The following is a 280,141-nucleotide window of genomic DNA, read 5'->3' as shown; positions in this document are numbered from 1 at the left end:
GTGGCATCTCTCATTACTAGCGAGAGGCTTTTATCATCCAAGAACTGTATAATTTCTGCATATACCTCTTCATTTTTCTTTATGTCGTCCTCGATGTGGTCGTCATCCTCGTCGTCCGAGGGGAGCTCGTTCAAGATGGTGTCCTTCAGCCCCAGCAAACGCAAGTGACCGAGAAACTTGGTTTCCCAGAGTTCGTAATTTCGTTCATCTCCGTTGAAGCATAATCTGTTCCACCTACTCCCTACATCATGATGCCTTTGCCTGGGCCCATAACCTGTTGGCGCAGCCATTTCACTTTTATAAGATAGCAGTAGTAGAACACATGACACGCTCACATCAGTTATTGTAAACCGGAAAGAGAATGAATTTATTTGAATCACTCACTTATATAGACAACAGCACGTAGTGCGCAATGACGTAGGTCATGTGAGATCACACACCTTAACAGATCCAAAATACCTTTTTGTTTTTGTCCTGACAGAATAATAGCGCCTCCCAGAGGGCATTAATGGAAATTCACCACCTAAAACCTGATCAGGCTGACTGATGATACTTTTAGCCTTTTGGACTGCCTGTTTGTTAAACAGATCACTCAGACTGTTTAGCTGTGTTCCAATAATCTTTGATGAAATGTTAACAATGCTGCTGAGACTGTTCTTGTCTTTGACTGATAGGCTATTGAACCAACATAAAAAAGAAAAAGTTAAAAGACTCTCAATAAAAGACTGATAAAAGTTCCGTAAAATGGTTTTAGAGACACTGAAGGAGTTAAGCTTCCTCAGCAGATGAATTCTCTGTTGTCCCTTTTTGACAATTGTCTCAGTGTTTACATGAAACTTGAGCTCACTGTCAAATATTGTACCTAAGTACTTGTAAGAATCAACGATTTCCACATCCCCCCCATGTATGACACTTTCTATTGGTTCTGCCTTTGCCCTCCTGAAATCAGTTATGAGCTCCTTTGTTTTGGCTACATTTAAATCTAAAAAATTATTGTCGCACCACTTCACAAATGATGTCAACGCTAGCCCATGCCTGGAATAAAGATAACTTGACTAGGTGGCTTCCTTGCTGGGAAGACCTGCAGCTATCTGTGTACAAAATAAATAACAAGGGAGAGAGTACACATCCTTGGGGCGAGCCAGTATTTGAAGTAATAGGTTGGGACAACTGACCATTTACGAAAACTCTCTGTGTTCTATCTGTTAAAAAATTTAAAAGTAGCAGCAATAGTTGATTCGGTACCTGAAAATCATTTGTTAGTCTATCGATCAGGATATGTGGCTGCATTTTGTTGAAAGCAGAAGAAAAATCTGCAAATAAAAGCCTAACATGGGACCCAGGCTTCTCCAAGTGTTTGTATACTGTATCTAAAATAAAAAGTTTTGCGTCATCCACACTTCTACCAGTTTGATAAGCAAACTGTAATGGATCCAGTTTTCCAGTGACCAAGGACATAATTTCAGCTTTAAGGATTTTTTCAAAATTTTTCATCACCAAGGACGTAAGAGCTACTGGTGTAAAATCTTTCAACTCCTTGGGTTTATTTAGTTTGGCTAGTGGAATTATGGTGGAGCTCTTCCATATCTGGGGAATATGGCCTTCTTTTGCACACATATTGAAGAGGCAGGTGAATACTGCACTTAGTTGGTCTGCACAGAAGCGTAATGTGCGCCCATAAACAGCATCAGGACCAGCAGCCTTCCTAATATTGACATTTAGCAGGAGCGGAAAATGCCACATTGATACCCAAGTTAAATCTTATACACAGAGAGGAGTGGAGAGGAGACTGAGTCATCTCCCTGAAATGAGTTTTTGGAACTTGGGATGTCTGTAATGGGACAAAAATAGCCCCATTTGGAGGCCTCATAACTCAGCCATACTTCATCACAGAGACATCTCCAAAGTGTTTGTTGATATATTGTAAAGGTTTGACACAGCAGTTTAACTTTCAGGAAAAATCAGGACTTCTCTCACTCTGCTATCCTGGGGTCTCACACTTTATTTTGACCAGCTTGAAATTAAGGCCAAAATCACTCAAGCAAACTTCTCTCACGTCCAAAATGTCTTCTGCACCCAAACAAATTATATTTCAATATGTAGGTATTTTTGTCCTCTTTCACCCAAAGTCACCCTCATTGTGCTTGGCCTCACGGTTTTCTCTCAAATCCCCTCTGAGCACAGAGAGCGACCACTCGGGCTGCCATTGACGGTCATTATAACCAGGTCGCCTCATCTCCTTATTAAATCAATGTGAAGGCTGTTTTTAAAACTGCCATTAAAAAAATACCGTAAATAGGAGCAGCATGAAAAATACACCCGTGGCTTCTGCCGTCCCTTCTGGCGCTCACAGTTGAAGAATCTTTCAGATATGACTTCTAGTTTTCAAACAACGACTGTTTGTTCGAGGCAAACATGTCAGTATTGAGCACCAAGGTCTCCCTGTCAGTCAGAGTTCCTCTGCTCTTAAGCCCGATTTGGACGGGACTTGTATTACCTATGGACCCCCCGTAATTCGGAATAATTGCGGAGAATGTCTGAGTTCTTAGGTGCTGTTTACACATACCCGGGTATTTTGATAAACGAAGACCTTTCCCTTCGTTTGTGCCTTTCGTTTATACACAAACGGAGTTTTTTCCTCCGAAAACGAAGCTAAAAAAAAACTCTGGCAAAAGTGGAGATTTTTTAAAAACTCCGTTTAGCGTTTGTGTGTAAACTGGTTGAAAGAGACAAAAACGGAGTTTTGGGAATGGAATGAGGAGTTGTCGTCATAGTACAGAGCCCTGCCCCTATCCGCCATGTTGGCAGGATGCTAGGTGAAAACGCCATTCTCTCCGTCCATTGTTTATCTGGAAAGCATGGAGGTACTAGCAGCATTTCTGTTGTTGAGAGCTATACTCGCTTGTGTGATTTTGAAAATTACAGTCATACAATGTATTGAACAACAAAGACATTTTTCACGGCTTTAGCAGTTTTATAGTCCAGCGCAACGTTTAAAAGTAGCTCAGTCTCGCTATCAGTCCACACACATGAGCCTGGCGCCATATTTTCTTCTTGAAAAGGATCCGGAAGTTCTTCCAGTCAGAGGTTCTCTATTAGGCTTCTGATTGGCTTGTGTGGAATTCTCATTGTTCTAACACTGCCACCGTCAGGCTTGGCGTAATTTAACAGCTCTTGATAGCGTATTTATGCTGATCAATGTAGACGTGGTTTTTTTTAAAAACGGGGCTGTGTGCACCTAGTTATTTTTGCAAACGAAGGTTAGAAAATATGCGTAAACAGCACCTAAGTCCTGTGCGAATGCGCCATGTCTGTGATTTGTGGGGTAATAATTCCGCCGCGAATTACCTACTGTGTTTCGGCGAAACACAGACGTCCTGTGGTAATTTAAGTCCTGTGTGAACGCACACGTGTGTGTTTGTGAATGCAATCGCACATCTCTTGTGTTGTCCTGGAGTAAATATCCGCTCATGATGTCTGTGATTTGAGTAAATTACAGACTTTTGCTTGTCCCGTCCGAATGCGCCACAAAAAAATACAGAGGTGCGGGGGTAATTGCGAATTACCAGTGACCCATAGGTAATATTTATCGAATCGGGCTTTACACACACAGCTGTCTCCATAGCAACTAATGACACAGCTGACCCTCCTTATAAGGGCACAGCCAAGATGGCTGACCTGTTGTAACAGCTTTATGACAGCGTCTTTGTTATGTCTGCTCCCATTACAATATGACTATAACATGGCAACCTTACATGTCTGTACATGACACATCTGTCTCTCCTTTAAGATAATAATCACCAAACCTGTTAGAAAATGGTACGATCCACCTCAGGGGTGTTTGACATTTAACGGCTACTTTTCTGGTCATGAATGTGATAAATATATTTTAACTTAAATAAAATAAAAACATGAAACATAAACATATAATCTGATTATCATGTAGATTTGTCTTCAACCACAAACTGATCAAAGTTACTTCTGAAATAAGAAGTGAACATGTTCTCCAACATCACAGAAAAGTAAACAGGAAAGTTTGAACTTACAGATTGTTCAGAGCTGAAGAAGAAGAAGACTCTCCACTCGACAGACTGAGACACAGGTGAGCTGCTTCCTGGAACCAGTCAGAGCCGAGTCCACCTGAGATGGAGGCGGGACAGATAGAACCTGTCTGATTATTGGAGTTCATGTTAAAACACACCTCCAAGTTCCTCAACAACAAACTCTGATCTGAAGATATTTATTCAGCCGTTCTCTCTGAATGTTCTCTGAGATTCTCCAGAATCGCCATCAGAAACATTAAAACCAGGGTTTAAACTGGGATTTGTTCTGTGCAGGAGCTCTGTAGCTTCAATGCTGCTCCAGATGCACCAGATGTGTGCAGGGAGACTAAAAACATCTGTCATCATGTGACAAACTGTGAACACATCAAGGTGACATCTCTCTGGTCTGCACACCAATCAGAGTCATCTTGGATCCAGCTGTCTGTGTGTAAAACCGATACTAATAAACTGTTAAAAGTCCTCTCTCCTGTGTATCTGTAACTCCAACAGTGGTGCTGTGATGGGGATGATGGGAGGAGACATGAATACCACAGTTTATATTTACAGTGAACTGCAGTTGATTTATCTCCTACAAACTGGATCATATCTTTCCATGACTTTTCAGTGTCTGCTGGTTTCCTTTTCTTTGTTCAGAATATTTCACAGGCAGCTCTGAACCTTCAACATTTAAAGGAAAATATCATGTATGTTCATTAGAAAATAAGAGTAAAAAAGATGAGGAAACTAACAGAGTCAAGCTCTGTTTCAATGTGAGACAAGGCAAAAAAGAAAGCAGGCTGATTCATTTTCACAAGTTCGTGTTACAGCTGGGAGTTGATCTGATTAGCACACATCACATCATCACATGATGGTATGCTGAGAGCTTTCAAGCTAATCTGCCTCATAGGTTAGTTTGAGCTTAAATTCAGCAGCTAGTTTCATTTAACAGTAAATAGAGGAAAGTTACAGAATAACTGAAGTTACAGGATGATTTAGTAAATTCTAAAGTGTTTATCCAACTATGAGATCTTTAAGACCGCCACACCTTCATCTCTTCAGTGTGAAAATATGTCGTCGGACCGGTCAGACTCGGTTAAAGTCAGACGCTGACATCTGAAGACATTAACCCTTCTCATGATGCTCAGAGTGAACAAACAAATACTCTTAAGTGTTTTTTTAATGCTTAAATACTTCAGTGTAATTATTAAAATTGTAATGACTGTTGATAACCACATGGAAACCAACAGTGTTCTACACAAACAGTACAACATCTGCACATACTAAACATTTACTATCTAATTAGGTTTAGAGTCAACCACTGAACAGAAGGAGCTCAGCTCAAAGCACTGAATTATTCTAACTGTGATTAACAGCAAACTTCAGTTTTTTGGGGGTTTTTTTGTAAAATATTTTTATTTACATTTTCACATAATACAGAACATACAGAACTGCTCAGACATGACAAAAAAAGATACAGCAGAATATGGGCATATTGGTATATAATGAATTTACAATAAAAATAAACTAGAGGGCAAATTCGCCACCGCGCCCTCTCCCCCTCACCCCTCCACAACAGAACAAAACAATATCCAGATGACCACCAATACAGAGCATAAAGACAACAAGGCTTCAAGGTGCTTGTAATATAGTGAACACAAAGTCACAAAAACAGGCTTAGCTGACCTGGGGAATCCATGTAACAAAGAGGATGACAGCGTGGGCCCAATATGCTGCAAGTAGAGGTCCCATACTTTGTGGAAAACGTCTATTCTGGAGTGAAGCATGCATGTGATGTATTCACTGGGAATACAGTCCATAATAATGTTGTGCCATGATTTTTTTGTTGGGGCATCATTCCTGATCCAGAAGAGCAGGATGTTCTTTCTAGCAGCAAAAGTCAGTATACTGAAAAGTCTCCTATGATTACTGTCAGTGATCCGACCATCCGGGAGGCCGAGTACAAGGCACATAGGGTCCATGCATACTGAGACATCAAAGATAGCAGACAGATCATTCACAATATTACCCCAATATCTCTGTAGCTTCACACATGACCAAAGGCAGTGAATGTAGTTACCAGTCTCAGAATTACACTTCCAGCAAAGCGGGGAGATGTTAGCATCCATTTTGTTCTTGACAACAGGTGTTATATGCATGCAATGTACAATTCTAAACTGTGTGGATTTAGTTCGGTTACACACAGAAATTTTCATAGCCTGAGACCAGACCTCCCGCCAGTCATCGTCATCTATAGCAAAGCCTAAATCTTTCTCCCAAGCTTGCTTGGTGGTTTGAGAGGTAAGTGGAGAATTGGAGTTCAGGGCTCTATAAAAAACAGTAATACATTTCCTACCTATCTGTAGAGACAGGGCCCTTTCCACACATGAAGAAGTATTATTGATCATTAAGGTGGTGTCTTTGATTATGAAATGTCTAATTTGTAAATATCTGTAGAAGTCACCTGGCTTGGATAAGCCAAATTGTTGTTGCAGCTGCTGAAAGGATAGCAGAATCTGGCCTTTAAATAAATCACCCAGTTTCTTTAACCCTTGGTTGCCCCACACTCGAAAGCCCCGGTCCTCACAGCCCGGCAGGAAGTCCGGGTTATCAAGAATGGGAGTGAGAGGAGATGATAACTGGGCCCTGCCTTCTATAGAGCGAATGGATCTCCAGGCTCTGATGGTACTGAGAGTAATAGGGTTAGTGCAGAGGCTTGCTTTAACAAATTCAGGATTATTTATAAACAACAGATTCAGCAAGGGACACTTTGACTGGGAGGATTCAATATCGTGCCAAATTGAGGCTGGATCACACTTGTGCCAGCTTGCAATCACCCGCAGGTGTGATGCCAGTTGGTAAAATCTAAGATTGGGAACATCTAATCCTGCATCAGAGCCTGCCATTTGAAGTTTCGTCATCTTCAGACGGGGCTTCCTTTTGCTCCAAATGAAGGAGCTCAGCCAGCCTTCAAGCACCCTAATAACCTTGTTGGATAACAAAATGGGGATCATTTGCAGTGGGTAAAGCAGTCTCATCTTTATAAGAGCAACCCTGCCCAACCAGGAAAGAGGGAGAGGGGTCCAGCGGTCCAAATCCGCCCTTATCGCATCCAAGAGGGGGGGGGGGAAACTGGACTTGAACATCTGGTCAAAACTGGGTGTTATATGCACTCCTAAGTAGATGAAACCGGCAGGAGACCAGCGGAACGGGAAGGGCTCAGCCATACTGGGAACACATGTTAACGAGCCCAGAGGCATAGCTTCAGATTTTGCAAAGTTAATTTTGTATCCTGAAAAGACACTGAATGACAAAATGACCTTAATCAGGCAAGGAACAGAAGTTTGGGGGTGCAATAAATGTATCAAAATGTCATCTGCGTACAAGGTAATTTTGTGTTCCCTCTCACCAATTAAAATACCAGAAATTGAAGTGTCCTGCCTTATTGCCTGGGCCAGTGGCTCTATAGCAATATCAAAGAGCAGGGGGCTGAGGGGGTCGCCCTGCCTATTCCCTCGGTGAAGAGGGAAGTTATCAGATCTCAGCCCGTTAGTTAAAACCGCCGCCGTCGGAGTGTTATACAGAACCTTAATCCAGTTCAAAAAGTTATCACCTAGGCCAAATTCTTCCAGAGCATAAAACAAATACGACCACTCGACCCGGCCGAATGCTTTCTCAGCATCGAGAGACAGCACGATGGCCGGGTCTTCACAGCTTTGAGTTATTTGTATGATGTTAAGGAGCCTCCGTACATTATCACAGGAGTTCCGGCCCTTAACAATACCGGTTTGGTCCTCCTTGACAATATGAGGCAGCACCTTCTCTAAGCGTAAGGCCAGGATTTTGGAGAGCAGTTTCTGGTCGGAGTTAAGTAGAGCTATCGGCCTGTAAGAAGCGCAGCTATCTGGGCATTTTCCTTTTTTAAGGATAAGAGAAATGTTGGCCTCCCTGAGGGATTGAGGTAGGATCCCATTTTCAAACGAATGATTAAGCATAGACAGCAGAGGGTCTAAAAGAATACCACCAAACTCCTTATAAAATTCACATCCAAATCCATCTGGTCCTGGGGCCTTACCGGATGGCATAGATTTCAAAGCAAGTAGCGCTTCTTCTCTAGTAATCGGGGCGTTCAGTTGTAATTTTTGATCCTCCGTAGCTTTGGGGAGCCTCAAATCTGCAAAAAACTGATGCATAAGGGTCAGGGCATTGTCAGGCTGTTCAGAACTATATAGATTGGAATAAAATGATGCAAAGTGTTTATTTATGGTTCTGGTATCAAATGATCTAACCCCATTAGAGTCAGTAATAGAGACTATATTTTGAGAGTCTGCTCTCTTCTTGGCAAGATTAGCAAGATATCTTCCAGGTTTGTCCCCAAACTCATATAGTTTCTGTCTGGCAAATTTTAAGGACTGTTCAGAGTCCAGAATCAAAAAGGTATTCAATGCGGCGCGTGCAGATAATAGTTCCTTAAGCAAATCCGGACTTGGGTTAGATATGTGACTTTTCTCCAATTCAGCTAGTCGAGATTCAAGAAGTTTACGCTGTTCATTTTTCCCACGTCTCTTGGATGCAGCATAAGACACAATCAAACCACGGGAGTATATTTTACATGTGTCCCAGAGGACAGAGGGATTATCTGTAGATGGTGAGTTGATAGAATAAAAAATCTTAAATTCTGCAGTAAAGTAGGAAATAAACTTGTTATCTTTGAGAAGATACGGTTGAAATCTCCAGCGCCGTGACACTGCCCTGTCCTCATTGAGAGAGTATACCAAATAAAGGGGGGCGTGATCTGATAACACAATGTTGCCTATAGAACATGATAAAGCAAGAGACATTTTTGAGGAGGGGATGAAGATGTAATCAATTCTAGTATAACTTTTATGTGGGGCCGAGAAAAAAGTGAACTCTGAATCAGTAGTGTGAAGCTGTCTCCACACATCAGAATATACGATGTCACTACATATATTAGTGAGCACCCTCGCTTGCTTAGATGGGGGTTGATTGTTAGATGGGAGTTTGTCAAGAGAGGGGTGAAGGTGACAATTGAAATCTCCTCCCACAAAAGAGTCCTCAGAAGCCCGCTCCATAAAAACTGCAAAAGCCTTAGAGAGAAAATCAGGGGAATAGCCTGGGGGGCAATATAGATTCATAAATGTTACTTCCTTTCCTTCGAGTACGCCTTTAACAATTACGTATCTGCCCTGGCTGTCTATAACACAATCAACAGATCTAAATGCCAGTTTTTTGCTTATCAAAATGGCGACCCCCCTACTGAAAGAAGAATATGATGTAGCAAAAACCTGTCCCACCCAGCTCCTTTGTAATTTAACATTATCCTTGTCCTCCAGGTTAGTCTCCTGGAGGAATGCAATAGACACGTCTTCTTTTCTCAAAAATGATAAAACTGCCGTCCTCTTGGCAGGTTTTTGGAGGCCACGGATGTTCCAAGAGCAGAGTTTAATATTATTTATATCAGACATGGCCAAAAGATACTATTCGCCATGAGGGCAGGATAAAAGGTCGATTACACCGGCACTCGTCCTGTATTTGCATCCCCAGACCCACCTCATAAGATACATATTGTTACATTTAGCAGGAGCGGAAAATGCCACATTGATACCCAAGTTAAATCTTATACACATGTCATGTCTTGAGCTAAACACATAAATTACACTGAACAAGCATAACAAATATACAACAAAGACAATTAAATTGAGGGTCTTTCCCCAAATAAACAGGTACTGTCCACCATACCTTTCAAACTCACCAAGAGCGAACTGACGGCTTATAATAAAGAGTGCGCCAACAAAACTGAAAGAGTCCTCCCTGAGGGAGTGATCAAAACAAGGTAAAAACGTAATATTCACCTTACGAGCAGCCGGGCAACTCGGTTAGGAAATGTTCAACATGTTCAAAATATCCATAGCGATCATGAGTAGACTACGGTGTCCGAAAAACGGAGCCCGACCTACCAGCATGAGTGGGAAAGCAGCTGCGGCTGTTGCAGAGAAAGTGTCCCAAACCAGACATACAGAGCTCCGGACTCCGAAAATTATATTCCAGGCAGAGTGTCCATGAAAGCGCGCACCTCCTCCGGCGTGGAAAACCTCTTTTTGGAGCCTCCATGTGTGACCTGCAGGGTAGCCGGGAACAGCATGGCATACGGCAAACCTCGCTCCCGCAGCCGCTGTTTCACCGCGTCGTATGCCTTACGTTTCTTCATCACGGCCGAGGAGAAGTCGCCAGACATCCCAAGTCTCCCGGAAGGTCCGGGAGTCTCCCAATGGCGATTTTAGGTAGTGGCCAAGGGTGGCCAGGGCCACCACTGAAATGTCATTGGTCACCCCGATGGCCACCCTAGATCTGATAGGTAATTGATCAAGTTCGTCCACACAACAAACAAGAGAAACGCTGTCAGTCAATGGTGATGGCTGGCTGACGGATCAGTTTTACATTTTGAACTAACACAATAATGGTCGGACTGATGCTGCAGAGAGCTGATTTCTGATCAGTTTTTCGAGTGACCATGCAGGTCTGGGCGGCTATGGCTTATTTTATCGTTCAACATCTGGCAACCCTGCTCAGTAGAGCCAACGCGAGATGAACACTGCCTGTCACCTGCAGCTCCCGCGAAACAGGATCAGAGAGCCCGCATCCATTAACTGGATTTATCGGATTCATACAATAAGGTATGGTAATATAATGATTTATGTCGTAATTTGCTCTGAGTGTGCAGGGGAACTTTATTCAGCAAACTTTATGTAAGAGGAACAGCTAAAAGACGAGGGCACAAGACTAGAGGAGGGCACACGTTTTAGCTAAAACCGCAGCCTGCAAACCAGTTAGTCAGTTTCTTTTTTGTTGTTGCTAACAGGATAAATTGAATATGAAACCGTTCAGGACAGGAGCAGCATACGTTTCTCGAAAGTTGGGTACTTTCATGAGTAGGATACAGACAGCAGTAGGCTAGCAGCTAATTTATCCTGCTGTATGTCAAAACCTAGCACATGAAGTGAACGTTTGAAGTAAGCCGGACTCTGAAGTTGTGGTGATTTTGACAGTGAGGAGCCTCTTGTCCGTGTCTTCAACCCATTTGAAGAAGTAACAACTATAGTTTAAGTAAAGTTGGAGTGAATCATTGAAGTGAAGTCCAGATCACGGTCACCAGCCCCCTGTAACCCACAGCAGGTCTACTTCAGAGTGTGACTTCACCCACCCATAAACATGCGGTACATATTTGACCACAAATGTATATCATAATCCTGTTGTTCAAACGCAGCGAAAATAAATTGTCATTCACACAAAATCATGATACATTCATCAAAGTGTAATATGGTTTCGAAACGTTTATAATTCCTCATAGATGGAAGGCGCTGTACAAAATAAAAGTATTGTAACGACCCAGAATTAAGGTAAAAGCACACGGACTGGCTTGTTTCCTCCTCTCCCTGTCAATCACTGGATCGCAGGTCATGTCACTCAGGTGTGGGCTGGTGATTGGGGGAGAGGAGTGGGCGTGGGCAGGTCTGGTGCTCTCCTGGGGTTGGTTGCGGAGCAGGACTGAGAGTCACCCGTGTGCTGTGATTGTACTGCTAGTGTAAAACTTAATAAAGAGCAGTTCGGCAACCGCCGGTCTCAGAGCCTCCGTGAAGTCACTACAGTATTATTATTATTATTTTCAAGCCAGTTCGGGTCTCTTTCATGAAACGGATTTGCACAAGAAAATCTCCAGATAACCACTAGCTACGTTTTACCTCATGTCACGGTAAGCCACAAGATAGCTTTTCAAGCCAGTTCGGTAACTAGATAGCTGGCGCTACCTAACTGAAAAACGTTGATAACTAGCTAGCTACTGGCTAGCCTTTGACATATTGAGCTGAAACCAATTGAAGTTGTGACATTTCATATCATTTTTGTTCTATGAACCGTTCTTAAAAAGTCTGCTAGTTGGCGTTGGCTAATATACTAGTGGTGGCTAAGGCTAGCAGAATTTCCGTGTTTTTTGGAACCATACAGGAGTTTTTCAGCTCTTAAACTCAGCAATTCTCAGTTTGAGATTGAGTCTAAACATGCAAAAAAATTAGATTTGGATGAGTTTGTTAAGAGATTTGCTGCACAGCAATCGTCACATACAGCTTCTGTAAATTTGATACTGAATAGCAATCAGTTGATATACATATTTTGTTATTGTTAATGGGGGGAAAACATTTCTGCTGCTACAATAATCCCAAGGGAAACACTGTTTTAATGTACTAAAAAGTGGAATGCTCATGTATGTAGACCAAATATTGAATTTATCACACTTGGGTGTTGAAAAAACTGTTGTATATGGGCTCATATAAAGTACAAAGTACGTTTGGCTTCCTAAAAAAATTGCCACCCTACAATATATGCCTGCCACCCCTCTACCACCCCATGAATAAATCTCTAGAATCGTTTATTACTTCTGGTTTTCCCCATCTCGTCGAAAGACTGTCGCCAAAAGTTTTCCAAGGACATAGCCCGTGTTGTTCATAACAAACATGGCATGAAACGCCTGGTTATTGTCAGGATATTAAGAAAATCAGCACCGAGAGGCCCGGAGTTCTTGCAAAAGCGTCTGCTCAGCTCCCCGCCATCACGTGACCCCCGCAAACTTCAGTTTAAATGCTGTTGGATCTCCCTGCTGCCTCTGACACAGCTGATCATCCATTCTTTCATGATCAATCAATCAATCAATCAATCAAATTTTATTTATATAGCCCTTTACAATAGCCAGCTGGTGCTCAAAGTGCTTTACAACAGGAGAAAAACAACAATACATAAAACAAAACATAAAACATGATCCAGATATGGCAAAAGTGCTAAAAGTGCTGCAGGGCATTAAAAGCCTTCCACAAGTGCAATAAAATGAATTGAATAAAATTTGTATAAAATTAAGATAATTAAAAAAGAGCGGATAGAATGGATGCATAGTGGCCCTAATCAGAGTTCAAACGCCAGTCTAAAAAGGTGGGTCTTAAGCTTCTATTTAAAAAGGCCGAGATCAGTGATGTTGCGGATGCCAGGGGGCAGTTTTTTCCACAGTTTGACATCCAAGCCAGTGCTGCTCTCCTCCCGGATCCTGTGGAGGACGGTAGAAAGGTTGCTGCAGAACTTAAAGCTTTATGCCATGAAATGAGACCTACGGGCACAGAAATTCGCCGGCTCCTTGCAACAAAAATGAAACCTGGAGATTTAGTCGGACTGAGGTTGCCAAATCCTGCAGTGCGTCTTTTCCTGGCTTCAGGTGGTGAAGATGGCGATTTAAATCATCGAAATGGTCCATGGTATGCTGCCATAGAACATCTGTGTGCTGATTTGATCACAAAGTTCCCACAGAGGAGTGATTGTGCTGTGCTACAGCAAGTGAAACAACGTCCTGATGACACTGTCTCTGATTTTCTTCATCGCATGGAAGAAGCGTTCAATAAACACTCGGGTTTGGAACACCCCGCTGACTTTACTGTTTTGGGGCCCTCGGAGAAGATGCTGTGTGGATATATCATGGAAGGACTTCTCCCTGAGATCGCTGCGCAAACCAAGACCCTTTATGATGTTTGGAGACATGGGGTGCGTTTTGAGGAACTGACAAGACATGCTTTACACAGCGATGACGTTATCAACGACAGGAAGAAGAAAATATATAAAAGAGAGACTGAGTTGCATAATGCTGCCTTGACTTTGTATTTTGGCACCAATCAACTAGGGGTGTGTTCAAAATATCGATACAGGGATACATCGTCGTGGGCCTCTTCACGATGCGTGTATCGATACGGAGGCGCCAGTATCGATACTTCACGTGCAACAAATAATTAGTCCCTACCGCTAATCAAATCCATGAAACTGTATGACAGTTGCTCCTTGCTATGCGCATTTCGGCCACACACGGCGGTAGCGCTGTAGAACTAGGCGGCAGCGCTGCTGACAATAGAAGAAGTGTGGCCTCCAGCCGCTTCAGTCAAACAAAAGTAGTCTAATGGAGGAAGGCGGTGGGAAAAAAATATTTTCGGCCCCAGCAAAGTTGAAAGCTCGCGTTTGGGAGAATTTTGGATTTCACAAATGTGAATAAAACAAAGAGCTGGACATGACACACGCTGTCTGCAAACACTGCAGGCAAAAAGTGAAGTACTCTGGGAACACAACGAACCTCCACCTGCACATGACGAGGCATCACCCTAGCATCTCGGAAACTCCGGTAAATGCTACAGCCACAGGGGCACAAGCTAGTCTGAAGGCGGGGTTTCAAGCTAAATTCCCCTTAAGTTCACCAAAGTCGAAGAAAATTACCGAAGCTCTGTTGTCATACATATGCAAAGACTTGCGTCCGTACAGCTCCGTTGAGAACGAAGGCTTCCGGGCGCTAATCGCAGAATGTGAACCTCGCTACACTATGCCGACTCGTCGCTTCATCACTGAAACCGCTGTGCCTCGCCTGTATGATGAGGTAAAACGACACTTTATCGATTCCGTTTCAGAAGCAAGCAGAGTAGCCATCACGTGTGACGGGTGGACGTCGAGGGCAACCCAGTCATATGTTACGCTGACATGCCACTTCATTTCTGAAAATTGGGAAATGCTTTCATACGTTCTGCAAACCAGAGTGCTTTTCGGGAGCCACAGCGGGCAGAATCTGGGCGAGTTGCTGCTCGAAGTCTTTGAGGAGTGGGGGCTTACATCTAAAGAACCAGTGTTAGTTACTGACAACGCCTCAAATATGGTCATTGCAGCAGAGCATGCCAAACTGCTTCACGTGCGATGCTTCGCGCATACACTGAATTTGGCTGCCCAACGTGCCCTGAAGACCACAGCAGTTGGGAGGCTGTTAGGAAAGATTCGCCACATAGTGACGTTTTTCAGAAAGAGTGCGCTGGCCAGCCAAGTTTTAAAGGAAAAACAAAAGCTCCTCAACCTTCCCACGCACAAACTCATGAATGACGTCCCAACCAGGTGGAACAGCGCGTTCGACATGGTCGAGCGCTTCCTGGAGCAGCAGCCCGCAATCTGTGCCACATTGCTGTCAGCTGAAGTGCGCAAGAATGCCAAGGATCTGTGGACGATGTCAGAAACCGACCTTACCAATGCTGAAGATCTTGCGAAAACCCTGCGCCACCTCAAAGTGGCAACACTCGTGATGTCAGAAGAAAAAACGCCCACCGTCTCAATAATTGCCCCGTTACAGGCACAGCTGTGTCAGAGCAATGCTGAGCAACCTGATGACTCTGGCATCGTTAAAGAAGCCAAAAGACCACTGGCACAAGACCTGGGGAAGAGGTATTCCAACAAATCCTTCCTCCAGATGGCTTCAGCTCTGGACCCCCGCTTCAAAGCACTGCCCTTCCTCACAGAGGGGGAAAGAGATGACATCTTTGCAGCATTGGGACGAGAGGCAGCTGAATTATCAGAGGTTCGTCTTTTTTACATAATAATAATAACAATAATAATTACAATGATAATAATAATGATAATAACAGTATAAATACTTAATTATGATTAAGTCTAATTACTATACTAACAGTAATAAGAACTTTTTTTTTCCTGCTGCTTTTGAAATGAAGTATACTGTCTATCTACTATCACTACTACTAATACACACCAATATATTAAAATGCAATATTAAAATGCAATATTGACGAAGTGATGTAGACCCAAACCACATCTTTGTAATGTTTGTTGGATGTTTTTTTTCTTCTTTTTTTTTGTATTTCAGAGAAAGGCTACTGAGGAGGAGGGTGACCATGAGCCTGCTGCTGAAGGAGAGCATGAAGGTCCAACACAACCTCCACCCTGTAAAAAGAGCTGTGCTCTTTCTGATTTATTTGGAGAGACATTCTCACCAGAGTTAGAGCAGGCCAGTCAAGCCAGTCCCATTACACAGGCAATGATCGAGGTAAACGCATACAGAGCCACTGAACCATTAGCGCTTTCAGCTGACCCACTGACTTGGTGGAGAAATCATGAAGGTGTGTTTCCACTTCTCTCCAAACTGGCAAGAAACACACTCTGTGTGCCTGGAACAAGCGTAGCAGCAGAGCGAATATTCTCAACTGCTGGTGACATAGTTACAGCTGAGAGAAGTGTTATCAAACCAGCCCATGTAGACCAGCTTTTGTTTTTGAACAAAAACTTGAAAATGTACCAGAGGAAGTAGGTTGGTATTAATATGAGGAGTACAGCCTTGTTCTTGTGCAGGCTATGTTTTCTATCTTAAAGTTTTATGTTTCTCAAAACTTGAAATATGTTTTGCACTACAGTCTTGTTACAGCCATGTTTCAAGTTAACCATTTTCAAAGGCAGCTGTATTTTTGCACAACAGCCCTGTTTTTGTCCATGTTTTAAGTTTTAAGTTTATCACAAGCAGAAACAATCAATATTTTACCCTACAGTCTTGTTAAGGCCATGTTTTAAGTTCATCACAAGCAATCATTATTTTGCCCTGCAGTCTTGTTAAGGCTAGGTTTTAAGTTTTCTTTTACCAAAGGCAGCTTTATTTTGTACTACATGCTTGTTAAAATCAATCTCTTTTTGCACTATGGTCTTATAAGGGCTATGTCTTAAGTTTTCTTGTTTCAAAGGCAGCTATATTTTGTACCACAGGCCTGTTAAGGTCATTTGTCTAAGCTCTCTAAGGTTTTACTTGTATCAAAAGAAATCTCTTCACACTACGGCCTTGTAAAGGCTATGTTTTAAGTTTACTTATTTTTAAGGCAGCTTTATTTCTGCACCACTTCCTTGTAAATGTGTTTATTACATGCACTAATAGAGAGTACTTGTTGGTCTAAAGCAAAATAAAAAAAACTATATTTGGTTACATATGTCTGTTTCTTTGTACAGCGTCTTCTTAGTTCCTGTGCCTGCCTGCATACTTTGACCCATCATCCAGGGGATGGTATAATTTGAAAGCAGAGTCTCTGTAAAATTCCACATGAGGTGACATATGTTATGATGTACGGTCAAGGAGTTACAGGCTAAAATTTCATCTTATAAGCCTAAAATATCGGGATACGTATCGTATACGTACGTAGCGCATGAATCGGGATACGTATCGTATCGCCACCCCTGTATCGGGATGCGTATCGTATCGCGAGGTGGTTGGCGATACCCACCCCTAGCAGCATCCATCTGTATACAGTATGTAGGATTATACAAATATCTCCATTGAAAACCAATCAATTCAATATCAATCCAAACAGCATCCATATATTAAAATGTACAGATTCAAAATGTGTATCAATTCAAAGAGCATTTGTCTATATTGAAATATCTTATCAATTCAAAGAGCATCCACCTATGCAGCACTAACAACACTCCTATTATCCAGGGGGACGTCATTGCCACAGCCGTCCCAGAGCACCATAAGTTGTCTCCCCAGAATGCCAAACCACGCACACTTAAAAACTTAATCAGGGTGCTTGCTCTTTTTCCAAAACAAAATTCCAGACTTTTTCCAGACTTTTTTAAAACTGAGACTTTTTTTCCCCAAGACCATAACTTTATGTACTTGTAACTTGTGTGCCTACTGCCTACTTCATTGGTTGAGATTGTACCAACTGTGTTTATTAGAAATGTTAATTTTTATAGGCTAGTATTCAATGAACAAATGCATTATTCACAGTAAATTATGCTTTTACTGATGAAAACGTTTCAAAACATGAAAATCACAAGTACATGAATTTCACATCAAACAAGTGTCACAAAAACTATATATTAAAAAAATAAATGAATGGATGAATGTATGTAGAATTCAGTCTCTTCACTCACATCTCATCCCATTAGGCTAATACAGTTCTTGACCAGTTAGTAAAATTATAGTTTTATAGCCTACCTTCCTATTTCTCATTTCACATTGCCTTTGAGCATTCTGTAAAATTCTACCATACATTTATTTTCCATACTTTATTAAGACTTTCACACAAAATTCAAGACTTTTCAAGGTCTGGAAAACTGTGCTTCAAAATTCCATACTTATTAAGACTTGCAAGACTTGCGCAAGCACCCTGTTCATCACGGCCACAATGCGTCGCAACACCTCTCTCCAATACTTCGCCGCATCCTCTTTTTGTTGTCTGAGAACAACATCAACCGTACCGCATTCCGTGACCTCCTGAGAAGTGCGAGCAGACACTCGCAGTGGCTTGCGCTCTTCTCGTGGGCTGTGACTCTGTCCGGGTGTTTCCAGTCACTGTACCCCTCGGTGAAAGCATTTTGCTGCCCGGCCAGGCATTTACACGAACAAAAAATACAACATGCCGGTTGAAGGGGAATAGATTAGCCAATCTCAAGACACTGACTGTTTGTTCGGCAGCTGGCATTGGATAAGATCATTTGTAAGAAACCTGGTTTTCTTACCGTCGTACCGTGCTGATGCTGCATATTTAGCCGCCCGGTTGTGGTAGATGGTGGGACCGTTAGCAATAGCCAGCTGGTTGTCAGCAGATGTCGATGTTTTTATAAAGAAACGATCTAACACTGGAACATTTTTAATTGCCGCTAAACTTTTCTTTTCGCACAACCACTCAATTGATGTATATCCATTTTTTTTTTTTTTTTACCGCGTTTTTTAAAAAACATGATGCATTTCACCACAGGTGGACTGGCTCAACTGACAGGTTGAGGGAGGGGGGTTAATGTTCACATTAGGCCACTACTGCTCAGAATTATGATATATCGTTGCTGTTCTTATCACATTAGTTTTAATAATGAATTTTATATGAATATTTATGTCAAGTGTCAAGTGTAACCATTTTAAGTGTACAAACATTCATGAAAAAAATATTTTTAAAGTTTGTCGTGTGGTGCCCCCCCACTGGCTGTGAATGGTTGGTGCCCCTGGGCACCGTGACGCAGGCCCATATAGTTAATCCGGCCTTGAGTATAACCTGACTGTCATGACACCATTATGACAGCGTATTGAAGATATTATTTGATCTCAAGTAAAGTGGTCACATTTTGATTTCTCATGAACATATCATGAAGTATAACCTGACTGTTATGACACCATTATGACAGCGTATTGAAGATATTCTTTGATCTCAAATAAAGTGGTCACATTTTGTTGTCTCATGAACATATCATGAAGTATAACCTGACTGTTATGACACCATTATGACAGCGTATTGAAGATATTCTTTGATCTCAAGTAAAGTGGTCACATTTAGATTTTTCATGAACATATCATGAAGTATAACCTGACTGTAATGACACCATTATGACAGTGTATTGAAGATATTCTTCGATCTCAAATAAAGTGGTCACATTTTCATTTCTCATGAACATATCATGAAGTATAACCTGACTGTAATGACACCATTATGACAGTGTATTGAAGATATTCTTCGATCTCAAGTAAAGTGGTCACATTTTCATTTCTCATGAACATATCATGAAGTATAACCTGACTGTCATGACACCATTATGACAGTGTATTGAAGATATTCTTTGATCTCAAGTAAAGTGGTCACATTTTGATTTCTCATGAACATATCATGAAGTATAACCTGACTGTTATGACACCATTATGACAGTGTATTGAAGATATTCTTTGATCTCAAGTAAAGTGGTCACATTTTGATTTCTCATGAACATATCATGAAGTATAACCTGACTGTAATGACACCATTATGACAGTGTATTGAAGATATTCTTTGATCTCAAGTAAAGTGGTCACATTTTGATTTCTCATGAACATATCATGAAGTATAACCTGACTGTTATGACACCATTATGACAGTGTATTGAAGATATTCTTTGATCTCAAGTAAAGTGGTCGCATTTTGTTTTCTCATGAACATATCATGAAGTATAACCTGACTGTCATGACACCATTATGACAGCGTATTGAAGATATTCTTCGATCTCAAATAAAGTGGTCACATTTTCATTTCTCATGAACATATCATGAAGTATAACCTGACTGTTATGACACCATTATGACAGCGTATTGAAGATATTCTTCGATCTCAAATAAAGTGGTCACATTTTCATTTCTCATGAACATATCATGAAGTATAACCTGACTGTTATGACACCATTATGACAGCGTATTGAAGATATTCTTTGATCTCAAGTAAAGTGGTCACATTTTGTTGTCTCATGAATATATCATGAAGTATAACCTGACTGTTATGACACCATTATGACAGCGTATTGAAGATATTCTTTGATCTCAAGTAAAGTGGTCACATTTTGTTGTCTCATGAATATATCATGAAGTATAACCTGACTCTCATGACACCATTATGACATCGTATTGAATATATTCTTTGATCTCAAGTAAAGTGGTCACATTTTGTTTTCTCATGAACATATCATGAAGTATAACCTGACTGTTATGACACCATTATGACAGCGTATTGAAGATATTCTTTGATCTCAAGTAAAGTGGTCACATTTTGTTGTCTCATGAACATATCATGAAGTATAACCTGACTGTTATGACACCATTATGACAGCGTATTGAAGATATTCTTTGATCTCAAGTAAAGTGGTCACATTTAGATTTTTCATGAACATATCATGAAGTATAACCTGACTGTCATGACACCATTATGACAGCGTATTGAAGATATTCTTTGATCTCAAGTAAAGTGGTCGCATTTTGTTGTCTCAAGAACATAGCATGAAGTATAACCTGACTGTCATGACACCATTATGACAGCGTATTGAAGATATTCTTTGATCTCAAGTAAAGTGGTCGCATTTTGTTGTCTCAAGAACATATAATGAAGTATAACCTGACTGTTATGACACCATTATGACAGTGTATTGAAGATATTCTTTGATCTCAAGTGAAGTGGTCACATTTTGTTGTCTCAAGAACATATCATGAAGTATAACCTGACTGTCATGACACCATTATGACAGCGTATTGAAGATATTCTTTGATCTCAAGTAAAGTGGTCGCATTTTGTTGTCTCAAGAACATATCATGAAGTATAACCTGACTGTTATGACACCATTATGACAGCATATTGAAGATATTCTTTGATCTCAAGTAAAGTGGTCACATTTTGTTGTCTCATGAACATATCATGAAGTATAACCTGACTGTCATGACACCATTATGACAGTGTATTGAAGATATTCTTTGATCTCAAGTGAAGTGGTCACATTTTGTTGTCTCATGAACATATCATGAAGTATAACCTGACTGTTATGATACCATTATGACAGCGTATTGAAGATATTCTTTGATCTCAAGTAAAGTGGTCACATTTTGTTGTCTCATGAACATATCATGAAGTATAACCTGACTGTTATGATACCATTATGACAGCGTATTGAAGATATTCTTTGATCTCAAGTAAAGTGGTCACATTTTGTTGTCTCATGAACATATCATGAAGTATAACCTGACTGTTATGGCACCATTATGACAGCGTATTGAAGATATTCTTTGATCTCAAGTAAAGTGGTCACATTTTCATTTCTCATGAACATATCATGAAGTATAACCTGACTGTTATGACACCATTATGACAGCGTATTGAAGATATTCTTTGATCTCAAGTAAAGTGGTCACATTTTGTTGTCTCATGAACATATCATGAAGTATAACCTGACTGTTATGACACCATTATGACAGCGTATTGAAGATATTCTTTGATCTCAAGTAAAGTGGTCACATTTTGTTGTCTCATGAACATATCATGAAGTATAACCTGACTGTTATGATACCATTATGACAGCGTATTGAAGATATTCTTTGATCTCAAGTAAAGTGGTCACATTTTGTTGTCTCATGAACATATCATGAAGTATAACCTGACTGTTATGACACCATTATGACAGCGTATTGAAGATATTCTTTGATCTCAAGTAAAGTGGTCACATTTTGTTGTCTCAAGAACATATCATGAAGTATAACCTGACTGTCATGACACCATTATGACAGTGTATTGAAGATATTCTTTGATCTCAAGTAAAGTGGTCACATTTTGTTGTCTCAAGAACATATCATGAAGTATAACCTGACTGTTATGACACCATTATGACAGTGTATTGAAGATGTTCTTTGATCTCAAGTAAAGTGGTCGCATTTTGTTGTCTCATTAACATATCATGAAGTATAACCTGACTGTTATGACACCATTATGACAGCGTATTGAAGATATTCTTTGATCTCAAGTAAAGTGGTCACATTTTGTTGTCTCAAGAACATATCATGAAGTATAACCTGACTGTCATGACACCATTATGACAGTGTATTGAAGATGTTCTTTGATCTCAAGTAAAGTGGTCGCATTTTGTTGTCTCAAGAACATATCATGAAGTATAACCTGACTGTTATGACACCATTATGACAGCGTATTGAAGATATTCTTTGATCTCAAGTAAAGTGGTCACATTTTGTTGTCTCATGAACATATCATGAAGTATAACCTGACTGTTATGACACCATTATGACAGCGTATTGAAGATATTCTTTGATCTCAAGTAAAGTGGTCACATTTTGTTGTCTCATGAACATATCATGAAGTATAACCTGACTGTTATGATACCATTATGACAGCGTATTGAAGATATTCTTTGATCTCAAGTAAAGTGGTCACATTTTGTTGTCTCATGAACATATCATGAAGTATAACCTGACTGTTATGACACCATTATGACAGTGTATTGAAGATATTCTTTGATCTCAAGTAAAGTGGTCACATTTTGTTGTCTCAAGAACATATCATGAAGTATAACCTGACTGTTATGACACCATTATGACAGTGTATTGAAGATATTCTTTGATCTCAAGTAAAGTGGTCACATTTTGTTGTCTCAAGAACATATCATGAAGTATAACCTGACTGTCATGACACCATTATGACAGTGTATTGAAGATGTTCTTTGATCTCAAGTAAAGTGGTCGCATTTTGTTGTCTCAAGAACATATCATGAAGTATAACCTGACTGTTATGACACCATTATGACAGTGTATTGAAGATGTTCTTTGATCTCAAGTAAAGTGGTCGCATTTTGTTGTCTCATGAACATATCATGAAGTATAACCTGACTGTTATGACACCATTATGACAGTGTATTGAAGATATTCTTTGATCTCAAGTAAAATTGACACATTTTGATTTCTCATGAACATATCATGAAGTATGACCTGACTGTTATGACACCATTATGACAGTGTATTGAAGATATTCTTTGATCTCAAGTAAAGTGGTCACATTTTGTTGTCTCATGAATATATCATGAAGTATAACCTGACTGTTATGACACCATTATGACAGCGTATTGAAGATATTCTTTGATCTCAAGTAAAGTGGTCACATTTTGTTTTCTCATGAACATATCATGAAGTATAACCTGACTGTCATGACACCATTATGACAGTGTATTGAAGATATTCTTTGATCTCAAGTAAAGTGGTCACATTTTGTTTTCTCATGAACATATCATGAAGTATAACCTGACTGTCATGACACCATTATGACAGTGTATTGAAGATATTCTTTGATCTCAAGTAAAGTGGTCGCATTTTGTTGTCTCATGAACATATCATGAAGTATAACCTGACTGTTATGACTCCATTATGACAGCGTATTGAAGATATTCTTTGATCTCAAGTAAAGTGGTCACATTTTGTTGTCTCAAGAACATATCATGAAGTATAACCTGACTGTTATGACACCATTATGACAGTGTATTGAAGATGTTCTTTGATCTCAAGTGAAGTGGTCGCATTTTGTTGTCTCAAGAACATATCATGAAGTATAACCTGACTGTTATGACACCATTATGACAGTGTATTGAAGATATTCTTTGATCTCAAGTAAAATTGACACATTTTGATTTCTCATGAACATATCATGAAGTATAACCTGACTGTTATGACACCATTATGACAGTGTATTGAAGATATTCTTTGATCTCAAGTAAAGTGGTCACATTTTGTTGTCTCATGAACATATCATGAAGTATAACCTGACTGTTATGACACCATTATGACAGCGTATTGAAGATATTCTTTGATCTCAAGTAAAGTGGTCACATTTTGTTGTCTCATGAACATATCATGAAGTATAACCTGACTGTTATGACACCATTATGACAGTGTATTGAAGATGTTCTTTGATCTCAAGTAAAGTGGTCGCATTTTGTTGTCTCATTAACATATCATGAAGTATAACCTGACTGTTATGACACCATTATGACAGCGTATTGAAGATATTCTTTGATCTCAAGTAAAGTGGTCACATTTTGTTATCTCAAGAACATATCATGAAGTATAACCTGACTGTTATGACACCATTATGACAGCGTATTGAAGATATTCTTTGATCTCAAGTAAAGTGGCCGCATTTTGTTATCTCAAGAACATATCATGAAGTATAACCTGACTGTCATGACACCATTATGACAGCGTATTGAAGATATTCTTTGATCTCAAGTAAAGTGGTCACATTTTGTTGTCTCAAGAACATATCATGAAGTATAACCTGACTGTTATGACACCATTATGACAGTGTATTGAAGATGTTCTTTGATCTCAAGTAAAGTGGTCACATTTTGTTGTCTCAAGAACATATCATGAAGTATAACCTGACTGTTATGACACCATTATGACAGCGTATTGAAGATATTCTTTGATCTCAAGTAAAGTGGTCACATTTTGTTGTCTCAAGAACATATCATGAAGTATAACCTGACTGTTATGACACCATTATGACAGCGTATTGAAGATGTTCTTTGATCTCAAGTAAAGTGATCGCATTTTGTTGTCTCAAGAACATATCATGAAGTATAACCTGACTGCTATGACACCATTATGACAGTGTATTGAAGATATTCTTTGATCTCAAGTAAAGTGGTCGCATTTTCATTTCTCATGAACATATCATGAAGTATAACCTGACTGTCATGACACCATTATGACAGTGTATTGAAGAAATTCTTTGATCTCAAGTAAAGTGGTCGCATTTTGTTGTCTCATGAACATATCATGAAGTATAACCTGACTGTCATGACACCATTATGACAGTGTATTGAAGATATTCTTTGATCTCAAGTAAAATTGACACATTTTGATTTCTCATGAACATATCATGAAGTATAACCTGACTGTTATGACACCATTATGACAGTGTATTGAAGATGTTCTTTGATCTCAAGTAAAGTGGTCGCATTTTGTTGTCTCAAGAACATATCATGAAGTATAACCTGACTGTTATGACACCATTATGACAGTGTATTGAAGATATTCTTTGATCTCAAGTAAAGTGGTCGCATTTTCATTTCTCATGAACATATCATGAAGTATAACCTGACTGTTATGACACCATTATGACAGCGTATTGAAGATATTCTTTGATCTCAAGTAAAGTGGTCACATTTTGTTGTCTCATGAACATATCATGAAGTATAACCTGACTGTTATGACACCATTATGACAGCGTATTGAAGATATTCTTTGATCTCAAGTAAAGTGGTCACATTTTGTTGTCTCATGAACATATCATGAAGTATAACCTGACTGTTATGATACCATTATGACAGCGTATTGAAGATATTCTTTGATCTCAAGTAAAGTGGTCACATTTTGTTGTCTCATGAACATATCATGAAGTATAACCTGACTGTTATGACACCATTATGACAGCGTATTGAAGATATTCTTTGATCTCAAGTAAAGTGGTCACATTTTGTTGTCTCAAGAACATATCATGAAGTATAACCTGACTGTCATGACACCATTATGACAGTGTATTGAAGATATTCTTTGATCTCAAGTAAAGTGGTCACATTTTGTTGTCTCAAGAACATATCATGAAGTATAACCTGACTGTTATGACACCATTATGACAGTGTATTGAAGATGTTCTTTGATCTCAAGTAAAGTGGTCGCATTTTGTTGTCTCATTAACATATCATGAAGTATAACCTGACTGTTATGACACCATTATGACAGCGTATTGAAGATATTCTTTGATCTCAAGTAAAGTGGTCACATTTTGTTGTCTCAAGAACATATCATGAAGTATAACCTGACTGTCATGACACCATTATGACAGTGTATTGAAGATGTTCTTTGATCTCAAGTAAAGTGGTCGCATTTTGTTGTCTCAAGAACATATCATGAAGTATAACCTGACTGTTATGACACCATTATGACAGCGTATTGAAGATATTCTTTGATCTCAAGTAAAGTGGTCACATTTTGTTGTCTCATGAACATATCATGAAGTATAACCTGACTGTTATGACACCATTATGACAGCGTATTGAAGATATTCTTTGATCTCAAGTAAAGTGGTCACATTTTGTTGTCTCATGAACATATCATGAAGTATAACCTGACTGTTATGATACCATTATGACAGCGTATTGAAGATATTCTTTGATCTCAAGTAAAGTGGTCACATTTTGTTGTCTCATGAACATATCATGAAGTATAACCTGACTGTTATGACACCATTATGACAGTGTATTGAAGATATTCTTTGATCTCAAGTAAAGTGGTCACATTTTGTTGTCTCAAGAACATATCATGAAGTATAACCTGACTGTTATGACACCATTATGACAGTGTATTGAAGATATTCTTTGATCTCAAGTAAAGTGGTCACATTTTGTTGTCTCAAGAACATATCATGAAGTATAACCTGACTGTCATGACACCATTATGACAGTGTATTGAAGATGTTCTTTGATCTCAAGTAAAGTGGTCGCATTTTGTTGTCTCAAGAACATATCATGAAGTATAACCTGACTGTTATGACACCATTATGACAGTGTATTGAAGATGTTCTTTGATCTCAAGTAAAGTGGTCGCATTTTGTTGTCTCATGAACATATCATGAAGTATAACCTGACTGTTATGACACCATTATGACAGTGTATTGAAGATATTCTTTGATCTCAAGTAAAATTGACACATTTTGATTTCTCATGAACATATCATGAAGTATGACCTGACTGTTATGACACCATTATGACAGTGTATTGAAGATATTCTTTGATCTCAAGTAAAGTGGTCACATTTTGTTGTCTCATGAATATATCATGAAGTATAACCTGACTGTTATGACACCATTATGACAGCGTATTGAAGATATTCTTTGATCTCAAGTAAAGTGGTCACATTTTGTTTTCTCATGAACATATCATGAAGTATAACCTGACTGTCATGACACCATTATGACAGTGTATTGAAGATATTCTTTGATCTCAAGTAAAGTGGTCACATTTTGTTTTCTCATGAACATATCATGAAGTATAACCTGACTGTCATGACACCATTATGACAGTGTATTGAAGATATTCTTTGATCTCAAGTAAAGTGGTCGCATTTTGTTGTCTCATGAACATATCATGAAGTATAACCTGACTGTTATGACTCCATTATGACAGCGTATTGAAGATATTCTTTGATCTCAAGTAAAGTGGTCACATTTTGTTGTCTCAAGAACATATCATGAAGTATAACCTGACTGTTATGACACCATTATGACAGTGTATTGAAGATGTTCTTTGATCTCAAGTGAAGTGGTCGCATTTTGTTGTCTCAAGAACATATCATGAAGTATAACCTGACTGTTATGACACCATTATGACAGTGTATTGAAGATATTCTTTGATCTCAAGTAAAATTGACACATTTTGATTTCTCATGAACATATCATGAAGTATAACCTGACTGTTATGACACCATTATGACAGTGTATTGAAGATATTCTTTGATCTCAAGTAAAGTGGTCACATTTTGTTGTCTCATGAACATATCATGAAGTATAACCTGACTGTTATGACACCATTATGACAGCGTATTGAAGATATTCTTTGATCTCAAGTAAAGTGGTCACATTTTGTTGTCTCATGAACATATCATGAAGTATAACCTGACTGTTATGACACCATTATGACAGTGTATTGAAGATGTTCTTTGATCTCAAGTAAAGTGGTCGCATTTTGTTGTCTCATTAACATATCATGAAGTATAACCTGACTGTTATGACACCATTATGACAGCGTATTGAAGATATTCTTTGATCTCAAGTAAAGTGGTCACATTTTGTTATCTCAAGAACATATCATGAAGTATAACCTGACTGTTATGACACCATTATGACAGCGTATTGAAGATATTCTTTGATCTCAAGTAAAGTGGCCGCATTTTGTTATCTCAAGAACATATCATGAAGTATAACCTGACTGTCATGACACCATTATGACAGCGTATTGAAGATATTCTTTGATCTCAAGTAAAGTGGTCACATTTTGTTGTCTCAAGAACATATCATGAAGTATAACCTGACTGTTATGACACCATTATGACAGTGTATTGAAGATGTTCTTTGATCTCAAGTAAAGTGGTCACATTTTGTTGTCTCAAGAACATATCATGAAGTATAACCTGACTGTTATGACACCATTATGACAGCGTATTGAAGATATTCTTTGATCTCAAGTAAAGTGGTCACATTTTGTTGTCTCAAGAACATATCATGAAGTATAACCTGACTGTTATGACACCATTATGACAGCGTATTGAAGATGTTCTTTGATCTCAAGTAAAGTGATCGCATTTTGTTGTCTCAAGAACATATCATGAAGTATAACCTGACTGCTATGACACCATTATGACAGTGTATTGAAGATATTCTTTGATCTCAAGTAAAGTGGTCGCATTTTCATTTCTCATGAACATATCATGAAGTATAACCTGACTGTCATGACACCATTATGACAGTGTATTGAAGAAATTCTTTGATCTCAAGTAAAGTGGTCGCATTTTGTTGTCTCATGAACATATCATGAAGTATAACCTGACTGTCATGACACCATTATGACAGTGTATTGAAGATATTCTTTGATCTCAAGTAAAATTGACACATTTTGATTTCTCATGAACATATCATGAAGTATAACCTGACTGTTATGACACCATTATGACAGTGTATTGAAGATGTTCTTTGATCTCAAGTAAAGTGGTCGCATTTTGTTGTCTCAAGAACATATCATGAAGTATAACCTGACTGTTATGACACCATTATGACAGTGTATTGAAGATATTCTTTGATCTCAAGTAAAGTGGTCGCATTTTCATTTCTCATGAACATATCATGAAGTATAACCTGACTGTCATGACACCATTATGACAGTGTATTGAAGATGTTCTTTGATCTCAAGTAAAGTGGTCGCAATTTGTTGTCTCAAGAACATATCATGAAGTATAACCTGACTGTTATGACACCATTATGACAGTGTATTGAAGATATTCTTTGATCTCAAGTAAAATTGACACATTTTGATTTCTCATGAACATATCATGAAGTATAACCTGACTGTTATGACACCATTATGACAGCGTATTGAAGATGTTCTTTGATCTCAAGTAAAGTGGTCACATTTTGTTACCTCATGAACATATCATGAAGTATAACCTGACTGTTATGACACCATTATGACAGTGTATTGAAGATATTCTTTGATCTCAAGTAAAGTGGTCACATTTTGTTGTCTCATGAACATATCATGAAGTATAACCTGACTGTTATGACACCATTATGACAGTGTATTGAAGATATTCTTTGATCTCAAGTAAAGTGGTCACATTTTGTTGTCTCATGAACATATCATGAAGTATAACCTGACTGTTATGACACCATTATGACAGCGTATTGAAGATATTTTTTGATCTCAAGTAAAGTGGTCACATTTTGTTGTCTCATGAACATATCATGAAGTATAACCTGACTGTTATGACACCATTATGACAGTGTATTGAAGATATTCTTTGATCTCAAGTAAAGTGGTCACATTTTGTTGTCTCATGAACATATCATGAAGTATAACCTGACTGTCATGACACCATTATGACAGCGTATTGAAGATATTCTTTGATCTCAAGTAAAGTGGTCACATTTAGATTTTTCATGAACATATCATGAAGTATAACCTGACTGTTATGACACCATTATGACAGCGTATTGAAGATATTCTTTGATCTCAAGTAAAGTGGTCACATTTTGTTGTCTCAAGAACATATCATGAAGTATAACCTGACTGTTATGACACCATTATGACAGCGTATTGAAGATATTCTTTGATCTCAAGTAAAGTGGTCACATTTTGTTTTCTCATGAACATATCATGAAGTATAACCTGACTGTCATGACACCATTATGACAGTGTATTGAAGATATTCTTTGATCTCAAGTAAAGTGGTCACATTTTGTTGTCTCAAGAACATATCATGAAGTATAACCTGACTGTTATGACACCATTATGACAGTGTATTGAAGATATTCTTTGATCTCAAGTAAAGTGGTCACATTTTGTTGTCTCAAGAACATATCATGAAGTATAACCTGACTGTTATGACACCATTATGACAGTGTATTGAAGATGTTCTTTGATCTCAAGTAAAGTGATCGCATTTTGTTGTCTCAAGAACATATCATGAAGTATAACCTGACTGCTATGACACCATTATGACAGTGTATTGAAGATATTCTTTGATCTCAAGTAAAGTGGTCGCATTTTGTTGTCTCATGAACATATCATGAAGTATAACCTGACTGTCATGACACCATTATGACAGTGTATTGAAGATATTCTTTGATCTCAAGTAAAATTGACACATTTTGATTTCTCATGAACATATCATGAAGTATAACCTGACTGTCATGACACCATTATGACAGTGTATTGAAGATATTCTTTGATCTCAAGTAAAGTGGTCACATTTTGTTACCTCATGAACGTATCATGAAGTATAACCTGACTGTTATGACACCATTATGACAGTGTATTGAAGATATTCTTTGATCTCAAGTAAAGTGGTCACATTTTGTTGTCTCATGAACATATCATGAAGTATAACCTGACTGTTATGACACCATTATGACAGTGTATTGAAGATATTCTTTGATCTCAAGTAAAGTGGTCACATTTTGTTGTCTCATGAACATATCATGAAGTATAACCTGACTGTTATGACACCATTATGACAGTGTATTGAAGATATTCTTTGATCTCAAGTAAAGTGGTCACATTTTCATTTGTTATGAACATATCATGAAGTATAACCTGACTGTCATGACACCATTATGACAGTGTATTGAAGATATTCTTTGATCTCAAGTAAAGTGGTCACATTTTCATTTGTTATGAACATATCATGAAGTATAACCTGACTGTCATGACACCATTATGACAGTGTATTGAAGATATTCTTTGATCTCAAGTAAAGTGGTCACATTTTGATTTCTCATGAACATATCATGAAGTATAACCTGACTGTCATGACACCATTATGACAGTGTATTGAAGATATTCTTTGATCTCAAGTAAAGTGGTCGCATTTTGTTTTCTCATGAACATATCATGAAGTATAACCTGACTGTTATGACACCATTATGACAGCGTATTGAAGATATTCTTTGATCTCAAGTAAAGTGGTCACATTTTCATTTGTTATGAACATATCATGAAGTATAACCTGACTGTCATGACACCATTATGACAGTGTATTGAAGATATTCTTTGATCTCAAGTAAAGTGGTCACATTTTCATTTGTCATGAACATATAATGAAGTATAACCTGACTGTTATGACACCATTATGACAGTGTATTGAAGATATTCTTTGATCTCAAGTAAAGTGGTCACATTTTGATTTCTCATGAACATATCATGAAGTATAACCTGACTGTTATGACACCATTATGACAGCGTATTGAAGATATTCCTTGATCTCAAGTAAAATTGACACATTTTGTTACCTGTGTGAAGTTGGCACCCCATATGTTGAAAATATGAATAAAAGCATTTTGGTTCGTTTGTGCACGATTGTGCAGGAAAAATCAGATTTTGTGCACAAACCGTCTTCAAGATATTTAACTTTTAAGAGGTTGGTGACCTTAGGTCACTCAGCACCCCATTAACCTCCAAATGACTCGAAAATGGTTGGAATCGTTTGTGCACGTTTGTGCAGGCAAAATTAATGTTTGTGCACAAATAGTTTTTGTATAATTTAACTTTTAATTTTTTGAAAGTAGGTCACTAAGCACCCCATCAACATGTCTTGGCAGTCATTATTTACCAGAGGTGTAAAAATGTTGAATATTGTAGCACACTGTTGTGATTACATGCCCCTATTTTGCACTATTGTGGCCATCAACATAAGTTAGCATTGGTCAACTGATCAAAGATTAGCATTTATGCAATCACAAGGGTTGTCTTCATATTTTCAGAGTGGTAAAGCATGATTAAGTTTAATTTTGGTAAATAGTACTACTCCCTATTTTAAATGTCTAGCTGTATATCACCATGCATATACACCAATGTTCATTCTCCTTGTTTGCAAAGCAATAGCGTAAACTACAACACAAATAAAATGCCACATGCATGCACTTCATACTTTACTGGCACAATGAAAGAAGTGCTTCATGTGTACTGTGCAAAAAATGATGGCCCGGGAAAATAGTGAAATGTATCAATTTGCTACAGGGTGGGAGGGCCTTGGGCAATAAGACTCAGTTTACCTTAAATACAAAAACCATTTCTGCAGCACCAGCCACGCAGACAACCATCTGGCCAAGGTAACTAATTTATATCTATAAACTGTTAGATACTGCTGTCTTAAATGCCTTATATCTCTACATTTTGATGATTGATTTAAAGACAACTATAAATCCAATTCCTAAAAGTTCAGGACACTTAGGCCTAAGATGTTAATATAATTTTGTGCAAAGATTTGTGTGAAAGACACATATCAGTGTTAAAACCAAAATTACAGTTTTGATGGAAATACAGGGATTACAAGGAGTTTTATTTTAGTATCGCCAAGGAAAATCACAGAAAGTCATCATTGGCTCTCTGAAAAGTCCCTAGATGATGTCATAACGGTCAAGGCAGTATGGGAATTCGCAGGCTACATGTTTTCTACTTTCAAAAAATTAAAAGTTAAATGATAAAAAAACAATTTGTGCACAAACATTAATTTTGCCTGCACAAACGTGCACAAATGATGCACAAACGATTCCAACCTTTTTCGAGTCATTTGGAGGTTGATGGGGTGCTGAGTGACCTACTTTCAAAAAATTTAAAGTTAAATAACATAAAAATGGTTTGTGCAAAAACATTAATTTTGCCTGCACAAACGTGCACAAACGATTCCAACCATTTTTGAGTCATTCAGATGTTAATGGGGTGCTGAGTGACCTAAGGTCACCAACCTCTTAAAAGTTAAATATCTTCAAGACGGTTTGTGCACAAACGCTGATTTTGCCTGCACAATCGTGCACAAAAGATACACAAACGAACCAAAATGCTTTTATTCATATTTTCAACATATGGGGTGCCAACTTCACACAGGTGTCCAGGAGGCATCCTGACCAGATGCCCGAGCCACCTCATCTGACTCCTCTCGATGCGGAGGAGCAGCGGTTCTACTCCGAGCTTCTCACCCTATCTCTAAGGGAGAGCCCAGACACCCTGCGGAGGAAACTCATTTCGGCCGCCTGTATTCGCGATCTCGTTCTTTCGGTCACTACCCACAGCTCGTGACCATAGGTGAGGGTAGGAACATAGATTGACCGGTAAATCGAGAGCTTCGCCTTCTGGCTCAGCTCCTTCTTCACCACGACGGGCCGGTGCAGAGCCCGCATCACTGCAGACGCCGCACCGATCCGCCTGTCAATCTCCTGCTCCATTCGTCCCTCACTCGTGAACAAGACCCCGAGATACTTGAACTCCTCCACTTGGGGAAGGATCTCATTCCCGACCCGGAGAGAGCATTCCACCATTTTCCGGCCGAGGACCATGGTCTCAGATTTGGAGGTGCTGATTCTCAGCGAGATCGCAAATTTTCTCTTGGCACGTTGAATTGGTTTTGATAAAAGGGTTGCACATGTGGTCAGGGACACAACTTGCTGGTGAAGGAAATGTGCTGATAGAACAAGAATTATGTATCAAATGCAAAATAAATGTGTCAAAAACTGACTTTAGCTTCAGAGATCGGGCGTGTTCAGGGCGGTGTGGTCCGTACGCAAGAGAAGTGATCACAAACAAGCTTTTTATAGATGCAGAAACATCTTTTATTGTACTCTGACTTCTAAAGTAGAACTATACTGTTTAAAAAAGACGCAGTTTATGAGGATGTCATCAAATTGAGCTTCCCTGGTTTCTCTGTGTGACAATGAACACAAAACTACACACAGAGAACAGAGGAGCTTGACAGACACACACTAAGTTACCTGAGAGTCCCATTTTCAGCTGCAGAGAACAATCACATCAGGGAAGTCGACGTGCAGGCTCAACATCAGCCTCTCAAGCCAACTCTCTGGTAAAATAGAGGAATCTCTTCACCCTACAGCCTGCAGGTGGCGCTGACCTACAATCAAATAACTTCACGGGAAGATTTTTGGAACAAATTCTTTAGAAACTGAAGGTGACAAATCTGTTTCTATGCAGCTGAGCTCTCACATCATGATGACTGACGTGTGGAGAAATCCTGCTCTTCACCACATTTTATTTCACATCCAATAAGGTTTAAAGTTCACATTGTTCAGCTTTAATGCTGCTTCCCGTCATCAAAACCTGGGCATCTGGTGTGCAATTTAATGCAGTAAACACACGCGAGTCCATTCTTCCAGATATACCCAAAACACTCGTGGTATAAAGATATAGACTTCAGACACCCAAATCATGCTCTAAAAGCACAGGTGGGAAAAACAAAGTTATTTTAACATAATGTGTCCCCTTTAAGACTTTCTCTGAGCATCTCAGGGATTTGCAGGGCTTGTGACTTTATAGAGCATTTTTCAAGCAAAATGTAACTCATTGTTTGATATAGCAATTAAAAAGGACAAACATGGAATGAAACAAAATACAAGGATTATAAAATGACCACACTAATAAAAGCATTTGCAGAAAACAGTAAAATATTAACTCAGCAATAAAAACAAACCGTGTACAAGACATGAAAAGAGCACATTAAAACAAGGCCAACAGGTCAATTGAGGAATCTATGGAGGCTTAAAATTCAAAAGATAGTTTTTATATTTTCATAGACAAACCAGTCTTCAAATCAACTTTATTTTTCTTAAATGGCATCAGCAACACATCCTCTCGCTTAGACTTGCTCCAACATCTTTCCTGGACCACTTATGAGCAAAAACTGCTGGATAGAAATTTGAAAGCTGGATGAGGAGCTGGGTACTGGGAGAGCACCATTAGTTCTACCAATACTTTGCTCAGTGAGTTAGAGCAGAATAGCATATTAAAGATTTCACGTTTACTCAGTAAACCATGTACACTTCCAACTGTACAAGGACTGGATAAAGCTTACCCAGGATACCAACTAGGAAATCTGACTTCCCATTTAGAAGTTGTAAATTCAGAGGATGCAACATCAATAGGCATGTTCTGGCACAACTGCAGAACCTGCCATTACAGAGTGGAAAGGCAACAAGTTGCCTATTAAAGCACAATAGTAGAGTGGTACAGGGTAGGGTTGTCAAAGAATATTCTAAATTTGAATAGGCTTTAAAAACAGACAGTCGAAGGTGAAAATTAATATTCGAATGTGGAAAAACATCTGTGCAGCCGCTGTCTGCCTTGAGTCGGAACACTGCATGACGGGGTCAGGGACAGGTCACAGGAGTCGCACTCTGGCACAGCGTCACTGCTGAAAGTTCACTTATGTAAAGATGGCAGAAAGTTCAGGGCCCAACACGACTGCAGGCGCAAAGAAAGTGATTTTAACATCCAAAAATGTGAAAAGTCATTTTTGGAAATACTGATTTTGATCTGTTGACAGAAATTTTGGAGCCTTGAGACAAAGTTGTATAGAAGCTACGGTTAGCTTATCATTCGACCACCAGCAACATGATTACATATTGAATATGGAAATAACATCCTAGATGTTGAGTTTTCACACCGACCCACTCACACATTTAACAAGTTAACTGAGGCCTGTAGAGTCTGAGATGTAGCTCTTATTGGTCCTTTAAAGGAGACATGTTTTGCCCTTTTTGGTACAATTTCCCGAGGTCTTACTGAACTGTGTGAGACAGGTCAGGAGCTCCTGGTCTAATTGGCCAAGTTTTTCCCCCAAAAGTGTATTTTATTTCCTAAACATGATGCTTTTCTAACTTTAACCCAGTACTTTTAATGTTTTACACCTTTCGACCAAGTAGTTTTGGAAAAAAAGGTGAAAAACGAATGAAGGAAACAACGGTCTCACAGCAGTTCAAAGACTGGTCTCACACACAAGTCCCGTGTTTAGGAGATGGTTGACTATCCTCTGCATCCTTTTTAATCTCCTGACTTGGTCAGTATTACTTGTTGATAATCCAGCAGTGCAGGATGATGTTTCCTGTTAGTTTTGGCAGAACTGGTGCTCAGCTGCTGGCACAGAGGAATAACTGGCCCAGCAAAGAGCCTCCAACAAATAACCAACCGGATGATCCAGAACTTCCTGCAGCTAAACAAAGATAAAACAGAGGTCATTGTCAGCTGTTAAAAATCTGAGCTCAGCTTCAGGCTGTGATGTTAAAAAGCACAAAGCAAGCAGGAATCTGGGTGTTATTATGGACTCAGAGCTGAACTTCAGCAGCCAGATCAGGTCAGTTAGGAAGTCAGCCGACTATCACCTGGAGAATATTTCCAGGGTTAAAGGACTTCCTTCCCTGGTTACCTGTCAGATTTTATTACTCATTTTAAAAGCTTTGAATAGTTGGACGGTTGCCTCTGTCTATGATCTGTGAACTCCTTACTCCCCTGATTGCTGCTCACACGGCCCACTGTTTAATATAACTGACCTGTTCATTAGATGGAAATGAATCCCTGCATACTCCTAAAAATAACTTTATTTTGAGGCTTTTTCTTCAAATTAAAACCCAACTTTCATAATTACTCGGGTAAAATGCAAATAAAACCAGAAAGATATGATCTTAGAACTATTAAAAAGTTTTATCTAATTAGAAATAGTGCTAATAATAATAATTGCTCTGTATGAATTAATTGGATTCATTCTGAATTGAATTAATTGGATTATAATTTCAATGAATTAAACTCCAATTGGCCTGAATTGGACTTTATCACTGAAGTGCCCTGAGATGACATTTGTTGTAATTGTAATTGTTTATTTTGGCAACATTTTAAACAAACTGACATTATTCTGTCTTGGAAAGCACTGCTGGTGGAAAACATGATACTGGCCGCTGAAAAACTGGCAGAAGTGGACCTTCCAACGTGACAGTGACAGGAAGTAATCAGCTGAAGTCGTCCAGAGATTAACAGAGAACACAAATCAACATTCTGGAATCCGGACTTCAGTTCCATCCAGAATCTGTGGTTGGAACCACAGACCAGAAGAGACAGAACAGAAGCCTTCACAAAGTTGTGATGTCATCACTGTGGTGACATCACAATCGATGTCTCTCTGATCTTGTTTGACATCACAAAGTTTATACAGGCCAGACATTTTCACTGCTTTTTCACAGTTGGTCAGGAGTTTATCTGAAGAAACACGTCCCGTTTTTGAAGCATATTTGAAAGTCACAGCAAACGGTTTTCACATCAGCAACAAGCTGCAGATGTGGCTGTTGTGTTACTTTTGCTTCACAGTCAGTGTAGACAACATACAAAACAGCTTCAAAGATATGAAAAGAAATAAAAAGAAATAAGTCCCAGGCACTCAAAAGTAGAACAGGAAGAAGGTATAAATAAAAAGCCTTTAATGACTTTGGCTAATCATAATAAAATACCAACATGTTTCAACCACCACCGTGGTCTTCATCAGGGCAAAGCAGAAGTCACAGAATGAACAACGGTAAAGACAATTAAACCCCACACCTGGATCAGGTGTATAATTAGTGTGCCACCAATAACAATTGGAAGAGTAAGGCGCACCTATCATAGAGGAGGGGGGGGGCATAGATCACAATACAATAATTGTGTTTAAGTACCAGCATGACAAAAACAATAAACTCTTTAGATATACAAAATAGCAAATGGGCAGATAATAACATCAGAAAAACCTACAGACAAAATATCATAAAAAACATTTAAACTCGATATCTTCATTAAGGCCTGGATACCTAAGCGCATCTAACTGGTGGATCCAAAACGTCTCACGTTGGTTGAGCCTGCGGATCCGGTCGCCGCCTCTATCTAAGGGCCTGATGTGCTCCAAAGCCTCAATTTTTAGCAAGGAGTCGTTCTATTTGTGCGCTTGTAGGAAATGTTGGGCCATCTGGTAGTCAGCATTAACAGTGCGTATCGCATATTTATGCTCAGCAAGTCGATCACGTAGGCGTCTTTTGGTGCGTCCTACATAGAACACACCTGGGCACGGACAGGACAGACGATAAATAACAAACGTGGTGTTACAATTTATAAAATCTTTTATTCTATATTCCTTATTGGTTTATGCCTGGGACTTATTTCTTTTCATATCGTGGATTTCCCTACCCCAAGAGCACCACTTTGGACTGTTCGTGATACACCTGAGCGCCGGGTTGATTTCTCTCTTTTCGCATAGCTTCAAAGATACTTCCAGGTGAGGCGTGAAGAAAGCAGCTGTGAGCACCGTAACATACAATCAGGGGCGGACTGGGGCAAAACAGTGGCCCGGGAATTTACTACCTGACTGGCCCACTCAGGGGCCGGGGCAGCAGAGCATGGTGGCGAATACTGGAGGCGGATGATGGAAGGTGGAACAAATATGTTGATTGTGGGAGACAAAAAAATATGCATGTAAACATTATTGAAGAGATAATGACACATAATTTCATCTGAGGCCTTGATTAGAATGAATATATAATAGTTTTCATAGTTACTTAGAATAGTTTGCAATAGTTGCTTAATAGTGTGAAGACAGCTGCAGGACTGACAAAAAGCTGACCAATCCAAACTCCTCTGGCCGAGCACATAAAACCTGTTGGGCAGGTAATTATTTTTTTTGCTTTGGGGGGGATTTGTTATTTTCATGAAATATGTACAGGTAAATGAGACATGAGTCCCACCGTCAGATGCGCGTTCAAGTTTGTGGGGGCGTGGCTTTCCATGGAGCTCTGATCCATCCCGCTTAGCGGAGGTGCTACTTTCAAATCTTGCTGGCTCTCCTGGATTACCAACCATGCCTTTAGATGTATTGAACATTCTCCTACATCGTGTTGTTTGATATCTATGTTTCACGCCTGGGCCTAGTCCACACACGATAATGACGTTTATACAGCCAAACTATCCGAAATGCGTTGTGCTAAAAGTTAGCAAGCTAGAAAATAATTAAGATTAAGATTAAGATCCGATTTATTGGTCATGCATACATGCATACACACGAAATTTGTCCTCCGCTTTTAACCCATCCAGGTTGGCACCTGTTGACACACACATGCACATGCACAGGGTCACACACTCAGAGACAGATGCCAACCTGGAGCGGTGGGCAGCCATTCAGCGCCCGTCATCACATTACAGCTGACCAGCATCCTCCTCCCTGTCACGTCATTTTCTGACACTTGGCCACATCTGCTTGTAGTGCGTGCCTTTTCTTTTCTCTCAATTTTTGCGCTCCTCCTTTACGTTTCTTCTCCATTTTTGCACCGCTGATTGATTGATGAATTGACAGATGAAGAGGAGGAGGGGCCTATACCCTGGGCCCTCCAATGTTGATTAGCCAGACACAGACATCCCAAGTCTCCCGGAAGGTCCGGGAGTCTCCCTGATATTGATAGTTAATCACGGATGCCCGCGAGTCGAATAAAATATCCCGGATTTTAGACTATTCGAGGGATTTTTTTTTTTTTTTTTTTTTTTTCAATGCGAGTGAGAGCGTGCAGGCAATAAAATAACTCGTGCAACTTGCGCGTTTCGACTGCGCAGGCACGAGAGAGAGAGGGGTGTTGGGAGAGGTTGCTTGTGAAACCTGTCTGTCCAAAGCGACGCTCTGTTCAACGAGCGTCCAGGGCGACTGCTTCCCTGAAATGAGTTTTTGGAACTTGGGATGTCTGCAGACACTAGAGGAACTGTTAACATTGGTTATCACATCAAAGGCCAGCCCAACTACATTAAAACTCTACAGGCCCACTGACCCACCGGCCCACCGGGAAAAGTCCCAGTACTCTAAATACATTATTACTGACATGGACAATGATGCATTCAGGTTCAGTTACTGTTGTCCCATTTTTAATCACATATATAAAAAGGATCACTGCTTCTGTTTTCATTTACATCTCATACAGCATTCATACAACCCATGTTTGCCACCATTGCCTGGGCTCTATGAACATGTGCTGCATATTATTTACAGTTCAGATCATAAAGCTGAAAAAGAGAGCAAAACAGCACACGTGATGACTGCTGACTGAGAACAGGGCACCACTGCTTCTGAAATCACAAGAAGCGATATCATCACTGATTATGACTTCACAGTTTTGCATGACATCAAAGTGGAAACATGTCATCAGAGGACATGACATCACTGTAGTTTCTAAAAGCCTGAAAGGCAAAGCGCCTGAAAAACAACACGTACTTATACTGTTTAGAGAAGACGCAGTTTATGAGCACGTCGTGGGATTGAGCTTCCCTGGTTTCTCTATATGACAACAAACACAAAACTACACACAGGGAACAGAGGAGCTTGACAGACACTAAGTTATCTGAGAGTCCCTTTTTCAGCTGCAGAGAACAATCACATCAGGGAAGTCAATGTGCAGGCTCAACATCAGCCTCTCAATCAGCTTTTTATAGATTCTGAAACAGAATCTGTTATTGCATTCTGACTTCTAAAATAGAACTATACTGTTTAGAGACAAAAAGTGGAGGTTCCAGATGGTGATAGAAGATAAACAGCTGTACTCTTAGAAACAGCTCTGCTTACGACTCTGTTTCTTTCAACTGAAGCTTTAGACAGATCATAACTGACCTACAGACTCCTGCATGATGATCCCATCCATGCAGCCAAAGACCTGAATCAGTTGCACTGATCTGAAAGACAAAGGGACGGGAATGTTACCATCCATCCCCCATGTTTTCAGACATTAACTCAAGCCCAAACTTGGACAAACTCCTTCACCACAGCAATGACTCTACATCCTCACGAGGAACATTAAAAACAACCATTTCTAATAATCTAACAATTTCTATCTAAACTAAAAATAATTTTAGGGATTTTAATCTCATTCTCAATCGTGACAGGAGTGTCATCAGATGAATGAGATCAGCTCTTCTCTCACTCTGCTGTCCTGGGGCCTCACACTCTATCTTGACAAGCTCAAAATTAATACCAAAATAACTTAAATAAACTTATCTCACTTCCAAAATGTCTGCTGTACCTAGACAAATTATACTTCAAAATGTAGGTATTTTTGTCCTCTTTCACCCAATGTACCTGTCATTGTGCTTGGCCTCACGGTTTTCTCTCAAATGACCTCCGAGCGGAGAGAACGACCACTCGGGCTGCCATTGACGGCCATTATGGCCAGGTAACCTCATCTCCTTATCAAATCAATGTGAAGGCTGTTTTTAAAACTGGCAATAAAAAATACCATACATAGGAGCAGAATAAAACTTACACCAGTGGCTTCTGCCGTCCCTTCTGGCACTCTCCTCTTACCCACTCTGATCACACAGCTGATATTCCTTCTGAGGGCACAGCCAAGATGGCTGACCTGTTATAACAGGTTTATGCCAGCCACTGTGTCATGTCTGCTCCCAATACAACATGACTATAACATGACAGCGTCTGTCTCTCAGCGGGCAGAAGCTCCATTGGCACCCATCAAAATTTCTTCAGAAATTTTCTTGTTCATAATGTCCCTGCTGTTTTTTCTAATGAGTCATTTACAAATAGTTCCTCACTTTTAAAGAACAAATGTCAGAACAATAAAATGGTATTTCTTATAAAAACTTTAATTTGCTCTCAGAATAAACATGATAACTGATCTCCTGATCCTAGAAATGAATTTCTGAACACCTCATAACAGACTTTATCATTTCTTGGTTGATTTAGAAAACAACAAAAACATTTGATCTCTGAAACAAATCAAATTGTAAGTCCAGACTTATTTTCACATTTACAAAGTGATGAATTGAAAAGAATCTGTAATAAAGGAAGGTCTGTTGATTTCTGTGTTCTGCTCCATGATGTGGAAGAGAAACAACAACAAAAAAATACATCAACACAAGGATCCAACTGATATTTATAGCTCAGAGAAGTTTATATTTTAGATCTACCTATCATTAGCAGTGATATCCTCCATGGCTGCACAGACACAGGAAAAAGCAGCAAATAAACAACATCAAATAAACAACAGAACAGCAGTGCAGATACATCACAGCAATGAACTCCCAGCAACAAAATACCTTTAATTCACTTCACAAAACTCAGCTGTGTCTCCAGTCTCATAAACATAAACTCCAGCATAGAGCGGCTGAGTGAATGTGGTCTGGACTCTGTGGAGGAGAGTCATGGTTTCAGAGACGCTGTAGAAGGACAGAACACCTGCTCTGTGATCCAGGTACACTCCTACTCTGGAGGACTGAGGACCTGAGATGGAGGTTTTCATGTTGTTGTACCAAAATTCATTCTGGTTTTTGATAACAATCTAATGCCCAAGATTTGTGATTAAATCCAAATCCACCTTCATCCCCTGCTCTGCTGATATTCTTGTATGTGACTGCTACATCAGCTCCTCCCCCTCTCATCTCCACCTCCCAGTAACAACGTCCAGTCAGACTCTCTCTGCTCAAAACCTGAAACCGATCTCTGAATCTGTCTGGATGATCAGAGTAAGACTGAGGTTGTGTCATTAATGTCACTTTTCTGTTCCCCTCTGACAGTAACAGATATGTGTTTGCTGTGTTTGGATCCAGTGTGATTTCACGTGAATATTTTAAGAAGTCAGCTCTGCTCTTTGGTTCTGGTTCTGGTTCTGAAAACATCCACATCAGTGACTCTCATTGAGCTGTTTGTCCATTCCTCTCTCAGGATGTCCTGTAGTTTATCTCTGAGCTCTGACACAGCTGCTGTCACATCCTCAAAGTGCCTCAGAGGACGGATATTGATGCTGGGTGAGTGTGTAGACTCACTGAGTGCTGACACTGAGGGGCAGCTGTGCAGAAACTGGCTGTGATCCTCTGTGTGTGAGAGCTGCTTCAGCTCAGCATCTTTCCTCTTCAGCTCAGTGATCTCCTGCTCCAGCTTCTCCTGAAGCTCTTTGACTCGACTCACTTCAGCTTCCTGCTGGGATCTGATCTGCTGCTTCACATCAGAGCTTCTTTTCTGGAGGAGACGGATCAGCTCAGTGAAGATCTTCTGGCTGTCCTCCACTGTTTTATCAGCAGACTGATTGATGGCCTCCACCTCCCGCTGAAGCAGCTTCACATCTTTCTCTCTGTCCTGGATTCTCTGCTGGATCTGTTGTCGACTCCCCTCCAGCTCTCTCTGCCTCTCAGTCCTTTCTGCTGCAGCTGACACTGTGTCGTGGCCTTTATGTTCATCCACAGGGCAGAGATAACAGATAGAGTTCTGATCAGTACGGCAGAACATCTTCATCACCTCATCATGAACAGAGCAGATGTTCTCCTGGAGCTTCTTGGAGGGCTCCACCAGCTTGTGTTTCTTGAAAGGAGCCACATCATAATGAGGCTGAAGGTGTTTCTTACAGTAAGAGGCCAGACAGAATAAACAGGACTTGATGGCTTTCAGCTTTCTTCCAGAGCAGAAATCACAGGCCACATCTTCAGCTCCAGCATAGCAGTGATCAGCAGGAGCAGCTTGGAGTCCAGTCTTCTTCAGCTGCTCCACTAAATCAGCTAACATGGTGCTTTTCTCCAGAATAGGTCTTGGTGTGAAAGTATTCATGCATTGAGGGCAGCTGTGAATTCCCTTCTTATTCTTTCCATTCCAGTAGCCTTTAATACAGTTCATGCAGTAGCTGTGTCCACAGGGAATAGTCACCGGCTCCTTCAGCACATCCAGACAGATCGAACAAGAGAAGCTTTCCAGGTCCAGTTTAACCATTTTCTTTGCCATTTCCTCCATTTAAGCAGAGCAGTGTGTGACTCTCAGAGCAGAAACACCGTCTGTGCTGTCTTACAAAACAAATTCCACCTCCTTTTATTGCAGCTGATCTGCTGATCTTCACTTAAGAGCTCCTCTACTGTCACACAATGGTTTCACACATCCTCCCACCTTCAGATCAGTTTGGGGAGGGAACAAGGAAGTTTCCTTCACTGAAAGGGACAGTGCTGGTTTCACCTCAATCCTGCAGTAAAGTCAGGATTGTTCAAGGGCTTGTTGCATTATTCTTATTTGTTTTCTGTTGAAGGGAAAGATTCATTCATTAACCTTCCACTGAAAGTTGAACATGAAGAAAATCTGTTTTATCTGCATCTATCAGACCAACATTGTTAGATACGTTTAGCAGGCAGCTGTACAGGAAATGTAAATGTTTCTGAATATTTTCATGCTTTTCATTTATATTTATATAATCAGCTCCGCTCTGCGGAGGTTGATATTTATAAATTATGATCTTCTGCTGATAAGCTCACCTAAATCTTCTGACTGATGCATTCAAGTGCATGAAATGAAACATGAACTCTCGTTGTTTTGTTCCACGTATTGTTTAAGGGTCATCATAGGTACGAGTTTGGGTGGAGCAGGTAACAGTAAGGTGGAGTTTCCAGCTGACTCCTCAGTTTCAGTCGGCTTTGGAGGCTGCAGATGGAGAGGTAACTGTGCTGTTTAATCTGCCACTTATTGATAAGTTAAAGTTTACAAAAAAATAATAATAAAAGGAAGAAGTTCCCTGAAAGCAGCATCAGTGTTACAGGTTGTGAGTCCTGTGAACAAACTGACACAGTGTTATGTTACACATATTTAAACTTCTCTTTCCTCATGTTGTTGAAGCTGCCAAAGCCTCAGTGAAGCTTTCTCATGTCTCCCTGCAGTTTCAAAGCTGAAATCTGAAAACTAACACAAGAGGGCGCCTTCATCCTGCTCACAGGGATGCAGAGGAGGTCAAAGCTCCTGTTCTGTTCATTTACACTGAACTCTGCCTGTGTTCTGGCCACTAGAACATCCTAGTTTATTTTAAATCCGTAATACATAAATATTACCTAAAGTGTCTTTCAAGTATTAATGCCTTGTAGGCCTCATTGACCTGAGTTCATACAACTAATTTCAGTAAACCCAAGAACACCCTCAGACAGAGACTGGTTCACCCAAAGGATTAAACACCCAAACACAAACTGGGTGGTGTCATGTATGCAGTGCAGCAAAGACTGTGCAGACCTCTTTATAGGAGAGACCAAACAACAGCTCCACAAGCATATGGCACAACACAGGAGAGCCACCTCTTCAGGTCAAGACTCAGCAGTGCACCTTCATCTCAAGGAGAAGGGACACTCTTTGGAGGACGTAATGTCCACATTCTAGACAGAGAAGACAGGTAGTTTGAGAGAGGAATCAAAGAACCCATCTATGTAAAACTGGAAAAAACATTGTTGAACAGAGGAGGTGGTCTCAGGTTTCACCTTCCCAGCACCTACAATGCAGCATTGTCTCTCCTCCAGAGGCAGTTTGACAATCATTCTCACCTTGGATTCTGTGACCAAAACTCACTCTGTCAGGCAGGTAGACAATTCGGAGGTGATAAAGACACTAACGACATGCAGATTGGTGGGTATTCAGTGACACATGTGACTGTAACGACCCTCTGCGTATAAGCTTATACATGTAGTTCAGACAAAAGAAGATGGTGTAACTCACACAATGTTAAAAGCCATTCAGTCCCTCCCTCCTTTATTGTAGGTGACCTGGGCTCAAATCCCCTACATGAAAGGTAATACCTCCAGTTGGGGTCCTTAGGAAAGACCCCCTTACCCTTCCTGTAAGTTGCTTTGGATAAAAGTTTCTGCCAATTACATATGGTCACAAACTGGGCAGTGATAGAAAGAACTACAAAATTTCTGTAGAAAATTATTAACTACGGCTGAGTTGTGAGACCTCCAAAAAGGGCTACCTTTGTCGCATTATATATGAATTCTAATGCATTTCCAATGATGCAAATTTCACAGTATTACCCAATTTTGCGGGAATCAGTTTGAGTAATGAGAAGGAAAATTCAAAGCACACCAGTCCCTAGTGGTGGACATGTGGAGATATGTGTTTTATCCCGGTCGGACCAACTGCGAGGGACTAGTTCCTTGCCGAAATTCGTGACGGAAACGGGAGAATAATAAGTATGCACAATAGTAATATGTGTTCCTTGATGCCTTTGGCATTGGTACCCATAATAATTGTATTAATTTTCACTGAGGCTTGTGTAAACCACAGACTGTATAACCTGCAAACCTTCTGTACTCCTGGCTGGCTGGAACAGAGTTCAGAGAAGAGTGAAATATTAGCTCTTTACTCACATGTAGATATTACCGATTAAAGGTTTCTTAAGACTGCATCAGACATGTTTGGTCATCATCTATTTGTGGAGCTCTGTATCGTGACTAGAGTCTTCAGATTGAGCCTGATAGAAACCCTCTTTGTCTCTTTGTCACTGTGTATTTAAGAAGCAGCATCTTAAGATGGAGTTCCTGTGGTTTTTTGTCCACTCTTGTCCACACTGAAAACACAAATGACTTAAAACAGCAGAATGACTTCTTTTCCAGCCTTTTTCAGTTGGCAGGAAACAACAAAAACCTTCACAGCAAACATCCGTTCAGAAGAGAGAAAACCCAGGTGAGCAGATCAGTGTGATCAGTGATTTATGTGTTGCTCATAACATTTCATGTTCGGCTGCAGTCTGAGGTGCTGATAAAGTCTTTATTTTAGAATCATGCTGATATGCAGCTAAGTCTATATGCATCCTGGTCAGTGGGGGTATTCAAACGGAGGAGGCAGGATCACATTTACCTCTGATGACTGCCTCTGATGAGCTCAGTTATTAGGTGGAGAAAAGCATCATTTTTATCTGGACAGAGGGATGAATGTGAGAGAAAAATTGGCTTTAATATATTAACCTCAAATAATGTGACTCTACTTTGACAATGTCACGGTCCATCTGATGCCAAAAAAAAACTGAACGCTAAACCACCGCAGGGATTTCAGTATATTTATAATGGAGGAGTGGGAGATCCTGTCAGAACTTATGTCTGTGATGAGTATCTGAAGCAGAAGATGTTTCACAGCTCAGATGGTTGAGGTTTGAAATGTAACCTGTGTGGGGACAGACAAAGGTGTAGAAGACAAAGTGGAGGTTCCAGGTGGTGATAGAAGATAAACAGCTGTACTCTGAGAAACATCTCTGCTAACGACTGTTTCTTTCAACTGAGGCTTCAGACAGATCACAAACTGACCTAAAGACTCCTGCATGATGATCCCATCCATGCAGCCAAAGACCTGAATCAGTTGCACTGATTTGAAAGACAAAGGGACGGGAATGTCACCATCCATCCCCCATGTTTTCAGACATTAACTCAACCCCAAAGTTGGACAAACTCCTTCAGCACAACAATGACTCTACATTATTATGAGGAACATTAAAAACAACCATTTCTGACAATCTAACAATTTCTTTCTAAACTATAAATAATTTGAGGGACTTTAATCTCATTCTCAACAGTGACAGTTAAGGAGTGTCATCAGATGAATGAGATCAGCTCAGTAATGAAAACACAGTTCAAACTATATACAGTCTTTGGTTTACACAAGCCTCAGTGAAAATAAATACAATTATTATGGGTGCCAATGCCAAAGGCATCAAGGCACACATATTACTATTGTGCAAACTTATTATTCTCCCGTTTCCGTAACGAATTTCGGCAAGGAACTAGTCCCGCGCGGTTGGTCCGACCAGGATAAAAAGCATATCTCTGCATGTCCACCGATAGGGACTTGTGTGCTATGACTTTTCTCTCTCATTACTCAAACTGATTCCCGGAAAATTGGGAAATACTGTGAATTTTGGCCCATTGGAAATGCATTAAAATGAATAAATAATGCGACAAAAGTAGCCCTGTTTGGAGGCCTCATAACTCAGCCATAATTCATCATAGCGATATCATTCGAAGTTTAAACAGGCCAGGAAAGACTCAACTTTAATTGAGCTAAGGGGTTTGTTGATATATTTTATAGCTTTGACACAATGGCAGTTTAAGTTTTAGGAAAAATCAGTACTCCTCTCACTCTGCTATCCTGGGGTCTCATACTCTATTTTGACAAGCTCGAAATTAATACCAAAATAACTCAAACAGACTTTTTTCACATCCAAAATGTCTGCTGCACCTAGACAAATTATACTTAAAAATGTAGGTATTTTTGTCCTCTTTCACCAAATGTCACCGTCATTGTGCTTGGCTCAAAGTTTTCTCTCAAATGACCTCCGAACGCAGAGAACAACCACTCGGGCTGCCATTGAGGGCCATTATAGCCATGTAAACTCATCTCCTTATCAAATCAATGTGAACGCTGTTTTTAAAACTGACATAAAAAAATACCATACATAGGAGCAGAATAAAACTTACACCAGTGGCTTTTGCTATCCCTTCTGGCACTCACGGTTCAAGAATCTTTTTAATATGACTCATAGTTTTTGAACGGCAACTGTTTGTTCGAGTCACACATATCAGTATTAAACACCGAGTTCTCCCTGCCAGTTGGAGCCATATTGTGTGTGCTCCTCTCCTCTTACCCACGAAGCTGTCTGCAAAAATACTGATCACACAGATTATACTCCTTCTGAGGGCACAGCCAAGATGGCTGACCTGTTATAACAGGTTTATGCCAGCCACTGTGTCATATCTGCTCCCGATATAATATGACCATAACATGACAGCATCTGTCTCTCAACGGGCAGTAGCTCCATTGGCACCCATCAACATATCTTCAGATATTTTCTAGTTCTTTCTGTCACTACCCAGTTTGTGACCATCTGCAGGTATGTTTGTTAATGTTTATGTATTTGGCAGACACTTTTATCCAAAGCAACTTACAGATAGGGTAAGGGGGTCTTTTCTAAGGACCCCAACTGGAGATATTACCTTTCATGCAGGGGATTTGAGCACAGGTCACCTACAATAAAGGTGGCAATCTTACCACTGCACAATCCAGTCCCTGTAGGTATACAAATGGCTCTGGTTGGGGAGGGACTGAATGGCTCATAACATTGTGTGAGTTACACCATATTCTTGAAGTATCTCCCACAGGAGAACACTACATGTGGGCGCTGAAGCTTTAAACCAGGTTGACGTAACTCGTGTACCTTGACTGCACGGAAAACAAGAAACGTCCACAGGACTCCGTTGTAAAAGATGAACACAATATATTTATTACAAAGTTTCCAAGGTATCTTGTTACAGGAGTATTCCAAATCAAAGTTTCTCATCAGAAAAGGTACTGCGGTTAGAAAACTGTGTCGCTCGGTCCTTAATCAAGCCTCAACTGTGTCCAAACACCTGTGTGCGCTAAAGCGCTGTTTTCTTAAAGCGACAGTAATATAAACAATGGCTTCTAACAAAATGTTACAAAATTATATTAAAATAAACATGAATTCACTCAAATGAATTAAATAACCTTCCACTTATTTCTAATCAACGTTTTATCCATTCAAATTGACATTCATATGAACTTTCACACTAAACAAACAAAAGCATATAGAAACACACTTTGGCTCCCACACTACATAATGACATGCTTTTTCCATGTCTGCTGATACTGTGTTCCTCTTGCACCCACAAGCTATCTTCAATGAGTTTGTAATCCTCTCTTTATCTTGACTGATGCGTTTCAGCCAGAAGTGAAAATCAATACCTCGTTGATATTTCTATCAACAATGGGGAACCAGATTCTTTAGGAAGAGTCAAGCAAGTTATCATAGATCAAAGAAAGTGAATCTAACAATGGTGGTAATCAAGAAGTAAGACATTGGAAAAAACCATCAAGTTGAAAATAAATTTGATGAACTATGATCTCCGGGATAAGTGAACTATAGCCCACTTGTCAACTAAAGCTTAATACTGCCAACCATCTTGGGACACCAGTCAATGCCATGAGCAAATATGACAGGAAAGGTTTTATCCTCAGATTTGTGCCGTACCTTTGTTTGGTCAACACAGAACTGAAAAGCAATCTTTGTTATTCCCCAACTCTTATTAAATAACATCAAACATTCATAACTTTCACACATAACTATATATTTATAGAGCTGATTCTTTCTACATAAATATGTGTTTTATTGTAATCATGTTGAATCATGTTAGTTTATAGTGTCCCTTCAGTTTGTTGTTATGAGCCATCTATAAATAGTTCCTCACTGTTAAAGAATAAATGTCAGAACAATAAAGTGGAATTTCTCAAAAAACTTTAATTTGTTGTCACATTAAACATGATAACTGATCTCATGATTTATTCTGATCTTGGAAATGAACACCTCAGAACAGACTTCCTCATTTGTTGGTTGATTTAGAAAACAGCAACAACATTTGATCTCTGAAACAAATCAAAGTAAGTCAAACTACAGAATTATTTTCACATTTACAAAGTGATGGGATTTGAAAATAATCTGTGATAAAGGAAGGTCTGCTGGTTTCTCTGTTTGGCTCCATGAAGTGGAACAGAAACAACAACATACAAATACATCAACACAAGGATCCAACTAATATTTAGAGCTCAGAGAAGTCTGGATTTTCAAGTGGAGAAATATTTCTATGAATCAAACTCATCATTAGCAGTGATATCCTCCATGGCTGCACAAACACAGGAAAAAGCAGCAAATTAAAAAAAGAACAGCAGCGCAGAGACATCACAGCAATGAACTCTCAGCAACAAACTGACTAAATACATTTATTTCACTTTACACAACTCAGCTGTGGCTCCAGATTCCCAAAATCTAACTCCAGCGTAGAGCGGCTGAGTGAATGTAGTCTGGACTCTGTGGAGGAGAGTCATGGTTTCAGAGACGCTGTAGAAGGACAGAACACCTGCTCTGTGATCCAGGTACACTCCTACTCTGGAGGACTGAGGACCTGAGATGGAGGTTTCCATGTTGTTGTACCAAAATTCATTCTGGTTTTTGTAACAATCTAATGCCAAAGATTTGTCATTAAATCCAAATCCACCTTCATCCCCTGCTCTGCTGATGTTCTTGTATGCGACTGCTACATCAGCTCCTCCCCCTCTCATCTCCACCTCCCAGTAACAACGTCCAGTCAGACTCTCTCTGCTCAGGACCTGAAACCGATCTCTGAATCTGTCTGGATGACTAGAGTAAGACTGAGGTTGTGTCATTAATGTCACTTTTCTGTTCCCCTCTGACAGTAACAGATATGTGTTTGCTGTGTTTGGATCCAGTGTGATTTCACATGAATATTTTAAGAAGTCAGCTCTGCTCTTTGGTTCTGGTTCTGGTTCTGACAGTAAAACATCCACAACAGTGACTGTCAGTGAGGTGTTTTTCCATTCCTCTCTCAGGATGTCCTGTAGTTTATCTCTGAGCTCTGACACAGCTGCTGTCACATCCTCAAAGTACCTCAGAGGACGGATATTGATGCTGGGTGAGTGTGTAGACTCACTGAGTGCTGACACTGAGGGGTAGTTGAGTAGAAACTGGCTGTGATCCTCTGTGTGTGAGAGCTGCTTCAGCTCAGCATCTTTCCTCTTCAGCTCAGTGATCTCCTGCTCCAGCTTCTCCTGAAGCTCTTTGACTCGACTCACTTCTGCTTCCTGCTGGGATCTGATCTGCTGCTTCACATCAGAGCTTCTTTTCTGGAGGAGATGGATCAGCTCAGTGAAGATCTTCTGGCTGTGCTCCACTGTTTTATCAGCAGACTGATTGATGGCCTCCACCTCCTGCTGAAGCAGCTTCACATCTTTCTCTCTGTCCTGGATTCTCTGCTGGATCTGTTGCCGACTCCCCTCCAGCTCTCTCTGCCTCTCAGTCCTTTCTGCTGCAGCTGACACTGTGTCGTGGCCTTTATGTTCATCCACAGAGCAGAGATAACAGATAGACTTCTGATCAGTACGGCAGAACATCTTCATCACCTCATCATGAACAGAGCAGATGTTCTCCTGGAGCTTCTTGGAGGGCTCCACCAGCTTGTGTTTCTTGAAAGGAGCCACATCATAATGAGGCTGAAGGTGTTCCTCACAGTAAGAGGCCAGACAGAATAAACAGGACTTGATGGCTTTCAGCTTTCTTCCAGAGCAGAAATCACAGGCCACATCTTCAGCTCCAGCATAGCAGTGATCAGCAGGAGCAGCTTGGAGTCCAGTCTTCTTCAGCTGCTCCACTAAATCAGCTAACATGGTGCTTTTCTCCAGAATAGGTCTTGGTGTGAAAGTATTCATGCATTGAGGGCAGCTGTGAATTCCCTTCTTATTCTTTCCATTCCAGTAGCCTTTAATACAGTTCATGCAGTAGCTGTGTCCACAGGGAATAGTCACCGGCTCCTTTAGCACATCCAGACAGATCGAACAAGAGAAGCTTTCCAGGTCCAGTTTAACCATTTTATTTGCCATTTCCTCCATTTGGCAGAGCAGTGTGTGACTCTCAGAGCAGAAACACCGTCTGTGCTGTCTTACAAAACAAATTCCACCTCCTTTTATTGCAGCTGATCTTTACTAAAGACCTCCTTTACTGTCACACAATGGTTTCACACATCCTCCCACCTTCAGATCAGTTTGGGGAGGGAACAAGGAAGTTTCCTTCACTGAAAGGGACAGTGCTGGTTTCACCTCAATCCTGCAGTTAAATCAGGATTGTTCAAGGGCTTGTTGCATTATTCTTATTTGTTTTCTGTTGAAGGGAAAGATTCATTCATTAACCTTCCACTGAAAGTTGAACATGAAGAAAATCTGTTTTCTCTGCATCTATCAGACCAACATTGTTAGATACGTTTAGCAGGCAGCTGTACAGGAAATGTAAATGTTTCTGAATATTTTCATGCTTTTCATTTATATTTATATAATCAGCCCTGCTCTGCGGAGGTTGATATTTATAAATCATGATCTTGTGCTGAGAGGCTCACCTAAATCTTCTGACTGATGCATTCAAGTGCATGACATGAAACATGAACTGTCGTATGTAGATGTAGATATTACTGATTAAAGGTTCCTTAAGACTGCATCAGACATGTTTGATCATCATCTATCTTTCGAGCTCTGTATACTGACTGGCGTCTTCAGGTTGAGCCTGATAGAAACCCTCTTTGTCTCTTTGTCACTGTGTATAAAATAAGCTGCATCTTAAGATGGAGTTCCTTTGGTGTTCTGTCCACTCTTGTTCACACTGAAAACACAAACAACATAAACAGCAGAATAATGTGACGGTACTCTGACAACATCAGGGTCCATCTGATGCCAAAAAAACCTGAACTCTAAACCACCGCAGGGATTTTAGTATATTTATAAGGAGTGGGAGATCATTTCAGAACTTCTATCTTTGATCAGTATCTGAAGCAGAAGATGTTTCACAGCTCAGATGGTTGAGGTTTGAAATGTAACCTGTGTGGGGACAGACAAAGGTGTAGAAGACAAAAAGTGGTGATAGAAGATAAACAGCTGTACTCTGAGAAACATCTCTGCTAACGACTGTTTCTTTCAACTGAGGCTTCACACAGATCACAAACTGACCTAAAGACTCCTGCATGATAATCACATCCATGCAGCCAAAGACCTGAATCAGTTGCACTGATTTGAAAGACAAAGGGACGGGAATGTCACCATCCATCCCCCATGATTTCAGACATTAACTCAACCCCAAAGTTGGACAAACTCCTTCAGCACAACAATGACTCCTCACGATGAACATTAAAAACAACCATTTCTAATAATCTAACAATTTCTTTCTAAACTATAAATAATTTTAGGGACTTTAATCTCATTCTCAACAGTGACAGTTAAGGAGTGTCATCAGATGAATGAGATCAGTTCAGTAATGAAAACCCAGTTTAAACTATATAGAATCAGTGGTTTACACAAGCCTCAGTGAAAATAAATACAATTATTATGGGTGCCAATACCAAAGTCATCAAGGCACACATATTTCTATTGTGCAAACTTATTATTCTCCTGTTTCCGTCAGGAATTTGGCAAAGAACTAGTCCCGCGCGGTCCGACCGGGATAAATAGCATATCCCAACGTGTCCACCGATAGGGACTAGTGTGCTATGACTTTTCTGTCTCATTACTCAAACAGATTCCCGGAAAATTGGGAAATACTGTGAATTTTGGTCCATTGGAAATGCATTAAAATTCATATATAATGCAACAAAAGTAGCCTTATTTGGAGGCCTCATAACTCAGCCATAATTTATCATAGAGATATCATTCAAAGTTTAAACAGGCCAAGAAAGACTCAACTTTAATTGAACTAAGGGGTTTTTTGATATATTTTATAGCTTTGACACAATGGCAGTTTAAATTTTAGGAAAAATCAGGACTCCTCTCACTCTGCTGTCATGGGGTCTCACACTCTTCTTTGACAAGCTCAAAATGAATACCTAAACAATTCAAACAAACTTCTCTCACATCCAAAATTTCTGCTGTACCTTGACAAATTATACTTCAAAATGTAGGTATTTTTGTCCTCTTTCACCCAATGTCACCTTTATTGTGCTTGGCCTCACAGTTTCCCCTCAAATGACCTCAGAGCAGAGTAACGGTAGGCGTCCACTATTCCGGCACGTCAAGCCGTATCCAACGCATTCAATTCATTTTCAATGAAATCCGGCCGATCGTTGTCGCCATGCTCGCAAAGCATGCTGGGATTCCGGCACGGCGAGCGGCGGACCCGCGGCACGTCAAAAAGTTGGGCTCGGCCGGACTTTATGCAAATTTGCCACGGCAGACGGAGTGCGTTATCCAATGACAGTAGATCATGTGTTCTCCTGTGTCGCAGCAGCAGCAGCAGCACAGCAGCTCTCCTCGCTCGCAGATCTGGATCCATGGTACAATATGAAATAATGTTCCATTGGTGACGATTCATACACATTAATTTCCCTCCAAAACCCAAATTTTTAGAGGGAGAAACTTCGGTTGGTTAAAATCACAAGTTATTTACTTTCCCCCAGAGCCATACACGCCCCACACACCCACTGTAGTAGCAACACGGCGACAACTAGGCATCCAATCCGGCGAGTTACGTTGACGTGCCGGAATAGTGGACGCCTAGCCTAAGTATATGACATGAGACATGAACTCTCGTACAGCTGTTGGACTTCAGAAGAGGTAAAAAACCTGCAGAGTTGAGCTGTCTGAAAACTAAATCTGCCTCCTGTTAGATCGATTCTTTCAATGGCAGCTCTATAACAAGCCGGAGGAATCTCAAGTTAAATAAAGTGTTTATTGATAGTCACATGTCAAGCATATCAGCGCTGGACTCAGTGGAACAGAGCTCCCGCAGGAAGTCTGTCAGACTGAGCCTCGATTTCCGGGTATCATTTGTATTTATAGCCTCATAGGTTGGACTCACACTCGACCGAGTATGATTGGACATGAGTAGGTTCAACATGCTTCGTCATATTCTCTGGATCAGCCAAAACAATGTGTGTGTGTGAATCTGGCCTTGCTTTCCCAGGCTTTCCCAATTGTTTTGTCTTCCCATTCCTGGATCACTTTAGGTCATCATGGAAAAGTACAGAGACTATTTCATTTATAATGTCTAAGAACAAAGCCAATTTTTACACAAGCTCGAAATTAATACCAAAATAACTCAAATAAACTTCTCTCACATCCAAAATGTCTGCTGCACCTAGACAAAATATACTTCACAATGTAGGTATTTTTGTCCTCTTTCACCAAATATTCCCCTCATTGTGCTTGGCCTCACGGTTTCCTCTCAAATGAACTCTGTTCATCTGTTTTAACAGGTTTATGCCAGCCACTGTGTTATGTCTACTCACAATACAACATGACAATAAAATGACAGCCTCTGTCTCTCAGCGGGTAGTAGCTTCATTGGCATCCATCAAAATTTCTACAGAAATTTTGTAGTTCTTTCTATCACTGCCCAGTTTGTGACCATATGTATATGGCAGAAACTTTTATCCAAAGCAACTTACAGGTAGGGTAAGGGGGTCTTTCCTAAGGACCCCAACTGGAGGTATTACCTTTCATGTAGGGGATTTGAGCCCAGGTCACCTACAATAAAGGAGGGAGGGACTGAATGGCTTTTAATATTGTGTGAGGCTGCGGCTACACGAAAACGTTTTTCACTGTAAACGATACTTTTTCTTATCGTTTCGCTGTCGCGGCCACACGGAGCCGGCGTTCCCACTACCCCAAAACGATAGTTTTTGAAAACGGGTTCCAGAGTGGGAAAGTTTGAAAACGGCCTCGTTTCGTTTCCATTGTTACAGCTAAAACGTTTTTGCGTCAGTCACACGTTGACGCCGTGAGCCAATTTTAACACTTCTCTATTGTCTCACAGCGTGGCGTGACACAGTGGCGTGTGTACTGCATCGTTTCATCGTTTTCATCCATTTTCGTCTGGACCTGAGTCTTTACAGCAGCACGTTTCCGTGTGGTCGCAAGAATTTTCGTACCCGTTTTCAAAAAAAACCTCGTTTCGTTTTCGTGTAGCCGTAGCCTGAGTTACACCATCTTCTTTTGTCTGAACTACATGTATAAGCTTATACGCAGAGGGTCGTTACCGTCACATGTGTCACTGAATACCCACCAATCTGCATGTCGTTAGTGTCTTTATCACCTCCGAATTGTCTACCTGCCTGACAGAGTGAGTTTTGGTCACAGAATCCAAGGTGAGAATGATTGTCAAACTGCCTCTGGAGGAGAGACAATGCTGCATTGTAGGTGCTGGGAAGGTGAAACCTGAGACCACCTCCTCTGTTCAACAATGTTTTTCCCAGTTTTACATTGATTGGCTTCTTTGATTCCTCTCTCTAACTACCTGTCCTCTCTGTCTAGAATGTGGACATTACTGTCCTCAAAAGAGTGTCCCTTCTACTTGAGATGAAGGTGCACTGCTGAGTCTTGACCTGAAGAGGTGGCTCTCCTGTGTTGTGCCATATGCTTGTGGAGCTGTTGTTTGGTCTCTCCTATAAAGAGGTCTGCACAGTCTTTGCTGCACTGCATACATGACACCACCCAGTTTGTGTTTGGGTGTTTAATCCTTTGGGTGAACCAGTCTCTGTCTGAGGGTGTTCTTGGGTTTACTGAAATTAGTTGTATGAACTCAGGTCAATGAGGCCTACAAGGCATTAATACTTGAAAGACACTTTAGGTAATATTTATGTATTACGGATTTAAAATAAACTAGGATGTTCTGGGTCAAAGTGGCCAGAACACAGGCAGAGTTCAGTGTAAATGAACAGAACAGGAGCTTTGACCTCCTCTGCATCCCTGTGAGCAGGATGAAGGCGCCCTCTTGTGTTAGTTTTCAGATTTCAGCTTTGAAACTGCAGGGAGACATGAGAAAGCTTCACTGAGGCTTTGGCAGCTTCAACAACATGAGGAAAGAGAAGTTTAAATATGTGTAACATAACACTGTGTCAGTTTGTTCACAGGACTCACAACCTGTAACACTGATGCTGCTTTCAGGGAACTTCTTCCTTTTATTATTATTTTTTTGTAAACTTTAACTTATCAATAAGTGGCAGATTAAACAGCACAGTTACCTCTCCATCTGCAGCCTCCAAAGCCGACTGAAACTGAGGAGTCAGCTGGAAACTCCACCTTACTGTTACCTGCTCCACCCAAACTCGTACCTATGACGACCCTTAAACAATACGTGGAACAGAACAACAAGAGTTCATGTTTCATTTCATGCACTTGAATGCATCAGTCAGAAGATTTAGGTGAGCTTATCAGCAGAAGATTATGATTTATAAATATCAACCTCTGCAGATTGGAGCTGATTATATAAATATAAATGAAAAGCATGAAAATATTCAGAAACATTTACATTTCCTGTACAGCTGCCTGCTAAACGTATCTAAAAATGTTGGTCTGATAGACAAAGAGAAAACAGATTTTCTTCATGTTCAACTTTTAGTGGAAGGTTATTCTTATTTGTTTTCAACAGAAAACAAATAAGAATAATGCAACAAGCCCTTGAACAATCCTGACTTTACTGCAGGATTGAGGTGAAACCAGCACTGTCCCTTTCAGTGAAGGAAACTTCCTTGTTCCCTCCCCAAACTGATCTGAAGGTGGGAGGATGTGTGAAACCATTGTGTGACAGTAGAGGAGCTCTTAAGTGAAGATCAGCTGCAATAAAAGGAGGTGGAATTTGTTTTGTAAGACAGCACAGACGGTGTTTCTGCTCTGAGAGTCACACACTGCTCTGCTTAAATGGAGGAAATGGCAAAGAAAATGGTTAAACTGGACCTGGAAAGCTTCTCTTGTTCGATCTGTCTGGATGTGCTGAAGGAGCCGGTGACTATTCCCTGTGGACACAGCTACTGCATGAACTGTATTAAAGGCTACTGGAATGGAAAGAATAAGAAGGGAATTCACAGCTGCCCTCAATGCATGAATACTTTCACACCAAGACCTATTCTGGAGAAAAGCACCATGTTAGCTGATTTAGTGGAGCAGCTGAAGAAGACTGGACTCCAAGCTGCTCCTGCTGATCACTGCTATGCTGGAGCTGAAGATGTGGCCTGTGATTTCTGCTCTGGAAGAAAGCTGAAAGCCATCAAGTCCTGTTTATTCTGTCTGGCCTCTTACTGTAAGAAACACCTTCAGCCTCATTATGATGTGGCTCCATTCAAGAAACACAAGCTGGTGGAGCCCTCCAAGAAGCTCCAGGAGAACATCTGCTCTGTTCATGATGAGGTGATGAAGATGTTCTGCCGTACTGATCAGAAGTCTATCTGTTATCTCTGCCCTGTGGATGAACATAAAGGCCACGACACAGTGTCAGCTGCAGCAGAAAGGACTGAGAGGCAGAGAGAGCTGGAGGGGAGTCGGCAGCAGATCCAGCAGAGAATCCAGGACAGAGAGAAAGATGTGAAGCTGCTTCAGCAGGAGGTGGAGGCCATCAATCAGTCTGCTGATAAAACAGTGGAGGACAGCCAGAAGATCTTCACTGAGCTGATCCGTCTCATCCAGAAAAGAAGCTCTGATGTGAAGCAGCAGATCAGATCCCAGCAGGAAGCTGAAGTGAGTCGAGTCAAAGAGCTTCAGGAGAAGCTGGAGCAGGAGATCACTGAGCTGAAGAGGAAAGATGCTGAGCTGAAGCAGCTCTCACACACAGAGGATCACAGCCACTTTCTGCACAACTACCCCTCAGTGTCAGCACTCAGTGAGTCTACACACTCACCCAGCATCCATATCCGTCCTCTGAGGCACTTTGAGGATGTGACAGCAGCTGTGTCAGAGCTCAGAGATAAACTACAGGACATCCTGAGAGAGGAATGGAAAAACACCTCACTGACAGTTACTGTTGTGGATGTTTTACTGTCAGAACCAGAACCAGAACCAAAGAGCAGAGCTGACTTCTTAAAATATTCATGTGAAATCACACTGGATCCAAACACAGCAAACACCTATCTGTTACTGTCAGAGGGGAACAGAAAAGTGACATTAATGACACAACCTCAGTCTTACTCTAGTCATCCAGACAGATTCAGAGATCGGTTTCAGGTCCTGAGCAGAGAGAGTCTGACTGGACGTTGTTACTGGGAGGTGGAGATGAGAGGGGGAGGAGCTGATGTAGCAGTCGCATACAAGAACATCAGCAGAGCAGGGGATGAAGGTGGATTTGGATTTAATGACAAGTCTTGGGCATTAGATTGTTATCAAAACAGTTGTGAATTTTGGTTCAACAACATGAAAACCTCCATCTCAGGTCCTCAGTCCTCCAGAGTAGGAGTGTACCTGGATCACAGAGCAGGTGTTCTGTCCTTCTACAGCGTCTCTGAAACCACGACTCTCCTCCACAGAGTCCAGACCACATTCACTCAGCCGCTCTATGCTGGAGTTTATGTTTATGATACTGGAGACACAGCTGAGTTTTGTGAAGTGAATTAAAGGTATTTTGTTGCTCGGAGTTCATTGCTGTGATGTATCTGCACTGCTGTTCTGTTGTTTATTTGATGTTGTTTATTTGCTGCTTTTTCCTGTGTCTGTGCAGCCATGGAGGATATCACTGCTAATGATAAGTTTGATTCACAGAAATATTTCTCTATTCTCTAAATAGAGATAGATTCTCTAAAATATTAACTTCTCTGAGCTCTAAATATCAGTTGGATCCTTGTGTTGATGTATTTTTTTGTTGTTGTTTCTCTTCCACATCATGGAGCAGAACATAGAAATCAACAGACCTTCCTTTATTACAGATTCTTTTCAATTCATCACTTTGCAAATGTAAAAATAATTATGGACTTACAATTTGATTTGTTTCAGAGATCAAATGTTTTTGTTGTTTTCTAAATCAACCAAGAAATGATAAAGTTTGTTATGAGGTGTTCAGAAATTAATTTCTAGGATCAGGAGATCAGTTATCATGTTTATTGTGAGAGCAAATTAAAGTTTTTATAAGAAATACCATTTTATTGTTCTGACATTTATTCTTTAAAAGTGAGGAACTATTTGTATATGACTCATTAGAAAAAACAGCAGGGACATTATGAACAAGAAAATTTCTGAAGAAATTTTGATGGGTGCCAATGGAGCTTCTGCCCGCTGAGAGACAGACGCTGTCATGCTATAGTCATGTTGTATTGGGAGCAGACATGACACAGTGGCTGGCATAAACCTGTTATAACAGGTCAGCCATCTTGGCTGTGCCCTCTGAAGGAATATCAGCTGTGTGATCAGAGTGGGTAAGAGGAGAGTGCCAGAAGGGACGGCAGAAGCCACTGGTGTAAGTTTTATTCTGCTCCTATGTATGGTATTTTTTTATTGCCAGTTTTAAAAACAGCCTTCACATTGATTTGATAAGGAGATGAGGTGACCTGGCTATAATGGCCGTCAATGGCAGCCCGAGTGGTCGTTCTCTCCGCTCGGAGGTCATTTGAGAGAAAACCGTGAGGCCAAGCACAATGACAGGTACATTGGGTGAAAGAGGACAAAAATACCTACATTTTGAAGTATAATTTGTCTAGGTGCAGCAGACATTTTGGATGTGAGATAAGTTTATTTAAGTTATTTTGGTATTAATTTCGAGCTTGTCAAGATAGAGTGTGAGGCCCCAGGACAGCAGAGTGAGAGAAGTCCTGATTTTTCCTAAAAATTAAACTGCCATTATGTCAAAAGCTATAAAATATATCAACAAACCATTTAGTTCAGTCAAAGCCGGGTCTTTCCTGTCCTGTTTAAACTTTGAATAATGTCTCTATGATTAAGTACGGCTGAGTTGTGAGGCCTCCAAATAGGGCTACCTTTGTCCCATTATATATGAATTCTAATGCATTTCCAATGGGGCAAAATTCACAGTATTTCCCAATTTTCGGGAATCTGTTTAAGTAATGAGAGAGAAAAGTCATAGCACTCCAGTCCCTATCGGTGGACATGTGGGGATATGCTTTTTATCCCGGTCGGATCAACATTGAGGGAGTAGTTCCTTGCCGAAATTCGTGACGGAAACGGGAGAACAATAAGTATGCACATCTTAATATGTGTGCCTTGATGCCTTTGGCATTGGCACCAATGATAATTGTATTTATTTTCACTGAGGTTTGTGTAAACCACAGACTGTATATAGTTTAAACTGTGTTTTCATGACTGAGCTGATCTCATTCATCTGATGACACTCCTGTCACGATTGAGAATGAGATTAAAATCCCTAAAATTATTTTTAGTTTAGATAGAAATTGTTAGATTGTAAGAAATGGTTGTTTTTAATGTTCCTCCTGAGGATGTAGCGTCATTGCTGTGGTGAAGGAGTTTGTCCAAGTTTGGGCTTGAGTTAATGTCTGAAAACATGGGGAATGGATGGTAACATTCCCGTCCCTTTGTCTTTCAGATCAGTGCAACTGATTCAGGTCTTTGGCTGCATGGATGTGATTATCATGCAGGAGTCTGTAGGTCAGTTTGTGATCTGTCTGAAGCTTCAGTTGAAAGAAACAGAGTCTTAAGCAGAGCTGTTTCTAAGAGTACAGCTGTTTATCTTCTATCACCATCTGGAACCTCCACTTTTTGTCTCTAAACAGTATAGTTCTATTTTAGAAGTCAGAATGGAATAACAGATTCTGTTTCAGAATCTATAAAAAGCTGATTGAGAGGCTGATGTTGAGCCTGCACATCGACTTCCCTGATGTGATTGTTCTCTGCAGCTGAAAAAGGGACTCTCAGATAACTTAGTGTCTGTCAAGCTCCTCTGTTCTCTGTGTGTAGTTTGGTGTTTGTTGTCATATAGAGAAACCAGGGAAGCTCAATCCCACGACATGCTCATAAACTGCGTCTTCTCTAAACAGTATAAGTATGTGTTGTTTTTCAGGCGCTTTGTCTTTCAGGCTTTTAGAAACTACAGTGATGTCATGTCCTTTGATGACATGTTTCCACTGTGATGTCATGCAAAACTGTGAGGATACCCTCTCTTTTTCAGCTTTATGATCTGAACTGTAAATAATATGCAGCACATGTTCATAGAGCCCAGGCAATGGTGGCAAACATGGGTTGTATGAATGCTGTATGAGATGTAAATGAAAACAGAAGCAGTGATCCTTTTTATATATGTGATTAAAAATGGGACAACAGTAACTGAACCTGAATGCATCATTGTCCATGTCAGTAATAATGTATTTAGAGTACTGGGACTTTTCCCGGTGGGCCGGTGGGTCAGTGGGCCTGTAGAGTTTTAATGTAGTTGGGCTGGCCTTTGATGTGATAACCAATGTTAACAGTTCCTCTAGTGTCTGGCTAATCAACATTGGAGGGCCCAGGGTATAGGCCCCTCCTCCTCTTCATCTGTCAATTCATCAATCAATCAGCGGTGCAAAAATGGAGAAGAAACGTAAAGGAGGAGCGCAAAAATTGAGAGAAAAGAAAAGGCACGCACTACAAGCAGATGTGGCCAAGTGTCAGAAAATGACGTGACAGGGAGGAGGATGCTAGTCAGCTGTAATGTGATGACGGGCGCTGAATGGCTGCCCACCGCTCCAGGTTGGCATCTGTCTCTGAGTGTGTGACCCTGTGCATGTGCATGTGTGTGTCAACAGGTGCCAACCTGGACGGGTTAAAAGCGGAGGACAAATTTCGTGTGTATGCATGTATGGATGACCAATAAATCGGATCTTAATCTTAATCTTAATCTTAATTATTTTGCTAGCTTGCTAACTTTTAGCACAACGCATTTCGGATAGTTTGGCTGTAAAAACGTCATTATCGTGTGTGGACTAGGCCCAGGCCCGAAACATAGATATCAAACAACACGATGTAGGAGAATGTTCAATACATCTAAAGGCATGGTTGGTATTCATGGAGAGCTAGCAAGATTTGAAAGTAGCACCTCCGCTAAGCGGGATGGATCAGTGCTCCATGGAAAGCCACGCCCCCACAAACTTGAACGCGCATCTGACGGTGGTCTCAAGTCTCATTTACCTGTACATATTTCATGAATATAAAAAATCCCCCCAAAGCAAAGAAAAGAATTACCTGCCCAACAGGTTTTATGTGCTCGGCCAGAGGAGTTTGGATTGGTCAGCTTTTTGTCAGTCCTGCAGCTGTCTTCACACTATTAAGCAACTATTGCAGACTATTCTAAGTAACTATGAAAACTATTATATATTAATTCTAATCAAGGCCTCAGATGGAATTATGTGTCATTATCTCTTCAATAATGTTTACATGCATATTTTTTTGTCTCCCACAATCAACATATTTGTTCCACCTTCCATCATCCACCTTCCATCATCCGCCTCCAGTATTCGCCACCATGCTCTGCTGCCCCGGCCCCTGAGTGGGCCAGTCAGGTAGTAAATTCCCGGGCCACTGTTTTGCCCCAGTCCGCCCCTGATTGTATGTTACGGTGCTCACAGCTGCTTTCTTCACGCCTCACCTGGAAGTATCTTTGAAGCTGTTTTGTATGTTGTCTACACTGACTGTGAAGCAAAAGTAACACAACAGCCACATCTGCAGCTTGTTCTCAGTGTTTACAGCACAATCATTCAGCTGTTTTCATGCATCAACATAATACAGTAATAACAGTGGAGTCATGCTGGTTTCTATTAAGAGCTGCTTACAAGCAGAATGGGATTATTTCTACGTGTCAACATACAGTGTATAACATGGATTCTAGTAAGAATCTGACTTTGAAAGGCAGAATCAACATGTAAATGATAAAGTGTCTTCCTGTGGATGTTCTCAGATATGTACAGTATGAACACTGTGATCCTTTCCCACATGTCCCAGCATGTCTGATTGTGTTCCCAGTGAGGGTCAGACTGGAGAAAGTGTCATGAAGCTGCCACCCTTAAAGAATCAATAAAAGCTCTGAATACCAAAGCATCTCAGTGTCATTCCAGTGTCCTCTCTCTAAGTAATGATGGAAGAAGCAGAAGCTTCAGCTGCTCCTCCTGAGCTCTACTTTCCATATTGTCCACACTGACTGTGAATCAGAAGCAGCACAACAGCCACATCTGCAGCTTGTTGCTGAAAAGCTGCTCTGACAACATTCACAGCCCAATAAGCAGCACAGTGACAGCAATGTAGTTGTGTTTGTGAGTCAGAGGAAATCTCATGTCCCCACCATGTGAGTGAAGGACAGACTGCAGCACTGATAAAAATGAATTCCCAGCATCAGTGTGTCAGTGGAACTGAAGGTGAACTGTCTGAGAGCTGAACACTGACAGCACTTTGTTCTCTTCTGGCTCGATGATGACGGATAGAAATAAAGCCTTCATGAGATCTGCCACCTTCTTTTCTTGTGTCTTTGTTGCCTCCTCCTGTGCTGTTAGTCTGGAGGCCAGATTAATATCGGCGGCAGTCTTTTCTTTCAGTTGCTCTTTCCAGCTCTCTGCCTCTTTCAGAACTGACTGATATTCAGTTTCTGCTGCTGCTGCTTTCAGAGTTTCACACAATCCTGCAGGGACTCGGTTGCACTGCTTGAGCTCCTGCTCACACTTTTGACGGAGATGACGCTCACGCGTCAAACAGTTTTCCACCTTCTTTAGTTTTTCCTCAGTCATGGAGCAGCCGCTCTCTGCTGCCACTCTTCTGTCTTTTTCTCCTGTCAGAAAGAAATGTTTTTTCAGCAGCTTTGTCCTGAGAATAGCCATCCCATGCTATAAATAGCTGATCTAGTCATTCTTCTGTCGGTAAGAGTTCTGTCATTTCTCTGATCCATAATCTCGGTCGGCAGCAGAGGCGTTAGAGGGAATCCCCTCGGTTTGTGAAACTGGAAACTTCCACTTGACGCGAGGAACTACGGAGGCCTGGAGATGATCCTGCAGGAGCTGGACATCCTCTGAGTGAGGAGTCCCAGCTGCAGTAGAGACCTGGGATTGTTCTTTTTCCAACAGTTGGTGGGTTCCTCATAACTTTCCTTACTGCCAAAAGTAATGGGACACGTGTAGAAACCCTCGGGCAAATCGTCGTCTGCCATGTCACACCACTGAAGTGGAGGAGATGATTTCTTGGTTGAACACTGGACGTGTTTCTTCAGATAAACTCCTGACCAACTGTGAAAAAGCAGTGAAAATGTCTGGCCTGTATAAGCTTTGTGATGTCAAACAAGATCAGAGATGAAATCGATTGTGATGTCACCACAGTGATGACATCACAACTTTGTGAAGGCTTCTGTTCTGTCTCTTCTGGTCTGTGGTTCCAACCACAGATTCTGGATGGAACTGAAATCTCTGGACGACTTCAGCTGATTACTTCCTGTCACTGTCACGTTGGAAGGTCCACTTCTGCCAGTTTTTCAGCAGCCAGTATCATGTTTTCCACCAGCAGTGTTTTCCAAGACAGAATAATGTCAGTTTGTTTAAAATGTTGCCAAAATAAACTATTACAATTACAACAAATGTCATCTCAGGGCACTTCAGTAATAAAGTCCAATTCAGGCCAATTGGAGTTCAATTCATTGAAATTATAATCCAATTAATTCAGAATGAATCCAATTAATTCATACAGAGCAATTGAAAAACTATTTCCTAGCTAAGGAAACCAACAGATGGCACCGAACTGGCACTATTTCTAATTAGATATAACTTTTTAATAGTTCTAAGATCATATCTTTCTGGTTTTGTTTGCATTTTGCAAAGAGTCCCGAGTAATTATGAAAGTGGGGTTTTAATTAGAAGAAAAAGCCTCAAAATAAAGTGATTTTTAGGAGTATGCAGGGATTCATTTCCATCTAATGAACAGGTCAGTTATATTAAACAGTGGGCCGTGTGAGCAGCAATCAGGGGAGTAAGGAGTTCACAGATCATAGACAGAAGCAACCGTCCAACTATTCAAAGCTTTTAAAATGAGTAATAAAATCTGACAGGTAACCAGGGAAGGAAGTTCTTTAATCCTGGAAATATTCTCCAGGTGATAGTCGGCTGACTTCCTAACTGACCTGATCTGGCTGCTGAAGTTCAGCTCTGAGTCCATAATAACAGCCAGATTCCTGCTTGCTTTGTGGTTTTTAACATCACAGCCTGAAGCTGAGCTCAGATTTTTAACAGCTGACAATGACCTCTGTTTTATCTTTGTTTAGCTGCAGGAAGTTCTGGATCATCCGGTTGGTTATTTGTTGGAGGCTCTTTGCTGGGCCAGTTATTCCTCTGTGCCAGCAGCTGAGCACCAGTTCTGCCAAAACTAACAGGAAACATCATCCTGCGCCGCGGGATTATCAACAAGTAATACTGACCAAGTCAGGAGATTAAAAAGGATGCAGAGGATAGTAAACCATCTCCTAAACACGGGACTTGTGTTTGACACCAGTCTTTGAACTGCTGTGAGACCGTTGTTTCCTTCATTCGTTTTCCACCTTTTTTTTTCCAGAACTACTTGGTCGAAAGGTGTAAAACATTAAAAGTACTGGGTTAAAGTTAGAAAAGCATCATGTTTAGGAAATAAAATACACTTTTGGGGGAAAAACTTGGCCAATAAGACCAGGAGCTCCTGACCTGTCTCATACATTTCAGTAAGACCTCGGGAAATTGTACCAAAAAGGGCAAAACATGTCTCCTTTAAAGGACCAATAAGAGCTACATCTCAGACTCTACAGGCCTCAGTTAACTTGTAAATGTGTCAGTGGGTCGGTGTGAAAACTCAACATCTAGGATGTTATTTCCAGCTTCTACGTTTAACTGAAATAGAAAATCTGAGAATTACGACAATTTGGGTAGAGCTATTTTACGACAGTAAAATATTTGGCAGTGACTAAGTGCCTTTAGCACAGACAGGAGGGTGGAGGTGAGAGGAGACAATGAGGCTGATACCAGACCAACCAGATGAGCCTCCAGCGTCCACCTGTCCTGATAGTCCCTCACAAGCAGCTGTCTGTTGTTAGCTCGTTAAGCTTTGATTGGTCTGGGCTGCTCTGTGGCATTATTTATAAACCTTCACCCTTGCTGTTTCCTCTCATAGCTTGTTTTCACCATGACAGCTGCTGGGTTCTTCCTGAGGTATAAGCACAAGCTGCCTTTTACAGTTTTTGATTGATTGGAAACATTAGTTAATACTGCATTCTTACTCTTTGTTGTACATAATTTCAGGGTTTCCCTCTTTGCCTTGTTGACTGCTGCTACATGGGGTTTTCCCACTAAAGGTGTGCTATCATCTGTTGTGGTAAAACATTACATGCTTGCTTGAATTAGCTTCTGCTAAACTTGTTCTCATGCACCCAGGTTCAAAATCAGCAGGCCAGAGCAGCAGCGGCACAAGAGCTGCAGGTAATTTTGGCTCTTACCAGGGAGCAGCCGCTGGCCGCCCGGTGACCGTGCCCTACACTGCTTCCAGTAACACTTTTATGGTGACACCTGTGCTGGTCTCTGGTGTAAGTCAACCTGTTCTTCAGGCAGACCCAAGACTCAGCGGCTATGGCTCATTTGTGCCAATGCAACTGGTTGTCCAAGCTCCTGGTTTTTTCCAAGCTCCTGGCCTTGTCCAAGCTCCTGGCCTTGTCCAAGGTGCTCTTCAGGCAGACCCAAGATTCAGCAGCTCTGGCTCCGTTGTGCCCGTGCAAATGGCTGTGCAAGCTTCTGGTGTCCCACAGGCTGTTCAGACGGGTCCAGCATTGAGCAGCTTGAGCTCTGGCCTGCCTGCAACAGGATACTCTACTGTCACTTATGTGCCTGTTGACGTAGGATCTGACGCTGGAGCTGCCCTATCTGGAGCTGCCCAACCTGGACCACAAGGTAAATCTTCTGCTTGGAGTGTAGATGGCCCAAAATATGTTTGGTTTTAACTTCCAGTCCTAGGAAACTGGGATGTTAAGACTCTGTGCTATCAGAACTTCTGCTGTGAAAAGGACTAATGATGAAATGTCTCCACACAGAAACCCAGTGGGCTATTGCCCCCTCAGTCTTTGAGGATGCGTCAGCCCAAGCCCTCAGCCTCACTGACATTCTCCCTGCAGCCCCTCTGTCACCACCTGGCCCTGTCCTCCAGTCAGGGGAGACCTCCAGTGTCATGAAGGAAGCTGAACTCGGGAATTACCAGCAGCAGACGGAGGAATTCGGCTACCCGGATGATCGCCAAGGGTCTGGACCGGGATCCGCAACCGTACTGGTGCCACGCTTTGGTGTGGGTGGATCTCCTAACTTTGACTACAGGCTTTTGTACGGCTTGTACCCCTCTGGAACCTACAGCACCTTCAGCCAGCAGCATGAGAAGGGCAAAGACTACTTTCTGGATGTCCACTACTTGAAGGAGCATATTACTGACAGCCATGGTTCTGGGCAGCAGAAAAAGTTCTTCCCAAGTGCCCGCTAGAGCTGAACATGATGTGCAGAGGGTATGTTGAGAGTGGTACCTGCAAATGTCTTTATCTCAATGCTTGGACTAATCTGGTTCTGTTTCAGATTGGGAAGCTGAATCCACCGGCACAAGATTAATTTTAGTCTATGAATAAAGTCATGTCAAATGATCTCGCTTCAGAATGATTGACTAAGGGAAACGATGTCCTGTGAACACCATCTGGGTTCAAGGCAAATGGCAGGCATCACCTGTCATATTTGACTGGGACGTTCTGCTTTTGGTTTCAAACATGGCTTCTCATAGCTCTGCATCTTGAGAGGAATTGCTATGAAGGTGTTAAATAGTTGCACACTTTGCTCAATTGATTATAGCGATCAGTTACAGCCATTTCTCTACACCTGTACATGGCAGCCAGACACAACCCCTTCTATGCAGTGCACTCTTGAAATTGGTACAACTTTGTGCCACCACGTAACTCCGGGCACAGATTGCTGAGTGCACGGTAGCCAACCTGAAGGCTTGCCAAAAAACATTGTGCTTGAAATACTTGGCTGGATACTCCATGTCTTAAAGTGTCCTCGAGTGTTGAAAGGGGCTTTTTTTTTTTTTTTTTTTTTTTTTTTTTTTTTTTTTTGTACAAAGATTCAGGTAAGTCTTTTCTTTTGCTCTAAGATTTAGTTTTTAAGAATTTAGCGGGAATGGCATGTTAAAGTTTAAATGGAAGATCACTTGTGTGGTGGCAGAAAGCGTTTTCAGTTCATTGTGACACTCCAGATGTTATGCCCTTCCATATCCTGGAAAATAATTATTTTTTTTTTAAATCCTCTTGACATACTTTCTATTGGATTTGACCTCGACAAGATGCGAGGGGTCTTCCGTTAGAAGGGGTGATTTTGTCCATGTCCTTTATGGCAAGATATTTCTGTGTCCATCAGCTTTAGCCTTTCCTAAGCCTGCTTCTTTACTTTGCAGGATGTTTAGTTTTCAACTTTTGTTGAATGTTTATTACTGACAGTTGTAACCTTTCTGTCACCTTAAGTGCTCATTTCAAGTTTGTACTGGATGTTCCGTTCATACTTAGACTTTCCGTGGCTGTTGCATAACACTCGACTGCTGCTTTCTCTAGCTGGGACTCCATGTTTGTGTGTGCTCGGCTTACATTGAAGCCGTGAGCAAGGTGTTTTATTGTTATAAAGTGATGACCAAGCGCTTCGCTTGGCGTGATCCTTTTCCTTGGATTTATATGCAGCATCTGCTTGAGGAGGCTAATGAAAACGTGAGTGTCCTTGTCCTCGGTGAGATCTTCAACTCCAAAGTGCAGTTTTGGCAGCTCATCTAGAGTCCTTATCTTATCACAAAGGCCCAGATGTGCTTTTTCCCCCGTTGTTTTAACATATTCCGCCGGTGTATTCAGCCTCCAAGAGTTCTGGGCAGTAGCGAACCGTGAGCACTATGGCTGGGCCTTCACCTCAGCCCTCATTGCTGAAGAAGAAAAATCATTGCGGGAAAAAAGGCTATCCAAGCTAGCCACAACATTGGTCTCGTCTTCCGACAAAATTTAATTTCCTTCGGGATTAATAAAGTATCTCCAATCTAATTAAATAAAAAAAACGAGCACAGACCGCTCATACAGTCAATGGCACGCACCCATAGAAAAAATACACTCACACACATCACACAACCTGACTACCACGATCAGTAACCTACACACACCCAGACACATAATGGCTCGGCGGCCAGCAATCGGATAAACCAATGAAGTGATCAATCCTGTGAAATAATGAAAACAAGTGAATGGAACCTGCACTCACCCATTATGAAGTTAACTCTGCCAGCCACTCCATAATCTTGCCCCTGCTCAGCCAACTCCTTGACGTCGGGTATGGTTGGTAACGTTACTGCGGCTAGCATTAGCAACTAGGCTGCTAGGCTTGCTAAATCGGTAAGCATTAAGGGCGGATTATACTTCTGCGTCTATCGTCTTGACGTGTTGCTTTGCTCTGGTCGCGAACCACTTTTCATGTTATGGTTCTGCAACCTCGGTCTGGAATTTCTCGGGACGCACAGCAGTTTCCCCTCGCGAGAATTTCGGTGGGCGGTGACGAGAACTTTCGGCGGCGCCGGCGGAAGTGTTTATCTTTCAAAAAAAAAAAAGTGTATGCAAGATATGGATCTGGAGTTGCTCGACATCGAAGAAGAACAGCTTATTTTATTGGAGTTGGCGAAAATGCAAAGGAGGAAGCCACACAGACAACCGGAAAGGCACACCGAGGACCAATCACAGCCGCTTTTGTCTGCGCACTTCCGTTGGTGGTCTGCGTGCGTCCGACGTGTAGTCAGGATTTTTCTGAGGTGCACGACAACGCGCGCAGAGCCTCTGCGTGGGGGAGTGGTCAAGATTTTGACGCTCGCAGAGGCTCTGCGTCCGAGCGTCAGAGGCTTTGCGCCTGAAGCATAAATCAGGCTTTAGGCTACTGAAGAAAGCTAGTCTTTTTAGCTACGTTATATTATCTTTCTTCTAGGCTATAAGTTAACCTTTGTTTACGGCCACTGGCCCTAACCTGACGCTAGCTGTCAAATCACCGGACGTTTTCACCGGAAGTACTGGCGCACACACAAAAGTTTGAACGTCAACCGCTCCACTCTGCACGCTTTTCGGACTTCACGAAGGCCTACGATCTTTTTTTTTTTGTCCCGCCAACTTCAAATCAAACCGTGATTGGTCAATTTTCCCATCACTCTCCAAACCAAAACACATAGCTTGGCCTTCCCCGAGATGCGTGAAGTCCTAACCAATTAATGAGCTGGTTAATCTTGCTTCGAAAGAGATGGACGATTCTGATTGGATAGTATGTTTCAGGACAGTAACCCTTTCATTGCCGATGTGAATTTGACAGTAAACTTAACTTTGGAACATAGATTAGCGAGAATGTAGTATTAAATGTATTGTATTGTATTAAATTAAATGAGAGTGATTGAGTTTTTTTTATGTATACATATATTATTATTTAATACTAATATGTTTTTGTTCTGAATTTTTTAAGGCCTTCTCTGAAGGTTAGAAGGCCCTGAGGGTTCCCCTCTGGTTCTGGGTAAGAGTAAAAAAGAGTTCTTTGTCCAATGCTTCATTCAGAAAATCCTTGAGGCATCCCTAGCCACTGCACAATAGCTCTAATGGAACCATATGTGTTCCCAGGAAACCAGTTTTGGCCAATGAACAAGAAGGCCAAAACACAGCCAAGAGACCACAAGTCAATACCTTCGTCCATTGGGAGGCCCAGGATGACTTCTGGGGCCCTGTAACCAAGAGCCTGAATGTTAGTTCCCATAACAAGTTTTGATGTATTCCTTGCCAAGCCAAAATCAATCAGCTTCACATGTAATGGTTGTGACTGATGGTTGACCAGCATTACATTGTCTGGCTTTATATCTCCGTGAACCATTTGAATTCTTTTCAGTTCCTTTAAGGCCGCCAGCATCTGCTGAGCAATAACGCTGATCTCAGACACATTCAGTGGCATGAAATCCCTTCCGTAGAGTAGGTCCAATAAGCTTTTGTCAAGCTTTTCAAAAACTAAGCAAACGTGACTCATGTATTTGAAATGTTCATGAAAGGTAACCAAGTTCTTTTCAAGATCAAGCTCTCTGACTTTTTTAAGATTTTATGTTCTCTTCTTCCCATGTCGCATCTGTCTCTTCTCACTATTTTGACTGCCACAACTTCTTGTGTGTGCAGATTTCTACACTTGGCCACTTTCCCATAAACACCCTCACCCAAGAATTCGTCTGACATAACCACCGCTTTCAGTGGGCATCAACGTGTTTTTTTTTTTGTTTGTTTTTTTTTTAAACGGGGCATTAAATGATAAATTGAACATTCCGGTCGCCATTTCTGTTCAATGTTGTACGTCTCCAAAAAAAAATGGATTCAGTATAATCAAATTTAAAGGGGCACTAGGTAGCATTTTCACCTAAAATTATAGCCTTCAGGAGTTTACCAAAGGTTAAACAAGTCAATAGTAAGCGAATGAAGCCTGTCTCGCTCCCAACAGGGGTCTGTATGCTGAGAATCCCATATGTAACTTCGGCAGGAGCGACCCGCTTCTGAAGTCTCGCGATGCGCGAGAAGAGTCGTTTGTGTTTACGGCACTTAGCTAGGTACTGTATGCTAGTTGTAGGCTATGTGTTCGCTTGTGTTGAAGAGCCAACACCAAGCGTTTCATATTCTGCCTTTCACAGACTGAATATGAAACGTTCGATGTTGGCACTTCCCATCTTTGTGAAATTTCTCCAAGCGTGATCTTGTTCATCTACCATAGTGATCTGCGTTTTTTAGATCGTAAAGAGACAGGTGATGATGGTGCTTTCCTGTAAGTGTCTGCTTATACAAAGGAATCACTCCACAAATACACCATGATGAGGGAAGAATCCCATTCAAAATCAGCAACAGTCCATCCATCCATCCATCCATCCATCCATCTTCCGCTTCTCCGGGGATCGGGTCGCGGGGGCAGCAGCCTGAGCAGAGAAACCCAGATGTCTCCGTCCCCGGCCACTTCCTCCAGCAACAGTATTATAGCATATTATCTTGAGTTCTCTCTTTAGAAAATCTCTGATTATAGTATCTTACGTGGGCAGTCTACACTTGTGAATCAGATGACCTAACTGCACTGACTAAATAACACAACGGCAGCATTCGCCCCGATGTTTAGTTAGTGGGTGTGTATAATACAAACATGCAAAACAACCAAATTATCATAGGGAAAACGGACAATGTACCTCAGAAGACATGGTCGCTGTCGTTTATCTGCCAGGTTGCACGAATAGGTCAGAGGTCTCATACATTCATTGCGCTTTGGGGGGGAGGGAGGCGGGCATTTTTACGACAGTGTAGAATTTCAGGTTGACCAGTAGAGATCTCTATACTGCCGCTAAATTACCTTGTATCCCTTTAAAGCTGCAGTCGGCAAGTTTTCAAAATAACGAGTCTAAAGTCGGAAAATTCGAACTGATACAACTTTCAGGTCCCTCCCCCAACCTCTAACAAGCTCCGAATCGCCCCCCAAACCCCTCCCCCTCTGTGGACGAGGATTGTGCACATGAGTTCACACCAGTGTGAGCGCACACAAGCTGGGGCAGACTCACGCTCAGCAGCGTGTGCACAAGCTGTGATTGACAGGTAGGATTCCTCCACCCTAACTTGATTGGTTAAAAACAGCCGGGAGTGCTCGGTTTTTGCAAGCATGATTACAGGCTTCAGAGGGAGCTACAGATTTCGTTATTTTTCCTAAACAGCCTATTTAATATTCTACTTCCAGAATCCCATGACAGTTCAAGCTAATATGACTAAAAAAAAGTTGCCTACTGCCGCTTTAAATCTTCTCCAAAAAAGTTCGAGAACAAACTGAAACAGGACACACAGAAATCAAAGTGACACCTCTGAGAAGGGCGTTCCTACCAATGACGTCACCCTCTTACACACGTGTTCTGCCTCTGATTTCATTGAAAAAGAAAAAGAAGTCGAATTCGAAGGTGGATTATAAGGCACAGAGCACGCAACTTTTCAATATCATCTCTGGTCTTAGAAAATCAAGCAGCCAAAAGCTTGGCTTTTCAAATCCTTGACAGGATCAAAAAGCTCATTTGTTACTAACAAAATGCCCCATTCCAACTTTGTGTCTATCTGTACTGTTATTCTCTTATCGGTTATCCTCGGTTATTGTAAAGATGTTTGCGCATGTTGCATGTAATTTATTAGATATTCGGATCAAGGGAGTAGGGTTTCAGCAGAACCACGGACAGCGCTGTTTGTTTGCGCTGTCCATAGTACTGAAAGCTGAAATTGAATAACCTCTTAGAACGCCGCTGTGAAGCTGCTTTTAAAGACTTCCCACGAATCTCTTTGTTCTGTTAAGTACTGTGTTAAGGCACGTATTGTATGGCATATGTGGTGTAAAGTTGGCTAAGCATTTGAGTGAAGTTCTTTTGATGGGAAAACTCAGTAGTACTGAGTCTGCACTACTGTGTGGTTGTCGCTTGGGTTTGTCATTGTCACAATTCATGCAACACAACTCTTTATCAGCAGTGCATTTCTGATATCTGCTTTACAGTAGCTCTTTTGTCAGCTCAGTGAAATACTAAAAAGATTGAACTAAAATACAATCATGACTAGTATTTGTAGTCGTAAAGATCCGGCTAACTTCATTGCAGTGCCAATTCATCATCACGCTTCAATTATTGTTCAGAAGACTGTTAAGTCCACTCTTAAGTAAGACCTCTCGCCTTTTATTTGTCATTACAACAATTATCACTCAAATCAGAGAACTGAGAAAATGAGTCTGTTTTCCTTGATGTTACTTCTTGAATTTAGCTTTGCGCATCTTTATGGTCTTCACTGTTATAAAGTCTTCTATTGTTATAAAGACAAAGCCAAGTATGTCCCCGTAAACTTTGTTTTTCTCTTCATAAAACAACGACCAGCAGGATGGTTTTATTTGGATAGCCGTGTCGTATTAGTATTTCTGTCTGAAGGTGACTGAAAGTGGCTTTTCTTGTACAAAAGCCATTCAATCTGTGATCATTCTGACCGTACCATGTTAGGATGCAGGTGGCTTATCATCTCACCTATTTGGTCATGAACTTTTATTCGTTTTCTTTTCTTCTGTCTTGCTATTTTCCACCTAAAAGAGGTCTTCATTGTCCTTGTCTCCTTCCCCTGTCCCCAGGTGCCGCTTCCCTCACTTTTTACATGTTCTGAAATCAGCATGCTTGCATCCACGTACCTGATCATCCCCAGTTGTATTCAAACTTCCAGCTTTCTATCAGTCCTTTGTGCAGTTTCCTCCTGGCTACCCAGTTTTGTATTGAAATGGAATGGAATGCAATAGAATGAAATAGAATAGAATAAAATAAAATAGAATAGAATGAAATGATATTTTATCAACACAAGAGTGAAATTCTAATGTTGTTGTTTCATTGCATGGAATTATTAGCCTAGAAATCTAGACGCCCCTAGCGGCCGCAAATGGAATTTGCTCCGGGGCTAGTCTAGTCACTTGTGGTCGTTTTGCAACGTTCCAAATCAAAAGTTGATCGAGCCAATCAAATCGTGAGGAGCGGGGTCAGAGGCCGGGCTACCTAGTGACGACAGAGGTGCGACGTTTCAGTGTGTAGTTCCAGAGAGAGGTTTAAAAAAAAAAAAAAAAAAAGTTCAAGAGAGAGGTAAACAATGGCTGCGCCCGGCGAACAGGCTTTCCCCAGTCGATTGCGAGCATGATGTACCGGAGACAGCGGGCCGATCTTCGTTTCAGAGCTGACAAAACTCTCCGGTAAGGCATTTGAACGGTCAAATTCCGTTAACGGGACAAGAGCAGTCAAAACCGGAAGTGCGTTACTCACTGCGGCTAGCTTTTGTAGCGCTGAATTCGTGGGAACAAAATTGTAAATAGCCGGTATTTTGTCAGATTTTCAACACCTTGGGGGTCTAAACAACTACTTTCTCGCCTGAAAATGTTTCAAATGTTGCTAAAGTTTACAGAGTTTAGAGCTTAAGAGAAATCAGCTTTCAAGGCCATAGACTACAAACCACGTCGCGTTGACTACGTAAAACTTCTTCATCGCTCTGATTGGTTGTTGCGCCATCCTATTGCGTGGCGTTGAACTTGACAGACAGCCGTATATCCCGCCCACACTGGTATCCAGCGTCACTAGACCCCTGTACAGCTATTTGCTGTACGGGTCTGGCTTGCTAGGCTATGGAATTATTGCTGTTGGCAGGAAACACCGCCCCTATCGTTCCATGTTGCAGCAAAGCTGAAGAAGCCTCTGACAGAACACACGTCACTCTTTAATTACTATGAAGAGAGCGTGTAGCGTTGTTCTTTATGTTGAGCAGCTTTTGCAACATTCTCCTGTGCACAACCAGCTCCAGGGCAGTACCCAGCACAAAGTCAGTCTTCTTTATTAGTTAGTTCAGTTTCTTTGAGCCACTGGCTCGGACATTCAAGAGAAACTAATTGTTTCCATGCCATGTATGGGACGACCAGTTCACAGTACTCAGCCTCTTGTCCATCACCAACACATTCCCATGACTGCAACTTTTTTTGGATTAATGAGCCCTTGACATGATTTCAACGATAAATCTAGTATCATACCTCATCCAGGCATAAATATCTGTCCTCATCGAAATTGAGACTACATTTACCCCTAAGCAGTTTACTCATTATTTCTTCTTCATGTTTCAATCATAAAATCTTTTTCATCCACTTTTCAGTCACCAAAATTAGATAAGCAGACAGTGGTAACCAAGCAGCCTGTGGAAGTAAATGAGAGGACGGCAACTCATGCATCTTGGTCATGCTTCTGTAACTAAGATGCCGAAGCAAACTGGAAAAGTGTTTCTCTGTCCACGTTTCTGTTTAGAATGTAACTACTGTTCACTTTGTTGTCACTGCAGTCTGTGGCCGCCAGCATGAACTAGAAATTGACCGCTACTAGGTCTTTTTTGGATGGTTATAAACAAAAAGCAGAGAGGATGTAACTTTATTCTTTCAGTTAGTGTTGTGTGTATCTTGGGCGCATGAAAGAAGTTAAACTCATGTCTTTATTGGCAAAGGTGGAATTGATTGATATGCTCACAATTCTGTAAGTGGGTGACATTCCTTCTTTATCTATTATATTTGGAATTGATATTCTTCAAAGTATATACATATATGTACTGTTTCTGTATGTTTTCAATTTAGTTCCACAGCTCGTCCGAGGTGTCCATAAATGTGATGTGCTGAATTTGAATGAACTGGAATTTTACAGCAGTACCTTTACTTCTACGCAGGTAAAATATCAGCAAAGAAAGATACTGCAAGCAGATGGTGGTTCCAGGTTTGACTTCATGGTGACACCTCCTGACAGGAACTGCAGCTTTCAAATAATCAAAGCCTAAGAGATTATTTTACAGTATAATAGGGACACACAAAAGAGCGTAGATATGTCAATTTTGTTTGTTTATTTCACCAGGAAGCCCAACTAAGATGTAGTTTGTGCCACAGACTGCAGTACTAAGCGCCTCAACAGTAGGTGGTGGCAGAGTACCGCACAATCTGCTGACAAAGAGAAAGAAACTAAACTACAGTACTTTCTTGTCAGTGGTTGGATCAGGTCCTGCATTTGGCAGGGATATAGGTACTTGGCCTCTGCCAAGTGTTCAGTAGTCTTAAGCCCTATTCGGACGGGACTAGTTTAATGGGGGGACCTGGGGTAAAGTAATAATAACCGGGAAATCTAGTCCTGTCCGAACGCGCCATGTCAGTAAAGATAGCGGAGTATGTCGGTAAACTTTGCCGAGAATTCTACCTCCTGTGAAACGGTCTGGAGTATCTACCATAGGTAATACTAATCCCGTGCGAATGCGACCTTCGGTAATAAGTACGGAATATGTCATCACATCCTTTTAAAGAGAGAAACAATTAGGTGTAAAATAGAAAATGACACTTAAGTTTCGTTGTGCAATCCTTTTTTTTAAACTATACTTTACATTCAGGTAAAATAAGTATCCTGAGCAAAACTTTTGGTGAACAGTACTTTACATTAAGGTCAAAAATTAATAAATCTTCTGTTCTGTTATACTGTACAATACGTTTTGGTAATACTTATCATTCAGGTAAACAAACAAAAAAGTCTTCTGCGTTTGTATACAATAATTTTGGAGCAGAATGCTTTACATTCAAGAAAACTCCTCCCATGTTAGATGAATATTACAGGGATTTCTTGTCCCGTCCGAATTGGTCATTTCTTCTCCCTGGCGTCGTCTGGTTAACCAACATTACCATACGTCCCCCCCATTGAACTAGTCCCGTCCGAATAGGGCTTTATACTTGGTCCTTTTACTGACCCATCCAAAAAAAGAGATTAAGTTTATTGCTTACTTGCTATCTAAAATGAGTTAAACTTATTTTTATAACTGTAAGTTAAACATTAATAAAAAAATAACAAATGTTTTAAATAACTGATGAATATATAGAAGTCTTTTACATGAGTTGTACACTTAAACGCCTAAAAGTCATACTTAACATTGGGTTTTATTTTGCATCACTTATCCTAATGTAGCTTTCAGCCTGCATCACACAGCCATTTTGTTGAACTATCAGGGTAGGGATTTCTTTCATCTTCTGCAGAGCGAAGCAATGCTGGTCGGTCAGTGAATATCCAGAATCACTGTCTTATAACATGAAAAGATGGTAATTATGTTAACAATCAAAATTGTAAGTTGTGTCCCGTAATGGCTTCTGTGTAGCACCAGAGGGCATCACAGACTCAATTGTCAAAGCTGTGTCTTCTTGCTGAGGGAGAATTAAGTCTTATTTCTTATTCGTGTGTGTGTGTGTGTGTGTGTGTGTGTGTGTGTGTGTGTGTGTGTGTGTGAGAGAGATTTTTAGACTTTGTATCATCAGCAAAGCCTTAAATGAATACCACATATTGTTCAAATCTATCAGAATGACTGATTTACTGAGTCACTAATTTCAGTCCTTGGTATCACACTGAAATATCACCTCAAAGGATATCTGGAGAAACACACCAGTCTGACCCATAATGGGGGGCACACATTAGCACACTCTTCCACATCCTGTGGCACTGTGGCAGGTAGACATATCCACCACACACTTGCACTGTGCACCGGCAGACCAGCCCGTCTGGCACCAACAATGCCATGCCACGTTCAAAGTCCCTTTAATCCCCGTTCTTCTCCATTCTGATGCTCGGGTTGAACTTCAGCAGGTTGTCTTGTCACCTCTACATGCCTAAATGCACTGAGTTGCGACTGTGGAGGCCATTGGAGTACAGGGAACTCATTGTTATGTTCAGGAAACCCTGAGCATCCCTGGTGCTTGAGTTCAGGTGAGTGTGCCTGGACCAGGCAGCCTGGTGACTTTAAACATTTTCAAAGTGTTTCATAGTACCAGGGGCGCGGAGCTCCGGCGGGTGCGGACTGGAGTGTAAGCCGGGGAGGGGTGCTTAAGTGTGGGTACACAGGGCCGGCTGGAGGGCCTGGAGCCTCTCGGGCTGGATGTGTGTGCGCACAGGGCACGAGAGCCTGGATGTTGGGAGAGGAGAGCAGCCGTGAATGCAGGTGCTTATTGGAGTTCCTGTTGCCTTCCTGTCACCTGGAACCAGTCTGCCCATTCTCCTCTGACCGCTCACATCAACAAGGCGTTTTCACTGGATATTTTCTGTTTTTAGGACCATTCTCTGTCAACTCCAGAGATGGCTGTGGGTGAAAATCCCAACAGATCAGAAATGAACACGTTCAATTTGACATATTTATAGAAGGTGCGCACGTTAATCATGTGTAAAAAGCTCATTTTGCGTAAAAATGGTAAATTTCAGTTCATTTGTTTTGAGTTTGAGACCCCCCAGTGGTCCCAGCATTGAGCCCTCAGACAGTCCTCCACTAATAGGTCTAATTAACTTTTAACATTCACTGTGTCACAAGCTTCATGTAAACCTAGAAAAAGGGCTGCAAAGTGTTGCTTGTTGTCCAAGGATTCTATCCATTCATTCTTAGGGCAGAAATATACCTGCTTTTGATCATGGATACACGTGTTTATCCTGGCTGCCTCTTTGTTTGGAGCATCCTTTGCGCACATCCTCAACAATTAGCGCTACGCGCTCGCAAAGCTCATTTTTATGTAAAAAGGGTAAAAAAAAAGGGTGTCAATTTCAGTTATTTTGTTTCATTGAGAGCCTCCACAGGGGTCTCACAATGGAACAAACTGACCCGGTAGCTGCATAGACCTAGCCTGGCTGACGCGTCCACAATCTCGATGAGATGGTGGTCTGGGAACTAGGTGTGCATTTTCTCGTATTTGAGGCGTGGTTTACGAATGCCTAGAGCCGTTTATTGGGCGCTACGAATGTCTATCAAATGACGTCAGGTTCTTCCCATGCTGCTTTGCGCGCGATTCATAGCCAATTGTATCACTTATACCAGATGACGACAGAAATTCGACGAGGAAGAAGAAAAAAATGGAAAATAAAAGTAAACTTGCGCTCTAAGCTACTCAAATTGACAACAAAGTAGGCCTATATGCTATATTCTACATGAATTTTTATGTTGTAGAGTTGTGAATTTATTTTAATAATGGAGAAATTGAGCAGCCTTGCTTTGTTGTCTACAGTAGTAGATCAACCCTCATCTTACTTTGAAGCTCCCAGCTCCCAGAAGTGACGTCAACGAAGCTTTAGCAGCAGAAAAGCTATCAGGCTTGTGTTGATGATAATAATAAACTCCTGGACTATGTACAAACTTCCAAATGCATCGTTTTGTGAGTACAGACCATATTTGTACAACTGTAGAAGTTTGGTGTCATGACATGTGATTTTAGTGTGGTAATTTTGGAGATACTGCCAGGGTCCGTTAGCGCTTGTACTAAGCTATTCGGGATAACTCGGTAACTCAGCTGATGTTCAGCCAATATCGGAAAAACTTCGGGTGGGCTACTTGGCTGGATGTCACGGTTCAAATGACCCTAGGGTCAATCTACTCCGAAACACTTTCTAAGGCTGCATTGAACGGTAACGTTGTGTCCGCTGTCATGTTGGATTAACGCTCTACAAGCTTCGGTGTAGCGCATAGACGTCGTCATCGTCTTGCTGCCCCCCCCGTTCTGTGATTGGTTCCCAAACTCTAGCAAAAATAAGGGCGGTGGTTTCCAGGCTGACTTTGCAGTGAGAATGAAATCGAGCGCAAAGCAGCATGGGAATTCCCAGGCTAGCATAGACCCAAAAATTAATTTAATCCGTCAGCGGAACTATAGCGGAAATGTCATTTTTCCGTTCCGCCACTAAATCGACTGCGACTGAAATGGAGACTCGTCAGACCAGGCAGCGTTTTTCCAATCTTCTACTGCCCAGTTCCAGTGAGCCTCAGTTTCCTGCTGTCAGCTGACAGGAGCAGCACCCGGTGTGGTCTCCTGCTGCTGCAGCGCAGCTTCTTCTGCCTTCCTTGGTTGGAACGAGCGCTTATTGGAGTTCCTGTTGCCTTCCTGTCACCTGGAACCAGTCTGCCCATTCTCCTCTGACCTCTCACATCAACAAGGCATTTTCACTGGATATTTTCCACGTGGAGTACCCCCCAAAAGATTTGTCTCAATTTTTGAATCTTTGAATGTCGGTAATTAGGCTCTAACCTCCATAGTAGACACATGTGCATATGTCTATGATAATCGCTGATAGACGCTCACTTTTCTTGTACTCCCACAGCTCGTGCACAAATCTAAACTATCGAAATGGTGCTTCTTTAGCTACTACTGACCATCATTAAGAGAAATAGCTTACAAATCAAATAGTGAGACACTGGCAACTTTTATAGTTGCGTTTCAAATATGTGCATTGAGAAACCACCTTGAACAGTGCAATTGACAATAAACAACATTACAAAAAAGACAATGGTGAACAAACATCAAAACAGCTGCAGCTTTCTATATTTCTATAGCAGTAAAGTATACATATCTCAAAAACATTTAAATAGTCTAATATAAATACCATAATATATAATATAATATAATGACTCAGTATTATGTGTGATGGAATAACATATGTATGATATATATATATATACATATACATACAATATAATATAATTTCAATATAGGTATATATATATATATTAGTGGTGGGCATAGATTAATTTTTTAAATCTAGATTAATCTCACTGAAATCTTGAAATTAATCTAGATTAATCTAGATTAAAATGGCTCATTCAGGGGTCCGACAATCCGCGGCGTTCACGGAAACAGACGTGTAAACTTTGGTTCCTATCCAAACAATAGTCGTTTAATCCTGAGACTGTTGCAATTGCCGTGTCGAGTGCTTCAATACAATAGTGTAGTAACCCCAAGCATCCCTTTCTCACTGCAATTAAGTTTTATTTCGGATTTATTTCGGATTTTATTTCGAATTTAGTTTATTTTCACAGCTGCCTCTGCTATTCCTGCTCTTCTCAGGTGTACCTAATGTAGTTTTACATAATTTGTAAAAGTGATGTATATCTTGTATAACAAATTGTAAATAACAACATGTTTATTCGTGTTCCTGCCCTCTCTTTCCTCATGTTTTTTTCCGCGGGGGTGCTGCACAGCCGCGGGGCCTTTAAGAATTGAACATTCTAAATGTGACGTCACGAGCTACCAAAGCTACCAAAGCAAATTCTCAAGCGAAGCTTCTCCAGCGAGGTTGCTCTTGGTGTACACGCAGCAGGCAGACCAGCTTATTCACATGCATGGCTCCAGCAGTTTCTCTAGCTTCGCCAACTTCTCATATTCAGCACTTGTTGGGAGGGCCAGGTGGTGCTGCTGTTGAGTTAGCGTTGTGTGCAGTGCGTCTCTGTTGCGCCACACGCGCAGTATCCTCCCTGCGGCCACCATATTAGGAGCGCTGTCTGTTCCAACAGGGCAGATTTTGTCAACTATCCCCCACAGATAAGCGACCTCCATAAACTGCCTAGCACAGGCTTCTGCAAAGTGGCGTTCTTCTGTTTTAATCACACCTAACGGCAGACAAAGTACATCAGCCCACACCCGAGCTAAAATATCAAGGTAAAAGTCATCACAGTTTGCTTAGGCTACCTATTTTGACCCAGTTCCCAACCCAACTTTGAGAATAGATTAACGGCGATATTTTTTATATCGCCCGATAAGACTCTCAAATTATCGCAGCACGTTAACGCCGATAACGGCCCACCACTAATATATATATATATATATACATATATATATATATATATATATATATACACAATCATGCTCATAAGATTTTCACATCTAAGCAACAGTGCAATTGACAATAAAAAGTCATTTCACAAACAAAAACTTCTGATACAGAAGACAAATGTAAACAAACATCAAAACACCTGCTGCTATTATAAATACCATGATATTTCAATAGTTTAATTCTAATACACATATAGTAATATAAAATATAATATAATAATTTAATATAATTTAAATATGTATGTATATATAAGCTTGTGTCTAGGCTTGTATCTTGGAGCTAGAACCCTTTAAAAAGTATAGTTTTGCTAAGCCTTTTTCGGCTGTTGCCACTCTGTAATTTCAGTGTACTGAGTTTGGCTATGTGGTGCAGCCTGAGTTTGTGAAATGTAGACACAACCAATGACAACAGTGAAAAGTGGTGGTTGTCTATACCAAACTGTGTGTCCTGAATGTGCTCCTTGACAGGGGTGGAGCAGTGATTTTAAATGTGGGGGTGTTCCAGGGGTGGCACATGAGCACCACATCAAGTCGAAAGACTGTATAAAAAAAGGTCAAGCCTCACAATAGAGCCGGCTCTTCTTTGGGAGCCGAGTCAAAAGAGCCGAGCTTCCCATCACTAGCTCCGGCTGTTCGTCTCTTTCCCGGGCCGTGCCGCGGACAACAGTCTGTGATTGGGTGAATGTCCGTTCAGTTTGACCAATGCCTTTTCGTGCAGCGTAAGGGAGCTGAGGTGCGCTCCTTTTTTGTATGTTGGTGCACTACGAGGGTGGGCAAACGGGTTTACCTTTGGAAAATGTGGGGGGGGTGAAATCACCTTACTGTAAAAGTGGGGGTGTCGAAACACCCCCATCCCCCACGGGTGCGACGCCCCTGCTCCTTGAGCAGAAACACATCATCCGAGCCAATTTCAGCCCGGACAAACTGCTCTCTAACCGACACCCTGACAGCTTGCCCCGATACAGACCGGCGAATGAACCTCTGCTGACCTCACCACCTTCACTGTTCCTTCTGAAGGAATCATCAGCCCTCCTCTGTTTTTCAAAGTCAGCAAGTGGTAGCTCTGGTCAAATGATGCCCGCGCAGCATCTGTCACCAGGCTAGCACGGCACACACCACAGGACAGCTTTCTTACAATCTGCCGCACCACAAACCCTGTGATGTAAACCAGTGTGTTTTCCACCAGGCCACCAAAGCGGGCTGGGAGGTAGCTGTGGTCACATATCAGAGCAGATACGTTCACGAAAGGCGATTGAAGCTCTTCCGTCTCAGAGGCAGAGGACATCTCAACCGCCGACAGGGACACGGTCTCATCCTGAGGTGCCACGTTTCCTGAAGCGCTCGGAGAGACACCGCATCGGACCATGAGGCGGCGGAAGATGCCCTGCAATTGGCCTGCGGTGGGATTGTTGTTCCAGCCCCCTAAAAAACAAACACACACGACACTTAATACAGATATTTGCTCTTTTCAGACATCAAGGACTTTTTTGGAAAGGCAATTTAATCTAGAAACTTCTGAGATCCTTACCTGATGCCCTGATGGAATTGAAAAGGAGCTCCAAGTGATCCATTTCTACATTTCTATGAACATTGCAACAGAAAGCTACAAGCAGATGAGTCCAGAAAAATAATGAATAGGAGGGTTTCAAACTTGACGTCACTTCCGTATTTTCTAAGCGCGCGAACCTTAGTGGTGGGCAACCTGAGCTGGAGCCCATTGAAAACACTGTGTTTTGTCTGCCACTTTTTTGCCCAAAATGCCTCAGTTTTGTGGATGTAGCAATCGGTAGTGATGGCAAAACGAGGCTTTTTGAATCATTGAATCATTTTGAACCATTGTGTCATAAAGTGGTTCACTACTGGAAGCTTCATTCAATTCCCTTGGGTGACATCTACTGGCGTAGCGATTGTTGCACCATATGAAGCCCTGCGAATGTGATGCATATAATAACACGTATGTATGTGTGTTGTACATATGGGTTTGTAGTGCCTCATTAAAGATTGATTAATTTACCCATGAAATAATAATTTGCCCTCTCCGGGTCGGGAATGAGATCCTTCCCCAAGTGGAGGAGTTCAAGTATCTCGGGGTCTTGTTCACGAGTGAGGGACGAATGCAGCGGGAGGTTGACAGGCGGATCGAAAAAAATCCTGGTTACTGTAATTTTGAATTTTTGTCGTAAAGTGGGTGTTACTGACGTCCTCGTCGTGCTACTGCCACAGACAGCCCACAGACCTGCTGCCTTTTTATTCATTCGGCTAAAATTCAAAATTAGTAAACCGGATTTTTTTAAGTAAGCGACGCACCTCCACGTTATCAGTGCTAGTGTACAGTAATTAATAAATTATAAACAGCGTAGTTTGTGCCTGTATAACGTTGCCCATATGAACCCGTTTCATGGCCGAATATCTCAAGAGAGCAGCCAGACGCCTCTCGAATATCTTCGGAACAGCTCCAAATGACCAACAACAAGCAGGGGTGAGTAGAACATCATGTTATAATGTGAAATCAAGGGCCCAATGTCAAAAAACCGGTCTTATCCTTTAAGCTGCTGCCCCCGCGACCCGACCCCCGGAGAAGCGGAAGATGATGGATGGAATAATAATTTAAAAACAATGGGAACATTTTTGGTTTGTCATTCATATTTTCTTTGGGAGTGTGCTTGGTGTAATAAAGAGGGTGCTTGTGTTACTTCAGGTGTTTTTATTCAAGAAAAACAGTTTTTGCACAGTAGAAGGACTCAAACGGTTTCTTTTTTTTTTTAGTCAATTTCTCCAGCTTTGGAAAATACTCTGTCACAGGGAACAGAGGAGGCTGGTGTGCTGAAGGAACTGTTTGGGTGGAAATATTCCCACACTTTAGAACGCTTCCTCGATGGTTGCTCCATGAGAGAATAATCCAGAACTCCGAATGTCAAAAAACGAGAGCTGTTCGTAACGTATAATACGTGTAGAACGGGGACATGAACCGGGGCTTCAGCCATCTTGAATACACTGAATCACAGCAAATGTTCAAAGCTCCGCACATCAACTCGAAGCAGTCAGCTGACTCGGTCTGAATGAAGCAGTGAAGTGGTTCAAACGTCATCAGTGACGTCACATGAAGCAAGCTCCGGCCCACTGCTTCACTATAACTACCCTGTCGAGTTTCAAGCGTGCTTCGGAGCTTCGGTGTTGGAGGTAACATCACTACCTGTTGGAAACATCACTACAGACAAATACGCACATTGAGAAACGGCCCATTACCCGACACACACACTGCGAAGCCTCGGCTCATCTCGGCTCATCTCGGAACATCTGGTAGCATAGCAACAGAAAGCTGCATGCAGGTGAGTCCAGAAAAGAATGAATTTAGCGGTCAGACGTTAGCAGAAATGTCTTCAAAGTGCTCTGTGTCATTGGTTTGATTCCTGCTCCTGGACACGGGCAGTCAGAACATGCAGCAGAGAGTAAAATGGTCAGATAACCTGGCTGCTAGTCACAGTTAGCCCGGCCTGCTAATGCTAACGCTAACCGTTAAAGCGTTAAAGATCCCAGAAACACAACCTTTCAATAAGCCGGCCAGATGGCCAAATAAAATGGAGCTTTATCCTTTTAGCTGTGTGTGAAACATACTTCTGGGCCCTTTTCTTCCTCTTTTCTATCCTTTTGGGGCACTTTTTGACCATCCTGTCACATTTCCCACTAAAGCTGCAGTCTGTAGTTTTGCTGAAATCTTTTGTGATTTAAAAAGTTTGATGATCAATGTCAAATGTAGAATGGTTCTTTCCAGACTTATCTGAGTATCATTTGGCTTTTTGATAGAAGTGTGCAGCCAAAACATGTGATTTGATGTGTTTAACGTACAAAATATACCATATTTCGTGATTAGATCTTAAAATGACTTAATTATGGTCAATATAAATACTTTAATTACATTAAGAGTTTAAAGGCCTACAGAAAGCTGACACTACACCCAATACATAATGATAATACATACACAGAGGAACAATAATGATCATTGGACTCTACACCAAAACATTTCATAAACGCATGAAATTTGCGATTTTGAATTTGCCGCTAGGAAACCTCCTAGAAAATCCGTGTGACGTCACTGGTGCCATGGTTTTTCCTGGCTGCCGTGTTGCCAATAGGAGGGTTTCACTTGACGTCACTTCCGTATTTTTCTAAGCGCGCGAACCCAGGTGGTGGGCAACCTGAGCTGGAGCCCATTGAAAACACTGTGTTTTGTCTGCCACTTTTTGCCCAAAATGCCTCAGTTTTGTGCCGTTTTTGGATGTAGCAATCGGTCTAACCGAGAGAAGGGAAAGGGTTACTATCGAGTACCGAAGGTAATCGACCATAGAGGTGAGAAATGGAAAAAAAACTCACAGAACAACACCGCAAAAAGTGGATAGCTAACCTTCGTTTACAGACTGGAGGGGCTGAATCTGCAAATGCTCGCGTCTGCGGTGACCACTTCGTCAAAGGTATGAGCAAATCTAACTGTTTAGTAGTAGTGCAGTAAAGTATTATGTTGTTAAATGCCAATCAACAGTAATGTAATACGGGCTACGTTTGGGCTTTGTTTTGAAGGCTGCCCCAGCGCGTTGTTAGCTACTGTCAGTGGACTGGGCTCCGACGGTCAAGCTGGGTTACCAAAACACAGAGCTAACACAGACATCGGTGTTTCATGCGATCTCTGAGAGTGGTTGATCTAAACAAAACAAATTTATCACGTCGTCACAATCTTCACGTTTCAGTAGTATCCACGAAGTGCTTAAGTGCTAACAGGGCACATTAGCTCCCACGTACATGACAACAGAATCGCTCGCGCTCTGCCTTGTGCATTAAGCTAACAAAGACACAATGTCAGCATTTGGATATTTGGATATCGGCATTTTATCAAAACATGAATGCCAACATTCACAGCTCGGCATTCAACATGTTAAGTTCTGCTTTACTGCCCAGCCCTGCACTACACACTGCATTTTCCATTGGGATAATGCACCATTAACAACACAGAAAACAAGCTTACCCTGGCCAACACCAAAACACAATCATTCTGTAGACGTTTTACTCCGAGTTTGCTGATCCATCCGCTGTGGTAATAGTTGTATGCTTCCAAACTTGTGTGGGCCTTCATCTGTTGCTTGGTGTAGTAAGACGTCTGGAGAACCAGGTAGCTCGTCATGTCCACAGCCTCTATTTTCGGCAAATCGTTCCGGTTTTGCGAAAATTCGGACATTTTCATTAAGTATGTGTCACGCCCAATGTATTTCTCAACTAACGCAAAATACCTTTCCCTATGTGCCGGCTCCAAACCACTACAATATTCACTCATCTCCATTATTCTCCATGTTGTTGCTATGCTGTAGTCAAGCTTCCTGCCCACCAACTGAAATTCGCGCGCTCCCGTGATGACGTAACTGAAACCCTCCTATTTAGCGACTTTGTCAGAAGACAGAAGCACTGCAGGACGGCGGCAACCCGGCATACCGTCATTTCCTGTCAAAACGGCAGTTTCAAGCTAGCTACAACGAGGGTAGGTTCACTTCCTGTTTTCCCTATGATAAAAGGCAACGGGTATTTTATTTTGTCAAAATAACCGGAAGTGCGTTGCTCAATGCGGCTAGCTTTAGCAGCGCCGAATTCGTCGGAACAAAATATTTTGTCAGGTTTTCAACACGTTTGGGATCTAAACGACTACTTTCTCACCTGAAAAGTTTCAAATGTTGCGGGGACAGATGAAGCAGAGAGACCTGCGGTCTTGTGTCTGTGCCTCTCTGTCCGCCGCCTCCTCTCTGGTGAAATCAGCCGGAGCCATCCCGCCGTGTTCAGCTCCCTGCGGTGCGGACACTCAGGGGGAATCCACCTGGCGGAGAGCGGACACACCGCGGGATGGTTGCCCTGAAATCAGCCGGCTGATTTCCACTCTCCACCTGGCAGAGTGTGTCCGCTCTCCGCCAGGTGGATTCCTGTCCGACCGCGGGTCTCTCTGCTTCCTCTGTCCCCGGTGGTGTGAGCTGCTGCTGCTGAGGGCAACACACGCACTTCGTACATCTACTCGCAATAAAAACTGCACTGAACCCAACGTTTTATATTTCCAAGCGACGTCCCGCGGCACACATCGAAATTTGCCGCAAAGAAGCTGTTGTTAAAATTGGCTTTGTTAGATGATGGATAGATGGATGAATCAATACTACTTGCATTATAATCACAGGGCAATGATCACTCAGAGTCTGTTTGGATTGTTGTCACTCAGGGCTGAATGAGAGAGAAAAAAACATGGTTGAGAAAAGACAATCTTAGTGTGTACGCATTTATGATAAAGAGAACAACTATAACCTAAATTGTGAACATTATAGCTCAGTTTGCCAGGTCTGGCAAACTGCTGGCTTCGCTACTGGAACTACTGGTGATTGTTCCAGCAGCTGGCACTTGCGACGTCACGCACCTGTCGTCGGTTTGCCAAAATTCGAATCAAAAGTGGTGATAGTTTATTGGGTCTAATCAGGACTATCCAGGGACCTAAAATTATTTTAAAATCATAAAACAATTCCATGGTATATAAGGAATCGATCTGCCATTTCAGTTTTGTGCAAAAAATCACCTTTCTGTAGGCCTTTAAGTTGTGTGAAGAGGAGTCATAGCATTATTATAAAGACTTGTGGGTGATCCAGGAAAGTATCACAGGAGCAGTAGAAATCCAGTTCTCCTCAGTATCAGTGTGTGATTTCTCAGATTTACACTCAGAAGCCCATTAAAAGACAGTCTGACTGTCCTCTTCAGAAGTGTCTCATGAAAGCTTCATTATTCACTTTCCTTTACATATCCAATATTTTCTTTTATCCACGAATCAACAAGGACTGAGCACATGATAAAAAGGTTCTGGAAATGAGAACAGGTTTAGAAACGGAGAGAATCTGAACCTCAGTCTTTGGGATGATATTGGGACCCTTTCCTCAAACAGGATCATTGTCTTAATGTAGTAAAATGATTTAAGTTGATGGTGTTCCACTGACTCAGATGAGATTTATGGGATATTGCACACAGTGGGTGTCGGTCTACAGAGTATATTATTACATTTTTTCTGAATTTGATCAAAAAGCTACAAATATTTTGAACTGTGACCTTAGTGGGTCTTTAAAGGAATGGTTCGGCGTAAAATGATAATTTGAGCATCACATTCAAATTCAATTCAAATTCAAAAATACTTTATTTATCCCAGAGGGAAATTAAATGTTGATGTAGCTCAATTAAATCAAGGAGTTATTATAGATGCTGATGGCTGTGGGCAGGAAAGACTTCCTGTAGCGGTCCGTTTTGCATCCAAACTGAAGAAGCCTTTGACTGAAGAGACTCTGTTTTCCAATAACAGTCTCATGGAGAGGATGTTCAGAGTTGTCCATAATTCTCTTGATTTTATGCAAAATCCTTCTTTGCATTATTGTCTCCAGAGGTTCCACAGTCGTCCCCAGAACAGAACCAGCCTTCCTTATCAGGTTGTTGAGTCTTTTTAGGTCCCTGGTTCTGATGCTGCTGCCCCAACAGATGACGCAAGAGGAAATGACGCTCTCAACAACAGACTTGTAGAAGATCTGCAACATCTTGCTGCAAACCTTGAAGGACCTTAGCTTTCTCAAGAAGTACAGTCTGCTCTGTCCTTTCTTGTAGATTGCTTCACTGTTGTGTCTCCAGTCCAGTCTGTTGTCCACATGAACACCAAGGTATTTATATTCCTCAACCACCTCCACTTCTTCTCCCATGATGTTAACAGGGTTTGATCTGACCCTGTTTCTCCTGAAATCTACAATCATCTCCTTTGTTTTGTTAACATTCAAGATGAGATGATTGTTCCCACACCATGCCACAAAGCGGTCCACCAGCTCTCTGTACTCAGCTTCTTGTCCATCTCTGATACACCCGACAACTGCAGAGTCATCTGAATATTTCTGTAGATGACAGGAGTCTGACTTGTACTGGAAGTCTGAAGTGTACAGAGTGAAAAGGAATGGTGAGAGTACAGTCCCCTGTGGTGCTCCTGTGCTGCTGATCACCTGGTTAGACACACAATTCTTCAGTCTGACAAACTGTGGTCTGTTTGTCAGGTAGTCATTAATCCAGGTGATTGTTGAGGCCTCCACCTGAGTCTTCTGGAGTTTCAGACTAAGCAGATCAGGCTGGATTGTGTTAAATGCACTGGAGAAATCAAAGAACATAATCCTCACAGTGCTGCCTGCTTTGTCCAGATGACAGTGGGTTTGTTGAAGCAGGTGTATTATAGCGTCTTCAACTCCAACTCCATGGCGATAAGCAAACTGCAGGGGGTCCTGATATGTGCTGGTTTGCTTACACAGGTGAGTCAGCAGGAGTCTCTCCAGGACCTTCATGATGTGGGATGTCAGGGCAACAGGTCTGTAATCATTGATGTCTGAGGGGTGAGTTTTCTTTGGTACCGGAACCAGACAGGATGTCTTCCACAACAGTGGTACCTTCTCTTGGGTCAAGCTAAGGTTGAAAAGGTGTTGCAGAATCCCACAGAGCTGCTCTGCACAGGCCTTCAGGACTCGGGGGCTGACAGCATCTGGACCTGCAGCCTTGTTCCGGTTCAGTCTTTCCAACTGCCTCTTCACCTGACTTCTAGAAACAGAAAAGTGGGAGGGGGAGGCAAAGGGGACAGCAGCATCTCCTGATTGGGTTGAAAACAAACTAGTGGAAGCAGAAGAATCCATGACTGAGGTGGAGGTGGAGATGTTACAGGAAAGCTGTGGGTCAGAGGAGGGTGGGATGTCTCTTTGGCTGGGAACAGGAGGAGAGGATGGTGAGCTTGTTCCTGAACTGAACCTGTTGAAGAATGTGTTCAGCTCATTTGCTGTGTCCAGACTTCCATCCATCCGATCCTCCCTCTGCTTGAGGCCTGTGATCTTCTTCATTCCTGACCACACATCTCTGATATTGTTCCTCTGCAGTTTACTCTCAAGTTTTTTTCTATACACCTCCTTGCTCTCTCTGATCTTGACTTTGAGCTGCTTCTGTATACTCCTCAGTAACTCCCTGTCTCGCTCCCTAAAGGCTCTTTTTTTCTTGTTCAATAGTTCCTTTAGCTCACTGGTGATCCAGGGTTTGTTATTAGGGAAGCATCTCACTGTTCTGGTGGGGATGGTGTTGTCCACACAGAAGTTTATATAGTCAGTCACACACTCAGTCATGGCATTAATGTCCTCTCCATGTGGCTTACAAAGAGAAATCCAATCGGTTGCATCAAAACAACCCTGTAAGGCTTCTTCAGCTTCCTCTGACCATTTTCTAACAGTCTTTTTTGTGACAGGTAGTCTCTGAACAAGGGGTTTATATGCTGAACAGAGAAAAACAAGGTTGTGATCTGATTTTCCCAGGGGAGGTCTTGATTTGGAAATGTATGAATCCTTGACATTTGTGTAAAACAAATCCAATGTCTTGTTTTCTCTGGTAGAGCAGCTGACAAACTGTTGAAAAGTTGGCAGTGTAGCAGAGAGTGAGGCATGATTAAAATCACCAGATATTGCCACAAAAGAATTGGGGTGTTGAGTCTGTATCTTAGCAACAACGGAACTGATGACATCACATGCAGTGTCGGCAACAGCTGATGGTGGAATATAAACAGCCACCAAAACAACACTGGTGAACTCTCTTGGCAAATAATATGGACGAAAACTTACTGCCAATAGTTCAATGTCAGGACTGCAGAGACGACTCTTCACAGTAACATGTCCTGGGTGACACCATCTGTTGTTGACAAGCACTGCCAATCCACCCCCTTTCCTTTTCCTGCTAGTCTTTATATCTCGATCTGCTCGTACAGTCAGGAAGCCCGGCAGAGAGACGCTGGAGTCGGGTATATGATCCTGTAGCCATGTCTCAGTAAAACACATAATGCTACATTCCCGATATTCTTGCTGAGTCCTTATCAAGGCTAAAAGTTCATCCAACTTGTTAGCTAACGATCTTACATTTCCCATGATGCAGGATGGCAGAGATGGTTTGAACTTCTTCTTTCTTTCTCTCCTCTTTGCTCCTGCTCTGCATCCACGACGCCTCCTTTTCAATTCCAGTGGGATTTCTGGCTTCAGTTGTTGAATTATTTCTGCTTTTCCAATGTTATTCAGCTGCTCCCTGTTGTAAACCACCTTGTTGCTATGGTGATGCATCATGACAAAAGAGTAAAATATACAAAAGTATTGGGAAAAATTAATCCAGCTGCACAGCATCCAAGGCAGGAAGGAACAGTTGTCCAAAAAATGCAATTTCTTCCAAGAAATAACAGGAATGAAATTTAGAGAAAAAGAAAAATCTCAATGTGAGGTACAGAGCTACTCCAACATGCTGCCACCCTCAGCAGCGCATTCTAGAACGATTGTGGTCATGCTACATAATATATATGGGTGATGAGCTTTTCTACGAAAGACCGCGGCATTCCGAAGTTGGCTATTTTGAAGTGTTTTGTTAGAAACGCAGCCAATGCAACTGTACGGGGCCAATTTGGAAAATATAAGAAATCGGTTGTTTTTCCGCGATAAACAAGCTCAAAAGCGCTACATTCTTCAGCTGTCATAATAAAGGCCTCGTCAAGCAAACCGAGGCACAGAGAAGTTCATCGGACCACACAGCCTTTCACTGGCTAGTGTTTTTTGCAAGAGAGTCTGCAGCCAGACGCCTCTCGTTTTTTGAGGCATCACCGGTAGTTCCAACTCCTAGTCTGACCCGGATGTAGGCCTACTGCTTTAAGTTATCAAAGGGAGGCTGAGACGCAGAAGATGACCATAATTTTTTATACATTTTTTTTAAATACCGGCTATTTACAATTTTGTTCCGACGAATTCGGCGCTACTAAAGCTAGCCGCAGTGAGCAACGCACTTCCGGTTATTTTGACAAAATAAAATACCCGTTGCCTTTTATCATAGGGAAAGCCATTACGATAAAAAGGTGCTTTTGTTTTGAAAACAGGAAGTGAACCTACCCTCGTTGTAGCTAGCTTGAAACTCAGGGCCAGACTACGACAACCAGTGAAAACACAAGCCAGTGAAAGGCTGTGTGGTCCGATGAACTTCTCTGTGCCTCGGTTTGCTTGACGAGGCCTTTATTATGACACAGCTGAAGAATGTAGCGCTTTTGAGCTTGTTTATCGCGGAAAAACAACCGATTTCTTATATTTTCCAAATTGGTCCCGTACAGTTGCATTGGCTGCGTTTCTAACAAAACACTTCAAAATAGCCAACTTCGGAATGCCGCGGTCTTTCGGAGAAAAGCTCATCACCCATATAAATTATGTGGCATGACCATGTGATGCTCAAATTATCATTTTACGCCGAACCATTCCTTTAAAGAAGCATTTTAAAGTTCACAGGGATTTAAATAAAAAGCACAGTAATGAGTTTAATGGAATGTGACTGGATGGTTAAAACTGTGCAGAAAGGTTATCAAGAGAAGAAGAAAAGTGGGTGTGGTTTAACACGCTGCACGCCACAGCTGGATCTTATCGTATATGCTGACAGTTGCAGAATCCATCAGTCGGAGAACCAGAATGGAGCTGAAGCAGGAGCAGTACCAGGAACTGAACCGGGAACTGAAGCAGGAGCAGAACCAGGAGCAGAACCAGGAGCAGAACCAGGAGCTGAACCAGGAGCTGAAGCAGGAGCTGAACCAGGAGCAGAACCAGGAGCAGAACCAGGAGCAGAACCAGGAGCAGAACCAGGAGCAGAACCAGGAGCTGAACCCCTCCACCAGGAACAGAGCTGGCTCATCCTCTGGGTCCACCGGGCCACAGGTCAGTGTGGAGGAGGTTTTTATTTTATTTCTTATTTATTTGGTTAGGACACTGCACATTAATCAACATATCAGCAAAGCATCCATGTAAATATGCCGGAGTTAGCACAGTTGCTAAATTTCATCCGTTGTCCTCAGGCAGGTATCATAAAAACATACAGACAATACACCATGACAAAAAACTAAAGAACAAACAAAGATTCACATCAAAGTTAAAGGGACAGTTCGCCTCTTTTGACATGAAGCTGTATGACATCCCATATCAGCAACATCATTTATGAACATGTTCTTACCCCCAGCTGCGTCCTGTGAGCAGAGTTCCAGCCTCGTTTTGGTGTTGATGAAAGTAGTCCGGCTAGTTTGCTAGGGTCCCGAAAATAAAGCGTTTTGCTTTTCAAAACAATATGCGTTCAAAAGAGTAATACATTTGCATCACATCCTCCCTCCAGAAAAAGTCAGAGCTCACATCGCTTGGCCCTATTTTCTCTCTCCCTTCGTATCATTGCCTGCTGTGTAAACCGTGCAGACTGAAGTGCAGACCGAGCAGTCCCCTGCTTCCGAGCAGCAAACACCGTAACAGGTGCAGCTATCGCTAGGTGGCTGTTAGCATTGATATGAAGGGAGGCAAAAATAGTGGACGTCATTGAGGGATACTCCATCATACTTAGCTGCCTTCCCTCTAATTTTTCATGTGTCTGGGCAAACACACAAGCTCCCTGAGCACACTGAGGACCACTGTGAGCAGCATCAGATGTGCACGCTGTGGCCACACACCTGTATCACACCTGTTCAAAACCTTGGATCATAGCCAGTTACATGGCTTATTAAAAGAATCAAATCACAGCAGCAATTTCCATTAGTTTACTTTTCATATAAGTGATTTGGCCCACTTAAAATGAAAAAGACAAAAATCTTGTTGTTCATGAGATGTGTAGTATGTTATCTGTTATATGTGAGAGTCATGCTTGCAGCCTTGTTTTGCAGAGCAGACCTTTCTCACTCGAAAAAGAAAAAATTTGACCCAGTTTCACCGCTTGTTCTTCTGTTTGCACATAGTCAGACAGCCATTCCATCCTAAAAGAACCGCATTTCTTTTTTACTGTAGCTTGGTGAGTGGATGTGTCGCTGGCGCTGCCCGTTCGTTTCGCCATGATAAAGGGTTGCGTCTCACTGTTAGCTAGCTAACCTGCACGGCGCGTATGGGCAGGGCACATATGCAAATACCATCAATGCTCTGATTGGCTGCATAGCATAAGTAAGCCGTATCGTATCGTTGGCTGAACACCTGTCACACTGCTTTACATTGAAAAATGGTACAGAAAAACACAGTATTGGTCTAATTAATTAGATTAGGTCTAGTATTAGATATGAATTAATACGTTTATGGTGAATTTTATTTTATTTTTATTTTCTTGTGCGCTGAGAATGTGCGAGCAGCTTAGAGGGAACATTGCTTAGCTGCACAATCAAAGACGACACGTACCTTTCCAGGCTTGCGTGGATGAGTCACTGGGTGATGTGGGAGGTACCAGATCTTGCTATCGCTGCGGTCAAGTGACGAAGCTGAGACCTCTTCTGCATAACCTTTGTCGATGATCGACTCCACATACTTCTCATTCAGGTGTGCGTTCTTTCTTAGTCTGCGTTCCAGTAATCGCAGTCTGTGTTGCTAAGTTGATGTTGTTTGGTAATGTCACTGTTTCCTTTTGAAAGGTATGTCTAAGCTATAGTGTAAGCCTTCTTTGGAGAATGAATTTTCCCACAGTTTAATTACTTTGTGGTCATTGATCGATAGATTGTTCTTGTGTGTGGGGTCATCAAGTTTCCAAAACCTTTCTACCTGAGTTTGCAGGCTATGATCGGACTTGAGGAAGTAGGCCCTGGCCTTCCTTCTTTCCTTGTAATCAACTGGTCCATTTATGGCCCAGCCAAGCACCGTTCTGGTAGCATATGGGTCATTATCTATATATTCTTCAGCTCTGAGAAGACGTGGTGCATCTTGTCCAATAACAAGGTGCACATCTTTGGAGTTGACACTGGGAATAGGGATGTCCGCTAAGTGATCCCATCTGGCCGTCTCATCAGGTGTTGCTAGACGGATAAGTCCTATGCAGTGTTTCCCACAGATGTGAAGGCAATGTGTGGTGGGGGGGAGAGATAAAAAATTCTTCAAAATAATTCCTTCGTTAATAATTGGTCACACAGAACATTTATTGTATTAGCCCATAAGAACCCAGACCCATTTCTACTTAAATTAAAATTAAGGGGGTTATAACAGACTAAATAGACCACATAGAACCCATTTCAGAATTTTTTTCCAAAATACCACCCCCCACTGTCAGAGATCTGTAATGTGACATATATGTCACATTGGGAGTTAAGAACCTGGATAATTTCTCCATCAAGGAAAATTATGAGGGACGTAAGATGTGTGACACCTGTGTCACGGTGGGTAACACAGGTGCGGCTTATCTACAGATTTTCACATCTTCATTGTAAACAAATGAATAACATAGCTAATTACACTGGTCGGACTGTTCAGCTCTGTTTCAGACTGATACCTCCGGTTCAGGCTGGTCCTCATCCTCAACACGCACGTCTCTTTTTCAATCACGGAAAATATTTTTCAATACTCATCTGGATTGAAGCAGCAAACATTCAGTGTAAGAGTTTAAAAAAACTACTTTATTTGATTCACAGCTGCTAGTGTTCTGACCTCGACAAACCCAACTACATTTTTTTTTTTTTTTTTTTACGGCAAACTTGCGACTAGTTAACTTTATAAAGAAGGCGTAATCGCTTGTTTGCTATGGGTCGGGACGGGACGGGACAACATTGTATTAAAAATATAAAATATTTTTATAGGACTTTTTAATGTGTGATTTTATAAAGGTGCACGTGATACCAACCTTTCGTGAATTTTGCCAGCCGTCTTCTTTCGGTTGAGCTAATCTAACGCGACGCTGAAGCTAGCAAGCTTCCACGCTTCCAGAGATGATCTCGCTGATGGAGACACGCGGTGTGCACGGAGGGGAGGGGCTGTGTGTGTGAGTAGGCTATGCGAGAGAGACACGAGGGACAGAGAGACGGAGGTAGAGCAGGGAAAGGAAATGCAGCTTAACGAATACGAGTATTTTTTAAATGGCGTTAGAAAAAAAAAAAAAAAAAATGACGAAACGCAATATGTGGCGGCCGATGTTGAATCTGTGGCGCACCGCCACGAATTAGTCTGTGTGGGAAACACTGCTATGTTTAACTTATTTAGTGTTCTCACACCATTAAGCGTGTACATGCTGCCATCGTGCAGTGAGTCTATCTCAAGGTCCACACTTGGAGGAAATATTCCTTCTCGACTGCCTCCTACTGTATCAAGGTCTAACCTGGCAGGCTTGCCCTTAACCCATTGACTACCAGCGGTTTTTACAGAATTATGTCGTAGACTCCCAGCGTTCTAAACCATTTTTTTGACATTTGTTGTACAGTCACAGCATATTATGTGATAGGGCCACTGAAACATGTTATGGCTCATTTGAAAGCTGAGACTTTAAACTCTTTGTGGGTCAAAACTGCGTGTCTCTAGGTGCCGCCATTAGCGAACTATCCTTAGCTAAACCAAGGCGGGTATCCACCAAAATCAACAACTAACTGAGATCAGGGCTTTTGTTGTGAAACGTGCGCTCTGTCAGCCTGTCGCACTTTAGATACATATCCGGGTCAGAGGATTTGCGTCTCTTTGTGTCAAAGGAGGTTACATGTTCATAAGACCGCCTCCTTAGACTTGTCGTGTGTCTTTTTCTCCTTCTTGTTGTTTGTTTATGTTACTTTACCGTCACCCTCTGGAAACCGACACATGCGATGGGACAAAATGCGGAAATGCACAACAATCAATGCAGCGTTATCAAAAGAGTTGACGCAAAGCCATTGGCGTAATGATCAAAATGTCCAGATGATGACAGCAGTTTTTGACTGCCATCTATGTCAGTTCTGTTCATCACATAATTACAAAAATCACACAGAATGTGCATTAGAATGTATAGATTTAGAATCCTTAAAAAAAACGGAAAAACATATTTCTACCATGTGGGAGCCAACGCATGGGCAGTAAAAACGTAGTTTTACGTGACTTGGGAGTCAATGTGTTAACCTTGAGTTTCTTGGTGAGTTCTTCCGACTCTAAACTGGTGTTGGCTCCTGGATCGAGTAATGCATACGTGACAGAACTGATGCTGCTAGCCTTGCTTCTAACCACAACAGGAACAATAGGTAAGCAAGCCTTACCATTTCCAGCTCCAGCAAATCCACAAGTGACATTAGGTGATCTGGTAGGTTGTGTTTGTTGGGTAGGTTTACTGTCATCAGTGGCGTCCTGACTTGCTGTAGTATTCTGTTTGCTCGTGTGGTTAGGATGCAACCATTTGTTATGTTTCTGTCCGCAGCCATGCACATTACATACCCAATAGCGTGTGCAGACCTCAGTGTTGTGCCCCATCATGTAACAGTTTTGGCACAGGTTTTTCTCCTGAACGAACACGAGCCGATCTGGCACAGTTAATGAGCGGAAAGCTGGACACTGGTTCAAGAAGTGGCGCTCTGAGCACTTCAGACACTTTAGATTAACTGGTTGCTTGGTACGTGTAGACTTGTTCTCCTGAACAGCAGCTGCCTTAACACTTGTGGGGTAGTTTTGAAAAGGTCTTTTGAACCCCTTTGTAGTCGATGTAAAATTGTTTGGTTTCTCCTGTTTTTTATAGCTAACTAACCCATCAGACCATAGGGGCGGCTGTGGCTCAGTGGTTAGAGTCGGTCGTCCAATAACCGGAAGGTTGGTGGTTCGATTCCCACTCTCGCTTGGTGGAACTGATAGCTGGAGGGCGCTTTCATGGCTGCCCACCGCTCCAGGTTGGCATCTGTCTCTGAGTGTGTGACCCTGTGCGTGTATGTCAACAGGTGCCAACCTGGATGGGTTAAAAGCGGAGGACCAAATCTACCTTTGGGTATAAATAAAGTCACTTAATTTGTCTCAAGCCTTGTACTGGTGTAGACGAGTTAACCATTGTGGTGAAAAGCCTCATGAACTTCCAATACTGGAGGGGGTCACCCTTGGTGGGAGCCTAACGGTGCGTTCACACCAGACGCGGTCGCGCGACGCGATTACATACAAAGTCAATGCAAAGACGCGAATTCGAGCAGGCGGCGCAATGAGAAGCGGTGAGGCGCAGCGGTGAGGCGGTGCAGTGAGGCGATTGCTATCGCGCAAGTGAAAATATGCGATTCGCGCGAGTTAAAAAAAATCCAACTTTGGCGAAATACTCGCCTATCAGCGTCGAGATTCTGGACGACAGTGACGTGGAGACAGATGGACAGGCGCTCCGCAGCTGAAATGGAGTCGTGTCTGACATGCAGATGGGACTGCAGATGGAAATTAGCTTATAAGCTACAATCTGGTGAATAACTAATACTGTGTGTAATCCTGTGCGCTTGATTCGCTCGGGGTCATTTCCCAGTCCACCACTCGTTTTACTTCACCAATTTCTGAAACACCCTATCTTACTTCCCCCCTTTTTCTACCAGTTGAGATCTGTTTTCTGTCACAGCAAAAATCTCTTCAACTGGCGAACCACCCCCACAGTTTCATTAAAAATAACAAACTCTTTCCCTGTGTCCTTTATGATTTGTCAGTCTGACCACCACTGTGGATAAGTTTACGGACCCTTCCCATGAGGATAACACTTTATTTTTCTAGTCTAACCACCCAACTGCGGACGTTTTTACGGACTCTTCCCATGAGGATACCAATTTAGAAGAAAACCTCTCACACGGTTTCTTTTATTTGTTCGAATTAAACTTTTTGTAGGACACTTATTTTCTTTCCCTATGTGAGACTATGTGTTTTTATACTTTACGTGTGACCACCCAATAAACCAAACAAACAGTAAATTTATGCTTTGATTTTTACTGATCAGGGGACATCTTAATTCAGACAACTTAATTTAGCTTGTCCAATGTGCAGAAATTTCACATATATTCATATATAAGAGGTTTTTCTGCTCACCTTATTTCTCGGGCGCCTCGAATTGTCTGAACAAAGTGACCCCCTCAATCAGCTCCGGCAGTCCTCCCTCGGAGTAAGTCCAATTCACGGGGTCGCGGCACCAGCTGTTAGACCCGATTCTTTATATTGGAAGCCCAAGAACCAGTTGGAGCAGTCTTAAGTTAAACAAAGTATTTATTGGAGGTCACAGGTCAAGTATCAGCGCTGGACTTGGAGAGACAGAGTTCTCGCATGAAATCCGTCCGACCAAGTCCCGAGATCTGGAAACATTTCATATTTCATATTTATGTTCACCCTTATCTCAGAGGTTGTACCTACATTTGACGACGCATCATTGAATATTTACTCATGCTGTGAGCAGGCCATCCACCGTCTTCATCATGTTCTTTGGATGTGATAAGGTGTGTGTGTGTGTGTGTGTGTGTGTGTGAGATGTTTCAGGCGTGCATCTACTGTACCAGACCTATCTGTCCTAAGAGACGCTTTATCTGACCCAGTTATTTTATCCCGCTACGTCATCTTAAAGTGTTGGACATACATTTGCGTTGTATGAACAGAGTGTACACGTACAACCTAGGAACATAGATTATCTAGAGAACTACAGAATATGAATGCATAAAGTTTAAGAATAAAGCCAATTTATAACACAGGTCATCTCTTTACTTTGTAATTAATGTACTTTGCACATGGTCCCTGACTAAATAAAATAAAAAAAATAAATCACCGCCTTCTCCAGGAGTTCCGTCTGGATGACGGCCGCCTCCAGCGGCACCCCAGGCCCACCAGGACCCAGCCCGACGACCCGCTCGGTAGGGGTGGGCGGTATGCACGGTATCATACCTTATGCGGTATTTTTCACCAAAGGTAGAGATTTTTTTGCCATACCTTATACCGCAATAGCTCATGAGTCCGGCAGTAATGCAAAGTTTTGAACATCCGCTTGGATATGCGGGGCGACAGTAATCGCAAGACAAGGTAACACGAGTAATTTTGTTTTACCACCTGCGGGCTAACCATGCTCCGGAATATGAAACGAGTCAAAGCCGGTGTTCTGTCGACTTCTCCTACTTGTCGAGAATTGCTACTTTGTGGTTTTGCGCATGCGCCGAGCCGATTTTCTAAGTTTCGTTTTCACGCCCATGTTTTGCTACCCTGCGTCTCAGCTGGTGTGTAACGGTAACATCCTCAAAATCCTGATTTATTTTCTCTTTTTGAAGACATGCAAAGTAATAAAAAACTTATCGTATTAACAAGCAGTTAGCTTAACATGCACAAATGGGGTGTCTGAAACATGACGCATATTTGAGCATGTTGAATAAGTGGAAGACGCCTATGAAAGTTACGTTATCCAAGAGGCAACGGCTTTTCTCTCAGAGTTTATTCGAGGAAATTGACCTTTTCTTATTTTTTAAATATAACGTATATATTTTTAATATTTCCTGTGTTTTCTGTTTTGCACAATACATTTAATTTAATATTGCTGCAAACATCCTGATTGAAAGTGTTTATTTGGTGCTATGGTAACCACTGAGAAACTGTTCTGTTGTAATTTATATACAAAAGTACCATACTGCGATATATACCGTATACCGTCAGTGGCTCAAATTTTACCGGGGTATACATTTTAGGCACTTTTAGGCGAAACACCGCTGGAAGCCCGAGCTGAATGCACCACCGGATGATCTCACTGACCCAGACACGACGGCGTGTGCGTTTCAGACGAATCTCGGACTGCCACAGCAGGTACAAGGACGCGATGGTACATATATCAGCCATGGTTGATGAGAGAATGAAATGGATAGCCCCTTGAGCTATTCACTCGTTTTTTTACTCGCGCGAAAGAGGCGAGTGAATTCAATTTACACCCGCGCGAGTAACGCGGTGCGAGTGATCGCACCGTAAGAGAGTCTACTTGGCCTTGAAAACTCTAGCAATTGTGATATTGAATCCCTAGATATTGGTGAAAGTGACGGTTGTGTCATTGCAGGGATCCTGCCAGCTTTCGGTGTAGAATAGAAATCTGCAGTCAGGGCTTGCTTCTTTTGTTCATTGTGTAGCATCTGTGCATCTAGCTCGGCCTTGTGATGCATTCGCTGGAGTTCCAGCTCAAACTCCTCTTTGTTGTGTTGAAGCAGCACTTCAAAGTTTTCCTGTTCCCTCTTTCGCAGAGCTTGTAGCATCTCTAGCTCTCCTGACACAGAATTTTCATCATTTGTGTCGGCTTGAGGTTCATTGACTAAATCATTTTGGTTTGTGACGTCTAACTCTTCATCAACATCTGGATGATCGTCAGCTCCATTTTTCACTTCATGCAGCCAGGCTAGAGCCTCGTGACGCACATCATGAACGCTCATCAAGATAAGCTTCTCATAGGCATCAAACTCTTCTTTGTCAATGTCATCAGTGAGTCTATCATGATAACATCTGTGTGCTTCTTGAAGTTGTGTGAGAGCTAGGTCAAGGCTCACAGCCATTATCATCTTGGTTACAGCTGCTTTAGCTTGTCCTCGCCTCCTTTTCAGTGTTGTAAGGTCCTTTTCTCCTGCAGAATCTTTGGCTTCAGATATGGTTGCCACTCGTGTTTAACTTTATGTTACGAATAACATAAGGTAGTCGTTGTTGTTGTTGTTTATTGCCTTGTGAATTACACGGTAAAACCGGTTAAACTGTAAACAAATAAATTTACAATATTTAGCATTTTTTAGCATTCAAATACACACAAATTTTAAACCATACATTTTAAAGCTTCACAGTAAAACATATGAACATATCCCAGCCAAAGTTGAGCTGGCTTTAACTCACATTTTACAACATTATAAGCTACATATAATTTCCCTTTGAACACGTCATCCTCAATCTGTTTGGTGAACTAAACAAGTGCTAGCATTTCGCTAACTAGCCGCTAACGTACAAAACCCTTAGAAACAGCTAGTATATTTCTAATCTATAATGCTAATCTGCCAAACAGCCCATGCAGAAAAAACACATTTCCCGATTGTTTACAACGTTCAAAATGAACTTGCCGCATTGGGCAATGTATCAGAATGTAAGTCAAAGTATTGAGTTTCATGTCGTTGGTATGCTTCTTTTAATGACGGCAAAGAATTTCCCGTTTTATCCCGTTTTTATTTTCTGAACTACATCACTTCCGGTTTTCGTCAAGACCCAAATCGATGCGATCTAAACAAAATATACAACCTCCCGGGAGGAGTGAAAGGAGTGAACACAACATTAAGATTAAAGAAATTAAATATGTGAGCATTTAAAGGGCTTCGCAAGGTCCTCAACTGAGCCAATGAAAAATCTATTGATAACTCACAGTAATCCCCAGATTGTCAGTTAGCTCATCATTTACCTGGAGCTGTAGATCACTAAGGTGGGAAAATAACTCATATTGTTCCATATTAGCTTTTAATGACCATTTGCCCCATTTATGGCCTCAATATAGAATCTGCTTTCACCTTACGGGTCATCCTTAAGACTTTATCTCTATTTTTCATTAATTTTATAATTTCATTGTTCAACCAGGGCAGATTATTTCTATGTTGCTTGGATTTACCTTTTTTTTTTGTGAAATGTGTTATAATATCATTGACTTTTTTAATAAAGTTATCTGAGCTAGCCTCAATTTTTTATTTTTTATTTTTCAGAATATTAGACCTTCTAGGTTTTGGATTTCCTCATTCAGGAATTGTTGCTGGCTTTTGGGTATGAAGTAGAACTGGTGACCTCTGGTGGATGCCATTAAATGCTTCCTCTTAATTTTCCATGAGCACAAGATAAAATTGTGATCTGACAGTCCAGGTAATAGATTCAAAGTCTTAGAGATTCTTTCAGGATTATTAGTAAATATTAGATCAATTGTTGTATTTGACGTATTAGTTATTCTTGTCGGTCCTTTTATGATTTGTGTCAAATTGTATTCATCCATCAGCTGTTTAATTTTTTTCCTGACTTGATGTCCCAGTTGATATCAAAATCAGCGAGTAGGATGATTTCCTTTTTCGAGTTGCAGTGATTTAAGATTGTCTGAAGATGATTATAAAACTCATCCTTTGCTGAGGTGGATCCACACAAATCGCAGTAAAAGACATTGCAGAGCAGAGTGATGCATTAGACCAATACACTCTAGGGGTGGCACGGATCACAAAACTCACGGTTCGGTGTGCATCACGGTTTGAGGTCTACGGTTTACGGTTTTGTACGGTTGGCCGGACATATTTGAAGTGTTTCCACTAGCGTATGCCACTAGCCCTATGTCATGCTATCACGGCTGAAATGTTTTCTCATACGACACAGACACAACCGGCGGGTGTTTAATAAGTTAAACTTACACTTTGTCTCCTTTGTCTGCGGTGCTCTGCTCTCCTTTCTTCCTTCATGAAATGAAAAAGTATCTCCTGACTCTCTCTGTGAGCTCTTCCAGCCTCGATATTAGCTGATGTGATCGTCCATGATTAATATCACCATCATGCAGACCATGAACACGGTGGCCTCCCCGCTCTCCATATTAGCTTCTTGGTGGTGTTTTTTCTTCTTTAATTACTGTGGAGGGGGCGTGGTGCATCAGCTGCAGGAGAGAGGTGTGGAGAGAGCTCAGGGGAGCGGCACCAGGTGAGTGATTAGTACACCAGTATCCACTTGTCTAATCACTCTCCTTATAAAACACAGTAGCGTGCTGGAACCAGGAGGAGAGGAGAAAGGAGAACGAACCGGCTCGCAGCGCAGGGAGCGCAGGAAGGAGACCGGATGGAAAGAGCTGCAACAAGCCGAGCAACAAGCCGGGCAAACGAAAAAGAAAAGAACAAAATAAAAACCCTTACCCTGACACCCGGTCTCAGTCCTCCTTACCGCTGAAAGAACCCGCAGTGGCTGTAAGAACGCCACATTGGCGCCTGACCAGGGACTCAGCGAAGACAGGAGGGAAAAACTGAGATGACGGAACCGCAACAGCCGATCACCATGCTGGCCCAGTTGCTGGCAGAGGTCGCGGCGATGAGCCGGGACCAGGCGGCTCTCAGCAGGCAGCAGCTGGCAGCACTGCAGGACCAGTCAGAGCGACAGACCCACCTGCTGGAGGTGATGGTGGAGCAGGCTGGAGCGGGAACACCAGCTCCCCCACTCGCAGCAGTCACACTGCACAAGATGTCGCCAACGGATGACCCACAATCTTTCCTGGAGATGTTTGAGGCAACGGCGGAGGCATGCCGGTGGCCACAGGAAGAGTGGGCGGTACGGGTGCTTCCCCTCCTGTCGGGGGACGCCCAAACAGCAGCGCTGGGTCTCCCGGCGCGCGCTCGCGACAAGGGACATGGGATATGTGCGCCGTGCTCAGCGGTGACGCGAGGTTGTCCGACACTGCAGACGGGGAGGGGGAGCCGGCGGCGCCTTCACAGGAGGCGCCACAGGTTCCCGTGTTTGACTCCATGGAAGATTTTCCACTTGAGCAGTCTCGTGATGATACTCTACGCTGTGCCTTTGACCAAGTGATAAAAATTGATGGTCACATGGTGCGCCCTGACGCAGCGTTGACATATCCACACTTTTCATTGTGCAGGGATGGGTTGTACAGAGTGAGTGGTGACACTCAGACCGAAGAAACAGTAACACAGTTGTTGGTCCCGAAAAGCCGTCGGGAAATGGTTTTCCAGGCGGCTCATTATAACCCGATGGCTGGGCATATGGGGTATGAAAAAACACTGAACCGGGTTATGGCCCGATTCTATTGGCCAGGCATTCGGGCAGACGTACGCCGCTGGTGTGCGTCCTGCCCCGAATGCCAGTTAGTTAACCAACCGGCAATCCCGAGAGCGCCTTTGTAACCATTACCACTGATCAAGGTTCCATTTGAGCGGATTGGGATGGACCTCATCGGGCCATTTCACCGAAGCGCATGCGGATATCGCTTTGTGTTAGTCCTGGTGGATTACGCAACACGATATCCAGAGGCAGTGCCACTGCGCAGCATATCTGCAAAGAGTGTTGCACAGGCACTGTTTCAAGTGATCTCCCGAGTCGGGATCCCGAAAGAGATCCTGACAGATCAAGGCACACAATTTATGTCACGAACACTGAGAGAACTGTACGGATTATTAGGAATCAAGTCCATTCGAACAAGTGTTTACCACGCCCAAACTGACGGCCTCGTTGAGCGCCTGAATAAGACTTTGAAGTCCATGATCCGTAAGTTTGTGCACGGGGATAGTGGTAATTGGGACAGGTGGCTAGATCCTCTGCTGTTTGCAGTGCGCGAGGTACCCCAGGCCTCCACGGGATTTTCTCCCTTTGAACTGCTGTTTGGCAGAAAACCACACGGGGTTTTGGACCTGGTTAAGGAAAGCTGGGAGGAAGGTCCAAGCCCCAGTAAAAACGAAGTTCAGTACGTCCTGGACCTGAGAGCAAAACTCCACACACTAGGGCAGTTGTCACATGAGAATTTGCTCCGGGCCCAGGAACCTTCAGCAGCGGCTGTACAACAGAGGATCTCAGTTAAGACAAAAAAAGAGGTGAGGCGGTTTTTGGGGCTGGCCGGATATTACCGGAGGTTTATTCCCAACTTCGCGGAGCTGACCAGCCCCTTGACCGACCTCACCCGAAAAGGTGCCTGGATGGGTGATATTAGAGTCACTTAATAAATGTTCCATTTGCTCAGTTTGTGTTTTTCCTGGTTAAAAACAGCAAAGTGTTTCCTGGTTTCATCTCCTCTCTCTGAGCTGCAGAGTTTACTGCTTAAAAAGCTGAACGTGTGCAGAACACATCAGAGCACAGTGCTGATAGCTGAGGGCACTTATAAACGCACCCTCAGCGTTCACATTTGATCTGAGATATTGAGACCTGTGTGGCTCGGTCTGTTCAGGTCCAGTTAGAATATGTTGGTTAGCGTAGGTTAGCTTAGAGAAATCTTTTGTGTGAACTTCAAAAGGATCTAAGTCTTCTTCCTCTCTGTTATTGCAGAAACATGGAGCCCAAGAGGGATCCGGATGGCACTGCTGTAAGGACTGTGGGAAAGTTATCAAACGATCAAATCTGAGGTATCATCAGAGGCTTCATACTGGAGAGAAGCCATACAAATGTGACCAGTGTGGGGCAGCTTTCACTGCATTATGTCATCTAAAGAGACACCAACGTATTCACTCAGGAGAGAAGCCTTACAGCTGTGGTCAGTGTGGGGCAGCTTTCACTACATTATCTAATCTAAAGACACACCAACGTAGTCACACAGGAGAGAAGCCTTTCAGCTGTGGTCAGTGTGGGGCAGCTTTCACTCAATTATGTGATCTAAAGAGACACCAACGTATTCACACAGGAGAGAAACCTTTCATCTGTGGTCAGTGTGGGGCAGCTTTCACTGCATTAGGTAGTTTAAAGAGACACCAACGTATTCACTCAGGAGAGAAACCTTTCATCTGTGGTCAGTGTGGGGCAGCTTTCACTGAATTAGGTCATCTAAAGAGACACCAACGTATTCACTCAGGAGGGAAACCTTTCATCTGTGGTCAGTGTGGGGCAGCTTTCACTGCATTAGTTAGTCTAAAGACACACCAACGTATTCACACAGGAGAGAAACCTTTCATCTGTGGTCAGTGTGGGGCAGCTTTCACTAGATTAGTTAGTCTAAAGACACACCAACGTAGTCACACAGGAGAGAAACCTTTCAGCTGTGGTCAGTGTGGGGCAGCTTTCACTGAATTAGCTAGTCTAAAGAGACACAAACGTATTCACACAGGAGAGAAACCTTTCATCTGTGGTCAGTGTGGGGCAGCTTTCACTGAATTATCTGATCTAAAGAAACACCAACGTATTCACACAGGAGAGAAACCTTTCATCTGTGGTCAGTGTGGGGCAGCTTTCACTACATTAGGTAGTGTAAAGTCACACCAACGTATTCACTCAGGAGAGAAACCTTTCATCTGTGGTCAGTGTGGGGCAGCTTTCACTACATTAGGTAGTCTAAAGACACACCAACGTATTCACACAGGAGAGAAGCCATACAGCTGTGGTCAGTGTGGGGCAGCTTTCATTGCATTATCTAGTCTAAAGACACACCAACAAAGTCACACAGGAGAGAAACCTTTCATCTGTGGTCAGTGTGGGGCAGCTTTCACTGCATCAGGTAATCTAAAGAGACACCAACGTATTCACACAGGAGAGAAACCTTTCAGCTGTGGTCAGTGTGGGGCAGCTTTCACTAGATTAGGTAGTCTAAAGACACACCAACGTAGTCACACAGGAGAGAAGCCATACAGCTGTGGTCAGTGTGGGGCAGCTTTCATTGCATTATCTAGTCTAAAGACACACCAACAAAGTCACACAGGAGAGAAACCTTTCATCTGTGGTCAGTGTGGGGCAGCTTTCACTGCATCAGGTAATCTAAAGAGACACCAACGTAGTCACACTGCAGAGAAATGATTTTCTTAAATCAACAACAATTTTCATGGCAGATAAGCAAACATTCACCTGGGACTCCCAGTGGAAGTCACACGTTAGATCTGGTTCTCAGTAGGGCTGGGCGATATATCGATATTTAAGATATATCGATATATTTTTAAATAAGATATGGAATAGACCATATCGCATATATCGATATAGTTCAAATATCGGAAATAGGTAATCTCAAGCTGATGTTTAAAAACGTTTTTCTTAAACTGAGCACTTTATTTTGTTATCTCTTTATATATAAATGCTGCCCTCAGAAAAAGATTTACCTATTTTATTTTATTGGCCAATTTTATTTAAGATATTTTTTTTATTTAAATGTGCACCTTACGGAGCTTTGTTATACAGTGTTTATGTTTACATTTTATAGTGAGTTTTCAATAAATCTACTCGTATTTGGCTTTGACTTTGACTGAGCATTTAATTTCACAGCTCTCACTTTGCGGAAAAAATATCGGGATACATATCGTATATCGATATTCAACCTAAATATATCGGGATATGACTTTTGGTCCATATCGCCCAGCCCTAGTTCTCAGTGAGTGTTTCCTGCTGAGATCCAGCCGTGTCTGATCAGTGCTGCAGTTTCTTGTTTTGCATTATTCTCTCCTCTTACTCAGACTACACCTGAAACTAATCAAAAGCAGGAAGCAGCACGAAGAATTGTCACATCAGCCAACTCAAAGAAGTAATAACAAGTGCTTGAAAAAGGCAAATGAATGAAGGGACGTAAAAATGAGGAAAATACCCTCAGTCCCCAGAAGTCTTTCTGGGGTTCCTGCTCCCAAAGCACACTGAGCGCTGCTTCTGTGCTTCAGTGTTTTTCAGTAGTTTGTGTTCACTTTTTCCACCTCCGTAATGATCTGTAAAACTGAAGGTTGTTGAAGAACACATTGCTGGATCCAAACAATAGTGTAATGTTCCAATTTGACCTCCTGGTGGCAGTGTCGTCTCACTGGGGATTTCTCATTGATTCTTTTAAAAGCAGGAATCAATGTCAGATATTCATGATCTGAAGGGGATGAACTCCTGTGCTTCTGCAGAATACCTGAGTTTCCTCCAGTGCCACCATTAAGTTAGTGTTTTTCGCCATATATATTTATATTTACACTAACTTATAGATTTAATCTGCTGTAACTTCTGATTAAATGGAGGTTTTCTTCTTTCTTTAACTGCAGAATTCCACCGTAATATAATTCTAGTTCAAAAAATAAAATGATAAACTCAAATATCAGCTTTAGTTATTTATAAATGTAGACTGATGATACAAATTGGATGGAAGCTTTTGGCTCCGGATGAAATTTTTTGGGTTCAGGTGGAACCGAACCAGGTCAGCACCATTATCCCAGAATTCTTTGCATCTTCTTCAGATTTTCTCTGTGAAAACAGAGACTTCTGAAGCATGTTTCTGAGCTGGTGTGGATGCTGCTGAAAGGACTTCTGCTTGTCACTCTGGTAGTTTTTCACATCTGTTATGATGTGTAACCGTAGCAACGGCAAAGTTGTTCACCTGTTGGTGCAGCTAACTGAGCTTCACAAAAGCCCAAGAAATGGCTGGAAAAATACCCCAAATCTGGATGAGCTGAAGAGGAGACGTCTAGGATGCAGAGCAGGAACAAACTGGAGGAAAAGGAGGAGGAAGTTTAAAGCATTTCTTCCCTCGATCATCAGGGGAAATGTGAGGTCACTGGTGGATAAGACAACTGCATGGATCAACTACACACTGAAAGGTTGAATCCTAAAGTTTCTCTTTTCATTTTGGCTTGATAAATGTTTATAATTTATTAATTACTGTACACTAGCACTGATAACGTGGAGGTGCGTCGCTTACTTAAAAAAATCCGGGTTACTGTAATTTTGATTTTTTTTTTTTGTCGTAAAGTGGGTGTTACTGACGTCCTCGTCGTGCCACTACCACAGACAGCCCACAGACCTGCTGCCTATTTATTCATTCGGCTAAAATTCAAAATTACATTAACCCGGATTTTTTTAAGTAAGCGACGCACCTCCACGTTATCAGTGCTAGTGTACAGTAATTAATAAATTATAAACAGCATAGTTTGTGCCTGTATAATAAATTGGATTATTTTATGAATTATGATTATTATTAATTAATTGAATTCCAATTGGCTTGAATTGGACTTACTATCTAAGTGCCTTGAGATGACATTTGTTGTATTTGGCGCTATATAAATAAAAATGAATTGAATTGAATTGAATTATAACGTTGCCCATAGGAAACCGTTTCATGGCCGAATATCTCAAGAGAGCAGCCAGACGCCTCTCGAATATCTTCGGAACAGCTCCAAATGACCAACAACAAGCAGGGGTGAGTAGAACATCATGTTATAATGTGAAATCAAGGGCCCAATGTAAAAAAAACGGTCTTATCCTTTAAGGTGGAAAGTTTCATTCTCTGATTTAATGGCTCAAACTGGTACTGAACAGCTTTTAGTTTGTCAGGATGAGGGATGAAAGCTCCTAAAGAAATAAAGTCTGCTGTCCAGCATCCCAACAGAAGAATGGAAGCAGCTCAGAAAGGAGGCTGAAGCTGTGATTGGGTGGTTCAGGCAGATGCAGAGCAGCTTCTGGAAGCAGAGGGAGGGGCTTCAGCTCCTGTGGATGCTGATGGCTGTTAGGAAAGGAAGGGCAGGTTATTCAGCTCAGAGCAGACTGGGATTTATCAAGCCAAAATGAAAAGAGAAACTTTAGGATTCAACCTTTCAGTGTGGAGTTGAACAGCTCAGGCTGTCGGCTGAAAGCTCTGAGCCTCCGAGAACGTGGAAACTACGACCAGACGACTTTTAAAGTTGGTATACTTTCAGAAAAGAATTATATCTATATCTACACATATCTCAGAAGAAATTAAAATCTATTTCAAGATTGATTCAAATTGTCTTTATTAGATTTCTCAGAATCTGCCGGACTACAAACCCTGCAAATGTAGACCAGAGCATTTTCCACCAGAGCAGGGGCGGATCTAGAAAAATATTTATGGGGTGGCAAGAGGGGGGCAGGAATTTTTGAGGGGTGGCAACATATGGCAGATGTATATATACTGAATTTAATCAATTTGATAAGAAATAATATGTACACACTACGCAAGGGCACAGGCTGCCATTTACAAACTCATACAGACAAATTTAGTTTGTTTCCGGACAGTTTTATAATGTATATACAAAAGAGATAACAATAACAACAACACCGTTTACACCAGTGTCACATTTTAAAATTTTTTTCTCACACTTTAGGTTTTATTAAAGGTGATATCAGATTTTCTATGTTTCCATAACAAAGATATAAATACATAAATGTGCAGCTTCTTTGAGGTCATCATTTTAACAGCTTTGTAAAGGCTCACCAGTGAGCATAAAATGAAGTTGTCATGCCTATAACAGTTGAATGCAGCGATTTCCATGTTGCTCAGCAAAACGCTTCACAAACTTATCTAGATCTGATGCTTTTGTGCGTTTTGACTCAACGCTGAGTACAGTCAAACTCAATAGTCTCTTTTCTGTCATAGTAGACCGCAAATATAAGTCTTTATGAGCCTGAGAGATTAAAAACTTTGCTCACAGGATGCACTGCTCACAGGTAAAACAACTGCTATTTTACACAATCTGAACAACTCATAAAAAACATCCTGGTATGGGTCCAAAAACTGAGCAAACTCCATGAGAGTGGTAGGACACTCCTTTTCCCCCTTTTTTCTGTCTAGTTTCTCCTCATCTGATGAACTCATGTTTGAGATCCTCAATATTTGAATCATAAGCTTCAGCCAATAACAGAACAGCCTCCTCCCTCAGAAAAGTTGGACTTGATGGATTTAGTGCCTGGACACCCTGCATAATGTTACAATTTGTGTTCGAAAATCTTCTTCCAATTTGTCCAACCATGTTATCCAGAACCGGATAGTACACAGAGACACAAAACGTGTTTGCTATCTGGAACAACATACTGTCCCAAGGTGTGGTGGACGACAGTATCCTGAAGCGCCTTCGTTGTCTGTCTCGGCCTCGTTGGTTTTCGCTGAGTCGTGTCAATGTTACTTTGTTGACATAAATCAAGTGTTTCACTCCACATTTCCTCAAAAGAGGCTTGACTACGGTACTGGACCAGTGTCTCTTTAAGTGCTTCATTAAGTTCTACAGCCTTAGCATGGTCCACTGTTTTAGACTGGAGCATGTCTGATAAAAATGTGGAGTCACTCAGGACCTTTCTGAACAGAACAAGAGATCCAGCTAAATTCAGATCAATTTGAGCCAACATCCCTCTTGCTTCACCAGCTCTCTGTGGATGGTTCTCAGATCTCTTCAGGCACCTTCAAGGCAACCTCTCCAGAACATTGAGACATGCTGTGGGCCTACAGGCCCAACGTGTATCACTTAGCCGTTGGAGTTCCCTTGGTGCACCATCAAACATCTCATGCACTTCCAGCCATTTGTTATGTACATAAGACCCAGAGATGAAAACAGTCAGTCCTTCCAATCATGAGAAGAAGTTTCCTGCATCTGCCACACTTTTCACAGCATCTGCTATAACCAAGTTCAAGCTACAGTGAGCATAGAAGGCATGTTTGGCTACTTCTTTTGTTTTTGCTTGAACACCTGCATGTGCCATCGTAGCCTACAAGGTTTTTCTTGTACTCCAGGAAGCATATCATCCTGTCACTTAAAGCAGCAGCATCCAGGTGCTCTGCCACTTCAAACTCCAGAAAGCTCTCATGAACCACACCGTTGTAAAAATATCTCAGAACATTTGCTCTTTTTTCTGAACATCTTTTCTGACTCAGTCTGATGATGTCATCATGTTACTGTGATCATGTGATGAAAGTTATCTTTTATCTTTTTCAGCTTGTTTAGGCTTGTTGCTGCATCAGTGTTAAAATAAGAATAAATGTTTCAGTAAATGTTCAAATGTACTCATTATTTTTGCACTTTGTTGCTGTTGTTTTGCCAATAAATGATTGTACTTCTAACTCTCTGTGTTGTGTATTTATTTCCATGTTCCTCAGCATGGAACAGGGAACGTTCCCTCCCTGAGAGGAAAGTCGTGTCAGATATCATGTTTTTCTATCATTCTATGAGCTGTGAGGCCAAACAGCAAAAGACTGCAGCTGGTTTTTCTCAGGGTTGAAGGTTGTTTTTGTCACTTTTCTGCCACAAGAGGAAAACAGCACAGCTTCATCCACAGGAACCTCCCTCAGGAAACTGTTGGTGGCCACAGAAGTGCTTTAAATTAAAGGCCAAACTGAAGCTAAAGTAATGATGACAACACTGATAATCTAATGACTTGGATCCAAAGGGAAAGTTCCCATGAGCCTTTGCAGTCAGCATGAAGCAGCCCATGGTCAGAGCCTCCTCTGACCATGGGCTGTATGTGGCCCTGCGATGGACTGGCGGCCTGTCCAGGGTGTACCCCGCCTCTTGCCCATTGACCGCTGGGATAGGCTCCAGCCCCCCCGCGACCCGACTGACGGATTCAGCGGTATAGATAATGAATGGATGGATGATATAGATGAGAAGACATAGTTTATGTGTGTGAAAACAGCATTATGTTGGGAATAAAATAACTGCACAGTCAAATAGCCACTTAATATTTATGTTACAGTGTAAAACATGATCAAAATGAGCCTCCATGCCGAGATCCCACTGCTTTATCCACCATCAGTGGATCATTTTCACACTCACCAGGTTCCCAGGACTTGGGATGGGAATTGTTAGAAATTTACCAATTCCGGTTCCATTATCGATGTCGCTTATAGATTCTCATCCAGTTATATACAGTGCAAATATAGTACAAATGTCTTTGGCTGCAGAAACACTTTCATTTCAAGTATGCAGCAACATCTGATGTATTTTGGTCTCAGTCCTTTGGCTTTTCCTGCCTGGATGAAAGGGGGAGCTGCAGGTATGCGGGAGCCTCTGATCCTGAACGTCCCAGAGATAATCAGCTTCAATCCTTTCTCCTGGAGTTGTGTTTCCTGCAGCTGGAACTGTGTGTGTTTGTTTTCAGAGTCTCCAGCAGAGCCAGATGTCCTCTATTCTTCACTGAGGTAGTCCACCAGTCCAACCACTGATGTCCAGCTGCTGGGACCAGTTTGCTGCACCAAACCACCAGTTTAGCTTCATGAATGGATCAGAATCTGACAACAAGCCAAAGCTGTTTAATGTCCTCAGAGACTTTCCCGTTATTCATGTTGTATTAATGAGTTCTGGACTCAGCTGCTGTTATCTCAGCAGCACTCTGCTTTCTTTGAAGACGAGCCAGAGAAGAGCTCCTGCTTCGCCACCCAAGGACCCAGCAAAGGATTCAGCCACAGCAGCCACAGCAGCACCTCCAGCATCCCGAACACAGGATTCAGCAGCTCCACCATCGCCTTCACCACGGGCCTCACCACAGGCCTGGGACCCACCTGCTGCATCTACACCCTCCAGAGATGTTTCACCATCGTTCTCTTCTCCACCGTCACCCAGGAGATTTCCTGATCACCTTGAAAGCTTGGTGAAATCGGGGATTAAAATGGTTCCTCTCACGCCAAACATGGCAAGATCAAGAATTCTATCCTCAAAGAAGCATCGAGCCCCTCTCCCTCCCCAGCCTACTCCATCGACCAAAGCCCCCCCAGCTTGGCCCCCACCACCGGTGCCCACAGCTGTCATTTCCAACAGCGTCAATGCTGTTGTCTAGGACACTAAGGGCCTCTGTGTTGGTAAACACCATCTCAACCAGAGGTCCAAGGATGGAGTGAAGAGAGGGACAATCAGACTGTCCAATCAGAGAAATCTTATCCATATCTCTTGCAAGAACACAGCATCCAGTTCAACTATAACTAATCTCAAACACGCAGTACTCAATGTCAGATCTTTAAGTAACAAATCATTCTTAATTAATAGTTTTATTTCCTCTCACAATCTTGATTTTATGTTTTTAACTGAGACGTGGCTCGACAAAAACACAGCAAATGCAGTCCTGATTGAGTCTAGTCCACCTCACTTCAATTTTGTGTCTGAAACACGAGAAAACCAGAGGGGTGGGGGTGTTTGTGCCATGTTCATGGACAATATACCCACCCACAAGTTGTCATTTGGGTTTTTTTCATCATTTGAGTATGTGTCATTCAAAATGGAGATAAAACAATCTTCCATACTTTATATCACCATTTATAAACCACCACAGAATTGTTTTATTGATGATTTTACTGAACTACTTTCAATTGTGTGCACTGCTTTTGACTGTTTAGTCATAACAGGGGACTTGAATGTGCATGTGGACGTAGCACATAACAAGGAAGCTAAAGAGCTCACTGCTGTCCTTGAAATGTTTGGTCTAACTCAGCATGTGACTGAGCCCACCCACAACAGAGGGCACACTCTAGATGTGCTCATTTCAAGGGGTGTTGTTATTTCAAACGTGGATGTCGTTGATGTTGCTTTATCTGATCATTTCTGTGTTTTCTTCGACCTATCTACTTTACCCAAAACACCAGCTGGGTCTGCAGTCGTTCGGGGAAGACTCATAAATGACAGAACAGGGACACAGTTTATGGAAATGATTAGGTTTGAGAACACCCTGTGTTCTGATGTTGATGATCTGTTGAACTCTTACACATCAAGTCTCTTAAATGTTTTGGATACCATTGCTCCTGTCAAGGTTAGAATGGTTAAAAGTAGGCAAAGGGCGCCATGGAGGAAAGAAGAGTCGGTCAGGGCACAGAAAAGGGAGTGCCGGAGAGCCGAACGGAAATGGCGCAAGTCAAAGCTCCAGGTTCATTATGAGACTTACAAAGAAAAGCTATGTGTGTTCAACCAGACTTTGCGTAGAACAAGGGAGAGTTATTTTTCTGAAATCATCAAAAACTGCAGTAACAACTCTCGTGTCCTGTTTGCTACAGTAAACAGATTAACAAACCCTCCAGTTTCACTGCCTTTAGAACTCATTTCTACATCCAAGTGTAATGAGTTTGCATCATTCTTTAATGACAAAGTTCAAGGCATTAAAAATGCAATAATTTCCACAACACAAATAACTACTCTGCAGCCAGCTGGACACCTAGAGCTGACACATTTCACACCTGTTACTGACAAAACAGTCGAAGAGACCATCTGCAGTCTGAGTTCATCAACGTGCTGCCTTGATGAGTTGCCCATTAGATTCCTAAAGTCTGTGCTGAGCAGTTTGTTACCACAACTCGCTCATCTAGTCAACATCTCACTCCAGACTGGAACATTTCCAAAGGCCTTAAAAACTGCTGTCATTAAGCCTCTTCTAAAGAAGAGCAATCTTGATGCCACAGTACTGAACAACTACCGGCCCATATCAAACCTGCCATTCTTAGGCAAAGTCCTAGAAAAAGTTGTATACCAACAGCTTAGTGACTTTCTCCTGTCTAACAATGCTTTTGATACTTTCCAATCAGGCTTTAGGCCCCACCACAGCACTGAGACAGCTCTGATCAAGGTGACAAATGACATCCGCCTGAACACAGATGCAAGTAGAGTCACAGTCTTAGTTCTGCTGGACCTGAGTGCTGCCTATGACACAGTTGACCATGCGATCTTATTACAGAGGTTAGAAGACTGGGTGGGAATCTCTGGTCGTGCTTTAAACTGGTTCAAGTCCTATCTGGAGGACAGGAAATATTTTGTTGAAATTGGTAACTGTGTCTCAGACCAAATGGCTATGACCTGTGGGGTTCCCCAGGGGTCAATCCTGGGACCCGTATTGTTCAATCTGTACATGCTTCCACTAGGCCAGCTAATACGCAGCTATAATGTGTCCTACCACAATTATGCAGATGACACTCAGATCTACGTGTCACTGACGGCAGGAGAACACGGGCCTGTAGATACACTGTGTCGCTGCATCGAACAGATCAGTGTGTGGATGCAAAACAATTTCCTCCAGCTAAACTCAGACAAAACTGAAATCATTGTCTGTGGCCCACAGAAACAAAGAGAAAGTGTTATCAGTCACCTTGAGACTCTCTCTCTAAAACCTAACTATCAAGTTAGAAATCTCGGGGTAATACTGGACTCAGACCTGAACTTTAACAGCCACATTAAATCTGTAACATCAGCAGCTTTTTACCATCTAAAAAACATTGCCAGAATCAAAGGAATAGTGTCTAAACCAGACTTAGAGAGACTGATCCATGCGTTTGTCTCCAGCAGGTTAGACTGCTGTAACGGCCTGCTCACTGGGCTCTCTAAACGGGCTATAAGACAGCTGCAGTACATCCAGAACGCTGCTGCTCGAGTCCTGACTAGAACTAGGAAATACGACCATATTAGTCCAGTGCTCAGGTCTCTGCACTGGCTTCCTGTCGCTCAGAGAATAGACTTTAAAACAGCTCTGTTTGTGTACAAGTCTCTTCATGGTCAAGCGCCAAAGTACATCTCTGACATGTTAGAGCCATATGAACCAACTCGGGCTCTGAGAACCTCAGGGAGGGGTCTCCTGCTGGTGCCCAGAGTCAGGACTAAACAAGGTGAGGCTGCGTTTCAGTTTTATGCTCCTAACATCTGGAACAGTCTTCCAGAAGATGTGACAGGCCTCAACTCTGACAATGTTTAAATCCAGGCTGAAAACAGTTCTATTTAGCTGTGCATATGACACCTGAAAGTATTTTATCTGCACTCTTCACTTTTTAATTAATGATTATTTTAATGGGTTAATTTTTTTTTTTTTATTCCTTTTTAATGGTTTTATTGCCTTCTTGTGATTTTATGTAGCTGTAAAGCACTTAGAATTGCCCTGTGTATGAATTGTGCTCTAGAAATAAAAGTGCCTTGCCTTCTGATGAAGCCTCATCGAACAGCAGAAGGTCCAGATGCATCTCGGGGAATTTCTGCAAAAATGCTATTTCATGCATGTTAAACTGTTATTTTATAGATGCAACCAAAGAAATGGGAACAGATGAGAAATTCTTCCCATCCCTGAATTTTATCTTGAGGAGCTACTGATGATGCAGCCCTTTTGGCCACCTGGTACCTGCTTCAGGTCAACCTCCTGAACAACCCAACACAAAAGGCCTTTTCTTCTTGAATTTTTCCCTACAAGCAGGTCCGATGCTACTGTCCTGATAGGCAATGATGACCTTCTGGCCACACCTCTGCAATTGAGGCTGAGAGGCTCCTTTCAGTTTCCATGACCCAACCTCAATGGTAATGTATACATTTAATAAAAATACTCAGCTTTGTGTTTCAGATGTCATGAACAGGGTCCTCCACTAGATGTTTGCCCCCACCATCTGAGCCAACTTACTTCCAGGTAGTGAGTAAGTGACAACATTGAGCCTATAAATTTTGTTTCAGAGCCACTTCACTAAAAGTAGCTGCCACATCTTTTGATTTGTGTAGCACAAGCTTCATTACAAGTATTCAGAGTACAAGACCTTTGCAACCACAGACGATATTATGAAGCCATCCTCGGTCATGGACTTGCAGAAACTGTCCAGGTTTCACATGGCCCCAGCATCTGATGGGTCTGCCCTTACCCAGAGCTGTAGGGTGAGGACTGCTACAGAGTGGAAAGGTTTCCCCCTCAGCACAATATGCAGCAGTGGAATCTTCTGATAGAGCTCAAGGCCACACCTTTACCCACTGCTGTCAGAGAGCTCCAGTTGGCTTTTCAGCCATTTTTAGTTGGGAATACATTCCAAGCTGAAGCTGTCAAGACCTTCACAAGCTCACCTTTGAGCAGATACCGTCCTTAAGTTAATGCCAAGACCTTATTTATAGGATTAAGTCATGTCAACTTGTCAGGCCCTCAACGATCCCCTCCAACCCACAACTGGATGACCCAGAGACAGCGAGGAGCCATTTGATGGTGCAACAAGGTATTCAAGTTCAAGCCATTTATTCAAGCGGTAGCAGCAGCGATGCCTCTAGAATATGCAGATCTGCAAGACAAAGAAAGTCAGTCACCTACCAGCAGCTACAGAGAGCACACATGCAGAGTAAAATGAGCCTCACCAGAAAGATCCTCAGAAGCCGCTCTGAACTTGAACCTTGTGCCGAGATGTTTTGCCGTGGTCTGGCTCAGATTCTGTTGGGGTGTAGCGGAACTGGCTGAACAGCACACGCTTCTTGTTGTAGCGGGACCGAGATTTGTAAGCGTAGACTTGATCCTCGTCGGCCACAGGAGTGAAGACTGGCTCATCCTCGCCGCTGGTGTCAGATGAAAGGCTCCAGCTCCCATCTTCAAACTGGTAATTGCTGCCAGCAGCTCCAGACTGACCTCCCTGAGCACCATGCTGCTGTGCTCCAGAACCACTGGTTCCAGTTTGTTTCTGATACATTGGCTTAGATAGATCTTGTCCATAAACTGAATACATGGGTGAGGAAACAGAGAATTTAGATCAGCCTTCCATTTACACCCCGAGTCAATTTAAACTGCTTTTAGTTGCTGAGCTTTGATTGGGATCAGCTTACCGCTTTGTGCAGGAGATGCTTCCAATCAGCACACAAGAAATCCACAAAACCCTGCAAAAAACAGGGACATCTCATATGAAGTTCTGAGTACATTTAGAGTCCAGTGGGGTCCAACCACCACCTCCCCTTAACATGCCCAGTCCTGTTGAGCTTAACTGCATATTCATAGTGTAATGCTGCGACCAAATGAGGGTCTGCTTGCCTCAGACATTTAAGGCAGGAGAGGTTCAGTGCCACCACTTAGAAGCACTGGGATAGACTAGAAGTTACTCACCTCATTCTGCTGCAATATAATTAAAGCTTGCCTGGGACCTGCTCCTGCCAAACTGCACTAACACAAAGTTCAGAGCCCTGTGACACTAACCTGAAGCTGCAGGAGCTGCTTTCTTATGATCCTCAGTGCAGAGGGAACTGATTGCTCAGCGGTAACAGCTGCTGCTGAAAGGTGCAAGGCTGCAGCTAACTGGCAACAATGGACTAACATAGTTGTCCACGAGTTGACACGTAGTCTTAGGCCACATTTACACATAGCCGGGTATTTAGAGAAACAAATATTCCCCCCCCCTCCGTTTTCCAAAATAACATCGTGCACACAACATCGTTTTCAAAAAACTTGTCATTTACATCAACCCGCATAAATACGCCGTCAAGCGCCATAATAACTATGCCAAACCTATTGGTGGCAGTGTAGGGAAAGGAATAAAGCCATGCAAGCCAATCAAAATCCTCAGAATCAAGGACTTTCCTCATGTGAAGGAGGAGATAACGCGAGCAAATATCACAACAAAACTGGAGGCAATAAGAGGAAAATATAGACAGTCAGTGGATACTGGACGCAGGAACGGCCACGGAAGAGCGGTGCTCCTCTATTTTGAACTGTGCGAGCAGGTTTGGGCTGGCAAATGCAATAAGGCCAGAATCGTTTGCACAAATGTAAAAATTAGTAGAACTTTAACATCATCCATGATAATCCTGATCAGTAGCCAAACAAACTGTAAACATAAGGCGCTCGCATGACGTTAAGCATTTTCTGGCGCATAATGTGACGTTTAAGAACCTAAAACGCCGTTTCTCCCAGTTGAAGACGGCAACACATAACCGGCGTTATCAGAAATCTCCACTTTGGCCGGAGGTTTTAGAAATAATCGTTTTCTGTGATAAAAACGGGGTTTTGGTGTAAATGAGAGGCAAAACCGCAGGAAAAAATCTGCATTTTCCTATCGTGTAAACGGGGCCTTAGGTCATGCATAGATTTCAAAGCAAAGCAGAGATACAAGGCCAATATACCAGGGAAGGGCTCGTCCGGGATTTGAACCCGGGACCTCTCGCACCCAAAGCGAGAATCATACCCCTAGACCAACGAGCCAGGGTTTGCAACTTTAGGCGTCACACGAGCGCCGCGGGCCACAGATAGCAAAACGATACCCTCGGAAGGTACGTTCGATCATCGAATAGAAACATCCTACAACTTTCAGTTCAGCTCACTCATTGTCAGTGTTGCTTCCATCTTTTTTATTTCATAAACAAGGTCCAGAGACTCTCTCAAAACTAACTGTGATTTCTAAAAACGTTTTCATCAAGTCTGACCAAAGAACAGACTCACAATAACCATGATGCTCATTGAAAGGTCCATCATTTGATGAAGAGCAACAATGCAAAGCATTGAGTAGAACCCTGCTAACAACCAGTTTCTTATACTAAGTCATAGCACACTATGATGGACTTGAGGCACTGCAGGGATTTGAACCCAGGATCTTCTATTTACAAGACAGGCACTTTGACCAACTAAGCCACAGCACCACATGGTTCATAAAACTGATGAAGGAATAAAGAGCAGGAACTGCATCCACCTCAGGAAGTGGTTTTTGTGATTTATTTCCAAAATTCATGTGATATCTGCATAAAACAGGGCATGATATTATTCAAATAATCTGCAAATATGAAAACATTCAATTAAGTCCCAGTTCAATCTTCTGTACTTCAAGAATAACTAAAGCCATTAGATGAAGTGCCCCCAAGTACAGACTGTTTTGGAAGTCCAGGGGCCTCATGTACAAAGACTTGCGTGGATTTCCTACTGAAACTTGGCGTACGCTCAAACCCAAATGACGTCCAACGTCGGATGTACGAATCTGTGCGCACGCATGTATCCGAGCACATATCGTTTGTACGTCCCAATCAACATGGAATTGAGCGCATATGTCGGAGCAGCCGACTCCTCCCTGTCCACGCCCCTACTTAAATACGCAAATCATATTTAAATGAGCCCTGCACCTGCGATTCCCCTCTGTGTACGGTCAGAAAATAAAGAAAAAAGACTGAATAAGACGGGAAAAAAGAAGAATTTCACGGAAAGCGATATGTCGGTGCTACTTTCTGAAGTGGAGGCCCAAAAAAATTTGTTCTTTGACACGGTGTCCTCCGGCATAAGCATCAAACTAAGAGGAGTGGGTGGGAGAGCGTGAGGCTGTCAATGCTGGGGGGTCTGAGAAGCCTCACAAGCAGAGGTGAAGAAGAAGTGGTCCAACATTAAGGTGGATGTGAAGCAGACTGGCTGCCCACCGCCGCAGTGTGGCCAAAACAGGCGGGTGGGGGGGGTGACCGACTCTGTTTGAACAGAGAGTCGGCGCAACAATGGGTGACACTGCTCTCTCATGGGGTGGTGGGAGCTCATGTGGGTCACTCTGATTACCCCCAAGCTAAATACTGATGTTTTTGTGTAACTCACAACAACGTGTTCATACAGTAACGTGCAGAAGTGTGCCGGGGAAAAGGTGAGGCTGATGAAGACCTTTCACACTTTACGCACGGGGTTATTAATATATGCCCACAGAGACGATCAGGGGCTTGTTAGAAAGATCTTAAACTGGAGTTTAACCAGCAAAAAACAGCAACAAACTAACTTTAACCACCGACTGATGCTGTGAAGACGGGATAGAAACTGGGGGCGCACATACTCAATGCGTGTCACAAGGAATAATATTAGGACAAAACAAGAATAAAGTTACTCACCAAGAAGCCACCCATCACGCACAGTGCCACCTTGTAGTCTGTTCCCAACGATGCTGTTACTCAGAATGTATGAATCGTGCGTTGAACCAGGGCACCTCGCCACACTTTTGGTTAATTGCATTTACGCATCACATATGATCTGTACATCGATCGAATGAAAATGTTTCCTGTTAACATGCAAATTCATCATGTGATGGCGCTTTTATAGCAATGTGTGCGCAGTCGATAGCTCCGATTACAAAACCGGCTCTCGCTTCAAATTGAGCTTTAATGTTGGCCTGTTGGGAACTTGATATACGTGGCTGAGATGCAGATAATTCTGTCCCACACGGCTGGCATGGCTCGGCTCAGGGTAGACTGGCACAGTCCCAATCGGTTGGCCAGCTCCCTCTGGAATGCCCCGGTTGCTATAGGAACCCCAGTGTGCACATCACCTCTGGAATGCTCCGGTTGGAACTCCAGTGTGCACATCACCACTGGAATGCTCCGGTTGGAACCCCAGTGTGCACATCACCTGTGGGCACAGGCAGCGCATGGCTCCTCGCTGTGTTGCGCTCCAACGCCGGCCGCAGCTCTGCGCACAGTTCCAGGAGGATTTCCCTCAAAACAGCTAATGTGTCGCCATTATATGCCAGCTAATCCTCTCTGTTGTAGTGAACACACGCTCTCTTTGAATTGCACCATTTGCAAAGTCTTCTAATACTGCTAAAGCAGCCATTGTTTTTAATGGTATGCATTGCACCACTTTGCGCTGCTTTTATATCCACTCGTGTAAATGGAGACACATGGGTGTGTTAATTGTTGATCAGTATTAATTGTTCATCCATCTCAAATGTGCACATCACTGTCTGAGGACAAATTGTTTTCACATTTATTTATTATAACAGTTTCCCAACATCACCTTAGGTGTCGCCAAAGAATCAGCAGCTGCAGAAACGTGCGTACGCCGGCCCTGAAGCTGCCGTGAGGCACCGCACATTTCCACGGTCTTTTCGTTCTTGATACATCTGATCGTTGACGTGAAAAGGTGCATACGCACCCTTTGTACATGAGGCCCCAGCACTCCTGAAGCACTGCTGTAAACAGTTATGGCACCATGTTGATGTAAATAGTAACACCTTAAGGCACTGCTGGGATTTGAACCCAGGATCTACCTGTTTACAAGACAGGCACTTTGACCAACTAAGCCACAGCACCACATGGTTCCAAAAACTGATGAAGGAATAAAGAGCATGAACTGGATCCACCTCAGGAAGTGGTTTTTGTGTTTCTGTACCTCAAGAATAGTTAAAGCCATGAGTAGAAGTGCCTCCAATTGGTTCAAAACTTCATCGTATCTTGCAGATATTGTTGGCTTTTCAACTCAGACCCTGGTGTTCATGAGGAAGGCACTTTCACCAGTTACAGCCTGATCTCATGAAGCGGTGTACTTATTACACGCCAAGTCATTTACCCTGTTTTTACAAGGCTTTTTTATGCTTTTGTGTATTATTTTACACTTCATATTTTGAGGAAATGACGTCCTGCCCTCAGCTTTTACGCTAACTCTGACTATTTCACGGTTTGTACGTTCATTTTGATGTTATGTAGTGTGACAGGAGGAGAACCTCCACCGTACTGTACCCTAACCAATTGACTTGTTATGTTAACGGAGTAAAATTACACTCCGAAAGCATAAAATAGGCATAAATGACACTTTAAAAGCTGTGGGCTATTTATATGCACTTTTATTAAGTGGACCAGTGAGAAGCATTTAGTAGAACCCTGATAATAAGCTGTTTTATATGCTAAGTCATAGTTAGCTCTGAAGGACCACAGGCAATGCTGGGATTTGAACCCACGATCTCCTGTTTACAAGACAGGCACTTTGACCAACTAAGCCACAGCGCCACATGGTTCATAACACTGATGAAGGAATAAAGAGCAGGAACTGGATCCACCTCAGGAAGTGGTTTTTGTGATTTATTTCCGAAATTCATGTGATCTCTGCATAAAACAGGGCATGATGTTATTCAAATTATCTCTATATGTGAAAACATTGGATTAAGACCCAGTTCAATCTTCTGTACCTCAAGAATAACTAAAGCCATGAGATGAAGTGCCTCCAAGTACAGACTGTTTTGGAAGTCCAGCACTCCTGAAGCACTGCTGTAAACAGTTATGGCATCATGTTGATGTAAATAATAACATCTTAAGGCGACAGCAGCGCGAGGTCCCGCTGTTGAGAAAACACTTCTTTTCTGTCCATGAGCGAAGTGGTGAACCCATCCACGCAGTGAACATGTGGAAGCCTGCCGGGGGACCGAGGCTCGCCTTCAGCTCAGCGGGACCTCGCGCTGCTGTCGCCGCGGTCACCTGTCGGCTGGTGGCCGGGATGCTCTGCTCACTGGCGGACACCAGAAGAAGCTGCCGGCTCAACTTATTTCAGGCGGCTGGCCTGGGAGAGGAGAGCGGTGAGCAGCTCACACAGGCTGACCTGTTCGTGGCTGTGAAAACCACCGGGAGGTATCACCGGCAGAGACTGGAGCTGCTGCTGGACACCTGGGTCTCTAGAAACGCACCACAGGTGAGTCAGGCTGGAGACTGCAGAAGCTCTGCACTGAAAACAAATGAACCCTTAATTCACAGCTTATTTGCATAAAAGTGACAGAGCCCTTTAAACGGCTCAATTTGGGAGAGACTGAAACTGGCAAGAATAGAGCTGGTGAAATCTCTTTATGTGAGAGTGATTTTGTGCAAAGAACTTCATGAACATGTTCATATAGCCCATAGACCAATTCTAACTTGTTTAAAGAGGTAAAATATGTCTCCTTTAACAAAGCAAACTGTGACTATTTGGCACTGAAAATGCTCCTATCTGTGTATTTAAACAGCGTGTTTCAGTGTGATAAAGATGATTCCCATGAGAAGAGAACTGCTTTCCTACATGACTGAGAACAGGCTAATGTGTCTACATCTGAAATAAAACTGTAGAAAAAGGAGACACCTGATAGAGGACATTTAGAGGCATTCCTTTTTAATGTTTGGTGAGCTGATCTGTCAGTGTTAAAGAAGCAGAAATGAGAAACTTCTCTGAAGCTGATCAGAAATTAAGGTTTTACGGATTACCAAAGAAAAATGTTTCATCGATATCAAACGTCAAACTTGATCAGTCAGTCATATTTTGTCAAAATGTTTCATCACTGATCAGACTTTAACATTTAAAAGATGCTTTATTTCGTTCTTCGACAGCAAATTAGCTCGCTGATGACGTCAGGATCAAAAAGCCCAAAACCTGCTTGAATGAGAGCACCTGTCGCCGGGAGCGGGGGCGCACGCCTGTAATCCAAGCTACCGGGAGGCTGAGGCTGGTGGATCGCTTGAACTCAGGAGTTCTGAGCTGCAGAGGACTATGTCCATCGGGTGTCCGCACTACGTTGGGTATCGATATGGTGCGCCTGGGGTAGCCCGGGAACACCAGGTTGTCTAAGGAGGGGTGCAACGGCCCAGGTGGGAAACGGAGCAGGGCAAAGCCCCCGTGCTGCTCAGTAGTGGGATTGCACCTGTGAATAGATGCTGTAGAGCAGCCTGAGTAATACAGCAGGACTCAGTCTTTTTACACTCTTTCTGCTCTTCCACACACACACACACTGCACGCGCGCTACAACGACACGCTTTGACACCTTTTAGCAGCTTCCTCGCTGCTTCTCTGGCTTCTCTTTCCCTTACAAAGCACAGCTGTTTCTTGCTCCTGCAGCGCCTCCACCTGGACAACACGACCAATGACCATCACTCACTGCAGCTTCACAGACTCATTCAAAGAAGCTGCTCCAGAGGACACTTGCCAATGAGTTTAATGGGGTGCCATGTAATTCGTACACAAGGCAATTCAAAGTGCTTTACAGCTACATAAAATCACAAGAAGGCAATAAAATCATTCCAAAAAACAGAAAAATCATTAATTAATTAATTTAAAAGTGAAGAGTGCAGATAAAATACTTGCAGGTGTCATATGCACATCTAAATAGAACTGTTTTCAGTCTGGATTTAAACATTGTCACATTGTCCAGGCCCCTGCTGGACCCGTGGAGGCTGACTATGTAAACCGAACATTTTTCCATATCCTAAATGTACAGAAACACTTGGGGATAATTGTCCATAGACTCTGAACTGGATTTCTCATTTTGAAAAACACCACATCAACCCCTTTGAGTAATGCTGAGCAATGTTACATTTATGCCCTGTGGAACCTCATCATTGACTCCTATCCTCCGTGCATACAGATGATCTGTGATGGAGGTCATTTCATTTCCAACACTGAGGCTAAATGGCCGGGATCAGTTCATGATTCGAGGATCTTCCGAGCATCCTCACTGGCACAGAGGTTTGCACAAGGCGCAAGAGTTTTACTTACCTGAAGGAGTGTACTTTTGAAGTAAGGTGTAGCATAGGCAGAATTTTGGTAATGTAATGAGAGGTCAGGTGCAGAGGTCATCTTAAGGAATTTAAAGTGCTCGTCATACTTTATTATAGATAGCCATATAAGGCACATATTGCATCAAATTACCTAAAGTCTTAACACATGTATATCCATCCAACATTTCTCTTATTCTGCAGGAGAGTTCAATGGTGTCCTGCTTGGGGACAGAGGCTATGCATGCTGGCCGTACGTCCTCACACCATATCCTGATCCAGGAACAAGGGCATGCACATGCACATGCACATGCACATGCACATGCACATGCACATGCACATGCACATGCACATGCACATGCACATGCACATGCACATGCTAAAACAAGGGCACGGATAGAAATGACCTTTGGCCAAATTAAATACAGGTTCATTGCTTAAACTTCTCAGGCACCATGGCTGACTTCTGACAGAGCCATCTTAAATTAATAGTATACTTCATATTTTATACATTTTGTCTTGTGGACAACTTTTCAGGCTCAAGTCTTTCCTCCTTGATTCCCTGCAGGTTGTAGTGCCTGAAAGGACTCGGTTTCTCCTGACACAGTGAGGGACCTATACAGGGACACATATTTCCTTTGATCCTTATTGTTGTGACTTTTGACTTAGAACTTCTTTTCATAATTTAGCATTGACACAGTAGCAGTTTAAGTCAGAGCAAGTGTAAGAAGGCTAAATATACAGAGATGATTTATAACTTTCCACACGTTTAGGTCATGGCACCCCACTGTGAATATAAATGTAAAAAACACATTTCTAACACTTTGCATGAACCGTACAATAATGACAAGTTTGAGTTCAAGTTGTGTTGAATTGTTTAATTATTATTACATGTTTCTCAAGCTGTGGAGAGAAAACAGAATTAAATACAGTTCACAACACGAAATTCTCCTTTATCTGAATTTATACTAACATCCCTCTCCAGTTTCATCATCTCTAGCTTGATCTTTTTTATTTTCAGTTTCTTGTATCTAGTTTGGCGCTCTCTTTATTGGACAAACACATTTCTTCAAAGGCTACTTACCACCAAATATTTTCCTGTACTTTACCTTCACCTGCTGCCAGGTACGCTTTTGGCTGTTAAGATTGCTCCTGTTGAGATGTAACAGTGAAAAATTAATATGTGGGTCTCACACTCACGATAATATGGTCACAAAGTATGATGATGCGTGTCGATTATTGGTTTATTAATAAAGTGAGCAGGGCCAGTATATTTGTGCTGTACATCTCATACAGAGACAATTCAGCATGCTTTATGTAAACACATTATAACACCAAGAGGAGAGCATAAATACATGAGGACAGTAAAATAAATGTCAATGGTATGAAACTTTCATAACTTACGCATTTCTGTCACAGTCTGTCTGCAGTTGTTAGTCATGCCGTTTCTTCGCTTTATTGATCACAGCTGTATTACCATTTCTGGTGATGACACTTTTAAAATCCTCATACAGCTCCATCAGCATTATTTGTTCAGCTGCCGAAAAAATAACAGCACTTGTCTCGCTCTCCTTTTCACACAGATCTCCGTTTTTCCACCATCCACTCGTCAGGGCTTCTTACGTTCCTCGTGCACTCGCACTTAGCTAGGCTATGTAAGCCTTGCTTGGATTAGCCTCACCGAGATGCAGCTAAAATGTCTTCGAGGAACGACTTGAAGCTTAATTGGGAGATGGTGCTAGTTCAAGCGACACTTACCAGGTATAGCCTGGCTTTCTTTAGCTACTTTCTAGGAACACCCCTCAGGGCTTGATGTTATTCAAATAATCTGCAAATGTGAAAACATTGGATTAAGTCCCAGTTCAATCTTCTGTACCTCAAGAATATTTAAAGCCATGAGATGAAGTGCCTCCAAGTACAGACTGTTTTGGAAGTCCAGCACTCCTGAAGCACTGCTGTAAACAGTTATGGCACCATGTTGATGTAAATAATAACATCTTAAGGCACTGCTGGGATTTGAACCCAGGATCTCCTGTTTACTAGACAGGCACTTTGACCAACTAAGCCACAGCGCCACATGGTTCATAAAACTGATGAAAGAATAAAGAGCAGGAACTGGATCCACCTCAGGAAGTGTTTTCTGTGATTCTGTACCTCAAGAATAGTTGAGCGGAAGTTTATCCACGGCTGTGAGGTGGCTAAGAAAATAGTGCGAGCATGAACGAGCTGCCAAATAAAACACGACAGAAGAAACTTTTCGCCACGAAATTTGATATGGATTACCAGTGCACACCAGTAACCACTCCGGTGAGTTGATGATTTTGAAAACGGACGTTTATGGTGCTTTTACGGACCTTTTTGGACATGCACCATGCTTGCCATTCTGAAGCAGGTTGAGATGAATCAAAATTAGGCAAATACCGGAGACAGCAGTAAACATCAAAAAAGCGGTGAGGGGGGTTCTAAAACATTGCAGACGACTCAGAAAAGAGGCTTAATGTTGAAAATACCGCAGTTCTCCTTTAAGCAACTATTGCAGACTATTCTAAGTAACTATGAAAACTATTATATATTAATTCTAATCAAGGCCTCAGATGAAATTATGTGTCATTATCTCTTCAATAATGTTTACATGCATATTTTTTTGTCTCCCACAATCAACATATTTGTTTCACCTTCTATCATCCACCTTCCATCATCCGCCTCCAGTATTCGCCACCATGCTCTGCTGCCCCGGCCCCTGAGTGGGCCAGTCAGGTAGTAAATTCCCGGGCCACTGTTTTGCCCGAGTCCGCCCCTGATTGTATGTTACGGTGCTCACAGCTGCTTTCTTCACGCCTCACCTGGAAGTATCTTTGAAGCTGTTTTGTATGTTGTCTCCACTGACTGTGAAGCAAAAGTAACACAACAGCCACATCTGCAGCTTGTTCTCAGTGTTTACAGCACAATCATTCAGCTGTTTTCATGCATCAACATAATACAGGAATAACAGTGCAGTCATGCTGGTTTCTATTAAGAGCTGCTTACAAGCAGAATGGGATTATTTCTACGTGTCAGCATACAGTGTATAACATGGATTCTAGTAAGAATCTGACTTTGAAAGGCAGAATCAACATGTAAATGATAAAGTGTCTTCCTGTGGATGTTCTCAGATATGTACAGTATGAACACTGTGATCCTTTCCCACATGTCCCAGTATGTCTGATTGTCCTCAGTCATGGAGCAGCCGCTCTCTGCTGCCACTCTTCTGTCTGTTTCTCCTGTCAGAAAGAAATGTTTCTTCAGCAGCTTTGTCCTGAGAATATCCATCCCATGCTATAAATAGCTGATCTAGTCATTCTTCTGTGGGTAAGAGTTCTGTCATTTCTCTGATCCATAATCTCGGTCGGCAGCAGAGGCGTTAGAGGGAATCCCCTCGGTTTGTGAAACTGGAAACTTCCACTTGACGCGAGGAACTACGGAGACCTGGAGATGATCCTGCAGGAGCTGGACATCCTCTGAGTGAGGAGTCCCAGCTGCAGCAGAGACCTGGGATTGTTCTTTTTCCAACAGCTGGTGGGTTCCTCATAACTTTCCTTACTGCCAAAAGTAATGGGACACGTGTAGAAACCCTCGGGCAAATCGTCGTCTGCCATGTCACCCCACTGAAGTGGAGGAGATGATTTCTTGGTTGAACACGGGACGTGTTTCTTCAGATAAACTCCTGACCAACTGTGAAAAAGCAGTGAAAATGTCTGGCCTGTATAAACTTTGTGATGTCAAACAAGATCAGAGAGAAATCAATTGTGATGTCACCACAGTGATGACATCACAACTTTGTGAAGGCTTCTGTTCTGTCTCTTCTGGTCTGTGGTTCCAACCACAGATTCTGGATGGAACTGAAGTCCGGATTCCAGAATGTTGATTTGTGTTCTCTGTTAATCTCTGGACGACTTCAGCTGATTACTTCCTGTCACTGTCACGTTGGAAGGTCCACTTCTGCCAGTTTTTCAGCAGCCAGTATCATGTTTTCCACCAGCAGTGTTTTCCAAGACAGAATAATGTCAGTTTGTTTAAAATGTTGCCAAAATAAACTATTACAATTACAACAAATGTCATCTCAGGGCACTTCAGTAATAAAGTCCAATTCAGGCCAATTGGAGTTTAATTCATTGTAATTATAATCCAATGAATTCAATTCAGAATGAATCCAATTCATTCATACAGAGCAATTGAAAAACTATTTCCTCGCTAAGGAAACCAACAGATGGCACAGAACTGCCATAGAACCCCCCCTCCCCCCCTTCTGTCTTCTCAAACCCCAGCTGGTCGAGGCGGATGGCCATCCTTCCTGGCTCTGGTTCTGCCAGAGGTTTCTTCCTGTTAAAAGGGAGTCGTTTCTCTCCACAGTCGCCTCAGGCACGCTCAGGACGGGAGATTGGACCGAAAAAGAAAAAGTTTTCAGTGCAATCTGTTGGTTTCCTTAGCTAGGAAATTGTTTTTGAATTGGCTCTATATGAACGAATTGGATTATTTTATGAATAATTATGATTACAATTAATTGAATTCCAATTGGCTTGAATTGGACTTACTATCTAAGTGCCTTGAGATGACATTTGTTGTATTTGGCGCTATATAAATAAAAATGAATTGAATTGAATTGAATTGAATTGAATTGAATTGAATTGACCTGGCAGTATTTCTAATTAGATAAAACTTTTTAATAGTTCTAAGATCATATCTTTCTGGTTTTATTTGCATTTTACAAAGAGTCCCGAGTAATTATGAAAGTTGGGTTTTAATTTGAAGAAAAAGCCTGAAAATAAAGTGATTTTTAGGAGTATGCAGGGATTCATTTCCATCTAATGAACAGGTCAGTTATATTAAACAGTGGGCCGTGTGAGCAGCAATCAGGGGAGTAAGGAGTTCACAGATCATAGACAGAGGCAACCGTCCAACTATTCAAAGCTTTTAAAATGAGTAATAAAATCTGACAGGTAACCAGGGAAGGAAGTTCTTTAATCCTGGAAATATTCTCCGGGTGATAGTCGGCTGACTTCCTAACTGACCTGATCTGGCTGCTGAAGTTCAGCTCTGAGTCCATAATAACAGCCAGATTCCTGCTTGGTTTGTGGTTTTTAACATCACAGCCTGAAGCTGAGCTCAGATTTTTAACAGCTGACAATGACCTCTGTTTTCTCTTTGTTTAGCTGCAGGAAGCTCTGGATCATCCGGTTGGTTATTTGTTGGAGGCTCTTTGCTGGGCCAGTTATTCCTCTGTGCCAGCAGCTAAGCACCAGTTCTGCCAAAACTAACAGGAAACATCATCCTGCGCCGCGGGATTATCAACAAGTAACACTGACCAAGTCAGGAGATTAAAAAGGATGCAGAGGATAGTCAACCATCTCCTAAACACGGGACTTGTGTTTGACACCAGTCTTTGAACTGCTGTGAGACCGTTGTTTCCTTCATTCGTTTTTCACCTTTTTTTCCAAAACTACTTGGTCGAAAGGTGTAAAACATTAAAAGTACTGGGTTAAAGTTAGAAAAACATCATGTTTAGGAAATAAAATACACTTTTGGGGGAAAAACTTGGCCAATAAGACCAGGAGCTCCTGACCTGTCTCATACATTTCAGTAAGACCTCGGGAAATTGTACCAAAAAGGGCAAAACATGTCTCCTTTAAAGGACCAATAAGAGCTACATCTCAGACCCTACAGGCCTCAGTTAACTTGTTAAATGTGTCAGTGGGTCGGTGTGAAAACTCAACATCTAGGATGTTATTTCCAGCTTCTACGTTTAACTGAAATAGAAAATCTGAGAATTACGACAATTTGGGTAGAGCTATTTTACGGCAGTAAAATATTTGGCAGTGACTAAGTTCCTTTAGCACAGACAGGAGGGTGGAGGTGAGAGGAGACAATGAGGCTGATACCAGACCAACCAGATGAGCCTCCAGCGTCCACCTGTCCTGATAGTCCCTCACAAGCAGCTGTCTGTTGTTAGCTCGTTAAGCTTTGATTGGTCTGGGCTGCTCTGTGGCATTATTTATAAACCTTCACCTTGCTGTTTCCTCTCATAGCTTGTTTTCACCATGACAGCTGCTGGGTTCTTCCTGAGGTATAAGCACAAGCTGCCTTTTACAGTTTTTGATTGATTGGAAACATTAGTTAATACTGCATTCTTACTCTTTGTTGTACATAATTTCAGGGTTTCCCTCTTTGCCTTGTTGACTGCTGCTACATGGGGTTTTCCCACTAAAGGTGTGCTATCATCTGTTGTGGTAAAACATTACATGCTTGCTTGAATCAGCTTCTGCTAAACTTGTTCTCATACACCCAGGTTCAAAATCAGCAGGCCAGAGCAGCAGCGGCACAAGAGCTGCAGGTCATTTTGGCTCTTACCAGGGAGCAGCCGCTGGCCGCCCGGTGACCGTGCCCAACACTGCTTCCAGTAACACTTATATGGCGACACCTGTGCTGGTCTCTGGTGTAAGTCAACCTGTTCTTCAGGCAGACCCAAGACTCAGCAGCTATGGCTCACTTGTGCCAACGCAACTGGTTGTCCAAGCTCCCGGTTTTGTCCAAGCTCCCGGTTTTGTCCAAGCTCCTGGCCTTGTCCAAGGTGCTCTTCAGGCAGACCCAAGATTCAGCAGCTCTGGCTCCGTTGTGCCCGTGCAAATGGCTGTGCAAGCTTCTGGTGTCCCACAGGCTGTTCAGACGGGTCCAGCATTGAGCAGCTTGAGCTCTGGCCTGCCTGCAACAGGATACTCTACTGTCACTTATGTGCCTGTTGACGTAGGATCTGACGCTGGCGCTCTGCAACCTGGAGCTGCCCAACCTGGACCACAAGGTAAATCTTCTGCTTGGAGTATAGATGGCCAAAAATATGTTTGGAAGCCTAAAGGTGTTTTCAATCTTGCCGAGCTCTATTATGAAGCAGAAACCTGCCGTGTTTCGATGTCAAGACTCTGTGCTATCAGAGCTTTTGCTGTGAAAAGGACTAATTGTGAAATGTCTCCACACAGAAACCCAGTGGGCTATTGCTCCCTCAGTCTTTGAGGATGCGTCAGCCCAAGCCCTCAGCCTCACTGACGTTCTCCCTGCAGCCCCTCTGTCACCACCTGGCCCTGTCCTCCAGTCAGGGGAGACCTCCAGTGTCACGAAGGAAGCTGAACTCGGGAATTACCAGCAGCAGACGGAGGAATTCGGCTACCCGGATAATCGCCAAGGGTCTGGACCGGGATCCGCAACCGTACTGGTGCCACGCTTTGGTGTGGGTGGATCTCCTAACTTTGACTACAGGCTTTTGTACGGCTTGTACCCCTCTGGAACCTACAGCACCTTCAGCCAGCAGCATGAGAAGGGCAAAGACTACTTTCAGGATGTCCACTACTTGAAGGAGCATATTACTGACAGCCATGGTTCTGGGCAGCAGAAAAAGTTCTTCCCAAGTGCCCGCTAGAGCTGAACATGATGTGCAGAGGGTATGTTGAGAGTGGTACCTGCAAAGGATGTCTTAATCTCAATGCTCTAACTAATCTGGTTCTGTTTCAGATTGGAAAGCTCAATCCAAGGGCATAAGATTCTTTTTAGTCTTTGAATAAAATCTCATGAAATGATCTCTCTTCAGGATGATTGACTAAGGGAAACAATGTCCTGTGTACACCATCTGGGTTCAAGGCAAATGGCAGGCATCACCTGTCATATTTGACTGGGACGTTCTGCTTTTGGTTTCAAACATGGCTTCTCAAAGCTCTGCATCTTGAGAGGAATTGCTATGAAGGTGTTAAATAGTTGCACCCTTTGCTCAATTGACTATAGCGATCAGCTACAGCATTCTTTACAGCCATTTCTCTACACCTGTACATGGCAGCTAGACACAACCCCTTCTATGCAGTGCATGCTTCAAATTGGTACAACTTTGATCCACCACGTAACTCCGGGCAAAGATTGCTGAGTGCACGGTAGCCAACCTGAAGGCTTGCCAAACATTGTTTTTGAAATACTTGGCTGGATACTCTTATATTCTTCTGCAGTTAAGCCAGTGCTATGTCTTCAGCAGTCTTCTCATATGACCTTGTCTGGGTTTTTCCCCCATTCCCTGCAGATGGAATGCTAAAGTAATCGCAAGCCAGTGGATAATGAACATGATTTCTATTGTCTCTGGGTATCCATATACAGTGGAAACTGCTTAGTGATCACGTTGGTCCAGAGCCAATTTGAACACAATAAGCAGTTGACTAAAACCGAATTTTTTTTTTTTTTTTTACTCCCTTGATTCCTTTCTGGACGTCTGCTTCTGCCTCGTTAGCTAACGTAACGAGTTGACACTGGGCAGCAAGCCGAGATGCTGCGGCGACGCTTGGCATTCCTCAGGCTACCTTGTGTAGTCTAATTAAGCAACGAGAGACCGTCATGAATGCTAACGACGGCGCCCGGGAAAAGCACCTGAGGCTTTGCCGCAGCATCTCGTTGGCTCGTTTTTGGTAATTTGTCATACGCCTTGAGACTACGTTTTTCATTCAGAGAAAATTACTTCCTTTTTCCAGCCATGATTCGTGCGCCCGGTGTCAACTCGTTACGTTAGCTAACGAGGCAGAAGCAGACGTCCAGAAAGGAATCAAGGGAGTAAAAAATAAAATAGCTACACGTAGTTTTAAAATGATTTTTGCACATGTTTACATTCATAAAATGGCCAAAAATGAACATAAGCGGATTTCTTGATTACTATAAACAAATTATTTAAACAGCATTTGCATTGAAACGATTCTGTCCCAAGCCTTTTGATCTATGTAAGCGGTTGATTACTATATCCGTGACCACTATAAGCGGTTTCCACTGTACTAGGACTGTCAAAATTGCTTATGTTCAAATATTCCCTCTAAAAAATAAACATCTGTATTTGCGCATCATTTCTGACGCATATACGCATCTGGGGGCTTTCAATCAGCCAGGCGACAACAGCATTGTGTCAATAGCCTGACAAACTACAAGACATGACTACTTGTATAGGTAGTTTAAACATATTTGACAATGTATTAGAGTTTAATATTATACCATGTTCATTTGGGTGCACATTTTCAATATCCTCATGCTGGTGGTCGAATGATAAGCTAACCGTAGCTTCCATACAACTTTGTCTCGAGGCTCCACAATTTCTGTCAACAGACCAAATTCAGAAGTATTTCCAGAAAGAACTTTTCACATTTTTGGGGGTTAAAATCACTTTCTTTGCGCCTGCAGTCGAGTTGGGCCCTGAACTTTCTGCCATCTTTACATAAGTCAACTTTCAGCAGTGACGCTGTGCCAGACAGTGTGACTCCTGTGACCTGTCCCTGACCCCGTCATGCAGTGTGCCGACTCAAGGCAGACAGCGGCTGCACAGATGTTTTTCCACATTTGAATATTAATTTTCAACTTTGTCTGTTTTTAAAACCTATTTGAATTTAGAATATTCTTTGACAACCCTACCCTGTACCACTCTACTATTGTGCTTTAAAGCTATGGTAGGTAATCCTAGTGAGCTAGCAAGAGAGCTAGCAAGAGAGCTCGCAAGATTCGAAAGTGGCCCCTCCTCTAAGCTCCACCCCCCCTCCCCATTCCGTCAGTGCTTCATCCAAAGCCACGCCCCCACAAACTTGAACGCGCATCTGACGCTGGGACTCTGCCGACATGTCCCACTCGCGCGGATGAGGGAGCCGACAGAGGGGGGCGTAGGCAGAAAGCGCAGAGGCATCTGATTGGTTTTTTGTAGCGCCCCAATCAGCGGGGTGCTGATCTCGGATTGGTCAGCTTTTTCTCAGTCCTGCAGCTGCCACAGAGGTCTGATTATTTTCGTCCCTTTTTCTAAATACATCTTGTATAGATTTCTCTCAGGATTGACGGACCATTTCACCCAGTATTACAAAATGTGTTTCTGAACAGGATTACCAACCATAGCTTTAATAGGCAACTTGTTGCCTTTCCACTCTGTAATGGCAGCTTCTGCAGTTGTGCCAGAACATGCCTATTGATGTTGCATCCTCTGAATTTACAACTTCTAGATGGGAAGTCAGATTTCCTAGTTGGTATCCTGGGTAAGCTTTATCCAGTCCTTGTACAGTTGGAAGTGTACATGGTTTACTGAGTAAACGTGAAATCTTTCATTTGCTATTCTGCTCTAACTCACTGAGCAAAGTATTGGTAGAACTAATGGTGCTCTCCCAGTACCCAGCTCCTCATCTAGCTTTCAAATTTCTATCCAGCAGTTTTTGCTCATAAGTGGTCCAGGAAAGATGTTGGAGAAACTCTAAACGAGAGTATGTGTTGCTGATGCCATTTAAGAAAAATAAAGTTGATTTGAAGACTGGTTTGTCTATGAAAATATAAAAACTATCTTTTGAATTTTAAGCCTCCATAGATTCCTCGATTGGCCCATTGGCCTTGTTTTAATGTGCTCTTTTCATGTCTTGTACACGGTTTGTTTTTATTGCTGAGTTAATATTTTACTGTTTTCTGCAAATGCTTTTATTAGTTTGGTCATTTTACAATCCTTGTATTTTGTTTCATTCCATGTTTGTCCTTTTTAATTGCTATATCAAACATTGAGTTACATTTTGCTTGAAAAATGCTCTATAAAGTCACAAGCCCTGCAAATCCCTGAGATGCTCAGAGAAAATCTTAAATTGGACATATATGGAAAAATAACTTTTTGTTTTTCCCGCCTGTGCTTTTAGAGCATGATTTGGCTGTCTGAAGTCTTCAGAGCTTTATGTGAGAAGAATCTTAAATTTTATTCTGAATTTAACAGGGAGCCAATCAAGCTAAAACTGGAGAAAAATGATCTCTCCTGTTAGATCTCATCTGAACTCTGGCTGCAGCATTTTGGATCACCTGGAGGCTTTTCAGAGAATATGTGTGAAAGTGCAATAATAAAGAATTACAGTAGTCAAATCCTGAAGTAACAGATGCATGGAGCAGTTTTACTGCATCACTGAGACAGGACGTTCCTGATTTTAACAATATTATGAAGGTGAAAGAAGGCAGTCCTAGAAACCTGTTTTATATGTGCATTGAATGATTAATTCTGGTCAAAAATAACTCCAAGGTTCCTCACTGTAGAACTATCTTACCATCCATTTACTTTACTCAGTGTATCCAGTTTAGGGTAGTGGAAGCTTTCAGCCCAGTGATAGTATTTTTTTCACAAGAGCCACATTGGCAGAGCAAAATCAAGGGAAGAGCCACTTTTATGACAACATACTAAGTCCCCTTTTGCAAATATGCATTGCTACATATAAAACCTCCCACAAAAAAAGAAACGCAGCCAATACATTTTCAATTAAGACCACATTTACCTTAATACTGGAATACTTAATACTCAATACTGGAGGCCGGCATGCATGTCCTTGACTTTCTTCATGTTGTATTTGTAGTTTGTTGTAATCATAGTGAGACATTCAAGATGAGCATGGTTTTTGTCCTTTTTTTAATTTAAAAACCGACCCATTGTGCCTGCATCTCGCGCTGGCTAAAGGAGCTAGCGTGCACTGCGGTCAAGTGTGACGGTGGTTTAAGCGGGCTGCGTTGCCAGGTTTACTGAGCCCCCTTTAGGAAACACCATTAAAGGTAGGGTAGGAGATCCTGGATTTTGAAAATACACAGGTCAAAAGTCCCAACCCCTTTCTTCAGACTTCCCCCCGAAGTCACGCCTTTAGAGTACATGAACGCGCACGAGCACGAAGGTGCACGAGCGCTGTTCTAACAGCAAGCATCGATTGGTTTGGCTAACTTTTGCTAACTTTATATATACTTTAGTATATGCTAACTATACGTTTAATAATGCTAGGTGCTAGCCAAGCTGGCTCTTGTTTAGCTTCCTGCCAAGCTTCTGGACGCGTAATTCGTTCACGAAGAAGGGTACGCGCACAGGGGGAAGGAGGGGGAGGGAGGAGCAGATTGCGGTTTGATAGACGCATCAGAATCCAATCATCGTTAACAGTCCGTTCAGTATGATTGGATAGTGTTTTTCCTGGATTGTTCGTTCTAGAGGCCACTAAAACTTTCCATTTTTGTCAAAACTTTTAATTAATTGGTTGCAATGGGGGTGTGAAGAGTATTTCAAGCAATATGTAAAAAATGCTCCAGAAAAAGAACCCCTACCCAACCTTTAAGCCTTAATTAATTCTTAGTACTGTGCAGTATTCGCCGTAAGTTATTTGGAAAAATTTGTTATTGTTACCATATTGTTATAAGCTACTATGCGAGTGCGAGCCGCCAATTAAAGGTTGAGGAGCCGCATAATGAGTAGCTCTGCTTTAGCCTATCCCTGCTGCCAATTGAAAGAGAGTCAGGGTACACCCTGGACAGCTCTCCAGTCCACACTTCCATTCACTGGGACTCTGCTAGAACTGTTTGGAGACCTTTTCTAGAGAGCCGTATCAGAGCCTAGTGTGGGAGAGTACTTTGAAAGTGATCTGAAACTAAGTTAGAAGATATTTTGGAAATTGATCATGTAGCTTTGCGCTCGATGGAATTCGAAAATGCATCTTCCACATGTGGTAGAATCAGGAAAACAAAAGCAGAGGAGATATTCAAGTCATGTGTAGGATGAAAACCAACATGGGAAGATGTGCAATGCCACGTTAAGGACCGAGTCTGTATGAAGCAGTGGCCTCACACACAGAAGGCAAGTCGAGACAAAGTTGGTTAAGAGGGATGTATGGCTCTGTTGATGCACACAGAAGACACCAAGCAGAGGAGGGGCAAAGCTACGTAGCATAGGCTAATGAGTCACATGCAATTAAAGCTTGGAAAAGGCCAGCGAGTGCAGATTTAACTGAGGCACCGTCATTGTGCAAGGGCAAGCAGGGCCACTGTATTGAGCTTCATCAAGTTATTTTGGTCTGGGTTTGTGTAATGCAATTCAACCATGAGGAGAAGGAAACATGTAGTGGTAGAATTTAAAGCAGAAGTATTCAGTTTGCCCTTCAAAAGCAGAGTCAGCCTCAGTGGGTGTGGTGAAGACTCCAATCTTCTATGAAGTGAAAACAAACCTTGAGATCAAGTATTCAATACACAGACCACGTATTATTGGTCAAGTTTATTTTGCCAGAGCTCAGCCACATGTTGGAATCTCCATGGAAGTGTCCATGAGAGTCACCTGCAGAAAACAGAAGGGGTCAGTATTGATACAGGAGTCTCAATACTTCAGACACTAGTCCAGCTTTACCTTAGTACAACTTCTGCCCTTTAGACCCAGTCTTGGCATCAAAGTGGTCAAAGGCATCCTGGGAGTATTTGGCGTACGAACTGGAGTCGCGGGCTCGTTGGTAGCCATTGCTGGACTGGACGACGTGGGATGAAGGGTATACAGCGCGCATCTCAGATGTGTCCTTAGGGACCTGGTCGGAGGTCCAGGCAGACTGTGGGAAAGAACGGTCGATCTTCAAGTTCATTAGGGCAGCAAGGAAACGGGCAAAGTCTGCGTCCTGCGCAGTAAAGCCAGCATTAGACCCAGAGGAGCCGCTGCCGTAGCCAGACCCAGAGGAGCCGCTGCTGCCGTAGCCAGACCCAGAGGAGACGCCGCTGCCGTAGCCAGACCCAGAGGAGACGCTGCCGTAGCCAGACCCAGAGGAGACGCTGCCGTAGCCAGACCCAGACATGCTACTACCAGAGCCAGAGGATCCACTGTTTTGACCTGAGCCCAGAAATTAGTTAAGGCAAAGTATGACAGCATGGTTAGTCATGCTCTCAGTAGCCTCTGTAACACTGCCAATATGTTTAGTAACAAGAAACAAAGCTAAAGGAGTATCTGCAGTTCAAGTGGGTCATTAAACCTGAAGTCTAATATATTGGAAGATTTGGTGCTGCATGATTAATACAGTTGCAGACCCTCTTCCCTCTCATTCCTACCAACATCATGGGTTGAGCATGTCCAGACTAAACAACTTCCCGTGTTGGCTGCCTTTATATAAAGTGCACCTAAATGTTGATATACTTGCTTTTCTGGGGGGGATAACATGTTCCAATGCTGAAGAGCAGGACACAAAGCCGGGAAATCCTGTTTGGATTTCAAAAGAAAAGAAAGAAACTTTAGTATATAGGAGAACAAAAACCTAAACCATTAAACATGAAGACTCACCTGAAGAAAACCTTAAACAACATGTTGAACAAGACAAAACAGAAGCAACACAATTCAGATAAAACTGGTCCAAAACAGCAATCTAGTGACTGCTGTTGAGAGCAGATTTGTGCTGTAACTCATCTGAGGCTGCAGCTGACTTTATATTGGTGCTCTACCTGCTCTAATTACACTCATAAACCTCACCTGGGACCCAGTCAGATCGTGCTGCATTCAATTCAGCTCTGAAAATGAACACTTCTGACATCCCATTTAAAAAGGTTTGTTGCAACATGTGAGGAATGAACATGGGATGTTTTAAAGAAGGTGAATTCCGCTTGGTCAGATACGGTGTTAAACATCTGGACCAAAGTCCTGCAGATCACTGTGGGCCCCTAATCTCTGGCTGGGGAGTGTGAGGGGAGTGACAGAGATTTGGTCTGAAGGACTCCAGGTTATAACCTCGATTCTAATACGTCACAAACACGTCACAGTCATGAAATCGGGGTCCAACACATCACTTGTCCACTTCACTAGTGGGAGCTGCTAGTTGGGTTTCAAGGGGAAAAAAAGTGAGCTCAGCGTGACATAAGACTGGAGTCTTAGTAAGTTAACCTGCTGAGTTCTGGAAATAACTCTAAAATAATGTTGACTCCTTGGCAGGAATAAGGAGCTCTGCAGCTCTCTCATCCAGAGGATCTAGAAGCATGGATGTGTTTGGAACATAGCAGAGGGTGGATTCTTACTAAAGTCACGCTAACTGCCTTTTGCACACTCTGAGATGTTTAAAGCTCAGATTAATATCTGAGCTGAGATGTAGAAACGTGAGACAACATGATGCAGAGCTGCTCTTTTATTAAGTGATATCAATCAATCAATCAATTATACTTTATTAATCCCCGAGGGGAAATTCCAGTTTCGGTCAAGACGGGCAGACAACACAGAAACAGACAGGGGAGAGAGAGTGTGACCAGGCAACGCGGCCTGCTTTGCAGGCGCCGCCAGATAAGAAGGAAGGGGAACAACATCGGGTGAGGGGAGGGAAAAAAATCATACTTCACACTGTACCCTTATCAGGATACGGTCTGAGATCTCAAAAAAACCTCAGCACAGAAAAAGCATCACATACACATAACAACACCTTAAGCAATGGGACAGTGAAGAGGTGAGGAGTTGCATGTGTTATAAGTGAGCATGTATGTGTGTGCGTGTGTGTTTGTTCAATAAGTCTGCACAGAAAGTTGGATCAGGCAATTGTCCTTGACAAGTTGGAATATGTCAGCCAGTTCCACCACAAATCTCACAGGAGTGTCAGGAGGGGAGGGGGAGCACATGGGAAAGAGCATCATGTTATCATAACAAACGTGGAGAATGATTATGCAGCTGGCCACAAGGCCAGTGTGGGGCGCCGGATTGGAATAAAAATTAATTTAGGTCAGACAGACAACTGATTGCGCTCTCTGTCTTTTTGTCCATTGCTGGTATCTCATGGCGAAGTCCCAATTCAGCCGAATTGTGGGATGTGGACCCTTTCCGCCCGGTCCAAGCGATCAATCAACCATTCTCCCAGGTCAATCCACTTCTCTTCTGAGTGCAGGAATCTCAGCCAGCCTGCGAACCTGCGCAAGGATCACATCCAGCTTCCGACTCTGCTCACGTAGCATCTCAGTCTGAGCGTTGATTGCTCTTGTGACCCCATCAAACGCTTTCCACGATCTCTTAATTTCACAAAATACCAGGTATCCTCCAACTCCAAACAGCAGGAACCCGAGTATCATAAATCCGAATATGTAGACGTCTTCCGCGTCCTCGACAGCCAGCATCGCCAAACATGCGCCACTTCCCCCATGCATCCTCCGTGTATCCAGCGAAGAACGTACCGTCGGGGCAAGACGCTTGTCCTTTTGCCATCTTCGCGGTTGAAAAAATTTGATCAATAGCATTAAGACCCCAGCTGACCAAATCCATCTTACTTGGCTTCGTCTGATATGTAAAAAGATGCTCAGAAGACACAGACACAGACAGGCTGAGCAGGGCAAAAAAAGGGAGGGAGGAGCAGAGAGAAATGCGACCTCTTCCACCGAGAGCCAAGAGCAGAAAGATATGGAGGAGATCTTAGATTTATTTCAGATGAACTTGATTAAACAGGACATAACGGAGGTTAAATGTTTAAAGCACCTTGTGCCTTCATTTTGTTCATATCTGGAAGTGTTTCTCAAATTTGTCTTGATGATTTCTGTGGATTTCCATCATTCCTCCTGAAAACTTGTTGCCTTGTGAGAACAACCACAGACTCCCACAGACTCCCTGTGACACAGCAAACTTCCAACATGGGAAATGTGACATTTGAGCACTTTATAGTCTGTAGGCGACTGTTTTCTGTTCTTTGTACTGTGGAGGCTTTACCAGCCATCAGTGAGGTGGAACTGTACTGAAAATACACTGAAGTTAAAGCTACATTTTTAACTCATTTAAAGGGAAAATGCGTCTATTTGAATAATGCTCTTTTTTAATATGGGTCTAAGTTTCTGAGAAAGTCTTTTTTTACTGTAAAATGTTGACTCTCACACCTGAACTTCATATTTATTTATGAAAATGAGAATATTTATATGCCCAGGTTGTTTTAATTCTGAAAACTAACATTTGTTACAGTAGTTCACATCATCTGTCCTCATAATTACTTTCATAAAATCCAACAACGACCAGACTTTATCATGTTCATATTTAAACTGCAACCTGCAGGTTAACAATGTCAGTGACTTAAAGTGTGGAAACAAGTCCACAGAAGTTTTTCTTTTAATTATATGTCGACTATGTGCAAGTAGTCCCCACAGGCAGTGTCCTTGCTGTAAGGACGACCAGGTAAGACATCTGATTCTCACATATAGATGGAACATTTGATGTTGCATTATGCCCAGTATTAATCAGACATGTTTGTTCATGTTCCAGACAGGATAGTGACGCTTTTGTGCACAGTCCACTGTGTGGTTGTACAGCTCACGACTTAAGGTGGGGTATGAGATGTTTTCTGGAGCATTTTTTAATCATATTGTCTGAAAACCACCTCAAGACCCCATTGCACCCACTAAAATAGAATGTTTGGGAAAAAAATATATATATTTTAGTCCATTGTAGAGGGTGTAGCAAGAGGAAATGTCCGACCAATAGGAGTAATGATGAGAGTTACTTCTATTGGATTCTGACATGCCAATCAACCGTCAGCCCCCCTCACGTTCACAGACTCATGTTCATGTGTTTTGAAGGCGTGGGCTGAAGGGAAAGGCAAGGTTGTGTATTTTCAAAAATATAGCTTGCAGGAACCGTTTTTCCAAGATCTCATACCTCACCTTTTACTGAATATATTCCAACACCTGGCTCGCCTTCTTGCATCCAAATGTAGAACAAAATAGATCTTTGCCCCACCACCTGATCCAACTTACTTCCAGGTAGTGAGTAAGTGACAACATTGAGCCTATAAATTTTGTTGCCAAGCCACTTCACTAAAAGTTGCTGCCACATCTTTTGATTTGTGTAGCACAAGCTTCATTACAATTATTCAGAGTACAAGACCTTTGCAACCACAGAAGATGTTATGAAGCCATCCTCGGTCATGGACTTGCAGAAACTACTGTCCAGGTTTCACATGGCCCCAGCATCTGATGGGTCTGCCCTTACCCAGAGCTGTAGGGTGAGGACTGCTACAGAGTGGAAAGGTTTCCCCCTCAGCACAATATGCAGCAGTGTAATCTTCTGATAGAGCTCAAGGCCACACCTTTACCCACTGCTGTCAGAGAGCTGCAGTTGGCTTTTCAGCCATTTTTAGTTGGGAATACATTCCAAGCTGAAGCCGTCAAGACCTTCACAAGCTCACCTTTGAGCAGATACTGTCCTTAAGTTAATGCCAACACCTTATTTATAGGATTAAGTCATGTCAACCTGTCAGGCCCTCAACTATCCCCTCCAACCCACAACTGGATGACCCAGAGACAGCTAGGAGCCATTTGATGGTGCAACAAGGTATTCAAGTTAAAGCCATTTATTCAAGCGGTAGCAGCAGCGATGCCTCTAGAATATGCAGATCTGCAAGACAAAGAAAGTCAGTCAACTACCAGCAGCTACAGAGAGCACACATGCAGAGTAAAATGAGCCTCACCAGAAAGATCCTCAGAAGCCGCTCTGAACTTGAACCTTGTGCTGAGATGTTTTGCCGTGGTCTGGCTCAGATTCTGTTGGGGTGTAGCGGAACTGGCTGAACAGCACACGCTTCTTGTTGTACCGGGACCGAGATTTGTAAGCGTAGACTTGATCCTCGTCGGCCACAGGAGTGAAGACTGGCTCGTCCTCGCCGCTGGTGTCAGATGAAAGGCTCCAGCTCCCATCTTCAGACTGGTAATTGCTGCCAGGAGCTCCAGACTGACCTCCCTGAGCGCCATGCTGCTGTGCTCCAGAACCACTGGCTCCAGTTTGTTTCTGATACGTTGGCTTAGATAGATCTTGTCCATAAACTGAATACATGGGTGAGGAAACAGAGAATTAAGATCAGCTTTCCATTTACACCCCGAGTCAATTTAAACTGCTTTTAGTTGCTGAGCTTTGATTGGGATCAGCTTACCGCTTTGTGCAGGAATGCAGGCGATGCTTCCAATCAGCACACAAGAAATCCACAAAACCCTGCAGAAACAGGGACATCTCATATGAAGTTCTGAGTACATTTAGAGACCAGTGGGGTCCAACCACCACCTCCCCTTAACATGCCCAGTCCTGTTGAGCTTAACTGTATAAACATAGTGTAATGCTGCGACCAAATGAGGTTCTGCTTGCCTCAGACATTTAAGGCAGCAGAGGTTCAGTGCCACCACTTAGAAGCACTGGGATAGACTAGAAGTTACTCACCTCATTCTGCTGCAATATAATTAAAGCTTGCCTGGGACCTGCTCCTGCCAAACTGCACTAACACAAAGTTCAGAGCCCTGTGACACTAACCTGAAGCTGCAGGAGCTGCTTTCATATGATCCTCAGTGCAGAGGGAACTGATTGCTCAGCGGTAACAGCATCTGCTGAAAGATGCAAGGCTGCAGTTAACTGGCAACAATGGACTCACATATGGAGCATCTCAGTGTTATGTCAATAAATAGATAATAATCAGGACCTCTTGTGAGTATTATGTATTTTATTTACATGTATAAATATTAAATTATAAATATAAATGATCAAATATTCTGAACTGCTGATATACATGATAACAATAACAATAACAATGGAAGTCGCTCTCAACACGTGAAATGCCTCTCATAGTTCATTATTAGTAGGCTAATTGATGAATAAACATCCTGCTGCTGAATATGTGTTTAAAAATAAAAATAAATCAGAAGGAAACCTGCAGAAGAAAGTCTTCTAACAGCTGTCTCTCTGTGTTTATTGGCATACAGCACGGTTAGTGAGATCCAGATCCATGTGGGCACTCAGGACGGATTTAAATAGCGACTCTGAATGGACGGTAAACCCGCACTGAAGGCCCAGTGAGCCAAAGCACGGCCGCCACTGAAACATATATTTGAAACCTGTCAATATGTTAACTTTGCATGTTTACCTCTATAACTGGTGTTATATGTAAAACAGAGCACATGGTCAATTAGCTTTTTAAAAATCTTTATTTTAAAGAAAACGATCAAAACAAGAGTTTTTCTGGAAGAGATTTAAATAAGTTCTGAATATGCATAGAAGAGAGGTTACATTTGAGTCTATTTTCTTTTTCAAAACTTAAAACAAAAAGCTGAAGTCTGCACACTGAGAAAAACTGGTTTTGAGGATATTTCTGAAATTTCCTCCTAATAACCAACTTGGGTGGGTCACCCCAGTGGAACATTTTATTTGTAGGATGCAGGTTTCATGTTTTCAGCTGGAGATGTATGCTTTTTGTTCTGTATGTTACATATTTTTATCTTGATCAGGACATTCAGAACGCTTGCATGCACAGGTAAGTCCAGCTTCAGTTCCAGGTGTACTCGTCCATTTAACTGGACCACCATGTTGTCCCAGCGTACATGCACGGGATAGACTGTGCAGAAAACCTTCCTGACATTCTGCTGCCTCTAACTTTCTCTGTGGGACATCACGCTGCATGTAAGCACAGCTGAAATCGCTGCCAACATGTTGTCTTTCAGTCACTGGAAGGGTGATTTTCTCACATGAGGCTGCGGTTACAAAATCAGGATTTTATTAGAGCAGAGCGACAGTCTGGACATGCTTTAAGTGACCACGAGTTGACACGTAGTCTTAATGGGCTGATTTTCAGTTTAGCCGTCTGACAGAAGAAACAGAAAAATATGTGGATGAGAGCAGCTTTATTGGGAATTTGGCTGGAAATATACACTCATTCTTTACTGTTTTTACTAAAAGATGCAGAAATATTAAACTCTGTAACATGTGTTTAGTGCACCAACCCATGCCAGCTCAGTTAGCATATATACAGTTATAGGAATAGTTTACTGAATGTCCCATCTTGTAGACAGCCTCAGTGTTGCATTTCCAGTCCAGTCTGCTGTCCAGGTGAACCCTCAGGTATCTGTAATCCTCAACCACCTCTTCACCGAGGATGGAGACGGTGTTCAGCTGACTGCTGCTCCTCCGAAAATCCACAATCATCTCTTTTGTTTGTATCCAGATGAGGTGATAGTTTATTTTCCTATAGATGTGATAGTTTCATGTAGATGTGCTGAGGTGTGACAGGGAAGCTGTTGGTACATGGAGGATGTGAGGTCTGTAGCAGGAGGCAGCAGCATGCTGAGTTTGTCTGAACTCTTCCATCTGTCTGATCCCACATTATCCCAAAGCCTGTGAGCTTTTCCATTCCTGACCACACAGCCCTCACACTGTTCTGCTGCAGATAGTTTCCCACCGACTTGCTCTCTTCCTTTTTTCTTCACACTCCTCCTTAACTCCCTGTTTCCCTCCATGAAGGCCTTCTTCTTTATGCTCAGTGGCTGCAACACAAGTTCACATCAACCAGGCGTTTGTTCAGAAAACAGCGTCACAGCTTTGGACTCAGGAAGTGTTTCAGATGTCAGCTGTCACTCAGACACACTCTCATAGGGTCTGGATAGCTCAGCTGGTAGAGCATCAGACTTTTAATCTGAGGGTCCAGGGTTCAAGTTCCTGTTCAGGTGTAGAAATGTAATCTCCCATTTAACCTGTACTTCCCTCTATGCCTGCACTCTGTTTCAACACTGTCACCTCTGACAGAGCCTGGCTGATGCTTTTCCTTCTATGTAGCTTATTGTTAGCTTTGCTGTTAGCTGCATTATATCCTCATTTGTAAGTTATAGAAATATATAAATAATATATATAATATATAAGTTATCTAAAATATATTGTTGCTCAGTTTTCCTCTGAGCCACAGAGATGGTCAGCTCTCATTGTGTCCAATAACTGCAGCTTCTAAAGTGGATTTCATAGCACTGCTGCATCTCTGACAGTTATCACGTCATTTGGGTGGAAAAACATACATCACAACCCTCTGAATCTGCTTTCAGTCCCACTTGAACAGTCTCTCACAGTTTCAGACACAAAATGTGTCTTTTAGTTTGAATCTCAGCTGATATCTACAACAACTGTAGAGGGACTCATATCATTTCACCAGCTGGTGTGATAAACTCACAGAAACACCTCAGGAGCAGCACCTGGGATCTTTTGGGAGAAAAGGGGATTCTCTCCATGCTGATAGAGCTGGTGATAAATGAGTTTATGGATCCTACATATTACACGGTAAAACAATGATAAAGGTGCTTTCTGAGCCTTGACATCTTTTTCTTTTATTGGAAAAATGTTCCAAATTTTATCCCATGGAGGGAGCCAATGAAGTAAAGATTGATGCATAAAAGCATTAAAAACCTCTCCTGTAAGTTCTCTGTTCAAGTTTTATTTAGGCTCAGCTGTATGTTTCTCTTTATTGAATCTTTAAGCCCTCATAGATCAGTCTGATCCCAACAGAAGTCTCGCAGGTTTACTTGGTTGCTGTAGTTCACTAAAGCAGGACTCTGAGCAGGGCCCTCCGCTAACAGGCTCCTCTCCTTTAGAGCCAGTGACAGGGTTGGCTTTGGGAGGTGACGTTGCTCTGTGCTTTAAAGAGCAGGCTTTAATCCACCAAACTTCAGTTGGATTATGATCTACTTTTCAGAGGATTTGTAAATGACTAAATAAATAACACCACTGACTAAACCTTCAACTGAACCTGAACTGTGAGCAAGAGCCACAGGCGCTTGCACACGCAGCGACTGGCAGGGAGAGAGTTTGGCGTCCGACATGTTTGTTTGTTTTAATCGGTTGTATAAGTCTTAAGAGTCCTGACGTTTGTCTGAAGTCTGTTTAAAGTTGGTCCACGTCATTTCACCCTGAACTGACGATACAAAACAAAAATGGAACTTTTCTATCTGGTTGTAACTTGGATTCTGGTGTCATGCCTGCTGCTTGCCCGAGACACAATGCAGGCCGCCCAAGCAAGAACTGTGTACAGCAGAGACCAGTTGCTTCAACTTCGCTTTGAGGGCGCGCACAACACACCAGATCCGGTTTTAAACTTACCAGACTGTATAAGAAAAGATCACAAGCCCGAACACTCGGCATGGCAGGGAAAAAAGAGGAAGCGGGGCAAACGCGGAAGTGTTCGTTTACGCCGGAGGAAGCGGTGTCTGAAACGGATCCCCCTCCCCACCATGATTTTAGGAAATGTACAATCCCTTAGGAATAAACTCGATGAGCTGCAGGGAAACGTCCAGCTGCAGAAGGATTTTGGGGAATGCTGCGTCTTGGCCTTCACGGAGACCTGGTTGTCTGGGCACGACCAGGACCGAGAACTGTGGATCGACGGTTTTGGATCACCTATCCGGACGGACAGAGATGCTAACATAACGGGGGAGATGCTCGGCGGAGGGGTATGTGTATACCTGAACAGGCGCTACTGTACTTCTGTGACTGTCAGAGAAAACATCTGTTTACCCGACATTGAGCTCCTGTCCGTGTCAATGCGTCCATTCTATCTGCCACGCGAATTTCCGCAAATCTTTCTAACAGTCGTGTACATTCACCCGAAGGCAAATGCCACCATTGCCTGCAATGTTATTTCGGATGTCATGCATAAATTACAATCACTCTCACCCGACGCTCCGAACTTTATCCTAGGTGACTTCAATCATGTGACGTTAAAACATTCCGTGAGAGATTTTTATCAGTATGTCACCTGTCCAACCAGGCGGGGAAAGACACTGGATCTCTGTTATGGTACAGTGAAGGACGCCTACAAATCGATTCCACTGCCCCCGCTGGGCTCTGCAGACCATAACTGTGTTCAACTCATTCCCAAGTACAGATCTGTCTTGAGAAGGGAACAAGTGCAAATTAAGGAAGTAAAGGAATGGACTGAGGATTCAGTTATGTGCCTTCAGGAATGTTATGACTGCACAGACTGGGACACTTTTACAGACTCCTGTAATGATTTGGATGAACTCACTGATGTGATGTGTTCATATGTGGCTTTTTGTAGGGATATGATTATCCCATGTAAACAGATCAAGATTTACCCAAACAACAAGCCATGGGTAAATGGAACTATTAAAAGCTGTTTACAGAGAAAAAGGCAGGCTCACAAGCAGGGTACTGCTACTGATCTACATGTAGCCACCAGAGAACTGAAAACTGAGATATCTAAAGCCAAACAAAGATATAAGTCCAAACTCGAACAAAGAATGGCTGAGAATAACCTTGGCTCTGCCTGGTCCTGTATGAAAACTATAGCTGGTATCCAGAACCAGCGTAAAAGTAACCATATATCCCTTGAAGGTTTTCCATCTGATAATGAGCTTGCAAATGCCTTGAATTGTTTTTATAACCGTTTTGATAAGTTTGATTTCAGCCAGGAAATTGGAAAACTCCAGTGCAAACTCAAAGATGGTCAGCACACCAGCATCACATGTAGAGATGTTGAAAATGTCTTCTTCAAGACAAAGGCTAATAAAAGTTATGGACCAGACAATATCTATGGGCATGTAATTAAGACATGTGCAAAAGAGTTGAGCTCAATATTCCAGCTCATTTTTAATAAATCTCTGCAGACACAACATGTACCCAAGGTATGGAAACACGCTGTTGTGGTCCCTGTCCCGAAATGTGGCAGGCCAAGTACTTTGAACTATTTTAGACCCATTGCCCTAACCTCAATTGTAATGAAAAATTTTGAGAAATTGATAAGGTCACACATCTTAAGGCACACTGAAAATGCATTGGACCCCATGCAGTTTGCTTACAGGCCGAACAGAGGAGTGGAAGATGCTACCATCACCCTACTCCATCAGCTTCTTAAACATCTTGAAGGAAGTGGGTCACATGCACAAGTTTTATTTATTGACTTTTCATCAGCTTTTAACACCATCCAACCACACATTTTAATAAACCGTCTTCTTACACAATTTTCTTTAAGTTTTAATCTTGTTGGTTGAATTTTAGACTTTTTAATTAATAGGACACAGGAAGTCAGGGTGAATGGAGTCATGTCCAGTCAACTTTGCTCCTCCACAGGCTCGCCACAAGGGTGCGCACTCTCACCCCTCCTGTTCATCCTGTATACAAACATGTGTCAGAGTACTTTTGCTAATAGGACCATAATTAAATATGCAGATGACTCTGTCATTGTAAGCTTGCTACAGAAGAACGAACGAGGTCATGGACCAATAGTAGAAGATTTTGTACAGTGGTGTGAGGAATCATATCTTCAACTGAACATAGCAAAAACAAAGGATATGCACATTGATTTTGGAAACAATCCTAGGCATGAGGCCACCACTATGAAAGGTCAAATAGTGGAACAAGTTAAATCCTATAAATGCTTAGGGACAATCATCGACGCCAAACTAAATCTCCAGGAGAATTGTGAGGCTATATGCAAAAAAGGACAACAGCGGTTACACTGTTTGAGGAAGCTTTACCAGTTTAATGTTGACAAGAACATGATGATTTTGTTTTATCACTCTTTTATTGAATCAATTATATCTTTTTCTTTAGCATCATGGTTTGGCAATATTCCCCTTACACACAAGAACCGCCTATACCAAATTGTCAAGTGGTCAAGCAAACTAATTGGGGAGACACAGCTGCACCCTTCTTCCCTATACACAAGACAACTACAGCGGATAGCAATGGGTATCCTGGATGATAGCCGACACCCCTTGAATAATGAATTCCAGTACCTCCCCTCTGGACGGAGGCTAGGAGTTCCTGGTTGCAGAACCAACAGATTCAAAAACAGTTTTGTCCCAGCTGCAGTTATTCTGCTAAATAAGATGTAAGACAAATTTCCTGTGGATTATTATGTTTCCAATGCACTTGCAGGTTATGTATTTACTTGTAGCAATGCTTTTGCACTTAAATTGCATTTTAACTGCCATAGTTCTTCAATAACTGCATGAAGCCTTATGGTCATCCCACTGCAGTTCTGCTTCTTGCGTACATATATGTTGTATGTTATATGTCAGCACTGTCCTTGTATTATTTATTCTTGTGTAGCCTATATGTGTTTTTTAGATTCCATGTTTATATGTGTCATGTGTCTTGTAGCTTGTATGTAAGGACACCCATCTCTCTCTTAAACTGCAAAACCAGTTTACCTACGGGTACCAATAAAGTAAACTGAACTGAACTGAACTAAACAGAAGTTTGACTGGCTTGGATACGGTCAGGATCACACTCATTGGACTCATAGAAGATCTGATTTACTTCCTTTACTTCTTCATTTGCTGTTCTCAGTGACACAGAAGACGGGATGGTGAATGAAGAACTGCAGCTAACATTCTTCACAGAGCTGGTGTGGACGGGAGAAGATGATATTTACTGTTGAGGTGAATGGAGACGGTTCTGTGTTCGATGTCACGTGAACATTCCTTTCAACACCCCGACTGATTCATTATGGAACTGCTGCCTGTGCAGAAATCAGAGCAAAGGGTTCAGTGGAACAGTTTTTCTGCACAGAAAGGTTCCTGACTGAGTTCAATAACAAGTAAAGGTCAAAAATCATGAATGTAAGGTGATGTGTTTCTGTATTTTATAGGTCAAAGTCCAGAGAGAAGAGCTGTAGGACAGCACATCTGAGTGTCTGGAAGAATAGCTCAGACTGTTTGGTGAATGTTTTCAACCTCAGAGGTTCTGGGATCAAAACTTATGACTCAGTGAAGTTTCAGCTCTAAACACTAAAAATACAAATTGAAAAACACTCCAGAGACATCTCCAAGTGTGAAGGTGGCTTGGTGAGTTTCACAGAGACCATAACTTGCCAGTGGTGCAACAGCTGGTTCAAATCCTGCCCGTTATCTTCAGGATAACTTTACATTCAATGGAGCAAACTCTCCATCCTTCCATTTGCTTTACCTGGTTTCGGGGGGACTGGAGCCTATCTGCCACAGAAACTCATCAACATTTCAATCCAACAAGTCTGAAACTAAATGAAAAACTGCAGCCCCAGATCAACGTCAGCATGATATAGTCTATGTCAAATGCAGAAACAGTCCCTGTTTCCCTTTTTGGAACTTCTCCTTTCTCAGGACAAAGTTAAATGTATGAGGACCAAAGCCAACAATGGCCTGGGACATCTCAGCAGATCCAGGATCAGCAGCTTGTCCTCTGTGGAGGAAACTTCTGTTAACAAAGCTCAGTGAGACCGCATCAACGTTTCAGTTTAATTTGACTTCCTGAAGGAGAGAAACAGCGCTGGCTGCAGCTCTGAAGAAGTCTCAACTTTATGACTGCTTATACATTCAAAGATGGGGTGTTACACAAAAGTGGACGACCTGCACAGGACAGATAAGTTTTTCAGTCGCTAACTTGACCTCTAAAGACTTTGCTTCCTGCTTCTGAAGAGTGCAGACGTGTCTCTGCTTCCTCCTGCTGCTTATTGCTTTATTTGCTTTTAAATCATTTTACTTCTTTCCACAAGTCTTGGATATAATTTTATTCTTTTTCTTTTAATGTCAGACAATATTTTCACGGACCGGCCTTTCAGGTGTGGCGGATAAATACTACAAATTAAATGAAACAATCACAGACTCTGTGGTATTTAGTAAATATAATAATAAACTTGAATCCACTGTGTACTTGGATTTAACTTTATTAGCAGCGTCCTCCTGACATCCTCTCTGCCTCCTAACGCTCTCTGGTCGCTATGGTAACGCTGAAACATGTCTTCAAAATGCAGCTTTCTTTTTCTTAGCCTCTTCTTCCGTCTCCTCAGTGGGAAGAAGCTTTCCAAACACGCCTGTTTTTGACTCATTTTGCTCGGTTCGTGGGTTTAATATCAGCGCTGATGTGACTGAGACGAGAGAGCGAGTCAAGAACAGACGGATGGAATGGAGAGAATTCGGTCATTTTTCCAAATAATGTGGCTCTTTGTGGTAACACAGTAAAAAATGCGGCTCTTAGTCTCTGACCGGTTGGCCACCCCTGCTTTAGGTGTTCTTGTGGGAGGTGTGAGCCAATGCCAGTAGTAGATGAGTCGGTGTGCTGCCGCGAACAGTCTAAAGTGTGCGGAGAGGAGAGAGGAGGAGGGAGCAGACGTTCCGGAGCATACGTCATTTTTATGTTGGAACGTTGGCGGGACACTGGCCTGTGGATTTCAGTGGCGTGCGTTCAAATTTAGAAAATAACAGAGAACCGGGCATATTTATCACAAAAATGTATTTCAACTCGAAAATAATAGTTATTTCAGACTAAACAAAAAAAAGTCGTCTCCAGGTGTCATGAGGTCTTTAATGTTGGCCTCTTGGGAATTTGATATAGTGGCTGAGATGCGGATAATTCTGTCCCACACTGCTGGCATGGCTCGGCTGGCACAGTCCCAATCGGTTGGCGACCTGCCCCTGGAATGCTCCGGTTGGAACCCCAGTGTGCACATCACCTGTGAGCACAGGCAGCGCATGGCTCCTCGCTGTGTTGCGCTCCAACGCCGGCCGCAGCTCTGCGCACAGTTCCAGGAGGATTTCCCTCAAAATGGCTAATGAGTCAGTCGCCATCATATGCCAGCTAATCCTCTCTGTTGTAGTGAACACACGCTCTCTTCGAATTGCACCATTTGCAAAGTCTTCTAATTTAAGCAGCCATTGTTTTTAATGGTATGCATTGCACCACTTTGCGCTGTTTTTATATCCGCTCGTGTAAATGGAGACACATGGGTGTGTTAATTGTTTATCAGTATTAATTGTTCATCCATCTCAAATGTGCACATCACTGTCTGAGGACTAATTGTTTTCACATTTATTTATTATAACAGTTTCCCAACATCACCTTAGGTGTCGCCAAAGAATCAACAGCTGTAGAAACGTGCGTACGCCAGCCCTGAAGCTGCCGTGAGGCACCGCACATTTCCACGGTCTTTTCGTTCTTGATCTGATCGTTGACGTGAAAACGTACGCCACTATTTTGTGCGTACGCACGCTTTGTACATGAGGCCCCTGATGTCTATGTATGCACGCCACTGATTCCATGGCTACGTCAGCTGTCCGTGCACTCTCACGAAGCGCAAAATGTCCACCTTCTGGCTAGTTGGTCTAGGGGTATGATTCTCGCTTCGGGTGCGAGAGGTCCCGGGTTCAAATCCCGGACGAGCCCTCCTACTCTAAGAAAAGCTTACGGAAAGCTTGATGGTTAACTTTGGGTACCTTCCTTGATCTCACCCAAATTGTTAATTAAGAGTGCTGATAACAATTGCAAAAATGTCCTGTCTTACTATATTGTTTGGAGCTGTAGCAGCTGGCTCTCCCTTCACTCAACATGAGTGAAGTTATTGAGGACATAGACTGAACATCCCCAACATTGAAGCCACTGACAGTTAAGTGAACAACTCTTCTTTTTTTTACAATGCAATTTTTAGCTAGACAAACTGTTATCCCGGCTTTTACTTGGGGTTTACGTTGACCCTCCACAAGTTTACACTCACAGCTGGGATTTGTAGTGTTACAGATTCATTTACACATACTTTTGGCAACTAATCTCCACTTTAGAATAAGAGAACTTTGAAATAAAAAAAATAAACAAGATGGAAGCAACACTGACATTGAGTGAGCTGAACTGAAAGTTGTAGGATGTTTCTATTCGATGATCGAACGTACCTTCCGAGGGTATCGTTTTGACTATAACATTGAATGCATTTGGAATCAAAGCCCCAAATATGGAAATACAGCTCAAACCTCCACCACTCATTCCGAAGTTGCTTCAAGTCCTTCTTAAATGAATTTCTTATCTGGAATTTGAAAGACAGATCCACTCATAAGTACCTGTATCATGTAAGCACACCCTCTGCAGTATTATCTAAAGCAGTTTTGGTATTTGTTCTATAAATCCAGATTGAAACACTTCAAGTCAATGGTAGAGAAATGGAGATATAGACCTGTTCTGTCTTAAAGTTGGGCTTCTTGATAAAATGTGATGTGAATTGGTGGAACCTGGCGGTGAGTATTGACTCATTGGTCTCAGGAGTTTTTGTGGGCTGTTCAGTGTATGTGCCTAATAACTTCACTCATGTTGAGTGAAGGGAGAGCCAACTCCAAACAATATAGGCTCATTGCTCTGGAAAAGTCAAAGAAGAAAGAAAGCAATCACAAATTCCCAGGATTCCATGGCTACGTCAGCTGTCCGAACTCTCTCACGAAACGCAAAAAGACCAACTTTTGGCTCGTTGGTCTAGGGGTATGATTCTCGCTTTGGGTGCAAGAGGTCCTGGGTTCAAATCCCGGACGAGCCCTCCTACTTTAAGAAACCTATACGGAAAGCTTGATGGTTAACTTTGGGTACCTTCTTTGATCTTAAATGTGTCTCTCTTTGCTCACCCAAATTGTTCATTAAAGCTGCCGTCTGCAACTTTTTTTTAGTCATATTCTGATTCTGGAAGTAGAATATTAAATAGGCTGTTTAGGAAAAATCCCGAATTCTGTAGCTCCCTCTGAAGCCTGTAATCGTGCTTGCAAAAATCGAGCGCTCCCGGCTGTTTTTAACCAATCACGTTAGGTTTATTATTTATCTATTATCTGAGCAGAACAGTCACCAACCACGTCTTCCATGCTGAGCGTGAGTCTGCCCCCAGCTTGTGTGTGCACACATTGGTGTGAACTCACGTGCACAACCTCGTCCACAGAGGGCGAGGGACCTGAAAGTTGTATCAGTTCAAATTTTCCGACTTTAGACTCGGAATTTTGAAAACCTGCCGACGGCAGCTTTAAGAGTGCTGATAACAATTGCAAAAATGTCCTGTCTTACTATATTGTTTGGAGCTGTAGCAGCTGGCTCTCCCTTCACTCAACATGAGTGAAGTTATTGAGGACATAGACTGAACATCCCCAACATTAAAGGAGTCTTGGCCCAGTGGTGAAGTGGTGGTTGATTGACGCTGTGACGCTTTGCTTTGCAGTAAGACGTGTTGCATCACTTCCTGTTACCTTGCTTGTGTACTGTGGAATTTCTTTCTCCTCTTGGACTACTGATAATCACTTTATTTCTACCTATAACTTACACAATTTTGCATAGTTAACTCTATAGTTAACTCTATAGCTTACCGTTCTGTTCTAACACACTCCTACAGATCTTTAATCTTTATTCTCACTTTTTAGCGGTGTGTCTGGTTCTCTAGCGTAGCATGGCTACCAGTTCTCTCCCTCCATCTCCTGCTTTCACCTGCTCCGTGTGTCAGATGTTTAGTTACTCCTCGGCCTCCTTTAGCGATAATGCTACATGTAACAAATGTAGTCTTTTTGTAGTTTTGGAGGCGAGGTTATCTTAATTGGAAGCTCGGCTCTGCACTGTTGAAAATCAACCGATAGCGAGCCAGGTCCCTTTAGCCAGTGTGGAGCCACCTAGCGTAGCTAGCTCCATTAGCCTCCCCCTAGCAGAACCTGAGCAGCCGGGATTACACGGTGGCTGGGTGACTGTCAGGAAGAGGCATAGCTCTAAAGTCAAGCCCGTTGTTCACCATCGACCTGTCCATGCTTCAAATAGATTTTCCCCACTCAGTGACACACCCACTGAGGACAAAACCCTGGTAACTGGCAGCTCTATAGTCAGAAACGTGGCATTAGAGGCACCAGCGGCCATAGTCAAATGCATTCCAGGGGCCAGAGCGGGCGACGTAGAATCCTATTTAAAACTGCTGGCTAAGGATAAACGTAAATACGGTGAAACTGTTATTCACGTCGGCGTTAATGACACCCGGTTACGCCAATCGGAGGTCACTAAAATTAATGTTGCATCGGTGTGTAATTTTGCCAAAACAATGTGGGACTCCGTAGTTTTCTCTGGACCCCTGCCAAATCTGACCAGTGATGACATGTTTAGCCGCATGTCCTCCTTCAACCGCTGGTTGTCTTGATGGTGTCCAGCAAACAACGTGGGCTACATAGATAATTGGCAATCTTTCTGGAGAAAACCTGGAGAGACGGCATCCATCCCACTTTGGAAGGAGCAGCTCTCATTTCTAGAAATATGGACGTGGTGTCCCTGCAGAAAGTTTCGGCCTCCCTTACATGGTGTGTCTTTACGGGCCATTCTGCCTGTTCGGGATCTTTCTGGAAGTCATCTGCATCCATCGTGATAATGTTGGAATGGAACAAAGCCAGTGTTGCTGAGTTGTGTTCATCAACCAACTTATTGGTGGGGAAAATGTGCAGAAGCTCAGTGGGACAAAGAGCTGGTTCAGTGATGGCCTGTGACAACAAATCTCTGTCAGCCTGAGACAGCTCATCTGCCTTTGGTTTCACCCCAATCCTGTTCAGCACGTCTGCAAAGGCAACATCATCCTTCTGTCTCATGATCTCAGTCAGAGTGATCATCTGAAAATGTTCCTGCCACAGGTCAGTATCTGCTGGATCGTGTACACACAGAGGTTTAGACTGGCGCACAGGCGGCAGCTGATAGAAATCTCCAACAGCTAAAACTGACATTCCACCAAACGCTCTCTGATTGCCTTTGATCTGTTTCAGTCCTGCGTCCACATAAGCAAAAAGAGGCTTTGAAACCATGGAGATCTCATCAATAATGATGATTTGAGCATTAAAAGGTTCAGATCTGAGTTCATCCAGTTGGTTAGCGAGTCCTTGGATTGGTGCTTTCAGACTGCGTGGAAGCTTCAGCAGAGAGTGCAGTGTTGTGCCACAGATGCTGAAAGCTGCAGCTCCAGTGAAAGAAGAGAGTAAAACAGTTGGCTTTGATATGTCAAACTCCTGTAGCTGCAGTTTGCTCAGTATCTTAGATGCCTCTGAGTAAATGCATTTCATCAGGTGGGACTTTCCTGTTCCTGCACCACCGTTGACATAAAAGAAAAACTGCTCTGGATTTAGGCCACACACAAGTTTAATGCAGCAGTCTCTGATAGCATGGAACACACAGGCCTGCTTCTGCTTCAGGTTCTGATACATCTGCCGCAGCACAGCTGGATCCACAGCTGGGGGTTCTCTGATGGCTCTCATTTCTGTCACAGCAGCAGACTGAGGACAATAGTCGGGCACATGTTCCTGCTCATCGTCTGGCTCTCTTTGCTGCAGCTCATCATCACAACTTCAGATTCAGGAGCCAGATTCCATCATTCATCCATCACATGCTCTCTGCTCTCCTCAAACTCTACAAGTGCATTCTCAATCTCCTCAGTGTGTTTCTCATATTAGTCTCTGTGTGTTTGTATAATGTTTTTCACGCTCTCAGGACGGTTTGAGCCTGGGAGCTGCACCCAGCCAGAGTTGTACAAAGACTCGTAGGTTGGAAGATGGGCACTTGGTATTTCATACTCGGATCGGTGAGGAAGGTACAGTCTCAGTAATCTGGCATAAAACTGCTCGGGGTGCTTCTCCTTGGAACATTGGTAATATCTGATGACAGAGGGCTTATCATTTTTCCGCCTTTGGACAAATCCCAGCTCATTCAGAAGTGGTGAAACACCATCACGCTTTGAGTGGTCTGCACTGACAAACCTGCAGCCAGCAGCAAAATCAGCCGAGCACATCTCCTCATACTCTGGGGTCTCGGGTCTGGCTTTGTATTTGTCACTCAAACTCGTCATCCAGACATTACAAGACTCTGACGGGGTGTCCTCCAAGAATGACATGGGGCGACTCATTTTCACTGGACTGTCATCAGTAGGAATGAACACAACACTGCGTGAGCACTTCTTCATCTTTATTCCACATGCACGAGTCACACACTCCTGAGCACTGATCTCTCTCTTTCTGGAGTAAGCCTGCATGACAGCTCTCATCTCATCACACTCATTAACTCTGTCCATGTTGGAATTCTCCATGACAGTTTGCAGGTACTCTGACAGACCACTTTCCTTCTTTGGGATGTATTTAGTCAGATACTGTACACACGAGTAAGCAGCTGCCCTGCAGTGAACATCATGTGCTGATTGGCTGCTTTATCTGTCAATCACTGACACTGCCCACAGGAACAGGACAGTATATTCAGCAATAAGGTAATACTTTCTGCTGACATGGCAGACTCGCTTTAACTGGAAACACTTGCGATATTTATATTACATTTACATTATATTACAACAACAGATATTTATGTATAAATATAAATGTATGTTTATCCGTCAAGTTAAGCAGTTATAGAAGTTTGTTGAAATTTTGTTAATAGAACAAAAAAAAATTGTGTCTTACAATGAAATCAAGTGACAGGTTTAGGATTATTACAACTTCCATCTTTCAAAGTGTTTTTCACCTGAAATCCTGTCAGTTTTAGCCCTGTTATATGTGTAACCTGGACGTCTTGTAGCTGTTGTACTGTTATTTAAGAGTCGTAACCTTTAATTTTATCACAATAACATGGTGTGTTAGACTTAAATGTTATAAAATGTAATCTCAGCAAGAGACATTATTAAAACTTTAATCAGAGTTCCCCAAAATGACTAATACGGTGCATGATTCTATCATAAGTTCAATGGATACAGTCAAATTTGCATGAGATATATACTGACCGAGGGATCGGACCTGTCCTGCATAATGTTAATCTCCCCCTTTTGTGTAAATGGCAGAGCAGAGCCTTCCGTTATCAGGCCCCTCTCTGTGGAACCAGCTGCCAGTTTGGCTTCAGGAAGCAGACACCCTCTCTACTTTTAAGATCAGGCTTAAAACTTTCCTTTCTGATGAAGCTTATAGTTAGGGATGGCTCAGCTGAGCCTGAAACATCCCATAGTTCTGCTGCTATAGGCCCAGCCTGCTGGGGGAGTTCCCATGATGCACCTCTCCTCTCCATGTACATGTGACATCATTGTTGTCATTAACTTGTTCCTCTCTCAGCAGGTGTCCCTGGCCTGGTGTTACGCTGCTTGTTGTCCCCTCTTTTCTGTCCTCTCAGCCCCAGCTGCTCCAGGCAGATGGCCGCCCTTCCTGGTTCTGGTTCTGATGGAGCTTTCTTCCTGTTAAAACTCAGTTTTTTGTTCCCACACTTCTGTGCATGCTCGGGATTGAACAGAAGTTACGGTGCATTTTGTAGGATTCCTTAGCTAAGCTACTTCTTTTAATTGTGTCTGTGTTAATAAAACTGAACTGAAATGACAAATAAATGAACATGTACATCTGTACTGTTATATGTTACGTTAAAACAGAGTACTGAAATATATCTTTATTGAATAGATGAATAAATCTGAAGTCTGATTGTGTCCAGGGTTTCTTCAGGGTGTTCTCCCTCTGTCACCATCTCACATCTGAAATTCCTGTCAGTATATTTCAGAACTGAGCCTTGGTTGGGAGAGTTTTTATCTTCACTTCATCTTCACAGACTATATTACCACAGCAATACAACTGAGCCAAATGCTGGATTTAAATTCATTTTTATTATATTTTCAAAGAAACGTCATTAATAAAAATAGAACATAAAACAATATTAACTATGTGTAAACTATATACATATATATGAAATTTATTCTGCCAGAGGGCAGGGTCTTTCCACTGCCTCAATGTTAATGATTTTTTTCCCAATATATTTTATATTTAGAAAGACTTTACCCTTTTCCAGGGCTCCCACAAGTCCTGGGAAATATAAAAGACTTCGGTGCTGGACATGATGAGCTCCAGCACCCCCCTTGTGCTGCTCTCCATCACGCCCATCACCTCCACTCCAGCTGCCTCATCAGTCACAATCAGCACCTGCCAAAACAAACAGCACCTATGTCCCATAATACCTTGCAGCTAGATATTAAACCCCTTTCTTACTCCTTGTTTATTTCTTTAATCTCTTTCTCAATTGTGTCAGATCATTTGCCATTTTATGTCTGTATAATATACACTAGATTGCCAAAAGTATTCACTCACTCATCCAGATAATTAAATTCAGGTGTTCCCATCACTTCCATGGCCACAGGTGTAGAAATTCAAGCCCCTCGGCATGCAGACTGTTTCTACAAGCATCTGTGAAAGAATGGCTCGCTCTCAGGAGCTCAGTGGATTCCAGCGTGGTGCCATGATAGGATGCCACCTGTGCAACAAGTCCAGTGGAGACATTTCCTCGCTCCTAAATATCCCACAGTCAGCTGTCAGTGGTGTTAGAACAAAGTGGAAGCGACTGGGAACGCCAGCAGCTCAGCCACCAAGTGGTCGGCCACGTAAAATGACAGAGCGGGTTTGGAGGTCTGTAGCAATGGACTCTGCAGAAGGTTGGCGACCTTTCTGCAGAGTCAATTGCTGCAGACCTCCAAACTTCATGTGGCCTTTTACATGTTTAAACCAGAGAAAACAACTCCTTGTATGTGCCTACCGACTTGGCAAATAAAGCTCATTCTGATTCTGATTAGAATGTGTTTTTAGATTAGATGAATTAGAATGCTTTTTACTTCTACATTGCTGTAGGGTGTTGTGTGCAGGAAGTCCCCCCCTGCATCCATGTTGGACTTTAAAGGGGAACTCCGGGGCATTTGAAGCGCGTTTCCATTGCTAGAGGTTGTCAAATACTGATAGTAGGACACAGAGAGGTGCAAATCTGCGCTCCCTGTGTGGAGATCGCGCTGTTCGGACACCCTGTCATGCGAGGCTAATACGTGGTGGCTAAGGGGCAAGAGCTAACCCTTCCACGTAAAACAACAACTTGCACACTGCAGAAACGTCACACCACTTTATAAACCATCCGACAATAAAGTCACAAGCCTTACCATCAAAACCATATGCATGGTTCTCACATTACTGGCATGGGGACGTTACAAAACAACTTTATAAACAGCATGTCACTTACCTCTTGTTGGTAGGCTCGCGCATGTGAAAGCCCAAAAGAGTCGATGGACGATAATCTCATAAACAAAACAATTATCTTCTCTAGAAAAACTGCGCTCAAGTATTTAAAACATTACAACAATATTACTGGGCATGTATTGTTGTAATGTTTTAAATACTTGTACAAATGTAGAGCAAATGTAGAGGAATCGGTCACACCTTCGAAGAGTGTACTCATGACAGAAAGTGCAATCTCTGTGGAGAATCAAACCACCTCTTCAGAGATTGCCCAAAATCCTTTGCCAACAAATTGAAATCCAAAAAAAACGCGGGAAGGAAATGGAGGGCAGACCGAGGCAGTTAACGAGCTACTTGAAACAGCTGGGCTGGAAAATTCAAACTTCCCGCCAAAATCCCTGAATGATGGACAGCAGTCAGGTGAGGCCGAGGAGGGGGAGGGGCCTGCTACACCCCCACCAATCGAGAGTTCTGGAGAGGAGGAGGAGGAGGTGGTGCAGGCAGAAGGCGGAGCTAGTTCAGAATGTGAAGAAGTCCAATCACACGATGATAGCGAGGATGCCTCCCTCCCCGATGCCCAGCAAACAAAGAGGCTTGCATCAGAATTGTCCTCTGATTCTCCTATAGTCTCAGAGAAGAGGGGAAGAGCTGGGACTACCTCAGACAGTTCATCTGTGGAGGAGCCCAGAGTCTTCCCCTCCAATTCACCAAATGAGGTCTCTTTTTTAAATGTAGTTCTGCAATCAACCCCTAGAGACTCAAAGTTTAACAAAACCTTGCAACAGAGGCCAACCCCCAGAGTCCGACCGGGGAATAGAGCTCAACACCCTCGCCTCTCACCTGTAGAAGTGAAGGAAGAGCTCCGTTCACAAGAAATTACATAACTGCTTTTAAGACATTTTAAATGTTTTAACCCTCTTTTAGTCTTTTAAGATGTCATACCTGTTGTTTTAACCATACTCATGACACTCACTCTCTCAACTATTAATGTGAGAAGTGTAAAGTCGAAAGTTAGAGCCCAGAGTGTTTTATCCTTTCTTAGTTCTTTTAAGTCAGATGTTCTTTTAATACAGGAATGCGGCCTACCGTTTTTAAAGCACTACAGACAGTGGGAGGAGATGTGGCCACAGACATCATTGTGGAGTGGATCCAACCAAAACAAAAATGATGGAGTGGCCATTTTAATCAAAAACCCTCAGGTTCTGGTGAAGGGTAGCACTGTGGTGAGAGACGGACGGGCACTTTTAGCACATTTGACTTTTATGGGACAAGATTTTAACCTCTTAAATATTTATGGCTTTAACGAAAAAAATGACCGGTATGACCTTTTAGAAGACCTGCAGTCCCACATGCTAGGTAGGGCACCACTAGTTTTAGGGGGTGATTTTAACTGTATTTTAAGCAGGAGTGACAGAAAAAGAGCAGGGGAATTTTTTAAAGTTGACAAAACATCGGTTTTATTACAGGGCATATGCAAGGATTTTAAACTTCAGGACTGTTTTAAAACCATGCATCCCAGAGAGGAGGGCTTCACCTGGTTCAGTGGTGATGGCACCAGAGCCTCTCGTATAGATTACCTTTTTACACGGGACTGCCCACCAACCGATGCTAGATTGACCCCCGTTTTCTTTTCTGATCACCTGATGCTTTCCTGCACCCTATCACTCTCTTCGGGTGTGACTTCCAGAAGTGGTCTGTGGAAACTAAACTGCTCCCTTTTAAAAGAAGATGAAATAGTTAGTCAGTACCGGGAGCAGTACCACGAGTGGCAGACCCTTCAAGACTTTTACGATACACGTGCACACTGGTGGGAAATGGTGAAGGAAAAGACCCAGACTTTCTTTAGACAGGCAGGTAGGAGAAAAAAGAATAGGGAAAACAGACGCATGATGGGACTGCAGAAGCGACTACAGCGCTATTTTAAATTAAACCAACAAGGGATGGATTTTAATGATGAAATTAAACAAGTGAAAACAGAGATGTCGGTTTTAGCAGATATTAAAAGTAAGGGTGTCATTTTAAGAAGCAGGGAACGAGAAATAGAGGAAGGAGAGAAGTGCACAAGGTATTTTTTTAAGAAAATTGTAAATAAAGGGGGGGCCATTTTAAAGCTAACAAAAGAAAACGGGTGCACAGTTGATACAATGGAAGAAATTAAACAAGCTGTTGAACAATTTTATCGTGAACTGTACGAACAAAAACCTGTTGAAATGGACACCATGACAGAAGTTTTAAATTTCATAGAAAAAACAGTAAAAGACAGTGTGCTTTTAACCCAAGATTTTACAATTTCAGAGTTAAATAAATGTTTTACAAATTTTAAGAAAGGGAAGTCCCCAGGACAAGATGGACTTCCCGTAGAATTTTATTTGACCTTTTGGGATATTTTAGCACCTGACTTGTTTACTGTTTTTATGGAATTTGAGCAACTTGAGCGACTTCCTGACAGTTTTAGAGCAGGGATAGTGACTCTTCTTCACAAAAAAAAAGACAAGACTGACTTGAAGAATTGGAGACCGATTACACTTTTAAACTTTGACTGTAAACTTTTTAGTAAACTTTTAGCCTCACGTATGTCCTTGTTTTTAGAAGACCTGATTCACCCGGATCAAGCCTGTGCCATCCCGGGGAGGAAGATAACCGACAGCCTCGTACTGATCCGAGACACCATCTGTTATGCGAGAGACAGAAACATTCAGCTAGCAGTCCTAAATTTAGACTTTGAGAAAGCCTTTGATCGGGTCTCGCACCAGTACCTTTTCCAGGTACTGCCAAAAATGGGGTTCCCAGAAAGGTTTATAGCTTGGGTGGGTCTGCTGTACCCGGGCATTACAAGCAAATTCCTTGTTAACAGGCATCTGACAAAAGCAGTAAACATCCACTGCGGTGTCCGTCAGGGTTGTCCGTTATCTGCCCTCCTCTACATCATCTGTGTGGAACCACTGGCACAGAGCTTGAGAAGGGACCACCGAATCAATGGGGTGAGAGTCCCGGGGAGCGGGGGACTATCGACAAAGTGTGTTTTATATATGGACGATGTGAACATTTTATGTACAGACCTAATATCCATCAATAGGACTCTGGACTTGACTGACTGGTTTGGACGGGCCTCTGGGGCAAAACCAGTGTTCGAACTACGGGGGGACTCGGGGGATCCGAGACCCCCTGAAACTGACACGAGACCCCCCCGAAAACATGATTTGGGAAATGTTGGGGGGTCTCTAAAATATTGGCAAAATGTGATTTCCCCTGATGAGTTATGATTGCAGACACGATGCGTGTGTGGAGGTGTGGAGCCTGTGTGCGTAATTGGAGTCAAGCGCAAGCAAGCAAGCAACACCCCCCCCCCCGCCAGAGAAAAAGTGACCTCCGAAAATCTCGGAATAGTTTGAACACTGGGCAAAACTAAACAGAAACAAGACCTGAGCCCAATTTTATGGGCCATGGACAGCGACCGAGACAACAGGACTCCCCGTGACTATAACCCAGACCAATCAGAAAATACTGGGGATTATGTTTGACAGGGAAGGAGGAGGGACATCAAACTGGCCAGACGTGGTAGGGAAAGTCAAGCAAAGACTAGGATACTGGGGACTTAGAGGACTGACCATTGAAGGAAAGGTTTTAATCATCAAAGCCGTGATTTTACCTTTGCTTTTACTAATGACACGACCTGGCTCAAAAGCCGTATCAAAAAGGAGGAAGCACACGGTTTGTAAGTTATAAGGAAATCAAATTTATTTAAACAATTCGAACTTAAGCTACGAATTCAACAAAAGTAAAACAATGGGATGTGGCAATCAGTCATCAGTAGTGTAGTGGTGTTATGGAGCATAAATGTGCGGCAAAGGTGTTGTATGGTGCTAAACGTAACAAAAGGATAAAGCAAACAATCCCAAAACACAATGCTGTTCTCACAAACCCAGCCAGGAACCAAAAGGGAATAATTAACAAAATAAGGCGGCTTAAATCCACTCCCACAGACGGCCAGTTGTACGAGCTGCCGCAATCACTGCTGCACACTCCAATCAGCTTCCTGGTCTGAGGGAGGAGACAAAGGCTGTGTTCGAAACCGCCTACTTCTCCTACTATTCCTACTAGTCATACTTTTTTAAGTTCCCGGATGTACACTAGATACATACTAGATTCGCCGAAATGTTGAGTATTCATCATGAGGTTACTTGTCACACTCAAACTACCCAAGATGCAACGTAACGTGACGTCGCCCATCGCCATTTGAACGGTCAAATTCCGTTAACGGGACGAGAGCAGTCAAAACGGCATAACCGGAAGTGCGTTGCTCACTGCGGCTAGCTTTTGTAGCGCCGAATTCGTGGGAACAAAATTGTAAATAGCCGGTATTTTGTCAGATTTTCAACACCTTGGGGGTCTAAATGACTACTTTCTCGCCTGAAAATGTTTCAAATGTTGCTAAAGTTATATATTTACAGAGTTTATAGCTTAAGCGAAATCAGCTTTTCAGGCCGGCTGATTTCGGCTCGGGCAGGAGTGAAGTGCACTGTGTGTAAACGCTCTGCATACTGTCAGATCGATGAGTATGCCGTTTTCAAGTATGTAGTAGGCGGTTTCGAACACAGCCAAAGAAAGAGGGAGGAGAGAGACATGCCCAGCACAAGCCCCAGGGGCTGTGACACCCCCTAAAAAGAGGTTCAATATAGGGAACCGAAATATGTTTAAAACCTAGTAGGTACAACACACAACCAGCACTATTAAATGCTCAATGAAAAGTTATCAAAAAAAACAAATCAGAAAAAAAACACTTGCCCCATTAGCAGTTTAAAGTCCAACCACTGCCATCTGCCCCCAGCACACCAAACTCTTGCTCCTCAGCAACAGAGATTTGCCTAGGATTTCTGTGAGCATTTAAGAGGAGAAAGACAGGAGGCAGGAACAGACACCGCAAGCGGAACTGGAAGGGGACATCAACCGATCAAAGTTGTCCTAACACACCAGGTCCCTCGCCAACCCATACTTCTAATGGGCCCGAGAGAGGGCATCCGCCACCACATTCTCTGATCCTTTTATGAATCGGATGTCCAACCCATAAGACTGCAACATCAGAGACCATCGTATCAGTCTCTGGTTTGGACACTGCAAGGAGTTCAAAAAGGTTAGTGGATTGTGATCCGTGTAGACCACCACGGGTGTAGTGCCTGAAACTACATACACGTCAAAATGTTTCAAAGCCCATATCAAAGCTAGTGCCTCCTTTTCGATGGTTGAATAATTTAGTTGGTAGGAGTTAAACTTTTTGGGAAAAAAAACTCACTGGCTTATCAACACCCAGATCATCAGCTTGCAATAGAACAGCACCTGCACCCACGTGACTCGCATCTACCTGCAGTGAAAAAGGGCGGTCAAACCGTGGTGCCTCAAGAACAGGAGCTGTACATAACAAGGCTTTAATGTTCTCAAAAGCCTGTTGACATTCAGGGGTCCATATATACACTGCCTTTGCCTTCAAAAGGTTAGTGAGTGGCGATGCAACAGTGGAAAAATTGCGACAAAAACACCTGTAGTAACCCACTAATCCAAGAAACCGCAACAGTTCCTTTTTCGTGGTTGGTATTTTCAACCGGGCTCACTTTAGCAGCCACAGGACGGACGCACCCCTGACCCACAACTCGTCCAAGATAAGTCACTGTCGCCTTGGCAAACTCAAATTTTGAGAGGTTCACGGTGAGACAGGCCTCAGCCAAGCGACCGAACAGCGCCCTGATGCGCTCGACATGCTGACGCCAAGAGTCAGAAAACACCACCACGTCATCCAAATAGACAGCGCAACCCTCCAGGTCCCCCAGAACACGAGTCATAAGGCGTTGAAATGTCGGTGGCGCATTTCTCAAGCCAAAAGGCATAACCTTGTAAGAAAACAAACTGTTCGGTGTCACAAATGCAGAAATTTCATGGGCCCGCTGAGTTAAAGGGACCTGCCAGTACCCTTTCAATAGATCAAACTTACTTACAAACTTAGCATGACCAACCTCATCTACACAATCTTCCATACGAGGAAGTGAGAATGAGTCAGGTCTGGTGACACCATTAACTTTCCTGAAGTCAGTGCAAAACCTTGGTGTGCCGTCTGCTTTGGGTACCATGATGCAAGGCGATGCCCAGCTTGAGGAGGATGGCTCAGCTATTCCATTCTCCAACATATACTTAATTTCGGCATCCAGATACCTGCGTTTTTCAGCATTGACACGAAAAAAACGTTGACGAATAGGCTGAACATCTCCCACCTCAATATCGTGTTCAATAAGGAGGGTCTGAGTAGGCGTATCACCAAACAAACATGGAAAAGACCTAATCAACTCTGCCAACTCTGCCCTTTCTAACTCTGGCAGATGTTGCAACAATGCCTCAAGGTTACAGAGAGCCTCAGAGTTTTTCAGCCGCCCATGTGTTAATGCTTGATCAACAGCTGGTAACCCATCCGCCTCCACCTCACTCACCAACAAAGGTGTAGTGACCGCTGATGCTCTAGTTGCTAAACATGCTGGATGAGAATTCGCCGCGATAACCTGTGCACCATACCCAGGTGATTTTGACGCACGCTCATAATATGGTTTTAACAGGTTCACATGACACAATTGGGTGGTTTTCCTGCGCTCTGGAGTCGAAATCAAATAATTTAAATCAGAAAGCTTCCTTAAAACTGTGTGTGAGCCATTAAATTTGGCTTGAAATGGCGAGCCTATGATGGGCAACAGCGCCAGTACTCGATCACCAGGACTGAAAACCCACCGTTCCGTACGTCTATCATAGAGCTTTTTCATTTTTCCCTGCACATGCTCCATTTTCTCCCTGGCCAGTTCGCCAGCTGCATAAAGTCTACGCCGAAAACCATTCACATAGTCTAACAGGTTCCGGGGAGGGTCCTCCCCCATCCACTGGTCCCTCAAAATGGCTAACGGACCTCGTACAGTATGGCAGAACACCAAGTCATTTGGGCTAAACCCTGTACTCTCTTGAACTACTTCCCTAGCCGCAAGCATTAACCAGGGCAAACCCTCCTCCCAGTCACCTTCCATTTGAATGCAATAAGAACGTAGCAACGACTTCAACGTTTGATGGAAACGTTCTAATGCTCCCTGACTTTGTGCATGATGAGCAGATGCTTTGTTATGCTTGATGTTAAGCTGCTTCAACACTTGAGAGAAAAGGTGTGAGGAGAAATTCGAACCCTGGTCACTTTGAATGATTATTGGAATGCCAAATATAGAGATGAATTGTGACACAACTCTCACCACCGACCTAGCAGTGATGGTACGCAACGGGTATGCTGCTGGATAGCGAGTGGCTTGGCACATTACAGTGAGAAGATAGATAGTACCGGATTTCGAGCGAGGGAGGGGGCCCAAACAGTCCACGATTAAGTGCTCAAAAGGTTGATTGACTGCTGGAATTGGTAATAGAGGAGCAGGTTTTAGAGTCTGATTGGGCTTACTTGTTAGTTGGCATGTGTCCGGCCGAGTGAGTCACCTGGAAAAGAGGTGTCAGCCTCTGACAGTTCCAACTCATACTTACCTGGCAGGGGAGATACCATGATCAAGAAGGTGGTTCACCCAGGACGAGGCTCAGCCATTGCACACCGGCTGTACTGACCCTTGCGAATTCCCCAAATGTGGGAATCTCGACTGCATAATTTCTGGTAGTGGGGGACTGCGTTCGCGCTCTCCCCTGATTTGACTGTATAACGTAAATATCCCTGGGCAACTCTACCTTGGTTTTTGTCCTGGCGTTGCTGCTTTAACAACACCTTTCCATCTTTAAAACTCATGTTTTGCAAGGTTTGCTGAATGCTGCGGCAGGTCTGCACAGCTGATATGCAGCTGCGCAGTTGTCAGGTGAGGTCATACAGTGCAGTCACCCCAGGCAGGTGGGCGTTGCCTTAGTGATGGCAACAACGAGATGAGAATACGGCAGCATTTCTGCACTGGAGATATTAAGCCGTGAGGTTTTGCCTCAACTAAGAATTTTCCCAGTGTGGGTGGGTGTGGCTCTAGAGACGGGGAGAGTGGAAAAACTGAATCAATTTGTGCTCCAAATTCCTTGGTTGTTGAAACAAGAACTGATCAGAAAGATGAAGAAAAGCCGGACTGTTTTAATCTGCAAGCTTTTCAGATTCAGGTTAGCTGCTGGCATGGCACTGCAGACAGTTGAATTTGCTGCACCGTCCGGCCGAGTGAGGCACCTGGAAAAGAGGTGTCAGCCTCTGACAGTTCCAACTCATACTTACCTGGCAGGGGAGATACCATGATCAAGAAGGTGGTTCACCCAGGACGAGGCTCAGCCATTGCACACCGGCTGTACTGACCCTTGCGAATTCCCCAAATGTGGGAATCTCGACTGCATAATTTCTGGTAGTGGGGGACTGCGTTCGCGCTCTCCCCTGATTTGACTGTATAACGTGAATATCCCTGGGCAACTCTACCTTGGTTTTTGTCCTGGCGGTTCTGCTTTAACGACACCTTTCCATCTTTAAAACCCATGTTTTGCAAGGTTTGCTGAATGCTGCGGCAGGTCTGCACAGCTGATATGCAGCTGCGCAGTTGTCAGGTGAGGTCATACGGTGCAGTCACCCCAGGCAGGTGGGCGTTGCCTTAGTGATGGCAACAACGAGATGAGAATACGGCAGCATTTCTGCACTGGAGATATTAAGCCGTGAGGGTTTGCCTCAACTAAGAATTTTCCCAGTGTGGGTGGGTGTGGCTCTAGAGACGGGGAGAGTGGAAAAACTAAATCAATTTGTGCTCCAAATTCCTTGGTTGTTGAAACAAGAACTGATCAGAAAGATGAAGAAAAGCCGGACTGTTTTAGTCTGCAAGCTTTTCAGATTCAGGTTAGCTGCTGGCATGGCACTGCAGACAGTTGAATTTGCTGCACCGTCCGGCCGAGTGAGGCACCTGGAAAAGAGGTGTCAGCCTCTGACAGTTCCAACTCATACTTACCTGGCAGGGGAGATACCATGATCAAGAAGGTGGTTCACCCTGGACGAGGCTCAGCCATTGCACACTGGCTGTACTGACCCTTGCGAATTCCCTAAATGTGGGAATCTCGACTGCATAATTTCTGGTAGTGGGGGACTGCGTTCGCGCTCTCCCCTGATTTGACTGTATAACGTGAATATCCCTGGGGAACTCTACCTTGGTTTTTGTCCTGGCGGTTCTGCTTTAACGACACCTTTCCATCTTTAAAACCCATGTTTTGCAAGGTTTGCTGAATGCTGCGGCAGGTCTGCACAGCTGATATGCAGCTGCGCAGTTGTCAGGTGAGGTCATACGGTGCAGTCACCCCAGGCAGGTGGGCGTTGCCTTAGTGATGGCAACAACGAGATGAGAATACGGCAGCATTTCTGCACTGGAGATATTAAGCCGTGAGGGTTTGCCTCAACTAAGAATTTTCCCAGTGTGGGTGGGTGTGGCTCTAGAGACGGGGAGAGTGGAAAAACTAAATCAATTTGTGCTCCAAATTCCTTGGTTGTTGAAACAAGAACTGATCAGAAAGATGAAGAAAAGCCGGACTGTTTTAGTCTGCAAGCTTTTCAGATTCAGGTTAGCTGCTGGCATGGCACTGCAGACAGTTGAATTTGCTGCACCGTCCGGCCGAGTGAGGCACCTGGAAAAGAGGTGTCAGCCTCTGACAGTTCCAACTCATACTTACCTGGCAGGGGAGATACCATGATCAAGAAGGTGGTTCACCCAGGACGAGGCTCAGCCATTGCACACCGGCTGTACTGACCCTTGCGAATTCCCCAAATGTGGGAATCTCGACTGCATAATTTCTGGTAGTGGGGGACTGCGTTCGCGCTCTCCCCTGATTTGACTGTATAACGTAAATATCCCTGGGTAACTCTACCTTGGCTTTTGTTCTGGCGTTGCTGCTTTAATGACACCTTTCCATCTTTAAAACCCATGTTTTGCAAGGTTTGCTGAATGCTGCGGCAGGTCTGCACAGCTGATATGCAGCTGCGCAGTTGTCAGGTGAGGTCATACAGTGCAGTCACCCCAGGCAGGTGGGCGTTGCCTTAGTGATGGCAACAACGAGATGAGAATACGGCAGCATTTCTGCACTGGAGATATTAAGCCGTGAGGGTTTGGCTCAACTAAGAATTTTCCCAGTGTGGGTGGGTGTGGCTCTAGAGATGGGGAGAGTGGAAAAACTAAATCAATTTGTGCTCCAAGTTCCTTGGTTGTTGAAACAAGAACTGATCAGAAAGATGAAGAAAAGCCGGACTGTTTTAATCTGCAAGCTTTTCAGATTCAGGTTAGCTGCTGGCAGGGTACTGCAGACAGTTGAATTTGCTGCACCGTCCGGCCGAGTGAGGCACCTGGAAAAGAGGTGTCAGCCTCTGACAGTTCCAACTCATACTTACCTGGCAGGGGAGATACCATGATCAAGAAGGTGGTTCACCCAGGACGAGGCTCAGCCATTGCACACTGGCTGTACTGACCCTTGCGAATTCCCTAAATGTGGGAATCTCGACTGCATAATTTCTGGTAGTGGGGGACTGCGTTCGCGCTCTCCCCTGATTTGACTGTATAACGTGAATATCCCTGGGCAACTCTACCTTGGTTTTTGTCCTGGCGTTGCTGCTTTAACGACACCTTTCCATCTTTAAAACCCATGTTTTGCAAGGTTTGCTGAATGCTGCGGCAGGTCTGCACAGCTGATATGCAGCTGCGCAGTTGTCAGGTGAGGTCATACGGTGCAGTCACCCCAGGCAGGTGGGCGTTGCCTTAGTGATGGCAACAACGAGATGAGAATACGGCAGCATTTCTGCACTGGAGATATTAAGCCGTGAGGGTTTGCCTCAACTAAGAATTTTCCCAGTGTGGGTGGGTGTGGCTCTAGAGACGGGGAGAGTGGAAAAACTAAATCAATTTATGCTCCAAATTCCTTGGTTGTTGAAACAAGAACTGATCAGAAAGATGAAGAAAAGCCGGACTGTTTTAGTCTGCAAGCTTTTCAGATTCAGGTTAGCTGCTGGCATGGCACTGCAGACAGTTGAATTTGCTGCACCGTCCGGCCGAGTGAGGCACCTGGAAAAGAGGTGTCAGCCTCTGACAGTTCCAACTCATACTTACCTGGCAGGGGAGATACCATGATCAAGAAGGTGGTTCACCCAGGACGAGGCTCAGCCATTGCACACCGGCTGTACTGACCCTTGCGAATTCCCCAAATGTGGGAATCTCGACTGCATAATTTCTGGTAGTGGGGGACTGCGTTCGCGCTCTCCCCTGATTTGACTGTATAACGTAAATATCCCTGGGTAACTCTACCTTGGTTTTTGTTCTGGCGTTGCTGCTTTAATGACACCTTTCCATCTTTAAAACCCATGTTTTGCAAGGTTTGCTGAATGCTGCGGCAGGTCTGCACAGCTGATATGCAGCTGCGCAGTTGTCAGGTGAGGTCATACAGTGCAGTCACCCCAGGCAGGTGGGCGTTGCCTTAGTGATGGCAACAACGAGATGAGAATACGGCAGCATTTCTGCACTGGAGATATTAAGCCGTGAGGGTTTGGCTCAACTAAGAATTTTCCCAGTGTGGGTGGGTGTGGCTCTAGAGATGGGGAGAGTGGAAAAACTAAATCAATTTGTGCTCCAAGTTCCTTGGTTGTTGAAACAAGAACTGATCAGAAAGATGAAGAAAAGCCGGACTGTTTTAATCTGCAAGCTTTTCAGATTCAGGTTAGCTGCTGGCAGGGCACTGCAGACAGTTGAATTTGCTGCACCGTCTGGCCGAGTGAGGCACCTGGAAAAGAGGTGTCAGCCTCTGACAGTTCCAACTCATACTTACCTGGCAGGGGAGATACCATGATCAAGAAGGTGGTTCACCCAGGACGAGGCTCAGCCATTGCACACCGGCTGTACTGACCCTTGCGAATTCCCCAAATGTGGGAATCTCGACTGCATAATTTCTGGTAGTGGGGTACTGCGTTCGCGCTCTCCCCTGATTTGACTGTATAACGTAAATATCCCTGGGCAACTCTACCTTGGTTTTTGTCCTGGCGTTGCTGCTTTAACGACACCTTTCCATCTTTAAAACTCATGTTTTGCAAGGTTTGCTGAATGCTGCGGCAGGTCTGCACAGCTGATATGCAGCTGCGCAGTTGTCAGGTGAGGTCATACGGTGCAGTCACCCCAGGCAGGTGGGCGTTGCCTTAGTGATGGCAACAACGAGATGAGAATACGGCAGCATTTCTGCACTGGAGATATTAAGCCGTGAGGGTTTGCCTCAACTAAGAATTTTCCCAGTGTGGGTGGGTGTGGCTCTAGAGACGGGGAGAGTGGAAAAACTAAATCAATTTGTGCTCCAAATTCCTTGGTTGTTGAAACAAGAACTGATCAGAAAGATGAAGAAAAGCCGGACTGTTTTAATCTGCAAGCTTTTCAGATTCAGGTTAGCTGCTGGCATGGCACTGCAGACAGTTGAATTTGCTGCACCGTCCGGCCGAGTGAGGCACCTGGAAAAGAGGTGTCAGCCTCTGACAGTTCCAACTCATACTTACCTGGCAGGGGAGATACCATGATCAAGAAGGTGGTTCACCCAGGACGAGGCTCAGCCATTGCACACCGGCTGTACTGACCCTTGCGAATTCCCCAAATGTGGGAATCTCGACTGCATAATTTCTGGTAGTGGAGGACTGCGTTCGCGCTCTCCCCTGATTTGACTGTATAACGTAAATATCCCTGGGTAACTCTACCTTGGCTTTTGTTCTGGCGTTGCTGCTTTAATGACACCTTTCCATCTTTAAAACCCATGTTTTGCAAGGTTTGCTGAATGCTGCGGCAGGTCTGCACAGCTGATATGCAGCTGCGCAGTTGTCAGGTGAGGTCATACAGTGCAGTCACCCCAGGCAGGTGGGCGTTGCCTTAGTGATGGCAACAACGAGATGAGAATACGGCAGCATTTCTGCACGGAAGATATTAAGCCTTGAGGGTTTGGCTCAACTAAGAATTTTCCCAGTGTGGGTGGGTGTGGCTCTAGAGATGGGGAGAGTGGAAAAACTAAATCAATTTGTGCTCCAAGTTCCTTGGTTGTTGAAACAAGAACTGATCAGAAAGATGAAGAAAAGCCGGACTGTTTTAATCTGCAAGCTTTTCAGATTCAGGTTAGCTGCTGGCATGGCACTGCAGACAGTTGAATTTGCTGCACCGTCCGGCCGAGTGAGGCACCTGGGAAAGAGTTGTCAGCCTCTGACAATTCCAACTCATACTTACCTTGCAGGGGAGATACCATGATCAAGAAGGTGGTTCACCCAGGACGAGGCTCAGCCATTGCACACCGGCTGTACTGACCCTTGCGAATTCCCCAAATGTGGGAATCTCGACTGCATAATTTCTGGTAGTGGGGGACTGCGTTCGCGCTCTCCCCTGATTTGACTGTATAATGTAAATATCCCTGGGCAACTCTACCTTGGTTTTTGTTCTGGCGTTGCAGTGAGCACTCTTCAGCCGTTTCAGATGGTACAACTTTGCACTCCCGCCCACACCACTGAGCACCATTCAAACAACAACAATTTAGCGCTCCAGCTTTGAACATGGGCACGGTCTCAACAAATAAGGTGACTCTACTCCGAGAAATCACTTGGCACAGCAAGAAGATTTCCTTTGCACAGACAGAATGGGCTTCACCCGCAAAGGTAAAGCCTTCCAAAAATAGAAACAACTCATTAATGCTGCTCTCCACGGAAGTCTTTAGTAAAAGGCGAAAGACTTGTACGTTATGAAGAGAAACCAGAGTACGAGTATTTGACACTGCGGGAGCAGTGCATCAGGCTAGTTGGCATAGCCACCTTCCCCACGGTGAGCTTTGCTTGGTTGAGACGCTGGCTCCTCGGCCGACCAGGTAGGAACAATCGGGCCCTATTCAATGGCTGCTTTGTCTTTTACTCTGTGCAAAAGACTAGGGGTCTTGAGGCTTTGTTCTGACCGCTCATTGGGTGTAGAGCTTTTTTTCAAGCAATTCTCCCAGTCGGCCCAATCCCAGAGCCATCTCAAAGTGGAGTTCACTTTCACTCTCTTTTCGCAGACTAAAAGCCAGAGTTTTATCTCAGAAGCTAAGCAGAGTCGGGCCTGGTTAGTACTTGGATGGGGAGACCGCCTGGGAATACCAGGTGCTGTAAGCCTTTTGGCTTCTCCAGGCGCATGCAGTTTGACTGCGTCAAATGCAAAGGCAGTCCCTGTTTGACTTTTTGGAACTGCTCCTTTGTCAGGACAAAGTTAAATGTATGAGGATCAAAGGCAACCATGACCTGGGACACCTTAGCAGATCCAGGATCAGCAAGATGGATCACAGGGTGATCAACAGATGTTTCAACAAAAGACATGCAGAGAGAAGAGAGAAAAATGCTTACAGCACCTGGTATTCCCAAGCGGTCTCCCATCCAAGTACTAACCAGGCCCGACCCTGCTTGGCTTCCGAGTTCGGACGAGATCGGGCGTGTTCAGGGCGGTGTGGCCGTAAGCCACAGTCCTCGTGACAAATATGTGTTACATAGGTGCTGGAACCATACGTTTCCCCTATTTTACCAGAGAGTTGACTTGAGAGGCTGATGTTGAGCCTGCACGTCGACTTCCCTGATGTGTTTTTTCTCTGCAGCTGAAAATGGGACTCTCAGATAACTTAGTGTGTGTCTGTCAAGCTCCTCTGTTCTCTGTGTGTAGTTTGGTGTTCATGGTCATACAGAGAAACCAGGGAAGCTCAATCCCACGACGTGCTCATAAACTGCGTCTTTTCTAAAGATTATAGTTGTATTTTAGAAGTCAGAATACAATGGCTCCCTGAAACTACCACCATGTACCGCTGGTTTTGTTATTTCACAAGAGTTGGGAAGAGTGCACCATTCCCGGCGGCACTGCAGTACCGGGACGATGCGTGGAGTGAACGGAGCAAGCCCCTTTTTCATCCCCTGTGCCTAAAAATCCATTTAATATGTAGTCCTCATATAGAGGACGTATCAGATATTAAACTGATAAGAACAGATTTTTTTTTCTTTTGAAAAAATTTATTGACACTAATACATCACATTTTCATAAAAACTTCATATTTAAGACATATGTTTTACCTATGAATAAAAACATCAATAAATAAGTGTAATCTGTATAACCACATTTAAAACAACAACAATAAAACAAGTTTTCCATGGGATATTCCAGATAAGGTCAATGTTGTCTAAGGTAAAAGTTACATGTGAAGTAGTTCTCATGCGAGTAGCAGTTTGTATTGAGTGTCTTTAAAAAGGAGTGCATTAGTTAAAATGCTCTCTTCCAAGTCCATTTTTTGTGCAGGAGCGCAGTGAGTCCCTACCCAGGGAAACTCATTTCGCTCCCCCAAACAGTAGGTCTCTCGGGATCCTGTCGTGGTGCTCAGAGGAGATCCCCACCCTGTTGCTCCTTCCCACCTGCCTCACCCGGAGAGCCAGGCCGTCGCTGCTTTGACCTTTTTGTGTGTAGCTCCGGCTCCTTCATCCGAATGGGCACAGAGGCGATTCTTCTTTGTGGATGTGTCCTAGGCCCGCCGCCTGCAGCTCCGGCCGCTTGAGCCGCCGCTGCGGCCATCCGGATCACAGCCACGGGGGGGATCTGCATGCGCTTCCTCACCAGCAAGTTCCTGGAGGTCCACATGGCGTCTTTCATAGCGGCTAGGGTGAGCCACTGCTTGGCAAAGTCATTTTTTTTTTATTTTTGTTTGGCTCACCCCATAGAGCACGAGTTGTGCTGTGAGGACCTCCCTTGCTGGCAAGTACGGGAATTGCAAGGAGCCGGCTGTTGCCCACTGGTCTGCAGCAGCGCTGCACTCCCAGAGCAGGTGCCTCACCGACTCGGGCGCGCCACAACCAGGTCGCGGGCAGGTTGAGATCGCTGACATGCCCCGGGAGTGCATAACGGACCTGACTGGGAGGATCTCATGAGCCACCATCCACGACAGGTCCCGGAGTCTGTTTGGGAGAGCGGAATGGTTGACGTTGCACCAAACTGTTGAGGGCTCGCCGAACGCGAGCCCACGCACTGGACTCACTGGTTCCCGCCCCTGCACAACAGAAATCAAAGAGCGGTGGTTTGTTAAAACATGCAACTCCTCTGCCTCCAAGTTAAAATGCTTTAAGAACGTCTGGATAAAAGCATAGGATGGTGGCAGGTTAAAAGACACAGGCACTTTTAGGTCGGTGGGTAAAATCTTCAGTCTTCTGAGGTAAGAACCCATCCAGAATCGTGTCATTGCTTTAGTTTTGGGGTTTCCGGATGGGTCTGTGGCCTGTAGGATGTGCAGTGTAGTGTATCTGCTTCCTAAAAACAAATAAAAATCAGGCACTCCTTTTCCTCCTTTCTCTTTTTGTTTCTTCATTACATCTCTCCTCAGTCTTTCCCACTTGGAGCCCCACAGAAAATAAAAAATGGCTCGGTCCAGGTCTAAAAGCACTTTTCTAGGTGGGATAAAAACAGAACTGATTAGTAAAAGCAAAGGTAAAATCACGGCTTTGATGATTAAAACCTTTCCTTCAATGGTCAGTCCTCTAAGTCCCCAGTATCCTAGTCTTTGCTTTACTTTCCCTACCACGTCTGGCCAGTTTGATGTCCCTCCCCCTTCCTTGTCAAAATTAATCCCCAGTATTTTCTGTTTTGTCTGGGTTATAGTCACGGGGAGTCCTGCAGTCTCAGTCGCTGTCCATGGCCCGTAAAATTGGGCTTGGGTCTCGTTTCTGTTTAGTTTTGCCCCAGAGGCCCGTCCATACCAGTCAGTCAAGTCCAGAGTCCTATTGATGGATATTAGGTCTGTACATAAAATGTTTACGTCGTCCATATATAAAACACACTTTGTCGATAGTCCCCCGCTCCCCGGGACTCTCACCCCATTGATTCGGTGGTCCCTTCTCAAGCTCTGTGCCAGTGGTTCGACAAAGATGATGTAGAGGAGGGCAGATAACGGACAACCCTGACGGACACCGCAGTGGATGTTTACTGCTTTTGTCAGATGCCCGTTAACAAGGAATTTGCTGGTAATGCCCCGGTACAGCAGACCCACCCAAGCTATAAACCTTTCTGGGAACCCCATTTTTTGCAGTACCTGGAAAAGGTACTGGTGCGAGACCCGATCAAAGGCTTTCTCAAAGTCTAAATTTAGGACTGCTAGCCGAATGTTTCTGTCTCTCGCATAACAGATGGTGTCTCGGATCAGTACGAGGCTGTCGGTTATCTTCCTCCCCGGGATGGCACAGGCTTGATCCGGGTGAATCAGGTCTTCTAAAAACAAGGACATACGTGAAGCTAAAAGTTTACTAAAAAGTTTACAGTCAAAGTTTAAAAGTGTAATCGGTCTCCAATTCTTCAAGTCAGTCTTGTCTTTTTTTTTGTGAAGAAGAGTCACTATCCCTGCTCTAAAACTGTCAGGAAGTCGCTCAAGTTGCTCAAATTCCATAAAAACAGTAAACAAGTCAGGTGCTAAAATATCCCAAAAGGTCAAATAAAATTCTACGGGAAGTCCATCTTGTCCTGGGGACTTCCCTTTCTTAAAATTTGTAAAACATTTATTTAACTCTGAAATTGTAAAATCTTGGGTTAAAAGCACACTGTCTTTTACTGTTTTTTCTATGAAATTTAAAACTTCTGTCATGGTGTCCATTTCAACAGGTTTTTGTTCGTACAATTCACGATAAAATTGTTCAACAGCTTGTTTAATTTCTTCCATTGAATCAACTGTGCACCCGTTCTCTTTTGTTAGCTTTAAAATGGCCCCCCCTTTATTCACAATTTTCTTAAAAAAAAATACCTTGTGCACTTCTCTCCTTCCTCTATTTCTCGTTCCCTGCTTCTTAAAATGACACCCTTACTTTTAATATCTGCTAAAATCGACATCTCTGTTTTCACTTGTTTAATTTCATCATTAAAATCCATCCCTTGTTGGTTTAATTTAAAATAGCGCTGTAGTCGCTTCTGCAGTCCCATCATGCGTCTGTTTTCCCTATTCTTTTTTCTCCTACCTGCCTGTCTAAAGAAAGTCTGGGTCTTTTCCTTCACCATTTCCCACCAGTGTGCACGTGTATCGTAAAAGTCTTGAAGGGTCTGCCACTCGTGGTACTGCTCCCGGTACTGACTAACTATTTCATTTTCTTTTAAAAGGGAGCAGTTTAGTTTCCACAGACCACTTCCAGAAGTCACACCCGAAGAGAGTGATAGGGTGCAGGAAAGCATCAGGTGATCAGAAAAGAAAACGGGGGTCAATCTAGCATCGGTTGGTGGGCAGTCCCGTGTAAAAAGGTAGTCTATACGAGAGGCTCTGGTGCCATCACCACTGAACCAGGTGAAGCCCTCCTCTCTGGGATGCATGGTTTTAAAACAGTCCTGAAGTTTAAAATCCTTGCATATGCCCTGTAATAAAACCGATGTTTTGTCAACTTTAAAAAATTCCCCTGCTCTTTTTCTGTCACTCCTGCTTAAAATACAGTTAAAATCACCCCCTAAAACTAGTGGTGCCCTACCTAGCATGTGGGACTGCAAGTCTTCTAAAAGGTCATACCGGTCATTTTTTTCGTTAAAGCCATAAATATTTAAGAGGTTAAAATCTTGTCCCATAAAAGTCAAATGTGCTAAAAGTGCCCGTCCGTCTCTCACCACAGTGCTGCCCTTCACCAGAACCTGAGGGTTTTTGATCAAAATGGCCACTCCATCATTTTTGTTTTGGTTGGATCCACTCCACAATGATGTCTGTGGCCACATCTCCTCCCACTGTCTGTAGTGCTTTAAAAACGGTAGGCCGCATTCCTGTATTAAAAGAACATCTGACTTAAAAGAACTAAGAAAGGATAAAACACTCTGGGCTCTAACTTTTGACTTTACACTTCTCACATTAATAGTTGAGAGAGTGAGTGTCATGAGTATGGTTAAAAACAACAGGTATGACATCTTAAAAGACTAAATGAGGGTTAAAACATTTAAAATGTCTTAAAAGCAGTTATGTAATTTCTTGTGAACGGAGCTCTTCCTTCACTTCTACAGGTGAGAGGCGAGGGTGTTGAGCTCTATTCCCCGGTCGGACTCTGGGGGTTGGCCTTTGTTGCAAGGTTTTGTTAAACTTTGAGTCTCGAGGGGTTGATTGCAGAACTACATTTAAAAAAGAGACCTCATTTGGTGAATTGGAGGGGAAGACTCTGGGCTCCTCCACAGATGAACTGTCTGAGGTAGTCCCAGCTCTTCCCCTCTTCTCTGAGACTATAGGAGAATCAGAGGACAATTCTGATGCAAGCCTCTTTGTTTGCTGGGCATCTGGGAGGGAGGCATCCTCGCTATCATCCTGTGATTGGACTTCTTCACATTCTGAACTAGCTCCGCCTTCTGCCTGCACCACCTCCTCCTCCTCCTCTCCAGAACTCTCCATTGGTGGGGGTGTAGCAGGCCCCTCCCCCTCCTCGGCCTCACCTGACTGCTGTCCACCATTCAGGGATTTTGGCGGGAAGTTTGAATTTTCCAGCCCAGCTGTTTCAAGTAGCTCGTTAACTGCCTCGGTCTGCCCTCCATTTCCTTCCCGCGTTTTTTTGGATTTCAATTTGTTGGCAAAAGATTTTGGGCAATCTCTGAAGAGGTGGTTTGATTCTCCACAGAGATTGCACTTTCTGCCATTCGTACACTCTTCGAAGTGTGACCGATTCCTCTACATTTGACACAAAACACCTTCGTGCAGGCCTCCACCAGGTGCCCGTGCTCCCCACATTTGCGGCAGAGTTTGGGCTGTCCCTGGAAGTGGATGTAGCCTCTGTTTTCTCCCAAGACAATCATTGATGGGAGATGTTTCAGGCCCTGGAAGCCCTGGGGGTCTTGCCATTGTTGGATGGGGACCCTCCAGGCGCAGTTCCAGATGCCGTCGACATCCCTCACCTTCATTGCCTGGCCTTTAACAGTGCAGAATCTTCCCAACCATATACAGATATCTTCTGCGTTCACCATTTCATTGAACATTCTGACAATTACTGTCTTCAGAGTATTGTCAGTAAGTTTCTCAACAGTAAACGCAGAAAACTGGGCTTGCACATTACCAAATCTCATCCAAAACTCCTGCAGCAAAGCTGCAGTGCGAAAACTTACATCGAAACCTTTGTTAAAAGGCAATGACAGGATGCAATTCAAATCGTCTGGCTTGAAGTTCAATATGTTTTGAATTAGCTTCCGAGAGAAGTCCAATCTGGACATCTCTATAAGCTTTCCTTCTTTTTCTTTAAATAAAAATCTAGCGCTGTGGTGCCTCCTCATGCCAGCATAGTTTGCCGACATGATGGAGGCACCACAAACAGTTTTTAAATAAAATGCTTAAAAGAACAAAAATAAATATCACACTAAAAGCCCAATAAAAGAGTAAAAAGTGGATGAAAAGGTACTAAAAATGGATACTTACCTTACTCTAAAAAAATGGAACACCGGCACCGACCCTGTTTCAGCTGAAACTCGTTCAAAAAGCAAAAACCTGGAAAAAAAAAGGGTAATACAAGAAAATTTAAAGACAAAGAACTCCAACTACAAACGACTTGGAATACTTTGATCGAACGCAAAAAAGAACCTCCAAAGCGAGAAAGATTTAATGCCGAAAAGGCATAAAATAGTCAACCCAAAGGAGGCGATAGCAGTCTTAGCCAAAAGGCCGAGAAGCGATAACCCTCCACTGTTTCACGTCCGAGAGCCCTTCCTGGCACAATGCGCACTTGTGGCGGTGCTCTTTTTTTGCCTACAAAGCGTCACTTTGCACCTCCGCCCACCCGCTGCAGTGAGCACTCTTCAGCCGTTTCAGATGGTACAACTTTGCACTCCCGCCCACTCCACTGAGCACCGTTCAAACAACAACAATTTAGCGCTCCAGGCTTTGAACATGGGCACGGTCTCAAGAAATAAGGTGACTCTACTCCGAGAAGTCACTTGGCACAGCAAGAAGATTTCCTTTGCACAGACAGAATGGGCTTCACCCGCAAAGGTAAAGCCTTCCAAAAATAGAAACAACTCATTAATGCTGCTCTCCACGGAAGTCTTTAGTAAAAGGCGAAAGACTTGTACGTTATGAAGAGAAACCAGAGTACGAGTATTTGACACTGCGGGAGCAGTGCATCAGGCTAGTTGGCATAGCCACCTTCCCCACGGTGAGCTTTGCTTGGTTGAGACGCTGGCTCCTCGGCCGACCAGGTAGGAACAATCGGGCCCTATTCAATGGCTGCTTTGTCTTTTACTCTGTGCAAAAGACTAGGGGTCTTGAGGCTTTGTTCTGACCGCTCATTGGGTGTAGAGCTTTTTTTCAAGCAATTCTCCCAGTCGGCCCAATCCCAGAGCCATCTCAAAGTGGAGTTCACTTTCACTCTCTTTTCGCAGACTAAAAGCCAGAGTTTTATCTCAGAAGCTAAGCAGAGTCGGGCCTGGTTAGTACTTGGATGGGGAGACCGCCTGGGAATACCAGGTGCTGTAAGCCTTTTGGCTTCTCCAGGCGCATGCAGTTTGACTGCGTCAAATGCAAAGGCAGTCCCTGTTTGACTTTTTGGAACTGCTCCTTTGTCAGGACAAAGTTAAATGTATGAGGATCAAAGGCAACCATGACCTGGGACACCTTAGCAGATCCAGGATCAGCAAGATGGATCACAGGGTGATCAACAGATGTTTCAACAAAAGACATGCAGAGAGAAGAGAAGACAAGAGAGAAAAATGCTTACAGCACCTGGTATTCCCAAGCGGTCTCCCATCCAAGTACTAACCAGGCCCGAACCTGCTTGGCTTCCGAGTTCGGACGAGATCGGGCGTGTTCAGGGCGGTGTGGCCGTAAGCCACAGTCCCCGTGACAAATATGTGTTACATAGGTGCTGGAACCATACGTTGCCCCTATTTTACCAGAGAGTTGGCTTGAGAGGCTGATGTTGAGCCTGCACGTCGACTTCCCTGATGTGATTGTTCTCTGCAGCTGCAAATGGGACTCTCAGATAACTTAGTGTGTGTCTGTCAAGCTCCTCTGTTCTCTGTGTGTAGTTTGGTGTTCATGGTCATACAGAGAAACCAGGGAAGCTCAATCCCACGACGTGCTCATAAACTGCGTCTTTTCTAAAGATTATAGTTCCATTTTAGAAGTCAGAATACAATGGCTCCCTGAAACTACCACCATGTACCGCTGGTTTTGTTATTTCACAAGAGTTGGGAAGAGTGCACCGTTCCCGGCGGCACTGCAGTACCGGGTCGATGCGTGGAGTGAACGGAGCAAGCCCCTTTTTCAACCCCTGTGCCTAAAAATCCATTTAATATGTAGTCCTCATATAGAGGACGTATCAGATATTAAACTGATAAGAACAGATACTACACTTGATCTTAGCCAAAAGGCCGAGAAGCGATAACCCTCCACTGTTTCACGTCCGAGAGCCCTTCCTGGCACAATGCGCACTTGTGGCGGTGCTCTTTTTTTGCCTACAAAGCGTCACTTTGCACCTCCGCCCACCCGCTGCAGTGAGCACTCTTCAGCCGTTTCAGATGGTACAACTTTGCACTCCCGCCCGCTCCACTGAGCACCATTCAAACAACAACAATTTAGCGCTCCAGGCTTTGAACATGGGCACGGTCTCAAGAAATAAGGTGACTCTACTCCGAGAAGTCACTTGGCACAGCAAGAAGATTTCCTTTGCACAGACAGAATGGGCTTCACCCGCAAAGGTAAAGCCTTCCAAAAACAGAAACAACTCATTAATGCTGCTCTCCACGGAAGTCTTTAGTAAAAGGCGAAAGACTTGTACGTCATGAAGAGAAACCAGAGTACGAGTATTTGACACTGCGGGAGCAGTGCATCAGGCTAGTTGGCATAGCCACCTTCCCCACGGTGAGCTTTGCTTGGTTGAGACGCTGGCTCCTCGGCCGACCAGGTAGGAACAATCGGGCCCTATTCAATGGCTGCTTTGTCTTTTACTCTGTGCAAAAGACTAGGGGTCTTGAGGCTTTGTTCTGACCGCTCATTGGGTGTAGAGCTTTTTTTCAAGCAATTCTCCCAGTCGGCCCAATCCCAGAGCCATCTCAAAGTGGAGTTCACTTTCACTCTCTTTTCGCAGACTAAAAGCCAGAGTTTTATCTCAGAAGCTAAGCAGAGTCGGGCCTGGTTAGTACTTGGATGGGGAGACCGCCTGGGAATACCAGGTGCTGTAAGCCTTTTGGCTTCTCCAGGCGCATGCAGTTTGACTGCGTCAAATGCAAAGGCAGTCCCTGTTTGACTTTTTGGAACTGCTCCTTTGTCAGGACAAAGTTAAATGTATGAGGATCAAAGGCAACCATGACCTGGGACACCTTAGCAGATCCAGGATCAGCAAGATGGATCACAGGGTGATCAACAGATGTTTCAACAAAAGACATGCAGAGAGAAGAGAAGACAAGAGAGAAAAATGCTTACAGCACCTGGTATTCCCAAGCGGTCTCCCATCCAAGTACTAACCAGGCCCGACCCTGCTTGGCTTCCGAGTTCGGACGAGATCGGGCGTGTTCAGGGCGGTGTGGCCGTAAGCCACAGTCCCCGTGACAAATATGTGTTACATAGGTGCTGGAACCATACGTTGCCCCTATTTTACCAGAGAGTTGGCTTGAGAGGCTGATGTTGAGCCTGCACGTCGACTTCCCTGATGTGATTGTTCTCTGCAGCTGAAAATGGGACTCTCAGATAACTTAGTGTGTGTCTGTCAAGCTCCTCTGTTCTCTGTGTGTAGTTTGGTGTTCATGGTCATACAGAGAAACCAGGGAAGCTCAATCCCACGACGTGCTCATAAACTGCGTCTTTTCTAAAGATTATAGTTCCATTTTAGAAGTCAGAATACAACGGCTCCCTGAAACTACCACCATGTACCGCTGGTTTTGTTATTTCACAAGAGTTGGGAAGAGTGCACCGTTCCCGGCGGCACTGCAGTACCGGGTCGATGCGTGGAGTGAACGGAGCAAACCCCTTTTTCAACCCCTGTGCCTAAAAATCCATTTAATATGTAGTCCTCATATAGAGGACGTATCAGATATTAAACTGATAAGAACAGATACTACACTTGATCTTAGCCAAAAGGCCGAGAAGCGATAACCCTCCACTGTTTCACGTCCGAGAGCCCTTCCTGGCACAATGCGCACTTGTGGCGGTGCTCTTTTTTTGCCTACAAAGCGTCACTTTGCACCTCCGCCCACCCGCTGCAGTGAGCACTCTTCAGCCGTTTCAGATGGTACAACTTTGCACTCCCGCCCGCTCCACTGAGCACCATTCAAACAACAACAATTTAGCGCTCCAGCTTTGAACATGGGCACGGTCTCAAGAAATAAGGTGACTCTACTCCGAGAAGTCACTTGGCACAGCAAGAAGATTTCCTTTGCACAGACAGAATGGGCTTCACCCGCAAAGGTAAAGCCTTCCAAAAATAGAAACAACTCATTAATGCTGCTCTCCACGGAAGTCTTTAGTAAAAGGCGAAAGACTTGTACGTTATGAAGAGAAACCAGAGTACGAGTATTTGACACTGCGGGAGCAGTGCATCAGGCTAGTTGGCATAGCCACCTTCCCCACGGTGAGCTTTGCTTGGTTGAGACGCTGGCTCCTCGGCCGACCAGGTAGGAACAATCGGGCCCTATTCAATGGCTGCTTTGTCTTTTACTCTGTGCAAAAGACTAGGGGTCTTGAGGCTTTGTTCTGACCGCTCATTGGGTGTAGAGCTTTTTTTCAAGCAATTCTCCCAGTCGGCCCAATCCCAGAGCCATCTCAAAGTGGAGTTCACTTTCACTCTCTTTTCGCAGACTAAAAGCCAGAGTTTTATCTCAGAAGCTAAGCAGAGTCGGGCCTGGTTAGTACTTGGATGGGGAGACCGCCTGGGAATACCAGGTGCTGTAAGCCTTTTGGCTTCTCCAGGCGCATGCAGTTTGACTGCGTCAAATGCAAAGGCAGTCCCTGTTTGACTTTTTGGAACTGCTCCTTTGTCAGGACAAAGTTAAATGTATGAGGATCAAAGGCAACCATGACCTGGGACACCTTAGCAGATCCAGGATCAGCAAGATGGATCACAGGGTGATCAACAGATGTTTCAACAAAAGACATGCAGAGAGAAGAGAAGAGAAGAGAGAAAAATGCTTACAGCACCTGGTATTCCCAAGCGGTCTCCCATCCAAGTACTAACCAGGCCCTACCCTGCTTGGCTTCCGAGTTCGGACGAGATCGGGCGTGTTCAGGGCGGTGTGGCCGTAAGCCACAGTCCCCGTGACAAATATGTGTTACATAGGTGCTGGAACCATACGTTGCCCCTATTTTACCAGAGAGTTGGCTTGAGAGGCTGATGTTGAGCCTGCACGTCGACTTCCCTGATGTGATTGTTCTCTGCAGCTGCAAATGGGACTCTCAGATAACTTAGTGTGTGTCTGTCAAGCTCCTCTGTTCTCTGTGTGTAGTTTGGTGTTCATGGTCATACAGAGAAACCAGGGAAGCTCAATCCCACGACGTGCTCATAAACTGCGTCTTTTCTAAAGATTATAGTTCCATTTTAGAAGTCAGAATACAATGGCTCCCTGAAACTACCACCATGTACCGCAGGTTTTGTTATTTCACAAGAGTTGGGAAGAGTGCACCGTTCCCAGCGGCACTGCAGTACCGGGTCGATGCGTGGAGTGAACGGAGCAAGCCCCTTTTTCAACCCCTGTGCCTAAAAATCCATTTAATATGTAGTCCTCATATAGAGGACGTATCAGATATTAAACTGATAAGAACAGATACTACACTTGATCTTAGCCAAAAGGCCGAGAAGCGATAACCCTCCACTGTTTCACGTCCGACAGCCCTTCCTGGCACAATGCGCACTTGTGGCGGTGCTCTTTTTTTGCCTACAAAGCGTCACTTTGCACCTCCGCCCACCCGCTGCAGTGAGCACTCTTCAGCCGTTTCAGATGGTACAACTTTGCACTCCCGCCCGCTCCACTGAGCACCATTCAAACAACAACAATTTAGCGCTCCAGCTTTGAACATGGGCACGGTCTCAAGAAATAAGGTGACTCTACTCCGAGAAGTCACTTGGCACAGCAAGAAGATTTCCTTTGCACAGACAGAATGGGCTTCACCCGCAAAGGTAAAGCCTTCCAAAAATAGAAACAACTCATTAATGCTGCTCTCCACGGAAGTCTTTAGTAAAAGGCGAAAGACTTGTACGTTATGAAGAGAAACCAGAGTACGAGTATTTGACACTGCGGGAGCAGTGCATCAGGCTAGTTGGCATAGCCACCTTCCCCACGGTGAGCTTTGCTTGGTTGAGACGCTGGCTCCTCGGCCGACCAGGTAGGAACAATCGGGCCCTATTCAATGGCTGCTTTGTCTTTTACTCTGTGCAAAAGACTAGGGGTCTTGAGGCTTTGTTCTGACCGCTCATTGGGTGTAGAGCTTTTTTTCAAGCAATTCTCCCAGTCGGCCCAATCCCAGAGCCATCTCAAAGTGGAGTTCACTTTCACTCTCTTTTCGCAGACTAAAAGCCAGAGTTTTATCTCAGAAGCTAAGCAGAGTCGGGCCTGGTTAGTACTTGGATGGGGAGACCGCCTGGGAATACCAGGTGCTGTAAGCCTTTTGGCTTCTCCAGGCGCATGCAGTTTGACTGCGTCAAATGCAAAGGCAGTCCCTGTTTGACTTTTTGGAACTGCTCCTTTGTCAGGACAAAGTTAAATGTATGAGGATCAAAGGCAACCATGACCTGGGACACCTTAGCAGATCCAGGATCAGCAAGATGGATCACAGGGTGATCAACAGATGTTTCAACAAAAGACATGCAGAGAGAAGAGAAGAGAAGAGAGAAAAATGCTTACAGCACCTGGTATTCCCAAGCGGTCTCCCATCCAAGTACTAACCAGGCCCTACCCTGCTTGGCTTCCGAGTTCGGACGAGATCGGGCGTGTTCAGGGCGGTGTGGCCGTAAGCCACAGTCCCCGTGACAAATATGTGTTACATAGGTGCTGGAACCATACGTTGCCCCTATTTTACCAGAGAGTTGGCTTGAGAGGCTGATGTTGAGCCTGCACGTCGACTTCCCTGATGTGATTGTTCTCTGCAGCTGCAAATGGGACTCTCAGATAACTTAGTGTGTGTCTGTCAAGCTCCTCTGTTCTCTGTGTGTAGTTTGGTGTTCATGGTCATACAGAGAAACCAGGGAAGCTCAATCCCACGACGTGCTCATAAACTGCGTCTTTTCTAAAGATTATAGTTCCATTTTAGAAGTCAGAATACAATGGCTCCCTGAAACTACCACCATGTACCGCAGGTTTTGTTATTTCACAAGAGTTGGGAAGAGTGCACCGTTCCCAGCGGCACTGCAGTACCGGGTCGATGCGTGGAGTGAACGGAGCAAGCCCCTTTTTCAACCCCTGTGCCTAAAAATCCATTTAATATGTAGTCCTCATATAGAGGACGTATCAGATATTAAACTGATAAGAACAGATAGTACACTTGATCTTAGCCAAAAGGCCGAGAAGCGATAACCCTCCACTGTTTCACGTCCGACAGCCCTTCCTGGCACAATGCGCACTTGTGGCGGTGCTCTTTTTTTGCCTACAAAGCGTCACTTTGCACCTCCGCCCACCCGCTGCAGTGAGCACTCTTCAGCCGTTTCAGATGGTACAACTTTGCACTCCCGCCCGCTCCACTGAGCACCATTCAAACAACAACAATTTAGCGCTCCAGCTTTGAACATGGGCACGGTCTCAAGAAATAAGGTGACTCTACTCCGAGAAGTCACTTGGCACAGCAAGAAGATTTCCTTTGCACAGACAGAATGGGCTTCACCCGCAAAGGTAAAGCCTTCCAAAAATAGAAACAACTCATTAATGCTGCTCTCCACGGAAGTCTTTAGTAAAAGGCGAAAGACTTGTACGTTATGAAGAGAAACCAGAGTACGAGTATTTGACACTGCGGGAGCAGTGCATCAGGCTAGTTGGCATAGCCACCTTCCCCACGGTGAGCTTTGCTTGGTTGAGACGCTGGCTCCTCGGCCGACCAGGTAGGAACAATCGGGCCCTATTCAATGGCTGCTTTGTCTTTTACTCTGTGCAAAAGACTAGGGGTCTTGAGGCTTTGTTCTGACCGCTCATTGGGTGTAGAGCTTTTTTTCAAGCAATTCTCCCAGTCGGCCCAATCCCAGAGCCATCTCAAAGTGGAGTTCACTTTCACTCTCTTTTCGCAGACTAAAAGCCAGAGTTTTATCTCAGAAGCTAAGCAGAGTCGGGCCTGGTTAGTACTTGGATGGGGAGACCGCCTGGGAATACCAGGTGCTGTAAGCCTTTTGGCTTCTCCAGGCGCATGCAGTTTGACTGCGTCAAATGCAAAGGCAGTCCCTGTTTGACTTTTTGGAACTGCTCCTTTGTCAGGACAAAGTTAAATGTATGAGGATCAAAGGCAACCATGACCTGGGACACCTTAGCAGATCCAGGATCAGCAAGATGGATCACAGGGTGATCAACAGATGTTTCAACAAAAGACATGCAGAGAGAAGAGAAGAGAAGAGAGAAAAATGCTTACAGCACCTGGTATTCCCAAGCGGTCTCCCATCCAAGTACTAACCAGGCCCTACCCTGCTTGGCTTCCGAGTTCGGACGAGATCGGGCGTGTTCAGGGCGGTGTGGCCGTAAGCCACAGTCCCCGTGACAAATATGTGTTACATAGGTGCTGGAACCATACGTTGCCCCTATTTTACCAGAGAGTTGGCTTGAGAGGCTGATGTTGAGCCTGCACGTCGACTTCCCTGATGTGATTGTTCTCTGCAGCTGCAAATGGGACTCTCAGATAACTTAGTGTGTGTCTGTCAAGCTCCTCTGTTCTCTGTGTGTAGTTTGGTGTTCATGGTCATACAGAGAAACCAGGGAAGCTCAATCCCACGACGTGCTCATAAACTGCGTCTTTTCTAAAGATTATAGTTCCATTTTAGAAGTCAGAATACAATGGCTCCCTGAAACTACCACCATGTACCGCAGGTTTTGTTATTTCACAAGAGTTGGGAAGAGTGCACCGTTCCCAGCGGCACTGCAGTACCGGGTCGATGCGTGGAGTGAACGGAGCAAGCCCCTTTTTCAACCCCTGTGCCTAAAAATCCATTTAATATGTAGTCCTCATATAGAGGACGTATCAGATATTAAACTGATAAGAACAGATAGTACACTTGATCTTAGCCAAAAGGCCGAGAAGCGATAACCCTCCACTGTTTCACGTCCGAGAGCCCTTCCTGGCACAATGCGCACTTGTGGCGGTGCTCTTTTTTTGCCTACAAAGCGTCACTTTGCACCTCCGCCCACCCGCTGCAGTGAGCACTCTTCAGCCGTTTCAGATGGTACAACTTTGCACTCCCGCCCGCTCCACTGAGCACCATTCAAACAACAACAATTTAGCGCTCCAGCTTTGAACATGGGCACGGTCTCAAGAAATAAGGTGACTCTACTCCGAGAAGTCACTTGGCACAGCAAGAAGATTTCCTTTGCACAGACAGAATGGGCTTCACCCGCAAAGGTAAAGCCTTCCAAAAATAGAAACAACTCATTAATGCTGCTCTCCACGGAAGTCTTTAGTAAAAGGCGAAAGACTTGTACGTTATGAAGAGAAACCAGAGTACGAGTATTTGACACTGCGGGAGCAGTGCATCAGGCTAGTTGGCATAGCCACCTTCCCCACGGTGAGCTTTGCTTGGTTGAGACGCTGGCTCCTCGGCCGACCAGGTAGGAACAATCGGGCCCTATTCAATGGCTGCTTTGTCTTTTACTCTGTGCAAAAGACTAGGGGTCTTGAGGCTTTGTTCTGACCGCTCATTGGGTGTAGAGCTTTTTTTCAAGCAATTCTCCCAGTCGGCCCAATCCCAGAGCCATCTCAAAGTGGAGTTCACTTTCACTCTCTTTTCGCAGACTAAAAGCCAGAGTTTTATCTCAGAAGCTAAGCAGAGTCGGGCCTGGTTAGTACTTGGATGGGGAGACCGCCTGGGAATACCAGGTGCTGTAAGCCTTTTGGCTTCTCCAGGCGCATGCAGTTTGACTGCGTCAAATGCAAAGGCAGTCCCTGTTTGACTTTTTGGAACTGCTCCTTTGTCAGGACAAAGTTAAATGTATGAGGATCAAAGGCAACCATGACCTGGGACACCTTAGCAGATCCAGGATCAGCAAGATGGATCACAGGGTGATCAACAGATGTTTCAACAAAAGACATGCAGAGAGAAGAGAAGAGAAGAGAGAAAAATGCTTACAGCACCTGGTATTCCCAAGCGGTCTCCCATCCAAGTACTAACCAGGCCCTACCCTGCTTGGCTTCCGAGTTCGGACGAGATCGGGCGTGTTCAGGGCGGTGTGGCCGTAAGCCACAGTCCCCGTGACAAATATGTGTTACATAGGTGCTGGAACCATACGTTGCCCCTATTTTACCAGAGAGTTGGCTTGAGAGGCTGATGTTGAGCCTGCACGTCGACTTCCCTGATGTGATTGTTCTCTGCAGCTGCAAATGGGACTCTCAGATAACTTAGTGTGTGTCTGTCAAGCTCCTCTGTTCTCTGTGTGTAGTTTGGTGTTCATGGTCATACAGAGAAACCAGGGAAGCTCAATCCCACGACGTGCTCATAAACTGCGTCTTTTCTAAAGATTATAGTTCCATTTTAGAAGTCAGAATACAATGGCTCCCTGAAACTACCACCATGTACCGCAGGTTTTGTTATTTCACAAGAGTTGGGAAGAGTGCACCGTTCCCAGCGGCACTGCAGTACCGGGTCGATGCGTGGAGTGAACGGAGCAAGCCCCTTTTTCAACCCCTGTGCCTAAAAATCCATTTAATATGTAGTCCTCATATAGAGGACGTATCAGATATTAAACTGATAAGAACAGATACTACACTTGATCTTAGCCAAAAGGCCGAGAAGCGATAACCCTCCACTGTTTCACGTCCGACAGCCCTTCCTGGCACAATGCGCACTTGTGGCGGTGCTCTTTTTTTGCCTACAAAGCGTCACTTTGCACCTCCGCCCACCCGCTGCAGTGAGCACTCTTCAGCCGTTTCAGATGGTACAACTTTGCACTCCCGCCCGCTCCACTGAGCACCATTCAAACAACAACAATTTAGCGCTCCAGCTTTGAACATGGGCACGGTCTCAAGAAATAAGGTGACTCTACTCCGAGAAGTCACTTGGCACAGCAAGAAGATTTCCTTTGCACAGACAGAATGGGCTTCACCCGCAAAGGTAAAGCCTTCCAAAAATAGAAACAACTCATTAATGCTGCTCTCCACGGAAGTCTTTAGTAAAAGGCGAAAGACTTGTACGTTATGAAGAGAAACCAGAGTACGAGTATTTGACACTGCGGGAGCAGTGCATCAGGCTAGTTGGCATAGCCACCTTCCCCACGGTGAGCTTTGCTTGGTTGAGACGCTGGCTCCTCGGCCGACCAGGTAGGAACAATCGGGCCCTATTCAATGGCTGCTTTGTCTTTTACTCTGTGCAAAAGACTAGGGGTCTTGAGGCTTTGTTCTGACCGCTCATTGGGTGTAGAGCTTTTTTTCAAGCAATTCTCCCAGTCGGCCCAATCCCAGAGCCATCTCAAAGTGGAGTTCACTTTCACTCTCTTTTCGCAGACTAAAAGCCAGAGTTTTATCTCAGAAGCTAAGCAGAGTCGGGCCTGGTTAGTACTTGGATGGGGAGACCGCCTGGGAATACCAGGTGCTGTAAGCCTTTTGGCTTCTCCAGGCGCATGCAGTTTGACTGCGTCAAATGCAAAGGCAGTCCCTGTTTGACTTTTTGGAACTGCTCCTTTGTCAGGACAAAGTTAAATGTATGAGGATCAAAGGCAACCATGACCTGGGACACCTTAGCAGATCCAGGATCAGCAAGATGGATCACAGGGTGATCAACAGATGTTTCAACAAAAGACATGCAGAGAGAAGAGAAGAGAAGAGAGAAAAATGCTTACAGCACCTGGTATTCCCAAGCGGTCTCCCATCCAAGTACTAACCAGGCCCTACCCTGCTTGGCTTCCGAGTTCGGACGAGATCGGGCGTGTTCAGGGCGGTGTGGCCGTAAGCCACAGTCCCCGTGACAAATATGTGTTACATAGGTGCTGGAACCATACGTTGCCCCTATTTTACCAGAGAGTTGGCTTGAGAGGCTGATGTTGAGCCTGCACGTCGACTTCCCTGATGTGATTGTTCTCTGCAGCTGCAAATGGGACTCTCAGATAACTTAGTGTGTGTCTGTCAAGCTCCTCTGTTCTCTGTGTGTAGTTTGGTGTTCATGGTCATACAGAGAAACCAGGGAAGCTCAATCCCACGACGTGCTCATAAACTGCGTCTTTTCTAAAGATTATAGTTCCATTTTAGAAGTCAGAATACAATGGCTCCCTGAAACTACCACCATGTACCGCAGGTTTTGTTATTTCACAAGAGTTGGGAAGAGTGCACCGTTCCCAGCGGCACTGCAGTACCGGGTCGATGCGTGGAGTGAACGGAGCAAGCCCCTTTTTCAACCCCTGTGCCTAAAAATCCATTTAATATGTAGTCCTCATATAGAGGACGTATCAGATATTAAACTGATAAGAACAGATACTACACTTGATCTTAGCCAAAAGGCCGAGAAGCGATAACCCTCCACTGTTTCACGTCCGACAGCCCTTCCTGGCACAATGCGCACTTGTGGCGGTGCTCTTTTTTTGCCTACAAAGCGTCACTTTGCACCTCCGCCCACCCGCTGCAGTGAGCACTCTTCAGCCGTTTCAGATGGTACAACTTTGCACTCCCGCCCGCTCCACTGAGCACCATTCAAACAACAACAATTTAGCGCTCCAGCTTTGAACATGGGCACGGTCTCAAGAAATAAGGTGACTCTACTCCGAGAAGTCACTTGGCACAGCAAGAAGATTTCCTTTGCACAGACAGAATGGGCTTCACCCGCAAAGGTAAAGCCTTCCAAAAATAGAAACAACTCATTAATGCTGCTCTCCACGGAAGTCTTTAGTAAAAGGCGAAAGACTTGTACGTTATGAAGAGAAACCAGAGTACGAGTATTTGACACTGCGGGAGCAGTGCATCAGGCTAGTTGGCATAGCCACCTTCCCCACGGTGAGCTTTGCTTGGTTGAGACGCTGGCTCCTCGGCCGACCAGGTAGGAACAATCGGGCCCTATTCAATGGCTGCTTTGTCTTTTACTCTGTGCAAAAGACTAGGGGTCTTGAGGCTTTGTTCTGACCGCTCATTGGGTGTAGAGCTTTTTTTCAAGCAATTCTCCCAGTCGGCCCAATCCCAGAGCCATCTCAAAGTGGAGTTCACTTTCACTCTCTTTTCGCAGACTAAAAGCCAGAGTTTTATCTCAGAAGCTAAGCAGAGTCGGGCCTGGTTAGTACTTGGATGGGGAGACCGCCTGGGAATACCAGGTGCTGTAAGCCTTTTGGCTTCTCCAGGCGCATGCAGTTTGACTGCGTCAAATGCAAAGGCAGTCCCTGTTTGACTTTTTGGAACTGCTCCTTTGTCAGGACAAAGTTAAATGTATGAGGATCAAAGGCAACCATGACCTGGGACACCTTAGCAGATCCAGGATCAGCAAGATGGATCACAGGGTGATCAACAGATGTTTCAACAAAAGACATGCAGAGAGAAGAGAAGAGAAGAGAGAAAAATGCTTACAGCACCTGGTATTCCCAAGCGGTCTCCCATCCAAGTACTAACCAGGCCCTACCCTGCTTGGCTTCCGAGTTCGGACGAGATCGGGCGTGTTCAGGGCGGTGTGGCCGTAAGCCACAGTCCCCGTGACAAATATGTGTTACATAGGTGCTGGAACCATACGTTGCCCCTATTTTACCAGAGAGTTGGCTTGAGAGGCTGATGTTGAGCCTGCACGTCGACTTCCCTGATGTGATTGTTCTCTGCAGCTGCAAATGGGACTCTCAGATAACTTAGTGTGTGTCTGTCAAGCTCCTCTGTTCTCTGTGTGTAGTTTGGTGTTCATGGTCATACAGAGAAACCAGGGAAGCTCAATCCCACGACGTGCTCATAAACTGCGTCTTTTCTAAAGATTATAGTTCCATTTTAGAAGTCAGAATACAATGGCTCCCTGAAACTACCACCATGTACCGCAGGTTTTGTTATTTCACAAGAGTTGGGAAGAGTGCACCGTTCCCAGCGGCACTGCAGTACCGGGTCGATGCGTGGAGTGAACGGAGCAAGCCCCTTTTTCAACCCCTGTGCCTAAAAATCCATTTAATATGTAGTCCTCATATAGAGGACGTATCAGATATTAAACTGATAAGAACAGATACTACACTTGATCTTAGCCAAAAGGCCGAGAAGCGATAACCCTCCACTGTTTCACGTCCGACAGCCCTTCCTGGCACAATGCGCACTTGTGGCGGTGCTCTTTTTTTGCCTACAAAGCGTCACTTTGCACCTCCGCCCACCCGCTGCAGTGAGCACTCTTCAGCCGTTTCAGATGGTACAACTTTGCACTCCCGCCCGCTCCACTGAGCACCATTCAAACAACAACAATTTAGCGCTCCAGCTTTGAACATGGGCACGGTCTCAAGAAATAAGGTGACTCTACTCCGAGAAGTCACTTGGCACAGCAAGAAGATTTCCTTTGCACAGACAGAATGGGCTTCACCCGCAAAGGTAAAGCCTTCCAAAAATAGAAACAACTCATTAATGCTGCTCTCCACGGAAGTCTTTAGTAAAAGGCGAAAGACTTGTACGTTATGAAGAGAAACCAGAGTACGAGTATTTGACACTGCGGGAGCAGTGCATCAGGCTAGTTGGCATAGCCACCTTCCCCACGGTGAGCTTTGCTTGGTTGAGACGCTGGCTCCTCGGCCGACCAGGTAGGAACAATCGGGCCCTATTCAATGGCTGCTTTGTCTTTTACTCTGTGCAAAAGACTAGGGGTCTTGAGGCTTTGTTCTGACCGCTCATTGGGTGTAGAGCTTTTTTTCAAGCAATTCTCCCAGTCGGCCCAATCCCAGAGCCATCTCAAAGTGGAGTTCACTTTCACTCTCTTTTCGCAGACTAAAAGCCAGAGTTTTATCTCAGAAGCTAAGCAGAGTCGGGCCTGGTTAGTACTTGGATGGGGAGACCGCCTGGGAATACCAGGTGCTGTAAGCCTTTTGGCTTCTCCAGGCGCATGCAGTTTGACTGCGTCAAATGCAAAGGCAGTCCCTGTTTGACTTTTTGGAACTGCTCCTTTGTCAGGACAAAGTTAAATGTATGAGGATCAAAGGCAACCATGACCTGGGACACCTTAGCAGATCCAGGATCAGCAAGATGGATCACAGGGTGATCAACAGATGTTTCAACAAAAGACATGCAGAGAGAAGAGAAGAGAAGAGAGAAAAATGCTTACAGCACCTGGTATTCCCAAGCGGTCTCCCATCCAAGTACTAACCAGGCCCTACCCTGCTTGGCTTCCGAGTTCGGACGAGATCGGGCGTGTTCAGGGCGGTGTGGCCGTAAGCCACAGTCCCCGTGACAAATATGTGTTACATAGGTGCTGGAACCATACGTTGCCCCTATTTTACCAGAGAGTTGGCTTGAGAGGCTGATGTTGAGCCTGCACGTCGACTTCCCTGATGTGATTGTTCTCTGCAGCTGCAAATGGGACTCTCAGATAACTTAGTGTGTGTCTGTCAAGCTCCTCTGTTCTCTGTGTGTAGTTTGGTGTTCATGGTCATACAGAGAAACCAGGGAAGCTCAATCCCACGACGTGCTCATAAACTGCGTCTTTTCTAAAGATTATAGTTCCATTTTAGAAGTCAGAATACAATGGCTCCCTGAAACTACCACCATGTACCGCAGGTTTTGTTATTTCACAAGAGTTGGGAAGAGTGCACCGTTCCCAGCGGCACTGCAGTACCGGGTCGATGCGTGGAGTGAACGGAGCAAGCCCCTTTTTCAACCCCTGTGCCTAAAAATCCATTTAATATGTAGTCCTCATATAGAGGACGTATCAGATATTAAACTGATAAGAACAGATAGTACACTTGATCTTAGCCAAAAGGCCGAGAAGCGATAACCCTCCACTGTTTCACGTCCGAGAGCCCTTCCTGGCACAATGCGCACTTGTGGCGGTGCTCTTTTTTTGCCTACAAAGCGTCACTTTGCACCTCCGCCCACCCGCTGCAGTGAGCACTCTTCAGCCGTTTCAGATGGTACAACTTTGCACTCCCGCCCGCTCCACTGAGCACCATTCAAACAACAACAATTTAGCGCTCCAGCTTTGAACATGGGCACGGTCTCAAGAAATAAGGTGACTCTACTCCGAGAAGTCACTTGGCACAGCAAGAAGATTTCCTTTGCACAGACAGAATGGGCTTCACCCGCAAAGGTAAAGCCTTCCAAAAATAGAAACAACTCATTAATGCTGCTCTCCACGGAAGTCTTTAGTAAAAGGCGAAAGACTTGTACGTTATGAAGAGAAACCAGAGTACGAGTATTTGACACTGCGGGAGCAGTGCATCAGGCTAGTTGGCATAGCCACCTTCCCCACGGTGAGCTTTGCTTGGTTGAGACGCTGGCTCCTCGGCCGACCAGGTAGGAACAATCGGGCCCTATTCAATGGCTGCTTTGTCTTTTACTCTGTGCAAAAGACTAGGGGTCTTGAGGCTTTGTTCTGACCGCTCATTGGGTGTAGAGCTTTTTTTCAAGCAATTCTCCCAGTCGGCCCAATCCCAGAGCCATCTCAAAGTGGAGTTCACTTTCACTCTCTTTTCGCAGACTAAAAGCCAGAGTTTTATCTCAGAAGCTAAGCAGAGTCGGGCCTGGTTAGTACTTGGATGGGGAGACCGCCTGGGAATACCAGGTGCTGTAAGCCTTTTGGCTTCTCCAGGCGCATGCAGTTTGACTGCGTCAAATGCAAAGGCAGTCCCTGTTTGACTTTTTGGAACTGCTCCTTTGTCAGGACAAAGTTAAATGTATGAGGATCAAAGGCAACCATGACCTGGGACACCTTAGCAGATCCAGGATCAGCAAGATGGATCACAGGGTGATCAACAGATGTTTCAACAAAAGACATGCAGAGAGAAGAGAAGAGAAGAGAGAAAAATGCTTACAGCACCTGGTATTCCCAAGCGGTCTCCCATCCAAGTACTAACCAGGCCCTACCCTGCTTGGCTTCCGAGTTCGGACGAGATCGGGCGTGTTCAGGGCGGTGTGGCCGTAAGCCACAGTCCCCGTGACAAATATGTGTTACATAGGTGCTGGAACCATACGTTGCCCCTATTTTACCAGAGAGTTGGCTTGAGAGGCTGATGTTGAGCCTGCACGTCGACTTCCCTGATGTGATTGTTCTCTGCAGCTGCAAATGGGACTCTCAGATAACTTAGTGTGTGTCTGTCAAGCTCCTCTGTTCTCTGTGTGTAGTTTGGTGTTCATGGTCATACAGAGAAACCAGGGAAGCTCAATCCCACGACGTGCTCATAAACTGCGTCTTTTCTAAAGATTATAGTTCCATTTTAGAAGTCAGAATACAATGGCTCCCTGAAACTACCACCATGTACCGCAGGTTTTGTTATTTCACAAGAGTTGGGAAGAGTGCACCGTTCCCAGCGGCACTGCAGTACCGGGTTGATGCGTGGAGTGAACGGAGCAAGCCCCTTTTTCAACCCCTGTGCCTAAAAATCCATTTAATATGTAGTCCTCATATAGAGGACGTATCAGATATTAAACTGATAAGAACAGATACTACACTTGATCTTAGCCAAAAGGCCGAGAAGCGATAACCCTCCACTGTTTCACGTCCGACAGCCCTTCCTGGCACAATGCGCACTTGTGGCGGTGCTCTTTTTTTGCCTACAAAGCGTCACTTTGCACCTCCGCCCACCCGCTGCAGTGAGCACTCTTCAGCCGTTTCAGATGGTACAACTTTGCACTCCCGCCCGCTCCACTGAGCACCATTCAAACAACAACAATTTAGCGCTCCAGCTTTGAACATGGGCACGGTCTCAAGAAATAAGGTGACTCTACTCCGAGAAGTCACTTGGCACAGCAAGAAGATTTCCTTTGCACAGACAGAATGGGCTTCACCCGCAAAGGTAAAGCCTTCCAAAAATAGAAACAACTCATTAATGCTGCTCTCCACGGAAGTCTTTAGTAAAAGGCGAAAGACTTGTACGTTATGAAGAGAAACCAGAGTACGAGTATTTGACACTGCGGGAGCAGTGCATCAGGCTAGTTGGCATAGCCACCTTCCCCACGGTGAGCTTTGCTTGGTTGAGACGCTGGCTCCTCGGCCGACCAGGTAGGAACAATCGGGCCCTATTCAATGGCTGCTTTGTCTTTTACTCTGTGCAAAAGACTAGGGGTCTTGAGGCTTTGTTCTGACCGCTCATTGGGTGTAGAGCTTTTTTTCAAGCAATTCTCCCAGTCGGCCCAATCCCAGAGCCATCTCAAAGTGGAGTTCACTTTCACTCTCTTTTCGCAGACTAAAAGCCAGAGTTTTATCTCAGAAGCTAAGCAGAGTCAGGCCTGGTTAGTACTTGGATGGGGAGACCGCCTGGGAATACCAGGTGCTGTAAGCCTTTTGGCTTCTCCAGGCGCATGCAGTTTGACTGCGTCAAATGCAAAGGCAGTCCCTGTTTGACTTTTTGGAACTGCTCCTTTGTCAGGACAAAGTTAAATGTATGAGGATCAAAGGCAACCATGACCTGGGACACCTTAGCAGATCCAGGATCAGCAAGATGGATCACAGGGTGATCAACAGATGTTTCAACAAAAGACATGCAGAGAGAAGAGAAGAGAAGAGAGAAAAATGCTTACAGCACCTGGTATTCCCAAGCGGTCTCCCATCCAAGTACTAACCAGGCCCTACCCTGCTTGGCTTCCGAGTTCGGACGAGATCGGGCGTGTTCAGGGCGGTGTGGCCGTAAGCCACAGTCCCCGTGACAAATATGTGTTACATAGGTGCTGGAACCATACGTTGCCCCTATTTTACCAGAGAGTTGGCTTGAGAGGCTGATGTTGAGCCTGCACGTCGACTTCCCTGATGTGATTGTTCTCTGCAGCTGCAAATGGGACTCTCAGATAACTTAGTGTGTGTCTGTCAAGCTCCTCTGTTCTCTGTGTGTAGTTTGGTGTTCATGGTCATACAGAGAAACCAGGGAAGCTCAATCCCACGACGTGCTCATAAACTGCGTCTTTTCTAAAGATTATAGTTCCATTTTAGAAGTCAGAATACAATGGCTCCCTGAAACTACCACCATGTACCGCAGGTTTTGTTATTTCACAAGAGTTGGGAAGAGTGCACCGTTCCCAGCGGCACTGCAGTACCGGGTCGATGCGTGGAGTGAACGGAGCAAGCCCCTTTTTCAACCCCTGTGCCTAAAAATCCATTTAATATGTAGTCCTCATATAGAGGACGTATCAGATATTAAACTGATAAGAACAGATACTACACTTGATCTTAGCCAAAAGGCCGAGAAGCGATAACCCTCCACTGTTTCACGTCCGACAGCCCTTCCTGGCACAATGCGCACTTGTGGCGGTGCTCTTTTTTTGCCTACAAAGCGTCACTTTGCACCTCCGCCCACCCGCTGCAGTGAGCACTCTTCAGCCGTTTCAGATGGTACAACTTTGCACTCCCGCCCGCTCCACTGAGCACCATTCAAACAACAACAATTTAGCGCTCCAGCTTTGAACATGGGCACGGTCTCAAGAAATAAGGTGACTCTACTCCGAGAAGTCACTTGGCACAGCAAGAAGATTTCCTTTGCACAGACAGAATGGGCTTCACCCGCAAAGGTAAAGCCTTCCAAAAATAGAAACAACTCATTAATGCTGCTCTCCACGGAAGTCTTTAGTAAAAGGCGAAAGACTTGTACGTTATGAAGAGAAACCAGAGTACGAGTATTTGACACTGCGGGAGCAGTGCATCAGGCTAGTTGGCATAGCCACCTTCCCCACGGTGAGCTTTGCTTGGTTGAGACGCTGGCTCCTCGGCCGACCAGGTAGGAACAATCGGGCCCTATTCAATGGCTGCTTTGTCTTTTACTCTGTGCAAAAGACTAGGGGTCTTGAGGCTTTGTTCTGACCGCTCATTGGGTGTAGAGCTTTTTTTCAAGCAATTCTCCCAGTCGGCCCAATCCCAGAGCCATCTCAAAGTGGAGTTCACTTTCACTCTCTTTTCGCAGACTAAAAGCCAGAGTTTTATCTCAGAAGCTAAGCAGAGTCGGGCCTGGTTAGTACTTGGATGGGGAGACCGCCTGGGAATACCAGGTGCTGTAAGCCTTTTGGCTTCTCCAGGCGCATGCAGTTTGACTGCGTCAAATGCAAAGGCAGTCCCTGTTTGACTTTTTGGAACTGCTCCTTTGTCAGGACAAAGTTAAATGTATGAGGATCAAAGGCAACCATGACCTGGGACACCTTAGCAGATCCAGGATCAGCAAGATGGATCACAGGGTGATCAACAGATGTTTCAACAAAAGACATGCAGAGAGAAGAGAAGAGAAGAGAGAAAAATGCTTACAGCACCTGGTATTCCCAAGCGGTCTCCCATCCAAGTACTAACCAGGCCCTACCCTGCTTGGCTTCCGAGTTCGGACGAGATCGGGCGTGTTCAGGGCGGTGTGGCCGTAAGCCACAGTCCCCGTGACAAATATGTGTTACATAGGTGCTGGAACCATACGTTGCCCCTATTTTACCAGAGAGTTGGCTTGAGAGGCTGATGTTGAGCCTGCACGTCGACTTCCCTGATGTGATTGTTCTCTGCAGCTGCAAATGGGACTCTCAGATAACTTAGTGTGTGTCTGTCAAGCTCCTCTGTTCTCTGTGTGTAGTTTGGTGTTCATGGTCATACAGAGAAACCAGGGAAGCTCAATCCCACGACGTGCTCATAAACTGCGTCTTTTCTAAAGATTATAGTTCCATTTTAGAAGTCAGAATACAATGGCTCCCTGAAACTACCACCATGTACCGCAGGTTTTGTTATTTCACAAGAGTTGGGAAGAGTGCACCGTTCCCAGCGGCACTGCAGTACCGGGTCGATGCGTGGAGTGAACGGAGCAAGCCCCTTTTTCAACCCCTGTGCCTAAAAATCCATTTAATATGTAGTCCTCATATAGAGGACGTATCAGATATTAAACTGATAAGAACAGATACTACACTTGATCTTAGCCAAAAGGCCGAGAAGCGATAACCCTCCACTGTTTCACGTCCGACAGCCCTTCCTGGCACAATGCGCACTTGTGGCGGTGCTCTTTTTTTGCCTACAAAGCGTCACTTTGCACCTCCGCCCACCCGCTGCAGTGAGCACTCTTCAGCCGTTTCAGATGGTACAACTTTGCACTCCCGCCCGCTCCACTGAGCACCATTCAAACAACAACAATTTAGCGCTCCAGCTTTGAACATGGGCACGGTCTCAAGAAATAAGGTGACTCTACTCCGAGAAGTCACTTGGCACAGCAAGAAGATTTCCTTTGCACAGACAGAATGGGCTTCACCCGCAAAGGTAAAGCCTTCCAAAAATAGAAACAACTCATTAATGCTGCTCTCCACGGAAGTCTTTAGTAAAAGGCGAAAGACTTGTACGTTATGAAGAGAAACCAGAGTACGAGTATTTGACACTGCGGGAGCAGTGCATCAGGCTAGTTGGCATAGCCACCTTCCCCACGGTGAGCTTTGCTTGGTTGAGACGCTGGCTCCTCGGCCGACCAGGTAGGAACAATCGGGCCCTATTCAATGGCTGCTTTGTCTTTTACTCTGTGCAAAAGACTAGGGGTCTTGAGGCTTTGTTCTGACCGCTCATTGGGTGTAGAGCTTTTTTTCAAGCAATTCTCCCAGTCGGCCCAATCCCAGAGCCATCTCAAAGTGGAGTTCACTTTCACTCTCTTTTCGCAGACTAAAAGCCAGAGTTTTATCTCAGAAGCTAAGCAGAGTCGGGCCTGGTTAGTACTTGGATGGGGAGACCGCCTGGGAATACCAGGTGCTGTAAGCCTTTTGGCTTCTCCAGGCGCATGCAGTTTGACTGCGTCAAATGCAAAGGCAGTCCCTGTTTGACTTTTTGGAACTGCTCCTTTGTCAGGACAAAGTTAAATGTATGAGGATCAAAGGCAACCATGACCTGGGACACCTTAGCAGATCCAGGATCAGCAAGATGGATCACAGGGTGATCAACAGATGTTTCAACAAAAGACATGCAGAGAGAAGAGAAGAGAAGAGAGAAAAATGCTTACAGCACCTGGTATTCCCAAGCGGTCTCCCATCCAAGTACTAACCAGGCCCTACCCTGCTTGGCTTCCGAGTTCGGACGAGATCGGGCGTGTTCAGGGCGGTGTGGCCGTAAGCCACAGTCCCCGTGACAAATATGTGTTACATAGGTGCTGGAACCATACGTTGCCCCTATTTTACCAGAGAGTTGGCTTGAGAGGCTGATGTTGAGCCTGCACGTCGACTTCCCTGATGTGATTGTTCTCTGCAGCTGCAAATGGGACTCTCAGATAACTTAGTGTGTGTCTGTCAAGCTCCTCTGTTCTCTGTGTGTAGTTTGGTGTTCATGGTCATACAGAGAAACCAGGGAAGCTCAATCCCACGACGTGCTCATAAACTGCGTCTTTTCTAAAGATTATAGTTCCATTTTAGAAGTCAGAATACAATGGCTCCCTGAAACTACCACCATGTACCGCAGGTTTTGTTATTTCACAAGAGTTGGGAAGAGTGCACCGTTCCCAGCGGCACTGCAGTACCGGGTCGATGCGTGGAGTGAACGGAGCAAGCCCCTTTTTCAACCCCTGTGCCTAAAAATCCATTTAATATGTAGTCCTCATATAGAGGACGTATCAGATATTAAACTGATAAGAACAGATACTACACTTGATCTTAGCCAAAAGGCCGAGAAGCGATAACCCTCCACTGTTTCACGTCCGACAGCCCTTCCTGGCACAATGCGCACTTGTGGCGGTGCTCTTTTTTTGCCTACAAAGCGTCACTTTGCACCTCCGCCCACCCGCTGCAGTGAGCACTCTTCAGCCGTTTCAGATGGTACAACTTTGCACTCCCGCCCGCTCCACTGAGCACCATTCAAACAACAACAATTTAGCGCTCCAGCTTTGAACATGGGCACGGTCTCAAGAAATAAGGTGACTCTACTCCGAGAAGTCACTTGGCACAGCAAGAAGATTTCCTTTGCACAGACAGAATGGGCTTCACCCGCAAAGGTAAAGCCTTCCAAAAATAGAAACAACTCATTAATGCTGCTCTCCACGGAAGTCTTTAGTAAAAGGCGAAAGACTTGTACGTTATGAAGAGAAACCAGAGTACGAGTATTTGACACTGCGGGAGCAGTGCATCAGGCTAGTTGGCATAGCCACCTTCCCCACGGTGAGCTTTGCTTGGTTGAGACGCTGGCTCCTCGGCCGACCAGGTAGGAACAATCGGGCCCTATTCAATGGCTGCTTTGTCTTTTACTCTGTGCAAAAGACTAGGGGTCTTGAGGCTTTGTTCTGACCGCTCATTGGGTGTAGAGCTTTTTTTCAAGCAATTCTCCCAGTCGGCCCAATCCCAGAGCCATCTCAAAGTGGAGTTCACTTTCACTCTCTTTTCGCAGACTAAAAGCCAGAGTTTTATCTCAGAAGCTAAGCAGAGTCGGGCCTGGTTAGTACTTGGATGGGGAGACCGCCTGGGAATACCAGGTGCTGTAAGCCTTTTGGCTTCTCCAGGCGCATGCAGTTTGACTGCGTCAAATGCAAAGGCAGTCCCTGTTTGACTTTTTGGAACTGCTCCTTTGTCAGGACAAAGTTAAATGTATGAGGATCAAAGGCAACCATGACCTGGGACACCTTAGCAGATCCAGGATCAGCAAGATGGATCACAGGGTGATCAACAGATGTTTCAACAAAAGACATGCAGAGAGAAGAGAAGAGAAGAGAGAAAAATGCTTACAGCACCTGGTATTCCCAAGCGGTCTCCCATCCAAGTACTAACCAGGCCCTACCCTGCTTGGCTTCCGAGTTCGGACGAGATCGGGCGTGTTCAGGGCGGTGTGGCCGTAAGCCACAGTCCCCGTGACAAATATGTGTTACATAGGTGCTGGAACCATACGTTGCCCCTATTTTACCAGAGAGTTGGCTTGAGAGGCTGATGTTGAGCCTGCACGTCGACTTCCCTGATGTGATTGTTCTCTGCAGCTGCAAATGGGACTCTCAGATAACTTAGTGTGTGTCTGTCAAGCTCCTCTGTTCTCTGTGTGTAGTTTGGTGTTCATGGTCATACAGAGAAACCAGGGAAGCTCAATCCCACGACGTGCTCATAAACTGCGTCTTTTCTAAAGATTATAGTTCCATTTTAGAAGTCAGAATACAATGGCTCCCTGAAACTACCACCATGTACCGCAGGTTTTGTTATTTCACAAGAGTTGGGAAGAGTGCACCGTTCCCAGCGGCACTGCAGTACCGGGTCGATGCGTGGAGTGAACGGAGCAAGCCCCTTTTTCAACCCCTGTGCCTAAAAATCCATTTAATATGTAGTCCTCATATAGAGGACGTATCAGATATTAAACTGATAAGAACAGATACTACACTTGATCTTAGCCAAAAGGCCGAGAAGCGATAACCCTCCACTGTTTCACGTCCGAGAGCCCTTCCTGGCACAATGCGCACTTGTGGCGGTGCTCTTTTTTTGCCTACAAAGCGTCACTTTGCACCTCCGCCCACCCGCTGCAGTGAGCACTCTTCAGCCGTTTCAGATGGTACAACTTTGCACTCCCGCCCGCTCCACTGAGCACCATTCAAACAACAACAATTTAGCGCTCCAGCTTTGAACATGGGCACGGTCTCAAGAAATAAGGTGACTCTACTCCGAGAAGTCACTTGGCACAGCAAGAAGATTTCCTTTGCACAGACAGAATGGGCTTCACCCGCAAAGGTAAAGCCTTCCAAAAATAGAAACAACTCATTAATGCTGCTCTCCACGGAAGTCTTTAGTAAAAGGCGAAAGACTTGTACGTTATGAAGAGAAACCAGAGTACGAGTATTTGACACTGCGGGAGCAGTGCATCAGGCTAGTTGGCATAGCCACCTTCCCCACGGTGAGCTTTGCTTGGTTGAGACGCTGGCTCCTCGGCCGACCAGGTAGGAACAATCGGGCCCTATTCAATGGCTGCTTTGTCTTTTACTCTGTGCAAAAGACTAGGGGTCTTGAGGCTTTGTTCTGACCGCTCATTGGGTGTAGAGCTTTTTTTCAAGCAATTCTCCCAGTCGGCCCAATCCCAGAGCCATCTCAAAGTGGAGTTCACTTTCACTCTCTTTTCGCAGACTAAAAGCCAGAGTTTTATCTCAGAAGCTAAGCAGAGTCGGGCCTGGTTAGTACTTGGATGGGGAGACCGCCTGGGAATACCAGGTGCTGTAAGCCTTTTGGCTTCTCCAGGCGCATGCAGTTTGACTGCGTCAAATGCAAAGGCAGTCCCTGTTTGACTTTTTGGAACTGCTCCTTTGTCAGGACAAAGTTAAATGTATGAGGATCAAAGGCAACCATGACCTGGGACACCTTAGCAGATCCAGGATCAGCAAGATGGATCACAGGGTGATCAACAGATGTTTCAACAAAAGACATGCAGAGAGAAGAGAAGAGAAGAGAGAAAAATGCTTACAGCACCTGGTATTCCCAAGCGGTCTCCCATCCAAGTACTAACCAGGCCCTACCCTGCTTGGCTTCCGAGTTCGGACGAGATCGGGCGTGTTCAGGGCGGTGTGGCCGTAAGCCACAGTCCCCGTGACAAATATGTGTTACATAGGTGCTGGAACCATACGTTGCCCCTATTTTACCAGAGAGTTGGCTTGAGAGGCTGATGTTGAGCCTGCACGTCGACTTCCCTGATGTGATTGTTCTCTGCAGCTGCAAATGGGACTCTCAGATAACTTAGTGTGTGTCTGTCAAGCTCCTCTGTTCTCTGTGTGTAGTTTGGTGTTCATGGTCATACAGAGAAACCAGGGAAGCTCAATCCCACGACGTGCTCATAAACTGCGTCTTTTCTAAAGATTATAGTTCCATTTTAGAAGTCAGAATACAATGGCTCCCTGAAACTACCACCATGTACCGCAGGTTTTGTTATTTCACAAGAGTTGGGAAGAGTGCACCGTTCCCAGCGGCACTGCAGTACCGGGTCGATGCGTGGAGTGAACGGAGCAAGCCCCTTTTTCAACCCCTGTGCCTAAAAATCCATTTAATATGTAGTCCTCATATAGAGGACGTATCAGATATTAAACTGATAAGAACAGATACTACACTTGATCTTAGCCAAAAGGCCGAGAAGCGATAACCCTCCACTGTTTCACGTCCGACAGCCCTTCCTGGCACAATGCGCACTTGTGGCGGTGCTCTTTTTTTGCCTACAAAGCGTCACTTTGCACCTCCGCCCACCCGCTGCAGTGAGCACTCTTCAGCCGTTTCAGATGGTACAACTTTGCACTCCCGCCCGCTCCACTGAGCACCATTCAAACAACAACAATTTAGCGCTCCAGCTTTGAACATGGGCACGGTCTCAAGAAATAAGGTGACTCTACTCCGAGAAGTCACTTGGCACAGCAAGAAGATTTCCTTTGCACAGACAGAATGGGCTTCACCCGCAAAGGTAAAGCCTTCCAAAAATAGAAACAACTCATTAATGCTGCTCTCCACGGAAGTCTTTAGTAAAAGGCGAAAGACTTGTACGTTATGAAGAGAAACCAGAGTACGAGTATTTGACACTGCGGGAGCAGTGCATCAGGCTAGTTGGCATAGCCACCTTCCCCACGGTGAGCTTTGCTTGGTTGAGACGCTGGCTCCTCGGCCGACCAGGTAGGAACAATCGGGCCCTATTCAATGGCTGCTTTGTCTTTTACTCTGTGCAAAAGACTAGGGGTCTTGAGGCTTTGTTCTGACCGCTCATTGGGTGTAGAGCTTTTTTTCAAGCAATTCTCCCAGTCGGCCCAATCCCAGAGCCATCTCAAAGTGGAGTTCACTTTCACTCTCTTTTCGCAGACTAAAAGCCAGAGTTTTATCTCAGAAGCTAAGCAGAGTCGGGCCTGGTTAGTACTTGGATGGGGAGACCGCCTGGGAATACCAGGTGCTGTAAGCCTTTTGGCTTCTCCAGGCGCATGCAGTTTGACTGCGTCAAATGCAAAGGCAGTCCCTGTTTGACTTTTTGGAACTGCTCCTTTGTCAGGACAAAGTTAAATGTATGAGGATCAAAGGCAACCATGACCTGGGACACCTTAGCAGATCCAGGATCAGCAAGATGGATCACAGGGTGATCAACAGATGTTTCAACAAAAGACATGCAGAGAGAAGAGAAGAGAAGAGAGAAAAATGCTTACAGCACCTGGTATTCCCAAGCGGTCTCCCATCCAAGTACTAACCAGGCCCTACCCTGCTTGGCTTCCGAGTTCGGACGAGATCGGGCGTGTTCAGGGCGGTGTGGCCGTAAGCCACAGTCCCCGTGACAAATATGTGTTACATAGGTGCTGGAACCATACGTTGCCCCTATTTTACCAGAGAGTTGGCTTGAGAGGCTGATGTTGAGCCTGCACGTCGACTTCCCTGATGTGATTGTTCTCTGCAGCTGCAAATGGGACTCTCAGATAACTTAGTGTGTGTCTGTCAAGCTCCTCTGTTCTCTGTGTGTAGTTTGGTGTTCATGGTCATACAGAGAAACCAGGGAAGCTCAATCCCACGACGTGCTCATAAACTGCGTCTTTTCTAAAGATTATAGTTCCATTTTAGAAGTCAGAATACAATGGCTCCCTGAAACTACCACCATGTACCGCAGGTTTTGTTATTTCACAAGAGTTGGGAAGAGTGCACCGTTCCCAGCGGCACTGCAGTACCGGGTCGATGCGTGGAGTGAACGGAGCAAGCCCCTTTTTCAACCCCTGTGCCTAAAAATCCATTTAATATGTAGTCCTCATATAGAGGACGTATCAGATATTAAACTGATAAGAACAGATACTACACTTGATCTTAGCCAAAAGGCCGAGAAGCGATAACCCTCCACTGTTTCACGTCCGAGAGCCCTTCCTGGCACAATGCGCACTTGTGGCGGTGCTCTTTTTTTGCCTACAAAGCGTCACTTTGCACCTCCGCCCACCCGCTGCAGTGAGCACTCTTCAGCCGTTTCAGATGGTACAACTTTGCACTCCCGCCCGCTCCACTGAGCACCATTCAAACAACAACAATTTAGCGCTCCAGCTTTGAACATGGGCACGGTCTCAAGAAATAAGGTGACTCTACTCCGAGAAGTCACTTGGCACAGCAAGAAGATTTCCTTTGCACAGACAGAATGGGCTTCACCCGCAAAGGTAAAGCCTTCCAAAAATAGAAACAACTCATTAATGCTGCTCTCCACGGAAGTCTTTAGTAAAAGGCGAAAGACTTGTACGTTATGAAGAGAAACCAGAGTACGAGTATTTGACACTGCGGGAGCAGTGCATCAGGCTAGTTGGCATAGCCACCTTCCCCACGGTGAGCTTTGCTTGGTTGAGACGCTGGCTCCTCGGCCGACCAGGTAGGAACAATCGGGCCCTATTCAATGGCTGCTTTGTCTTTTACTCTGTGCAAAAGACTAGGGGTCTTGAGGCTTTGTTCTGACCGCTCATTGGGTGTAGAGCTTTTTTTCAAGCAATTCTCCCAGTCGGCCCAATCCCAGAGCCATCTCAAAGTGGAGTTCACTTTCACTCTCTTTTCGCAGACTAAAAGCCAGAGTTTTATCTCAGAAGCTAAGCAGAGTCGGGCCTGGTTAGTACTTGGATGGGGAGACCGCCTGGGAATACCAGGTGCTGTAAGCCTTTTGGCTTCTCCAGGCGCATGCAGTTTGACTGCGTCAAATGCAAAGGCAGTCCCTGTTTGACTTTTTGGAACTGCTCCTTTGTCAGGACAAAGTTAAATGTATGAGGATCAAAGGCAACCATGACCTGGGACACCTTAGCAGATCCAGGATCAGCAAGATGGATCACAGGGTGATCAACAGATGTTTCAACAAAAGACATGCAGAGAGAAGAGAAGAGAAGAGAGAAAAATGCTTACAGCACCTGGTATTCCCAAGCGGTCTCCCATCCAAGTACTAACCAGGCCCTACCCTGCTTGGCTTCCGAGTTCGGACGAGATCGGGCGTGTTCAGGGCGGTGTGGCCGTAAGCCACAGTCCCCGTGACAAATATGTGTTACATAGGTGCTGGAACCATACGTTGCCCCTATTTTACCAGAGAGTTGGCTTGAGAGGCTGATGTTGAGCCTGCACGTCGACTTCCCTGATGTGATTGTTCTCTGCAGCTGCAAATGGGACTCTCAGATAACTTAGTGTGTGTCTGTCAAGCTCCTCTGTTCTCTGTGTGTAGTTTGGTGTTCATGGTCATACAGAGAAACCAGGGAAGCTCAATCCCACGACGTGCTCATAAACTGCGTCTTTTCTAAAGATTATAGTTCCATTTTAGAAGTCAGAATACAATGGCTCCCTGAAACTACCACCATGTACCGCAGGTTTTGTTATTTCACAAGAGTTGGGAAGAGTGCACCGTTCCCAGCGGCACTGCAGTACCGGGTCGATGCGTGGAGTGAACGGAGCAAGCCCCTTTTTCAACCCCTGTGCCTAAAAATCCATTTAATATGTAGTCCTCATATAGAGGACGTATCAGATATTAAACTGATAAGAACAGATACTACACTTGATCTTAGCCAAAAGGCCGAGAAGCGATAACCCTCCACTGTTTCACGTCCGACAGCCCTTCCTGGCACAATGCGCACTTGTGGCGGTGCTCTTTTTTTGCCTACAAAGCGTCACTTTGCACCTCCGCCCACCCGCTGCAGTGAGCACTCTTCAGCCGTTTCAGATGGTACAACTTTGCACTCCCGCCCGCTCCACTGAGCACCATTCAAACAACAACAATTTAGCGCTCCAGCTTTGAACATGGGCACGGTCTCAAGAAATAAGGTGACTCTACTCCGAGAAGTCACTTGGCACAGCAAGAAGATTTCCTTTGCACAGACAGAATGGGCTTCACCCGCAAAGGTAAAGCCTTCCAAAAATAGAAACAACTCATTAATGCTGCTCTCCACGGAAGTCTTTAGTAAAAGGCGAAAGACTTGTACGTTATGAAGAGAAACCAGAGTACGAGTATTTGACACTGCGGGAGCAGTGCATCAGGCTAGTTGGCATAGCCACCTTCCCCACGGTGAGCTTTGCTTGGTTGAGACGCTGGCTCCTCGGCCGACCAGGTAGGAACAATCGGGCCCTATTCAATGGCTGCTTTGTCTTTTACTCTGTGCAAAAGACTAGGGGTCTTGAGGCTTTGTTCTGACCGCTCATTGGGTGTAGAGCTTTTTTTCAAGCAATTCTCCCAGTCGGCCCAATCCCAGAGCCATCTCAAAGTGGAGTTCACTTTCACTCTCTTTTCGCAGACTAAAAGCCAGAGTTTTATCTCAGAAGCTAAGCAGAGTCGGGCCTGGTTAGTACTTGGATGGGGAGACCGCCTGGGAATACCAGGTGCTGTAAGCCTTTTGGCTTCTCCAGGCGCATGCAGTTTGACTGCGTCAAATGCAAAGGCAGTCCCTGTTTGACTTTTTGGAACTGCTCCTTTGTCAGGACAAAGTTAAATGTATGAGGATCAAAGGCAACCATGACCTGGGACACCTTAGCAGATCCAGGATCAGCAAGATGGATCACAGGGTGATCAACAGATGTTTCAACAAAAGACATGCAGAGAGAAGAGAAGAGAAGAGAGAAAAATGCTTACAGCACCTGGTATTCCCAAGCGGTCTCCCATCCAAGTACTAACCAGGCCCTACCCTGCTTGGCTTCCGAGTTCGGACGAGATCGGGCGTGTTCAGGGCGGTGTGGCCGTAAGCCACAGTCCCCGTGACAAATATGTGTTACATAGGTGCTGGAACCATACGTTGCCCCTATTTTACCAGAGAGTTGGCTTGAGAGGCTGATGTTGAGCCTGCACGTCGACTTCCCTGATGTGATTGTTCTCTGCAGCTGCAAATGGGACTCTCAGATAACTTAGTGTGTGTCTGTCAAGCTCCTCTGTTCTCTGTGTGTAGTTTGGTGTTCATGGTCATACAGAGAAACCAGGGAAGCTCAATCCCACGACGTGCTCATAAACTGCGTCTTTTCTAAAGATTATAGTTCCATTTTAGAAGTCAGAATACAATGGCTCCCTGAAACTACCACCATGTACCGCAGGTTTTGTTATTTCACAAGAGTTGGGAAGAGTGCACCGTTCCCAGCGGCACTGCAGTACCGGGTCGATGCGTGGAGTGAACGGAGCAAGCCCCTTTTTCAACCCCTGTGCCTAAAAATCCATTTAATATGTAGTCCTCATATAGAGGACGTATCAGATATTAAACTGATAAGAACAGATACTACACTTGATCTTAGCCAAAAGGCCGAGAAGCGATAACCCTCCACTGTTTCACGTCCGACAGCCCTTCCTGGCACAATGCGCACTTGTGGCGGTGCTCTTTTTTTGCCTACAAAGCGTCACTTTGCACCTCCGCCCACCCGCTGCAGTGAGCACTCTTCAGCCGTTTCAGATGGTACAACTTTGCACTCCCGCCCGCTCCACTGAGCACCATTCAAACAACAACAATTTAGCGCTCCAGCTTTGAACATGGGCACGGTCTCAAGAAATAAGGTGACTCTACTCCGAGAAGTCACTTGGCACAGCAAGAAGATTTCCTTTGCACAGACAGAATGGGCTTCACCCGCAAAGGTAAAGCCTTCCAAAAATAGAAACAACTCATTAATGCTGCTCTCCACGGAAGTCTTTAGTAAAAGGCGAAAGACTTGTACGTTATGAAGAGAAACCAGAGTACGAGTATTTGACACTGCGGGAGCAGTGCATCAGGCTAGTTGGCATAGCCACCTTCCCCACGGTGAGCTTTGCTTGGTTGAGACGCTGGCTCCTCGGCCGACCAGGTAGGAACAATCGGGCCCTATTCAATGGCTGCTTTGTCTTTTACTCTGTGCAAAAGACTAGGGGTCTTGAGGCTTTGTTCTGACCGCTCATTGGGTGTAGAGCTTTTTTTCAAGCAATTCTCCCAGTCGGCCCAATCCCAGAGCCATCTCAAAGTGGAGTTCACTTTCACTCTCTTTTCGCAGACTAAAAGCCAGAGTTTTATCTCAGAAGCTAAGCAGAGTCGGGCCTGGTTAGTACTTGGATGGGGAGACCGCCTGGGAATACCAGGTGCTGTAAGCCTTTTGGCTTCTCCAGGCGCATGCAGTTTGACTGCGTCAAATGCAAAGGCAGTCCCTGTTTGACTTTTTGGAACTGCTCCTTTGTCAGGACAAAGTTAAATGTATGAGGATCAAAGGCAACCATGACCTGGGACACCTTAGCAGATCCAGGATCAGCAAGATGGATCACAGGGTGATCAACAGATGTTTCAACAAAAGACATGCAGAGAGAAGAGAAGAGAAGAGAGAAAAATGCTTACAGCACCTGGTATTCCCAAGCGGTCTCCCATCCAAGTACTAACCAGGCCCTACCCTGCTTGGCTTCCGAGTTCGGACGAGATCGGGCGTGTTCAGGGCGGTGTGGCCGTAAGCCACAGTCCCCGTGACAAATATGTGTTACATAGGTGCTGGAACCATACGTTGCCCCTATTTTACCAGAGAGTTGGCTTGAGAGGCTGATGTTGAGCCTGCACGTCGACTTCCCTGATGTGATTGTTCTCTGCAGCTGCAAATGGGACTCTCAGATAACTTAGTGTGTGTCTGTCAAGCTCCTCTGTTCTCTGTGTGTAGTTTGGTGTTCATGGTCATACAGAGAAACCAGGGAAGCTCAATCCCACGACGTGCTCATAAACTGCGTCTTTTCTAAAGATTATAGTTCCATTTTAGAAGTCAGAATACAATGGCTCCCTGAAACTACCACCATGTACCGCAGGTTTTGTTATTTCACAAGAGTTGGGAAGAGTGCACCGTTCCCAGCGGCACTGCAGTACCGGGTCGATGCGTGGAGTGAACGGAGCAAGCCCCTTTTTCAACCCCTGTGCCTAAAAATCCATTTAATATGTAGTCCTCATATAGAGGACGTATCAGATATTAAACTGATAAGAACAGATACTACACTTGATCTTAGCCAAAAGGCCGAGAAGCGATAACCCTCCACTGTTTCACGTCCGACAGCCCTTCCTGGCACAATGCGCACTTGTGGCGGTGCTCTTTTTTTGCCTACAAAGCGTCACTTTGCACCTCCGCCCACCCGCTGCAGTGAGCACTCTTCAGCCGTTTCAGATGGTACAACTTTGCACTCCCGCCCGCTCCACTGAGCACCATTCAAACAACAACAATTTAGCGCTCCAGCTTTGAACATGGGCACGGTCTCAAGAAATAAGGTGACTCTACTCCGAGAAGTCACTTGGCACAGCAAGAAGATTTCCTTTGCACAGACAGAATGGGCTTCACCCGCAAAGGTAAAGCCTTCCAAAAATAGAAACAACTCATTAATGCTGCTCTCCACGGAAGTCTTTAGTAAAAGGCGAAAGACTTGTACGTTATGAAGAGAAACCAGAGTACGAGTATTTGACACTGCGGGAGCAGTGCATCAGGCTAGTTGGCATAGCCACCTTCCCCACGGTGAGCTTTGCTTGGTTGAGACGCTGGCTCCTCGGCCGACCAGGTAGGAACAATCGGGCCCTATTCAATGGCTGCTTTGTCTTTTACTCTGTGCAAAAGACTAGGGGTCTTGAGGCTTTGTTCTGACCGCTCATTGGGTGTAGAGCTTTTTTTCAAGCAATTCTCCCAGTCGGCCCAATCCCAGAGCCATCTCAAAGTGGAGTTCACTTTCACTCTCTTTTCGCAGACTAAAAGCCAGAGTTTTATCTCAGAAGCTAAGCAGAGTCGGGCCTGGTTAGTACTTGGATGGGGAGACCGCCTGGGAATACCAGGTGCTGTAAGCCTTTTGGCTTCTCCAGGCGCATGCAGTTTGACTGCGTCAAATGCAAAGGCAGTCCCTGTTTGACTTTTTGGAACTGCTCCTTTGTCAGGACAAAGTTAAATGTATGAGGATCAAAGGCAACCATGACCTGGGACACCTTAGCAGATCCAGGATCAGCAAGATGGATCACAGGGTGATCAACAGATGTTTCAACAAAAGACATGCAGAGAGAAGAGAAGAGAAGAGAGAAAAATGCTTACAGCACCTGGTATTCCCAAGCGGTCTCCCATCCAAGTACTAACCAGGCCCTACCCTGCTTGGCTTCCGAGTTCGGACGAGATCGGGCGTGTTCAGGGCGGTGTGGCCGTAAGCCACAGTCCCCGTGACAAATATGTGTTACATAGGTGCTGGAACCATACGTTGCCCCTATTTTACCAGAGAGTTGGCTTGAGAGGCTGATGTTGAGCCTGCACGTCGACTTCCCTGATGTGATTGTTCTCTGCAGCTGCAAATGGGACTCTCAGATAACTTAGTGTGTGTCTGTCAAGCTCCTCTGTTCTCTGTGTGTAGTTTGGTGTTCATGGTCATACAGAGAAACCAGGGAAGCTCAATCCCACGACGTGCTCATAAACTGCGTCTTTTCTAAAGATTATAGTTCCATTTTAGAAGTCAGAATACAATGGCTCCCTGAAACTACCACCATGTACCGCAGGTTTTGTTATTTCACAAGAGTTGGGAAGAGTGCACCGTTCCCAGCGGCACTGCAGTACCGGGTCGATGCGTGGAGTGAACGGAGCAAGCCCCTTTTTCAACCCCTGTGCCTAAAAATCCATTTAATATGTAGTCCTCATATAGAGGACGTATCAGATATTAAACTGATAAGAACAGATACTACACTTGATCTTAGCCAAAAGGCCGAGAAGCGATAACCCTCCACTGTTTCACGTCCGACAGCCCTTCCTGGCACAATGCGCACTTGTGGCGGTGCTCTTTTTTTGCCTACAAAGCGTCACTTTGCACCTCCGCCCACCCGCTGCAGTGAGCACTCTTCAGCCGTTTCAGATGGTACAACTTTGCACTCCCGCCCGCTCCACTGAGCACCATTCAAACAACAACAATTTAGCGCTCCAGCTTTGAACATGGGCACGGTCTCAAGAAATAAGGTGACTCTACTCCGAGAAGTCACTTGGCACAGCAAGAAGATTTCCTTTGCACAGACAGAATGGGCTTCACCCGCAAAGGTAAAGCCTTCCAAAAATAGAAACAACTCATTAATGCTGCTCTCCACGGAAGTCTTTAGTAAAAGGCGAAAGACTTGTACGTTATGAAGAGAAACCAGAGTACGAGTATTTGACACTGCGGGAGCAGTGCATCAGGCTAGTTGGCATAGCCACCTTCCCCACGGTGAGCTTTGCTTGGTTGAGACGCTGGCTCCTCGGCCGACCAGGTAGGAACAATCGGGCCCTATTCAATGGCTGCTTTGTCTTTTACTCTGTGCAAAAGACTAGGGGTCTTGAGGCTTTGTTCTGACCGCTCATTGGGTGTAGAGCTTTTTTTCAAGCAATTCTCCCAGTCGGCCCAATCCCAGAGCCATCTCAAAGTGGAGTTCACTTTCACTCTCTTTTCGCAGACTAAAAGCCAGAGTTTTATCTCAGAAGCTAAGCAGAGTCGGGCCTGGTTAGTACTTGGATGGGGAGACCGCCTGGGAATACCAGGTGCTGTAAGCCTTTTGGCTTCTCCAGGCGCATGCAGTTTGACTGCGTCAAATGCAAAGGCAGTCCCTGTTTGACTTTTTGGAACTGCTCCTTTGTCAGGACAAAGTTAAATGTATGAGGATCAAAGGCAACCATGACCTGGGACACCTTAGCAGATCCAGGATCAGCAAGATGGATCACAGGGTGATCAACAGATGTTTCAACAAAAGACATGCAGAGAGAAGAGAAGAGAAGAGAGAAAAATGCTTACAGCACCTGGTATTCCCAAGCGGTCTCCCATCCAAGTACTAACCAGGCCCTACCCTGCTTGGCTTCCGAGTTCGGACGAGATCGGGCGTGTTCAGGGCGGTGTGGCCGTAAGCCACAGTCCCCGTGACAAATATGTGTTACATAGGTGCTGGAACCATACGTTGCCCCTATTTTACCAGAGAGTTGGCTTGAGAGGCTGATGTTGAGCCTGCACGTCGACTTCCCTGATGTGATTGTTCTCTGCAGCTGCAAATGGGACTCTCAGATAACTTAGTGTGTGTCTGTCAAGCTCCTCTGTTCTCTGTGTGTAGTTTGGTGTTCATGGTCATACAGAGAAACCAGGGAAGCTCAATCCCACGACGTGCTCATAAACTGCGTCTTTTCTAAAGATTATAGTTCCATTTTAGAAGTCAGAATACAATGGCTCCCTGAAACTACCACCATGTACCGCAGGTTTTGTTATTTCACAAGAGTTGGGAAGAGTGCACCGTTCCCAGCGGCACTGCAGTACCGGGTCGATGCGTGGAGTGAACGGAGCAAGCCCCTTTTTCAACCCCTGTGCCTAAAAATCCATTTAATATGTAGTCCTCATATAGAGGACGTATCAGATATTAAACTGATAAGAACAGATACTACACTTGATCTTAGCCAAAAGGCCGAGAAGCGATAACCCTCCACTGTTTCACGTCCGAGAGCCCTTCCTGGCACAATGCGCACTTGTGGCGGTGCTCTTTTTTTGCCTACAAAGCGTCACTTTGCACCTCCGCCCACCCGCTGCAGTGAGCACTCTTCAGCCGTTTCAGATGGTACAACTTTGCACTCCCGCCCGCTCCACTGAGCACCATTCAAACAACAACAATTTAGCGCTCCAGCTTTGAACATGGGCACGGTCTCAAGAAATAAGGTGACTCTACTCCGAGAAGTCACTTGGCACAGCAAGAAGATTTCCTTTGCACAGACAGAATGGGCTTCACCCGCAAAGGTAAAGCCTTCCAAAAATAGAAACAACTCATTAATGCTGCTCTCCACGGAAGTCTTTAGTAAAAGGCGAAAGACTTGTACGTTATGAAGAGAAACCAGAGTACGAGTATTTGACACTGCGGGAGCAGTGCATCAGGCTAGTTGGCATAGCCACCTTCCCCACGGTGAGCTTTGCTTGGTTGAGACGCTGGCTCCTCGGCCGACCAGGTAGGAACAATCGGGCCCTATTCAATGGCTGCTTTGTCTTTTACTCTGTGCAAAAGACTAGGGGTCTTGAGGCTTTGTTCTGACCGCTCATTGGGTGTAGAGCTTTTTTTCAAGCAATTCTCCCAGTCGGCCCAATCCCAGAGCCATCTCAAAGTGGAGTTCACTTTCACTCTCTTTTCGCAGACTAAAAGCCAGAGTTTTATCTCAGAAGCTAAGCAGAGTCGGGCCTGGTTAGTACTTGGATGGGGAGACCGCCTGGGAATACCAGGTGCTGTAAGCCTTTTGGCTTCTCCAGGCGCATGCAGTTTGACTGCGTCAAATGCAAAGGCAGTCCCTGTTTGACTTTTTGGAACTGCTCCTTTGTCAGGACAAAGTTAAATGTATGAGGATCAAAGGCAACCATGACCTGGGACACCTTAGCAGATCCAGGATCAGCAAGATGGATCACAGGGTGATCAACAGATGTTTCAACAAAAGACATGCAGAGAGAAGAGAAGAGAAGAGAGAAAAATGCTTACAGCACCTGGTATTCCCAAGCGGTCTCCCATCCAAGTACTAACCAGGCCCTACCCTGCTTGGCTTCCGAGTTCGGACGAGATCGGGCGTGTTCAGGGCGGTGTGGCCGTAAGCCACAGTCCCCGTGACAAATATGTGTTACATAGGTGCTGGAACCATACGTTGCCCCTATTTTACCAGAGAGTTGGCTTGAGAGGCTGATGTTGAGCCTGCACGTCGACTTCCCTGATGTGATTGTTCTCTGCAGCTGCAAATGGGACTCTCAGATAACTTAGTGTGTGTCTGTCAAGCTCCTCTGTTCTCTGTGTGTAGTTTGGTGTTCATGGTCATACAGAGAAACCAGGGAAGCTCAATCCCACGACGTGCTCATAAACTGCGTCTTTTCTAAAGATTATAGTTCCATTTTAGAAGTCAGAATACAATGGCTCCCTGAAACTACCACCATGTACCGCAGGTTTTGTTATTTCACAAGAGTTGGGAAGAGTGCACCGTTCCCAGCGGCACTGCAGTACCGGGTCGATGCGTGGAGTGAACGGAGCAAGCCCCTTTTTCAACCCCTGTGCCTAAAAATCCATTTAATATGTAGTCCTCATATAGAGGACGTATCAGATATTAAACTGATAAGAACAGATACTACACTTGATCTTAGCCAAAAGGCCGAGAAGCGATAACCCTCCACTGTTTCACGTCCGACAGCCCTTCCTGGCACAATGCGCACTTGTGGCGGTGCTCTTTTTTTGCCTACAAAGCGTCACTTTGCACCTCCGCCCACCCGCTGCAGTGAGCACTCTTCAGCCGTTTCAGATGGTACAACTTTGCACTCCCGCCCGCTCCACTGAGCACCATTCAAACAACAACAATTTAGCGCTCCAGCTTTGAACATGGGCACGGTCTCAAGAAATAAGGTGACTCTACTCCGAGAAGTCACTTGGCACAGCAAGAAGATTTCCTTTGCACAGACAGAATGGGCTTCACCCGCAAAGGTAAAGCCTTCCAAAAATAGAAACAACTCATTAATGCTGCTCTCCACGGAAGTCTTTAGTAAAAGGCGAAAGACTTGTACGTTATGAAGAGAAACCAGAGTACGAGTATTTGACACTGCGGGAGCAGTGCATCAGGCTAGTTGGCATAGCCACCTTCCCCACGGTGAGCTTTGCTTGGTTGAGACGCTGGCTCCTCGGCCGACCAGGTAGGAACAATCGGGCCCTATTCAATGGCTGCTTTGTCTTTTACTCTGTGCAAAAGACTAGGGGTCTTGAGGCTTTGTTCTGACCGCTCATTGGGTGTAGAGCTTTTTTTCAAGCAATTCTCCCAGTCGGCCCAATCCCAGAGCCATCTCAAAGTGGAGTTCACTTTCACTCTCTTTTCGCAGACTAAAAGCCAGAGTTTTATCTCAGAAGCTAAGCAGAGTCGGGCCTGGTTAGTACTTGGATGGGGAGACCGCCTGGGAATACCAGGTGCTGTAAGCCTTTTGGCTTCTCCAGGCGCATGCAGTTTGACTGCGTCAAATGCAAAGGCAGTCCCTGTTTGACTTTTTGGAACTGCTCCTTTGTCAGGACAAAGTTAAATGTATGAGGATCAAAGGCAACCATGACCTGGGACACCTTAGCAGATCCAGGATCAGCAAGATGGATCACAGGGTGATCAACAGATGTTTCAACAAAAGACATGCAGAGAGAAGAGAAGAGAAGAGAGAAAAATGCTTACAGCACCTGGTATTCCCAAGCGGTCTCCCATCCAAGTACTAACCAGGCCCTACCCTGCTTGGCTTCCGAGTTCGGACGAGATCGGGCGTGTTCAGGGCGGTGTGGCCGTAAGCCACAGTCCCCGTGACAAATATGTGTTACATAGGTGCTGGAACCATACGTTGCCCCTATTTTACCAGAGAGTTGGCTTGAGAGGCTGATGTTGAGCCTGCACGTCGACTTCCCTGATGTGATTGTTCTCTGCAGCTGCAAATGGGACTCTCAGATAACTTAGTGTGTGTCTGTCAAGCTCCTCTGTTCTCTGTGTGTAGTTTGGTGTTCATGGTCATACAGAGAAACCAGGGAAGCTCAATCCCACGACGTGCTCATAAACTGCGTCTTTTCTAAAGATTATAGTTCCATTTTAGAAGTCAGAATACAATGGCTCCCTGAAACTACCACCATGTACCGCAGGTTTTGTTATTTCACAAGAGTTGGGAAGAGTGCACCGTTCCCAGCGGCACTGCAGTACCGGGTCGATGCGTGGAGTGAACGGAGCAAGCCCCTTTTTCAACCCCTGTGCCTAAAAATCCATTTAATATGTAGTCCTCATATAGAGGACGTATCAGATATTAAACTGATAAGAACAGATACTACACTTGATCTTAGCCAAAAGGCCGAGAAGCGATAACCCTCCACTGTTTCACGTCCGACAGCCCTTCCTGGCACAATGCGCACTTGTGGCGGTGCTCTTTTTTTGCCTACAAAGCGTCACTTTGCACCTCCGCCCACCCGCTGCAGTGAGCACTCTTCAGCCGTTTCAGATGGTACAACTTTGCACTCCCGCCCGCTCCACTGAGCACCATTCAAACAACAACAATTTAGCGCTCCAGCTTTGAACATGGGCACGGTCTCAAGAAATAAGGTGACTCTACTCCGAGAAGTCACTTGGCACAGCAAGAAGATTTCCTTTGCACAGACAGAATGGGCTTCACCCGCAAAGGTAAAGCCTTCCAAAAATAGAAACAACTCATTAATGCTGCTCTCCACGGAAGTCTTTAGTAAAAGGCGAAAGACTTGTACGTTATGAAGAGAAACCAGAGTACGAGTATTTGACACTGCGGGAGCAGTGCATCAGGCTAGTTGGCATAGCCACCTTCCCCACGGTGAGCTTTGCTTGGTTGAGACGCTGGCTCCTCGGCCGACCAGGTAGGAACAATCGGGCCCTATTCAATGGCTGCTTTGTCTTTTACTCTGTGCAAAAGACTAGGGGTCTTGAGGCTTTGTTCTGACCGCTCATTGGGTGTAGAGCTTTTTTTCAAGCAATTCTCCCAGTCGGCCCAATCCCAGAGCCATCTCAAAGTGGAGTTCACTTTCACTCTCTTTTCGCAGACTAAAAGCCAGAGTTTTATCTCAGAAGCTAAGCAGAGTCGGGCCTGGTTAGTACTTGGATGGGGAGACCGCCTGGGAATACCAGGTGCTGTAAGCCTTTTGGCTTCTCCAGGCGCATGCAGTTTGACTGCGTCAAATGCAAAGGCAGTCCCTGTTTGACTTTTTGGAACTGCTCCTTTGTCAGGACAAAGTTAAATGTATGAGGATCAAAGGCAACCATGACCTGGGACACCTTAGCAGATCCAGGATCAGCAAGATGGATCACAGGGTGATCAACAGATGTTTCAACAAAAGACATGCAGAGAGAAGAGAAGAGAAGAGAGAAAAATGCTTACAGCACCTGGTATTCCCAAGCGGTCTCCCATCCAAGTACTAACCAGGCCCTACCCTGCTTGGCTTCCGAGTTCGGACGAGATCGGGCGTGTTCAGGGCGGTGTGGCCGTAAGCCACAGTCCCCGTGACAAATATGTGTTACATAGGTGCTGGAACCATACGTTGCCCCTATTTTACCAGAGAGTTGGCTTGAGAGGCTGATGTTGAGCCTGCACGTCGACTTCCCTGATGTGATTGTTCTCTGCAGCTGCAAATGGGACTCTCAGATAACTTAGTGTGTGTCTGTCAAGCTCCTCTGTTCTCTGTGTGTAGTTTGGTGTTCATGGTCATACAGAGAAACCAGGGAAGCTCAATCCCACGACGTGCTCATAAACTGCGTCTTTTCTAAAGATTATAGTTCCATTTTAGAAGTCAGAATACAATGGCTCCCTGAAACTACCACCATGTACCGCAGGTTTTGTTATTTCACAAGAGTTGGGAAGAGTGCACCGTTCCCAGCGGCACTGCAGTACCGGGTCGATGCGTGGAGTGAACGGAGCAAGCCCCTTTTTCAACCCCTGTGCCTAAAAATCCATTTAATATGTAGTCCTCATATAGAGGACGTATCAGATATTAAACTGATAAGAACAGATACTACACTTGATCTTAGCCAAAAGGCCGAGAAGCGATAACCCTCCACTGTTTCACGTCCGAGAGCCCTTCCTGGCACAATGCGCACTTGTGGCGGTGCTCTTTTTTTGCCTACAAAGCGTCACTTTGCACCTCCGCCCACCCGCTGCAGTGAGCACTCTTCAGCCGTTTCAGATGGTACAACTTTGCACTCCCGCCCGCTCCACTGAGCACCATTCAAACAACAACAATTTAGCGCTCCAGCTTTGAACATGGGCACGGTCTCAAGAAATAAGGTGACTCTACTCCGAGAAGTCACTTGGCACAGCAAGAAGATTTCCTTTGCACAGACAGAATGGGCTTCACCCGCAAAGGTAAAGCCTTCCAAAAATAGAAACAACTCATTAATGCTGCTCTCCACGGAAGTCTTTAGTAAAAGGCGAAAGACTTGTACGTTATGAAGAGAAACCAGAGTACGAGTATTTGACACTGCGGGAGCAGTGCATCAGGCTAGTTGGCATAGCCACCTTCCCCACGGTGAGCTTTGCTTGGTTGAGACGCTGGCTCCTCGGCCGACCAGGTAGGAACAATCGGGCCCTATTCAATGGCTGCTTTGTCTTTTACTCTGTGCAAAAGACTAGGGGTCTTGAGGCTTTGTTCTGACCGCTCATTGGGTGTAGAGCTTTTTTTCAAGCAATTCTCCCAGTCGGCCCAATCCCAGAGCCATCTCAAAGTGGAGTTCACTTTCACTCTCTTTTCGCAGACTAAAAGCCAGAGTTTTATCTCAGAAGCTAAGCAGAGTCGGGCCTGGTTAGTACTTGGATGGGGAGACCGCCTGGGAATACCAGGTGCTGTAAGCCTTTTGGCTTCTCCAGGCGCATGCAGTTTGACTGCGTCAAATGCAAAGGCAGTCCCTGTTTGACTTTTTGGAACTGCTCCTTTGTCAGGACAAAGTTAAATGTATGAGGATCAAAGGCAACCATGACCTGGGACACCTTAGCAGATCCAGGATCAGCAAGATGGATCACAGGGTGATCAACAGATGTTTCAACAAAAGACATGCAGAGAGAAGAGAAGAGAAGAGAGAAAAATGCTTACAGCACCTGGTATTCCCAAGCGGTCTCCCATCCAAGTACTAACCAGGCCCTACCCTGCTTGGCTTCCGAGTTCGGACGAGATCGGGCGTGTTCAGGGCGGTGTGGCCGTAAGCCACAGTCCCCGTGACAAATATGTGTTACATAGGTGCTGGAACCATACGTTGCCCCTATTTTACCAGAGAGTTGGCTTGAGAGGCTGATGTTGAGCCTGCACGTCGACTTCCCTGATGTGATTGTTCTCTGCAGCTGCAAATGGGACTCTCAGATAACTTAGTGTGTGTCTGTCAAGCTCCTCTGTTCTCTGTGTGTAGTTTGGTGTTCATGGTCATACAGAGAAACCAGGGAAGCTCAATCCCACGACGTGCTCATAAACTGCGTCTTTTCTAAAGATTATAGTTCCATTTTAGAAGTCAGAATACAATGGCTCCCTGAAACTACCACCATGTACCGCAGGTTTTGTTATTTCACAAGAGTTGGGAAGAGTGCACCGTTCCCAGCGGCACTGCAGTACCGGGTCGATGCGTGGAGTGAACGGAGCAAGCCCCTTTTTCAACCCCTGTGCCTAAAAATCCATTTAATATGTAGTCCTCATATAGAGGACGTATCAGATATTAAACTGATAAGAACAGATACTACACTTGATCTTAGCCAAAAGGCCGAGAAGCGATAACCCTCCACTGTTTCACGTCCGAGAGCCCTTCCTGGCACAATGCGCACTTGTGGCGGTGCTCTTTTTTTGCCTACAAAGCGTCACTTTGCACCTCCGCCCACCCGCTGCAGTGAGCACTCTTCAGCCGTTTCAGATGGTACAACTTTGCACTCCCGCCCGCTCAGGACAAAGTTAAATGTATGAGGATCAAAACCAACAATGGCCTGGGACATCTCAGCAGGTCCAGGATCAGAAACATGGAGACTGAGGGCCAATAGAAACAGAGGTGTCTGCCAACCAATCAGCAGCAGCCGAAGCTGGTTAACTTCCTCGTGTCTCTGTGTCTGTGTGTGTGTGTGTGTCACAGTGTGATCGGCAAATTTTTCAACACAAGACATGCAGGACGCAGAAGTAAATATAACTGTATTTTTTTGAAGAATTGGAAAGAATTGTCCTTGTGGATAAAAATCATGTCATTAACATCCATTTCTGTGACGGAAGTTAATAATTATTTGTGTTGACAGCAGCACCGTCACTGTGAAGGAGAGAGCATTAGAGTGTTATAAATAGTAGCTGAGGGATCACTATTGTCTATACCTGGGTGGTAGAACACAAACAGTTATACACATAGATTATATAAACCACCCCAGTCAGAACATCACCTGAGATGTCTACCCTGTGAGGGACATTTGTTTTTTGAGGTGTGGGAGTTAGAGGCAGCTGGAAGCTCTAACAGTCAACCAGCCACAGAGGATGAAGCTCTGATCACTTTTTTCTCATTCTCATGAGAAAATCTCAGCAATCTCATTGCTTTACAACTTCACCGCTTGACTAGGCTCATGGATTATCTATATACAATACATCTTCACTGTAAAGTCCAATAGCTGCCCTGACTTACATACATTCGTTAACTTTACTAGGTTAATTACCATATGCACTTATAACTGATTTTTATGAAGTAAAAGTTAGTTGCATGGTTAAAAATGCAAAAAACTTAGTGTTTAGAGGGAAGATGACTTTATTTAGAGTGAAGCTCATTCAACAATAAGTAGCAACACAGTCTCACTCCCACTGCGCATTCAAAGAAGAAGAAGTGTGCATGCATGCGACATTCAGTCTCTCCCGCTCAGCAAAGTATATTAGGTCTATGGCAGCAACGCAGCAGTCCAGCACACAGGCCGGGGCACTGAGGGCAGCCTGCTGAGTCCAGTTTTTTTAATTCTTTTGAAGAAGAATAAATAAGGTAAGTTATCAAGCAAGTATGTTTGTTAATATGTTTTAATTACTGCTCTGACAGTTAGCGTTCACTAGCTAACGTTAGCATTAGTTAGCTAGCTAACGAACCAAACAGGCATAACGTTAGCCTGTTCAGGCCATGGTTAAGGCGAGTTTGGGAGGTTTCCCAGTCCTGTGATTATCTTAAAACCTTCGAAAAGTTCCAAAGCCTAATTACTTTGAAAGTCTCACATTTGAAATGTTGTAGCATGAGTTTTCCGTTTTCCCCAAATTGACAGCGATGGCATTTTGGCCTGACTTTCAAATTTGCAAGGTGGAAATGACAGTTTTCAGTTAAGGCAGCATGAATGTGTTTGATGCAGAGAGGAGGATAAATGAGGTTCATAATGCACTGGCGCTGTCTTTCCTTGGGGAAATGGTGAAGGCTGGTGTAGTAGCATAGATGCTTTCGCATCCTATGAGTCATGACGGCCCTAATTGCACACGCAATAAGGGTAAATAGCCATTGACTGCTGGTGGGATGGACTATATAGCCCAGTTAGCTCCTCATCTCGCTCTTTTTGCGCTCCGTGCCCATATTATTTCCCAGCAGAGTGGCTGAGCTCAGGTGTCTTGCTCCGTGTGCGACACATAACCCAGTTGGTTTGAGGTGGTATTACTATTTTCAAAATAAATTGGCAATTGGCAACAATTTATCAAGAATCCATTTTAAATTTTGAACTTCATACCAATATTGTTCCATATGTAGTATCTATGTGGGGGAAAATTATGTTTGTAGATCAATGACGAAGAAAGAAGCATCTGTTTATGAAAGTAGGATAGTTTTGAGGGGATTTTTTCAACATTATAATTACAAAGTAAAAAGAAATTTAGGCCTCCTAATTTAGAGAAAATTAAATTCGGTATGAAGTTCCAAATTGAAGATGTGTTCTTGATAAATTGTTTAAGCCAATTTATCCGTAAGGTCACTGTGAGTGTTCATAATGGCCAAATGTGTTAGTCTCTCCTGCGTCATGGTGCTGCGCAGCCAGGTTTTCAGGCTGAGAAAGAGCGCTCAGATGCTGTGACAGATATGGGCAGGGCCAGGGAAAGCCTAATGATCTTCTCCACCTCTGACAGCATGGAGCGGGGTTGGTGCTGCAAGGTTTGCAGGATGGACCCCTTTGCAGGAAAGCCCTCCTCTTTCCCCCGTCCCTGCATACAACTATAAAGAATGTGAAGGGGACAAAGGGCCTCCTCACACTGGAGGGCAAAGTGTTTCAGGTATGTTGATTTGTCTTCATCAGAAGAACACACTAATACACTCAGATAAATTACCGTGCTTAATTGTAATTCAGAGATACAAACATTTTAGGTAGACAAAGTAATGCAGTAAAAATCTGTGATTTTCTTGTAAACAACAGACTTTCTGCAGCTTTATTGTCTAATGACCAGTATTTGAAATGTTTTATTACGGAAAAGCTGTTGCAATGACATGTTTAGGTCTAATTAGACCACTAAGTGATTGAACTTGTTCTTATTTAGCTCTCAGCTGTGAAAAAGGTCCGCAGTGGGAGAGAGGAGGTCCCGCTGCGTGAGGTGAAGCTGCAGCAGGTAAGACCAGAGAACGGGAGGATTGGAGAGGAGGGACAACCTCTGTGGTTTCTAGATAAGGGAAGATAAAATAAGATGAGTTTCATATTCTGTGAGTACCTTAGTAGTCTATGGGAGTGTGCTAACTGTCTCTTTCTGCGGCGCTGGTTGTTTATATGTTTACTGTGGTCACTTGTAGGCTGCACATTACAGAGTAATCTCTGGTGCCTTTATAGTTCTGACATCTCATACTGTGTTCTGTACAGGATAAAGCTTCTGCCTCCCTCACGCTGTGGCGGGAAGCTGCAGTCCAGGAGCTGGACCTCGGCAGCCAGTGCAGGATTACCCACTTAAAGTCCAACATGGATGCAGGAGGGGACTTCCTGCACACAACACCCTACAGCAATGTAGAAGTAAAAAGCATTCTAATTCATCTAATCTAAAAACACATTCTAATCAGAATCAGAATGAGCTTTATTTGCCAAGTCGGTAGGCACATAAAAGGAGTTGTGTTCTCTGGTTAAACATGTAAAAGGCCACATGAAGTTTGGAGGTCTGCAGCAATGGACTGCAGAAAGGTCGCCAACCTTCTGCAGAGTCCATTGCTACAGACCTCCAAACCCGCTCTGTCATTTTACGTGGCCGACCACTTGGTGGCTGAGCTGCTGGCGTTCCCAGTCGCTTCCACTTTGTTCTAACACCACTGACAGCTGACTGTGGGACATTTAGTAGCGAGGAAATGTCTCCACTGGACTTCTTGCACAGGTGGCATCCTATCATGGCACCACGCTGGAACCCACTGAGCCCCTGAGAGCGAGCCATTCTTTCACAGATGTTTGTAGAAGCAGTCTGCATGCCGAGGGGCTTGCATTTCTACACCTGTGGCCATGGAAGTGATGGGAACCCCTGAATTTAATTATCTGGATGAGTGAGTGAATACTTTTGGCAATCTAGGTTATATTATACAGACATAAAATGGCAAGTGATCTGACACAATTGAGAAAGAGATTAAAGAAATAAACAAAGAGTAAGAAAGGGGTTTAATATCTAGCTGCAAGGTATTATGGGACATAGGTGCTGTTTGTTTTGGCAGGTGCTGATTGTGACTGATGAGGCAGCTGGAGTGGAGGTGATGGGCGTGATGGAGAGCAGCACAGGGGGGTGCTGGAGCTCCTCATGTCCAGCACCGAAGTGTTTTATATTTCCCAGGACTTGTGGGAGCCCTGGAAAAGGGTAAAGTCTTTCTAAATATAAAATATATTGGGAACAAAATCATTAACATTGAGGCAGTGGAAAGACCCTGCCCTCTGGCAGAATAAATTTCATATATATGTATATAGTTTACACATAGTTAATATTGTTTTATGTTCTATTTTTATTAATGACGTTTCTTTGAAAATATAATAAAAATGAATTTAAATCCAGCATTTGGCTCAGTTGTATTGCTGTGGTAATATAGTCTGTGAAGATGAAGTGAAGATAAAAACTCTCCCAACCAAGGCTCAGCTCTGAAATACTACTGACAGGAATTTCAGATGTGAGATGGTGACAGAGGGAGGACACCTGGAAGAAACCCTGGACAGAATCAGACTTCAGATTTATTCATCTATTCAATAAAGATATATTTCAGTACTCTGTTTTAACGTAACATATAACAGTACAGATGTACATGTTCATTTATTTGTCATTTCAGTTCAGTTTTATTAACACAGACACAATTAAAAGAAGTAGCTTAGCTAAGGAATCCTACAAAATGCACCGTAACTTCTGTTCAATCCCGAGCACGCACAGAAGTGTGGGAAGAAAAAACTGAGTTTTAACAGGAAGAAAGCTCCATCAGAACCAGAACCAGGAAGGGCGGCCATCTGCCTGGAGCAGCTGGGGCTGAGAGGACAGAAAAGAGGGGACAACAAGCAGCGGAACACCAGGCCAGGGACACCTGCTGAGAGAGGAACAAGTTAATGACAACAATGATGTCACATGTACATGGAGAGGAGAGGTGCATCATGGGAGCTCCCCCAGCAGGCTGGGCCTACAGCAGCAGAACTATGGGATGTTTCAGGCTCAGCTGAGCCATCCCTAACTATAAGCTTCATCAGAAAGGAAAGTTTTAAGCCTGATCTTAAAAGTAGAGAGGGTGTCTGCTTCCTGAAGCCAAACTGGCAGCTGGTTCCACAGAGAGGGGCCTGATAACGGAAGGCTCTGCTCTGCCGTTTACACAAAAGGGGGAGATTAACATTATGCAGGACAGGTCCGATCCCTCGGTCAGTATATAGCTCATGCAAATTTGACTGTATCCATTGAACTTATGATAGAATCATGCACCGTATTAGTCATTTTGGGGAACTCTGATTAAAGTTTTAATAATGTCTCTTGCTGAGATTACATTTTATAACATTTAAGTCTAACACACCATGTTATTGTGATAAAATGAAAGGTTACGACTCTTAAATAACAGTACAACAGCTACAAGACGTCCAGGTTACACATATAACAGGGCTAAAACTGACAGGATTTCAGGTGAAAAACACTTTGAAAGATGGAAGTTGTAATAATCCTAAACCTGTCACTTGATTTCATTGTAAGACACAATTTTTTTTTGTACTATTAACAAAATTTCAACAAACTTCTATAACTGCCTAACTTGACGGATAAACATACATTTATATTTATATATAAATATCTGTTGTTGTAATATAATGTAAATGTAATATAAATATCTCAAGTGTTTCCAGTTAAAGCGAGTCTGCCATGTCAGCAGAAAGTATTACCTTATTGCTGAATATACTGTCCTGTTCCTGTGGGCAGTGTCAGTGATTGACAGATAAAGCAGCCAATCAGCACATGATGTTCACTGCAGGGCAGCTGCTTACTCGTGTGTACAGTATCTGACTAAATACATCACAAAGAAGGAAAGTGGTCTGTCAGAGTACCTGCAAACTGTCATGGAGAATTCCAACATGGACAGAGTTAATGAGTGTGATGAGATGAGAGCTGTCATGCAGGCTCACTCCAGAAAGAGAGAGATCAGTGCTCAGGAGTGTGTGACTCGTGCATGTGGAATAAAGATGAAGAAGTGCTCACGCAGTGTTGTGTTCATTCCTACTGATGACAGTCCAGTGAAAATGAGTCGCCCCATGTCATTCTTGGAGGACACCCCGTCAGAGTCTCGTAATGTCTGGATGACGAGTTTGAGTGACAAATACAAAGCCAGACCCGAGACCCCAGAGTATGAGGAGATGTGCTCGGCTGATTTTGCTGCTAGCTGCAGGTTTGTCAGTGCAGACCACTCAAAGCGTGATGGATGAATGGTGGAATCTGGCTCCTGAATCTGAAGTTGTGATGATGAGCTGCAGCAAAGAGAGCCAGACGATGAGCAGGAACATGTGCCCGACTATTGTCCTCAGTCTGCTGCTGTGACAGAAATGAGAGCCATCAGAGAACCCCCAGCTGTGGATCCAGCTGTGCTGCGGCAGATGTATCAGAACCTGAAGCAGAAGCAGGCCTGTGTGTTCCATGCTATCAGAGACTGCTGCATTAAACTTGTGTGTGGCCTAAATCCAGAGCAGTTTTTCTTTTATGTCAACGGTGGTGCAGGAACAGGAAAGTCCCACCTGATGAAATGCATTTACTCAGAGGCATCTAAGATACAGAGCAAACTGCAGCTACATGCAGAGGAGTTTGCCATATCAAAGCCAACTGTTTTACTCTCTTCTTTCACTGGAACTGCAGCTTTCAGCATCTGTGGCACAACACTGCACTCTCTGCTGAAGCTGCCACGCAGTCTGAAAGCACCAATCCAAGGACTCGCTAACCAACTGGATGAACTCACATCTGAACCTTTTAATGCTCAAATCATCATTATCGCTGACATCTCCATGGTTTCAAAGCCTCTTTTTGCTTATGTGGACGCAGGACTGAAACAGATCAAAGCAATCAGAGAGCGTTTGGTGGAATGTCAGTTTTAGCTGTTGGAGATTTCTATCAGCTGCCGCCTGTGCGCCAGTCTAAACCTCTGTGTGTACACGACCCAGCAGACACTGACCTGTGGCAGGAACATTTTCAGATGATCACTCTGACTGAGATCATGAGACAGAAGGATGATGTTGCCTTTGCAGACGTGCTGAACAGGATTGGGGTGAAACCAAAGGCAGACGAGCTGTCTCAGGCTGACAGAGATTTGTTGTCACAGGCCATCACTGAACCAGCTCTTTGTCCCACTGAGCTTCTGCACATTTTCCCACCAATAAGTTGGTTGATGAACACAACTCAGCGACACTGGCTTTGTTCCATTCCAACATTATCACGATGGACGCAGATGACTTCCAGAAAGATCCCGAACAGGCAGAATGGCCCGTAAAGACACACCATGTAAGGGAGGCCGAAATGATTTAGCCCACACTCTGAAAGCTGCTGAAGGGGCTCGTGTCATGCTCACCAGAAACTTTGACATTCAGAACGGTCTGGTTAACGGGGCTTCTGCCACACTGATGTGCATAGTGACTTCTGAGGATGATCAACACATCACTAAGCTGGGCCTGAGGATGGATAATCAGACAGGTGTAGCAAGAATCCAGAGTGGAGCTCCAGAATCTGCCAATCTGGTTTACATGGAGAGAGCAGAGGAGAAGCTGAAACAGAACGGAGTGCTACGCAGACAGTTTCCTGTGAGGCTGGCGTTCTCCTGCACTGTCCATAAAACCCAGGGCCTCACAACACATGCAGCCGTGGTGTCCCTGCAGAAAGTCTCTGAAGCAGGTATGGCTTATGTAGCTCTCAGCAGGGGGACGTCTCTCAGTGGGCTGGATTTACTGGATTTGGATGAAAAGAAAATATACGCCAATGCTGAAGTGAGCGCAGCGCTCCAGACCATGAGACAAGCCGATGTGGATCACATGATGCCTCTTCTTCAGGTGAGAGAAACAGTAGACAGGCCCGACACTCTGAGCCTTGTTCAGCACAACACAGAGGGACTGCCATCTCACATCGGTGACATCAGGAGACATCATGAGCTGTGCCTGGCAGATGTCCTGTGTCTGACAGAAACTCACCTGCAGGGCTCCTTTGTTGCAGACAGGCTGCATCTGGACGGCTACAACATGTTCAAGCGCAACAGACACACGTCCTACACTCAGTATCCTCAGATGGCCAGCAGAGCAGGTGGCGGGGTTGCTGTCTATGTGAGAAAGCACATTCAGGTGCGTGAGAGACAGTATTTGCATAATGTGACTGATCTGGAGTTTGTGGCTTTGAAGGTTGAGGCTCCAGTCTGTGCAGTGATTGCAGCTGTGTACAGACCTCCTGACTACAGTCTGAGACCGTTCCTGGAGAACCTGGGAAGCCTTTTGGATGGACTGTCACCCTGTTATTGTGTGTGGAGACTTCAATGAGAATCAGGTACTCAGGTCAACAAAGCCAGTTGTAGATGTGTTTCAGTCTAAGGGATATGTACAGCTGATCACCTCTGCCACCACAGACAGGAACATGCTGCTTGACCTTATTTTCATTTCCCAGCCACAGCGATGTCTCCACTCAGGTGTCATGAGAACGTATTACAGCTATCACAACCCAGTGTTCTGTGTCCTGTCCACCAGGGAACCATGAAGAGGTCGCTGAGTCTTAAAAATCATGACAAATGTAAACAATTACTGCCTGAAGTTCGTAGTTTTGGTGAAGAGATAATAATGTTTTCTTCAGAAAAGTATAAGAAAAGTTTTATCACAAAATCTGAAGAGCTGAAATATGCTATTGATATTTAACTGAATCGGATAATGACTTTTTTCGAAATACTGTATTTTTTCTCAATATTGGACGTTTCTCCTCATAAAATATTATTGACAGCTAATATAATACTTATAATATAACCCTCATACCTGATTTAAAACACAACTTAATTTCTGAAAAGGGACATTTTTGTCCCCTTTTAAAACCACCTAAAAACATCATATATTAATATTTTTTCCACTTTATTTTTCATAAATCTTTTATTCCACTTCAGTTCTAATCATAACTATAAAGTTTTCAATTATTTAAAGAAAAATGAACCCTTTAGATGCCAATTTGAACTTTTTAGCCCAAATTTTCAGCCTTTAGGTGCCATTATTTTCAAAATATGGAATGCAAAGTGGAATTATTGAGTAGGGATAATTATGGTCTGGGATATGTTAATGATTAGCAACAACATTGATTTTTAGGGATTTTTATTTTTTTTGTTATGCCTGATTAAAAAAAAAACTCCTTAATTTCTGAAAAGGGACATTTTTGTCCCCTTCTAAAATGATCCCCAAAATACCATATGTTAATATTTTCTTAAACTTTTTTTTTAAAACAGTTCTGTTTTCGCACAGGTCTGTGGCTCGCCTGCAGAAGAACTGGGGGAAGCTCAGGCTTATTCTTTTTAATGGTCCCAACCATGGCGGGTTTTCCTTTCAGCAGATCTTCACCCAGGCTGTAGGACGTAAAGAGGTTGTCCACCGTTACCGTGTGCCCCTCAAGTCCCTCGGTCAAGTCCAAAACGACTCTCCTTCCCTGACCCGTCTCCACTGGAGCACCCGCTGCCTTCCCCGTGTACACTTGCATCCGGAAGGCATATGAGCTGCGCACATCACAGGCAACCCACACTTTGATTCCATATTTTGCAGGTTTGGTGGGGATATACTGCCGAAACGCGCAGCGGCCCCGAAAGGCCACCAGCTGCTCATCGATGCAGACTTCTTTGCCCGGGGTGAAGAAGCGGGCGAGTCGGCTCTCCCAGAGAGCTGCAATCAGAGCCAGTTTGCCCCGTCGCTGTCGATGGGGTCGTGTCAGCCGGTCATCAAACCGCAGCTTTGCTGCAAGGGATTCTAACCTAGTGTGAGCCATGGTTTGCCTGAAAATGGCCCGTCCCGTCTGTGCATCCCACAGACTGAGGGTGCTCTCACCTCGTGAGTGATAAACCCCGGCGAGGACGAGCAGCCCGAGGAAGGCCTGCAGCTCTCCCTGGTCGGTGTCCCTCTGGGCCTCTGTGGTGCGTCTGCCTTCCAGGTTGGTGAATTAAATGATGAGCTTCATCAGCTCATCATTCAAAAAAAGATCCCAGGTGGGCTTCACGTTGGTTATGCGGGCGCATGCGTATGTGGTCGGTCCAGGGCGAGCACAGGGCGCAGGCAGGTATCTGAGGGTGTTGGCGTGGTTGTCAGACCAGGACATCTTGCCATTTTTTGACACCCACAGAATATCCAGGCCAGCAGTCTCATCAGTCTCATCCTCCGTGCTGTTATAATCAGAGCTGCTGGAGGGAGGGTGAGTGGGGAGTTCCCATTCATCATCTGAAGAGTCAGAGGAGGATGAATAGAGAGAGTCACTGTCTCCTGCTCTGAGGACTTCCTCCACTGCTAGGGCAACGCTGAATTTTTGTGCCATGCCATCCAACCTTCCTTCTTCGAGGTGAATCAGGAGAGTGAGAAATGTGCTCAGCTCTTTATGCATTCTCATGCTGGTGGAGCTGTCAGTGACAAACGAGGGTGCTTTCATCATGTTACCTCAAAGACACCGAAATTATTTTATTTTACATCAAAGAAACCCAAACTATTTCTCATGTCTGACAACCTCATAACATCACTGGGGTCACACAGGTGTCCGTGTGCGTGTGTGTGTGTGCGTGCGTGCGTGCATACGTGCGTGCGTGTGTGTGTGTGTGTGCGTGCGTGCGTGCGTGTGTGTGTGTGCGTGTGTGTGTATGGGTGTGCGTGTGCGCGCCCGTGTGTGTGTGTGTGTGTGTGTGTGTGTGTGTGTGTGTGTGTGTGTGTGTGCGTGCGTGCGTGCGTGTGTGTGTGGGTGCCTGTGCGCACGTGTGTGTGCATGTTTGTGTGTGTGTGTGCCATAGTCTAATGCTGCATTCATTATAATGGATGTCTATAGGAGCCGTTTCTGTAATCTGCCATTGCAGAAAAACTAAGAATCTGTAAAAACTGATGTTGTAGCTCATCAATGACCTAATAATCCATAGAATATTTCACTTTGCATTGCATACATTGAAAATACAGCAGTTTTTGTGTGTGTTTTTTAACAGAAATCGGTGTTTACCTCATATACACTGGTATTTCAAGGGTTAATTTTTTGAAAATAATTGCAAACTTGGTAGTTATGATCAGAACTGAAGTGGAAGAAAAGATTTCTGAAAAAAAAGTTGAAAAAAATATTAATATATCGTATTTTGGGGATCATTTTAGAAGGGGACAAAAATGTTCCTTTTCAGAAATTAAGGAGTTTTTTAAAAATCAGGCATAACAAAAAAAAATTAAAAATCCCTAAAAATCAATGTTGTTGCTAATCATTGATATATCCCAGACCATAATCATCCCTACTCAATAATTCCACTTTGCATTCCATATTTTGAAAATACTGGCACTAAAGGCTGAAAATTTGGGCTAAAAAGTTCAAATTGGCATCTAAAGGGTTAATCTTTTTTTTAAAATAATTGAAAACTTGGTAGTTATGATTAGAACTGAAGTGGAACAAAAGGGTTTATGAAAAAAAAAGTGGAAAAAATATTAATATATGATGTTTTTAGGTGGTTTTAAAAGTGGACAAAAATGTCCCTTTTCAGAAATTAAGGAGTTTTTTTTTTCTACACAATGAAAAATTGCATTGTATATGATGTGTGTTTGAAATTTGAAAAAATTGTGAAAAATGCACAACTGGACCAAATATGATGAGTATCACTATTTCCAGTGTGAAATTAGAGGAGAAAGTACAGCCCAAGTGGACAAAAATGTCCCCTATCAGGGATTAGGGATAAATAATATGACGAATATAATTTATTATAAATTAAATGATGATATTAAATTATATTTTGCAGCTGCAGTTTGCAGTTTGTGTGTGTCAGCTCGTTAACGCAGCTGTATACACTCAGGAACATCTCTTTATATACGTAGTATTCACCTGTACTTTCACAGGACTGAATAGTCTAGTGGTAACACATACCACCTTTCAAGTGGTTTTGAATCCACTGCAAACAGATGCAAAAACGTTTTTTTTTTCAACTACTTCACCAGACTTTGATACCAGAGTGGTATGAAAAATTTGGTATATTTTAGCATTTTTTAGCTTCTTCAGCTTTTTTAGTATGGTTCTTCAAATAGCTTGAAATCATTCCACTCTTGTCTTTTAACATTCAAATTCCTTCAACCCTTCATACACATATATAACATATACAAATATACAACTTATTTTGAACTCTTCAGCTTCTTCAGCTAAGACTTCTGCAGTTTTTTCCAGTAGGTTCAAATCATTCCACGATTGTCATTTCAACTTCAAACTCCTTCAACCAACACTTCAGCAACTGCTTGTTCTGCTAAATTTTCACTATTTTCAGCTTTTTTATCATGGTAATTCAGCTCATATGCATTCTCACAGCTGTTTCGCAGGAACAGCAAATTTCTAGTATGGAATTAAAGTTCATATTTAGGCTGTCATTTTTAACATCTACATGAATATTAAAGTCACCCACTACAATGACTTTATCTGTACTCAGCACTAACTGGGATAAAAACTCTGAGAATTCAGACAGAAACTCAGAATAAGGGCCAGGTGGACGATACACAACAACAAACACAAAAGGTTTCTGTGATTTCCACTTTGCGTAGGAAAAATTGAGAATCAGAGATTCAAAAGAGCTTAAACTAATCTTGGGTCTGGGACTGATTAGTAACCCTGATCTGAAAATAGCTGCCACTCCTCCTCCTCTGCCTGTGGTTCCAGGAACGTGAACATTTAAACAGTCAGAGGGAGTTGATTCATTAACGCTAACATGATCCTCCTGCTGCAGCCAGGTTTCTGTAAGAATAAATTCACTCATTCACTAACAGAGACTGCGAAAGGAGAGATCTGATATTCAGCAAACCACATTTAATAGTTTGATGTTTTTGTTCAGTTAAAGTTTTTGTTTTAATTTTTTTGGCACAAGAGGATTTGCTCCTTTTGTGTTAATCGATTGGGTGGGTAGCAGCAGGTGGGAAGCTGCAGAGAAGTGTGTAAGACTACAACTCTGCATCCTGGTCTGAGCCCTGGGTTGTCATGTTTTAGGGTGGCAAATAAATTCATCCATATTTCTAGAAATGAGAGCAGCTCCTTCCAAAGTGGGATGGATGCCGTCTCTCCTCATCAGACCAGGTTTTCTCCAGAAAGATTGCCAATTATCTCTGTAGCCCACGTTGTTTGCTGGACACCATCTAGACAACCAGCGATTGTAGGACGACATGCGACTAAACATGTCATCACTGGTCAGATTTGGCAGGGGTCCAGAGAAAACTACGGAGTCCGACATTGTTTTGGCAAAATTACACACCGATGAAACATTAATTTTAGTGACCTCCGATTGGCGTAACCGGTTGTCATTAACGCCGACGTGAATAACCATTTTTCCGTATTTACATTTATCCTTAGCCAGCAGTTTTAAATAGGATTCTACGTCGCCTGCTCTCGCCCCTGGATTGCATTTGACTATGGCCGCTGGTGTCTCTAATGCCACGTTTCTGACTATAGAGCTGCCAATTACCAGGGTTTTGTCCTCAGCGGATTTGTCGCTGAGTGGGGAAAATCTATTTGAAGCGTGGACAGGTCGATGGTGAACAACGGGCTTGACTTTATAGCTACGCCTCTTCCTGACAGTCACCCAGCCACCCTGTAATCCCGGCTGCTCGGGTTCTGCTTGGGGGAGGCTAATTGAGCTAGCTACGCTAGGTGGCTCCACACGGGCTAAAGGGACTTGGCTCGCTATCGGTTGATTTTCAACAGTGCAGAGCCGAGCTTCCAATTCAGATAACCTCGCCTCCAAAACTACAAAAAGACTACATTTGTTACATGTACCATTATCATTATCAGGAGGCAGAGGAGTAACTAAACATCTGACACACAGAGCAGGTGAAAGCAGGAGATGGAGGGAGAGAACTGGTAGCCATGCTAAGCCAGAGAACCAGACACACTGCTAAAAAGTGAGAATAAAGATTAAAGATCTGTAGGAGTGTGTTAGAAAAGAATGGTAAGCTATAGAGTTAACTATGCAAAATTGTGTAAGTTATAGATAAAAATAAAGTGATTATCAGTAGTCCAAGAGGAGCAAGAAATTCAACAGTACACAAGCAAGGTAAAAGGGAGGGGTGCAATACGTGTTACCGCAAAGCAAAGCGTCACAGCGTCAATCAACCACCACTTCACCACAGGGCCAAGACTCCTTTAATGTTGGGGATGTTCAGTCTATGTCCTCAATAACTTCACTCATGTTGAGTGAAGGGAGAGCCAACTGCTACAGCTCCAAACAATATAGTAAGACAGGACATTTTTGCAATTGTTATCAGCACTCTTAATCAACAATTTGGGTGAGATCAAGGAAGGTACCCAAAGTTAACCATCAAGCTTTACAGTACGTTCGATCATCGAATAGAAACATCCTACAACTTTCAGTTCAGCTCACTCAGTGTCAGTGTTGCTTCCATCTTTTTTTTATTTCAAAGTTCTCTTATTCTAAAGTGGAGATTAGTTGCCAAAAGTATGTGTAAATGAATCTGTAACACTACAAATCCTAGCTGTGAGTGTAAACTTGTGGAGGGTTAACGTAAACTCCAAGTAAAAGCCGGGATAACGGTTTGTCTAGCTAAAAATTGCATTGTAAAAAAAGTTGTTCACTTAACTGACAGTGGCTTTAATGTTGGGGTTGTTCAGTCTATGTCCTAATATAACTTCACTCATGTTGAGTGAAGGGAGAGCCAACTGCTACAGCTCCTAAACAATATAGTAAGACAGGACATTTTTGCAATTGTTATCAGCACTCTTAATTAACAATTTGGGTGAGCAAAGAGAGATGCATTTGAGATCAAGGAAGGTACCCAAAGTTAACCATCAAACTTTCCGTATAGGTTTCTTAAAGTAGGAGGGCTCGTCCGGGATTTGAACCCAGGACCTCTTGCACCCGAAGCGAGAATCATACCCCTAGACCAACGAGCCAAAAGGTGGTCTTTTTGCTTTTCGTGAGAAAGAGCGGACAGCTGACGTAGCCATGGAATCCTGGGAATTTGTTATTGCTTTCTTTCTTTTTTGACTTTTCCAGAGCAATGAGCCTATATTGTTTGGAGTTGGCTCTCCCTTCCCTCAACATGAGTAAAGTTATTAGGCACATATACTGAACAGCCCACAAAAACTCCTGAGACCAATGAGTCAATACTCACCGCCAGGTTCCACCAATTCACATCACATTTTATCAAGAAGCCCAACTTTAAGACAGAACAGGTCTATATCTTCACTTCTCTACCATTGACTTGAAAGCGTTTCAATCTGGATTTATGGAACAAATACCAAAACTGCTTTAGATAATACTGCAGAGGGTGTGCTTACATGATACAGGTTTTTATGCGTGGATCTGTCTTTCAAATTCCAGATAAAAAATTCATTTAAGAAAGACTTGAAGCAACTTTGGAATGAGTGTTGAGCTTTATCTCCTTATTTAGGGCTTTGATTCCAAATGCATTCAATGTTATCGTCATTGATTTAATCATTCTCTGATTTCACAGGAAAGCACAGACACATGGCCAGTAAACCAGGGAAGGGCTCGTCCGGGATTTGAACCCAGGACCTCTCGCACCCAAAGCGAGAATCTTACCCTTAGACCAACGAGTCAGGGTTTGCAACTTTAGACGTCATACGAGCGCCGCGGGCCACAGATAGCAAAATGATACCCTCGGAAGGTACGTTCGATCATCGAATAGAAACATCCTACAACTTTCAGTTCAGCTCACTCCATGTCAGTGTTGCTTCCATCTTTTTTTTAATTTCAAAGTTCTCTTATTCTAAAGTGGAGATTAGTTGCCAAAAGTATGTGTAAATGAATCTGTAACACTACGTAAACTCCAAGTAAAAGCCGGGATAACGGTTTGTCTAGCTAAAAATTGCATTGTAAAAAAAAAGACGAGTTGTCAGTGGCTCGAATGTTAGGGCATGTTCAGTCTATGTCCTCAATAACTTCACTCATGTTGAGTGAAGGGAGAGCCAGCTGCTACAGCTCCAAACAATATAGTAAGACAGGACATTTTTGCAATTGTTATCAGCACTCTTAATTAACAATTTGGGTGAGCAAAGAGAGACGCATTTGAGATCAAGGAAGGTACCCAAAGTTAACCAACAAGCTTTCCGTATAGGTTTCTTAAAGTAGGAGGGCTCGTCCGGGATTTGAACCTGGGACCTCTTGCACCCTAAGCGAGAATAAAACAGAGCCCTAAAACAGAGCTTGATGTTATTCAAATTATCTCCATATGTGAAAACATTGGATTTAGTCCCAGTTCAATCTTCTGTACCTCAAGAATACTTTAAGCCATGAGATGAAGTGCCTCCAAGTACAGAGTGTTTTGGAAGTCCAGCACTCCTGAAGCACTGCAGTAAACAGTTATGGCACCATGTTGATGTAAGTAGTAACACCTTCAGGCTCTGCTGGGGTTTGAACCCAAAGTCTTCTGTTTATTAGACAGGTCCTTTGACCAACTGAGCCTCAGATCCTGGTGTTCATGAGGAAGGCACTTTCACCAGTTACAGCCTGATCGCTTCCGCCAAGTCATTGACCCTATTTTTACAAGGCTTTTTTATGCTTTTGCTTATTATTTTACAATTCATATTTTGAGGAAATGACGTCCTGCTCTCAGCTTTTACGCTAACTCTGACTATTTCACGGTTTGTACGTTCATTTTGATGTTATGTAGTGTGACAGGAGGAGAACCTCCACCGAACTGTACCCTAACCAATTGACTTGTTATGTGAGCGGAGTAAAATTACACTAAGCATAAAATAAGCATAAATGACACTTTAAAAGCTGTGGGCTATTTATATGCACTTTTATTAAGTGGACCAGTGAGAAGCATTTAGTAGTAGAACAATGATAATAAGCTGTTTTATATGCTGAGTCATAGTTAGCTCTGAAGGACCACAGGCACTGCTGGGATTTGAACCCAGGATCTCCTGTTCACAAAACAGGAACTTTGACCAACTAAGCCAAAGCACCACATGATTCATAACACTGATTAAAGCATAAAGAGCAGGAACTGGATCCACCTCAGGAAGTGTTTTTTGTGATTTATTTCCAAAATTCATGTGATACACACCCACTAACTAAACATCATGGCGAATGCTGCCATTGTGTTATTTAGTGCAGTCAGGTCATCTGATTCACAAGTGTAGACTGCCCACGTAAGATACTATAATCAGAGATTTTCTGTAGAGAGAACTCAAGATAATATGCTATAATACTGTTGCTGGAGGAAGTGGCCGGGGACAGGGACGTCTGGGTTTCTCTGCTCAGGCTGCTGCCCCCGCGACCTGATCCCCGGACAAGCGGCACATAATGGATGTATGGATGGACTGTTGCTGATCTTGAATGGGATTCCTCCCTCATCATGGTGTATTCGTGGAGTGATTCCTTTGTATTAGCAGACACTTACAAAAGTTGCATCTTAGACAGATGTGCGCAGGCACTACCAACATACACGCCGCAATAAACGCAAACTAGCTCAACACATTTCCGATTACAATCACAAATTAATCAATTTTCATTTGTAGATAACAATTCTTGTTCGGATCAAAACGCTATTCTTATTCTAATCAGGTCAGTCCGTGTATTTCTGAAGCTAGGCTACGTCTCGAACTCAGGAGGAATTTGAGCACCATCATCACCTGTTTCTGTACGATCTAAAACGCAGATCACTATGGTAGATGAACAAGATCACGCTTGGAGAAATTTCACAAAGATGGGAAGTGCCAACATCGAACATTTCATATTCAGTCTGTGAAAGGCAGAATATGAAACGCTTGGTGTTGGCTCTTCAACGCAAGCGAACACATAGCCTACAACTACAACTAGCATACAGTACCTAGCTAAGTGCCGTAAACACAAACGACTCTTCTCGCGCATCGCGAGACTTCAGAAGCGGGTCGCTCCTGCCGAAGTTACATATGGGATTCTCAGCATACAGACCCCTGTTGGGAGCGAGACAGGCTTCATTCGCTTACTATTGACTTGTTTAACCTTTGTTAAACTCCTAAAGGCTATAATTTTAGGTGAAAATGCTACCTAGTGCCCCTTTAAAGTTCACATCAAGAAATCGAACATGTGCAAAAAAAAGACAAGATTATTTTCATTGTTTTATTGTTTTATGGCACATTAATGTGGGGGAAAATGCTCAGACTGTGAAGTTAGAATAAAAACAACGAGGCTGTCTGCTCAGAACAGGTCCACAGAAAGACAACGGCTACTCCATAAGATACTAAAACAGCATGAGAAACAGACATGGCAAGAGGAATTGGGCTTCTGGCAGCAACAAGAACCAAACTGGATGAATAAATGCTGCTGGGGTCGCTCAGGGGAGTGGACACAGTGTGATGATAAGGAATAAGTGTCATAAGTTAAGAGCTAGGAACTGGAAAACCAATACTGGGGACCTAAACAGAATAGTGCAAAGTGAAATAAACAGGTTCATAACCAAAGACTATGGCTTTCATCTGAAAAAAATGTGGGTTTAAGCACTCACGCTATCATAGACTCAGTGTTCACAACAGACAGCAATGTCAAACAACAGAAAACAGGAAGATGAAGACACCACTTCAAACCACAAAGGTTGCAGCAGTTACAAAAGTCATGAAAACATCAGTTATTCTTAATCTGGACACCAAACACTGTACTCTGCATACAGTGAAGATCAGCCAATTACCTGAAAACTCATGTGAAACATATGTTTGGCTTTATTTAATGATTATTTGTTGACATGATACATCCTAACTTCTCTGAACACGTGGGGAGTAAACTTAACTTGATTTTAGAGATTATTACCACATGGAGGTAAAACAAGGTTCAGTTTTCTGCAGCATGCTCACATGGAGCTGATCCAGGAACAGTAACAACCTGCCAAACTTTTTAAGATGTAACCATCAAGTCTCTGAAGCTCATCCAAGTAGCTCTGATTTCAAACCCTAATCAAGTGAATTTAGGACCAAAATCCAACCTGGAAGTTGGTGCCAAGTCTGTTATTTAATCTTTACATAAATGACATATTTAATGTATCAAATATATTAAAATTATTATTATTTGCAGATGACACTAACATATTCTGTTCCAGTGATAACTATAGTGAGCTTATAAATAAAGTAAATGATGAACTAATCAAGTTAAAAACTTGGATGGACATCAACAAATTATCTCTAAATTTAGATAAAACAAAAAGTATGTTGTTCGGAAACTATAAAGAAAATTCAGATTTAGTAATAAATATAGACGGTATTATTATAGATAAAGTGTCAGAATATAAGTTCTTAGGGATAATTATTGACAGTAAACTAAGCTGGAAAACTCACATCGGACATATTCAACGTAAAGTTTCCAAAAGTGTAGCAATAATGTATTAAGTTAGATATTTCCTGGAATATAATGCATTATATTGATTGTATTGGTCATTAGTTTTGCCCTATTTAACATACTGTATAGAAGTCTGAGGTAATAATTACAAAAGTTCACTACAACCCCTTGTTATACTCCAAAAACTTGCAATACGAATTATGCATAAGGTAGGATATATTGATACACAAATACCTTATTTTTGCAGTCTAAGCTGCTAAAATTTTCAGATTTAGTTGACTTCCATAATGCGCAACTTTCATTCAAAGCTTATAAAAGTATATTACCTAGTAATATTCAGAAGATTTTCACACAGAAAGAAAGGAGTTATAATTTGAGGGGGTGTGGTAACTTTTATGTCCGAAAAGTACGAACCACAAGGAAAAGTATGTGTGTGTCTGTATTTGGCGTTAAACTGTGGAATCGACTGGGGTTAGAGTACAAACAGTGTCCAAATATTTATCAATTCAAAACAAGATACAAGGAAATGATTTTGTCACGGTATGGGAATGAAGACAGGGGCGTTTGACTGTTACTTGGTGTTCGCAGGTACCATCATTATTTTTGTTTTGCTTTTTGAGGATAATAATTGGTAAATAATGATGAGTATGGGGTGATGGTGATGATGACCGATGGGGTGATCACATGTGTATAGTATGTATGTGTGATATATAATAGGTGAAGGTAATGGCTATGTGTTGCAGTAATGTATAGTATAGGTAAACATATGAATACTGTTGCACGTATGTGTGATATATAATAGGTGTATGTTATGGCTATATGTTGCAGTGATGTATATTATATGTAAACTTATGAATACTGTTGATGCAATTGACTACGGAGTATAGTGGCAATTAAAAACATGTAAACTGTTGCGGATTGGATGGGGGTGGGAGTAAATAAGCTTGTCTTCATCCCACTCCTTTTCAAGCTGGTATTCTGTTGTTTAATTTATCATTTGTTGTTTTCTATGCCCAGTGGGCATAAGTGACTGTTATTTATAAATATATATAAATATATTTTAAATTTATTTTTTAAATTCTGGCTTGAAATAAATAAACAAATACAAAATACAAATCATGTTATTAAGCGAGTTTAACCCAGAGGTGAAGAAACTGATCTCATATGTGGGGACTGAAACTGCACCACAGTCCTCCATCCATCCCACTTGTTTCTCCTAAAGAGGACTTTGTGTCTTGTTCAATGAGATGCTTTGGAATGACATTTGTTCCAGTGTTGAAATGCTCATATTTTCCCTCCACAGCCTGTAGGAGTGGCAGATCCAAGGAGCCCTTATGGGCCCAATTTAAAGGTATGAACAGATTATCTATTTGGTCGTTTTGACTGGAGGACAGTTTGGCCAAATCACATATGTGACACCATGGAGGTGTCAGGTGTGGGCCCAGCACAAGGTGACAGAAGTCAAAAGAAATCATTTAAATAAAAGAACATTTTTGACACCAAACAGCCAAACCATTAACTGTATCTTCCCATTGTGTGGAATATTTTGACCTCTTTCAGTGTAACACCAAGATGCTGCTGCTCATGTGAGAGTCCAAAGTCTCTGTGAGGATGATGATCACCTGTCATTTCATGAGACTCCAACATAAAGAAGCCGTTCATTGTTCAGTTTCAACAAACATTTGTCTTTTGCTCTTCACAAAGTGTTTCAAACTCCTCCATTTTCACACATTTCAAAGTGTTGTAGATTCAGTTTAAAATGGCCCTTCACAAACTTTCTCAAAAACAGGACAAAGATGACCACATCTGACTATTAACTTGATATCTAGTTCAAACTAATTAATCTGAAGCAGCAGAGGTGGAGTGTGTGTCCGGATGAGTTAAGGGTGAATTATAGTCAGCAAAAAACAACTGTGGAACGTTCATGAGTAAACTGACAGCAAAGGAAGAGAAGGACTGCTTCCAGCAGCTCATGTAGAGGAGGAGCAGTCAGTGCAGCTGTCAGCCATCAGCCGATGGACTTCCTGTTCTATGACTAAACAAACAGACCAAACAGGAAACTTTTTTGTCCCAGGTTTGAGGCTTAAGCCAAGATGAGCCTGTTATCATGAACAAGTTCCTTTCTGACTCTCACTTCTGATTTTCACCGTAAAAAAGCATCTTTCCTCTGTGTGAAGGTAATGTATCTAACACTTTGAGCGTTTCATTCTTTAAAGACTCTTTGCTTAGTTTGTTTACTGTTCTTGTGTTAAAATCACAGAAACATTCATGCTATGATGTTAAAGTAACTCTAAAGTGTCATCTCAGATTGAACTGTGTGTAATATCAGTCAGTATTAGAGATGAGATTAGATCTCTAGACATATACGTATATATAGACTATAAATAGTGGTTAATGTTATGGTGAGAACTCCATACAGTAGATTAGCTTTTTGTTTGAACCATTGTCTTTTTATTGTCTGTGCAGTGGAAAATATATTACTTTAAGATTTTTAAGCCCTAAAAATTTTATAATATTTCTGGGGAGATATTGATTTTATCTTTGCACATTAATGCAGTTAAAAAATGTCATTTGTATTATTTTAGTTATTTCAAAGGTTGTGGTTTTAGGTTGTGGTTATGGTGACAGCTATGAATTCAGCTACAAGTACAAAGGGCTTTGTGTTGTGGCTGGTGGTTGGATTGTCTGAAATCAGATAGCTTCATCCACAGTCACCATTTTATAGACTGATTTTTATTCAATTAAAGATGTTGGTGAGGATGTTTCATGAAATCACCGGTAAAACTGGGAGGGGTCCTCATGTCAAACACTGACTTCTTTGGAAAGTACAGACTGTCTTTGCTTTTATAACAAGTGTTTGAGTTCCAGTTTTTCTCACTTGAAGGGAAGCAAACACCAGCCCGCTTTCTTTGTGTGCTTGCACTGATGGTGAAATTTAATTGTGATGACAGAGTGTTGCAACACCACTCAGCAAAGATAAAAAAGGGAAGTAACACAACACTGGACGTTTATTGATTCGGGTTGGGGAATTTCTTTCTTGATGATGACATAGACAGATTTCAACACTATGATATTTGGATTGTAAAACTGTTTATCTATATACAGAAATTGGGATTAAAGGAACTGTATTAGGCTGGTTTAAGTCATATTTATTTGATATATTTCAGTTTGTTCTTGTAAATGAAGAATCTTCCTCACACACCAGAGTAAGTCATGGAGTTCCCCAGGGTTCTGTGCATGGACCGATTCTTTTCACTTTATACATGCTTCCATTAGGTAACATTATTAGACAGCATGGCATAAATTTCCATTGCTATGCTGATGATACCCAGTTGTACTTATCTATAAAACCAGATGAACCCAATAGGTTGGCCAGACTACAAGCATGTCTTAAAGACATAAAGACCTGGATGACTTATAACTGTCTGCTTCTAAAATAAGACAAAACTGAAGTTGTTATCTTTGGACCTGAGCGCTCTAGGGAGAAATTGTCTAGCTATATAGTTACTCAAGATGGTATTTCCTGGACTGCTAGTGCTACAGAGAGGAACCGTGAAGTTATTTTTGACCAGAATTTATCATTTGATTCACATATAAAACAGGTTTCTAGGACTGCTGCACCTTAAAGGTAAGTGGCATCTTCCAGTTTGGGGGCCTGCTAAAACTTTGCTGCTGCTAACAGGTGTGACACAATACAGAAGATAACATTCCTACCTCAGTTATTTGACTTGGTTAATTTGTCATGATATAATCATGCCAAAAGGGGGAATTGTTAAAATTGGCTTTGTTCTTAGACATTATGAATGAAATAGTCTCTGTACTTTTCCATGATGACCTAAAGTGATCCAGGAATGGGAAGACAAAACAATTGGGAAAGCCTGGGAAACCAAGGCCAGATTCACACACACACATTGTTTTGGCTGATCCAGAGAATACGACGAAGCATGTTGAACCTACTCATGTCCAATCATACTTGCTTGAGTGTGAGTCCAACTTATGTGAAATGATGAGGAAATGATAACCGGAAATCGAGGCTCAGTCTGACGGATTTCCTGCGGGAGCTCTGTTCCACTGAGCCCAACGCTGAAATGCTTGACACTTTATTTAACTTGAGATTCCTCCGGCTTGTTCTTGAGCTTCCATTGAAAGAATCGAGCTAACAGGAGGTAGCAGCAAGAAGAGTGGACAGACTGGTGAGGAGAGCTGGCTCAGTGGTGGGCACAGAGCTGGACTCTGGTGACAGTGGCACAGAGAAGGACCCTGGATAAACTCCTGTCCATACTGGACAACGCCCACCACCCTCTGCACATCACCTTCATCAGGCAGAGGAGTGTGGTCAGTGGCAGACTGCCATCTCAATCCTGCTCCACCAACACACTCAAAAACTCTTTTGTTCCAATGGCCATCAGGTTGAACAACAGCTCTAAGTGATGGCACTTCTGTATTTCACTGGTCACTTTATATTTCTAAACTTCCATCCATGCATCCATCCATTTTCTATACCCGTTGAATCCGTCGGTCGGGTCACGGGGGGGACAGGGGGGCCTATCCTAGCGGTCATTGGGCGAGGTCATTGGGGTACACCCTGGACAGGCCGCCAGTCCATCAGGGCCACACAGAGACAAACGAGACAACAAGACAAACAACCATGCACGCTCACACTCACTCCTAAGGACAATTTTATAGACACCATTTAACTTAACATGCATGTTTTTGGAGAGTTGGAGGAAGCCGGAGTACCCAGAGAGAACCTACGCATACATGGGGAGAACATACAATTTCTAAACTTGTTTTTAAAATTTTTATATTGTTTTGAAATTGTTTATAATTGTATAAACATTTTATTGCTTTATTATGTCTTGCTACTGGATGCTTGAATTTCCTTCGGGATCAATAAAGTATCTATCTATCTATCTATCTATCTATCTATCTATCTATCTATCAATCTACCTATATGATCCTCAAACATCCCATAGTTAAACTGCTATAGGCCTAGACTGCTGGGGGACCTCATTGGCTTTTATACTCTGTGGTTGTATCTGTCAGAGGTATATATAAATTATTGTATCTGCTCTTACAGAGCGCTCGTTTTCTATACAATCCTTTTTCAAATTTCAGTAGAAAAATTGTTTATTTGAAAACTTTTCAAACATCCACAGGGGATAAAAGTAATAGCATGGAGAAAGTATCCTTGATACCGACTGCATCTATGGATTCTCCACTTCTTAGATCACCAGCAGTTCTCTTTGACCACAGTCAGCTGACGTTGCTCTCTGGTTCACCTCTTGAACTATACGTCACCGTGATGTCAGAGCAAGTTGGGATCAAGAGGGCGAGAAGTGTGTGACGATCACCAGTGATCAAATCTGGGCTGGTATGAGAGTATGTGGAGCTAAATAACAAAGTTTTCTCATTGATAGCATTCCACTGCAGTCAATAACAGAATCCATCCAGAGCTAAATCATCAATGAAAACAGAAAAGATGTAATGAACAGTGGTTCTTTGTGTTCCTGCCATGAAAATGTCCTCTGATCTTTCTACAGGGCAAAGATGGAGACGCCTGTGAAGCAGCAGCTGCTGGAAACACTGGAGGATTTAGGAGAACAGGAGCTAAAACTTTTCCACTGGTACCTTCAGAATCCTGAGTTGCTGGATGGATTTGAAGCCATCAAAAAGTGTCGTCTGGAGAAAGCAGACAGGCTGGATACAGTGGATATGATGGTTGAGATGTATACCACTGAACATGTGATGGAGGTTACAAGTTCCATTTTTAAAAAGATCAAGATGAATAAAGGTTAGTCAGAAGAAGAGCAAAGCATCAAGATGTACGTGGTGGAGAATGCAGACGATGTTTTACAGCATGCATCAAACACTAAAAGCTTTACTGTGAAGGTTCAAACTTTATGGCTCTCTGATTTCACATAGTTGTTTTATGAAGAGGAATTCTTTATGATTGATTTCAGATTAACTTTCCTCCAACAGGACAAGCATCACAGAATGTGTTGGAAGGCCTGTCAACTGGAGCAGCTTCATCATCTTCATCATCTTCCTCAGCATCAACAGGTATGTGATGTCAGTAACTCAGCAACACAAGAAGCCAATCTGACTGAACTGTGAACACCAGAGCTACAGCAAATGACACACTATTCCTTTCAAATTGTCTTTGCTGAGTTACATCAGTGTGTAAACACACACTGAATGTGGTGCTGACTCTGTTTGGTCAGTGTGTTGAGCTTGCATAGAGGAAGACCGTCTGCTCTGTGTTCTTTGTGCAAATACGGCATGACCACTGTAAAAATTGGAATCACTATAACTATATTCCTGTAAGAGAAAAGTCTGACAGAAATGATTCAACAGAAATGATTCAACACAAGATGGCCTCTCAGAAACGTGTGTTCTGCAGTGACTAAGGCCACAAATGGAAGCAAACAGCACTTTCAGATGCTATCACTGTATGGGTCAAAGCTTCAGATTTCACTTCAACTCACCTGTAACTTGTGGTATCATGTGATAAATGGAGATGATGTACAACTTTTATTGTTGTTTCCACAGGGTTCACTTTCTTTTAACTGTTCCCACCTACAGGGTGTTTGAATGATTCTATGTGGACATGAACATTAAGATAATTTGTGTAAAATCAGTGAAGAATAAACACATTCTTTCATTCCCCAAACTGATTATATGTTGTGAGATTAATCTGAAATGATGAAACAGCAGCTTCATTTGCAGTAATAAATAAGACAAACATTTGAAAGAAGCACATTACAGTCACAAAACACATGATTTAACTTATTTCATGGAGTTTGATTCTTATTGACACAATAAACTGCTTAATGAAAGAAAAATAATTGCATCTCTTATTCTGTCTTTCAGAGGCTCTTAACAGGTGTCAGCCTAAGCTTAAGTCTAACCTGACAAAAAAGTTCCAGTGTGTGTTTGAGGGAATTGCTAAAGCAGGAAAGCCAACCCTTCTGAATCAGATCTACACAGAGCTCTACATCACAGAGGGAGGGACCGGAGAGGTCAATGATGAACACGAGGTCAGACAGATTGAAGCAGCATCCAGGAAGGCAGGCAGAGCAGAAACATCCATCAGACAAGAAGACATCTTTAAAGGCCCACCTGGAAGAGATGAACCAATCAGAACAGTGATGACAAAGGGAGTGGCTGGCATTGGGAAAACAGTCTCAACACAAAAGTTCACTCTGGACTGGGCTGAAGGCAAAGCCAACCAGGACATCCAGCTCATGTTTCCATTCACTTTCAGAGAGCTGAATGTGCTGAAAGAGAGAAAGTTCAGCTTGGTGGAACTTGTTCATCACTTCTTTACTGAGACCAAAGCAGCAGGAATCTGCAGCTTTGAAGAGTTCCAGGTTGTGTTCATCTTCGACGGTCTGGATGAGTGTCGACTTCCTCTGGACTTCCACAGCAAGGAGCCCCTGATTGATGCTACAGAGCCCACCTCAGTGGATGTGCTGCTGACAAACCTCATCAGGGGGAAGCTGCTTCCCTCTGCTCGCCTCTGGATAACCACACGACCTGCAGCAGCCAATCAGATCCCTGCTGGCTGTGTCGGCATGGTGACAGAGGTCAGAGGGTTCACTGACCCACAGAAGGAGGAGTACTTCAGGAAGAGATTCAGAGATGAGGAGCAGGCCAGCAGGATCATCTCCCACATCCAGACATCACGAAGCCTCCACATCATGTGCCACATCCCAGTCTTCTGCTGGATCACTGCTACAGTTCTGGAGGATGTGTTGGAAACCAGAGAGGGAGCAGAGCTGCCCAGCACCCTGACTGAGATGTACATCCACTTCCTGGTGGTTCAGGCCAAAGTGAAGAAGCTCAAGTATGATGGAGGAGCTGAGACAGAACCACACTGGAGTCCAGAGAGCAGGAAGATGATTGAGTCTCTGGGAAAACTGGCTTTTGAGCAGCTGCAGAAAGGAAACCTGATCTTCTATGAATCAGACCTGACAGAGTGTGGCATCGATATCTCAGCAGCCTCAGTGTACTCAGGAGTGTTCACACAGATCTTTAAAGAGGAGCGAGGGCTGTACCAGGAGAAGGTGTTCTGCTTCATCCATCTGAGTGTTCAGGAGTTTCTGGCTGCTCTTCATGTCCATCTGACCTTCATCAGCTCTGGAGTTGACTTACTGCAAAGAGACAAAAAAAGCTTTTTCTGGTACAAACTAAAAAAAGCAAAGCTAAAGCATCTCCATCAGAGTGCTGTAGGCAAGGCCTTAGAGAGTCCAAATGGACACCTGGACCTGTTCCTCCGCTTCCTCCTGGGTCTCTCACTGCAGACCAGTCAGAGGCTCCTACGAGGCCTGCTGACACAGACAGGAAGTAGCTCACAGACCAATCAGGAAACAGTCGAGTACATCAAGAAGAAGATCAGTGAGAATCTGTCTGCAGAGAGAAGCATTAATCTGTTCCACTGTCTGAATGAACTGAATGATCGTTCTCTGGTGGAGGAGATCCAACGTTACCTGAGTTCAGGAAGTCTCTCCACAGATAAACTGTCTCCTGCTCAGTGGTCAGCTCTGGTCTTCATCTTACTGTCATCAGGAAAACATCTGGATGTGTTTGACCTGAAGAAATACTCTGCTTCAGAGGAGGCTCTTCTGAGGCTGCTGCCAGTGGTCAAAGGCTCCAACAAAGCTCTGTACGTATAAACAGTCAGATGTTTGTTCTTAAATGCACTGGTTTGTTTTAATAGATAAAAAAAAGTAAGTTAAATTGTTTAAATTTATTGCAGTTTTATCTATAAAGTACCAGTTCATAGCATTAATGAAATTCCCAAAGAGGCAGGATCAACCCAACCATCCCTTTGGAAGAACGTGTCAATTATCATTAAAGCATTGATGAGGAAATCAATAGTTTTTATTAATTATTCTCTCATTAGCCTGAGTGGCTGTAACCTCTCAGATGAAGGATGTGCAGCTCTGTCCTCAGCTCTCAGCTCCCAGTCCTCCAGCCTGGCAGAACTGGACCTGAGTAACAACAACCTGCAGGATTCAGGAGTGAAGCAGCTGTCTGCTGGACTGAAGAGTCCAAACTGCAGACTGGAGAGTTTGAGGTCAGACTATATCAGCTTGTTAAATTGATCAAATCTAATATTTCTTCAATCTCAACTGAAGGAGTGTAATTTGCTATGACTTGTCAAATTATCTTTTGCTTTAAAAAATGTCAGCAGGATGTTGTAAGTCGAATATAATTTTCAGGAGAATGAATTGTTTTTCTTCACCTTTTTCTATTAATATCATTTAGTTATGGACCATCAATTTCTTCTGATTGGGTATTAAAGCCTTCGTTTCACAACCAAAATGTACCTGATCAAAACAGATTTGAAAGATTTTTTTGTTCCTGATATTTCAGAGCAGTTCTCTCAGAGTTTCTGTGTTGTTCTGTGTGTGTGCAGCCTGTCAGGCTGTCTGATCACAGAGGAAGGCTGTGCTTCTCTGGCTGAAGCTCTGACCTCCAACCCCTCCCATCTGAGAGAGCTGGACCTGAGCTACAACCATCCAGGAGCCTCAGGAGTGAAGCTGCTGATGGCAAAAAAAGAGGATCCACACTGCAAATTGGGAACTCTCAGGTATGGAGAGGACTACTGCAGCACAGTTTTTGATATGAGAAGAAAAGCTGGAAACATATTGTCTTTTACTCAGCCAGTGTGTTTATTCAAAGCTCTGTTTACTTTGTGCTTCCTCTCACTTACCATTTATGTGGGATCTTCACATCAACTGGCTCAGACAGCTTCAGCTTGTTAAATGAACAGTATTCATAACTTAAACTATTTCAGCTCAGAGATAAAGCCACCAGAACTAAATTTAACAATCCAGAATGCTCAAATTATCACCAGCAGAAAATAGATTTTAAAATGAGTTCTAATTCTCTGACATTGATCATAAAATATATTCTCTTTGTGCTCTTGCTCAGATGCAATAAAACTTTTTACAGTGTTTAATGTTATTGCTGGCAAATATGACTCTTCCAAAAACAATTCCTTTATGCAATCTAAATCCGTAATGCTGTCAACAACAGAGACCCAGTCTGGTCCAGGACTAAATCAATGGCATCCCCCGGACTGGTTCACCTTCAGGCAACACAAACATATCTGCAGCAGCAGGATTATGAGAGTCACATCACAATATTATCCATAAGCTCCCTCCCTAAAAAATTAACCGCAGGTGAGGTGATCAGCATCTGACGACCTGGTGTTAATTAAGAGTGGAAGTAAATTCTACAGAATCCACAATGGGCAAGAAAGGATAGATGAATATACATAACTGAGAGTAATGACCTAGAATATAAAACATAACATGACATCCAAACTGATGAACTAATATGGAACCACAACAAACTGCCTGAGGTGGTCTGTCTACCAAAACTCACAGAACTGGTAAGGAGGGCATTAATCAGAGAGGAAACAAACAGACCTGAAGGAGCTGGAAGGAGACTGGTGGATCTGCCCATGGAACACTATAACCTGTACAGAGCTGGGGCCTCATGTACAAAGACTTGCGTGGATTTCCTACTGAAACATGGCGTACTCTCAAACCCAAATGCCCTCCAACGTCAGATGTATGAATCTGTGTGCACGCATCAATCCAAGCACGTTTCGTTTGTACATCCCACGTACATTCAACGTGGAATTGAGCGCACATGTCGGAGCACCCGACTCCTCCCTGTCCACGCCCCTACTTAAATATGCAAATCATATTTAAATGAGCCCTGCACCTGTGATTCCCCTCTGTACGGTCAGAAAATAAAGAAAAAAGAATGAATAAGACGGGAAAAAATAACAACTTCACGGAAAGCAAGATGTCGGTGCTACTTTCTGAAGTGGAGGCCTGCTAAAATGTGTTCTTTGGCACACTGTCCTCCAGCATAAGCAGCAAACGCAAGAGTGGGCGGGATAATGAGAGTGGGTTAATGCTGTGGGGTAAGAGAAGCCACACAAGCAGAGGTGAAGAAGAAGTGGTCCGACATTAAGGTGGATGTGAAGCGGAGACTGGCTGCCCACCGCTGCAGTGTGGCCAAAACAGTCGGGTAGGGGGGGTGACCGACTCTGAACAGAGAGTCGGCGCAACTATGGGGACACTGCTCTCTCTGGGGTGGTGGGAGCTCAGGTGGGTGACTGATTACCCCCATGCTAAATACTGATGTTTTTGTGTAACTCACAACAACGTGTTCATACAGTAACGTGCAGAAGTGCGCCGGGGAAAAGGTGAGGCTGATTGAGACATCTCACACTTTACGCACGGGGTTATTAATATATGCCCACAGAGACGATCAGGGGCTTGTTAGAAAGATCTTAAACTGGAGTTTAACCAGCAAAAACCAGCAAGAAACTAACTTTAACCACAGACTAGTAATGATGCTGTGAAGACGCCAGAAATTGGGGGCGCACAGACTCAATGCTGTCAGGTTGTGGTGTGGAAGGGAGGACACGGATGCGGACTTTCAAAAAAAAGGTTGATTTATTAACAACAAAACAAAGTACCAACATAAAACACGGCTGAGCCGGAAAAAACATAGCTGTGAACAGAAACAAAGAACTTAACAAGGCATGGATAAATAAATACTTAGCTTCGAAAACGTGGAAATCATGGGACGCAGGAATCCTGGCATGGGTATACAAACTTGACATCAAACAAAGATTCGACAAACTGACAGGGGAGGCAGGAAACTAAATAGGGAGTGAGAGTGATTGGAGAGTGAGTGCAGCTGAGGGAAAAAACACAGGTGAAGTGAGTGAACTAATAAACAGAGTGCAGGGAAACTAAGGCATGACTAAAAACTAAACATGGACTGAAAAACAAAAGCATAACTTAAAACCTGAAAACTAAAAACGAGTCCTTGGACGTGACAAATGCGCGTCACAGGGAATAATATTAGGACAATTACACAATAAAGTTACTCACCAAGAAGCCACCCATCACGCACAGTGCCACCTTGTAAGTCTGTTCCCAACATGCTGTTACTCAGAATGTATGAATCGTGCGTTGAACGATGGCACCTCGCCACAATGTTGGTTAATTGCATTTATGCATCACATATGATCTGTACATGATCGAATGAAAATGTTTCCTGTTAACATACAAATTCATCATGTGATGGCGCTTTTATAACAATGGAAAACCGGCTCTCGCTTCAAATTGAGCTTTAATGTTGGCCTGGGAATTTGATATACGTGGCTGAGATACGGATAATTCTGTCCCACGCGGCTGGCATGGCTTGGGTCAGGGTAGACTGGCACAGTCCCAATCAGTTGGCCAGCTCCCCCTGGAATGCCCCGGTTGGAACCCCAGTGTGCACATCACCTGTGAGCACAGGCAGCGCATGGCTCCTCGCTGTGTTGCGCTCCAACGCCGGCCGCAGCTCTGCGCACAGTTCCAGGAGGATTTCCCTCAAAACGGCTGATGAGTCAGTCGCCATCATGTGCCAGCAAATCCTCTCTGTCTAGTGAACACACGCTCTCTTCGAATTGCACCATTTGCATTTCTAATACAGCTAAAGCAGCCATTGTTTTTAATGGTATGCATTGCACCACTTTGCGCTGCTTTTATATCCACTCGTGTAATTGCAGACACATGGGTGCGTTGATTGTTTATCAGTATTAATTGTTCATCTATCTCAAATGTGCACATCACTGTCTGAGCACTAATTGTTTTCACATTTATTCATTATAACAGTTTCCCAACATCACCTTAGGTGTCGCCAAAGAATCAGTAGCTGCAGAAACGTGCGTACGCCAGCCCTGAAGCTGCCGTGAGGCACCGCACATTTCCACGGTCTTTTCGTTCTTGATACATCTGATCGTTGACGTGAAAAGGTGCGTACGCCACTATTTTGTGCGTACGCACCCTTTGTACATGAGGCCCCTGGACTTTACTGGAGGGTGGCCAGAAAAAGCCACTGCTTACTGAAAAGTTTCCTAAAAGTCACAAGGCAGAACTGTTCAGTAATATAGACAAAAATCTACATGAAATTATTTATTTTCATTGTCCTGCCATAAGTCTTGGCAAACATCTGCAGCCAAATGAAAATCCAAATCCTTCTCCAAATCCATGAATGACAAAATCATAACTATTCCTAAACAAATTGGAATAGGATACATCAAGAATATCGTGATTTTAACATGATATCGATGTTATTTTTTCTTGCAATTAAAAAATAGGTTTGAATGGACGTTCCTAGATTATTCTAATGAAATGGTACCGTGTACATAAAACTGAACTGAAGTGAACTACACAGTATCCTTCCATAAAAGTGCAGATGTGTCTGATCTTATTGACGACCGTACAGTCTAAACGCTTAACCTCCTCTCTCAACGATGAGCCTTTATTGACTCAGTCAAACCTTCCATAGCCCCAGCAGAGATGTTTTCACAGTGGGTGATGACGGGGTCTACTCGTTTCTTTCTGCCTGATTCAGTAAAGATGAAAACAAACTGAAGAAAACTTGCTGCTCTGACCCCTCCCCATCCTTTCAGGGTGGAGCCTGCTGGAGAACGATGGCTGACACCAGGTCTGAGGAAGTGTAAGTGTGTTCTTCATCTGATTCATGACATCCAACCATCTTCACACTGTCACATCACTCATTGATTAAAGTTAACAGATGATAGATCAATAACTGCAGCTGGATTGTGTTTGTTCTCTCCTCCAGATTCCTGTCAACTCATAATCGACACAAACACAGTGAATATTAACCTCAAATTGTCTGACAACAACAGGAAGGTGACATTTGTGCAGTTCGAGGATCAGCCATATCCTAATCATCCAGACAGATTTGATTACTTGTGTCCTCAGCTGCTGTGTAGCAATGGTCTGACTGGTCGCTGTTACTGGGAGGTCGAGTGGAGTGGAGGAGTTGGTATAGCAGTGAGTTACAGAGGAATTAGCAGGCAGTTTCCTGATGACTCTGCCAATCAGTTTGGAAGGAATGATCAGTCCTGGAATGTAGACCTTTTTGACGGTTCACGTCTGAGTGAGAGACCAACATCCTCCTCCTCTGTCTCCCACAGAGCAGCAGTGTATGTGGACCATGCCGCTGGCGTCCTCTCCATCTACAATGTCATCTCTGACACACTGATCCACTACTACACCATCAACACCACATTCACTGAACCTCTTTATCCTGGATTTAAATTCACATTCTATGTTCCTGGTTCTGTGCGCCTGTGTTGAGTCTAGAACAAAGACTCTCTTAATGTCTGAGAAATACGCCCACTGTAGAACAGAAAGCTCAGTCTGTAAATATATTTACACTTTTTCAACTGAGACCATTCAGTTCATGTCAGCTGCAGTTAGTTTGCTGCACATGTGACAAACTGTGATATCAGAGAGGAATCACTGAGCTGATGGGTTAGTGAACTTATGATGATGAATTAAACAGAGCTGGCTCATTTGTCTGATACTTTCTTGGAGTAAAAATGACAAACTGAGCCCATTTCATTCTTCTAAGCTGCAGTAAATTTGCTGCAGCAACAAACTGTGATACCTGTTGTGTACTCACGTCTTTTTGGATTTATTTCCACCAAGATATCAGAAATAAGCCTTTCAGAGACTGCCAGGTTATATTACATGGCCTCTGTCTTTTCAGGGTAAAACAGAATAAATGTTAAACAGGCTTCTCAAGCCCAAGAGGAGCGTCTGTGTTTTGACATGATGAAAAATGTGAACAGGACATCAGACTGTTTCTGGATCATACAAAGAACGGATCACAGGAGAAGGAACAAAGGGACAAAACGGGACAATTTGACTTTCTACACAACACAAAAATGCCGTATTATTTAGGCATATACGTCAGAGCGTCGGGTCTGTTGAAATCCATTGCTTTTATATTCAGGTAAAGACCTCCAGAACCAAGTCTGAGAACTAAACTGACGTCTCAATCCAAAGAGAATACAGAAACATATTCTGACAATTATACTAACCACATATGAATCAAACCAGCCCTGTGATGGACTGGCAGCCTGTCCAGGGTGTACCCTCCCTCTCCCCCATTGACCGCTGGGATAGGCTCCAGCCCCCCGCGACCCGACCGACGGATTCAGTGGTATAGAAAATGGATGGCTGGATGAATCAAAACAGTTGATGGAAATCAAAATATGTTTGAAGCATAAAGAAGAGTCCTGTCTTTCCCTTTTTTTTTTTTTACATCTTATCATTAATTTATTTTGATCTTGTTTATTTTTTCTCTCTCTTTGAAACATATGTATTAAATCGTTAATGTATGAATGCATGCATGTGTGTATTCATGTGTGTTTGTGAAAATTATTTCCATGCACTTACTAACTGTTATTGTGGTTTAAGAACAAATAAAATATAGAATGAATATAATCAGTTTTCACACTTTATGTATGTTTATTTCTATTTCTACCACAAATGTACATTTGATTTATTATGGTTATTAAACCATTTTCATTCCCTCCATTATTCCTCATGAGTAGGAGCATTTAAGGAGCACGCTGCCAGTCCTTCGGCGCCTGAGTGTTAGCCATTCATGGTAAACTTCAAGCCTCCATGTTCGACTCTTGTATCTCCTGTGAATTGTTGTAAACAAACACAAATTTTGATATGAACATAAGAGCCGCGGGTTGGCCACCCCTGACCTAAAATATAACAGATAAAGGCAAGCGGCTTGAAATAATCTTACAATTGTCACAGAACTTGTCCACTGGTCAAGAGCTAGGCTATAGCATATGAGCAACAGCGCCTTCCGCCTCGCCATCCGAACTTTCCGTGGAACCGTGTGGCTCCAACTCATCCAGGTATGGCTCGGACTCTGCCACTTCGAAAAATGTGTCAGGATCCGAGGATGAATAGGAGTTGTCAGAATCCCTGTTGTGGCTATGACAGGTGTCAGGATCGTTCCGGAGTGTACGTCATAGGTCACGTGACGGACTAATAGGAAGCTCGCCAGCAGATCGCAAAAATCGCACTTTTAAAAGGCTGTACAAACTCAATTTCTCTATCATAATGATAAAAACCAGCTTCAAGTGACTATTTTGTATGTGTACTTTCAATGTTTTTATGTATATTACAGTATTTTCCAGGTGTCATGAGGTCTTTAAGTTAGCAAACTAAATTCAGCTAATAACTTTACTAATTTGGTTTAGATACATTAAATATACGACGCTGGTTAGTTCAGCGACCAAATCTATCTTCAATTCTTTACCTTAAGCATTCTATTAAGTCATATTTTAGAGAAATAACAATAATTACCTGATATGAATGCCTCACGTCTGGCAATCCTTTCAACTTCGAGGGAAAAAGGTAAAACGGTCGTGGAGACCACGTGGAGACGGGAAGGAAACCCCGTAGTAGGCGTGTCCATGAACATACAGTTGAGGAAACTTAATTTTTTGTGTTAGAATCTTTCTAATCTTGTTAGAAAGTTGAGGGAAACAAAAAAATCTTGTTTTGGTGAATCAAATGTCCTTGTTGACCAAATTCTGAGAATATGAGTTGGGCAAACATTAATTCATTTGTGAGATGACACAATTGTATTTCTGAATTAGCTTACAATACAATTGTGTGTAAGTACAACAACTGTAATTTCCTTTTTTTACAGTGTAAAGTGTCCTTGAGCGTTGAGAAAGGCACTTTTTTTTTTTTTTTTAATTAAATGTATTATTATAGTCCTTGCTGCAGCTGGCCCCGGTTCGAGTCCCGCATCGGACGGCCCTGTGCTCCATGTCGTTCCCCCTCTCCCTGCCCCCTATTTCCACAGCACAGAAAAGCTTACTTTAAAGTGCTTACCTTATGTATATATATATATTTTTTTATGTACAACAAAGATTCAGGTAAGTTTTTTCTTTTGCTCTAAGATTTAGTTTTTAAGAATTTAGCCGGAATGGCATGTTAAAGTTTAAATGGAAGATCAATTGTGTGGTGGCAGAAAGCGTTGTTTTCAGTTCATTGTGACACTCCAGATGTTATGCCCTTCCATATCCTGGAAAATAATTTTTTAATCCTCTTGACATACTTTCTATTGGATTTGACCTCGACAAGATGCGAGGGGTCTTCTGTCTTAGAAGGGGTGATTTTGTCCATGTCCTTTATGGCAAGATATTTCTCAGTGTCCATCAGCTTTAGCCTTTCCTAAGCCTGCTTCTTTCCTTTGCGGGATGTTTAGTTTTCAACTTTTGTTGCATGTTTATTACTGACAGTTGTAACCTTTCTGTCACCTTAAGTGCTCGTTTCAAGTTTGTACTGGATGTTCGATGATGATGATGATGTATACCTTTATTAATCCCCCAGGGGGAAATTCCATTTGGTCATGACAGACAACACAGAAACAAACAGGGAGAGAGAGTGTGACCAGGCAACGCAGCCTGCTTTGCAGGCGCCGCCAGATAAGAAGGAAGGGGAACAACATCGGGTGAGGGGAGGGAGTGCTGTCTTTAGCAGTGTCATGTAATGACCTTGTCTGGGTTTTTCCCCCATTCCCTGCAGATGGAATGCTAAAGTAATCGCAAGCCAGTGGCTAATGAACATGATTTCTATTGTCTCTGGGTATCATATACTAGGACTGTCAAAATTGCTTATGTTCAAATATTCCCTCTAAAAAAAAAAAAAAGGAAAAGAAACATTAAAACATCTGTATTTGCGCATTGTCTGATGCACATACGCATCTGGGGGCTTTCAATCAGCCAGGCGACGACAGCATTGTGTCAATAGCAAGACAAACTACAATGAGACATGACTACTTGTATAGGTAGTTTAAACATATTTGAGTTTAATATTATGCCATGTTCATTTGGGTGCACATTTTCAAGATGTAACCTCATGTTAATGGTGGTCAAATTCATGCAAATTCCCCTATTGTGACGTCACAATAGGGGAATTTGCATATACCTGTCGAGTCCCCACCCACTCCCCACCCTCTACATTAGTTGAAGATCTTGTATCGAGCATCGAGTATACGAGCGCAATGGCTACGAAAGGAAAATCACACATGAAGTTGTTGTGTTGTTGGCTGCACCTGTGGTGTGTTTCTGGAGACCCAGGCGTCCAGCAGCAGCTCCAGTCTCTGCCGGTGATACCTCCCGGTGGTTTTCACAGCCACGAACAGGTCAACCTGTGTGAGCTGCTCCACCGGCCGAGGGGGAGCGCTCCTCCGCGCCGGGCTGCTCACCGCTCCCTCTCCCGGGCCAGCTGCCTGAAATAAGTTGAGAGGTATCACCGACAGAGACTGGAGCTGCTGCTGGACACCTGGGTCTCCAGAAACGCACCACAGGTGAGTCAGGCTGGAGACTGCAGAAGCTCTGCACTGAAAACAAATGAACCCTTAATTCATAGGGAATAGATAGATAGATAGATAGATAGATAGATAGATACTTTATTGATCCCAAAGGAAATTCAAGCATCCAGTAGCAAGACATAATAAAGCAATACAAATGTTTATACAATTATAAACACTTTAAAAACAATCTAAGAATTAAAAAAAACAGTTTAAAAATACACTCTCAGAAAATAAAGTACAGAATTGTACCTTTAGGGGCACGATGGCTTGTCACTGAGGCAGTACCCTCTGAAGGATAGTTTTGTACCCTTATACTGAAGTAGCTTAACACAGACTGTCTATTATACCCCAGCATGTAGAAAAAAAGGGTACATATATGTACCTTTTACCACTTGAGTACATATATGTACCTTTTGGACCCTCAAAACAAAAGGGTAAACAGTACACGCAGCCGGAGGCTTCTCATGAGCGGGGCGGGGCGTGGCCAGCAACAGCTTATTTGCATAAAAGTGACAGAGCCCTTTAAACGGCTCAATTTGGGAGAGACTGAAAATGGCAAGAATAGAACTGGTGAAATCTCTTTATGTGAGAGTGATTTTGTGCAAAGAACTTCATGAACATGTTTTGTATAGACCATAGACCAATTCTAACTTGTTTAAAGAGGTAAAATATGTCTCCTTTAAGTCTCGTGTAGGATGAAAATCCCAACATGGGAAGATGCAATGATGCCATATTCAGTACCGAGCCTGTATTAAAGGTAGGGTATCCTGGATTTTGAGTCCAGCGAAGCTGCATTTTGAAAATACACAGGTCAAAAGTCCCAACCCCTTTCTTCAGACTTTCCCCCCAAAGGCACGCCTCTAGAGTACGTGAGCACGAAGGTGCACGAGCGCTGTTCTGACAACAAGCGTCGATCGTTGCTGTATTTAGTATGCTAACTATATGTTTAATAATGCTAGCCAAGCTGGCTCTAGTTTAGCTTCCTGCCAAGCTTCTGGGCACACGTAATTTGTTCACGAAGAAGGGTACGCGCACAGGGGGAAGGAGGAGCAGATTGCAGTTTGATAGACGCATCAGAACGCAATCATCGTTAACAGTCCGTTCAATATGACTGGATAGTTTTTTTCCTGGATTGTTTGTTCCAACAGGCCACTAAAACTTTTAATTGGTTGCAATGGGGGTGTGAAGAGTATTTCAAGCAATATGTACAGGGTCATAAGCCCTCCAGCTGGTGTCCCAGGTGAGATGAATAAAGGCCGCACACAGAGAGCAAGTCGAGACAGTTGGTTAAGAGGGATGTAAGACTCTGTTGAGGCACACAGAAGACACCAAGCAGAGGAGGGGCAAAGCTACGTAGCATAGGCTAATGAGTCACATGCAATTAAAGCTTGGAAAAGGCCAGCGAGTGCAGATTTAACCGAGGCACCTTCATGGTACAAGGGCAAGCAGGGCCACTGTATTGAGCGTCATCAAGTTATTTTGGTCTGGGTTTGTGTAATGCAATTCAACCATGAGGAGAAGGAAACATGTAGTGGTGGAATTTAAAGCAGAAGTATTCAGTTTGCTCTTCAAAAGCAGAGTCAGCCTCAGTGGCTGTGGTGAAGACTCAAATCTTCTATGAAGTGAAAACAATCCTCGAGTTAAAGTATTCAATACACAGACCACATTTTATTGGTCATGTTTATTTTGCCAGAGCTCAGCCACATGTTGGAATCTCCATGGAAGTGTCCATGAGAGTCACCTGCAGAAAACAGAAGGGGTCAGTATTGATACAGGAGTCTCAATACTTCAGACACTAGTCCAGCTTTACCTTAGTACAACTTCTGCCCTTTAGACCCAGTCTTGGAATCAAAGTGGTCAAAGGCATCCTGGGAGTATTTGGCGTACGAACTGGAGTCGCGGGCTCGTTGGTAGCCACTGCTGGACTGGACGACGTGGGATGAAGGGTATACAGCGTGCATCTCAGATGTGTCCTTAGGGACCTGGTCGGAGGTCCAGGCAGACTGTGGGAAAGAACTGTCGATCTTCAAGTTCATTAGGGCAGCAAGGAAACGAGCAAAGTCTGCGTCCTGCGCAGTAAAGCCAGCATTAGACCCAGAGGAGCCGCTGCCGTAGCCAGAGCCAGAGGAGACGCCGCTGCCGTAGCCAGAGCCAGAGGAGACGCCGCTGCCGTAGCCAGAGCCAGAGGAGACGCCGCTGCCGTAGCCAGAGCCAGAGGAGACGCCGCTGCCGTAGCCAGAGCCAGAGGAGACGCCGCTGCCGTAGCCAGACCCAGAGGAGACGCCGCTGCCGTAGCCAGACCCAGAGGAGACGCCGCTGCCGTAGCCAGAGGAGCCGCTGCCGTAGCCAGACGTGCTACTACCAAGGGATCCACTGTTTTGACCTGAGCCAAGAAATTAGTTGAAGCAAAGTATGACAGCATGGTTGGTCATGCTCTCAGTAGCCTCTGTATCACTGCCAATATGTTTAGTAACAATAACAAAGCTAAAGGAGTATCTGCAGTTCAAGTGGGTCATTAAACCTGAAGATTTGGTGCTGCATGATTAATAGAGTTGCAGACCCTCTTCTCTCTCATTCCTAAACAACTCCCCATGTTGGCTGCCTTCATATAAAGTGCACCTAAATGTTGATATACTTGCTTTTCTGGGGGGGGATAACATGTTCCAATGCTGAAGAGCAGGACACAAAGCCAGGAAATCCTGTTTGGATTTCAAAAGTAAAGAAAGAAACTTTAGTATATAGTAGAACAAAAACCTAAACCATTAAACATGAAGACTCACCTGAAGAAAACCTTAAACAACATGTTGAACAAGACAAAACAGCAGCAACACAATTCAGATAAAACTGGTCAAAAACAGCAATCTAGTGACTGCTGTTGAGAGAAGATTTGTGCTGTAACTCATCTGAGGCTGCAGCTGACTTTATATTGGTGCTCTACCTGCTCTAATTACACTCATAAACCTCACCTGGGACCCAGTCAGATCGTGCTGCATTCAATTCAGCTCGGAAAATGAACACTTCTGACATCCCATTTAAAAAGGTTTGTTGCAACATGTGAGGAATGAACATGGGATGTTTTAAAGAAGGTGAATTCCGCTTGGTCAGATACGGTGTTAAACATCTGGACCAAAGTCCTGCAGATCACTGTGGGCCCCTAATCTCTGGCTGGGGAGTGTGAGGGGAGTGACAGAGATTTGGTCTGAAGGACTCCAGGTTATAACCTCGGTTCTAATACGTCACAAACACGTCACAGTCATGAAATTGAGGTCCAACACATCACATGTCCACTTCATTAGTGGGAGCTGCTAGAAAAAAGTGAGCTCAGCGTGACATAAGACTGGAGTCTTAGTAAGTTAACCTGCTGAGTTCTGGAAATAACTCTAAAATAATGTTGACTCCTTGGCAGGAATAAGGAGCTCTGCAGCTCTCTCATCCATCCAGGATCTAGAAGCATGGATGTGTTTGGAACATAGCAGAGGGTGGATTCTTACTAAAGTCACGCTAACTGCCTTATGCGCCCTCTGAGATGTTTAAAGGTGCCATGGCATGAAAATAAATGGAGGTTTTTATATATATTTAAAGGCTTTAGTGGTCCCCTTATACTGTATCTGAGTTTTTTTCCCAAAAATTCTGCCTTGGTGCAGAATTACAGCCAGTCCCGAAAATGAGCTTTCCTTAGGATCCTCAGAATGAGCTGTTTAGGGTCTGCAGCTTTAAATGCAAATTAGGGGGAGAAAGGCGGGGCAAAGTGGAGGGTGGGGGTGGAAACATTCGTTGGTGAAATGTTTGGCGCACACATACACAAATCTCTTCGGTTCTGTCGTCACTTTCCCAGAGAAAAGTAAATCTGTCCACTGGCTCTTTAGAGTTCTGATGCAGGAGATCTAAACAGATTTTTCACATCCATATACAGAGCAATGAGCTGGCCAAAGAGCTGTGGGCGGGGAAAGGAAGTTTTGGCACAGCCATATATATGACTGGGTGGAAATAACCTCGACATCCAATGAGGCGCCACGTCATAAGAGGCAGCTTTCCCGATCAGGCCATCTGCATGGTCACATTACCAAAGGCGGAAAATAATTTCCATTGCATAGTTTAGGTCTATCGTCACTTTTATCCACTGGGGGACCGCAGGCAGGCAAGAGGAACTCATATTAATGTTAAACAACCTTAAAAAGTGAAAATTTCATGCCATGGCTCCTTTAAACCTCAGATTAATATCTGAGCTGAGATGTAGAAACGTGAGACAACATGATGCAGAGCTGCTCTTTTATTAAGTGATATGGAGGAGATCTTAGATTTATTTCAGATGAACTTGATTAAACAGGACATAACGGAGGTTAAATGTTTAAAGCACCTTGTGTCTTCATTTTGTTCATATCTGGAAGTGTTTCTCAAATTTGTCTTGACGATTTCTGTGGATTTCCATCATTCCTCCTGAAAACTTGTTGCCTTGTGAGAACAACCACAGACTCCCACAGACTCCCTGTGACACAGCAAACTTCCAACATGGGAAATGTGACATTTGAGCACTTTATAGTCTGTAGGCGACTGTTTTCTGTTCTTTGTACTGTGGAGGCTTTAGCAGCCATCAGTGAGGTGGAACTGTACTGAAAATACACTGAAGTTAAAGTTACATTTTTAACTAATTTAAAGGGAAAATGCATCTATTTGAATAATGCTCTTTTTTAATATGGGTCTAAGTTTCTGAGAAAGTCTTTTTTACTGTAAAATGTTGACCGTCACACCTGAACTTCATATTTATTTATGAAAATGAGAATATTTATATCCCCAGATTGTTTTAATTCTGAAAACTAACATTTGTTAGAGTAGGTCACATCATCTGTCCTCATAATTACTTTCATAAAATCCAACAAAGACCAAACTTTATCATGTTTATATTTAAATTGCAACCTGCAGGTTAACAATGTGAGTGACTTAAAGTGTGGAAACAAGTCCACAGAAGTTTTTCTTTTAATTATTAGTCAATATATGTCGACTATCTGCAAGTAGTCCCCACAGGCAGTGTCCTTGCTGCAGGGACGACCAGGTAAGACATCTGATTCTCACATATAGATGGAACATTTGATGTTGCATTATGCCCAGTATTAATCAGACATGTTTGTTCATGTTCCAGACAGGATAGTGAATGCTTTTGTGCACAGTCCACTGTGTGGTTGTACAGCTCACGACTTAACTGAATATATTCCAACACCTGGCTCGTCTTCTTGCATCCAAATGTAGAACAAAATAGATGTTTGATCTGTAAAATCTGATGTAATGGACAGAATCCATGAGAGTTGTTGGATTTATTAATTTATTTAACAAATTTATTCTAACCCTCCCCGGGTTCTGGGGAGGATTCATCCCTCCATCAGACCTGATTTTCAGTCCACTTCTTGTGTCATAGCTCAGCCTTTTCTCCCTGTTTCCCCTCCTTAAGAACGGCTTCTTGACAGCCACCCTTCCATGGAGCCCATTTCTGATGAGGCTTCATTGAACAGCTGAAGGTACAGATGCATCTCTCAGGGAATTACCTGGTTTCTGCAAAAATGCCATTTCATGGATGTCAAACTGTTATTTTATAGATACAAAGAAATGGGAACAGATAATAATAATTTATTTGTATAGCACCGTTCAGAAAATAAAATTCACAAAGTGCTTCACAATACGATGCAAGTCAACATTTCATACACACACATAAGAAAACACAGTAATAGCAGAAAAGCATGAGGCTACAGAGCAGATGGGCACTTTAAGAACGGATAAAAGCTATTTTAAATAGGTGGGTCTTCAGATTCTTTTTGAAAATGTCTAAAGAAGTTGCAGACCGTAGACATAGGGGAAGAGAGTTCCAAAGAGTTGGAGCCAATACCTCAAAGGCACGATCACCCTTTGTCCTTAGACAAGAGCGGGGGACAGTCAATAAGCTCTGGTCTGAGGACCTAAGAGACCTGGTTGTGTAATAGGGGTGGATCAGGTCACAGATGTAACCAGGTGCCTGATGATTAAAGGCTTTGTATGTGATAAGAATTTTAAACTGGATCCTGAACCTTATAGGCAGCCAGATGAGAAATTCTTCCCATCCCTGAATTTTAGCTTGAGCAGCTACTGATGATGCAGCCCTTTTGGCCACTTGGTACCCGCTTCAGGTCAACCTCCTGAACAACCCAACACAAAAGGCCTTTTTCTACAGTTTGAATTTTTCCCTACATGCTAATATTCACAAGCAGGTCCTATGCTACTGTCCTGATAGGCAATGATGACCTTCTGGCCACACCTCTGCAATTGAGGCTGAGAGGCTCCTTTCAGTTTCCATGACCCGACCTCAATGGTAATGTACATTTAATAAAAATACTCAGCTTTGTGTTTAAGATGTCATGAATAGGGTCCTCTACTAGATGTTTGCCCCCACCACCTGATCCAACTTACTTCTGGGTAGTGAGTAAGTGACAACATTGAGCCAATAAATTTTGTTTCCAAGCCACTTCACTAAAAGTAGCTGCCACATCTTTTGATTTGTGTAGCACAAGCTTCATTACAAGTATTCAGAGTACAAGACCTTTGCAACCGCAGACGATAATATGAAGCCATCCTCGGTCATGGAGTTGCAGAAACTACTGTCCAGGTTTCACATGGCCCCAGCATCTGATGGGTCTGCCCTTACCCAGAGCTGTAGGGTGAGGACTGCTACAGAGTGGAAAGGTTTCCCCCTCAGCACAATATGCAGCAGTGGAATCTTCTGATAGAGCTCAAGGCCACACCTTTACCCACTGCTGTCAGAGAGCTGCAGTTGGCTTTTCAGCCATTTTTAGTTGGGAATGCATTCCAAGCTGAAACCGTCAAGACCTTCACAAGCTCACCTTTGATCAGATACTGTCCTTAAGTTAATGCCAACACCTTATTTATAGGATTAAGTCATGTCAACCTGTCAGGCCCTCAACTATCCCCTCCAACCCACAACTGGATGACCCAGAGACAGCGAGGAGCCATTTGATGGTGCAACGAGGTATTCAAGTTAAAGCCATTTATTCAAGCGGTAGCAGCAGCGATGCCTCTAGAATATGCAGATCTGCAAGACAAAGAAAGTCAGTCACCAACCAGCAGCTACAGAGAGCACACATGCAGAGTAAAATGAGCCTCACCAGAAAGATCCTCAGAAGCCGCTCTGAACTTGAACCTTGTGCTGAGATGTTTTGCCGTGGTCTGGCTCAGATTCTGTTGGGGTGTAGCGGAACTGGCTGAACAGCACACGCTTCGTGTTGTAGCGGGACCGAGATTTGTAAGCGTAGACTTGATCCTCGTCGGCCACAGGAGTGAAGACTGGCTCGTCCTCGCCGCTGGTGTCAGATGAAAGGCTCCAGCTCCCATCTTCAAACTGGTAATTGCTGCCAGGAGCTCCAGAACCACTGGCTCCAGTTTGTTTCTGATACGTTGGCTTAGATAGATCTTGTCCATAAACTGAATACATGGGTGAGGAAACAGAGATTAAGAGCAGCCTTCCATTTACACCCCGAGTCAATTTAAACTGCTTTTAGTTGCTGAGTTTTGATTGGGATCAGCTTACCGCTTTGTGCAGGAATGCAGGCGATGCTTCCAATCAGCACACAAGAAATCCACAAAACCCTGCAGAAACAGGGACATCTCATATGAAGTTCTGAGTACATTTAGAGACCAGTGGGGTCCGACCACCACCTCCCCTTAACATGCCCAGTCCTGTTGAGCTTAACTGCATATTCATAGTGTAATGCTGCGACCAAATGAGGTTCTGCTTGCCTCAGACATTTAAGGCAGCAGAGGTTCAGTGCCACCACTTAGAAGCACTGGGATAGACTAGGAGTCACTCACCTCATTCTGCTGCAACATAATTAAAGCTTGCCTGGGACCTGCTCCTGACAGACTGCACTAACACAAAGTTCAGAGCCCTGTGACACTAACCTGAAGTTGCAGGAGCTGCTTTCATATGATCCTCAGTGCAGAGGGAACTGATTGCTCAGCAGTAACAGCTGCTGCTGAAAGGTGCAAGGCTGCAGTTAACTGGCAACAATGGACTCACATATGGAGCATCTCAATGTTATGTCAATAAATAGATAATAATCAGGAACTCTTGTGAGTATTATGTATTTTATTTACATGTATTAAATTATAAATATAAATGATCAAATATTCTGAACTGCTGATATACGTGATAATAATAACAATAACAATGGAAGTCGCTCTCAACACGTGAAATGCCTCTCATAAGCCGCTTTCAGACTGTAGGAACCTTTGGCAGTTCTAATAACCTTTTAATCCGCGGGGCCGTTTTCTCCCTTGTTCGGACATACAGGAACTCGGGGCTTTCTCCCTTAGTTCCTATAACTATTTAGCTCCTTCTCCGAGGTCGGGTCTTTTCATAGTTCTTATAGAACGAATCTAACGGAGGTGTGTGGTGGTCGGTAGCTACGCCCCATGTCATGCTATCACGGCTGAAATGTTTACTCATACAACACAGACAGAACAGGCGCGTGTTTAATAAGTTAACTTACACTGGTCTCATTTGTCTGCAGAGCTCTGCTCTCCTTTCTTCCTTCATGAAATGAAAAAGTATCGTCTCCTGACTCTCTCTGTGAGCTTTTCCAGCCTCGATATTAGACGCCTGATGTGATTGTCCATGATTAATATCACCATCATGCAGATCATAAACACAGTGGCCTCCCCGCTCTCCATATTAGCTTCTTGGTGGTGTTTTTTCTACTCTCCTTAGGCTACTTTTACCGTTTTGTTTTGTGTTTGAATGTAGCGCTAAACGGCTAACGGCTAACACGTCACTGAAGCAGACGGCTGCGCGCGGCGCATCAGTCCCTATCAGGTCCCGACTCATGTGCGAATGCAGACTGAAACAGTTCCGCTGGGGAAGGATAGTTATCAGAACGAAATTCGAGGAGGGTAGTTCTGATAACTACTTTCTTAGAACGGTCTGTCCGAAAGCGGCTATTGTTCATTATTAGTAGGCTAACTGATGAATAAACATCCTGCTGCTGAATATGTGTTTAAAAAAAAATAAATCAGAAGGAAACCTGCAGAAGAAAGTCTTCTAGCAGCTGTCTCTCTGTGTTTATTGGCATACAGCACGGTTAGTGAGATCCAGATCCATGTGGGCACTCAGGACGGATTTAAATAGCGACTCTGAATGGACGGTAAACCCGCACTGAAGGCGCAGTGAGCCAAAGCACGGCCGCCACTGAAACATATATTTGAAACCTGTCAATATGTTAACTTTGCGTGTTTACCTCTATAACTGGTGTTATATGTAAAACAGAGCACATGGTCAGTTAGCTTTTTAATCTTTATTTTAAAGAAAACAATCAAAACAAGAGTTTTTCTGGAAGAGATTTAAATAAGTTCTGAATATGCATAGAAGAGAGGTTACATTTGAGTCTATTTTCTTTGTTCAAAACTTAAAACAAAAAGCTGAAGTCTGCACACTGAGAAAAACTGGTTTTGAGGATATTTCTGAAATTTCCTCCTAATAACCAACTTGGGTGGGTCACCCCAGTGGAACATTTTATTTGTAGGATGCAGGTTTCATGTTTTCAGCTGGAGATGGATGCTTTTTGTTCTGTATGTTACATATTTTTATCTTGATCAGGACATTCAGAACGCTTGCATGCACAGGTAAGTCCAGCTTCAGTTCCAGGTGTACTCGTCCATTTAACTGGACCACCATGTTGTCCCAGCGTACATGCACGGGATAGACTGTGCAGAAAACCTTCCTGACATTCTGCTGCCTCTAACTTTCTCTGTGGGACATCACGCTGCATGTAAGCACAGCTGAAATCGCTGCCAACATGTTGTCTTTAAGTCACTGGAAGGGTGATTTTCTCACATGAGGCTGCGGTTACAAAATCAGGATTTTATTAGAGCAGAGCGACAGTCTGGACATGCTTTAAGTGACCACGAGTTGACCCGTAGTCTTAATGGGCTGATTTTCAGTTTAGCCGTCTGACAAAAGAAACAGAAAAATATGTGGATGAGAGCAGCTTTACTGGGAATTTGGCTGGAAATATAAACTCATTCTTTCCTGTTTTTACTAAAAGATGCAGAAATATTAAACTCTGTAACATGTGTTTAGTGCACCAACCCATGCCAGCTCAGTTAGCATATATACAGTTATAGGAATAGTTTACTGAATGTCCCATCTTGTAGACAGCCTCAGTGTTGCATTTCCAGTCCAGTCTGCTGTCCAGGTGAACCCTCAGGTATCTGTAATCCTCAACCACCTCTTCACCGAGGATGGAGACGGTACTCAGCTGACTGCTGCTCCTCCTAAAATCCACAATCATCTCTTTTGTTTGTATCCCAGATGAGGCCATAGTTTATTTTCCTATAGATGTGATAGTTTCATGTAGATGTGCTGAGGTGTGACAGGGAAGCTGTTGGTACATGGAGGATGTGAGGTCTGTAGCAGGAGGCAGCAGCATGCTGAGTTTGTCTGAACTCTTCCATCTGTCTGATCCCACATTATCTCAAAGCCTGTGAGCTTTTCCATTCCTGACCACACATCCCTCACACGGTTCTGCTGCAGATAGTTTCCCACCGACTTGCTCTCTTCCTTTTTTCTTCACACTCCTCCTTAAAGGGACACTCCACCCATTTGCATTAGGCTTTGCATTGTTAGAAACCTAGTCATACTTTTGAATGGTCATGCAACACTCTCTCACATCCCCCTGAGACGGGAGTAATCCGTATTCACCTCTTTACACTTCCTCCTACAATGACGCAAAAATCGTCATTTTGCGTCATTGTAGGAGGAAGTGGAAGAGGGGTGGATTTCTGTAGAAACTACAAGCGCTAGTTCCCACCCTTCAACACCGCCCATAGGGGGGTTGGACCTAATGCGCTAACAGACCTATCACAGATCAGTGCCAGTGCTTTTGAGAGCTGCAGCTAACATTGTCGAAGGTACCGAATACTCAGACAGATGCAATACGGAGGACTGGGATTTAGAAGAAGATATGGCTCGAGCTGGGGCGAATTGGTGGTGCCTGTGCTCTAACTGTGCGCCAATGGACACAGAACAAGAGTCTGTCTGCTGCCAAGAATTCCAGCGGTGCCAATTTCTTCTGGACGAAATCGGAGGATGACACGGACGTGTGTGTTGTTGATCACCCGAGTTTCGCACCCCATATGGATAGTGGCGTCCTGGAGACTTACTTTAGAATACCTAAAGTCAACTGGAAACGACAGCCAAAGCCTACAGGGCCAAATAGATGTCTTTCTGTAAAGTAAGTTTGTTTTCTTTGTTACTATGTCAAGGAGTACTCTTGCTAACACGCTAACGTGGCATGTTCATTGCACAAATAGCTTGCAGTTATGCAAGCTACTGTGGCACGCTAGGCTCAAATGCCATCACTCACTTTGTGATCAATGTTTTGTCTAGACAATTTCGTCTAACAGCCTACCGGCACTTTCTTGAGTGGGTCCTGCAAGGAGCAGAGGGCGTCGTGTCGTGTTACCTGCTTGTGTCGTGCAGGCTATCCGCCAGAACTACCCAGCTCCAGACGGCCAGTACTGCGGGCACCAAGAAGTGGAGGACGCTCAGGAGATAGTTTCCTTGTTTTACATTCATTCAACAGTTGTATTGTTTGTATAGTTATTTAATTAAATATTTAAATGTACGTTGTTGTGGTTCTTAGTAGCCTAATGTTGCTCCAAGTGTATTCGAGTTATTTAACGACCAACATTTAAGAACTGGAACCATATAGCTACTGTTACCTCAGATGACAAAACGACAGAATTGTGATCATAGCCTACCTATAATTACTATAAATTATGAAGCATTACAAGTATACATTGCATTATAAGTTTGTTACAAATCAGTTACCTCCTTCCAAGTTTATGATGCTATTCTAAACTTTGTTGAAGGCAGACAGGAGAGAAGGAGTGACATTTTGTTTTTTAATTCACAAAATAAGAATTGTCATGAACATAAAGACACACAAACAACATTATCCACACGATTAAAAAAAAGGTATTGACCCTGTGATTGAGTATACAGTAAAGTGCTCGATGGAAGTGCAAACAGGTAAGGCAGTGCAAGGATAAGGTAAAGACCATATAAGACAAAGACATTTAGGACATATAAGACATGGTAATACAGTATTACAAAATGTATCACGAGGAATGGGTTAAGGTACAGCTGACGTCTGGCACTGTCTGGGATTCAATGTTTTCTGATGATGAGGACAACTCTGCAGCAGACGTCGACTTCGTTTTAGTCTGAAATGTCATACGTTCAATAACGTTAAAAACATTTGAATAACGTCAGACTAACACAGTCAAACATGGTGGATTTACATCGCTAATAACGAACTTATTTAGATCTACATAGCAAAGTGTCTAACGTTACGAAAAGAAATAAGTCCCAGGCACTCAAAAGTAGAAAAGGAAGAAGGTATAAATAAAAAGCCTTTAATGACTTTGGCTAATCATAATAAAATACCAACATGTTTCAACCACCACCGTGGTCTTCATCAGGGCAAAGCAGAAGTCGCAGAATGAACAACGGTAAAGACTTAATTAAACCCCACACCTGGATCAGGTGTATAATTAGTGTGCCACCAATAACAATTGGAAGAGTAAGGCGCACCTGTCATAGAGGAGGGAGGGAGGGAGGGGGGGGGGGGGGGGCATAGATCACAATACAATAATTGTTGTTAAAGTACCAGCATGGCAAAAACAATAAACTCTTTAGATATACAAAATAGCAAATGGGCAGATAATAACATCAGAAAAACCTACAGACAAAATATCATAAAAAACATTTAAACTCGATATCTTCATTAAGGCCTGGATATCTAAGCGCATCTAACTGGTGGATCCAAAACGTCTCACGTTGGTTGAGCCTGCGGATCCGGTCGCCGCCTCTATCTAAGGGCCTGATGTGCTCCAAAGCCTCAATTTTTAGCAAGGAGTCGTTCTTATTGTGCGCTTGTAGGAAATGTTGGGCCATCTGGTAGTCAGCATTAACAGTGCGTATCGCATATTTATGCTCAGCAAGTCGATCACGTAGGCGTCTTTTGGTGCGTCCTACATAGAACACACCTGGGCACGGACAGGACAGACGATAAATAACAAACGTGGTGTTACAATTTATAAAATCTTTTATTCTATATTCCTTATTGGTTTTAAAATCAGTAAATGCTTTTGAAGGAATAAGATGAGCACAATGAGGGCAATTATAACAACGGTAGACTCCCAACGGTCTCTTGAGCCAACTCTCCTTTTTAACAGGAGGAAGATGGGTGTGTACGAGTCTGTCGCGCAGTGTCGGGGGTTCAGGAAAGATCTGTTGCAGATCAGGGTCCGAGTTAATAATGGCCCAATTATTCCTGATGATCCGTGTAACCTGTTTGGCCTCGGAGCTGTATTGTGTAACAAAAAAGGGTCGAGATAGTTTATTTCTATTAAGGCTCTTTTTAATCAGAGTGTCTGAGCGCTTCAGAGCCTGCGCTCTTAACCGGGCTTGCGCCACCGTATCAGGCTTGTAGGCTCTCTTCCTAAAGCGGTCAGTCATGTCATTGGCCTGTCTTTCAAACTCCGCCTCATCATTGCAGATGCGGCGTAAACGCTGGAACTGACCAAAAGGGATGTTATCAATAAGGTGCTGTGGGTAAAAGGAATCGGCTCTAAGAATGGTGTTGCAAGGTGTCTTTTTCCTAAAGATGGTGGTGTGCAGATTACCTTCTTGGTCAATAGAAATTGTGAGGTCTAAAAAATCAATTTTGTTTTGCGAGTACTCAAGGGACAGTTTAATATTAGGATTAATAGAATTAAGATATTGGTGAAATCCCTTAACTTGAGTCTCGGTGCCATTAAACACAAATAAAAGGTCATCAATAAAGCGACCATACCATGTTAAGCAATGATAGAAAGGATTGGTAGAGTTAAAGACATGAAGTTTTTCCCACAGTCCCAAATATAAACACGCGTAGTTGAGTGAAAAGCAACAACCCATGGGAACACCTATTATTTGTTTGTATAGCTCATCAGTAAACACAAAAACATTATTGTAAATAATAAACTCAGTAAGGTCCACAATAAAGTCTGAAGGTGGTCTAATGTCCTTTCTTTCAGCCAAAAATTGTTTTAATGCATGTAAACCCTCTTCATGGTCGATGTTAGTATAAAGGGACTCAACATCCATTGTGATGAGATATTGAGACCTCACATTCCCAAGCCTAGATAGGATGTTCAACACATCCACAGTGTCCTCAATAAATGACGGTAAAGTCCTAACAAAAGGTTTAATCATAAAGTCCACAAACTTAAATGCCAGTTCAGTAAGGGTACCATTGCCCGAAATAATAGGTCGCCCCGGAGGGTTGTCAAAAGGAGGCTTATGCACCTTGGGAAGTAAATAAAATGT

The 280,141-nt window shown here is 43.6% G+C and overlaps 2 protein-coding genes, 96 non-coding genes and 2 pseudogenes across 98 annotated transcripts; 14 read left to right on the top strand and 86 right to left on the bottom strand.

Annotated features, from left to right (window-relative positions):
• Positions 1-42,385: 42,385 nt before the first annotated feature.
• LOC142387863 (uncharacterized) lies at positions 42,386-52,533 on the bottom strand (annotated as a pseudogene).
• Positions 52,534-58,335: 5,802 nt separating this feature from the next.
• Positions 58,336-60,009, top strand: LOC142397818 (tripartite motif-containing protein 16-like). Its single transcript, XM_075481548.1, has one exon. It carries the CDS (start codon positions 58,336-58,338, stop codon positions 60,007-60,009), a length of 1,674 nt encoding a protein of 557 aa, XP_075337663.1.
• Positions 60,010-122,596: 62,587 nt separating this feature from the next.
• trnap-ugg (transfer RNA proline (anticodon UGG)) lies at positions 122,597-122,668 on the bottom strand. The gene has a single exon. It is a non-coding gene; the product is annotated as a tRNA-Pro (tRNA).
• A 360-nt stretch (positions 122,669-123,028) lies between these two features.
• On the bottom strand, positions 123,029-123,102 carry trnat-ugu (transfer RNA threonine (anticodon UGU)). Its single transcript has one exon. It is a non-coding gene; the product is annotated as a tRNA-Thr (tRNA).
• A 2,334-nt stretch (positions 123,103-125,436) lies between these two features.
• Positions 125,437-125,511, bottom strand: trnat-ugu (transfer RNA threonine (anticodon UGU)). The gene has a single exon. It is a non-coding gene; the product is annotated as a tRNA-Thr (tRNA).
• A 619-nt stretch (positions 125,512-126,130) lies between these two features.
• trnat-ugu (transfer RNA threonine (anticodon UGU)) lies at positions 126,131-126,204 on the bottom strand. Its single transcript has one exon. It is a non-coding gene; the product is annotated as a tRNA-Thr (tRNA).
• Positions 126,205-130,707: 4,503 nt separating this feature from the next.
• Positions 130,708-130,781, bottom strand: trnat-agu (transfer RNA threonine (anticodon AGU)). Its single transcript has one exon. It is a non-coding gene; the product is annotated as a tRNA-Thr (tRNA).
• A 19,101-nt stretch (positions 130,782-149,882) lies between these two features.
• On the top strand, positions 149,883-149,955 carry trnak-uuu (transfer RNA lysine (anticodon UUU)). Its single transcript has one exon. It is a non-coding gene; the product is annotated as a tRNA-Lys (tRNA).
• A 7,405-nt stretch (positions 149,956-157,360) lies between these two features.
• Positions 157,361-157,432, top strand: trnap-cgg (transfer RNA proline (anticodon CGG)). Its single transcript has one exon. It is a non-coding gene; the product is annotated as a tRNA-Pro (tRNA).
• A 1,060-nt stretch (positions 157,433-158,492) lies between these two features.
• On the top strand, positions 158,493-158,564 carry trnap-ugg (transfer RNA proline (anticodon UGG)). Its single transcript has one exon. It is a non-coding gene; the product is annotated as a tRNA-Pro (tRNA).
• Positions 158,565-172,567: 14,003 nt separating this feature from the next.
• Positions 172,568-172,731, top strand: LOC142402168 (U1 spliceosomal RNA). Its single transcript, XR_012773304.1, has one exon. It is a non-coding gene; the product is annotated as a U1 spliceosomal RNA (small nuclear RNA).
• A 548-nt stretch (positions 172,732-173,279) lies between these two features.
• On the top strand, positions 173,280-173,443 carry LOC142402161 (U1 spliceosomal RNA). Its single transcript, XR_012773303.1, has one exon. It is a non-coding gene; the product is annotated as a U1 spliceosomal RNA (small nuclear RNA).
• A 548-nt stretch (positions 173,444-173,991) lies between these two features.
• Positions 173,992-174,155, top strand: LOC142366102 (U1 spliceosomal RNA). Its single transcript, XR_012766718.1, has one exon. It is a non-coding gene; the product is annotated as a U1 spliceosomal RNA (small nuclear RNA).
• Positions 174,156-174,703: 548 nt separating this feature from the next.
• On the top strand, positions 174,704-174,867 carry LOC142402159 (U1 spliceosomal RNA). The gene has a single exon (XR_012773302.1). It is a non-coding gene; the product is annotated as a U1 spliceosomal RNA (small nuclear RNA).
• A 548-nt stretch (positions 174,868-175,415) lies between these two features.
• Positions 175,416-175,579, top strand: LOC142365798 (U1 spliceosomal RNA). The gene has a single exon (XR_012766655.1). It is a non-coding gene; the product is annotated as a U1 spliceosomal RNA (small nuclear RNA).
• A 548-nt stretch (positions 175,580-176,127) lies between these two features.
• Positions 176,128-176,291, top strand: LOC142402155 (U1 spliceosomal RNA). Its single transcript, XR_012773301.1, has one exon. It is a non-coding gene; the product is annotated as a U1 spliceosomal RNA (small nuclear RNA).
• Positions 176,292-176,839: 548 nt separating this feature from the next.
• LOC142365920 (U1 spliceosomal RNA) lies at positions 176,840-177,003 on the top strand. Its single transcript, XR_012766679.1, has one exon. It is a non-coding gene; the product is annotated as a U1 spliceosomal RNA (small nuclear RNA).
• A 548-nt stretch (positions 177,004-177,551) lies between these two features.
• Positions 177,552-177,715, top strand: LOC142366205 (U1 spliceosomal RNA). Its single transcript, XR_012766743.1, has one exon. It is a non-coding gene; the product is annotated as a U1 spliceosomal RNA (small nuclear RNA).
• Positions 177,716-178,263: 548 nt separating this feature from the next.
• On the top strand, positions 178,264-178,427 carry LOC142365972 (U1 spliceosomal RNA). The gene has a single exon (XR_012766688.1). It is a non-coding gene; the product is annotated as a U1 spliceosomal RNA (small nuclear RNA).
• A 256-nt stretch (positions 178,428-178,683) lies between these two features.
• On the bottom strand, positions 178,684-178,796 carry LOC142373097 (U5 spliceosomal RNA). Its single transcript, XR_012768397.1, has one exon. It is a non-coding gene; the product is annotated as a U5 spliceosomal RNA (small nuclear RNA).
• A 604-nt stretch (positions 178,797-179,400) lies between these two features.
• Positions 179,401-179,519, bottom strand: LOC142371068 (5S ribosomal RNA). Its single transcript, XR_012767958.1, has one exon. It is a non-coding gene; the product is annotated as a 5S ribosomal RNA (ribosomal RNA).
• A 364-nt stretch (positions 179,520-179,883) lies between these two features.
• LOC142370511 (U2 spliceosomal RNA) lies at positions 179,884-180,062 on the bottom strand (annotated as a pseudogene).
• A 5,934-nt stretch (positions 180,063-185,996) lies between these two features.
• LOC142373092 (U5 spliceosomal RNA) lies at positions 185,997-186,109 on the bottom strand. Its single transcript, XR_012768396.1, has one exon. It is a non-coding gene; the product is annotated as a U5 spliceosomal RNA (small nuclear RNA).
• A 614-nt stretch (positions 186,110-186,723) lies between these two features.
• Positions 186,724-186,842, bottom strand: LOC142400889 (5S ribosomal RNA). The gene has a single exon (XR_012772991.1). It is a non-coding gene; the product is annotated as a 5S ribosomal RNA (ribosomal RNA).
• Positions 186,843-187,206: 364 nt separating this feature from the next.
• On the bottom strand, positions 187,207-187,397 carry LOC142367667 (U2 spliceosomal RNA). The gene has a single exon (XR_012767148.1). It is a non-coding gene; the product is annotated as a U2 spliceosomal RNA (small nuclear RNA).
• A 305-nt stretch (positions 187,398-187,702) lies between these two features.
• Positions 187,703-187,815, bottom strand: LOC142374270 (U5 spliceosomal RNA). The gene has a single exon (XR_012768680.1). It is a non-coding gene; the product is annotated as a U5 spliceosomal RNA (small nuclear RNA).
• Positions 187,816-188,429: 614 nt separating this feature from the next.
• LOC142371003 (5S ribosomal RNA) lies at positions 188,430-188,548 on the bottom strand. Its single transcript, XR_012767947.1, has one exon. It is a non-coding gene; the product is annotated as a 5S ribosomal RNA (ribosomal RNA).
• Positions 188,549-188,912: 364 nt separating this feature from the next.
• LOC142369359 (U2 spliceosomal RNA) lies at positions 188,913-189,103 on the bottom strand. Its single transcript, XR_012767593.1, has one exon. It is a non-coding gene; the product is annotated as a U2 spliceosomal RNA (small nuclear RNA).
• A 304-nt stretch (positions 189,104-189,407) lies between these two features.
• Positions 189,408-189,520, bottom strand: LOC142373078 (U5 spliceosomal RNA). Its single transcript, XR_012768391.1, has one exon. It is a non-coding gene; the product is annotated as a U5 spliceosomal RNA (small nuclear RNA).
• A 614-nt stretch (positions 189,521-190,134) lies between these two features.
• Positions 190,135-190,253, bottom strand: LOC142374877 (5S ribosomal RNA). Its single transcript, XR_012768830.1, has one exon. It is a non-coding gene; the product is annotated as a 5S ribosomal RNA (ribosomal RNA).
• A 364-nt stretch (positions 190,254-190,617) lies between these two features.
• On the bottom strand, positions 190,618-190,808 carry LOC142369011 (U2 spliceosomal RNA). Its single transcript, XR_012767492.1, has one exon. It is a non-coding gene; the product is annotated as a U2 spliceosomal RNA (small nuclear RNA).
• A 304-nt stretch (positions 190,809-191,112) lies between these two features.
• On the bottom strand, positions 191,113-191,225 carry LOC142373073 (U5 spliceosomal RNA). The gene has a single exon (XR_012768390.1). It is a non-coding gene; the product is annotated as a U5 spliceosomal RNA (small nuclear RNA).
• A 614-nt stretch (positions 191,226-191,839) lies between these two features.
• On the bottom strand, positions 191,840-191,958 carry LOC142374816 (5S ribosomal RNA). Its single transcript, XR_012768813.1, has one exon. It is a non-coding gene; the product is annotated as a 5S ribosomal RNA (ribosomal RNA).
• Positions 191,959-192,322: 364 nt separating this feature from the next.
• On the bottom strand, positions 192,323-192,513 carry LOC142370116 (U2 spliceosomal RNA). The gene has a single exon (XR_012767795.1). It is a non-coding gene; the product is annotated as a U2 spliceosomal RNA (small nuclear RNA).
• Positions 192,514-192,817: 304 nt separating this feature from the next.
• On the bottom strand, positions 192,818-192,930 carry LOC142373067 (U5 spliceosomal RNA). Its single transcript, XR_012768389.1, has one exon. It is a non-coding gene; the product is annotated as a U5 spliceosomal RNA (small nuclear RNA).
• A 614-nt stretch (positions 192,931-193,544) lies between these two features.
• LOC142374757 (5S ribosomal RNA) lies at positions 193,545-193,663 on the bottom strand. Its single transcript, XR_012768798.1, has one exon. It is a non-coding gene; the product is annotated as a 5S ribosomal RNA (ribosomal RNA).
• Positions 193,664-194,027: 364 nt separating this feature from the next.
• On the bottom strand, positions 194,028-194,218 carry LOC142370106 (U2 spliceosomal RNA). The gene has a single exon (XR_012767792.1). It is a non-coding gene; the product is annotated as a U2 spliceosomal RNA (small nuclear RNA).
• A 304-nt stretch (positions 194,219-194,522) lies between these two features.
• Positions 194,523-194,635, bottom strand: LOC142373062 (U5 spliceosomal RNA). Its single transcript, XR_012768388.1, has one exon. It is a non-coding gene; the product is annotated as a U5 spliceosomal RNA (small nuclear RNA).
• A 614-nt stretch (positions 194,636-195,249) lies between these two features.
• LOC142374704 (5S ribosomal RNA) lies at positions 195,250-195,368 on the bottom strand. The gene has a single exon (XR_012768782.1). It is a non-coding gene; the product is annotated as a 5S ribosomal RNA (ribosomal RNA).
• Positions 195,369-195,732: 364 nt separating this feature from the next.
• LOC142369004 (U2 spliceosomal RNA) lies at positions 195,733-195,923 on the bottom strand. The gene has a single exon (XR_012767491.1). It is a non-coding gene; the product is annotated as a U2 spliceosomal RNA (small nuclear RNA).
• A 304-nt stretch (positions 195,924-196,227) lies between these two features.
• LOC142373055 (U5 spliceosomal RNA) lies at positions 196,228-196,340 on the bottom strand. Its single transcript, XR_012768387.1, has one exon. It is a non-coding gene; the product is annotated as a U5 spliceosomal RNA (small nuclear RNA).
• Positions 196,341-196,954: 614 nt separating this feature from the next.
• LOC142374634 (5S ribosomal RNA) lies at positions 196,955-197,073 on the bottom strand. The gene has a single exon (XR_012768761.1). It is a non-coding gene; the product is annotated as a 5S ribosomal RNA (ribosomal RNA).
• A 364-nt stretch (positions 197,074-197,437) lies between these two features.
• LOC142368999 (U2 spliceosomal RNA) lies at positions 197,438-197,628 on the bottom strand. Its single transcript, XR_012767487.1, has one exon. It is a non-coding gene; the product is annotated as a U2 spliceosomal RNA (small nuclear RNA).
• Positions 197,629-197,932: 304 nt separating this feature from the next.
• Positions 197,933-198,045, bottom strand: LOC142373043 (U5 spliceosomal RNA). Its single transcript, XR_012768385.1, has one exon. It is a non-coding gene; the product is annotated as a U5 spliceosomal RNA (small nuclear RNA).
• Positions 198,046-198,659: 614 nt separating this feature from the next.
• On the bottom strand, positions 198,660-198,778 carry LOC142374580 (5S ribosomal RNA). Its single transcript, XR_012768748.1, has one exon. It is a non-coding gene; the product is annotated as a 5S ribosomal RNA (ribosomal RNA).
• A 364-nt stretch (positions 198,779-199,142) lies between these two features.
• Positions 199,143-199,333, bottom strand: LOC142368994 (U2 spliceosomal RNA). Its single transcript, XR_012767485.1, has one exon. It is a non-coding gene; the product is annotated as a U2 spliceosomal RNA (small nuclear RNA).
• A 304-nt stretch (positions 199,334-199,637) lies between these two features.
• LOC142373036 (U5 spliceosomal RNA) lies at positions 199,638-199,750 on the bottom strand. The gene has a single exon (XR_012768384.1). It is a non-coding gene; the product is annotated as a U5 spliceosomal RNA (small nuclear RNA).
• Positions 199,751-200,364: 614 nt separating this feature from the next.
• On the bottom strand, positions 200,365-200,483 carry LOC142374519 (5S ribosomal RNA). The gene has a single exon (XR_012768736.1). It is a non-coding gene; the product is annotated as a 5S ribosomal RNA (ribosomal RNA).
• Positions 200,484-200,847: 364 nt separating this feature from the next.
• LOC142370101 (U2 spliceosomal RNA) lies at positions 200,848-201,038 on the bottom strand. The gene has a single exon (XR_012767791.1). It is a non-coding gene; the product is annotated as a U2 spliceosomal RNA (small nuclear RNA).
• A 304-nt stretch (positions 201,039-201,342) lies between these two features.
• Positions 201,343-201,455, bottom strand: LOC142373031 (U5 spliceosomal RNA). Its single transcript, XR_012768383.1, has one exon. It is a non-coding gene; the product is annotated as a U5 spliceosomal RNA (small nuclear RNA).
• Positions 201,456-202,069: 614 nt separating this feature from the next.
• Positions 202,070-202,188, bottom strand: LOC142374455 (5S ribosomal RNA). Its single transcript, XR_012768724.1, has one exon. It is a non-coding gene; the product is annotated as a 5S ribosomal RNA (ribosomal RNA).
• A 364-nt stretch (positions 202,189-202,552) lies between these two features.
• LOC142370087 (U2 spliceosomal RNA) lies at positions 202,553-202,743 on the bottom strand. Its single transcript, XR_012767787.1, has one exon. It is a non-coding gene; the product is annotated as a U2 spliceosomal RNA (small nuclear RNA).
• Positions 202,744-203,047: 304 nt separating this feature from the next.
• Positions 203,048-203,160, bottom strand: LOC142373026 (U5 spliceosomal RNA). The gene has a single exon (XR_012768382.1). It is a non-coding gene; the product is annotated as a U5 spliceosomal RNA (small nuclear RNA).
• Positions 203,161-203,774: 614 nt separating this feature from the next.
• Positions 203,775-203,893, bottom strand: LOC142374409 (5S ribosomal RNA). Its single transcript, XR_012768711.1, has one exon. It is a non-coding gene; the product is annotated as a 5S ribosomal RNA (ribosomal RNA).
• Positions 203,894-204,257: 364 nt separating this feature from the next.
• LOC142368980 (U2 spliceosomal RNA) lies at positions 204,258-204,448 on the bottom strand. The gene has a single exon (XR_012767481.1). It is a non-coding gene; the product is annotated as a U2 spliceosomal RNA (small nuclear RNA).
• Positions 204,449-204,752: 304 nt separating this feature from the next.
• On the bottom strand, positions 204,753-204,865 carry LOC142373019 (U5 spliceosomal RNA). Its single transcript, XR_012768381.1, has one exon. It is a non-coding gene; the product is annotated as a U5 spliceosomal RNA (small nuclear RNA).
• Positions 204,866-205,479: 614 nt separating this feature from the next.
• On the bottom strand, positions 205,480-205,598 carry LOC142374228 (5S ribosomal RNA). Its single transcript, XR_012768669.1, has one exon. It is a non-coding gene; the product is annotated as a 5S ribosomal RNA (ribosomal RNA).
• A 364-nt stretch (positions 205,599-205,962) lies between these two features.
• Positions 205,963-206,153, bottom strand: LOC142368975 (U2 spliceosomal RNA). The gene has a single exon (XR_012767480.1). It is a non-coding gene; the product is annotated as a U2 spliceosomal RNA (small nuclear RNA).
• Positions 206,154-206,457: 304 nt separating this feature from the next.
• On the bottom strand, positions 206,458-206,570 carry LOC142373006 (U5 spliceosomal RNA). The gene has a single exon (XR_012768379.1). It is a non-coding gene; the product is annotated as a U5 spliceosomal RNA (small nuclear RNA).
• Positions 206,571-207,184: 614 nt separating this feature from the next.
• LOC142373618 (5S ribosomal RNA) lies at positions 207,185-207,303 on the bottom strand. The gene has a single exon (XR_012768539.1). It is a non-coding gene; the product is annotated as a 5S ribosomal RNA (ribosomal RNA).
• Positions 207,304-207,667: 364 nt separating this feature from the next.
• On the bottom strand, positions 207,668-207,858 carry LOC142368974 (U2 spliceosomal RNA). The gene has a single exon (XR_012767479.1). It is a non-coding gene; the product is annotated as a U2 spliceosomal RNA (small nuclear RNA).
• A 304-nt stretch (positions 207,859-208,162) lies between these two features.
• Positions 208,163-208,275, bottom strand: LOC142373000 (U5 spliceosomal RNA). The gene has a single exon (XR_012768378.1). It is a non-coding gene; the product is annotated as a U5 spliceosomal RNA (small nuclear RNA).
• A 614-nt stretch (positions 208,276-208,889) lies between these two features.
• LOC142373047 (5S ribosomal RNA) lies at positions 208,890-209,008 on the bottom strand. Its single transcript, XR_012768386.1, has one exon. It is a non-coding gene; the product is annotated as a 5S ribosomal RNA (ribosomal RNA).
• Positions 209,009-209,372: 364 nt separating this feature from the next.
• On the bottom strand, positions 209,373-209,563 carry LOC142368963 (U2 spliceosomal RNA). Its single transcript, XR_012767473.1, has one exon. It is a non-coding gene; the product is annotated as a U2 spliceosomal RNA (small nuclear RNA).
• Positions 209,564-209,867: 304 nt separating this feature from the next.
• On the bottom strand, positions 209,868-209,980 carry LOC142372995 (U5 spliceosomal RNA). Its single transcript, XR_012768377.1, has one exon. It is a non-coding gene; the product is annotated as a U5 spliceosomal RNA (small nuclear RNA).
• A 614-nt stretch (positions 209,981-210,594) lies between these two features.
• Positions 210,595-210,713, bottom strand: LOC142372408 (5S ribosomal RNA). Its single transcript, XR_012768238.1, has one exon. It is a non-coding gene; the product is annotated as a 5S ribosomal RNA (ribosomal RNA).
• Positions 210,714-211,077: 364 nt separating this feature from the next.
• Positions 211,078-211,268, bottom strand: LOC142368957 (U2 spliceosomal RNA). The gene has a single exon (XR_012767466.1). It is a non-coding gene; the product is annotated as a U2 spliceosomal RNA (small nuclear RNA).
• A 304-nt stretch (positions 211,269-211,572) lies between these two features.
• LOC142372990 (U5 spliceosomal RNA) lies at positions 211,573-211,685 on the bottom strand. The gene has a single exon (XR_012768375.1). It is a non-coding gene; the product is annotated as a U5 spliceosomal RNA (small nuclear RNA).
• Positions 211,686-212,299: 614 nt separating this feature from the next.
• On the bottom strand, positions 212,300-212,418 carry LOC142371777 (5S ribosomal RNA). Its single transcript, XR_012768115.1, has one exon. It is a non-coding gene; the product is annotated as a 5S ribosomal RNA (ribosomal RNA).
• A 364-nt stretch (positions 212,419-212,782) lies between these two features.
• LOC142368951 (U2 spliceosomal RNA) lies at positions 212,783-212,973 on the bottom strand. Its single transcript, XR_012767464.1, has one exon. It is a non-coding gene; the product is annotated as a U2 spliceosomal RNA (small nuclear RNA).
• A 304-nt stretch (positions 212,974-213,277) lies between these two features.
• On the bottom strand, positions 213,278-213,390 carry LOC142372985 (U5 spliceosomal RNA). Its single transcript, XR_012768374.1, has one exon. It is a non-coding gene; the product is annotated as a U5 spliceosomal RNA (small nuclear RNA).
• A 614-nt stretch (positions 213,391-214,004) lies between these two features.
• LOC142371099 (5S ribosomal RNA) lies at positions 214,005-214,123 on the bottom strand. Its single transcript, XR_012767966.1, has one exon. It is a non-coding gene; the product is annotated as a 5S ribosomal RNA (ribosomal RNA).
• Positions 214,124-214,487: 364 nt separating this feature from the next.
• On the bottom strand, positions 214,488-214,678 carry LOC142368945 (U2 spliceosomal RNA). The gene has a single exon (XR_012767463.1). It is a non-coding gene; the product is annotated as a U2 spliceosomal RNA (small nuclear RNA).
• A 304-nt stretch (positions 214,679-214,982) lies between these two features.
• Positions 214,983-215,095, bottom strand: LOC142372980 (U5 spliceosomal RNA). The gene has a single exon (XR_012768373.1). It is a non-coding gene; the product is annotated as a U5 spliceosomal RNA (small nuclear RNA).
• Positions 215,096-215,709: 614 nt separating this feature from the next.
• Positions 215,710-215,828, bottom strand: LOC142370426 (5S ribosomal RNA). The gene has a single exon (XR_012767859.1). It is a non-coding gene; the product is annotated as a 5S ribosomal RNA (ribosomal RNA).
• A 364-nt stretch (positions 215,829-216,192) lies between these two features.
• On the bottom strand, positions 216,193-216,383 carry LOC142368939 (U2 spliceosomal RNA). The gene has a single exon (XR_012767462.1). It is a non-coding gene; the product is annotated as a U2 spliceosomal RNA (small nuclear RNA).
• A 304-nt stretch (positions 216,384-216,687) lies between these two features.
• Positions 216,688-216,800, bottom strand: LOC142372978 (U5 spliceosomal RNA). Its single transcript, XR_012768372.1, has one exon. It is a non-coding gene; the product is annotated as a U5 spliceosomal RNA (small nuclear RNA).
• A 614-nt stretch (positions 216,801-217,414) lies between these two features.
• LOC142369832 (5S ribosomal RNA) lies at positions 217,415-217,533 on the bottom strand. The gene has a single exon (XR_012767718.1). It is a non-coding gene; the product is annotated as a 5S ribosomal RNA (ribosomal RNA).
• Positions 217,534-217,897: 364 nt separating this feature from the next.
• On the bottom strand, positions 217,898-218,088 carry LOC142368935 (U2 spliceosomal RNA). Its single transcript, XR_012767461.1, has one exon. It is a non-coding gene; the product is annotated as a U2 spliceosomal RNA (small nuclear RNA).
• Positions 218,089-218,392: 304 nt separating this feature from the next.
• LOC142372974 (U5 spliceosomal RNA) lies at positions 218,393-218,505 on the bottom strand. The gene has a single exon (XR_012768371.1). It is a non-coding gene; the product is annotated as a U5 spliceosomal RNA (small nuclear RNA).
• Positions 218,506-219,119: 614 nt separating this feature from the next.
• On the bottom strand, positions 219,120-219,238 carry LOC142369209 (5S ribosomal RNA). Its single transcript, XR_012767542.1, has one exon. It is a non-coding gene; the product is annotated as a 5S ribosomal RNA (ribosomal RNA).
• Positions 219,239-219,602: 364 nt separating this feature from the next.
• Positions 219,603-219,793, bottom strand: LOC142368928 (U2 spliceosomal RNA). Its single transcript, XR_012767459.1, has one exon. It is a non-coding gene; the product is annotated as a U2 spliceosomal RNA (small nuclear RNA).
• Positions 219,794-220,097: 304 nt separating this feature from the next.
• Positions 220,098-220,210, bottom strand: LOC142372968 (U5 spliceosomal RNA). Its single transcript, XR_012768370.1, has one exon. It is a non-coding gene; the product is annotated as a U5 spliceosomal RNA (small nuclear RNA).
• Positions 220,211-220,824: 614 nt separating this feature from the next.
• Positions 220,825-220,943, bottom strand: LOC142368536 (5S ribosomal RNA). The gene has a single exon (XR_012767371.1). It is a non-coding gene; the product is annotated as a 5S ribosomal RNA (ribosomal RNA).
• A 364-nt stretch (positions 220,944-221,307) lies between these two features.
• Positions 221,308-221,498, bottom strand: LOC142368917 (U2 spliceosomal RNA). Its single transcript, XR_012767453.1, has one exon. It is a non-coding gene; the product is annotated as a U2 spliceosomal RNA (small nuclear RNA).
• A 304-nt stretch (positions 221,499-221,802) lies between these two features.
• LOC142372961 (U5 spliceosomal RNA) lies at positions 221,803-221,915 on the bottom strand. The gene has a single exon (XR_012768368.1). It is a non-coding gene; the product is annotated as a U5 spliceosomal RNA (small nuclear RNA).
• Positions 221,916-222,529: 614 nt separating this feature from the next.
• On the bottom strand, positions 222,530-222,648 carry LOC142367917 (5S ribosomal RNA). Its single transcript, XR_012767209.1, has one exon. It is a non-coding gene; the product is annotated as a 5S ribosomal RNA (ribosomal RNA).
• Positions 222,649-223,012: 364 nt separating this feature from the next.
• LOC142368912 (U2 spliceosomal RNA) lies at positions 223,013-223,203 on the bottom strand. Its single transcript, XR_012767452.1, has one exon. It is a non-coding gene; the product is annotated as a U2 spliceosomal RNA (small nuclear RNA).
• A 304-nt stretch (positions 223,204-223,507) lies between these two features.
• On the bottom strand, positions 223,508-223,620 carry LOC142372948 (U5 spliceosomal RNA). The gene has a single exon (XR_012768366.1). It is a non-coding gene; the product is annotated as a U5 spliceosomal RNA (small nuclear RNA).
• A 614-nt stretch (positions 223,621-224,234) lies between these two features.
• LOC142367249 (5S ribosomal RNA) lies at positions 224,235-224,353 on the bottom strand. The gene has a single exon (XR_012767048.1). It is a non-coding gene; the product is annotated as a 5S ribosomal RNA (ribosomal RNA).
• Positions 224,354-224,717: 364 nt separating this feature from the next.
• LOC142368905 (U2 spliceosomal RNA) lies at positions 224,718-224,908 on the bottom strand. The gene has a single exon (XR_012767451.1). It is a non-coding gene; the product is annotated as a U2 spliceosomal RNA (small nuclear RNA).
• Positions 224,909-225,212: 304 nt separating this feature from the next.
• On the bottom strand, positions 225,213-225,325 carry LOC142372946 (U5 spliceosomal RNA). The gene has a single exon (XR_012768363.1). It is a non-coding gene; the product is annotated as a U5 spliceosomal RNA (small nuclear RNA).
• A 614-nt stretch (positions 225,326-225,939) lies between these two features.
• On the bottom strand, positions 225,940-226,058 carry LOC142366564 (5S ribosomal RNA). Its single transcript, XR_012766847.1, has one exon. It is a non-coding gene; the product is annotated as a 5S ribosomal RNA (ribosomal RNA).
• A 364-nt stretch (positions 226,059-226,422) lies between these two features.
• Positions 226,423-226,613, bottom strand: LOC142368899 (U2 spliceosomal RNA). The gene has a single exon (XR_012767450.1). It is a non-coding gene; the product is annotated as a U2 spliceosomal RNA (small nuclear RNA).
• Positions 226,614-226,917: 304 nt separating this feature from the next.
• LOC142372940 (U5 spliceosomal RNA) lies at positions 226,918-227,030 on the bottom strand. The gene has a single exon (XR_012768362.1). It is a non-coding gene; the product is annotated as a U5 spliceosomal RNA (small nuclear RNA).
• A 614-nt stretch (positions 227,031-227,644) lies between these two features.
• LOC142365926 (5S ribosomal RNA) lies at positions 227,645-227,763 on the bottom strand. Its single transcript, XR_012766680.1, has one exon. It is a non-coding gene; the product is annotated as a 5S ribosomal RNA (ribosomal RNA).
• A 364-nt stretch (positions 227,764-228,127) lies between these two features.
• Positions 228,128-228,318, bottom strand: LOC142368895 (U2 spliceosomal RNA). The gene has a single exon (XR_012767448.1). It is a non-coding gene; the product is annotated as a U2 spliceosomal RNA (small nuclear RNA).
• Positions 228,319-243,017: 14,699 nt separating this feature from the next.
• Positions 243,018-243,089, bottom strand: trnap-cgg (transfer RNA proline (anticodon CGG)). The gene has a single exon. It is a non-coding gene; the product is annotated as a tRNA-Pro (tRNA).
• A 1,967-nt stretch (positions 243,090-245,056) lies between these two features.
• On the bottom strand, positions 245,057-245,130 carry trnat-ugu (transfer RNA threonine (anticodon UGU)). The gene has a single exon. It is a non-coding gene; the product is annotated as a tRNA-Thr (tRNA).
• Positions 245,131-249,570: 4,440 nt separating this feature from the next.
• On the top strand, positions 249,571-262,681 carry LOC142397799 (NLR family CARD domain-containing protein 3-like). Its single transcript, XM_075481514.1, has 8 exons — positions 249,571-249,650; positions 253,017-253,267; positions 253,456-253,536; positions 254,347-256,141; positions 256,382-256,555; positions 256,898-257,071; positions 260,975-261,021; positions 261,148-262,681. Exons 2-8 carry the CDS (start codon positions 253,024-253,026, stop codon positions 261,666-261,668), a joined length of 3,036 nt encoding a protein of 1,011 aa, XP_075337629.1. The 5' UTR covers positions 249,571-249,650; positions 253,017-253,023; the 3' UTR covers positions 261,669-262,681.
• Positions 262,682-280,141: the final 17,460 nt, after the last annotated feature.

The sequence above is a fragment of the Odontesthes bonariensis genome, chromosome 2 (assembly GCF_027942865.1).
Source record: "Odontesthes bonariensis isolate fOdoBon6 chromosome 2, fOdoBon6.hap1, whole genome shotgun sequence".
Classification (NCBI taxonomy): domain Eukaryota; kingdom Metazoa; phylum Chordata; class Actinopteri; order Atheriniformes; family Atherinopsidae; genus Odontesthes; species Odontesthes bonariensis.
Note: the sequence above shows the minus strand (reverse complement) of the source record. Positions and strands in the feature narration are given on the sequence as shown.

Coding starts and splice junctions, on each gene's coding strand:
- LOC142397818 (XM_075481548.1), top strand. CDS start 58,336: ATGGCAAAGAAAATGGTTAAACTGGACCTGGAAAGCTTCTCTTGTTCG.
- LOC142397799 (XM_075481514.1), top strand. CDS start 253,024: ATGGAGACGCCTGTGAAGCAGCAGCTGCTGGAAACACTGGAGGATTTA. Junction 253,537..254,346: donor ATCTTCCTCAGCATCAACAG/GTATGTGATGTC, acceptor TCTGTCTTTCAG/AGGCTCTTAACAGGTGTCAG. Junction 256,142..256,381: donor AAAGGCTCCAACAAAGCTCT/GTACGTATAAAC, acceptor TTCTCTCATTAG/CCTGAGTGGCTGTAACCTCT.